At 36.3% G+C, this 288,358-nt stretch overlaps 22 protein-coding genes and 1 pseudogene across 37 annotated transcripts; 12 read left to right on the plus strand and 11 right to left on the minus strand.

The window, feature by feature from the left end:
• Nucleotides 1–18,340: 18,340 nt before the first annotated feature.
• Nucleotides 18,341–20,659, plus strand: LOC109004722 (tRNA pseudouridine synthase A 1). Of its 4 annotated transcripts, none has more exons than XM_018983360.2 (6): nucleotides 18,341–18,447; nucleotides 18,556–18,679; nucleotides 19,131–19,270; nucleotides 19,363–19,725; nucleotides 19,948–20,010; nucleotides 20,106–20,659. In XM_018983360.2, the coding sequence occupies exons 1-6, from the start codon at nucleotides 18,349–18,351 to the stop codon at nucleotides 20,340–20,342; spliced, it is 1,026 nt and encodes a 341-aa protein (XP_018838905.2). In that variant the 5' UTR covers nucleotides 18,341–18,348; the 3' UTR covers nucleotides 20,343–20,659. The 4 variants fall into 4 exon arrangements, with proteins under 4 accessions (XP_018838905.2, XP_018838906.2, XP_035547589.1 ...); XM_018983361.2 differs by having other exon boundaries at nucleotides 18,559–18,679; XM_035691696.1 differs by having other exon boundaries at nucleotides 18,341–18,679.
• A 1,086-nt stretch (nucleotides 20,660–21,745) lies between these two features.
• LOC109004684 lies at nucleotides 21,746–32,977 on the minus strand (annotated as a pseudogene).
• A 3,811-nt stretch (nucleotides 32,978–36,788) lies between these two features.
• Nucleotides 36,789–45,712, minus strand: LOC109005658 (5'-nucleotidase domain-containing protein 4-like). Of its 2 annotated transcripts, none has more exons than XM_018984670.2 (17): nucleotides 45,204–45,712; nucleotides 44,583–44,680; nucleotides 43,849–43,968; nucleotides 43,356–43,445; nucleotides 43,120–43,235; nucleotides 41,760–41,859; nucleotides 41,031–41,102; nucleotides 40,896–40,943; nucleotides 40,736–40,813; nucleotides 40,535–40,654; nucleotides 40,075–40,180; nucleotides 39,121–39,284; nucleotides 38,717–38,851; nucleotides 38,309–38,439; nucleotides 37,369–37,431; nucleotides 37,151–37,229; nucleotides 36,789–37,046 (listed from the first exon to the last, which is right to left on the minus strand). In XM_018984670.2, exons 1-17 carry the CDS (start codon nucleotides 45,517–45,519, stop codon nucleotides 36,981–36,983), a joined length of 1,902 nt encoding a protein of 633 aa, XP_018840215.2. In that variant the 5' UTR covers nucleotides 45,520–45,712; the 3' UTR covers nucleotides 36,789–36,980. The 2 variants fall into 2 exon arrangements, with proteins under 2 accessions (XP_018840215.2, XP_018840217.2); XM_018984672.2 differs by having other exon boundaries at nucleotides 43,849–43,924; nucleotides 44,554–44,680.
• Nucleotides 45,713–53,793: 8,081 nt separating this feature from the next.
• On the plus strand, nucleotides 53,794–61,224 carry LOC109005656 (ABC transporter B family member 11-like). Of its 2 annotated transcripts, XM_035691610.1 has the most exons (14): nucleotides 53,794–53,869; nucleotides 54,226–54,716; nucleotides 54,919–54,990; nucleotides 55,213–55,386; nucleotides 55,499–55,720; nucleotides 55,803–56,041; nucleotides 56,641–57,166; nucleotides 57,336–57,609; nucleotides 58,269–58,991; nucleotides 59,097–59,152; nucleotides 59,439–59,705; nucleotides 59,823–60,086; nucleotides 60,218–60,511; nucleotides 60,626–61,224. In XM_035691610.1, exons 2-14 carry the CDS (start codon nucleotides 54,378–54,380, stop codon nucleotides 60,974–60,976), a joined length of 3,801 nt encoding a protein of 1,266 aa, XP_035547503.1. In that variant the 5' UTR covers nucleotides 53,794–53,869; nucleotides 54,226–54,377; the 3' UTR covers nucleotides 60,977–61,224. The 2 variants fall into 2 exon arrangements, with proteins under 2 accessions (XP_035547503.1, XP_035547502.1); XM_035691609.1 differs by lacking the exon at nucleotides 54,919–54,990 and adding an exon at nucleotides 55,050–55,104 and having other exon boundaries at nucleotides 55,211–55,386; nucleotides 58,269–59,152.
• Nucleotides 61,225–70,728: 9,504 nt separating this feature from the next.
• Nucleotides 70,729–71,551, plus strand: LOC109020496. The gene is made up of 2 exons (XM_019002962.1): nucleotides 70,729–71,172; nucleotides 71,303–71,551. Exons 1-2 carry the CDS (start codon nucleotides 70,729–70,731, stop codon nucleotides 71,549–71,551), a joined length of 693 nt encoding a protein of 230 aa, XP_018858507.1.
• Nucleotides 71,552–75,586: 4,035 nt separating this feature from the next.
• Nucleotides 75,587–83,926, plus strand: LOC108981015 (ABC transporter B family member 11-like). Of its 2 annotated transcripts, XM_035692367.1 has the most exons (13): nucleotides 75,587–75,622; nucleotides 78,009–78,212; nucleotides 78,560–78,617; nucleotides 78,712–78,887; nucleotides 79,002–79,223; nucleotides 79,308–79,546; nucleotides 79,759–80,284; nucleotides 80,529–80,802; nucleotides 81,041–81,930; nucleotides 82,115–82,381; nucleotides 82,503–82,766; nucleotides 82,900–83,193; nucleotides 83,460–83,926. In XM_035692367.1, the coding sequence occupies exons 1-13, from the start codon at nucleotides 75,614–75,616 to the stop codon at nucleotides 83,808–83,810; spliced, it is 3,774 nt and encodes a 1,257-aa protein (XP_035548260.1). In that variant the 5' UTR covers nucleotides 75,587–75,613; the 3' UTR covers nucleotides 83,811–83,926. The 2 variants fall into 2 exon arrangements, with proteins under 2 accessions (XP_035548260.1, XP_018807631.1); XM_018952086.2 differs by lacking the exon at nucleotides 75,587–75,622 and having other exon boundaries at nucleotides 77,877–78,212.
• A 2,366-nt stretch (nucleotides 83,927–86,292) lies between these two features.
• LOC109005659 (protein CHUP1, chloroplastic) lies at nucleotides 86,293–97,840 on the plus strand. 3 transcript variants are annotated; one of them, XM_018984677.2, is made up of 8 exons: nucleotides 86,293–86,494; nucleotides 92,972–93,584; nucleotides 93,813–94,238; nucleotides 94,333–94,464; nucleotides 95,683–95,864; nucleotides 95,966–96,077; nucleotides 96,312–96,455; nucleotides 97,461–97,840. In XM_018984677.2, the coding sequence occupies exons 2-8, from the start codon at nucleotides 93,003–93,005 to the stop codon at nucleotides 97,572–97,574; spliced, it is 1,692 nt and encodes a 563-aa protein (XP_018840222.2). In that variant the 5' UTR covers nucleotides 86,293–86,494; nucleotides 92,972–93,002; the 3' UTR covers nucleotides 97,575–97,840. The 3 variants fall into 3 exon arrangements, with proteins under 3 accessions (XP_018840222.2, XP_018840220.2, XP_018840221.2); XM_018984675.2 differs by lacking the exon at nucleotides 86,293–86,494 and having other exon boundaries at nucleotides 92,840–93,584; XM_018984676.2 differs by lacking the exon at nucleotides 86,293–86,494 and having other exon boundaries at nucleotides 92,840–93,584; nucleotides 93,816–94,238.
• A 6,166-nt stretch (nucleotides 97,841–104,006) lies between these two features.
• Nucleotides 104,007–106,138, plus strand: LOC109005661 (diacylglycerol O-acyltransferase 3). The gene is made up of 2 exons (XM_018984678.2): nucleotides 104,007–104,503; nucleotides 105,213–106,138. Exons 1-2 carry the CDS (start codon nucleotides 104,078–104,080, stop codon nucleotides 105,978–105,980), a joined length of 1,194 nt encoding a protein of 397 aa, XP_018840223.2. The 5' UTR covers nucleotides 104,007–104,077; the 3' UTR covers nucleotides 105,981–106,138.
• A 54-nt stretch (nucleotides 106,139–106,192) lies between these two features.
• On the minus strand, nucleotides 106,193–125,085 carry LOC109005657 (SWI/SNF-related matrix-associated actin-dependent regulator of chromatin subfamily A-like protein 1). The gene is made up of 24 exons (XM_018984667.2): nucleotides 124,718–125,085; nucleotides 124,396–124,456; nucleotides 123,862–123,950; nucleotides 123,723–123,778; nucleotides 123,484–123,559; nucleotides 123,104–123,170; nucleotides 122,813–122,879; nucleotides 122,596–122,662; nucleotides 122,434–122,517; nucleotides 122,310–122,351; nucleotides 121,948–122,103; nucleotides 121,644–121,721; nucleotides 120,748–120,816; nucleotides 120,582–120,647; nucleotides 120,356–120,484; nucleotides 119,420–119,476; nucleotides 110,204–110,293; nucleotides 109,932–109,997; nucleotides 109,413–109,481; nucleotides 109,235–109,339; nucleotides 108,985–109,110; nucleotides 107,240–107,298; nucleotides 107,083–107,119; nucleotides 106,193–106,741 (listed from the first exon to the last, which is right to left on the minus strand). The coding sequence occupies exons 1-24, from the start codon at nucleotides 124,997–124,999 to the stop codon at nucleotides 106,589–106,591; spliced, it is 2,151 nt and encodes a 716-aa protein (XP_018840212.1). The 5' UTR covers nucleotides 125,000–125,085; the 3' UTR covers nucleotides 106,193–106,588.
• A 13,803-nt stretch (nucleotides 125,086–138,888) lies between these two features.
• Nucleotides 138,889–144,214, plus strand: LOC109005662 (aspartic proteinase-like). Of its 4 annotated transcripts, XR_004801962.1 has the most exons (15): nucleotides 138,889–139,274; nucleotides 139,729–140,096; nucleotides 140,176–140,236; nucleotides 140,380–140,474; nucleotides 140,564–140,676; nucleotides 140,826–140,994; nucleotides 141,084–141,123; nucleotides 141,565–141,647; nucleotides 141,720–141,833; nucleotides 141,934–141,998; nucleotides 142,164–142,320; nucleotides 142,447–142,566; nucleotides 143,010–143,098; nucleotides 143,315–143,479; nucleotides 143,829–144,214. XR_004801962.1 is itself a non-coding variant. In XM_018984680.2 (14 exons), the coding sequence occupies exons 1-14, from the start codon at nucleotides 139,196–139,198 to the stop codon at nucleotides 143,397–143,399; spliced, it is 1,638 nt and encodes a 545-aa protein (XP_018840225.2). In that variant the 5' UTR covers nucleotides 138,889–139,195; the 3' UTR covers nucleotides 143,400–143,646. The 4 variants fall into 4 exon arrangements, 3 of the variants coding, with proteins under 3 accessions (XP_018840225.2, XP_018840228.2, XP_018840229.2); XM_018984680.2 differs by lacking the exon at nucleotides 143,829–144,214 and having other exon boundaries at nucleotides 143,315–143,646; XM_018984683.2 differs by lacking the exon at nucleotides 143,829–144,214 and having other exon boundaries at nucleotides 138,891–139,274; nucleotides 141,565–141,629; nucleotides 143,315–143,646.
• Nucleotides 144,215–144,287: 73 nt separating this feature from the next.
• LOC109005663 (probable WRKY transcription factor 47) lies at nucleotides 144,288–148,267 on the minus strand. The gene is made up of 6 exons (XM_018984688.2): nucleotides 147,915–148,267; nucleotides 147,600–147,680; nucleotides 147,313–147,471; nucleotides 146,223–146,585; nucleotides 145,953–146,066; nucleotides 144,288–145,354 (listed from the first exon to the last, which is right to left on the minus strand). Exons 1-6 carry the CDS (start codon nucleotides 148,152–148,154, stop codon nucleotides 144,689–144,691), a joined length of 1,623 nt encoding a protein of 540 aa, XP_018840233.1. The 5' UTR covers nucleotides 148,155–148,267; the 3' UTR covers nucleotides 144,288–144,688.
• A 3,293-nt stretch (nucleotides 148,268–151,560) lies between these two features.
• On the minus strand, nucleotides 151,561–155,789 carry LOC109005664 (guanosine deaminase-like). The gene is made up of 5 exons (XM_018984689.2): nucleotides 155,623–155,789; nucleotides 155,308–155,367; nucleotides 154,818–155,008; nucleotides 151,996–152,100; nucleotides 151,561–151,900 (listed from the first exon to the last, which is right to left on the minus strand). Exons 1-5 carry the CDS (start codon nucleotides 155,636–155,638, stop codon nucleotides 151,712–151,714), a joined length of 561 nt encoding a protein of 186 aa, XP_018840234.1. The 5' UTR covers nucleotides 155,639–155,789; the 3' UTR covers nucleotides 151,561–151,711.
• Nucleotides 155,790–157,970: 2,181 nt separating this feature from the next.
• LOC109005651 (40S ribosomal protein S29-like) lies at nucleotides 157,971–158,556 on the minus strand. Its single transcript, XM_035691435.1, has 3 exons — nucleotides 158,450–158,556; nucleotides 158,030–158,125; nucleotides 157,971–157,985 (listed from the first exon to the last, which is right to left on the minus strand). Exons 1-3 carry the CDS (start codon nucleotides 158,540–158,542, stop codon nucleotides 157,971–157,973), a joined length of 204 nt encoding a protein of 67 aa, XP_035547328.1. The 5' UTR covers nucleotides 158,543–158,556.
• A 4,681-nt stretch (nucleotides 158,557–163,237) lies between these two features.
• Nucleotides 163,238–164,473, plus strand: LOC109005665. Its single transcript, XM_018984691.2, has 4 exons — nucleotides 163,238–163,674; nucleotides 163,776–163,826; nucleotides 163,946–164,079; nucleotides 164,190–164,473. The coding sequence occupies exons 1-4, from the start codon at nucleotides 163,324–163,326 to the stop codon at nucleotides 164,269–164,271; spliced, it is 618 nt and encodes a 205-aa protein (XP_018840236.2). The 5' UTR covers nucleotides 163,238–163,323; the 3' UTR covers nucleotides 164,272–164,473.
• Nucleotides 164,474–164,910: 437 nt separating this feature from the next.
• LOC109005666 (1,4-dihydroxy-2-naphthoyl-CoA thioesterase 1) lies at nucleotides 164,911–166,648 on the minus strand. Its single transcript, XM_018984692.2, has 3 exons — nucleotides 166,262–166,648; nucleotides 165,914–166,105; nucleotides 164,911–165,329 (listed from the first exon to the last, which is right to left on the minus strand). The coding sequence occupies exons 1-3, from the start codon at nucleotides 166,397–166,399 to the stop codon at nucleotides 165,177–165,179; spliced, it is 483 nt and encodes a 160-aa protein (XP_018840237.1). The 5' UTR covers nucleotides 166,400–166,648; the 3' UTR covers nucleotides 164,911–165,176.
• Nucleotides 166,649–207,754: 41,106 nt separating this feature from the next.
• On the plus strand, nucleotides 207,755–209,065 carry LOC118348887 (uncharacterized mitochondrial protein AtMg00810-like). The gene is made up of 4 exons (XM_035691437.1): nucleotides 207,755–207,797; nucleotides 207,891–208,074; nucleotides 208,125–208,610; nucleotides 208,918–209,065. Exons 1-4 carry the CDS (start codon nucleotides 207,755–207,757, stop codon nucleotides 209,063–209,065), a joined length of 861 nt encoding a protein of 286 aa, XP_035547330.1.
• Nucleotides 209,066–233,840: 24,775 nt separating this feature from the next.
• LOC109005668 lies at nucleotides 233,841–235,502 on the plus strand. Its single transcript, XM_035692672.1, has 2 exons — nucleotides 233,841–234,673; nucleotides 234,793–235,502. Exons 1-2 carry the CDS (start codon nucleotides 234,580–234,582, stop codon nucleotides 234,912–234,914), a joined length of 216 nt encoding a protein of 71 aa, XP_035548565.1. The 5' UTR covers nucleotides 233,841–234,579; the 3' UTR covers nucleotides 234,915–235,502.
• Nucleotides 235,503–235,837: 335 nt separating this feature from the next.
• On the minus strand, nucleotides 235,838–240,156 carry LOC109005667 (chromatin structure-remodeling complex protein BSH). Of its 4 annotated transcripts, XM_018984694.2 has the most exons (12): nucleotides 239,996–240,153; nucleotides 239,808–239,896; nucleotides 239,467–239,561; nucleotides 239,236–239,307; nucleotides 239,096–239,143; nucleotides 238,884–238,967; nucleotides 238,156–238,194; nucleotides 237,921–238,003; nucleotides 237,730–237,792; nucleotides 236,740–236,835; nucleotides 236,060–236,133; nucleotides 235,862–235,973 (listed from the first exon to the last, which is right to left on the minus strand). In XM_018984694.2, coding segments are annotated over exons 1-12 (795 nt in total). In that variant the 5' UTR covers nucleotides 240,046–240,153; the 3' UTR covers nucleotides 235,862–235,971. The 4 variants fall into 4 exon arrangements, with proteins under 4 accessions (XP_018840240.1, XP_018840239.1, XP_018840238.1 ...); XM_018984695.2 differs by lacking the exon at nucleotides 236,060–236,133 and having other exon boundaries at nucleotides 235,838–235,973; nucleotides 239,996–240,147; XM_018984693.2 differs by lacking the exon at nucleotides 235,862–235,973 and having other exon boundaries at nucleotides 236,013–236,133; nucleotides 239,996–240,156.
• An 8,488-nt stretch (nucleotides 240,157–248,644) lies between these two features.
• On the plus strand, nucleotides 248,645–250,105 carry LOC109005672 (transcription factor HY5-like). Of its 2 annotated transcripts, none has more exons than XM_018984702.2 (4): nucleotides 248,645–248,965; nucleotides 249,101–249,290; nucleotides 249,491–249,647; nucleotides 249,790–250,105. In XM_018984702.2, exons 1-4 carry the CDS (start codon nucleotides 248,770–248,772, stop codon nucleotides 249,859–249,861), a joined length of 615 nt encoding a protein of 204 aa, XP_018840247.1. In that variant the 5' UTR covers nucleotides 248,645–248,769; the 3' UTR covers nucleotides 249,862–250,105. The 2 variants fall into 2 exon arrangements, with proteins under 2 accessions (XP_018840247.1, XP_018840246.1); XM_018984701.2 differs by having other exon boundaries at nucleotides 248,650–248,965; nucleotides 249,098–249,290.
• LOC109005670 (protein NRT1/ PTR FAMILY 4.5-like) lies at nucleotides 249,977–252,664 on the minus strand. Its single transcript, XM_018984697.2, has 6 exons — nucleotides 252,557–252,664; nucleotides 252,300–252,399; nucleotides 251,996–252,213; nucleotides 251,320–251,742; nucleotides 251,115–251,239; nucleotides 249,977–251,018 (listed from the first exon to the last, which is right to left on the minus strand). Exons 1-6 carry the CDS (start codon nucleotides 252,557–252,559, stop codon nucleotides 250,130–250,132), a joined length of 1,758 nt encoding a protein of 585 aa, XP_018840242.1. The 5' UTR covers nucleotides 252,560–252,664; the 3' UTR covers nucleotides 249,977–250,129.
• Nucleotides 252,665–254,711: 2,047 nt separating this feature from the next.
• Nucleotides 254,712–259,200, minus strand: LOC109005671 (F-box/kelch-repeat protein At1g16250). Its single transcript, XM_018984700.2, has 4 exons — nucleotides 258,974–259,200; nucleotides 257,950–258,525; nucleotides 255,863–256,442; nucleotides 254,712–255,151 (listed from the first exon to the last, which is right to left on the minus strand). Coding segments are annotated over exons 1-4 (1,173 nt in total). The 5' UTR covers nucleotides 258,976–259,200; the 3' UTR covers nucleotides 254,712–255,136.
• A 9,840-nt stretch (nucleotides 259,201–269,040) lies between these two features.
• On the minus strand, nucleotides 269,041–270,450 carry LOC109005652 (phosphoribosylformylglycinamidine cyclo-ligase-like). Its single transcript, XM_018984662.2, has 3 exons — nucleotides 270,101–270,450; nucleotides 269,790–269,934; nucleotides 269,041–269,442 (listed from the first exon to the last, which is right to left on the minus strand). The coding sequence occupies exons 1-3, from the start codon at nucleotides 270,448–270,450 to the stop codon at nucleotides 269,041–269,043; spliced, it is 897 nt and encodes a 298-aa protein (XP_018840207.1).
• Nucleotides 270,451–280,112: 9,662 nt separating this feature from the next.
• LOC109005674 (cation/H(+) antiporter 19) lies at nucleotides 280,113–284,113 on the plus strand. Its single transcript, XM_018984703.2, has 3 exons — nucleotides 280,113–280,580; nucleotides 280,906–281,907; nucleotides 282,524–284,113. The coding sequence occupies exons 1-3, from the start codon at nucleotides 280,380–280,382 to the stop codon at nucleotides 283,796–283,798; spliced, it is 2,478 nt and encodes an 825-aa protein (XP_018840248.1). The 5' UTR covers nucleotides 280,113–280,379; the 3' UTR covers nucleotides 283,799–284,113.
• The last annotated feature ends 4,245 nt before the right edge of the window (nucleotides 284,114–288,358 follow it).

Genomic DNA, 288,358 nt, shown 5'->3' on the forward strand with positions numbered 1-288,358 from the left:
AACTATAATTTTAAATCTTTTATAATTCTTGTACTTTCATGTATAACCTCCAAAATATCTATGCTTCTTTGGCAATCTCACATATTGAGATTCTTTTAAATCATCGAGAGATAAAGCCATGAAGATAGCGTTAAATCCTTCGTTATTCTAGTTGTAGCTGTTGATCTCATCTTTAGTCCAAGCATCAAGAGATGTCTCGGGCTTAGTCAATTCTCGTTCAACTGCATACCACACACATCCATCCAAAAACTCAAGGAAAACCCTCAAATGAACTTTTCAATAAGCATAGTTTTCCCCATTAAAGTGTGGCGAGATATATAACGATGACATGATCTACAGAGGGACATGGATCACACTCAAATGAGTGAACCACGCTCTGTGCCAATTGAAATTACCCAAGTACCTTTATATTGTGTTACCACGTTCTACCAATTCAATCAACAAATTGGTTAGTGATCAATAATGAAATAAGTTGATAATCAATCAAATACATAAAGTAAATAAAGTGTGTTACACCAAATTTGATTACAAAGGAAAACCTTTTAAAGAACTCTTTAAAAGTAAAACTCTACGGGGCAGCCAAACCCAAAAAACTCAATTTTATTATTTGATAATCAGTTACAAGTAATTCTCAATAACAAAATATTTGCTAATCGACTCTCTTACTTGACCCGACAAACGACTCGTTTATCTCTACAGCAGTAACAATCAGAAGCTCTGACGATTTTTAAATATTGACTTTTCTCTTGGAACTGGAACTCCACTGGATGAACTAGATCAATCAAACTCTAACATAGAGTAAACACACACTCAATGAGAGAAAAATAACTGGAAAATTCTTAAGAAAATTTTGTCACATATAAGCACTCGGAAAGACTCTCCAAAATCTTCAAGGTCGAAATCTCTACAAATCCTAACCAATATGATCCCTTAAATAAACAATCTAATAGGAATTTGACTCGCAATAGAACTCTATTAACGGAACAAATCTGATAGGAGTTTGAGTCACAGTGAAACTCTTCTGACGAATTTTGCTGGCGCCTGATCCTTATCTTCGTAGCATTGGCAGTTTCACATTCAAACTCTTCTCTAGATAAGATCTATCTCTTGGAACTTGACTTTTACACTTTTGACTTATCTAAATCACTTCCCAACAACCTCTAGATAAAATCAAAATAACTACAAATGAAGTCAAAATGTTTTACATTCATCCAAATTACAAAACCAAAGATGAAGTCTATAATCTTAGTCACTTAGTCCTGGCCAAACTTTTGCATCTATAGAGAGAATAGCACAGTAGTATGATCTTTCACATTTAAGATTCACTCTCTAAAAAAACTCATAGCAATGAGTTGTGTAGAGTCAAGAAAATGAATCTAAAATGGGAACCGCGAAATATATATAATACTTGAATTTCAATTTCACCCATCATAAAATAATGGAATTACATGACTCTTTAATAGGTCTTTACACATGAATTGGGCCCATACCACTTTAATGCTCATGATTTGACCAAAATCATGGGCTTCTAGAAATGTATCAATGGTCCAATTATGTCACTTTATTGATCACATTATTGGGCCTTACAGATATTATCCAAACCTTATATTTGGCAATTGTACATTGTATGATTCATAATCTATGTAAGTCCATTAATTTAAATAATTCTAATCATCTCCAACTTGGACTACATATATTTTTGAAAAAATCAAGCATTGTAAACTTTATAAGCTCAAACTGTAATTGCCAAACTTGATGGATATCATTTTGAAACAATCTAGTTCATTGAATAATATCAGTATAGGATTATGGTAATCATTGCCACATTTATCGTGATATGACCTATCCATAGTCACCAACATCAATATAACTAACAATATAGATCAAGTATGGATGTATAACATGGAAATTTCATGTAATGTGATCCTTTATCATGTTTATTTCCAACTAGTCCATGCATGATTCTTTCAAATCTTATGTATTACCACATTTTGAAAAAAATGCAGCCTTAGAATCATCAATACACTCAAAACACGATCGTAGTAAGTGTCAAATAAGTCAAGTACATAACAAACAAACTCTCACTAATAAAATATGTCACTAGGACTAACCACTCACATATAAGCTACATGCTTCTTAAACACTTTAGGTGGTAAGGCCTTAGTGAGCGGATTCACAACCATGAGATTTGTACCAATGTACTCAATTGACACATGATGATTCTGAATTATTTCTTTTATGATAAGAAACTTTATGTCAATGTGTTTAGACTTTGACGAACTCCTGTCGTTCTTAGAATATAACTCAGTGGCCTTATTATCATCTCCCTATTTGATCTCCTTAATGACAATTTATGTTGAAGCTGTTCAAGCTCTTCCATAGGAATAGCTTGATGATCTTCATATGCATCCTATACTATGACAGGTGTGATCATCTCACCACCCTCATTATCGTCAGAGGAATTTTAATTTATTCCTTTTCAAATACAATATCCCTGGATTGTATACTCCCATTATCCTAAATATCCTCAATGAGTTTAGCATTACTCGTCTCAATAATGGCATTACCTAAACGGTAATAAAACATGAAACCCCTCGATCTCTTAGAGTATCCAACAAAGTAGCAGCTGACTGTTCTTGAGACTAGTTTCTTTTCGCTAGGCTTATAGGGCCTAGACTCAACACCCCATACATGTAAATGCCTAATGCTAGGTCTCTTTCCCATCCATAACTCATATGGGATTTTAGTTATTGTTTTAGTAGGTACTCAATTGAGAATGTAAACTGTGGCCTTTATGACCTCTAGCCATAGTCATTCTGGTAAAGAAGAATCAATTATCATAATTCTAATCATGTCCTTAAGGGTTCTATTTTGTCTCTTAGCTGCACCATTTTGACATGGAGTTCTGGCTTGGTGTATTGAAGAACAATGCTACATTTTTCTAAGTACCTCACAAAAGGCCAATACGTTGTTCACCTAATCCGTCATATTTATCATAGTATTCACCACCATGGTCAGATCTAACAACCTTAATTTTTTTATCAAGCTAATTTTTCAACTTCAGCTTTATAAGCCTTAAAAATGTGGTTGTGATTTTCATGTATCAAATATAGATACCCATAATGTGAATAGTCATCTATAAAAGTGATAAAATATTGTTAATCATTCCAAGATACTGTAGGGAATGGACCACAAATGTTAGTATGTATCACTTCTAAGGTGCCTGAACTCTTATTGGCACTCATTTTCCTTATATTTGTTTACTTGTCTTTTATATATTCAATATAGATTTTAAAATCAGAAAAATCAAGAGGATCAAGAATTCCAGTTGAGACAAGCATTTCAATTCTCTCTTTCGAGATTTATCCCAAACACTTGTACCATAATATCGGGAAATTCTCATTGATTAATATGCTCTTTGTACCACAAATATTCACATGCAAGGCTTAATTTGTCCTAATGTAAGAGGCATCTAAGTCTAACAAATAAAGATTATCAATCAAAAAGCCAGTACCAACAACATTTGAATCTTGGAAAAGACTGAATTTCTCGTTTCTAAAACGAATAAGAATAATCGGATTTATCTAAATAAGAAACATAAATTAAATTTCATCTAAATGATAGCATACAAAAAATCTCATCCAAATCCAAATAAAAACTAAACTCTAATCTTAATCTATAGACTCCAATTGCCTCCACACTACCTTTATTGTCATTTTTCAAGTAAATAAATTTTTCACCATCACTTGGATTTCGGCACTTTAGGTATCCCTGCATACTAACAATTATGTGAATAGTAGCTCCTGAACTATCCACCAAGTGTTAGGTGACACAATAGCCAAATTAATTTAAGTGCAAATAAAGATAGAAAAATCACATTTCTTTGCAAGTCACTTCTTATACCAGAAACAATTCTTCACATGATCATCCCTTTTGTAAAAGTAACAGGTAGAGACCTTATCCTGTTTTTGTCAGACAATTGGCTATGAAGTTCCAGTATCAACAGTTGTCTTAGCTTTATAATTCCTCTTTCTTTTCTTGGTGTCCAGATTTCCACTAGGGAAAATTGTCATATGAGCACTTTTTGTCCTTTCTAGTTTCAACCTCTCGTCCTCTTTCACACAATGAGCAATAAGCTTATTAAGGGTCCATTTCTCCCTTTAAGTATTATAATTAATTTTGAAAGGACCAAATTGTGCAGGAAGAGAAATCAGAATGAGATGCACAAGAATTTCATAAAAAAACTCTAACATTAGTGTTCTCAATCTAGTAACAAGATTTTACATTTTCATAATAAACTCCTTAATATTCACTTTGCCAATATACCGCATTGAGATAAGTTTGCTAAGAAGCGTACTTGTCTTTACCTTTTTCGATGCAATAAATCGATCTGCTATTTCGCTCAAGTACTTCTTGGCATTTTCCTCTTCAGGTATTGCATGTCGAATAGAATTAGGAATATAATGCTTCATTATCATAAGACTCATGCGAATAGAGCGATCCCATTTCTCTTAAGTTATCCTTTGATTAGCAGAACTTTGATCAGTAGGTTTGGAAGACTCATCAACCCAAAGAGCATAGTCTAGATCTATACACCCAAGAACAATAATAACATGCTTTTTCCATTTTTCAAAATTTGATCCATTAAGAACTGGAATGTTATTCAAATTGGCAGATATCAAAGATGCATTCACTATAAGGAAACAAAAGAAACTCACAATAAATAAATATCCCATCAATCTTGAAGTATTAATAAACAAATCATAATTTTCTTCATGAAAACTTTAGTATAATTCAAAAACAAAATCAATCAGACAACATGATAAAATTAAACAAAAAATTTTATGGTTTTATAAAAGTCCGTATGAGATATCTAGTGCATCATTGCAATCAAGTCTTTAGATAATAACTACAACAGGCAAGTGGTCCTCTCCCAATAAAGTTGGTTATCATGAATAATGCAGAAAACTAGGCCTAACCAAACAATAGCCTTCCTTCAGGCCAACTATTGAATGCATAGGTTAATCTAAAAAAGCATTCCTTGGGACCATCTATTGAATGCTTAGGTTAATATGAAAAATTATGCAATTTATATATAACAACTTTATACCATCTATAACTCGGCATACAAATAAGATAATATTAAACAATATGTCTACAATAGAGATATTAAGATTTTTTAAAAAATATTATTAAAAAGATAATATCCAAATTCGAGTCAAACCGGGTGGGTCAAACGAGTCAGTCAACGGGTCAACTGGGTCTAAAATCAACCAATCAAAGTGGTTAGTGGGCTTGTGATGTAATTCAGCCCACTGGTATTAAACAAAATGGTCTTATAACTTGGACCCAACATATGGGCTAAACCATCACACAAAACTCAAACATTATACAAACCAAATTCACCTTAATTTTTTTAAGAATTGGACCATAAATTGGGCCAGCTAAAACAAGCCCAAGGCTTGTGTTAAGACCCGAGTCCAACACAAATGAGAAATGCTATACAAATTACTATAGTAGCAAACAGTCACCAGAGTAATTACTATTTCGGTCACTGTTTTGACACTTCTCCAGTAGATCTGGACAAGGAGACACCGATGAGGAAATTTTTCTACCTCCTCCCATGCCTCTGGTAGCCCATTGTTTTAGTTAAAAACTAAAAATAAAATAAAATAAAACTTTTGGCCAGCATAAGTGGCGGTTTTTTTTCAAAACCAGTGAACTACACACCGATGACCGCCACAGCAACTCAAGAGAAACTTTCCGGTCACCCTAAAAACTCAAAAACCAAATCATAAGGAACTACGAGCGGTGAAAACTTCACAAATACAAAAATCGTATTTTACAAGTATGAAGCTTTGTTTCTACACAGATCTAACGATGAGGCTCTAATACCACTTGTTGCATCTATATAAAATTCAAAATCTTCAAGATCCCTTGTCAAATTTGTGTAGAAATCCAACAAAGAGAGCATACATGTAGCTATTGGAGAGAAGAGCATAGCGGTATGATCTTCCACGTTCAAGATTCACTCTCCGAAAAAACTCACAACAATAGGATGTGTAGAGTCAAAAAGATGAATCTAGAGTGGGACCATGACCTATATATAATAATTTAATTCTAATTTTGTCCATAATAAAATAATAGAATTATATGGGTATTTAATAGGTTTCTACACATGAATTGGGTCCGTACCACTTTAATGCTCATGATCTGACTAAAATTATGGGCTTCCAGAGATGTGTCAATGGCCCAGTTATGTCACTTTTATTGATCACATTTATTAGGCCTTACAGACACTATCCAAACCTTATATTTGGCAATTATAGAATGCATAATTTCATAATCTATATATGTCCAATAATTTAAATAATTCTAACAATCACGTCTAGGTGCATCTTAAATCCCATTCTTGTAATGCAAAGTTGTTACCTTTTTGGAGCATTTTTGTGTTTTGTGATTTGCTTACATTTGGTGCATTATCTTTTTACATATTTGCTTAAATAAGTAGCCTTTTAGAATCACAAATCAGGTCTAAAGTGCATGCATAAATATCTTGAATTTACTGACAATTTCAGAATGTCAAACTAGTTTCATTAGAGTAATTGGTTGCCATTTGTGGCCCTCATCCACATCAGAACATGAACTTGTTGTTTATGCATTAACCCAATGCCCATACATTTAACCCTTCTCTCAACTCAATCAGAAATGCATAGCTTGACTTATGGGCAATCGTATCTTGGTACTTTCTAGAATCATGTATTCTTCTATTATTTATTCTTCTTGAATCTTAGGCCTCATCATACTCTGTAACTGCATTGACCAATAGTGTGGTATTTTAATCTCCTCAGTCTTATATTCAAACCCCATTACTTATCCATATTAGTGAGTAATTGGTCTTAAGACATTGAATATGCCTGCAACTTTTCTCCTTTTGCGAGTGCCTCAATCATTTTCTAGATCTCTCTCTCTCTCTCTCTCTCTCTCTCTCTCTCTCCCTCTCTCTCCCCTCCCAATATCCTCTATTTTTCTCAACAATTCTTTGTGAGACAACTTAATGTACCAAGCATATGTGATTCATTAGAGCACAACTTTGAAATTATTGCATGGAAGTTCAACCAAACTACTGCCATGCAATGCTCATTTGATGCTTCATGCTTATGTTTTATAGGAATGTATTGACATCTATTGGTTGTAGTCATTGAACGACCTAAAAAATAAGAAGTATTTTGTTTTAGTGTCGTAGATGGCATTGATGTGTATAAATTGGTCTATGTTAGTCTTTCAGGATACTAAACAATTGGTGTAAGTTTATTTCTACCATTATTTCTTGTTTCACATTTTTTTCTCTGTGTTTATGTCTTTCATGTATGAGAAATTGCCAACAATACATGGATACCAGCTAGCAGTTTGCCTCCCACAAGCGAATGACTTCTTTAAATAATTCATCTTAGATAAAATGTGGTATAATTTGATTTTTTGAGGGGCAGTATGAAGCATTTTGAGTTGTTTGTGGACATCTTAAAAATTAAGAAGAACAAGTTATGGATTCTTCATGGATAAAGTGTTACATCAATTTGAATTCTAGAAAGTCTCATATATGTGGCATTGGGTTTGTGAAATGTTGGTGTTGAAGATTAGTGACATGGAAAGTGATACGATCACAAAGAGAATATATAAAAATAAACTCACAAACTGGCTTAGTTTCATGCGATAACTATTTTATAATAAGAGTAACTTTACAATCTGATGTACTATATCAAGCTACGCCAATTTATGAGCTTAGTTTTGTGTAATCATTTTTCTAGAAACATTAGTACGTGGACCTAGCGCATATTCTCTAAAGCTTACTACCTCTAACTATTGGTACAACTTAAGACCTTTCACAATCCCTTGTACTTGGCATTGTTGTACAATTTCCTTATTAAGATTCAATAAAATTTTGTCATTACAATGTTCGAGATAGTTACATGCCCCTTTGTCCTTGGCCTTGTTGCATATTCTAACATAGTGAAACTCTATTCTTTTTTTAATGTTCAACACCATTATACTCCATGGGGTTTATCTTAATATAGCATTTTATCTATGGTTGACTCCTTTCAAAGGAGCTATCTTCCTTATTGGGTACCCTAGATAATTTTGTCATCTTAGTTTCTAGAACATGTATGAGAAACAAGCATGGATGAAGTATTTTTTTGGGGGGGTTGGTTTTTCTAAAAGCATTTGGGTGCCTAAGGAAGATATTGGTTTTGTATGGAGTTTGCTGTGGATGAAATCTGGATTAATTTGTATTCTAGAGAGTGTCATTTATATCAAGTGAGGGCATTCACATTGGATTAGCTATATCAAAAATCAAAGTTTAGCTAATATGTCACTTTTTAGCTTTTGACTAATTACTTAAAACTTGAACATCAGATTAGCTTTTGCACCTTTTATTATAATAAGATATTATTAAATTTTATATTTTTTTAAGACAAATTTTTATTTTTTGAAATATATTTTTACTACCCACATATTATCACCGCTTACTTTTTTATTATATATATTGTTGCCCACAGCCCACATATTGTTGTCCACATATTATCACAACCTACATATTATCACATGATTGTGCACAAAATGTTGTTGTCTAGAAAATATACAGCCTAAAATAAATAAAAACAAAAATATATGTGTCAATACTTATAGTAGCAGTACCCATACTTACATGTAGGCTAGGCAATAGTTACTCCCCTTACTTACAACCCAAAACATAACAACAACAGTACCTATAGTTGCTGGTCAATACTTACATCACAACATATAACAAGAGTAATACTCATACTTACAGCCCAAAATAACAAAATGGACTGAGATGGAGATGAAACATAGACAACAAATGGCTATGCACCCCAAAAGGTTGAGATGGAGATGGAGATGTAGATAAAAACCGCTTTGACTACTCAAAAATTTCTTTCTGGAAATTTTGGAAATACTCTTGCAGCATTGCATTCATGCCAACAAGATCTAATTTCATAATCTCCATATCGATATTCCTATTCTTTTGGGCTAGTAATACATACCTATCAAAGTTCGCCTTATTGATAGCTCGTCTTCTCTCACCATGCACATTTATCACTCATGCGAGTTAAGGCAGCATGACATTTAGAGTCTGAAGCTTCTCTAACCTTCCTATTTCTCAATCTTCTTACCTAAAGGTCTATCATAAATGACCTCGACGTTGTCATCGTTCGTGTTGTCTCCTAGTGGAGTCAAGTCTACAATAGTTGGGTGTTTCCCATGTGGTTTCCTTCTTGCCGACAACGTCGACATATGTTACTGCCACTTTAGTTGGCCTTCTTAATCTTTATGTACATAATTTTCGCATTTTCAATCTAAATATGCCAAGTGAGAATGTGAGAAGAGAATTCCTCCAAAAAATTCCAGAATTGATGCAATTAGAAATTTATACCTTATCTTACTCTGTAGCACTACTTGGATGCAATGATTCTATTTAGCTACAGCAGCACAAAACTTATTTGTGCATTTTTGCATCATTGACCATCAATTAGTCAATGACATAACAGAGCATTCTGGATTGCTTGGTTTTTTATACTCATTGTAATAATTACAAATTCTCTTCCACATTTGTGTAGATTTTTGGTAAGTCCCCCAAATAGCATCCATGCTAATGTTGAGCTGACACGAGGAGATTGTCCTCCTCTATGGTGAAAGCTATCTCGTTGAGTTTTCTTACTAGGTGACCTTTTTCCACCTTTTAGTTGTATTGCTTGGAGTATAACATTATCATGTCTGCTAACCATTAAGGTTCTGGAGATACCTTGTTCACCACTTCGTAATAGAGTGGTGAAGAATAAATCTTCATCAAATGTGTTGTCCATCCTTGATTCAAGTTTAATTGTATAGAATCAACTGAATTCATAGTTTAATTGTAAACAAAGTAATGGAAACAAACACAATAATGAAATTTATACAATTTTATATGACACATAACATTGGGTAAGCAAACACATTCAAGCTATAAACAAAAAATAAACAAAACCAAAAATCTATTACTTGTTGTTGAAATAGGCTTACGTAACTAGGTTCATTGACCAAAAACTTAAATGAAACTCATGCATACTGATGTGCTCTGTCTAATTAACAATATGCCAAGAGATTGCATGTTGTGTCCAAAAACTTTACATGGAGATGAGTAGATCTGTTATTGAATATTAGAAAATTTGTAACACTCTCTTCCCGTAAGCTATAAGTGTCACATATTTTTCACAAAATAAACCTGGTAAGAGATCTCATATTTCATAAATGAAAATATAATTTATTTTGTAGAAAAATGTCTAATAAAATGTATTCCAAAAATATTAAATGAATAAATTGAAATTTATGTCATAAAAACAATTTTATTCTAGAAAGTCTGAAACTAAATTAACTGCTTCTTCTAGTCCTGGCCTGCCTGCTCGTGTTCATCATCCTCACCTATGTGGTTTAAAAACATGAAAACAAACTAAAATAAGTCGAAAACTCAGCAAGAAATCCATCACAACGTAAACATAATAAATATAAGGTTTTCATAAAAATTTTCATGTTGAGAGTTTAAATTCATGACTGATTTATCTGAATTAACTAACTGATCTGACTGATTTAACTGATTGATCTGATTAGCCAACACACTTAACCTTGTGTGCGAGGTTGTGCACCGGCCCCACGTCCCGCGATCGCGAGGGGAGCCGCTGATAGTATTTTGGCATACTATAGTGGACCACGCTTGAGTCCGTGGCTTGCACATCCACCCTGAAACTGAACTGCATTGGTACCATGCATCTGAATGGCCATCTAATTAACTGATCTTACTTATCTTGCACATGAACTTAAGATAACTTACGTGTCTTATACACATGAGATGCTTAGCATAATATATACATAATTATAATTTCTGAATTTTGAACATGATGCGGAATGACATGATTGTATGCTATGCTGGATGACATGTTTGCATATGACATGAGTGGTGCATAAAATAATGGTCGTCAATGAATTGGCTTGAATAATACTTATATATAAGCTGAACGGTGATGATCCTAATTTGTGATCAAAATTACTTACCTAGCTGTGCTTCTTCTTGAATCTCACTTCATAGCTCGTCACCTATACACAGTATTAACTATCACTAAATCTGTCTAGGAATAACATGTACTAACATCCTACTTAATTAAATTCATAATATAGAAGATAGTCGAATAAATATTTTGTTTAACACCAAAATCAATAAATTCTAATATTTTAAATTACTTAAATACTAATAACATATTATAATTTAGTATGATACTTGGGCTATTTTAAAATAATTCATAAAACTTCAATTCTTAAATTAGGTTTTCTTTCTTAACATAATTATTCAATCTTATAAGAAACCTAATGAATATTAATATTGCTTAAATATTCTTAACATAATAACTTTATTAAACTTCTACTAAATAGACAAAGGAATATTAACAAAATATTAGGCTCAATAGTATATTTTTAAAAAAACATTTCAAATCCTTTAAACATTTTCTTATAAAAATGAGCTTATGACTAATATATTTATTTAATAAAAATAAACTCAACTAGAAATATTAAGCTCAATAAAAATTACTAAAACAATTATTGAAACATAATAAAGTCAAGCCCAATTTAAAATACAAATTTATCCCAATGGTACATGTCTAATTAATCTCAAGCTCAGCCCACAAGGAAATTAGCCCATCAGATTTAAACAGCAAACCAGTTAAAACAAAGCCCATATTACCTTTTAAAACACAAGTTTATCAAAATGAGCCTAGGGCTTGTTTGTGAATCAAAGATTCCTTAAGAACTTAAGAAGCCGAAACACACAGATAGAGCAAAGAAAAGCCGTGCAAGAGAAACAGAGGGCTCGGGGGTGGCGTGCGATACAAGGCCGAAACTCACCGAGGGAGAAAGGCTGAGGCAATGGCAGCTCCAGGGTGACTAGAAGTGGCCGGCAATGCGACTAAGTTCCTAAGCAAGGTGGTGCGACGTCGTGAGAAGAGAGAGAGAGAGGGAACTGCAAAACAGGAAAAAAAAAAAAAAAAAACCTACACCTTAGGGAGAGTAAGTGGTGACTGACGGTGATGGGCTTATCGAAAAGATGCGGATTCGACGGGAAGGAACTAGCCGATGGTCTCTGTGTTGTCCGAGAGGTGCTCCGATGTGCTTGAGGTGGTTGGTGAAAACAACTTGGACTGGTTTCTCTGGTCAGGGAGGTGCGACGTCGAGAGGAGGAGAGAGGGAGTTCTGTTATGTCGAAACAAGAGGGAGAGAGAGAAGGGTGGTGATTGCAGCGAAAGAGCACGAGAGGGAGGAAGGGGCTGAGGCGACGCTTTCTGTGGTGGTATTGGTTGTTGGGAGGGAGGCTGCTGGAGAATAAGGCTCACGGTTTGCAGCTTGAAGGGAAGTGTTTTCTCTATTTCTTTTATGTGTAACTCTAGTTTGAAGTGTGGGGGGAAATTTTTTATTTCCGTTGGAGGTTCTGGTCGTGGGGTATTGTGGGTTTGTTGATGGGAATAATGTGAGAAGGAAAAGAGGATATATAGTAGGGCTTGACGTGAAAGTTGATCTTCCATTAGGACACTTTACAACTAAAACACTGAGAGACATACGGGCTTGGTGATTTTCTTGTGTTTATTTCAGAGGGTTTTCGTGGGATTTTGAAAGTATTGATGATACGATTTCAGAGTTGGTTTTGCCATTAGGATTTGGATTTACCAAATTAAGGGATAAGAATGAGTATGAGGTGAGGATCATAAAATCAAAAGATAAGGTTCGGTGGAGATAGTAAGAACTAAGATTTAAATTCAAACCAAAACTCTAGAGGGACATAAAATTTGATAAAATCTAGTAATAATTATTAGAATTAATAATAAAACAAAACTCTAGTAAATTCAAACAAAATTATAATAGTAATTATTAAAATTAATAAATATAAAATCTGATAAGATTATAAAAATAATAATAATAGAAAAATAACTAGAAGATTTACTTATATACCCCAAATCTATGACTAGTATGTTACAAAATCAAAGGGAAAAACTAATTGAAAAAAAAAATGAACACATTAGTTGCTGCAAAGTTCAAAAGAGCATGCACTTTGGATTAGGAAACAAGACAAATATAGAGTAAAAATGGTAAGAGAGCTTTTTGAAGCCATATTTCTAGCAAACTAATGCTTTTTCAAATACTTCTAGTAGCAAACTAATGCTTTTTCTAATTCAAATCAACACTTCTAGTAGCAAACTAATGATTCTCACATGGTCAGTCCACAATATCACAAACTAATGATTCTGACAATTTGAATTTTGTGAAATAATGGAATTACAAATGTAATTAGACAATGTCAGTGGCTTACAAATGCAATGAGACAGCATCTATTGTAATGGATTTGTTAGTTGGTCTAGTGATTTTGTAATAGATGTTGATCAATTTCATTAATGAAATATGTGTAGTTTGTAATGGATTTTGGAATGAAAGTCTAACATACAATGCAAGGACCAAGTTTTCTCTCTGTTTATGTGGTGAACTTGTTGGTTTATTACGTACTAATGTATGCCAATAGAAGGGAATATCTATAACTATATAAAAATATTGATTCTGTAATTTGTGTTGCTGCATTAACAGTAGTGATTAACGAAAGGGTGGTGGTTGTTGATTAGGCCCACCTGTCACGATGAAAACTCTAAGTTGGAACTACTAAGGGCTTGGGATCCCTTGGACAGTTCAAGACCTTTACCACATGGTGAAAGAGAAGAGGCCTAATATAATTTTCTTAACGGAAACTAAGATCAATAATAACAAAATTGAAAAAATAAAGATTGAAGTGTGAGGGGTTCTTTGTTGTGGAACCAGTTGGAAGGAAGGGTGGCTTGATCATGTTCTAGGACCAAACAGTTATAGCTGAGGTGGCTAGTTACTCTCAAAGACATATTAACCTATGGATCACCAATGAAGGAAGGCAGAATACGTGGTTATTGACAGGTTACTATGGAGAACTTGATGCTAGCAAGAGAGCTGCTTCATGGAGATTTTTTTCCTCTCTTAAACCTGCCATGAATATTGGGTGGGGGGTTATTGGTGATTTCAATGAAGTGGTTTCTCAGGATGAGAAAAGGGGTGGAAGACAGAGGTAAGAAAGTTAAATGGCTGCTTTCAGAAATGCTTTAGAGGAAGGGCGCTTTATGATTTGGGTTGGAGAGGAGATAAGTACACATGGAGTAACAAACATGGAGAAAAGACTTTCACCAAAAAAAAGGCTCGATAGGACTGTTGTGAATGCAAAATGGAAAAGTTTGTTTCAAGAGGGTTGGGTGGATGTACGGGCAGTCAGATGTTCTAATCATAGGCCATTATTAAGGAGCATGAATCAGAGTTTTGGTAGGGAGGGGAGGAGTAAGAGAATATTTTGATATGAAGCTAGTTGGGGTCTTGAGGAGGAGTGTACTGAGGTCTTGAGGAGAATATAGGGCAGAGGAGTGATAAGGGAAGAAGGGGATCCTATGATGCTATCCAAGTTAGAAACCAGTAAACAGGCTCTAACTAGATGGAGTAGACAGATGGGGGCAGGTATGGGAAGAGAGTTAAAGGAAAAAATAAAAATGCTGAGGAGATTACAAAAGGGGGAATGCAGTAGCAATGTGGAAGATATTAGAATAATCCAGAAGGAGGTGGAGAGGCTATTGGAGATGGAAGATTTAAAGTGGAGGCAAAGAGCTAAACAAACTGGTATCAGCTTGGGGACAAGAACACTAAATTCTTTCACATTACAAATCATAGAAGAGCGAAGAATAATATCAATGAAATTAGAGATGAAAATGGTAGGAGTTGGCCAAGAAAAGAAGATGTAGAAGTTGCCTTCAATGATTACTTTTGAAAATTGTTTACCTCATCCAATAAAGTTGAAAACTGCCTATTGAAGATAGAACCATGAGTTACTGCTCAAATGAATGAAGGACTGGAAAAGGCTTTTACTATAGTAGAGATTGAAGAAGCTATCAACCAAATGGCTCCTTTAAAATCCCCAAGACCAAATGGATTCAGAGCATGCTTTTATCAAAAGCACTAGCACATAATTGGAGATGCAGTCAACACTGCAATGCTCTCTTGGCTTAATGGTAACCCTTTTTATTCCTCTATAAACCATACTTTAATAACTCTAATTCCTAAAGTCAAGAGCCCTACTAAAGTCAATGAGTATAGGCTCATTAGTTTATATAATGTGGCTTATAAAATTATGTCTAAATTGTTGGCAAATGGAATGAAGAAATTTTTGGACCTAATCATATTTCCCAACCAAAGTGCTTTTATTCTAGGGAGATTGATAACTGATAACATAATGGTAGCTTATGAACTTTCGCACTCTATGAAGGCCAGAAAAAAGGGAAATGAGGGTTTCATGGCTATTAAATTAGACATGTCAAAGGCTTATGACAGAATAGAATGGTAGTTTCTTGAATATGTCATGGCAAAAATGGGATTTTGTGCAAGGTGGATTCAATTGATCATGAGGTGTGTACAGTCTGTTTCTTACTCAGTTTTGGTGAATGGCCAACCTGGTCCTACATTCTACCCACTGTCTCCTTATCTCTTTATCCTCTGTGCAGAAGGCTTATTTACTCTTCTTATTTTTCTGATTTGCAAGGGCGGCAGGTTTGGGGGTGGAATGAGACCCAAAATTCTCATCTCATCATTACACATTTTTCAAATCCACATACAAAATATAATAAAAATTTAACTTTTTCAAATTCCAATTCAACTTTTTCAAATTCCAACACAATAATAATATTAAAACATAATATTTTAAACTTTCAAATAAAACACAAAATTCTCGTCTCACTCCCAAACCTGCCATAGAGGAGAATTGTAGAGTAAATCATCTGCTTTTTACAGATGATTGTGTTTTATTTGGGAGGGCTAAAGTAGAGGAATGGCAGAAGATTCAAGCTATGTTGCAGGTGTATGAGCTAGCCTCTGGACAGGTTCTAAACAAAGAAAAGTCTGCAATTTTTTTCAACTCAAACACTAGCTTGCTTGATAAGATTATGATTAGAGAAGCTGGTGGGGCAGTGATGGAAGGGGACCTATGAGAAGTATTTGGGACTGCCTCCAGTTGTTGGAAGGTCTAAATATCAAACTTTCAGAGGTATAAAGGAGAGGGTATGAAGGAAAGTCACAAATTGAAAAAATTATTTTTTGTCTATTGCAGGAAAGGAGGTGCTCATTAAGGTTGTCCTTCAAGCAGTCCCAACCAATACCATGAGTGTCTTTTTGCTTCCAAAAAGACTTTTTAATGAGCTTAATAGCTTGTTTGCTAAATTTTGGTGGTGTAATCAGAATACCAGCAAAGGGGTGCATTAGAGCAGCTGGGATAAACTAGGGCAACAAAAATAGAAGGGTGGTCTTGGGTTTAGGAATGTGGAGTGTTTCAACTTAGCATTGCTTGCAAAGCAAGGATGGAGATTTCTGAATAACCCTTCTAGTCTAGCAGCGCAGATATACAAGCAGAAATATTTTAGAGATTCTTCATTTATGTGTGCAAAATAGGGCAGCAGACCTTCCTTAATATGGAAAAGTGTTTGGCAGGTGTCTAATTTAATCAAGGAAGGGTTGAGGTGGAGGGTTGGGAATGGAAGAAGAATTAAAATATGGGGGGACAAATGGCTAATAGCTCCTTCATCTTTTAGAGTTCAATCCCCAATTTCGAGATTGCATGAGGAGGCTAAGGTTGAGGAACTGATTGTGAAGGAGGACATGGAATGGAATGAAGGTTTAATCAGAGATATCTTTGATGAGGATGAAGTGGATCAGATTCTTAGCTTACCCTTGAGTAAGTTGGACTGTGATGACAGAATGGTTTACGGTCTTCTCAGAAAGGTCAATTCTTAGTGAGAAGTGCTTATTATCTTGAATTGGAGAGGAAGAGAAAAATTAAAGGGGAATCTTCTAATGAGAATGAAGCTGATCAAAGGTGGTTAAGATATGGGAGCTGGATGTACCAAGAAAAGTTAAATTATTTTTATGGAGAGCTGGGAACAATTTTCTGGCAACAAGATGTAATTTGATGTCTATGAAACTTGTAGAAAGTGAACTATGCCCAATATGTAAGGAACAAAAGGAGATTGTCATACACATGTGGCATTATGCTACTACTAATGATGTTTAGTTTGATGCTTGTTCTAAAATTCAAAAGTGGAGCACTTGTGAAGTTAATTTGCAGGAACTGATAGAGAAGCTAATGCAAAAACTGTCTAAAGAGGAAATGGAGGAGGTGGCTATGATAATTAGGAATATTTGGTTAAGAAAAAATCAGTTTGTTTTTTAAAACAAATTCACATCTCCTGGCTAGGTTATCAGTGTAGCAAGGGAACAAATCCGAGTGTTTAAGTTGACTCAAACAGTGGTAGAGAAGAACTATCATAGCAGCACTATAGGGAGGCAAATGAGATGGAAGAAACCAAGTAGAGGTCGAGTGAAGGTGAATTAAGATGCAACCATAGATCAAAAATAGAAAAAAAAATGGGAATTGGAGTAGTCATAAGTGATGAAAGAGGGAAGCATTAACAGCTTGCTGTGATCAAAAGAAGCATGTGTAGCATCCTGCAATAGCAGAATGCATGACACTTTGGAAAGTCATGGAGCTTTGTAGGGATCTTGGTTTTCTCAAAGTAGTTTTTGAGGGTGATGCACAAAATATTGTGAAAGCTATCAATGAAAAAAAAGACTATCCGATCTATGGAAGTATAATTCAAGATGCTAAGAAGATGTTGCAACAACAGCAAGAATGGAAGGTGCAGAATGTTCACAAGACATCAAATGAAGTGGCTCACATGTTAGCAACAAGGGCTTTATGTTTAGAATCAGAACTTGTTTGGATGGAAGATATGCCAAATTTTATTATTGATAGTCTAGAAAAGGAAACGCATTTTATTGATGACACTGTTCAAAGTTAATATACAGATTTCTATTTCTTGATTAAAAAAAATGGTAAAATTAGAATCCAAACAATAAAAAGATAAACCTATGATATTTTTTTTGTATGTTTTTTCTGATATTTTTTAATTTAAATTATGCTATAAATTATATCCTCATTCTTTTACGTTGATAATTTCTTTATTGTAGATCAGTTTTTATTTTTTTATTATTCAATATTTAGGAGTTAATCAATAATAAAATACTGATATGGGTGGAATACACTGTTTTACAGTTTCCCCCAAAACGCCCCGTTTTAAGGTTCAGAGAGAGCATGTTACTGTTAAAATTTCTTTTATCCCTGGAGAGAGTGGGACGCAAACTCACAAGATGAGCTACGCAGTTGTAAGAGCAAGTTTGGTACCTTCTCCCTCTTCTCCTCCTCTTCGTAACCAAAATGGATCTCTTTCTTCACCCAACAATGCCTCGGTAACAATACCAGCTTCCCTCTCTCTATCTCTCTATCTCTCTCTCCCTCTGATATTAATGATAATGGAACGTAATGCTGTGGAGCTCTTATTGAATTGGGTATTTCAGCAGAACACGGGTGGTGGCGGCGGCTGCGCAGAGGTCCCGACCAATAATCCTTCGATGCCAACTGTTTCTGCTTCTGGGTATAAGTGGCGTTTGGTTATAGCATACGATGGCACCCGTTACGCAGGTTTTTGTTCTTTCTTTTTGCCCTCTCTCTCTGTTTGACAAAAGCCATTGGCGTTACTCTTATTTATCGTCAAATTGTTATCATTACTTCTCTTTCTCTCATTTCTCTTTTGTTTTTGGCTTCTAATATGTGAAAATCATTTTATTTACTTTTTCCTTGGAACAAAATTAGAGGAATAGTCGGTCCCTAGGAACACAAGAGCAGTCCTCCTTACTTTAACAAAATTACTCCTTGGTGGGATGGAAAACTAGGAAACAATTAATTCATGAAAGTTGCACTGTACTTGACTTCAAAGTTGTGGCAGGAGTTTTAGATTCTTCAGATATAATCAGTTTCTGCATTTTGAATTCATGCATTACAATATTTGTTTTCCCAGGTAACCTTGCAGCTACTTGGCCTGACCATTGCCCATTTCATGTTCTTACAACACCACCATGACGATTTATTTCAGGTTGGCAATATCAGCAGTCGCCACCAACCATACAGTGCATTGTGGAGAAGGCTCTAACTCGAGCAACAAAGATCGAAAGGAACAATCTTCGTTTGGTTGGTGCAAGTAGGACTGATGCTGGAGTTCATGCCTGGGGTCAGGTCTGTCTGAATTTGTCACTCTTTTAAGGGGATCCATCTACTATCCCAGCTGCAAATAAACCACCAATTTAATTATCTAATTAAGTTTTCAGGTGGCACACTTTATTACACCTTTCAACTATGACAGCTTGGAAAGCATTCATGCAGCTCTCAATGGTCTTCTTCCACTTGATATCCGTGTTCGAGAGATTAGCCCTGCGGTGCCTGAATTCCATGCTCGTTTCTCAGCAATAAGCAAGATTTATCATTACAAAATATATAATGACGCCGTCATGGACCCTTTTCAGCGTCACTGTGCTCATCACAGTACCTATAAACTTAATACTACCCTCATGAGAGAAGCAGCAAGTTATTTTATTGGAAAGCATGATTTCTCTGCTTTTGTCAATGCATCCCGCAATGATCGAGTGCTAAATCCAGTAAAGAATATATTCCGTTTTGATGTCATTGAACTGGTAATTGTAAAGCCTAAAAACAAGCTTTCATTGTTGGTATAGCTGCTCTTGGATGAATGAAATCTGTTTCAACTCAGATTATACATTCCCATATATACTTCTTTTCATTTTCTTTTTCCATTTCCATTTTGATATTAACTGAAGACTCAGAAAGGTATCACCCATTTTGAATCAAGCTGATCAAAGTCTCGAAACTGAAATGTCAGTTGTATTCTTGTCTAGGAAGCTCTTTTGCAGCTAGAAGTTGAAGGCTCTGGTTTCTTATATAGACAAGTGCGAAACATGGTAAATAATGCTTCCCTCGATTCCCTGTGACAAGTGATTGCTTTTGAATTTTGATTCCACGTTGAAGCATTTTTTCTGTTTATTAACGTTTCCAGGTTGCTCTGTTGATTCAAATTGGAAAGGGAGCAATTCCTCCAGATATTGTTCCCTTGATTCTGACAAGTCGAGATCGGAAGGAACTTGCCAAGTATGCCTTGTCTGCCCCACCTCATGGGCTGTGCCTTGTAAATGTAAGGTATAATGAAGAGCACCTACGGCTTCCATCAGGCTGTCCCAAAACCAGTTTTGGCAGGCAACATACAGTGAGAAAATGTAAGCTTCCATTCTACTAAAGGTCCAGCTGCATCAAAACAGGAAAAAGAAAATATCGCTTGAGGAATTGTTCATGCCATTGTAACTTCCAATATATGTGGTTACAATATAGGAATTGTTCCATGCCCTTTGAAATGGAGAGAATCCATCCGACTGGATGGGAACAGGTCACTTCACCTGTTTTATTTAGTTGGATTTTGAACGGTGGAACTGCATCATTAAGGGGCAGACACTTTTTTCCATCTCTTTTTTGATTGGGGATTTTTTGTTAGAGACATCATGCGACTTGTAACAGGTTAATGAGAAGCGTTTAACAGCAGCATGAGATTCTGAAGTACATCTGTTTAGATTATTATTGAAAATCAAGTTGGTGCTAGATGTTGATTTTCTTTCCCGTAGTTTCATAAGTATGGAAATGTGCTGAAAATTCTCTGATGTCCCAACCCGTGAACTCATTGATATGGTTTTCCCCCCCTCACCCAATAAGAGTACAGGTTATACAAACAAACATGAAGGAGTGAACATATAGGAGGATGCAATAGTAATCATGAAGGAAAGGGGCTTTCCAAGCAAGCCTATGAGCTGCTTCAATAACAGAGTAGTCAATTTTCACCACCTCACAAAAAGCAAATCCTTTCTAAGTATATCCAAGGCTTCCAAAGCATCTCATGGTTCTACTGATCACGGTTAGCTTGTTCTTTCGATGATATGCAATTAGATGCATTCACATTAGAAGATTGTCCTATACTCAAATCTAATGTTTCCATCCTAAATCCTCGTGGTCGTCTCGAGCAACTTGATAATGACACTTGCTGAATTAGAATCTCCTCTATCCAATGACCAAAATTTAGGATATTCAACTCAAGAGGGGTTGGTATACGAAGCTTCAGGTAGTCTAAGCTCCGAGGATGGCATATTTTAGGTATGCAGTTGGAAAAATGGTCCAATAATAGTTTTGAAAACGAACGTACGAGTCATTAAGGAATTAGAACGCCACTGGCATTACGTTTTAGCTTGTATGATTTTGGCATTTTTCATTCTGGTGGGCTACACGTGACAAGGCGGATTACATGATTCTTAAGCAGCCATGTGATAATGAAAAATTATATTTGCAGTCATGGAGTGTACAAATATTGCACAATTTTTTTAAAAAAATAAATAAATACGAAACCCACATGAAAAAAAAATTAAGTTGTTAATAGTAAACTCTACTCTTTTTCAAAGTGATTGTACGGCGCTTACGTACTCTACGACTGTAAGTAATTACTCTGTAAAAATACACCAAAGAGAAGAACTGCTGTACTTCGTTCTGATTTTTGAGTGGTTTAAGTTATGAAGTTATTCAAAGCGGCGTGTAGATGAAAAAATCCAAAATGAAAAATTGCGTTACTCTACAACTGTATGCACTAATTATGCCCAAGAAAACACGACACCCACAGCAAATGAACATTTGAACTTGATACCTACATGGAGCTTCAGCTGCCGGAATTACTATATTTATAACTGCAACACAGATAATTGGTATGGGAAGTATCTCCCTCAGTCCCTCGAATGATCCACAATCGGTAAACACAAAAGAACAGAGACTTCTAAACACAAACAAGTTGGTATGGTTTATGTCTCAAAAAAACGAAGCTCTACCATGAATTCTTGGTGCTTTGGTGAATACCACGCCACAGCTTTTGCTGAACCAAGGACCTGCAATGCATATTCAATAGCAAGTATGGGTTCAACTACACGTAAAGGCTGGTCTCGGTTCTTCAAGTCAACGGCAATGCCTAAATGACTCTAAAACTAAAGGGTCCAGCAATCTGAAATGCGTAAAGGGAAATTTTTTAGACCTTCAATGCTACATGCATATGTAAAAAACAGATGATAGAGGCTGTTAAAGATAACAAGAAAGACGATAACTTTTAAACCAAGTCTCCTAGCATGTCATGTTGTTCTTTTTAATCACACGTACTTCACAAGCTGAAAATCAAAACAAACCTTTTCAGCATTTTACTAAATAAGCACAAAAAAGGTCATTATGTTGTTTGCGACCATTCTATATCTTCTGTTGACATCACTAACTTATGCCATAATTAAAATAAGGTGTATAAATCTAGAGGCAGCTAGCATTTCATAAAAAACTTCTGGCCAGAAGCATTTCAAAGCTTTCTCTGGTGCATGACAAATCTATTCAGGTTCAAACGTAAAAGGAAACAATCAATAATAGACATGTTTAAAACCAGCTGCTTTTACAGAATAGACGGGAACAAGGTTAATTTTTTTCAACAACTGTGTTTTTATCTTTTGTAAAATAAATCCTAGTAAGGGAAATACTTGTAAAAGTATAAACATGACAGATAAAGAGAGAGATGCAGGCACCTGCTGCTGAAGAGATAGGCTGGCATTGGGGCCTGAACATCTTCAAGATTTGGCTGTCTAGAATTAATAAGATCATGCACTACATTCGTAGCACCTGAAGGCAGTCTGGAACCAGAAGGAAAACCCAAGCAGGCATGAAACCGGGTGAGATCCAGAAATAGCCTTGGAACTTTCCATGCTGGGCTGTAAATGACACCGATGCAAACAGGTCTGCAAGGAAGGCAGATTTTACTCCAGATGCCTCTAAAGAGAAGCAGTTGGGATCCTGAAAATCATCTTGCAATCTAACTGAGCAATCTCCCACAGAGGCAGTCATAGCAGCACCTGTATGTAATGAAGAATGACATACAGCCCTAGGGGTTATTCAATAAGGATTGCACAAGAATTTACCATTCGTCAACAGTCAAAATGCTAAGCAATGCATCAAACTGTGGCTAGGACCAAATAAATGCTAGATCTTTTCCATGGAGCCCTAGGCGAAACTTCGATGATGGCAATGTCATGAACTATGCTACTCCCAAGATTAAAAATCGTAGCATAGAGGTCTGACCTCAGAGCCAACAATACATTTTTTTAAACGTTATAAAGATACAAGTGCACAGGTTCAATGTTATTAGTTTCACCCCCTGAAGTCACTTGCATGAAAATTAATAAAATCTAATATCTTATGGTTTATTTCCTTAAATCTAACCTCGCTGAGTATTCCTCCATTGAAGCAGAAGCTAGTCTACAAAAAGCTTAGTGCCAAATCCTACATCGCCATCCCCATGTGGATGACCAACCTCTAGAATTTAAAGTTAGAAAAACAGACAGGAGATTGCTTACCGAGGATCCCTGATACTGGAACATGAGGACTTGAAAGGAATATGTCATATGGTTGCACCATTTTCAACTTCTGAGCTTTAGTCCTCCAGATGTCAAAATTCTGCTTTAAGGAAAAAGCAGTTTTGAGGGACAAACCAGGAAGGAGAGCAGCAGGTGGTTCTTGGGTGGTCTGATCACCTCTGAATTGTGTGGGTGACCCGGCGTTATGGTGCATACATAGAAGATAACTGGCACCAGAGTTGGGAGAGAGAGAAGCCAGATCAATGGCCATGGAAAATGGTACGTCCCAAAAATTAGTGCCAAATCCTACATCACCATCCCCATGTGGATGACCAACCTCTAGAATTTAAAGTTAGAAAAACAGACAGGAGATTGCTTACCGAGGATCCCTGATACTGAAACATGAGGACTTGAAAGGAATATGTCATATGGTTGCACCATTTTCAACTTCTGAGCTTTAGTCCTCCAGATGTCAAAATTCTGCTTTAAGGAAAAAGCAGTTTTGAGGGACAAACTAGGAAGGAGAGCAGCAGGTGGTTCATGGGTGGTCTGATCACCTCTGAATTGTGTGGGTGACCCGGCGTTGTGGTGCATACATAGATGATAACTGGCACCAGAGTTAGGAGAGAGAGAAGCCAGATCAATGGCCATGGAAAATGGTACGTCCCAATAATTACCAGATTTGTCAACAAAAAGTGCTGGCGAAACTGCTTCCACCGTTAAGTTGTGGGTGGGGAACTTAAAAAATACGCTACCTCAGAACCAAATGACATAATCCTCAACAAGAAGAATCTTTTTCTTTACGAGAATGGCACAACACAACTCACAGTACGAGAACAATAAGCTGTGAATAAATAGTGAATGTAACACAACACAGATAATACATGGTAAAAGTAGAAGAGTTACCTTGTGATGAAAGACTGCTTTTTCCGAGGTGTCTTCTTATCGGTAAGAGAATATGAATGCGAATCTGTGCTAAGAAGCAGAGTATCATCGGGAGTTAACAATAGTTCGGAAGAGAAACCAAAGGCGTATAAGGATTTGTCGAGAAGGTGTCTCCCAACGCTTTCAAACTGTTACAGCAATGAGGATGCCGAGTTTGGCGGTGGTGCTGGTATTTCCCCAGTCTCCTTCATCAAGGAGGACACGAACTTCTGCAAACTGAACTGACCCAACAAAGTAAAAAACCAGTTTTCAGATAAGGGAATAGTGAGGACGCGATGGAGAGCGAAACCATCGGAAGCGTCGGCGTAAGAGGGGACAATTGGCGCGCCATAAAGCGCTGCATGAAGTGGAGCTGCTTGGCCCTTGAGAGCCTGGTGCCTCTCGAAAGTCCCAGGGGAATTGGGTTCGTAATGCCCCGACCCCGAGGGTCCGAAGAGTTAATTCATAACACCTGATAAACAACTCTAACAAGGTTAGAGTACTTCTAAATTCAAGAATATATCCATTTTACCAAACCTCAAATCGAACGTAAATACTTCAATTAAATAAATCAAATAAACTCATTTATCCAATATTCAATCCAACAACCCAAATAAAATCAACTCTTCTTCATGTCTCAAATAACAACTAGGAATAATAAAACATTAACATAGTCTCCATAAACCGTCTAAATCCATTGAAGTAAACATAAGAAAGATAAATAACCTCTAACACCAACACTAATATCATGAGATACCCAACAATAAATCAATGCTAATCTTCTCCATAGACTTTAATACTGATCCTCAGCCGAACCATCAATGTCATCTGAAATATTATGGAGATAAGAGGGGTGAGTTATCAACAACTCAGTAAGCAGAGAACATATACCAGTGTATAAACATGAGCATTTACAGAAATCAGAATGCAGAACAAAATATTTTCATTTTCAGAGTGCGGAAGCAGAACATGTTATCAAAATATCAGAGCGAAGATTTAGAAATAATTTCATTCAAAATATTCTTTGGCATAGCATAAATGATCATCGTCATCATCAAAACATCATATCAGAACAGAGGCCATGTATAACCCCCGTGGTAGGGTTGTGCATCTGCGGATAGCCAAGCAGAACATAAAACACTCTATCACCAAGGTGTGCACTCAAAACAGAGACCACTACTATAACCCGTGGCAGGGCCGTATCCACTATTATTACCCGTGGTTGGGCCGTATCCACTATTATAACCCGTGGTTGGGCCGTATCCACTATTATTACCCGTGGTTGGGCCGTATGCCACTATTATCACCCGTGGCAGGGCCGTAACTGAACAGAACAGAAACAGAATCAAATTCAGAATCAGAGAGTCATGCCCAAGGTTTTCAGAAATCACGTCTTTTCCAAACAGTGTACTGAACAAAATTTTTCGAAACAAAACAAAATCATATCACCACATAATTTATGCACAAATTTCATATTCGCTCTCATTTTCAAAGTTCAGAAATAAAATATCAAAAATAAGCTCATGTTTACACCAGTCATGACAGAAAATACGTTATTCTTAAACAGAATCTCATGAGTAATGCAGAACAAATATCTGAGGTTGTTTTCAAATTTCTTTTCATAGCAGAACATGCACATTTTCCAAAAAGGACCTCAGTTCATTTTATTTAATGCAAAGTCTAGCATAGGAACCCCGCTTACCTGAACTTCTTAGCTTTTTCAAAAATTCCTCAAAACGTCGGACAATAATTAATCGTCACCTATAAAATAATCAAGCAATTCCCGTAAATTCTCAATCAATCACGTATTTCGTATTTGAACCTAAGAACCTATTTAAATCCTCAAAACCTAGAATCCTAAAAATTCCTATAATACCACCATTATCTAAAAAAAAAAACACCAATATTGTTTACTCTTAAAATAAACATTTACTTAATAACATGCTAAAATACTTAAACGATTTAAGGTAAGTACAAGTGATAATTTCGTTAATTAATAATAAACAAAAAGCTTTAATCGTAATTTAAAAGTTTAAAATAAAATTTCACAATTACTAAAATAATTTACTACCAAAGTACAATTTGAAAAATCCTATTTATTGTATGCAAACTTTTCTTGTACCACCCGTATAAACCACATAAAAACAGACCAAACATAACAACTTGAACACATTCTAAAACTAAGGGTAAAACCGTAATTCATTTTCAAATACCATGCAAAAATGTAAGTTACGGAAACTGCAAATGTGAAATCACGTAGACTCGGTGCAGACACCGTAAGGACAGGGGCGCGAGGCACTCACCGCCAAGGGAGGAGCTGCGCGCGACGCGGCGAAGAAGGCCACGGTGGCGAGACACTAAGAGAGAGAGAGAGAGAGAGAGAGAGAGAGAGAGAGAAAGAAACACGGTGAGAGAGGGACAAAATTCATGCAATAGAGATGGTACACGGCGTGTGCATGGAGGTGTTACCGAGAGAGAGGGTGGTGGTTTGAGTCGGCGGCAGCGTAGTAAGGTGGTGCAGGGCGTAGCTAGCAAGACCAGGTTATGGCTGTTTCCGTCGAGGACAGTGGCTGAACGCGTGCCTGGGAAGGAGGGTCTGGCAAGGAAGTACTCTGTTTCTTGATGCCAAAAACAGAGCAGTCCTGGCTTCTTTCGGGGTTCAGATGCGCGACGTGAGGCTGCCGGTGGAGACTTGCTGTGGTTGGTCCTACCTCAGGCTAGTGTTTTCCGTCGTGTGAGGGGCCAGTCGTGCGGTTGCAGCGTGGAAAGGCTTGGCAGAGGGAGTGGTTCACGGTGGTCTGGCTTACGGTTTCGCGTGGGAAGGCAGCGGCGCGAGCTTTCTTCGTAAGCATATAAATAGACGATTGAACATGAAAAGAAAACCCTAGACGAAAACCAAATGGATACGGAACGCGCATGAGGGACGTGTGTGTGCAAGCATGCCGTGAACGAAAGCGTGCGTGTATGCATGCTGTGCGACGGAAAACAAAATAAGCCGTGCGAAAAAAAATTAAAATAGACGGAAAGAGAAAGAATTAAAAAAAATGAAACATGCGGGAAAAAAATAAAATAAACGGCCAAGAACTTCAAATTAAAAGAAAATAAAAACGCTACTCAAAATCGTAAATTAAGAACTTAAATAAACAATCAAGTTATAAAAAAAATAAAATAAATAAGTAAAAAAAAATCTAAAGTCCAACTATACCAATATTGGGTCCGGGTGTTACATTCTCCCCTCCTAAAAAAATTTCGTCCTCGAAATTTGCTAGAACCACAAACCTAAATATTTATCCACTACAAACATCTCATGCCTACCCCAAACATCGATTATATTGCTGCACTAAATAAATAATCTAAAAATTGTCGAACCTAATATTTCAAATCCTAACTCTCCAATATTATCGATTGTATTCTCCTATATTATCCTTAGCCATACACATTCGCACACACTGTCTTATCAAATTTAGAATATAAACCTCCATAATGCAATTGAAGACAACTAATAAATTCCAAAATCTCCACCTAATATACAACCTCAATAAATAACGAAAAACACTCTCAAACTATTATATCATTACAACCACGCTTCCGCTGCTCACTGTAACAACTTATAGTCCTAAAACATTGAATCTCAAACACATACCTCGGAAAAGAACTAACCTCCACATTTAATCAGTCTTTACCAGCTAAGCCTCACAAATAACTAAAAGAGAACTCCCAAAATAATATTTAAATCTCTAAGTAATAGTACAATCAAATGCTCCAAAAATTAAGTCCTAGGTAACTCAAGTCCCGAATTCCCGAATCCTTAGAAGATCTACTTCCAACCATAAATTTTCCTAAACTCCTCACTTCCAAAACACATACTAACTCATCAAACACCAAAAGCTAGAGCCTCGTAGATAAAAAAAATATTGGGTCTAATCCCTTTGAAAACCTTTCGCCAAACCACAATATTCTAATCTATACAACTAGAAAAGTTTCATGCCATCATAAGATTAATCCCAACTCAACTAAAACAAAAGCTTTCAAGGAGAAGAAATAGTGGGGTACCTGTGATCGCATTGTTATCGTCCTCAACATCTTCAGCTGTCAATGCAAACACTCGGGCTGGTCCCATTCTACGCTGATTGTTTCCCTGAGTCGTCTGACGGGGACCTGGAGGTGTGTTGGTCTTATTCTTGTCGTCTGACGGTAATGGGCATTCTCTGATGAAATGGCCATTCTTTCCACATCGGAAACATGACCCATTTTCCTTTCTACACTCCCCAGTGTGTACGTGGTTACAAAACTTGCAGGGGTTATTTGGTTGATAACCTTGCATTTGCTTTTGTCCCGAACTGCTTCCATCATTTCTCTTCTTCCATGGCCCTTGATCCATACTAGAGGGTCCATGTGGAGTAGCTCTCTTTCTCTGTTCTTGCAATTCAGCACCCCTCTTGAGATTCTGCTCAACTAACATCGCCTTGTGCACTAATTCTGAAAAATTCTGAATCTGAAATATCATCACACGTTCATAAATCCTGTAGTTCAAACCTTCCTCAAACTTCCTAGTCTTTTTCTCCTCATCGGGAATCAAGTATGCGGCGAAACGTGATAATTCCGCAAACCTTGCAGCATACTGGCGCACAGACATGGTCCCTTGCACCAAGTTAGTGAACTCACGAGCTCTTGCTTCCCTATCAGCCTTAGGGAAAAATCGATCAAAGAAATTCTGCTTGAATTGAGCCCAAACAATTAACCCAGTCCCCTCAGTTTCCCTGATAACTTTCTCAGAATTCCACCATCTCTTTGCTTCTCCAGATAGTTTGAAAGCTGCGAACTTGACTTTTTGCTGATCGGTGCACTCCAAAACACCAAATATTTCTTCAATGTCTTGTATCCAATCTTCCGCAGTGTTCGCATCGCCTCTTCCATCAAATATGGGAGGATGCGTTCGATTAAATTGTTCGAACGTGCAACCCCCACTATTGTCATCTTCGTTTAAATTTTCAAGAGTTCGAACTCTACAACGAGCAGCCATCCTGAAAGTTTAAACTCGGTGAAACACTCTAAAATGAAAGAAAACGAAAATACCAGGTAATTAGAATAAAATAAGAGGATAAATAAAATATGCATATAAATACATATATATATATATATATATATATATATATATACCTCAGATAACTATGCAAATCTGACATCACTTAATACACACGTATATCACTAGAATCTGTAACCTCAAAGTTCCAAATTCAATTCCTAACATCAGCAAAATCAAAAACCTCAAATCCCATCAAAATCAATCATAAGGTTCTTGGAATTCAAGCTTAAATATCTACATGGCTATCCTTAAAATCCTCCAATTCCTATATTGAAATTTCCACATCTTATGAACCCACAGATATCTAAACCTCCAAGGTCTACAGTATGCAGAATTCAAACCTGTCTCTGATACCAACTGTAACGCCCCGACCCCGAGGGTCCGAAGAGTTAACTCATAACACCTGATAAACAACTCTAACAAGGCTAGAGTACTTCCAAATTCAAGAATATATCCATTTTACCAAACCTCAAATCGAACGTAAATACTTCAATTAAATAAATCAAATAAACTCATTTATCCAATATTCAATCCAACAACCCAAATAAAATCAACTCTTCTTCATGTCTCAAATAACAACTAGGAATAATAAAACATTAACATAGTCTCCATAAACCGTCTAAATCCATTGAAGTAAACTTAAGAAAGATAAATAACCTCTAACACCAACACTAATATCATGAGATACCCAACAATAAATCAATGCTAATCTTCTCCATAGACTTTAATACTGATCCTCAGCCGAACCATCAATGTCATCTGAAATATTATGGAGATAAGGGGGGTGAGTTATCAACAACTCAGTAAGCAGAGAACATATACCAGTGTATAAACATGAGCATTTACAGAAATCAGAATGCAGAACAAAACATTTTCATTTTCAGAGTGCGGAAGCAGAACATGTTATCAAAATATCAGAGCGAAGATTTAGAAATAATTTCATTCAAAATATTCTTTGGCATAGCATAAATGATCATCGTCATCATCAAAACATCATATCAGAACAGAGGCCATGTATAACCCCCGTGGTAGGGTTGTGCATCTGCGGATAGCCAAGCAGAACATAAAACACTCTGTCACCAAGGTGTGCACTCAAAACAGAGACCACTACTATAACCCGTGGCAGGGCCGTATCCACTATTATTACCCGTGGTTGGGCCGTATCCACTATTATAACCCGTGGTTGGGCCGTATCCACTATTATTACCCGTGGTTGGGCCGTATGCCACTATTTTCACCCGTGGCAGGGCCGTAACTGAACAGAACAGAAACAGAATCAAATTCAGAATCAGAGAGTCATGCCCAAGGCTTTCAGAAATCACGTCTTTTCCAAACAGTGTACTGAACAAAATTTTTCGAAACAAAACAAAATCATATCACCACATAATTTATGCACAAATTTCATATTCGCTCTCATTTTCAAAGTTCAGAAATAAAATATCAAAAATAAGCTCATGTTTACACCAGTCATGACAGAAAATACGTTATTCTTAAACAGAATCTCATGAGTAATGCAGAACAAATATCTGAGGTTGTTTTCAAATTTCTTTTCATAGCAGAACATGCACATTTTTCAAAAAGGACCTCAGTTCATTTTATTTAATGCAAAGTCTAGCATAGGAACCCCGCTTACCTGAACTTCTTAGCTTTTTCGAAAATTCCTCAAAACGTCGGACAATAATTAATCGTCACCTATAAAATAATCAAGCAATTCCCGTAAATTCTCAATCAATCACGTATTTCGTATTTGAACCTAAGAACCTATTTAAATCCTCAAAACCTAGAATCCTAAAAATTCCTATAATACCACCATTATCTAAAAAAAAAACACCAATATTGTTTACTCTTAAAATAAACATTTACTTAATAACATGCTAAAATACTTAAACGATTTAAGGTAAGTACAAGTGATAATTTCGTTAATTAATAATAAACAAAAAGCTTTAATCGTAATTTAAAAGTTTAAAATAAAATTTCACAATTACTAAAATAATTTATTACCAAAGTACAATTTGAAAAATCCTATTTATTGTATGCAAACTTTTCTTGTACCACCCGTATAAACCACATAAAAACAGACCAAACATAACAACTTGAACACATTCTAAAACTAAGGGTAAAACCGTAATTCATTTTCAAATACCATGCAAAAAAGTAAGTTACGGAAACTGCAAATGTGAAATCACGTAGACTCGGTGCAAACACCGTAAGGACAGGGGCGCGAGGCACTCACCGCCAAGGGAGGAGCTGCGCGCGACGCGGCGAAGAAGGTCACGGTGGTGAGGCACTAAGAGAGAGAGAGAGAGAGAGAGAGAGAGAGACGGTGAGAGAGGGACAAAATTCATGCAATAGAGATGGTACACGGCGTGTGCATGGAGGTGTTACAGAGAGAGAGGGTGGTGGTTTGAGTCGGCGGCAGCGTAGTAAGGTGGTGCAGGGCGTAGCTAGCAAGACCAGGTTATGGCTGTTTCCGTCGAGGACAGTGGCTGAACGCGTGCCTGGGAAGGAGGGTCTGGCAAGGAAGTACTCTGTTTCTTGATGCCAAAAACAGAGCAGTCCTGGCTTCTTTCGGGGTTCAGATGCGCGACGTGAGGCTGCCGGTGGAGACTTGCTGTGGTTGGTCCTACCTCAGGCTAGTGTTTTCCGTCGTGTGAGGGGCCAGTCGTGCGGTTGCAGCGTGGAAAGGCTTGGCAGAGGGAGTGGTTCACGGTGGTCTGGCTTACGGTTTCGCGTGGGAAGGCAGCGGCGCGAGCTTTCTTCGTAAGCATATAAATAGACGATTGAACATGAAAAGAAAACCCTAGACGAAAACCAAATGGATACGGAACGCGCATGAGGGACGTGTGTGTGCAAGCATGCCGTGAACGAAAGCGTGCGTGTATGCATGCTGTGCGACGGAAAACAAAATAAGCCGTGCGAAAAAAATTAAAATAGACGGAAAGAGAAAGAATTAAAAAAAATGAAACTTGCGGGAAAAAAATAAAATAAACGGCCAAGAACTTCAAATTAAAAGAAAATAAAAACGCTACTCAAAATCGTAAATTAAGAACTTAAATAAACAATCAAGTTATAAAAAAAATAAAATAAATAAGTAAAAAAAAATCTAAAGTCCAACTATACCAATATTGGGTCCGGGTGTTACAGGGTCACCGGGAACCGGACGAGCCAACCCGTCAAGGGTCCTGGGCATGGGGACGTCGAGGTCCCATAAGCCTCAGTCCATTGCCCATCTCAGTTTATTCATCCTTTCCCCTTCCTTCCAAAGCGATTTTCTGCATCGATGCTCAACCTAAACTAAAATACACCCCTAGCAAAAGATTTTCAAAATTCTTCCAACACTTGCACTTGGCTTGCCACCACCCACAGTAAGAAGTATATCAAAGGGAGGGTATTGGAGTTCAAGGCCTTTGAAGGCGCCATAGCATATTACGGACGCTTCCCCTCTCTCGCCTAGCGATTTTGTTTTGTTAATGTGCCAGTAGCTAAAACTTTTATTTTGTTTAGAAATTTTGAAAAATTGCAACGATGAAATGAAATGAAATGAAAGTAAAAAAAAAAAAAAAGTTTGGATAGTGAATTAAATTGAGTTGAAATGAAATGAAAGTTGAATAAAATATTATTTTTTAATCTTATTTTTGTTTTAAAATTTGAAAAAATTGAATTGTTTATTACATTTTATTTAGAAATTTAAAAAAGTTATAATAATTCGATGAGATGAGTTGAGTTATGAATCCAAATAAAGCTAGTGGATGAGTGTTAAATGTGATTAAAGAAATGCCGGTGTGTGCAAAAATGCCAAGGTTGGCTGCGTGGAAGCCACCATATGTGGGGAGGTTCAAATTGAATGAGGATAGTGGTTCTTATGGAAATTCGGGAATGTCGGGTGGTGGAGGCATTATTCGTGATTCATAGAGGAGAGTTATGGTCGGTTTTGATCATTTTTATGGTCAAGCGACGGATACAATTGCAGAGTGTAGAGCTTTGCTTGATGGAATATGAATGCGTTGTTCGATTGGTTTGAAAGATTTATTGGTGGAGTCCGACTCAAGTGTGGTGGTGGGATGGTTATTTTCGGGTGTTTGTAAGTATTGGTTTTTATGAGATATTTTGGAGGAAGTGAAGGAACTTGTTCGTTTGCTTAAGGTCTGTTTTTGGCATAATTTTAGATAAGCTAATATGGTGACAGATTTCTTGGCAAAAGAGGGTACTAATGGTAGAATTTCAAATTTCATTGGAGACGGCTTTGTGCAAGGACGACTTCAAGGTTTAATTCGTTTGAATAAATTGGGTATTCCTTATATTCGACATCTATGTAATCTTGGTTTTTTTTTTTTTTTTGTACACGAACTTTGTAATCATGGTTGTTCCTTTCCCTCAATGAGGGTGTTTTAATAATGAAAAGTGATACAGAGAAGCCACTGTAGTTGTGCACATAATGCACACTCTACGTGGCTACTTCTAGTCCTTACATTTTTCTTTTTCAATTTTTTTTAGCCCTTTCCCGTTCCTCTCTCTCTCTCTGTGTGGCCCGATTCTCTCCCATGCCCGATTCTCCCTTCAACCCAACTCGGCGCAGCCCGACACCGCCTAGCCTCACCGCCACCACCGGAAACTTGGTAGGACCTCATGTGTTGTGACCCATGGCCAAGCCACTAGCCATGTGGAGACAAGGCTAGACAGCCCCAAAACAGCCTCATGGGCATGTCAGCCACATGCCAACAGCCATGCCGTGCTAGCCATGCCCATGGCTAGCCCACCCCACCCATGGGCTCATGCATGTCATGGGTCAACTTGGTCCATGTCAACTATGTTATTTTTCATTATTTATTTTTATTTAATTATTTATTTTCCAAGAGACCTAATGGAGATTTCCAAGTTGTAATCCTTATAAATAGGACCCTTAGACTTTGCATTTACATCTTTTGACAAATTCCCTAGTGGGTAGACTATTTTGTTTTTGAGATCACCATTCAGTGCTAAGGTACTTGGGCTCTTTGGGGTGCAATACGTGAATCCCCTAAGAGAGGATCACATATTGCAATTCATGAATAGGTGTGGTTCAATCTATTTTGTTCTTGCAACTTGGTGCAATTCGTGAATCCAAGTTGTGTTTTTCAATATATGAGATTTATTCAATTCTTATGCAATTCGTGAATCAAGTATTGAATTATCTTGTTTGTTCTTTGGTTCATTCAAATACTTAAGTATTATAGCTCTTTCTCTTGTGTGTTCTTCGTAATGTTCTTGATGTTCTTCATATTTTTTGCTCTTCCAATCCATCCAATCCATAAAAGTCAACCAACACTTGTGTTAGTCAACTTTCCATAAATTGTTTGCTTCATCTTTGTTGCTCTAGCCGAACCCTACTTCCATTTGAATTTGAATTCAAACTTCGGCACTCCTTGCCTAATTTGAATTGTCCTAGCCGAACACGCCACTTGCCTAATTAAGGTTCTTATAATCTAGGAACCCTAATTGACCAAAGTCTTACTTCCATAGTCAGCCATACAGCTCACCCTTGTTTCCCAAGACTTTAGGAAACTTTCCTCAAATCATTCACTAGCCATACTCGACTAACCCTAGCCGCCCAACACTATTGCCCTAAGTCCAAAACCCTAATCCAAAACTCTAGCCGTCTATCATCATCTTCCCAACACTAAACCTAAACTCAAGTGGCGCCAACCTTAGTGTTCCCATCTTACCATCTTTGTCACTTACCATTAATAGCCCCATCATCCACATGAGCCCTAGCCGTCCACCTCAAGGATTTTTAAGGTGATTCTTTCCTTTTAGGAGTCTTGATATCCTCTTACCATATTCAAATTCAAATCCCAAATCCAAATTCCTTAATTTAAGGAATTGCAAATCCTCTTCAATTCCTTAAATCACTCTTCCTACAATCTCTCTAAGTCAACTATTGACTTGTCATCTTAATTCAAATTCAAATTTTCCTCTTCACTCAAAGATTCATTACATCTTACAAACTTCTCATATCCACCCCTAACCCAACCAAATCTAGCCAATCTTCCTAAGACCAAGTCAATCCAAATCCGTCCACCTTAGCCACCAAACTCTAGCCTCACTCTTCTATCTCATTCCCAAACCCTAGCATCATCCTAAACTCAAACTCTAAACCAACTTTTACAAATCTCGAAATCCACCCTAGCCACCTCACAAAACCCTAGCTACACTTCATCATACCTACCCTAATCACCATCCAAGTGGCCCAAACATTAAGGGCAATCCTTAAGCCATTCTCATTGCATCAAACACCCATAATTCTAAACCAATCATCCAAGCCCACACCAAACCTAATTCTACCATAGCCCACGACATCCCTAGTTGCATCCAACTCGAACCCTAACCTCATATCATCCATTCAACCCTAGCTTCTGTCATCTTGGCACTTCACTCAAGAACAAGTCTAGCCACCCACATTGATTTACCTTAGCCTAAACACTTAGCCTATCCAAACACATCATCATCCCATCACTCAAACACTATCATTTTGTGGAAGGCCAAGCAAGTTGGCAAAAACACTCGGTCACCATCATCACCAAGACGAGCTCGTGGACCTTAGTGTTAGGAACAAGACCGGGGTCTCTAACATGACTCCCCCTCACGCCGGCGACCAAACCAGCCCATCGATCTCCCCCACGAGCAGCTCTCTCTCTCCCTTGCAGTAACCCAACAGAAATGGATTTCAACCATTTCTCTCCACTTGTGCCGCTGTATGCTGCCACCCAGGCCACCGCACCTCCACCACCTCCCCAAGCACCTCCGAGCCAGCCAAGCCCTCCACCTCTCTCTCACTCTCTACCTCTCATTCATCATCTCTCTCTCTAAGCCTGGTTTGGATGATGTATGAAAGATGTGTAGTTTGGATGATGCCACATAAGGTTTGCAAAATGGTTGCTCCCAAATAGTGGCTATTTCCCAGATTAATTCTTTAATAATAATAAGCTTTGACCTAGACATTTTTTTTTTAAAGGTGATTAAAGAAGTCAAAATTTAAGATGAAAACAGGATTCTCTCTTCAAGGATCATATATAGCTCGACGCAAATCCAATAAATATCATAATAATCACTCATAATCTAGCAATAATTTTAGAACTCGCCATTTATTTGAATCTAATTCAGATTCTAAGACCAGAACTTTGACCATGTTGAAATCAATCAAGAATCTCGTCCAATTATTAACAGAAATGATACAAAATTATGTTTTTACAACCCTCAAATGGCAAATTTAGGGTATCCATCATACATCAATTATTTAGTTTGTTTCAATATGCCGTGTTAGGCTATTACCATTATACATTTGTACAGAACATTGTTTGAGTCGGTATCGTCATGAAATACACATAAAATGATGCTCTACATGACCATAATCACTGTCATGAGTAACAATGTTGCCGATAAAAAATTCTGTTAATTTACAACACAAATGTTGGAGTTAGTTCTCAACGGCAGTCCCATTGAATTGAGATTGGTAATACGAATGCGAATCATGAGCAAGCGTCTGCACAAGAGAACATGCATAATATCAAACTCAAATCTATCAACCAAATCATTTAACAAAGATATTCTAAACCAATTCAGTAAGCCATGATATACTCCAAATACCTGTTCCTGTGAACGGAAATACATGAAGGGTGTATAATGCAAGAAATTTGAGACCCTGGAGGTATATATATCAGCATACCTGCATTATAAAGATATTAAGATGACCATTCTTTAAGAGAATATTTAAAATTATAATTGACCTTCAGTTACAGATATGACCAAAATTCACTAATTCAAAAAAAGAAGTACGTAAGACGAAGAAAAGAGAGCATGCATACTTCTCGACTTGTCTCATCAAATGGCTTTTATCCCACAGACCTGCACGTGAAAGGAATCCCCACCTAATGCCAGGACAGACACAGCATGTTAGGTTCACAATGCATTAAATCTGAGTCGCACATCACAAGAAAAATCTACTCTCTATTCAGAGTAAACCCATGCACTTGTATCAAACCAAAATTAAACTCCACATATTTGTTCATTTACAATGAGGGCATTGGGTTCAGCAATAATGATATGCCCCAACATAATCAAAACTAGCTGTAACCCCACCAGTCACTCTCTCCAACCTTTTCTATCTTTAAAAGTAGGTTGAGACATTGAAAACAATTTGCAAGTTTTACAAGGTATTGAAGAGGGTTGCTTCAATTCTGATTTAGATAAAAGTTTCTTGCGAAGAAACTATTTGAAAGCTAGCTGTATTAAATAAAAACAGTCATCTTCCACGGCATGATGCTCAACCCATTCCACATTGCAAATGGCACATCCTCATGGAACTAATGAGCATATCAACCGACGATCACATTTGTGAAGTGGCAGCTCCTTGTACATATTTTAGTTACGAAATACACTTTCCACAATAACAGAACATATTAAGAAAATGCGAACTTCATTGATTCCTTGTAAGAGATATTCTGCACTAGCTTAATAAACTGAATAAAATCAGCATCGTGATTCATGAGTCAGGTAGGTCAAGCAGTTAAAAGAATTGGCATGCCTTATCCAAACCTAATGCTACAATGTAACTGTAGCCGATGATGACTGCCAATTATACTTTAAACATTATCTGAAGCAGATTATAATAACTTTAACCTCATTTTGGCATAAACATTTAATGAAAGTAATATGATCCATACAGTATGCAGATAATGCAGATGGTTTGATAAGTAAATGAGAGAAAAGAGGTTATGAACCAAGAGTGCGCAGACCTCATCTTACCTTCTGTTGAAGAGCTCTCCATCCGCTTCTAGCATTGGAGCAATTTTTTCGTCTAGTCTTTGCATAACAATAAGCAGCTTTTGCATGCTTTCTGCAAGTTCTTGATCATCCATGTTGGTTGCAGCAAGGGTCTGAAAGTACAGGGAGAATTTCATAGGAATTACCAAGAACTACCTCGCCTATCTCGCATTATTTATGAGATCATTAAACTTATCTGGTTAGGATCTCAATTCATTTGAAAGGCAAAAGATGACCCATATATTTCATCACAAGACCAAGTACATGAGGGACATGCACACTGAAACATGATTCATTGTGCATAATCACAAAAAGGAGACAGCAATGGAAAGACAGGGTGAACGATAGACTCATAAATAATGTAAGTTCATATAACAAGACAAAGCTTACTTGCGCAGGACGTCCTTTTATTTGCCTTTGCAGAGAAAGCCGTAGTTGGTTAAAAAGTTCTCCTACTACCTCCTTTTGATTTATAAGCTCTATAAGTGATGCTCTATGACCCTGGCTACGAATCAAAGCACTATACTGCAATTCCAATATTTCATTAACCACAAAATACTCTTGTTAGCGCAAGGTATCGGTCGTGTTTTAGTCTGTAGAACAGAAACAGTTCAATATAAAGCAGCATTTAGGGCCAGATAATGTTCTCTTTGATTCAATTTTAGTTTCTATTCTTATTTCTGACATACTGTGCCCATCATTACAACAGAGAACTTTAGAGATTTCTGAAGTTTCAAAAACAGGTATGATTCCCTACCCCTACAGCATATACAGCAAATCACAGTTACCCTAACCTCTTCTTCCAGTTCTCGGCAAATCAATGCTGTTCGCCATCGCAGATGGACTTTGGATTGACTTACGTCAGTGTAAATATGGTCACCAACATACAATATCTCATCTCCATGGATATTTAGTGAATTCTCAATCATCTGGGCACTTCCACCTGAATACAAGCCCCCTGTAGAAGAATATAGTAGAAATGCAAAATAAGTGCATGAGAATGTTGAATAATGTTGACAAAGTCAAAGAATAGATTTGTAATATAAATGACCAATGCCAACCATAAAAGGCGTTCATATAGACTCACATGTTTTAAAGTATTTGTGAGAAGTTTTAAAAAAGTTGGTTGAGAACAGAAATAGCAAATTTGAACAACATAAGAATATAGTCATTCAGCTGAAGCTTTAGCTTCACAGAAAATCATCCCAATGGTCTGGTGATTACTTCATATTCACTCATGCTAGCTTAATAAGCAATGATTTTGCTTGCATCAGATATGCTTATATTCATTACTCAATCATCTACCAGCCAAAAGATCTTTTCACAGTGTACAAACTAAACAAGATAGAATGAAGGTAAGATTTGGGCACAGTTCCTCTTTGCATTATGTGGTCATATGGGGCGGAATGAAAATGATCAAATTTTCAATGAAAGAGCTGAATGGGAACTTGCATAAATCCATTTTTCCCCTTACCATTATTTGACTGGTTGTGTGCTTTGGACCATATACATTGAGATATTTTCCCAAAATTCATTCCGCTTTTGACATTTCGAGTGTAATTTGTTGAGAGAAGGTGCTAATTTATTCTCACCAAGCCTACTCCTTAAACCTTCAGTATATGTAAATCATTTCTGATGATCCTCTCCTGTTAGTTATTTATTACTGGGTAAAATTTTGAACTTATTCATTTCAAATAAAGATGTACAGGCAAATGATTTAACAAGTCAGGGACTAAAACATTAATTACCTGTGCGAGCCTTGAAGCATGGACGCATAAGGCCCTCCCCTGTCACCACCTCGTACATCGGGTGAGACATTTGGAAGAATTCTGGCTTCCTTGCTGAGACTATTACCTACACAGAGGGGAGAAAAAAAATCATATTTAGTACTCATCAATGCGCTTAGAATTCCTTTGCTCAGTTATCGTGAAGGATAGCTGTCTTTACATCCAATTGCTCCAATTCCAGATTAAAACTGGCCATTAAAAATGAAAGGAGAAAATAATTCAATGGTGCGAGAAGGACAATTTTCAGAGAGGGTGATGTTTCAGGCATGACTAGGGAAAAAATGATAACAACAATTTTGTACCACACTTCAAAATGCAGTCTTCATTGACACTTATCCTTTTATAGTTTAGCAGCACTTAGCAAAGACCAAAGAGAATAATAACTAGTCAGTGCGGCATGAAGTAGAAGATGTATACTCACGATATCAAATAGATCGCGCCAACCCATATCGTTGGGAAGAAATCTGTTAAAGGAATGCTGCATCATTTTGTCTGTGTAATGATAATCTGAGTTGGTAATAAGCAGAAGCTTTTTACCAGCCTGAAATATGAAAATGTCCAATTAAATAAGGAGCAAAATGATTTAACATGCTATGCCAATTAAAAATTTACAATAAAGTACCTCCTTTTGGTCCAAAAGTGCCAAAGGCAGTTCTGGATCGGGTTCAACAAACAGTTCGGGCTTGGACATTATCTCACTCTGCAAGAATGCCACAAATTAATAGGTGCTTGAGAACTAAAACATTATACACCAGATAATCTATATCCATGGTTATATGTACCTTAAGTTGACCTTCAACATGTGCCCTAAAGAGAGCCCTTCCAACAGCCTGAAACCATCCCAAGAGTTAGGAAAGAAACAAAAATAACTAGTACTAATACACCATTGTCTAATAAAATTTCTGGAAGTATATTGCCTGGAAAAGCCCTTTATAATCAAGTGGACCAAGTTCTGCAGCTATTGCACCATTGTCCAATCTGTCGACCATCTGAAAGGAATCACATGACCTTAATTGTTGACTACGCAATGGAAAAAAGAAATGGCATACAGTGACAGGTCAAAACTCAGAATCTTTGTGAATAAATGAGTCACAATAGATAAGTGCTATAGAATCCAAAGGTTCCTAGATATCAAGATCAGAACAGATGATATGAACAGAACGTCAGTGGCCCATTTGTATACAATTTTGCCATGAGAAAACTTTCAGTCTGGTTCTAACTTGACTCTGTTATTAACAAATTAATTACCCATCTGCTCTAAAGTATCCAACAAATTTCTCTTTCTTAGGATCTTGTTTATTTGAGAAGTCTCCACATTTTCTCTAAATTTAAAAATCTCGACAATACTCCATATAAAATTTCCTGTCATTTCAGAGAACTTTAAATGCCACTGATATAAAAAGCCTGAATCCATGGCTCTCTTGAACTCTTAATGGCGTGGGTTCAGAACAAAAGGCCTCAGTATCAATATTAGGGTAACCCTACTAGCCATCATTAACGTAAGCTTTAATGAACTGGAAGAATTGTATAGTTCTTTTTTTTTTTGTTTTTGGCAACTCCCGTGGGGTGTGGGTTGGTTTAAAATTCAAGCTTAAAACAAAAAACAAAATAATTAAATATAAGGCAACTAAGTCGTTCAAGGCTACCTGCATATAAGCCACAGCTTCTGAAACTGAGAATAGTGTATTCAAGAACTCCCATTGACTCTCTTTCCGCAGATCCACCAGTTCTCTTCCATACATCTCACTTCCATACATTGAAAGTTAAGTTCACACTATTTTTAAATAACCCCCACACATCTCACTTCCATGCATAGAAGTTAAGCTTAGAATATATATAAAACAATATAATTCCATTTTTTTCACAAGTGATACATCAAAACACGACAGGTTGACAAAACCAAAAAATACGTGTACTAGCAGTGGTGGAGCCAGGATTTTATTTTAGTGGGTGTATACTTGAACTAAAATAAATAAATAAAATAATTGATATGATACTATTTTCGGAATTTTTAACAAAAAACTAATTACAATTGTTCTTTATGAGTTTTCATTTTTGAAAACATTGTATAGTTTTCATCACTGATGCTATAGAAAACCTCTCTCTTTATATACATAATAAGGCAATCATTCATCAAACCATCCCCGTTCAGTTACACAGTCAATTCTTTACAATACTCCTTGCAGAAATAACATTTCTATAATTGCAATTGATATTGGTGAAAATCATCCAAACTTTACATGCAAATACACCAATTTATAATATATATATATATTATATATTTGTTTGGACTAGTTTCTTAGTAAGGACACCTATCCCTTTGAGTTTTGAAAACTCATTGTTGTTATTGGAGCACACACCAAGAATATAAAGCATAAATTGACTACCGAGTAACGTGAGATTTACTCCTGAAATTTTGATGAAAAAACTGAGCAAGACATCAATTTTTATCACAGTCCGTTGTCACATATATAAAGCCAAAATAAGTAGTTACCAACCTTGATTCAACATCAAAGCTGAATTATTTTTAGAGAAACCAAAACCAATTTTGTACTCAAAGTAATTACTGTACAAACTCAATAATTAAGTCCATAAACTCTTCTAGTGGGCATTACAGTAAAAAAAAAATATAAATATAAAATGGGTGCAATTGCACCAACTCCTTACAACATGGCTCCACCAGTGTGTACTGGGCAATGAGGTGGTCTTTGAGACAAAGCAGTTGATATAATTCACATGCAGGGATATAAGTGCACTAATTAGCATTACAAAGCTAAACAGAGGCAATATAGTGGGAATAAATCCTATAAGATTGCATATTTTGGCCCAAAAGATTTCATCATAACAAACCTTTTGTAAAGAGACAAGCCCAACCTAATTAATAGCCCGGTATATGCTTTGCATGAGCACTATCAGACTCAATATTGCTCCATAGTTTACACAATGGATAGGTAAGCTTCCACATAAATAAATTTCCATGATCAAGATGTCAGATTCAAAGCATACCTTACAGCTCGAGTAGAAAGCATTTTGGTGCCATGCATAGCCCTCTTTACATACCCAAATCGGTCAGCCTTGACCAAGTTACCTCTCTCTTTGTCTATGACAAGGCCTCTAATAACCTAAATGACAAAATCAAACAGTATGTGCTTATAAACAGGAAAAAAAGTTCAAATCTCAGGACTTGGAACAAATTTCATTGTCTATAGACTCTTCAAATTGCTTAGAAATGGAGATGTCACCAAGTCTGGGTCAAAAGTAAGTCCATCAACAAGAAAACCCATGTTCCTTAAATTCTCCAAACAATAGTCATATGCCCGTCCTTCCCAAGCCTGCAAGAAAACAGATGCATGACAGACAATTCCAGTTGTTCAGTGACACACGCAGACCACCACTCTATAAATGAACAATCTTTTGGCATATGAGTTAAGTGAATAGCCTTATTCCTATTAATAAACATTCTAGCAACATCTAACTCCAATTCCCTTTTTGTTATATAGGTAAACATCTAACTCCAATTCTGGCATCGCACATATAACATATAGGGATCTCTATACAAATTGTCACAAAGAGAAAATAAAGTCTTCACCAGTCTTCATCTAAGCTAAAACATTAGAACTAAAATGTGAGAAAACCAAAAAAAGAGACTCAATGAATAGCTATCTGCAATTGCATGCCTCATTTAGTAGAAGTAAATTTGAAGATGATGATATCTATAAATCTATAAATATATACCATCACATTATAATGCATCAGGGTATAGTCCATATCGTATCCAATTGCACTGATTGATCGAAGATTCAAAGTACGACTGCAAAATATACCACGAGGTGAATCTCTTGACGAAGAAGGGTTCTGCATGTTAACAAAAAAAGTTAGGAGGAGGGGGAAGAAATAGCAAATAAAAATAAATAAAAAATGAATATTTTGCTTTTCACAAGTATTTCAACTGAGCAAGAGGAGAAAAAAGGGGGAAATATGCAAGTATTTAGTAGGCACCAATAACTTCAAAATTTCAACGATCAGCGAAATTGCCCAAGTCATGCAGGAAAATTGAAAAAATAGTCTCCTTCCTTAAAGTGCCAGGGGTCGTATCAAGATGGGAAAGAAAGTATGCATGAATAGTGTGGAAGGAAAGTGAGAAAATGAGTGTACGTCGACAACAAAGCAAGGAGTATGTATAGACTTAATAAGGAGATATTAAGGAGTTGAATTTCTAGCTTTGGAGCATATTGACATAACTAAATATAATTTCGGATTTGAGATCTTGATGAAAAGGTATTGTCAAATTTATAATAACAGTTGCGGAAGAGATTAACACAACTTAGATGAGACATGAAAGAGATATGGAGAAGCACATAGAAGACTACCAGAAAATAGCTTCTTGATATTGAGAAACATCCTCTGAGCACAACTGAAAGCAAATAGTTATTAAATTACAGGGACCAAATGTGGGAAATGAACTGCACCGGGATACCCAAGTCTCTAAGCAAAACCTCAGCTTCCTGAGCTTCCACCCGTGCAATTTCCTCAATTGGACCTTCTAAGCTTGCCTGACCGTCAATTCCTACATAGGAAGACCAAAACGCACGTGATTAGCAAAAGTTGAAAAAAATCATAAAGATATATCACCGGCTCATTTGCTTGGCAGCTGTTAGTAGGAAAACTTAATAATGCAACGAACACGTCGTGCATGCTTTACTGCTTTTGGCGCAGCATGTTGGGCATTCGGCATTCCAGGAAACTATGAAGAGAGGACAACAATCAAGGTGTACTAAGAAGCCAGCAATCAAAACTATTCGGGTACGCCAGGAATTTGTCTACGTTCCAAGTGTATTGGGCCAAATAGAAAACTACTAAGAAAAACAAGTTGGTTTTAAGTAAATGTGCTGTGAGAGCGAATGAACTGTAGTTTAAATGACAATTCCTCCTCCCATAATAACAAGATAGACAGTGAGGTTATTGGCAATTGTAATGAACAAGTGCAAAGGGAAAACAAGGCTGCTTGCCATCAAGTAGCAATAGACATTGACAAGGAAAACAAATAAAAATAATAGAAAAGACAGAAAAAGTATGTATATAGCTTTTACCCAAACCCTGAAGATGTTCCGACTTGAGATTGAAATCCCCTTTGGTGCTTTCTCCCAGATAATCAACGTCGGACTTACTCGAAGACGTCACCGAGAACACGTCGCCACCGACGGACTTGGCGTCCATGCTGCAGCGATACCTCATCATCATCGGCGGCATTGGAGCTCTGCCGGAGATCACATGCGTATTGATATGAGCTGTGAGTGGGCTAATTAGAATGAAATTTCTGAGACATTGGGTCGAGGCCATTGATACAGATAGAGGGGCACTCTCCCTGTACACTGAGAATTTACCCAAAACCTCAGCCGCATACATGCGCGTCTCTGTGTCTCTCTCTCTCTCCGTAGGCTGTAAGGTGTAGATGTTAAGGAGAGTTTTTTGGCAACTGTGCTATGACCCTCGTGCGGGTGCGGACACGGCTTTGGTTTTTGCCACTTCAAAGTCTGAGCAGACTGGAGAGCTACGCTTTGCAGAGGGAGACTGCAACTTGGAAGACCACAAAAATATCTCAAACCAGTACGGCAGTACCTTTTGATCGCTGGCGTGCCGTCTGATAAACAATTTTTTATTTTTTTATAATTTTTTAACATATTTAAATGTTTTTAAAAAATAAACAAATATATCAATATATTAAAAATCATTTCATTAATTATTAATTAAAAAAATTTAAATAAACGAACGATTAAAATGAGAAAGTAACAAACTGACATTTTCCTTTAATAATCGATCGGTGACAACCTTAGCCCCACAAACACAAAAGAGTCAGCACCATGAACGAAGAGTTATACCACACATAAATTTAATAATAAATTATTCTTACAATTACGAATGTGTAAGTATCGTACAGTTATTTTAAAAAAATAAATAAATATGAGACCTATATGAAAAGAAATTAATTTTTTAATAATAGATTCCATTCTTTTTCAAAGCGATTGTACGGCGTTTGCACATTCCACGACTGTATGTAGCATTACTCAAATTTCATATTCTGCATGCCACTTAAAAAATATATGATTTTATTTTTTTATCTTTATATTTCATATTTTATACTTTATAAAACATGAGGTTAAAAGAATAAATTTACATATTTTTAAATAATGTGCATAAATAATCTTTATTCAAAATATAACATTACGAAAAATTTTATCTATCATTTTCCATGTAATATATATGATATTTTTTTATTTTTTATTTTATTTAAACACACTTATTAGTTATCAATTGATATATAGTATGAAATGATAAATAATATTTCTCAAAGATGAATGATATACTTCTATTTCACTGTAATAAATGAGATTCTTTTATCTACATTAGGCCCAATTTGAATAGTGAAAGTATTTCATCTCATCATATCTTATCATTAAAATTTTTTTAAATTTTTACATAAAATATAATAAATAATTTAATTTTTTCAATTTTTAAAATAATAATAATATTAAAAAATAATATTTTAATAATATTTTATTTAATTTTTAACTTTTATTTTAACTCATCTCATATCAACTCACTATCCAAACGACACATAAATCATTCTTTATTTTTAAAGAAAAAGTTAAAAATTGATAGATAATATCGTTTCACCATAATGAAATGAGAGTGATATAAAAATGTAGAACATAAAGTTTCCCAATTGAAATTATTTTGGACAAATTACCATTTAGGTACTTGTAGTCTCAGTTTTTTATAGATGGAGACCTCGTTTTTATAGTCAAATGAGATGAAATGATCTGTGAATAGTAATAAAATAATTTGTAAATAGTATTAAAATAGTTTCAATTAAAATGTTTTATGAGATTTTGAAAAAAAAGAGTAAAAATATTGAATAAAAATATTATAAAATTAAAATATTGTTAGAATTTAATTTTTATTAATATTATTTTTAGTTTAAGATTTGAAAAAAAAAATTGAATTATTTTTTGTGTTGTATTTAAAAATTTTAATAATAAGATAATAATTAGATGAAAAAATTAAAATTTAAAAATATTTATATTTATAATATTTAGATATTAAGATGGGAGGATCTTACAATGGAGTGATACTTATGGTTTAAAAAGTTTTAAATAAGTTGTTGGGGGTAATCACGAACTCATTGCGATGATTTTTCCATCGTCCATCCAATTGCATTATGATGGGAAAAGCTGACATGGCACCTAATTGCCACATCATAACCAATAATAAGTTTACACTCATCAAATACGTGCACTATCATCGCGGAAAAATATTAAAAAATAAAACAAAATAGAAAATTATAAATTATAAAATAAAACCTTAAAGAATTATTGTTGAATTAAAAAATTATGTTTTAAAAAACTTTTAAAAAATGCTAAAGATTATTAGAAAAAATATATGAATACCCAAAAAATAAAAGACACTAAAAAGTATTTTAGAACACATAAATTATAAACTAGTGAGGTTCTTTTATAGTGTTTAGAATATAGTTGTTTCATTTAGGGAATGTTGAGAGAATGAGATGAGATAAGAATTTTATGAATGGTAATAAGATGATTTGTAAATAGTAGTAAGATAGTTTGAGTTAAATATTTATTGGGTTTAGAGAAATGAAAGAGAAAATTTTGAATAAAATATATTATAAAATTAAAATATTATTAGAATATTATTTTTATTTTAAGATTTGAAAAAATTGAATTATTTTTTATTTTTTATTTAAAATTTTAGAAAAATTATAAATTTATTAATAATTAGTTTGAAAGTATTTATTTTTAAATAATATTTGAAAAGAAAATAAGATGAGAGAAAAATTTTTCTAAACATTCCCTAAAGGTCACAAGGGGATGACACTTGGGTGGTCCAATCTAGATGGTCACCATCAGCTACCCCTCAAGTCAGGTCATCCAAGGGAGAAGGGTTTGCCTCGCACGTCGCCCTTGTAGCCACACGATGGGCGGCCCAATCTGGGTTGCAACATGTATCGGGCAACTTAAGGGTGGTCAACTAAAATTTTTATGTTTTTAAATATTTATGTTAACTAAGCATTTTTTTTAATTTTTTTATAATATACCTGTGAATAAATATGATGCATATCCTCTTTTGATTAGTTATGATGTGATAATTATGTATCACTTTAACATTTTACATTAACACAGATTAAGTAAGTTCTAATAGAATGATTAGTTTAAAATGTCACCCTAACTCCATAGAATTCTTTAAAACCTTTTAAATTTGAGGTACATGTTTGTAAAACATTTTGAAGATGGTTAAAGAACGAGATGAGATGATAAATTTGTGAATAATAATAAAATAATTTGTGTTATGATGTTTTATAAGGTTTTGAGAAATGAGAGAAAAAAATTAAATAAAAATATTATAAAGTAATATTATTTTTATTTTGAGATTTAAAAAAGTTAAATTATTTTTTGTATTTTGTTTGAAAGTTTGGAAAAATTGTTATGATTAAACCTAGTTTGTTTTCGCTGATGAGATGAAATGAGATAAGATGAGACGAGACAAAAGTTGAAAGTTGAATAAAATATTATTATAAAATATTTTTTTATTATTATTTTTATTTTGAGAATTGAAAAAGTTGAATTGTTTATTTTATTTTATATGAAAATATGAAAATATTGTAATGATAGATGAGATGAGATGAGATGAAAATAGTTGTGAAAACAAACGAGACCTAAATGAAAAAGTTAAAAATTTGAAATTAAATAATATATGTTTGAATGGTGTTTGGATATTGAGATGTGATGAGATAGATGAGAAGAGATAAGATTGGATGAAACTGTAACACCTGGGCCCAGCCCGAGTTTACTTTTTAAATATATTTTTGGGTTTATGCATATGAATAACCCAATTGAGTGTTCGAGTAATTTTAGAACAGATTACAGGCCTAAAAATTTTATGTTGGTAGAATATGAATTTTATTGGACTTGATAATTAGGTTAAAAATAAATTATGGACCAAGTGGGCCTAAATAATTAGAATTTGGCCCAAGAAATTCTCCTAATGGCCCAAAGATATTATTGGACGATAGATTGGTTTTGGACATGAGAATTATGGCCCAATTTAGTTATTAAGTCCAAGCCCTTGAGCGTGTCGAATTTCAAGCATTATAGAATTACAATTTTAGAGTACCATTCACGTTTAAATTCCTAAATCCATTCTACGTCTAAAGCACTCAGTTCCTATAAATTATGAATCATATCCCATAAGATGATCTTCCTCACCACAATCTAGGGTTTCCAACTATACGTCTATCCTCTTCATGCATAACAAATTTTATTCAAACCCTAGAGATGACGTCAGTTTCCTTAAACATGCCGCACTTTCTATATAATTTTCTATCAAGCACGGCGCGACCACCACAACATTCAGCATGCACGTCCCCACATGTCCAGGAAACAAGCACGATAGCATATCAATGGCTCTCTCTCTCTCTCTCTCATAGTCATGGCAACAAACTTGTACCACCTTCCACGTCCAACACAGGCCAATGTTGCCCAACTAGAGACACCACACCGCTGCCACCTTGGAGAGCCAACAACCAACATGAAAACAACCGAGCTATAGCCTTGGATCACATTGTTAGCATCGCTGCCTTTGCTAAACCACTGTGCGATAGACCCATTGCCAAAGCTCTTTTCACGTGGTTGCCACCCCTCCCTTCAGCCACCAAGGTTGCACCACACGGCAACCCTTATATTGCAAAACCATACCCACTTCCACACCAAAACCAGCCCCTGTTTCAAGCACTAAAAACAGAGCAAAAAGTTTCACCGTTCAGACCACCAACTGCCGTTGGCTAGCCACTGTTGTGGTCAGTTATGCATCGCCTTTACCCAAGGTGCCTTTTGGAGTCCTCACTATCCCACCTCCATTCCCAACCAACAACACCGTAAGCCTTGGTCAACCCTCACAACCAAGTGGAAAGCCACGCCAGTACATTGCACTGCCTCTCTCTCTCTCCATATTCGTGCTTTCTCTCTCACTCTCTCTCATCTCTTTCTCTTTCTCAGTGTGCCACCGTTGGGTCAGCCACCACTTGCCACTCGCTGCCTCTTGCTCTCTCTCAATAAAATATTTTTCCTCCCGATGTTAAGCTTTTATCTGCTTTTCTTATTTCTCTAGAAACAATTGTTTTGTTTTCTTATATCTTTAGAAACAACAAGTATATGCCTTGGAATCTTAAAAAAAAATAACGTTTATATAGCTTTAACCCTTTATGGTCATATCATCCCTAGTATTTACAGAAATGCCATCAAGCCTTTGGTTATTGTCTCATATCTTTTTGGAAACGTTTGAATTTGAAAATGATTTGAGATGACTTGAAATGAGTTGAGATGAGTTGAGATGGATTGTGAATAGTAATGAGATAAGTTGTGAATAGTAGTGAGATTTGTGAGTTAAAGTTGTTGAATAGTAATGAATAGTAGTGAGATGAGTTGAGATGAGCTGCGAATCCAAACGTCTAAGTGTTTTTATATTTTTGCAGTTATAAAACTCTTTTTTATTTTTAAGTGTACTCTGTTTCATTTTTAAATTAGTCTAAAAAATGATTTAACAGAAAATACTTAGGGTCTATAATTATATTATTTAGTATTATTTTTTTTATAGTTAGACTCCGATAATAAAAAGTTATAGCTTAAATAGTTAGAGATTTTTAAGTGAATATCAAGATATTTTAGGGTTACGAGAAATTTAGAAATTTTTGAAAAATAGGTTATTTTAGCATTTTAGGTGTAAGTATCGAAATACATGTGCGATAAAAAACTTACGTAAGTTACATGATTATTTTATAGGTGATGATTAATAATTACTCGGTACTATTGTGAAAAAATTCTGTAAAAACCAAGAAGTCCAGGTAATCAGGATTTTTATGCTAGACTTTGCATCATAGAAATGATCTGAGGTCAATTTTAAAAAATATGTATATTTTGTTACGAAAAGAAATTTGAAACAATTTCAGTTATTTGTTTAGCATTACTCATGAAATTTTGTATAAGAATAGAGTGTTTTCTGGCATGACTAGTATAGACATGAGCTATTTTGATATTTTGTTTCTAAACAGTGCAACAAAGAGCGAATATGAAAATTTGTACATAAATTATATTTTTGTGATTTGATTCTATTTTGTTCTAAAAATATTTTGTATTCTGATATGATATGATATAATTTCTGACGCATTTGACATGACATTCTATTTTCATTCCATTCTAACCTTACCATGAGTGTAAAAATGTAGCATCTGTTCGGGTTGGTACTAACTTTTCTATTTCTAATTCACCCACTTTGGAAGCAAAGTGGTTTTATGTTTGGTATTTTCTGTGTGCACGCTCGGGGCTCCGAGAATAATAAGAGGAAAATTCACATTCTGTTTCTACTCAATTGGCCATCGAGGTTTGCACAACCCTACCATAGGGGTTAAACATAGAATTCTGTTATGATGTGATGTTTCAGTTATGTTGTGCCAAAGTAATTTTGAATAAAAACATTTCAAACTGTAGCTCTATATTATGATAACATGTTTTTGAATCTGCATTTCTGAAACTAAAATATTTTGTTATGCAGTCTGAACTTTGTGAAAAGTTCATGTTTACATACTAGTATATATTATCTGCTTACTGAGTTGTTGATAACTCACCATTTATCTCCACAATATTTTTCAAATGATTTTGATGCCTTGACTGGAAGTCAAGAGTAGGAAATGTTAGCAAGATTTGATGGTCGTAGATAAATAAGTGCCAAATGGTACAAATAGTTATTGAAGAGTTTTATTTAATAGATTTATTATTTTATGTTGTTTGGTCTTCTGACTCATGGATATTTTTTAGTCTTTGTGGAATTTTTAATTTATTCTGTAGAGGTATTTCTTTAGTGTCGTGGTGGAGGAACATATGTTTTTGGTTTTGAATAACTGAGTATATATTTTATGGAAAATGTGGAGTATATAAGTATGTTGTGGGAGGTGGTTTTAGATAACATGATCTAACACTCTAGACCTCGGGGACCGGGGTGTTATAGAAACAATTTCAACATCCAAACAACCCCTCAAACTCCAAGGAGCTTAGTAGTAAGCATCATTTGGTTACACATATGAGATGAGATGAAATAATATGAAAGTTGAATAAATTATTGTTAGAATATTTTTTTTAATATTATTGTTGTTTTGTGATTTGAAAAGTTAAATTGTTTATTGTATTTTATTTGAAAATTTAAAAAAATTGTAATGACTAGATGAGACGAGATAAGATAAGTTGAGATTGTTTCACTATTCAAACAATGTTACTCCCCAATTCTATATGTCATTAGATAAAGAATAATTTAGGTGTGGTTTGGTTTGGTAGATAGATTCATATAATTATTATAACTTTTCTAAACTTCCACATAAAATATAATAAACAATTCAATTTATTCAAATCTCAAAACAAAAATATTAAAAAATAATATTCTAATAATATTTTATTTAACTTTTAACTTTCATTTCATCTCAACTCATCATCCAAACCATAACTATACAAGAGAATTACAACTTCATGCTTCAAAAACTATACATTTCTGGTTGGATTACTGCACATGAATAGCTAGTCTTTAAATAAAAATATTATATGCAATTAAGTTAAAGTAACTTGAGAGATTATACAATAAATAAAATATTTTAAAAAATCCAATGCTAACTCATTGATCTTCAAAACTTGATTAAGTACCTCGTCTTCTTAATTTCCTCTTAAGTCTCCTATGTTTCTATCTTACTGATGGAAAAACCTTGCAAATTTTGCTTTGCGTAAGGAGAGAGAGACTGAGAAGAAAATTTGAAATTAAAAAATATTACGTTTGAGTGATGTTTGAGAAAACAAAAAAAAATTGTGATACATTAAAATAATTTATCATTTCGATCTCATTACCTAAGCCTACTCTTAGTATTTTAATTCAAGTTGTTTTAAAGTTCTTGTTTCAACACTTTTAACACGTCTTGTTGTATTTAGGCCTCGTTTGTATTCGTAATCTATCTCAACTCACCTCAATTCATCTCATCTCATCATTATAATTTTCTTAAATTCTCACACAAAATATAATAAACAATTCAACTTTTTCAAATCTCAAAACAACTTTTTCAAATTTTCACAAAAAATATAATAAATAATTCAACTTTTGTTTTACTATTCACAAACCAATTCAACCTATCTCAATTCATCTCTGAATCCAAACCACTCCTAATAATCTTTGAAGTCACAAGCGAGTGCGTCAACATTTTCCTTAATAAATTAAAGTTTTATGAGATTATGCTTACTTCATGTATACCTTTTAAAAAATTTAAAAGCTTTTACCCGAAGAATTTGAAATTCAATAACACTCCTGTATATGTATAATAAATCCCTAGCAACCTAACAAGTTGTAGTTTTTGCATAAAAAAATATGAACTTAGTTTAGGCTACGGCCATCTGCAGATCAGGAGATGTTTGCCTTTGGCTTGAGTTATGTCAGATTCCATGTAGTTTCGTAACCTACATTCATAATAAATATAAAAATATTACTTGTCATTTTCCATGACTGGATTGTTTGGGACGTGGTTCTCTAAATAATTGAAATCAAATAAGGATGGATTGGGTTCCAAAATTTTGGGTTTAGATTAGCTTCTTTTGCCTGAGGTTTGCATGAGTATTGTGTCTTGGTACCACCTTCTGAGGATTCTTTGGCTTTTCTGGTAACTGCTGCTTCCCATTCATTCATTCTTTCTTTTATCTGTATTTGCTTTATTTTTTTGGTGCTTGTATTGAAATTAATGTTCTCTTACTGAATTCATTGAGCTATTCATGTTCCTATTTATTTTACTACTTCTGTCTGTGAAATTTTCCCTTGGTGCAATCTCAATGGGGGGTCGGTTAAACAGCTACCTTAATGGTGTTTCATATGTTGATTCAATTTCTTAACTGCCTTAGAACTTATCGGTGTTGACAACATGTATTGAAAAGAAAATTTGATTAGATTTTTTATTGGTTGTCAATATTCTTATGACCTGATATAGAGAAAAGCCTTGAAATTATTCGTTGATCATTTCAGATTATTATGTCGAACCTCACTCATCCATCCAGCCTTAACGATGGGGTTGCTAATTCAAAAGAATGATGTTTGTCTAGCAGCTATCGTCGTATAGTTTAAGTTGTTCGAAGTGATTACAAAAAATAGTGGAAATAAGTATTTCTCCAGACAACATGGCTGAGGAACATACTTCCCATGGAGAAATAACCACAGAGCAGTCCACAGCATGGACAAGCAATAAAGTCGTAGATTTAGGAAAAAATCAAGAAATCACGGACAACCAGCAACATTCAAACAAGAACCAGGGGAAAGAGGAAAGCATTAATAGAGTACCATATTATAAACTTTTCTCCTTTGCTGACTCCCTGGATTGTCTGCTAATGTTTGTTGGCACAGTTGCTGCTGTTGGAAGTGGAATATCTATGCCTCTCATGACCATAATCTTTGGAGGTACGATTGATTCTTTTGGAGGAACAGTAAATACCAAAGATGTAGTTCACAAGGTTTCCAAGGTATTTTTCAACTAAAACTGGGTAGTAAATTGTCTATGTTTGTGCAAAATCTATGCTGAATTTCACGTTTGAGGATGTCTCCATTATGCATTAAGAAGGGAACAAAATTCTACTCCATACCATGTTTAATCCGATTTCCTCAGAAATTTGGATTCCATTTTAAGTTTCAACAGCTGTTCTAAAGTGGTCCTCTGCTGTCAAGCATGCTTGCTCAACCACAAAGTCTCCCAGGGAAAAAAGTTGTTTGTTGTATGCTGCTATGGTTAACATAATGGTATGTTTTTCCCAAAAGAACACTATAAGTTGTGATGACATGATCAATTTAATTCTCAGATGTGCCTAAACTTTGTATACTTGGCTTTGGGATCTGGCGTTGCATCGTTTTTTCGTAAGTACATGAGCCTCCTTGCTGAGATAACAACCGTTTGGCTTACAAAAAAGTTTGGTTTATTTGAACCTGAGATGCCCAATTACCCATGTTTGCCATGTGCCAGAGATGGCTTGTTGGATGGTGACCGGGGAGAGGCAGGCTGCACGTATAAGAAGTTTATACTTGAAAACTATTTTGAGGCAAGATATTGGTTTCTTTGATAAGGAAACTAAAACAGGAGAAATAGTTGGGAGGATGTCAGGAGACACTGTACTTATTCAAGATGCATTGGGCGAGAAGGTATTGATCCACCATGCAAACACCTGAAACCATAACATTTCCTCCAAGCTTCTGAAATTGGAGTTTAAGATGCTCTCCTATTCATGCATTTTCTTATTGTTGCAATCTGCAGGTTGGAAAGTTCATACAGTTGGTAGCAACATTCATAGGAGGCTTTGTTATAGCATTTGTCAAGGGATGGCTTCTTTCCCTTGTCTTGCTATCTTCCTTTCCACCTCTTGTCATCTCTGCTGCTGCCATGAGCATCATTATAGGAAAGACGGCATCCCAAGGGCAAACTGCTTATTCGGTGGCAGCAACCGTAGTAGAGCAGACGATTGGTTCCATAAGAACTGTATGCATATGACATAAGGAATCTCTAATTTTCATGTTCTTTTATTATAGAATAATATCCATCTTGGCCATTTTCTATACAGGTCGCATCCTATACGGGGGAAAAGGAAGCCATAACTAAGTACAAAAAGTCTTTAACCAAAGCTTACAAGTCTGGTGTCCATGAGGGCTTGGCTGCTGGGTTGGGAATTGGTGCAGCTATGTTTATTATATTCTGCAGTTTTGCTTTGGCGATATGGTTTGGTGGGAAAATGATTCTTGAGAAGGGATATACAGGAGGGGATGTCATTAATGTAATTTTTGCCGTTCTGACTGGCTCCTTGTAAGTTGCAATCAGTTTCATTCATCCTCCATTGTGCTCATATTATAATCTGTGATACTCATCCCAAAACTAGGTGTTTTTCATTTTTGCATGCGTTTCATAACCCCTTGTGGTTTTGTGCCCCATTATAGGTAATAATTCTTTTCCAAAAGATTATGTTGTTATAATCAATTTGAATTAATTTTGCTGACGTCGCTTCTCCAAAACACCACATAACCAAGCTAACAACCTAGACCTGCACTGCAAATTGAACCAAATAATCCTTGCCAGAGACATGCCTGCGGGGGACAGTCCGACAGTCAAGTTAGTTCTTTTTGGTAGATTGATAGCAAGAGAGCAAAACAAACAAGTACCAAAAGACCTTTTTCCCTTTTATGGGTTTCCTTTTTATATGCCTTCTAAGTAAGTGATCTGTTTGTTTGTAGTGGGTTATCCTAAGAAATATCTAATGAATATTTTTAATGGTGTCGAGCAGTTGTATGATCATGAGGGTAATGGATCTGCCATTCATAATATTCCTCCTTTCAGATCTCTTTTTCAATGGACCCTTTTTGGGCATGGGATTTATATGAATTCTGCCTCACAAATTTTATTTTTAGTTCGCTTGGTCAGGCCTCTCCATGCATGAGCGCATTTGCTGCTGGACAAGCTGCAGCCTTTAAGATGTTTGAGACAATTAACAGGAAGCCACAGATAGATGCTTACAACACTGAGGGACTGCAATTAGATGATATTCGTGGAGATATAGAACTAAGGGATGTGCATTTTAGTTATCCTGCAAGACCTGGAGAACAAATATTCAGTGGATTTTCTCTTTCAATACCTAGTGGTACAACCTCTGCTTTGGTTGGGCAGAGTGGAAGTGGGAAATCAACAGTAATCAATTTGATCGAGAGATTTTATGATCCACAAGCTGGTGAGGTTCTTATTGACAACATCAATCTTAGAGAGTTCCAACTAAAGTGGATCAGAAAGAAAATTGGCCTTGTCAGCCAAGAACCTGTGTTGTTTACTTCTAGCATTAAAGACAATATTGCTTATGGTAAGGATGGGGCAACTACTGAAGAGATAAGAGCTGCTGTTGAGCTGGCCAATGCTGCTAAATTCATTGATAAACTGCCTCAGGTTTATGATTTTATCATAACTTTAAATTGTTTCTCGTACTGCAGAACCCTCTAGGAACATATTTGCATTAAGATTTCACATTGTCCAAGGTATTTTTTAATCTTGAAATCGAGATTTCTTTTCTTGTTGACTGACGTCCTGCTTTGCGGTTGTGTCTTGAAAAATTTAGGGACTAGACACGATGGTTGGTGAGCATGGAACTCAATTATCTGGGGGTCAAAAGCAGAGAGTTGCTATAGCCAGAGCCATTCTAAAAGACCCAAGAATTCTACTACTAGATGAAGCCACAAGTGCTCTCGATGCAGAATCTGAGAGAATTGTGCAGGAAGCATTGGATAGAATTATGACCAATCGAACAACCATTATTATTGCTCATCGCCTGAGTACAGTGAGGAATGCTGATATGATTGCAGTTATACATCAAGGGAAAATTGTTGAAAAGGGTGCGTTTTTACAGTTATTTCAAGTTATATATTGTTGAGAAATAATTCCACATTGTCTGTAGACAAAGTCTTGGACATATTTATAAGGAATGAGCAATCATCTTTTGTAGAACCGGTTTTATGAGATAAGTTAGGCCTATGAATTTCTTCATAATATTAGAGTCGGTCATCGGACGAATGGGGCCCACACTACTTACCTCGTGACAAGGATCAAGAAAAATATTGGCCTGCACGCGAGGGAGGATGTTGAGGAATAATCTCACATTGCTTGTGGATAAGGTCTTGGGCATGTTTATAAGGAATGAACAATCATCTCTTGTGAAACCGGTTTTATGAGATGAGTTAGGCCCATGAATTTCTTCATATATATATATGTAGGGATGACATGCTTATTGGTCCTATTTAATTGAATTCCCATTGTTTCTAAATATAATATTTTGTGGCTAAATACCAAATTCAAGTTTTTGCTTGAACTTGAGGGCCTAAGTGAGAGGGGCCATGGGCAGCAGTAAATGGTCTAATGCTAGTGCCCATTTTATGTCTTTGTCCCTCTCTCACTTGAAACCCTGAAGTTTAGGTTGATCTAGATCTCCCTAAAGCAATTTCATCAATCTCGGGATACACATATAACTGCGTTGTTATTCCTTGTGACTAATTAGGTACACACTCTGAGCTTACTAAGGAGCCTGAAGGACCATATAGCCAGCTTATACGGTTGCAAAATCTTAGCACAGTGTCAGAACAAAATGCTTTAGATGACCAGGACCGGCTAGAACCTGCGAATTCTGGAAGAAATTCAAGTCAAAGATTTTCTTTGTTACGATCCATAAGTCGGAAATCATCTGGAATTGGAAATAGTAGTCGTCACTCATTCTCAATTGCATTTGGTGTGCCAACTACAAGTATGCTGGAAACAGGACCTGTAGAAAGTAATGCTCAAGCTTTAGCACCAACCCAACTACCTCCAGAAGTGTCACTTCGCCGTCTGGCTTATCTTAACAAGCCAGAGATCACAGTGTTACTTCTTGGCAGTATAGCTGCAGCAGTCAATGGGGCAATTTTTCCTGTTTTAGGGATGTTAATCTCTGACATGATCAAAACTTTTTATGAACCAGGAGATGAGCTCCGTAAGGACTCAAAATTTTGGGCATTAATCTTTGTTTTACTTGGTGTGGCATCTCTATTGGCCCAACCTTCACAATCATACTTCTTTGCTGTTGGTGGATGTAAGTTGATAAGACGGATCCGATTAATGTGCTTCAAGAAAGTGGTTTATATGGAAGTAAGTTGGTTTGACGAAGCTGAGCACTCAAGTGGTGCACTAGGTGCAAGACTCTCTGCAGATGCAGCTTCTGTGCGAGGCCTAGTTGGAGTTGCACTTGGTTTGCTTGTTCAAAATATTTCAAGTGCTATTGTTGGTTTGGTTATTGCTTTCACAGCAAACTGGATATTGGCTCTGATAATCTTGGTTTTGCTACCTCTCATAGGAATAAATGGATACTTTCAAATGCAGTTCATGAAAGGATTCAGTGCTGATGCAAAGGTGTGTTCCAAACTTCATAAATTATATTCAACTAGCTTCAATGCATGAAAAACATTTAATTGATTTTTTTTTTTTTTTTGGGGGGGGGGAGAGGGGACATTTTGATTTCATATGAATGGATGGAAATATTTTTTTTCCTTCCCCCTCCCCCATTTAACTTATCGGGAAAAATTCCAACCAGTAATGAAGTTCAGAGCTTTTAATCCTCTCAAATGAACCCCAAATGAACCTCATATGAATCAAATGATCCCATTTGAATGCCACTAAAAAGCATAAATGGTTACAGAAAATGTATGAAGAAGCAAGTCAAGTTGCAAATGATGCAGTGGGGAGTATAAGAACAGTTTCTTCGTTCTGTGCTGAAGAGAAGGTGATGGAATTGTACCATAGAAAATGTGAAGGCCCAATTAAGACTGGTATAAGGCAAGGGTTAATCAGCGGAGTATGTTTTGGGCTATCATTCTTCTTGCTGTTTGCAGTATATGCATGCAGTTTTTATGTTGGAGCCCGACTTGTTGAGGATGGCAAGACAACATTCTCAGAAGTTTTTCGTGTAAGTTCCTCCTGCCATGTCCACCTAGACAAACACTTAACCAAATTTTCTTGACTTCCAAAGATTAATTGCTTTCTTGGTTATCGGTGGTTAAATGCTTTGTTCATTAAATTACAGGTTTTCTTTGCTCTTACAATGGCTGCCGTGGGAATTTCTCAATCAAGTTCCCTGGCCCCTGATGCAAGTAAAGCAAAGAGTTCTGCTGCTTCTATATTTGCAATTCTTGACAGGAAATCAAAGATAGATTCTAGTGATACCTCTGGGATGACAATAGAAAATTTAAAGGGAGATATTGAGCTCCACCATGTCAGCTTCAGGTATCCCACGAGACCTGATGTTCAGATATTCCGGGATCTTTGCTTGGCTATTCATTCTGGCAAGGTAAATTTGTTAGTACTAGGCATCAAGTTTCATTCTCATATTCTACACTAAAAAAAGCCATACAAAAGCTTATTTACCTTTGTCTGATATTGATTATCAAAAACTAAAAATCGATGTATATTGTTAATTAGACGGTTGCTTTGGTTGGCGAAAGTGGGAGCGGAAAGTCAACAGTGATCTCCTTGTTGCAGAGGTTTTATGAACCTGATTCTGGTCATATTACACTGGATGGAATTGAAATTCAAAAGCTACAGCTAAAGTGGCTTAGGCAGCAAATGGGCTTGGTGAGTCAGGAGCCTGTGTTATTTAATGACACCATCCGGGCCAACATTGCCTATGGAAAGGAAGGAGGTGCAACAGAATCAGAAATTTTAGCCGCAGCAGAGTTGGCAAATGCTCACAAGTTTATTTGTAGTTTGCAACAGGTAAAAAGGGAATCTGATTGAATCAATGAGAAAGAGTAATTTGCAACTGCTTGTCATTACACTCTATTATGAATTATGCCATTCAAGTCTCAAGATGACCAATGAAAAATGCAGGGGTATGATACAACAGTAGGTGAACGTGGGGTCCAATTGTCTGGGGGACAAAAACAACGTGTGGCAATAGCTCGGGCAACTTTGAAAGCTCCCAAAATATTACTACTCGATGAAGCCACTAGCGCTCTTGATGCTGAGTCTGAACAGGTGGTTCAAGATGCATTGGAACAAGTAATGGTACACCGGACCACGGTGGTGGTGGCTCATCGTTTGTCTACAATTAAGGGAGCAGATTTGATTGTGGTGCTCAAAGATGGGGTGGTGGTGGAGAAGGGAAAACATCAAACTTTGCTCAATATCAAGGACGGTATTTATGCTTCCTTGGTAGCATTACATACAAAAGGTTCTTAGCAAGGAAGAATGAAGGCTTGATCTATTTGTCCTTCCACAAATGTTAGCTGATATTCCTAGTTGCGATCATTATTGCAAATTATGTATACCAAAGCACCTTATATGTTGTGTCTCAGTCCTTTGTTATGTAACGAGTCATACCACTCAACATTGAATATTTGTTGTACGTATGTGTGAAGCCGTTTATCACAGGAGTTGATCTTCAAAGCTTCTATAGTACGATGAATGGACTTAGAGAATATGGAATTTGAACCTACAGAGAATTAGATTTGCAACACATTGCCTGAGTATATAAAGATGTAATGAACAAAACCGAATGGATTAGTGTACGTCTTGTTGTGACATGTTATGCAAAACATACACACCAACGATGGCAAATAAAGTAAAAACAATCACAATCAAGTACAAGACGCACAATATACGTGGTTAAGCAAATTGCCTATGTCCAAAGAGCTACAAAAATCTTATTGACCAAAGGAGATTACAATCACTCAATCTCAACTCACACTCTCTAGGGCTTTTTGCTCTCTCACATAATATGCACTCACTAGACAATTGTTCTCTCTCAAAATATGTTGAAAGTCGTCTAACACAAGTCAAATATGAAAAATATATAGCAAACAACGTTGAAAACCCTAATTGGCAAAATCCGCGTTCTTCGCTCGAGCAGTGTGTCAAGCGAGCTTCGAGCGAATGACCAAATCAACATTGGTTCGAGCGGGGTGTCGAGGGGGAGTTGAGCGAACACTAGGGTTTGTGTCTCGCTCAAGCTCACTGTCGCATGGGACTCGAGCGAACTCACGAGTTGAGCTTTGCTAGAGCCCACTGTCGAGCGCCTATCAAGCAAACTCATGGGTTGAGTTTTGCTCGAGCCCAATATCGAGCGCAGGTTGAGCGAACTCACGGCTTGAACTTTGCTCAAGCCCACTGTCGAGCGCAAGTTGAGCGAACTTCACTCGAGTGCACATCAAACAAACACTCTGTTTCTCGATTTTCAGCTCCAAAACCAGTCTCCACATACACCCCAACAATCTCCCACTTGGAGGCTGGGTTTCCACATGCCAGCCACTGTTTCCAGCCAAGCCCTATCATCTTTGCAGCTCATAGCTCCCGTCTTCAAGCCAGAAGACACATTGAAGTTAAGCCCGACTTCAGTCTTCCCACGTACATCGCCCTTAGTCAGCACATCCACTGGGCGACTCACAACTCCCACTACACTAGGAGTATTTGGTCTCGAACCGATCTTGGCAACCTTAGCCAACTTTCCCAAGCTTTCATAAGGAACGACAAAGCTGACTCCCTTTGGCTTCCTCACATGTTTCGCGTGATCAAGCCTGCCTTTTTGCACTCTTGTATTTTCCTGCACATTACTGGACCCTGATGTTAAATACAAAGAGTTAGATCTCTTACCATGCACTAAGACCAGTGCACCAGACCAGCGCACCCTTAGTGATCTTTCAAGCTCATCCTATAGAACGCTACTGCATAACCGCTGTCATCAAATTGTCCCACAGAGATCAGGTTTTTCTTCAGATCTGGAACATGTTTGACTTGCTATAAAGTCTACGTGCTCCTATTTGGAAGTGTGATGTGCACATCACCCACTCCCACTACATCCAGTGTCTTTCTATCAGCCGCATACATCTTCCCAAAATCACCAGCAACATAATTCTGTATGATTTCTCGATGTGAGGTGCTATGGAATGAAGCCCCTGAATCCAACACCCAATTATCAATCAGACTATGCACTGCAAGAAGTAAGGCATCATGTATTTCTTCTACCACTACATTCACAGCATCATCCTTAGCACTTTCTTGATTCCTGTAGTTTCTCTTGATGTGGTCTGGCTTGCCACAACTCCAGCATGTAATCTGCTGCCCAGATATCTTCTTACTCTTCCCTCTGCTCTTGGAGTTTGACATATCATGTCCTCTGCCCTAATTGTCAACATTCAGGGCAGATCCTGAACCCAAGAAATCACCCGAGTCTCTTCTATGTACCTCTTCAGCAAGAACCATGTCATATATGTCGTCGTAGTTCAATTTCATCTTACTGGCTGAACTACTCACATCCATCCCCATGGCCTCCCAACTATTTGGCAGCGATGCCAATAGAATCAATGCTCTGATCTCATCATCAAACTCAATCTTTATAGAAGACAGTTGATTTGTGATCGTATTGAATTTATAAGTGTTGGGTTACAGACATACATTTCGACATCTTCAGATTGAAAAATTTCTTCATTAAGTGCACTTTATTGTTCACCAACAACTTTTCATACATACCTGAAAAATTCATCATGAGATCCACCGTGGTTCTTTTCTTACTGACATTGTGTACCACTATTTTGGACAAGGTCAGCTGAACAAGCCCTAGAACCTGTCAATCTAACATGGTCCATTCAGCATCATCCATGCTCTCGACTTTTTTCCCAACAGTGGAAGGTGGAGCCTCTTCCTATAGAGATAGTCATCGATCTGCATCTTCCAGTACCAAAAATCATTGTCGTCGAACTTCTTGATCCCGGGTCTGATCACTATATCCCCAACCATCATTTTCCTTCAAATCCGACCTTGGCTCTTGATACCAATTGTTGTGACATGTTATGTAAAACACACACCAACAATGACAAATAAAGTAAAAGCAATTACAATCAAGCACACGATGCACAATATACGTGGTTCGGCAAATTCCCTACGTCCACACAACTGCAGAAATCTTATTGACCAGAGGAGATTACAATCACTCAATCTCAACTCACACTCTCTAGGGTTTTTCGCTCTCTCACACAATATGCACTCACTAGACAATTGCTCTCTCTCAAAATATGCTGAAAGTCGTTCAACACAAGTCAAATATGACAAATATATAGCAAACGGCGCTGAAAATCCTATTTGGCAAATCTGCATTCTTCTCTCCAGGGGCGTGTCGAGTGAGCCTCGAGCAAACGGCCAAATCAACATTGGCTTGAGCGGGATGTCGAGCGAGAGTCGAGCGAACACTAAGGTTTGTGTCTCGCTCTAGCTCACTATCGCGCGGGACTCGAGCGAACTCACTAGTTGAACTTCACTCGAGCCCACTGTTGAGTGCATGTCAAGCGAACTCACAGGTTGAGCTTCGCTTGAGCCCATTGTCTAGCGAACTTCGCTCGAGCTCATTGTCAAGCGCACATCAAGCAAATACTCTGTTTCTCGATTTTCAGCTCCAAAACCAATCTCCACATACACACCAACACGTCTTTCGTACAAAATAATTTTCAATAGCAATGAATTCCAAGCAAGTGGCATTCAAAAGGTGTATCTTGGGATAAGAGCACACTTTACTGACAATAAAATCTAAAATATTTCTCATAAATTTTGTGCTGACCTTTTCTTTTCGGAGAAACTTCAGTGTTTCCTTTGTACATTTTTTTTAAACAAACAAATATATCATTCAAATAAGAAGAACGAGATACATGAAGAGGGGTGAGGTTCTCCAATAAACACCTCATTATAACAGCTACAACGAAAAAGTAAAAAAAGAGCAGGTTTTAAGACCAAATGCTTGGTCATCACTCATACCTTGCAAAGAGGGTGCCGTCTTAAATGATGGTTTTTTGCAGTTTGCATAGTTGAGTGAATTGTGGAGCCATTGCTGGAGGTGGTGGAAGCTGAAGGTATACTACAATTTGTTGTCTTGAGATATTTCTTAAAGAGACTAGTATTCCCTTCCTCAATATCATCAGTTAGGGAAAGTGGAAACATAGTAGGAAGACTGGCATCGGATGAATAGGACTGCGGCTGGCCAAGTTTCTTCACGCACACATGTGGTGGCGCGTGGAGACCATGCACCGGTGATTGTGAGATAGGATGGGGCAGATCTGAAAGATCTTGATGTGGAGAATCTATTGATGCGGCGCACGTAACCAAAGGATACATTATGGCACGGCGGTGTGTGACGGCTACGTGGACATGTTTGGATATTAACAATGTTCGGAAATATTTGAGATTTATGAGAATTTATTTGAGATTAGGTTTTGAGAAAGAAAAGATAAAAAAAAGCTTAATAAAAATATTTTTAAAAATAAGTATTGTATTACATCAATTTGTGAAATTAGATAGCGAATGTTAAAAATTTATTTGAATTTAATTTTTTAATATAATTTTTGTTTTAAAGTTTATAAAAGTTGTATTGATTTTTGTGTTTGAGTAATGATTAGAAAAAAATTTGAAAATTTGAAATAAAAAAGTTCTTTGTATTTGAGTGATGTTTGGAAAACTAAAATGAAGTTATGAGAAATTTTGAAAATCTTGTGGTTTGCCAAGCATGCCTACGCCTACACCTCTGTATTTGAGTTTGTAAATCTCAAGGACTTGTTGTCGTGCACTGTTATCCAATTACCAGTCCACACTTTGATGTCTCTGTGATACCCCCCATATGATATGGATAAGGGTAAGTGGTGTATGGGATCCCACATTGCTTGGGAATGAGAAGTTCTTGCTCTTTATAAGGTTCCAATGAGGCTCTAATTGTATCATTGATTAGTCCTTTTGGAGCATAGGCCATGTGGTTTGGGCATTCCATTGGGGCGTTACAAATGGTATCAGAGTCTATCCCAACCTGAAATGTGGGACTTGAGCCGTGCCACCTACAATGGACAGGCCCGACGAGGACGTCGGGAATTTAAGGGGGGTAGATTGTGATACCCCATATGATATGGATAAGGGTAGGTGGTGTATGGGATCCCACATTGTTTGAGAAGGAGAAGTTCTTGCTCTTTATAAGGTTCCAATGGGGCTCTAATTGTATCATTGATTAGTCCTTTTGGAGCATAGGCCATGTGGTTTGGGCCTTCCATTGGGGCGTTACAATCACTATCATTTCCAACCCTTCATTTGCAACCCAATTGAAGCCTTTTCCTTGCTTCTCATATGCCTCTCTATCCATAAGATGATTCTTTCCCATTTTTGCTTCAAAGAACTCTTAATTTAGGGAAGTACCTAGATTTATAAAGTTTGTGTAATAGGAGTTCTCTCTCTTGAAAGATTCTCCATCCTTGTTGGGCTAGGAGAGCCATATTGAAAGTCCATAGGTCTTTGAAGCACATATCCTCTTGAAATTTAGAGTCACCCATTTTATCCCAACTCACATAGTGTATTCTTGTCACCTACGTTTTGTCTCCACCAAAATCTGGCCATCATGATTCGTGACATAAGTTTAATGATAATTTAAAAACACTCATAGTATATGTACGTAGGAATAGCAAGAGCTACAGTTTTAACCAGTATTTCCTTGCCTGCTTGGGAGTATATCTTCCTTCCAACTTTGAAGCTTTTGCAACATTTTGTGCTTAATCTCCAAAAAGGTCTTGTTCTTTGATCTCCCTATGAAAGGTTGTAATCTCAAACATTTCTGATACTTTTGGACGCTTTTTACCCCTGTACTACCATTAAACCTTCCTGCTCTTTTCTATACACATTTTGACTAAACACCATAGATGTCTTCTCTTCATTTATCTTCTACATAACGTAGCCTCGTATTTATCTAGGATCATCTGCAAATTCTTACTTTCTTCACTGCTTGATCTTGTGAACAAAACACGGGATCTGGATGCAATGGACAATATAGTATTAAAAGTGCAAACAAACTACTATGAGAAAATCCGAGAAGGTAGAGTGCAAGGGGAATGCTCCAATAAGGAAGAAAATAGAAGGTTTTGGAAAGGTTTGTGGAATTTGAATCTTTTATGCAAGACAGGTAAGGAATATGGTATCACATGCGCTTTACTATTGTCCCATGATAATCCAGTTCTAAGATATTAAAGCCTCCAAAAGATGAAAACAAAAGAAGTTTTGAGGAGATTGAAGGGATGATCAAGAATTATACTTATCAGAAGTGTTAGTAAACGGGTACCCCATGACCTATGTAGTGCCTACATAGGTGTAAAAGTTACAAATAGTTAATTAACTCCCCACTACAAGCAGTCAATTAACTCCCTACCACTGGCAGTTAATTAACTTTTAGGAAAGTTAATTAATCACCCAATCAAGAAACTCTTTAAAATGAAAGTTATGCGTATGTTAGTTTTGTGAGCATAGAAAAAGTGAACGTAAAACAAAGGCCTCTTCTCTCTCTCTACAATTTCCTAGAGCAACTATCTTAACTCTTGATCTTGAAGTATGAAATTATTTTAGAAGACTCTAGTAGCCTCATAAGTGATGTAGAGGTGCAATCACAACAATTTGACATTGGCTATAAGACGAGCAAAGATCTGGACTTGTGGGAATTCCGCTCTGCTTGAGATAACTTGAATTAACCTTATCTAAGATTGGTTTTAGGCACCTCTATGAATATGATCACATGTTGTTGATGCTTTTGAATGAGTTTAAAAGCACGTAATTGATGATATGCTATGATTGTTTGAATTTTAGATTTTTCATTAGAGGTTATGTTATGACATGTTTATGTCATGACCCTTGCGCATGTGGGGCCATCTCAACTGTCCAAGAGATCCAACAACTTAGTTGGTATACATTTAAGCCATCACGTATCTGAATTTCCCAAGGGCAGCAAGTCAGATGGCAGCTAGCTTAGAAGGGATCCGATTTATGTCTTGTTTATTTCATTGTTTATTAGTCCATGTAATGTTTCTTATTAGTGGTCAAGCAGTCAGATGCCGTACTATTTCATTGTGGGTTGTTTTCTTGGTCTTTAGGAGTAAAAGGGTTTAGTGGCCCAAGGGGATAGGTTTGCTATGAAGTCCCATTTGCTGTAATGACCCGGTCCCGCAAGGATCGAAGAGTTAATCCCTATAACTTAAAACTCACAATTCATCAATATATTTATAGACTCCAAAATATAACGTCATCAGAATACTACAAAATCTCTTAATAAAATTCGCCACTTCTCAGAAATCTTCTATGAGCAATCCACTATACTTAAATAATCATCTCACCAATACTCCATAATCTTGATCATTAGTTGGACTATTAAAAAATCATTTAAAAAATAATTGGAGATAAGGGGTGAGTTATCAACAACTCAGTAAGCAGATGACATATACAAATGTGTAAACATGAGCATTTTTACAGAGTTCAAAATGCAGAAATAAAACATTTCAATATCAATATGCAAATCTCAACAATACATATTATCAGAAAATCAGAGCGACTTTTCAAACATTTCATATTCAGAAAACCAACTTTTCATATTCAAAGACTCATTTGGCACAACATGACTGAACATCTTTATCTTAACATAACATATCAGAACATCATATCAGAATAGAGAACATGTTTAACCCTCGTGGTAGGGTTGTGCATTCTGCGGAAAGCCAAGCAAAACATAAATCACCAAGAATATCAAAGCGATTGCACTCAGAATAGAAATGCACTATTTATATCTCGTGCTAAGGTCAGAGATCACTATTATCTCCCGTGACAGGACCAGATATCACTATTGTATCTCGTGACAAGGCCATATATCAGAGTAAAGCAAAATCAAAATCACATATCAGAACCAGAGTCAGGGTCAGAACAGAATCAGAAAGTCATGTCAAAGGTTTTTTTTCATATGCCACATTATATCAAAACAGAGTATTGGAATTCAGATCATTCTCACATACTGAAAGCAAAAGTCGGAGTATCTTTCTAAATCAATGCACAACTTTTCGTATCCTCAATGTTGTTCTTTTTCAGAATTCAGAGGCAGCATGACAAAATCTAGCTCATGTCTACACAATGAATGTTAGAAAATATTTTCCCTTTTTCGTACAGATTTCGTGAGTAATGCAAATAAATGACCGAGGTTGGTTTTTCTCAAGTTCTCATTTCATCACAAAATATGCAAAGTTTTCAGAAAGTCAACCTCAGTCTCAATAATTTGTATAAAGCCTAGCATAGGAACCTCGCTTACCTGGACTTCTTAGCTTTTTCGGAATGTTCCTCAAAATATCGAACAATAATTAATCGTGACCTAGAAAATAATCACATAATTCTCGTAAATTTCCAATGAATCACACATTTCGATATTTAATCCTAAGCTTCTAAAATAACCTATTTTAATCCTTCAATACCTAAAAATCCTCATAACCTTAAAATACTATCATTTTCTAAGACTATCAATATCCACTTAATCGAATTCGTACTGAAGAAGAAAATTTATCGAATAAGTATTATGATAATTATAGAACTCAATAAAAATTAATATTCAAAATATCTAAAATACCAACAATATTTTATAAATAAAAAGAATACATTGGTTATTAAAATTTCCATAGAATAAGTCATGAAAAACTCATCTCTTAAGAAAAATAGGTTTACTTCCTTTAACTAACAATATTATCAAAATACGATATAATATTTATTGAAACTTAAAGCAAAATCCCATTTAAATATAAACCCAAAAAAACACTTACCCGAAAACATTAGGTTAAAACTACCCTCCATATATATATATATATATATATATATATATATATATATATATATATATAAACAGCTTATCAAGAAAACTAACGATGAACATACACATGAATATTAGAAAAAGCAGTGGTGGCAGGGACTCACCGAAAAGGTAATATGCGACGGCACAGTGTGAGATGGGAGGTGGTGAAGTCGGCGGAGCACTGAGAGAGAGAGAGAGCAATACGGTGAGGGAAACGGATAGTGAGGGAGAGACGGAGAATGAGGGAACGGAAACTCACTGTGAAGGAGGAGCTGTGTAAGGTGCGAAGATGAAGATGGCTGTCCGGGCAGTGTCGAACGTGCGGGAAGGAGTTGTGCAAAGAGCTAGGAGATGGATAGTGGAAACGTCGGCGGCTGGGTGGTAAAGACGAACTCACGGTGGCCGAAACAAAGTGCTCTGTTTTTGGGAGATAAAATAGAGGATTTTTACTTGGTGTAAGCGGTGGGTTGCTGTTTCCCGTGGTTGTGGCACGCAGTTCTGGTGGTTGGTCTTGGCGGATGCTTACGAGGGGTGGATGAACTGAATGACAACTATATGGAGGTGCTGGGGTGGAGCGGCAATGCACAGTGCGGGCTTCGTGTAAGCATGGGTTGCGTCGATCTCGTATGGGGGGCATCGTGAATTCTGGTCGGTGCACGGTGGAGATGGGTTGGTTGATCAGAGGCTTACGAGGGGGTACACCGGTGGCGGCAGTATGGACGACGGGGGGCTTGTATGGGAGTGCATGAAACCGAGGGGATGGAGGACCAGGCTGGGCTGTTTGCAAAGAGGAGTTGCTGCGTGTGGAGTGGCTATGCTGGCAAGTAACGGGAGGCAACGGCAGCATGGAGGTTGGGGAAAGAAAAGTGTAAGCGACAACCCTAGTTTATCAAATTGATGAATTGCTAAACATGAGTATATAAATAGGCATAACTATTACACAAATGTTGATGTGAATGTTGCGGAAAATAGGGACGTTCATGCCATGGAGAAACAGACGAGTAAAACGCACTAGATAAAGCCGTGCACGACGAGAAAACTGTGAGGCTAAGTGATGAAAAGTTGCCGTGTGAATAAATAGATATTTGAAACAAAACAAAAAAAATGAGGAGAATATAGATACAGAATAAATTGATGAACTGCTAAACAAGTTGGCAATCTTGCTACTAGCTACACATCCCTTTCCCATACCATAACCCATCCACCATACAACTCTTCAAATACCCAAAACATTGATCTTATCAGCAATAGCCAATCTAGATTAGCCCACCACCATGTCAACCCTGTTTTAAAGCACAAGGAGGATTCCCCTTAGGTGTTAGTTTGGATGTCGCTTCTGGGATTGCCGCCTAATTTCTTTCATGAATCGATGCTATGTAGTATTGGAGGGGGTTTTGGTCGCTTCTTGAAGAGGGATAATGCTACAGCTTGTGTAACTCGTTCGGAAGCTGCGAGAATATGTGTTGAAATTGATATATCTAAACCGGTGCAGAATGCTTTCTGGCTGGGCACTCCAGGCTTGGCGCAGAGTCATTTTCAAGAGGTATTTTTCGAGTCGATGCTTGTGTATTGTTTACATTGCCAAAAACTTGGTCATGTCCAACATAATTGCCATCGTCGTGTTCGAGTTCAGTCTAAAGATAAGCAGGTTATAAATGTAGTAGAGGGGAAGACAGAACGCCCGAAACAGAATTGGAAGGTAGTGGGGATTCGAAATACAGAGGCCAAGCTGACGGACCAAGATACTGTTGGGGGATCACAAACAAAAAACGTGAGAAGAGAAGTTATTGTGTAGCCTCGTCTAGCACTTCGGAGGAGGAGGTTGGGGAGGTGCTAATCTCAGGGGACCTGCAACAACGGAATTGTTCTAAGGGAGGGAGTGGAAATTGGTTTGAAATTAGGAGGATAATGAGGAGATACCAGTTAGCTCTGTAAATGGTTCTCCCCGCTGCTCGTTGAAATTAATAGATGAAGCTTTGGAATTTGAAATTGGTTGTATGGCTGAGAGAGAAATCTTGAGGTTGGGCGGACTTGAGGAGGAGGGGATGCTTGGGAATGACACAGTAGTTTTGGATGGAGACCCTGAGGAAGAACTAAACGAGTTAGCAGCAAAAAATTTTGACTCGGATCCCAACATGAATGTCCTTTGAAAAAATTGCGAGAAATCCGGAAAGAAAAATCTATTGTAGGTCTGGAGCGGAGGACTTGCTTCAAAAAATTTATTTAATTTATAATGCATATACTTATGTGGAATATTAGGGGCATTCTTTCGTCGAAGAGTAGGCTTCAACATATTTTGAATAAAAGTCGCCCCTCGGTGGTGGCCGTTTTAGAGCCTTTTTTAGATGCTAATAAATGTAGTAGATAGGCAAGATGGTTGAAGTTGCCAAATTATATTAATAATGCAGAGGTTGGGGAAAAAATATGAATTTTTTGGGAAGAGGATTTAGATTTTGAGTTAGTATCTATGTCGGATCAAGCGATAAGTGGCTGGTTTATCCATGGTAGTTGCCGAGTGTTGGTGACGTTTGTATCCATGGTAGTTGCAAGTTGTTGGAGACGATGGCTGTGGCAGGATTCAGTGCCAAAAAAAATGTCATTCTTATGCTGGAGAGCTAGAAGACGTGCAGTACCATGTGGATGATGTTCTACAGCAGATTGGGATTCCTCTTGTTTCACGATGTCATTGCTATGAGCATACATAGGTAGAGACTCTTCATCACATTCTTTGTGAGGGGGAGGGTGCTAGAAAAGTGTGGCAATACTTTGCAGAGGTATGTAGAATTAGATTACCTCAGGTTCGAAACTGGGATGATATGATGAACTATTGGTGGAATAGAGCGTCAGCTGCTACTCAGGTGAGCTGGGTTCGTGGGGTCCTGCCTATACTCATTTCTTGGTTATTATGGAAGGCTAGGTGTGTAGCTAGGATGGAGGATAAAAAGTTTAATTGTTGGGTAGTCATTCGAGCTGTTAAAGTGACGTTAATGGCTTTGAATGAGAATGTTAAACATTTTAGAAAAGTTGGTCCGTGTGATGAGGCTGTCTTACGGTAGCTACATTGTAAAATTGTGCAGGTACGAGTGAAGCTGCCAAAAACTATTTCATGGACTCCACCGATTGGAGGAAGGCTGTAGTTAAATGTCGATGGGTGCGCTCTTGGAAATCCGGGGTTGTTAGGTGGGGGCGGCATTGTTAGAGACACTCATGGAAAAGCTCAAGTCGGGTTTGCTCATTTTTATGGCCATGCTACTAATACAATTGCGGAGTGTCGAACATTATTTGATGGATTGAGATTATATAAGATGCTCAGATTGAGAGATCTATTGGTAGAATTTGATTCAAATGTAGTAATGGGATGGCTAAGCTCGAGTGTTTGTCATTATTGGTTTTTATGGGATTATTGGGAGGAAGTAAAGGAAGTTGTTCGTTTACTGAATGTTGGTTTTCAACATAATTTTAGAGAATCAAAAATGGTGGCGGACTTTTTAGCAAAAGATAGTGCTAATGTTAGAGACACGGAATTTATTGGTGAAGATTTGGTACAAGGGCGTCTTCGGGGGGGTTTAGTTCATATGGATAAATTGGGACTAGCTCTATTGACCCGACATTGATGGTTGATTTTTAGAATTGAATTATTATTTTTTGATGTTATCACGATATTTCTCTGTTGTAAGTGAAGGTTTTTTTAATAATATTGGGAGATGGGCACTCATAGACATGTGACCTTCATCTCTTTTGTTTTTTTTTTTTTAAAGCTTCATTGTTAAACAAAACAATATTATAAGTTATAATGCACCTTGAAGGAAAGTATTTTCTCTCACTATTTTCTTCTTTTGCAGCCCCGATTGCACGAACACAACATTGTGTAGGAAATAAGAAGCATGATGAAAAGATTTACAAGCTACAGGGTTCAGCAACAAAGCAATTAATGACCTCGCTGTTCTTTTTTCCATTTAGTAATCAATATCAATAATTCATTTGGCTTCCAAATGACCCCACCGTTCTATAGATTGATAAGATGACTGATCTGGTTCACAAATATTCATAAAAGAAAATATCTGATTGCCTCAAATATTCTTAAAGCTTTGGTAGCATGTTGTTATAATAATCAAATCTCAATTACATCCAAAAGTTGTGAAGCTAATTGTAACGTCCCGGTCTCGCACGGGTTGGAGAGTTACTTCCTAACACTTAAACTCACATTCTAATAATATAAAAATAGACTCCAAATTCTCAATATCATATAGAAAATTCGATTCAATCTAATTTCTTCAATATAATCAATTTTCCAAAATCTCAAATCATCACAACACAATAAAATTTCTTAATAAAATTCAACAATACTCATAAAAAAAAACTTCCTATGCTTAAACCACTACACTTAAATCATCTCACCTAATGCCTCATAATCTTGATCCTCAGCTGAACCATCATAATATCTGAAAAATATTGTGGAGATAAGGGGTGAGTTATCAACAACTCAATAAGTATAGAGCATATACTAACATATAAACACGAGCATTTATAAAGTTCAGTATGCAGAACAAGAATTTACTTTCAGAATGCATAAACAAAACTTGTTACAAAACATCAGAGCGAAATTTTTCAGAAAAACAAACTTGTTCTAAAAAAGAAAGTCCTTTGGCATATTCAACTGAAACATTATATTTATATCATCTCATAGCATCACATCGGGATAAATACCATATTTAGCCCCCGTGGTAGGGTTATAAACCACCATTATACTCGTGGCTGGGTCGTATACCATATTTCACCCCCATGATAGGGTTACAAACCACCACTATACCCGTGGCTGGGCCGTATACCATGTTTCACCCCCATGATAGGGTTACAAACCACCACTATACCCGTGGCTGGGCCGTATACCATGTTTCACCTCCGTGGTAGGGTTATAAACCACCATTATACCCGTGACTGGGCCGTATTCCATGTTTCACCCCCGTGGTAGGGTTATAAACCACCATTATACCCGTGGCTGGGCTGTATTCCATGGTTCACCCCCGTGGTAGGGTTATAAACTACCATTATATCCGTGGCTGGGCCTTAACAAAAATAAAACGAAACATCATCGGAACCAAATCACATTCAAATACAGAATCAGAACTTCATGCCAAGGTTTTCAGATGACACATCATATCAAAACAAAATACTGAATAGCTTCAGATCATTTCACATGTTCGAAATAAACAGAGTCCAAAACATCTTTATTTATTCATAGCAAAAACTTTTAGATTTTCATATTCGCTCATTTTGCATAGTTCAGAAACAGAATGCGCAAAATTAGCTCATGTCTACACCAGTCATGACAAAATAATTTCTCTTATATAGAATTTATGCATATGCAGAACAAACATTTGAGGTCATTTCATATATTTTTTTAAACAAATATGCATATTTTCAAAGTCGACCTCATTTCATTTCTTTTATGCAAAACTAGTATATAAACTCCGCTTACCTGGGCAACTTAGCTTTTCAGAAATTTTCTCAAAAATGTCGAGTTGACTATAAATCGTCACCTATAAAAATAATCACATAATTTCCGTAAGTTTCCAATTAATCACGAATTTTGATATTTAAGCCTAAGCTTCTTAAATAACCTATTTTAATTCCTCAAAACTTAAAACGTTCATAATCCCAAAATATATCATCACTTTCTAAAATCACCAATATCCACCATAATCCACGTCAAATACAAAACATCAATATTTAAACTCGAAACAGCCAACAAATCTCATAGCATAAACCAATCACACCAACAACTCCATCATCCAATCCAATCGACCCCCTTACTCCTCGGACTCAGTCCGACACAACCAACCAAATCACAGTAAACACCCATCAACTTGATGGGTGCATCAAGTTGCTAGGAGGTCGAGGATGAAGTGGTGAAGAAATGGTGGCCGGTGGTGGCGTGACGGCAGCGCGCGAGCACAAGGAACGCCGCGACATAGGGTGGCGCGTGGGGGCAAACAGCGACGCTAGAGGGGCTGAGATTGGAGGGAGGTGGTCGCCGGAGGGTGGGGAAGGCCGTGGGCTGGGCGGTGTCGTCGGACAGAGGCGCACAACGACGGGCTGGGTGAGGAAGGAAAATGCACGGGGAGAGGGAGAGAGGGATGTCGCGCGCGGGAGGAAGCAGTTCAAAAAAAAAAGAACGGAAAAAGAAAGAGGAAATAGAAAAATGGAGGGAAATGAATGAGGTCTAATCCTCACAACCTGGGTCACAAAATCCAACGAAAATTATTTCAAAACAACAGTTTAAATAAAATAAATTTAAACACAGTGACTAAGTAAAATAAAATAATTAAATCCAACAATACAATAATTTTAAAACCCACAAACTAATTTAAATTAAAAAAAATTTAAATGCATAAAAATTATTAATATTAAGGAAACATGTCAAATTTAATTTTCACAAATTAAAAAAAAATCATAAAAAAAATTCACTAAAATCTAAAAATTTAAAACAAGAGAATCAATTTTTAAATTAATAACAAATAATCCTTCAATTAAAAATATATTAAAATACGGGGCATTACACTAACAATAGAAAAACTTGATACATGGTCGAAATTGCTCATGTTATTGGTTTTGAAAGTAGTTTCCCTCTATATTAATTGGTTCATGCAAGTTGCCTTCCTTCTCTTTGCCTTTCATTTTCATTTTGGAAATATCGACTCATTTTAAAACATTACCTGCCAAAGTCAATGTCTCAATTTTTGAAGGAAGCGACCTCGTACAACCCAAAATGAGCTTGTTGTTTTAATCCCTCTCCATACATTCCTGCGCATATACTTCTTCAAACAAGGCAGCTCTGTTATCAAGATCTGCAATAATCATCTCTTTGGATGATGCACGTACATGCGAAGTTAACTAAAAAGCAGATTGTAATAGCAAAAATCTTATCGTCCGAATGTTTTGGTCCAAGGAAAGCGTTAAAGCTGCAGGATTTTGCAAGAAATGTACATTAATATTGTAAGAAGTGATGGTAATCTCAAGACAAATGAAACCCGTAAAGAAGCGTTTTTTTAGTTGATTTAGCAATTGTAGTGCATGCTCGATCGAGAGACATAAATACTCAACTTTGATGAATGAAAAAAGAACAGCGGCATTTCCCCCCTTCTTGCATAGGTACGTACTAACGGACGTTCTCAAAAACAGGTGACAACTAAAGTAAACGAAAGCAGGATGGATTGGAATTCAATGTTTTGGGCTTAGATTTTAAATGTTGTATTTAGTTTGACTCTTTGACTAATCTTACACTCCGTAGTAAATCAAGGCTTGTCCTTTCAGTTCAACCGCCACGTTAACTCAGTATCTAAACAGCGGTAATTTTCAGGGTGCTTTTCTTTCGTCTTTTTGGTTTTAATGTTCCTTCCAATCCTTTGTTGGTCCAAATTCCGTTCTTTCTATACGTTATCTATCAAGATTAAAGAAGAGGAGTTAGTTTTATCTAAGTTGTAGACGTTGTTCGTTTCTTTGCTGCATTGTTATTACATATGCTGGATCTTTAATCTGTAAATGCGGAAATAGTTTATTTTCCCTAATTTCTGCATAGGCATGCTTTCAGAATATTGTTCTTATTCTAATGACAACATTGGTAAGGAAGACGCTTGTTTTTGATAGGTTGGTCGGTCCTTTGGCTTGGTACCAACTTTTTTTTTTTTTCCTTTCTAAGCAAGCAAATTTCTATTAGAAACGAAAAAATCATACATGAGAAGGGGTGGAGTCTCTAACAAACACTCCAGTACAATAATTATAGTGCAAAAGTATGAAAAAAAAGAAAAATAAAACAGATTTTGGGATCAATTTCTTGATCCCACCCATGTCCTACAAAAAGGATGTCATTTTAAAAGATAGTAGTTAGCAGTTCATAAAGTCATGCAAACTATGAAACTATCGCGGATGGCGATGGAACCTCCGCTGGAAGAGATAAAAGTTGTGAGTACACTGCACTTTGTTGTCTTGAGATGTTTTTTTGTTACCTACTGCTTCCCTTCATTCCTTCTTTTATCTCTCTCTGCTTGATTTGGTTGGTGCATTTATTGAGATGGACGTTCTCGTACAGAATTCATTGAGCTGTTAATGTTCTTACTTATTTTCCTACTTTTGTTTGTGAAACTCGCCTTGGAGTCAGTCCACTGGAGGCTCCGTTAAGGCAGCTAACATGATGGTGTTTCATATATATGTTGATTCAATTTCTTAAAAGATCTGTTCTTTGGTTTATTTATCAGTGACTGCAAATATTCTTATGATCCCACCTAGAGAAAAGCCTTGAAATTATTCTCTGATCTTGTTTCACATTATTATGTCGAACTTCACTCATCCATTCAGCCTCAACCATGGGGTTCCTAATCTAAACGGGTGATGTTTGTATTCCAGCTATGGTCCAATAACCTAAGTTGTTCGAGGTGATTACGGAAAATACAGAAAATAAGTATTTCTCCAGGCAATATGGCTGAGGAAAATACTTCACATGGACAAATAACCTTGGAACAGGCCACAGCATGGACAAGCATTAAAGTAGTCGATTCTGGAAAAAATCATGAAAGTACTGACAATCAGCAAAATTCAAACAAGACCCAGGAGAAAGAGGAAAGCAATACAGTACCATATTACAAGCTTTTCTCCTTTGCTGACTCCCTGGATTATCTACTAATGTTTGTTGGCACAGTGGCTGCTGTTGGAAGTGGAATCTCTATGCCTTTCATGACCATAATCTTTGGAGATACGATTGATTCTTTTGGAGGAACAGTAAATACCAAAGATGTAGTTCATGAGGTTTCCAAGGTATTTTGCTACTAAAACCAGGTAGTAAATCATCTATGTTTGTGCAAAATCTATGCTGGATTTCTCGAGTTTAAGATTGTCTCTACAATGTAACTTGAAGAGAAGAAAATTCTACTCCATACTATGTTTTATCTGATTTTTTCAGAAATTTGGATTCCATTTTATGTTTCAACGGTTCTAAAGTGGTCATCTGCTGCCTAGCATGCTTGCTCAACCACAATGTCTCCAGAAAAAAAAAAAATCTTTCAAGTTCTTGTTGGTTGCATCATGCTATACTTAATATGATGGAATGCTTTAACCCAAAAAATCGTTATAATTAGTGATGACTTGATTACTTCAATTCTCAGATGTCCTTTATAAAGTTTGTATACTTGGCTTTGGGATCTAGCGTTGCATCATTTTTTCGTAAGTATACGAGCCTTCTTGCTGAGATAACACATTAACTGTTTGGTTTATTTGAATCTGAGATGCCCAATTACTCTTATTTGCTATGTGCCAGAGATGGCTTGTTGGACAGTGACTGGGGAGAGGCAGGCTGCAAGAATAAGAAGTTTATACTTAAAAACGATTCTGAGGCAAGATATTGGCTTCTTTGATAAGGAAATTAAAACAGGGGAAATAGTTGGGAGGATGTCAGGAGACATTGTACTTATTCAAGATGCATTGGGCGAGAAGGTAATGATGCACCATGCAGAAACCTGAAACCATGACCTATTTCCTCCAAGCATCCAAAATTGGAACTCAAGATGCACTCCTACTCATGCTTTTCGTTATTGTTCGAATCTGCAGGTTGGAAAGTTCATACAATTGGTAGGAACATTCATAGGAGGCTTTGTTATAGCATTTGTCAAGGGATGGCTTCTTGCCCTTGTCATGCTATCTTCTTTTCCACCTCTTGTCATCTCTGCTGCTGCCGTGAGCATCATTATAGGAAAGATGGCATCCAATGGGCAAACTGCTTATTCGGTAGCAGCAACTGTAGTAGAGCAAGCAATTGGTTCCATCAGAACTGTATGAATACATGGCATAAGGAATCTCTAATTTTCATATTCTTTTATTGTAGAATAATAGCCATCCTGGCCATTTTCCATACAGGTTGCATCCTATACAGGGGAGAAGGAAGCTATAACTAAGTACAATAAATCTTTAACCAATGCTTACAAGTCTGGTGTCCAAGAGGGCTTGGTTTCTGGGTTGGGACTTGGTGCAGCTATGTTTATTATTTCCTGCAGTTATGCTTTGGCAGTGTGGTTTGGTGGGAAAATGATTCTTGAGAAGGGATATACGGGAGGGGATGTCATTAATGTAGTTATTGCTATTCTTAGTGGCTCCGTGTAAGTTGCAGTCTGCCTGATTTATCATCCATAAAACATATATGTTTGCTCATATTATAATTTTGTGATAGGAGATCCCAAATCTATGTGTTGTGTGTTTGTGCTTGTTTCCTATACTAATAATATATTATCTCCTCCTGCCCCATAATAAGTGATGATTTTCATACAAAAGATTAATTTGTTTATATTTAATTTGATAGCTTTATTTTCAGATCGCTTGGGCATGCATCTCCATGCATGAGCACTTTTGCTGCTGGACAAGCTGCAGCCTTTAAGATGTTTGAGACGATTAACAAGAAGCCAGAGATAGATGCTTACAACACTAATGGACTGCAATTAGATGATATTCGTGGAGATATAGAACTAAGGGATGTGTATTTTAGTTATCCTACAAGACCTGAAGAACATATATTCACTGGATTTTCATTTTCAATACCCAGTGGTGCTACCGCTGCTTTGGTCGGGCAGAGTGGAAGTGGGAAATCAACAGTTATCAATTTGATTGAAAGATTTTATGATCCACAAGCTGGTGAGGTTCTTATTGACAACATTAATCTTAGAGAGTTCCAACTAAAATGGATCAGACAAAAAATGGGGCTTGTCAGCCAGGAACCTGTGTTATTTACCTCTAGCATTAAAGATAATATTGCTTATGGTAAGGATGGGGCAACTACTGAAGAGATAAGAGCTGCTGCTGAGCTGGCCAATGCTGCTAAATTCATTGATAAACTGCCACAGGTTCTATGATGATTTCTTTTCTGCATCTCCTTTTAGAACTGTAAAATGTTACTCTAATGACAGAACGGTCTTGAGAAATACATGATTGTATTTTTATGCTCTTTGTTCCTCTGCTTGTTGAGATATGAACACATTTGCATTAAGATTTCACATTATCCAAGGCATTTTGTAATCTGGTAATCGATATTTCTTTTCTTTATAACTAACCTCCTACTTTGTGGGTTTTGTGTTCTGATAAACTTAGGGACTAGACACGATGGTGGGTGAGCATGGAACTCAGTTATCTGGGGGTCAAAAACAGAGAATTGCTTTAGCCAGAGCTATTCTAAAAGACCCCAGAATTCTATTACTAGACGAAGCCACAAGCGCTCTCGATGCAGAATCTGAGAGAATTGTCCAGGAAGCGTTGGATAGAATTATGACCAACCGAACAACCATTATTATTGCTCATCGCTTGAGTACAGTGAGGAATGCCAATATGATTGCTGTCATACATCAAGGGAAAATTGTTGAAAAGGGTACTTTTTTAAGTTGTATAGTTTTCCTAATTTGTTTAAAATGAAATGGTATCTCTCACCCATCGCATGCTGCTTGATCTTTTTATTGAATGTCCATTCTTTCATAATATAACCTTTTGCAGCTAAATACCAAATTCAAGCACTAATTTACCATTATGACAATTAAACCTCCCTAAAGCCATCTCATCATTCTTAGGATACACATAATACTGTATAATTATTCCTTTTGACTAATCAGGTACACATTCTGAGATGATTAAAGATCCTGAAGGACCATATAGCCAGCTTATACGGTTGCAAAATCTTAGCACAATGTCAGAACAAATTGCTTTAAATGACCAGGATAGGCCAGAATTTGTTTTGAATTCTGGAAGAAATTCAAGTCCGCAATTTTCATTGTTAGGATCCATAAGTCTGGAATCACCTGGAATTGGAAATAGGCGTTGTCACTCATTCTCAACTCCATTTGGTGTGCCCACTGCAGTAAGTGTGCAGGAAACAGAAGCTGGAAAAACTAGTACTCCTGCTTCAGCACCAGCCCAACTGCCTCTTGAAGTCTCACTTTGCCGTCTGGCTTATCTCAACAAGCCAGAGGTCCCAGTGTTACTGCTAGGCACCATAGCTGCTGCAGCCAATGGGGTAATTTTACCTTCTTTTGGGATAGTAATCTCTGGGGTAATCAAAACTTTCTATGAGTCAGGAGATGAGCTCCGTAAAGACTCAACATTTTGGGCATTAATCTTTGTTTTACTCGGTGTGGCATCTCTATTGGCTCAACCTTCAAAATCATACTTCTTTGCTGTTGCGGGATGTAAGTTGATAAGACGGATCCGACTAATGTGCTTCAAGAAAGTGGTTTATATGGAAGTAAGTTGGTTTGATGAAGCTGATCACTCAAGTGGTGCACTAGGTGCAAGACTCTCTGCAGATGCAGCTTCTGTGCGAGGCCTAGTTGGAGATGCACTTGCTTTGCTTGTTGAAAATCTTGCGACTGCTATTGCTGGCTTGGTTATTGCTTTCACAGCAAATTGGATACTGGCTCTGATAATCCTTGTTTTGCTGCCTCTCGTAGGAGTAAATGGATACCTGCAAATAAAGTTCCTGAAAGGATTCCGTGCAGATGCAAAGGTTTGTTCCAAACTTGATAAATCATAATCAACTAGCTCCAATGCATGAAAACATTTCCGATTCTTCTTTTGTCTTTTCTTCCCAACCACTAATGGAGTTCATAGCTTTTAACCATCTCAAATGAACTACATATGGACCAAAATGATCCCATTCGAACGTGGCTGAAAAGACTAATTGGTTGCAGAAAATGTATGAAGAAGCTAGTCAAGTTGCAAATGATGCAGTAGGGAATATAAGAACAGTTTCTTCATTCTGTGCCGAAGAGAAGGTGATGGAATTGTACTGTAGAAAATGTGAAGGCCCTATTAAGATAGGTATAAGGCAAGGGTTAATCAACGCAGTAGGATTTGGGTTGTCGCTATTCTTGCTGTTTTCAGTATATGCATGCAGCTTTTATGTTGGAGCACGACTTGTCGAGGATGGCAAGACAACATTCTCGGAAGTTTCTCGTGTAAGTTCCTCCCTTCTAATTGTTCACCTAGACATGTATTTAACTAACTTTTCACGACTTCTAAAGATAAATTTCTTTGTTTGTTATCTCTGGTTGAATGTTTTTGTCTACTAAATTACAGGTTTTCTTTGCTCTCACCATGATGGCCGTGGGAATTTCGCAGTCGGGTTCCCTGGCCCCTGATGCAAGTAAAGCAAAGAGTGCTGCTGCTTCTATATTTGCAATTCTTGACAGGAAATCAAAGGTAGATTCTAGTGATACCTCTGGAATGACGATAGAAAATTTAAAGGGTGATATTGAGATCCACCATGTAAGCTTCAGGTATCCCACGAGACCTGATGTTCAGATATTCCGGGATCTTTGCTTGACTATTCATTCTGGCAAGGTGAATTTGTTAGGACTAGGCATCAAGTTTCATTCTCATATTCTACAATATAAAAAATCCATATAAAAGCTTATTTACCTTTGTCTAATATCTGAAGATCACAAACTGAAAATCGATGTATATTGTTAATTAGACGGTTGCTTTGGTTGGTGAAAGTGGGAGCGGAAAGTCAACAGTGATCTCCTTGTTGCAGAGGTTCTATGAACCTGATTCTGGTCATATTACACTGGATGGAATTGAACTCCAAAAGCTACAACTGAAGTGGCTAAGGCAGCAAATGGGCTTGGTGAGTCAGGAGCCTGTGTTATTTAATGACACCATCCGGGCCAACATTGCCTATGGAAAGGAAGGAAATGCAGCAGAAGAAGAAATTTTAGCTGCAGCAGAATTAGCAAATGCCAACAAGTTTATTTGTAGTTTGCAACAGGTAAAAAAGAATTATGATCAATAGTAATTAGTAGATTTCCTAGGAATACAGGCACGCGGTACCTTCATCCTATCGTGGTATGCTGTATCATTAAAACTTAGTGCTTACATAAGCAATAGAAATAAAATTGTGATAGGATGAGAGTACCATGTCAGACCCAACAAGAAAAACTGGTTTGCAACTGCTTGCCATTATACTTCATCACAAATTCCCATGCACAATCAAGATGATTTACTGTTTGTGGGATTTGTAAACGGAGAATGCAGGGGTATGATACCACAGTGGGTGAGCGAGGGGTCCAACTGTCTGGGGGACAAAAACAACGAGTGGCGATAGCTCGAGCAACTTTGAAGGCTCCCAAAATATTACTGCTAGATGAAGCCACCAGTGCTCTTGATGCTGAGTCTGAACAAGTGGTTCAAGTTGCATTGGATCGAGTTATGGTACACCGAACCACGGTGGTGGTGGCACATCGTTTCTCCACGATTAAGGGGGCTGATTTAATTGTGGTGCTCAAAGATGGGGTGGTGGCAGAAAAAGGAAAGCATCAAACTTTGATCAATATCAAGGATGGCATTTATGCTTCCTTGGTAGCATTACATATCAAAGCTTCTTAATCTTAGCAAATAGCAAGAAAGAATGAAGGCTTGTTCTGCTCGTTGGTTGAAACTCCCATTCCCAGTTCATGAAAAGTGCCACAGACTTTCATCATGTCAATTTGTAAAACATCTATAGTAAAAGTTGTAGTAGCTTTAATTCGTAGTATATAAGTTAAAGTGATGATCAACTAATCACGTGATTACACATTGTTCATACTGAATTTGGGTTTTCTACAATACTCTACAATTCAAATGAAAATAAACACAGTATATGGATCCTACAGCATTAATGTTACTCACGAGTAGGGTAAACCCCATCATTAAATATTGTAAAGTATACATGTTGCTAGTACTATTCATCCATATTCTGACCCAGGAACCCAGGTTTCCGGCCCGGAAATCCGGGTTTCTGGTTTATACCCCTTTTTTGTTATACATTAGAATTCACAAAAAAATGTCAGATAACAAGGTTTCTTCAATTTCAAACAAAAAATTATTAATCAAGATTTGGAAAATTAATTGCATGAGAGATGAATCAGTTTTAGTAAATACCGAAGCATGCAAGAAGCTGTCAATTTTAATACTCTGTCTTATAATTAAGTTAATTACTCCCATCAGTCTATGTTAATGAAAGTTGGGTACTATAGATTATATATATTTGTGTATGTATGTATGTACTATACGCACAGGTACATATTAATGTTAACTATGTGTAGATAATTCCAATGCTTTTCTAGATATCGATGGAAAAACAGGTTAGGCAATTGTAAAGAGTTTTAACTCTCGGGTCATTGTGAAAAGCCGTTTTTTCAAAACATTAAAAATCAAAAAAAAAAAATCAAAAAATTTATTAAAAACAAAATCCGGGTACCAATTGTACAACCCGTAACCGAAGCCTAGTTATCCGGGTTTCGGATTGGGCCGGAGAGAGAGAAAAAAAACATGAAGCCCTGATAGAGGCCTACATGTTGCGTCTATCTCCATGAAGTTATAGAGAAATGTGTTTTTTTCTTCATAATATTAACGTTCGTTGATATCGTATTTAATGGGTTTTTCTGAATCGGTCGAAGGATTTAAATTGGTGATATTCAGTCTCAATGTCAAGTAAATTTGCATGATTAGAATCTCACTTTCATATGAAGTTTCAAATGCTATTAATTCCAACTTCTTATTTGAACTTGTTTCTTTCTTCCCAACAGTACTACAGGCTGATGATCTCTTATTGAGCAATCAGACAACAGAAAAAATGCATGATTGGGGGTAGCTGTTATATATGGTTAAACCATTCACAAGAAATCTACCTAATTTTGGAAGAGGTTTCGAATATAAGTGATCAGTCGTAAAAAAGTGGACTGGTCTTGTAACTTTCCAGACGGTTTAAGAATTTAACTAACTTGCTAATCATGATGATCATCTGCATGATGGAATAATAAATATCTCATATATATATATATATATATATATATATAGTTGCAGCAAAATCGATCAGATGAAGGGCTCCATGATCAGTTCCTTGTGACGTTTAACATTGCAAAGACTAAAGAATAGCAGACGTTAATGCCTTGACATCTCAACAACCATATATTTTTTTGTCTCACATAATAACAAAAAGATCAGATAGAAGTGCAGATTACTCCAACAATCATACAAGAAAAATCCCACTTTCTTGATTTGCAAGCCCACATCAAAGTTTTTTTTGAACATTTTAAACTCCACTTCTTTGCACTGATTGGAGGGTGATGAGGATTACTGCCATTGCCATCAAAGATCAATTACGTACCTGACTCATCTTGATTAGACCCACCACCTATATATTCAAAACTCTCAAAATTAATGCACCCCAAAATCCAGAATTTTTATTTCATGTCTACGAATGGGACTGATCATGATGTGCGTGCCCTTCTTGATCCAGACCCTTAATTGTGGCCTGTGGGGATGCCAATTGGGCTAGACATGCATCCCACCAGCCACGGCCACCGCCATCACCTTTAATTTCCTCCACTTTCTTATTAATTAGTTTTAATAATGAAAAAAGTAAAAGAATTATATCTGGAAATCTCACACAATTGATATACAAATCTGATACATTAATCAAATGAAAAGATACTGATTTTTTTATATATATAATAATAATAATAATGACTTACACAGTGAATGGTGAAGAAAAATGGATGTGAACAGTAACTTTGCGCATTATAAAAGTATAGTAATAGATTTTTTAAGCACGTGAAATTGAGTACTGGAAGATGAAGATTATGACATGTCCAGTGAAAAATTAATATTAATTCACCAACTCTTTAAATCGCAATCAGACCAACAAATATTGCAACAGCTTGATCATGATGTGAAGTTGCAACCAACCCATGCAGCAGTAGCTTCCTTCAAAGGGAATCCCCCCCCCAGACTTATCAACCAGTCTTTCACATACAAAACGCATACATGCACTTATATATATATATATATATTAATACAACATGTATAACAATAAACTCATGTCAAATACTAAGATTTCAAGGTGCTGCATCCACCCGCTTCCCCCTTCTCTTTCTGCACTTTGCATTGTAATAATGAATGATGTTGCAACTTGTTCATGTGCTTTGCGAAAGGCCAGCTAGAAGGCGATCCATTGGGCAGTAGGAATCCGCACCTTATTATATAATTCTGCAGAAGATTCATGTAGTATTTCGGGTTCATGTTTTCAGGTATGGCTTATGATCTTGTACTTTTTTCTGTTATTTTTCAGTAAGCAGCTTCTATATATATGGGCTATATAGGAACGAATCAGCTGAAAATGAGGAGATTAATTCAACTGGGTTGATTGATCATCCAGAGGAAAAAATATTACTAAAAGAATACATAACGAGAAAAACAAGATTGACTATTTACCGACTGCATATATATGTGAATTTTCACATCATGTCTACCCGCGGCTGAATGACACGGCCGGCCGCCGGCGGTTAACGGCCAACAACTAGCACGTTTGCTTCACACACACACACACACATATATATATATGGCTAATACGTACGTACCTAGCTAGCTTGTTATGAATTACCATCCTACAATAATGAAAAACATGTGATTCCAGTAGGATATTGATCTAATTGTGTGGGCTTTTGTCTTTTAGATTCAAGTGGCATGAAACCATATATATATATATATATATATATGATTGCTTTCGGTATAGATTAATGTTCAGTGGAATTTAATTTACTCCTTAGAAAATCATACACATAAAATGGTGTTGCAAACTTGCATTCATGTTAATTCACTGCTGAGCCGGCCAATCGGTATATCATGATCTTGAATCAAATAGATATATATGTTTGATTGATTGATCAAATATCAGATGGGAAAATAATATTACCTTATTAAATAGTCTTACAAAATACAACAGTTGGTCTCTCTAAATAATTCCCATCATATAAAAAACTCTTACAAAGGCCAAAAATGATTTTATATATATATATATATATATATATATATAACTAATATAAGAAAAAATCATCTCCTTTCAGGGCCTATATATCTGTGATCCATGATTCGAAGACCTAGTTTCAAGTTGCCCCATTTCAGCCCATAATTATGAATATTTCAACCCATTAAAGCCCAATAAATACGAGTCACAGCATTTTAAAGTCAAAGTCTAAAGGGAGGGAGTATGTTAGACCTATAGTATATATATTATGAGTATTATTGCTACACATGGTGTGTATACTTTTACTTAAAATATTATACGTATAAAGTAACATTAATCCTATTTTATCAATATTTTTTAATCTAAAGCTGTTCAAATTACGAGTTTTAAAATTCTCACCATTTTCAATATATAGCTCATGATACATTAGCACGTAGAGTTATATAAGTAAAATTATAAGTATAAATAACATTTTTTATATATTATATTTCTAAGTATATAACTATTCATAATAATAATAAAAAAATGTAGCCATGGATCTAATTAATTTGCATACCAATTAAAGATAAATATATATATAGTCTCTGAAGGCCAAACCACCAACTATTAATTAATTCTCTATCTTTTTTTTTTTTTAAATAAAAAAACCTCACAAAAATTTCATTCATCAAAACTCAAGCATTATATTGTCTATCAGCAACAATAAAAGAATAAATACAATCCGGAAACTCTTCCATTCACACTATTTCATCTTCAACATACTTTAAAGCTAACTTTCCTAAATGGTGAGCAGCTTGATTATTTTCTCTGGACATATATTGTACTCTCCATGAAGATCTGTCCATAAGAATGCTTTTAACATCGAATCCCTAACCAGAATACCTACACGGCTACACCCAAGAGTTTATCCTCACAATTGGATTGGTGAAGCTATCATTTGCTTTAGGAGACTCTGATTGTGCCTGTTGAAATTCCTCCATCTCCCTCAAACCACTACTATAAACAGTCTTGGGGTCAACAAACTTTCCTTCAAAAATAAATTGATTTCGCCTAAGCCTAATCCTCCTCATCACACATGCAGCCTGTTCAAGTTTTTTTAGACATAAACCTGTAGTTAACAACTCCCACAAACTTCAAAAATCTCACTTCTAAACCACACTAAACTGATCTGCCCATACATCAAAGGCAGCCATACAACTCCATGCCACATGACAAGTAGTCTCTTCAACACGTTTGAGATGGGACACAAAGCTGAATCAACAACCCCACGCCTTGCCAAATTCTTCCTTGTAGGTAGCCCTTCATGAATAGCTTCCCAGAGAAAAGTATTCACAGTTAAGGGGACTTCCATCTTCCATATATGCTGAAAACCCCCTAATTTAATCCTATCTTTACCTGAATGCTCCCAACTAAACTGCCTCTTCTAGTCTGTTGAACAGCAAGAAAATAAGCACTTTTGAAACTAAATTTACCATCGCATCCCCCAAATCAACTTATCCTCTTTTCCCAGCTTACAGCTCAAAGGAAGAGTACTACAAATAACACTTGCCTCTTCCTCACTCATAATCTGGTAAACTAAAATCTCTTTTCCATACCTTTTCTTCAGCATCAATCAGTGCACACATGACTAAGTCATCTTGCCTCAACAATTTAACAGGCTAGGAGATTGCACTCTATCTAATTAAGGTTTACCACATCTCCTCTCGAACTTTACGGTACAATATTACAAATTCCTACAGCTGTTGGGACGTTTAGACTCATTTTTATAAATCTGAATTCCTTGCCGTTTACGGTAGGATTGAGAGCAGCACGTACGTACGTTATCTAGTTTTTTTGTGTACGTATACGTAGTTTTTGTGTGTATAAATTCCTCATGCATGTGCAAGGGACGTGCCATCTGCCTTTAGGGTGATCAGGAAATTTCTTTTTGGAATGTCTTTTTTCAATCGATCTCTACTATATATGTAAATAATTAGGATGCATGCCAGGTTGCCAACTTTCTGGCCAGTGTGTCTGCATGGGATTGTTAGGTAAGATGCAAGAAATTATCCCCACCAAAAACATCACAACTGCAGCTACGTACTATTGTCTCTTGTGGCATATTTATATGTTTGCTACATAATCATTGTCTAACAAAATGCTTGTCTCCTTTTCTTTTATCATGTTCTAATTGTTATTTTGGTGGTGTGTTTTCATGGTTTTGTTCTTTATACAGTTTGAGGGTATCCATCCATGGCCCCATTAGATCTTAATGCTAGCTTTAATCTCCCATGTGCGAAAGCATACCTTTTTTTTTATAGAGAAATTAAATATATATATCCCAAAATCATGGGACCCATATGATTATTAATTGTTATAAGCTATTCTATTCTCAAGTCAATCTGTAGAGTATACCATCTACATTATTTAAATAATAATATTTAATTTATAAAATTTAAATTTTAAAATTTATCTTCTAAATCAAATATAGTAGATCATGTAAGGCATTTACTATGTGTACCGATCTAGACATTGACCTAATAATAGATTTTTTTTTTTTTAAGTTATAACTGTTTGAATATTACTGCAACTATAGCAAAGTTTCCTACCATATATTTTAAAGAATATCACGTGACCTTGTTTATTTTTACAATTCATCTTATCTCATCTAATGATCATTATAATTTTTTTAAATTTTTATACAAAATAAAATAAATAATTTAATTTTTTTAAATCTTAAAATAAAAATAATATTAAAAATATATATTTTAATAATATTATATTCAAATTTTAATTTTAATTTTAACTCATTCCATTTCATTTTATCTACAAAAACAAATGATACTGGCTAATTGTTATAACTATCTATTATTACTTGTATAGTTCTCAAATTATGGAGTTTTCCAAAAAGCCTAGCCTAGCCTTTTGTCCTCACTTCTAGTCAGCTAACTACAAGAAAAATAGATTTTTGTGACTATTTAATTACTGTAAAAATGTTATTTGTGATCAAAATAGACTCATTTTAATTGTAAATAGTCATTTCGTTAGAATTAAATGGTCACAAATAAATAGTTTTCTTGTAGTGGCTGCTAATGGGGTGGAGGGGAGCCTCCCATGCACATCCTAGTTGACTTCCTTCACTAACAAGTTCTATATATATATATATATATATATATATATATATATATATAAATATGTATATATATAGCTTTTTAGTCATCATGTGTGGTTATTCTTTTTTAGGTTTTCCTATTATGTAGAGGAATAAAATGTTTAGATATGAAATATATCCATCTAGTCCACACGCGTGCTCCGCTCCACCGTCTCCGGCCCCATGCCAAGCTCAATCCATCCTCGCGCTAAATTTGCCAATGCTTGAGCTGCATGCATGTATATACGTACGTACCATGCACCATGGGCGGCATGCGTGGGCGGTTCACAATTTGTTCTTTTTTGGTAACTTTTCTACTCCTGATCATCATGATCATCACTCCCTTGCCCGATCGAGTAGCTGACCTTAGTTAATTGATACTCCATCCAGCTTGGGATAGGATCGAATAACTCATGTTCCCAGCTCAATGATCAATTGCCATGCAAGCAATTAGCTGCATACCAGCTCTTATAAGATCATGATCCCTTTTTTGGCCAAAATTAAGTGATCATCTCGTGATCAAGAAAGTATGAGAACATGAGAATCACTTTGTAGATCATATTTTCCCTCCCATTTTTATTTTTTCAATTTTTTGGCTGCCAAAGTACATTGTGTTTCTTCTATGTATCTTTTGGGGACTCATCCCCTCTTTTTATACCTAACTACAAGAAATATCCCATCATGTAATTTAAATATCCCATCACTACAAGAAATATAGACTTTTGTGATCATTTAATTGCGGTAAAAAGATTATTTGTGACCAAAACAAACTCATTTTAACTGTAAATAGTCATTTCGTTAAAATTAACTGACCACAAATAAACAGTTTTCTTGTAGTGCATATATATATATATATTTGAACATGATACATCACATTCAAGAGGAGGAGGTCCACCAGTCAACACTACTTTTAGAGTCTATGAGAGTTTGTACGTTCTTAGTATTAACGTGACTTTGAGACAACCATTAATTTGGCCGGTTGTGACAACTACTTATAATTAGAGTCCAAAATCCTTTTGTTAGAGAGAGCAATGATTAAGAGCTAGGCAGATCGCTGGCTTAAGAAAACAACTTTGGATTATGCTGTCTATATATTCCAAAATAAAGCTCTACCTAAATTAAAGTTGGTCGTTCTGATCATCTCTAGCTTCAATCATTCTCAACTCTATTAATATTTAATTTGTCTATATAAGTGATCTATATATATACATTAGGTGCATGGACCCATCTCATTATTATTGGTGGCTCCCATCCGACCATCTGATTATGATTATGATGATCAGAACAATCTTCATGACAATATAATTAGAAAAACATTATTATAAGGTGCTTTTAGGACACCCTTTGCTTGGCAACAGAAAGCTAGGTTGAAAATGACCCAACCAACTGTTGAAAATGAGCCCACGAGTTCCACCAAACACTAGGGTAAAATGAAGTATTTTTCCTTTATTTTGTTCTAAAATAAATCATTCATTAAGAAAAATAACTATTACCATATGATTAATGTTTAATATTAATTGCACGTCCTCTGTGGTCCTATTATTATATATGTGACAGGAAACGTCATTTGTTAATCAAGATGTCATGTCGTCCTCAATTACACTGATGATAGATGTGAAGTATATATGTGAATCAGCTTTTTATATTTTAAGTGGTTGATATAAAAAGTTATTAAAATGCATCGTATCAATCGATATAATTGAGAATTATTTGTGTGGTTGAAGAATATTCTCTAAAATCTTCTGTAATTTGTATGATTCGATCGAATACTTAGATTGAATAAATAGTACTACCCGAATACATGCATGCATGATGAGAATGGTTAATATTATAAAAAAATATATATATGTTTACAAATTGAAGTGACTGTATTATGATATCATGTCAAATGTATTTTTGTTGCAACAAAAAGAACTCTATAATCAAACCATATAAGAAGATCACATTAGTTTCTAAGCTTTTATTTGTAAGCTTTTGATTAATCTCGGGTGCACCTTTCAAAAGCGGTAATGTAATGTGTAGTTGAAGTTTGAATGCTCATTGCTTTGCGAGGTAAGCCCTTCCCAAAAGCAAAAACATTAGTTAATCTGAAATAAACGGATAAATTTAAACAAATAATAGATGAGACTAGTTCAAGTTGGACTGTCTAATTTTAAGTTAAATTTAACATCAAAATATTCAAATTTTAAATTATTAAATTCATAGTAACTCAAAATAATCTCTTTACAAATGAGACATAATATTTTTTAACTTAACACATCTTTACACACGAGATCGTAATTTTTTTTTAACTTTTTATAAATATATCTAAATTTATCTTAATATTTAAATACATTTAAACTCATCTTATACTCTACAAAATTCACTCTATCATCTCAATTTATTACTATTTATAAAAATTTTAATCAATCTCAATTCAATTTATAGCAACATACAAATACCAATTTACCACTCCCACTCGGTGGACATTATAAATAATATAAAATTGATAGGTTCACTGTCTCGTTCTGTATTTGAGGCAATGAATCAGCACAGCGTGAAGCACTCGCAAACCCTCTCCACTAGCATCTCTCTCTCTGTCTTTGAAACTCTCGAGAGTTTCATTCTCTGTTGCTTTGCCTTTACTTACAGTTGTAGGCCCTTGTTGATTTTACTCGCCACGATGAAGCAAGGGACGCCACAGCCACCGCCACCGCCACCGCCACGGACGCCAGCAAGAAAAAATGAGTGCAAGCCTACTGCCATGTCCATGTCTACAACACCATCTCGCCTCAGAACTTCCCCTAAACCCAATAAGGACTCTCCTAAGTCGAAACCAGAGGAAAAAGCTATCCGTACATCTTCTGCAAGAGCAGCAGTAAAGCCAGCATCAACCTCTGCAAGGAGGAATTCTGTGTTGAATATATCCAAATCCGGAGAGGAAGTCGTTGTGGGTCGGACCGGAAACGACCGCCAGGTTGTAGAGCAGTTTGCTCGGCCGCGGCCGCGGCCGCGGGGGTCCTCTGATCCCAACTCACGTAGAAGAAACAAAAACGAGGATGACCCAGATGGTGGGAAGAGGAAGGAGTTGCTGCAGAGCGAGACTTCGATGCAGAATTTGCAGTCTGAGGTGTTGGCCTTGAAGGCAGAGTTGGATAGGGCGCAGAGTTTGAACGCGGAGTTGCAGTCGCAGAATGAGAAGCTCATACATGATCTTGCAGCTGCGGAAGCAAAGATAGCAGCTCTTAGCTATCGTGACCGCCAGGTGAGGGTTACTGATAGCATCTCGCAGATTATATGCGAAATTTATAGTTTTACGGCTCTAGAGGACAGGATATGTCCTATAAGTGAAGTTTTTACCTATCAATTAGAATACGAAACAAAAAGTCAATCCGGTGCCCGTTTCACACACACACACACACAAAATAAAGTTTTGAAGTTCGAGTCTTGCTATCAATTAATCTAACAACTTTCAATTTTTATTTTGGATTAGAAGGAGGAGTACCAGAGCCCTAAATTTAAAGACATTCAGAAACTCATTGCCAGCAAGTTGGAACACTCAACTGTAAAAAAGGAGCCAATCAATGAGGCAAGTACTATTCAAACAGCACCACCACTACCAACAGCACCACCACTACCAAAACGTCCAGTTCCCAAGTTCACAGGTGCAGAAAGAAAGTCTCCAGTCTGTTCATCCTTGCCCCCACCTCCACCACCACCACCACCTCGGCCCTCAGCTAGAGTGTCTACTACCACTCAAAGGGCTCCAACACTTGTAGAATTTTATCACTTATTATCAAGGCATGAGGGGAGGAAGAGGGATTCTCCAGGATCTGGAAATCATCCTAAATCTGCAGCTACTAATGTACATAGTAGCATAGTTGGAGAAATTCAAAATCGTTCAGCTCATTTGTTAGCTGTAAGCATTTGAATTTCATGACTTATAAACTGATGATTTATTTCTGCTGATACTGCCTCGGTTTGAACCATGAACAACTGATTGTTTTTCCCAGATAAAGTCCGACATTGAAACTAAAGGCGGGTTCATCAACAGCCTTATCCAGAAGGTGCTCGATGCAGCTTATACAAATATAGAAGACGTCCTGAAGTTCATTGACTGGCTTGACAATGAACTATCTTCTTTGGTAATTTCTAATTTTTTTACAAGTAATTAGGATTTTGCTTAATCAAAGAAGAACCATTGATATTTAGTCTTCAATTAGTTATAATGCCCGACAACTCCATCTCTAAATTCTGAAGCTATCTTAGATGCCATTGCTACAATAGGTATGGAAATGATAGCTAGTCATTTTCTAAATAACTTGATGAAGAAAACATTTGTCCAAAGTCCAATCATCAGGTTGGTAGTCTCACCCTATTTTAGGCACTTTTAGATGTTGATCTATCATTCTCTTGAAATTAATAATTTTACACTTTAGGTTTGGTTCGTGCCTTGGGAGTACTTGATTAAAGAATTTTAGATCTAGACTAGTTTTGTTGCATTTTTTGTTGTTAGTCTTGATTGAAGGCATCCTTGAAGCAATTACATTTTTAGTTACAATACTTAAATATTTGCATCTCATGTATTCTGGCTTTTTTGCTTTGTTATCGTCATATATTGTTGTCCATTGGCACATGCATAATGTATCTGATCATCATTTTAACCTTTAGTTTTGTGGTCCCTGTGGACATATTTCTATATGATTATAATTATATCATAGGTGCGAGGACAATGTTTAACATCTTTCTGTGATGATCATTTGTTTTCAATTTGATCATCTAAGTGGAATTGACGGTGCTAGATCCAAGTGATATTTTATGTGGAGGCATGTAGTGATGTTGATTTGGCTAGTTTTAGTGGTTCATCCAATTTTAGAAGCAAACGAAATGTAAGCTAATATTCTCCTCCTTAAAACTTGAAATGCTTATCAGAGCCAGTAGGATGGGCATGTGCTGATTGTAGACTGTAAGGACTGCTTCTGTATGCTATCCATCTTTTTTATTCATTTATGATGGATATGGTGCATTTAGGCTAAACCTATTTTGCCGATCTAGTTGTGCAAGTCACACCAGATGGGATATGCTATTGTAGGATATAATTAGTGGGATATCTTCCTTTATTTTAATGACATGGTAAAAAAAAAAAAAAACTTTATTGGAGGTAGATAAATTTTTTTGTTTTTATTTTCAATTGAATAATGCTAAAATAGTTCTCTTTATATATTAAATAATTGGCATGGTTTATAGGAGATATTATGGCAGTGCTCTGGGATTGTGAGAAAATTCTACATTGGTAGTGCCGTTGACTCTTACTGTCTTTCTTCTCAGTTTCTCTATATTTGTCTCTCATCCTGCTTCTACAGGCTGATGAGCCGGCTGTGTTAAAACATTTTAACTGGCCTGAGAGGAAAGCTGATGCCATGCGAGAGGCTGCAATTGAATATCGTGACCTTAAACTGTTCGAAAATGATATTTCTTCTTATGAAGATGACTCTAACATTCCATGTGGAGCTGCCTTAAAGAAGATGGCCAGCTTATTAGACAAGTAGGAAATATGTTAAATACATCCTTATTATTTGGAAGGTACCTTTTTATGATTTATCTTGTCACTGTGTTGATTTTTCCAATCTCTTCTGATTTTGGAAGGTCTGAGCAGAGAATAGAAAGGTTGATCAAGCTGCGAAATTCAGTTATGCGTTCTTATGAGAACTATAGAATTCCAACTGATTGGATGCTTGATTCAGGAATTGTGAGTAAGGTATGCTCTTTGGCACACATCCTTTTGTTGTTAGGTGTACTCTTTTGTATTTAATTGTTTGCAACTACAAAAAAGTGGGAAATTTGGAAGCTATTATTACTATCTCTACGCTTACCTATTATCCAAGAAAATTGAAAAAAAAAATCTCTACGCATTCGGCACTTAATACGACAGCAATGCCCATCTTGGATTCTAATTATGGCTTGTTGAATTTTTATTTGAAAATTTGCACAGATAAAGCAGGCTTCTATGAATTTGGCTAAGATATACATGAAAAGAGTGACATTAGAGCTTGAGTCCATTCGGAATTCAGATAGGGAAAGTAATCAAGAATCTCTTCTGCTCCAGGGTGTGCATTTTGCATATAGAGCTCATCAGGTAATCCTCAAGTTCATCAATTTCTATGATCTCCATGATTTGAAATATAAAATGGCAACATCTCAGCACGAAAAGGGAAACATTGTAATCCCATGAGAGAGGAAATGAGGTCTGTCTAATTGGACAGTGTTTCTTAATTGTGGATTTTCTTGTGGACTTGGGAGAGATGGTCTATATCTCAAAGAATGGTGAGCAGACCTTACTATATTGCAGTCGGTTGGCTGTCTATAAAGTCAAATTTTAGTTTCCTTTGCAGAAGAAATCTTTTGCATGGTGAAAACTGCCGGGTTGGGATATCTGCCTTCATTTTTTTTCTTTATTTTTGTTATTTTTCACTTATTTTAAGACATGAATATAACTCTAAAATCTTCTCTTAAAAAGTAGGAATTGAAAATTGGGTAAGAAACCAAACAACAATAATAAAACAAACCATGAAGTGACGCTGTATTCCGTTATGATTGTTTTTGTTTTAGATGAAAGTGGGAAGGTTTATTATATTGGCATACCAAGTTTTATACACCACCATTTGCATGTCATCCCCCAAATGATTATGATGCAAAAAGCTGGGGCATTCATAATACACTTGCTTAGTTTCAGTTATGTGCTCACTCCCTTTGCATGTCATCTCACAAGAGTATGATACACAGCTGAGACATTGTAAATGCACTTGCTTAGGTTTTCTCAAGTCTCCACCCTTTTTAGCCATAGGCACAACTGTTTGCTTCCCAGACATGTCAGACCTCAACATGTCAATCCCTTGCAAGCAAGTTCCTTCTCTAGGGCATGAACACTATGGTTAGTTTCATGGAGGATCTCCACATTGATGTGAAAACAGTTGGGTCTTTGTATTGCAAGCATACGTATATTCTTTTCCAACATCTCCATTCAGCTTGAAATGTTGATTAACTTTACTATTGTTTGGGTACATAAATTATGCTTTTGTAATCTTGGCTAGTGATGTGGAAGTGCTTTCCTCATTCAGTTCTGTTGCATGCATGTCTGCAGTTTGCTGGAGGTCTTGATTCAGAAACATTGTGCGCTTTTGAAGAGATAAGGCAGCAAGTACCAGGACATTTTAGAGGGTCTCGAGAATTGTTAGCCGGTGTGCCTTCATCGTAACAAGCCGTGGGAATACTGCCAAGTGCCGTTCTCAGGAGAAATAGCATTTTTTCCCTTCGCCTTCATCGTAACAACTAGTAGCGAATGAAATGTTCACAGGAATTTTGTGCAATACTCTAGTGGATGAGGTTAGTCCAAATTGGAGATAACACGGGCTCTTCATCTTTGAAAAAAGTTCCATTTTACTGACTGATGTAATTCTAAATTGCTGTAAAAGATGTCCGGCTGATTTTAGGAGGGGGGGTATACATACACATTTACTAGCCCTTGTATGACTGCTTACTGTAATTAGATGTGCCCACAAGTATGTTCTTAGCTAAAGGCTGTCTCCTAACCCAACAAGAATTTCAGGGAGAATTAGGCCATAGATGTTATAAACAATTTTTTACTGCATTATACCATCTAGGGCCTAGATGTTATAAAGGCCCTAGATGGTATAAACAAGTTACCATAAATTACAGTTATTGCCATTGAGAAGTGAGAGTCAGAGAGAGCCTGAGAGCTCCACCCTAAACCTTCACCCAAGGGCGAGCTCGGCTCCTCCCTCTCCTCCTCAATCTCTACATAGTACTTTTCCAGTTAGTTTTTTCAGTTTGTCTCTGGTTTTTTTTTTTTTTTTACTTCTTTCCACTAGATCGGAAATGTTTGATCCATCGCATTCCAACTCGAGGACTACCACACGCACGCCTTCCACTATGTTTGCTAGTCGTTGATCTTCAAAACATTGGAGTTGCCAAACCATAGTCGCGTGACTGCATTCGCCACCTAAGTTGTGCGACATTTTGAAGCGTCAGCGTGTTTTCTAGCCTCTGACTACCACACGTGCAGCACAGTTGAGTTCCCCACTGCCGAATCCTTCGAGTCTTGGTCTCTTTGCCCTATCTCTGTTAATGAGTGTAGCACAGATGCCGACTCTGCCGAACATTCCTCTAAGACGCTGTCAACGACCTGGATAGTCCGGGTCTAGCTATACGTAGGGGTGTTCAACCGGATCCGAATTAAGATATCCGGCCATAATCGGATTTGAATCCGGATGCTAAGATCCAGGCAGTTATCCGCCCGGGCGAATAACCGGATAATAACCGAATATCCGGATTTAATCCGGATCCGGGTTATAATTAGATAAATTTGGTTTTTATTTTTTATTTTTTTAAGAAAAGATTTTAAAAATTAAAAAAATATGTTTATAGCACTTGTTTTTTTAATTCTGATATGCTTAAATTGTTCAGATTTTTTTTTAAAATAATTTAAACACTTTTTAAAAGATTTTTATAAAAAAATAAATTAACAAACAAAATAAATAAAAATGTAAAATAAATAATATTGTTGTTACATCACAATGCAAAACATAAATTTACAAAAAATAAAATAAATAATAATACATTGATTTCTTTCACCTTGATCTGGACTGAGTCTCCATAAGTTGCCAACAACATCAATTGCAACAAATAAATGAAAACTATAATGATTAGAAACAATAAGTCTTACTTGCTTAGCTATGGCTCTCCTCTCACAGTCTTGAAAGGGAAGGAACTGAAAAGAATTGTTAGATCTAGATCTCATACTCATTTAGCTTCTCATTTCTTTTATATATACTGCACAGAGAAGGTAATCTCATTCCAAACAACTAGTTTAACTTTAATTATTTCAGCAACTATTACACCATTCGCTTTGAGGTGATGACATTCTATAGAGTTACTAACCTTGAACATATTATGGCGAAACCATTTGCCAAGATTCACCATTCTCATCTTTTGATATGTATATGCAAAACTTAGTTGATCACGAGGAGTGAACCGATCAACTTCATTGAACCAAAGGCATGAGAACAAATTTGACATGGGAGTGTGCTCTCTAATAATAAAAGAGCCTTCAGGTACATCTATATATACCACATCACAAGCAAATTATGCTGTAAATTGTAGATAGAAATGTGTATAGCTGCAAGTTTTGAAATTAAAGAATAAAAGCATACCACTCTTCTCTGACTTCCAACAACCCATTTGGAATAGTCATCCTGGAAATTAAAAGTATGTTAAGCATTAACAAGAATACAACATAAGAAAGATAGGAGACAAGAACGAAAAGGAAAAATAGTACAACTTGCCTTTTTTCATTTCATATAAACCAAACAAACAAAAGGAAATAAATGGAACCTTAAGAAGAGGGTTAAGTTGAAGTTGGAGTCACATACAATGAGCCAGAAATTTTCAAAGTAGCATCATAAAAAACATTTAGAAACTTAATAAAAATACGAGTCATTTGTCAATCTTCAAATGGAGGCGCCAAAAGCTGTGACTCATTCACTCCCATTAGTACAAAAGCTATTTCGTATTTTTCAGTAATATTAAGCATTAGGTATGTTAAGTTCCATCTAGTAGGAACAACTAGACACACCATTTTTCCACACACAATATTCAACTCATTTGCACATACTTTAAACATATTTAGCTTATTTGACCTAATGAAGCATTAATTCACATGCATGCATTCAATGCATGCGTCTATAAAATAGGATCAATCTTTTGTCATGCATTGGTAAAAGGGAAAGAATAGAAAATGCCAGGGAATTAATCTTTTGTCAAGACCATGCATGCATGCATATAGTTGTTTGAATCAATGTTATATAGCATTCATAATGAGCTTCAGCTAACATTGGATTTTTCAACTCTATCTAACAAAATAAGATCAAATATAAAGATCCTAATGTTATGAATGTTTGGTAAGGAGATATATTAGAGAGGATAAGTCATGACAATAAATTGTGCAATAAAATAATCTATATAAACTAAAATGCTAGTGAAAATATCATTTTCATTTTATGCTTTTCCCAGGCATACTTGTGACTTAATCTAAGCTGGAATTATGCCACTAAGCTGGAAATATGCATATAATACGAAATGAATTAAGAAAATACGTGACAATTAATTAATACATAATTATAATGACCCAATTGAAGTAGTTTCCTTTTATCACATCCATAAATATTCAATATATGGCACCAAACATATATTGTTGTGGAGCAGGAATTGCTGCCGATACAGGGACTATAATAGGTATTTGTTGGGTCTGAATTTAATGTGATGATGTCACATAAAACAATGATTAAAACTAAATCCCATGTCAAAAACAAAGCAAAGGAAAAATAAAATAAACCAAACAAACAGAGTATTACATAAAAAAGTGATTAAAACTAAATCCCATAATCTCATGTGAAAAACAGAGTAAAGGAAAAATAATATAAACCAAACAAATCTGAGTTTTTTCTGAGAAAAATCTAAGAAAAAAACCTAAGTACAATGAAAGGTACCTTAAGAGCTTAGAGAGAGAGAGCATTCGATGGTAGCCTCCGCGTGTCTCACCCAGATGCATAAAGCACTTCGAAATTTCTGTTTCCGTGTTTCGGTGAGGTTGAAAGACTTGAGAGATAATAGAGCCTTGAGAGAGAAGGTCATAAGGGATTTGAGAATTTGAAAGACTTGAGAGAAAAGGCTAGAAGGGATTGGAGAAGACGAGAGAGCTGCAAACCCTAAGCGAGAGAGAAGGCGGATTCGAGATCGGTGCTGAATGCATATTCGAGAAGACTAGAAAGAAACCCTAAGCGATTCGAGAAAGCAAACAAAAAAATCTCAACTGAAGACGAGAAAGGGGCGGGTTTTTTCATTTTAAAGGACCCGATTACAAATAACCGGGTCACATAATCGGATCCGTAACAGGATCCAAAATCTTTTTAATCGCCCGGGTGTAAACCAGGTTATTCGCCTGAATGCACCTGGATTTTCGGGTTTCGAACTGGATCCGAAAAAAAAACCGGTTCAGTTGAACACCCTTAGCTATATAGTTATGTTTCGGCTTCTCCTAATTGAAAAATGAAAAACAATAGTTATAGTCATGAGTATACAAGCACGACGCTCATTTTGAAAAAGTGAATAAATACACGATCCCTCTTTTTTTCTGTAGACATTACTCTTTTTCAAAGTGACTACACAATATTTACGTACTCAACAATTGTACGTAACATTACTCTTGAAAAAATAGGAAAAATGATGTGAAGATCTTCTTTTTGGAACTATCGGTTATAGTGCCTCTTTCACCATTTGGCAAATCCACCTATTGGATTTTGTAACCACTATTATAGGCATAGCAGCCCTCTCAAACCAGCATTAGGAAAAGAGGACTACTACATCTACAAAGAAATTATACAAAATCAATCCCATAATCTGACGTGACTTTATTTGATCTGTTAAATCTACTTTATAATAAAAGTAACTTTATAATCTGACAAACCACATCAAAGACACGTCAGTTTATGAGATTATTTTTATGTAATCTCTTTGTGGCTAGAGTATTTCCTTTAAGAAAAAGGGCTTGGACCCAATTTATTGTCCCATTGGCCGTTTAATGCACTTTAATTGCGATAAATGGGTTTTTTTCAAGGTCTCCCGCTCTCAACTCTTATATTCTCTCTTTTAATTTCGATGCGAGTTTGTTGAAATCAAAAAGATACTGTTGCATTGAATTAATGGGGGCTAGGGAGCCATAGCTATTACTAGCACGTGCATAATTACCCTTATATAAGGGAAGCTTTTAGCTAAAATAACCATTGCTTTAAAGAAAAGTGTTAAATCTATAAAGAGAATGTATAAAATAAAATTTATAAGTTGACATGATTTAATGTGATACATTAAATATATTTAACAATAAAAAAAAATTACGTGCCATATCAAATTACAGTATTTTAGAAATTTTATTTTATAAGATTTCTTTTTTTGTAAATCATGTATTTCTCTCCAAAGAATGTCTGGTGGGAGTGTACTCCAGTCTCCACTTCATATTTACTTTATATTTTCAGTTTAAACTTAAAGCTTATGAAATAATTAGTAAAATAACATGATATCCAAGTATAAGAAAAACAATACAAAAATGAAGTTACTACTATTACACAACTATACAATAAAAATATTATTTTTTATAAAAAAAATGAATTTTACTTTTTGCTTAATATTTTTATATTTAAAAAATATTATTTTATTATAGAGTTGTGAAATAATTATAGTACTATCACTTCTTAAAAAAAGGAGTAATGTTAGAATTCATTCTCAATTATGTCAATTTCAATCGAAAAGTTCTAAGCAATGTCATATATTTACCATTTGAACAGACAACTTCTCAAAATTTGATATATCAGTAAATGTAATTAGGATTACAAGAAAAAATCTTTAAAATCTAGGATGAAGAATATTTTTAAAAATAAAATTATATCGACAGGTTTGTAAGCTTATAACGACAAAAAAATCTATTTTTCATTTATTTTTCATTATATTTTCATCATTTCATGATGTAATATTAGATGATAGGTTTTCTAATCATCTAATGCCACATTATAAATGATAAGAGAACGATAAGAATTGAAATAATAAATAATATTACTACAAGACGACTGATTCATCAAATTAAAGTATAATCTTTTATAATTGAGAAAAAAATATGCAACCAACCTCATTAAATCGGAGATCCTACGCCTAGATGTGAACAAATTGTTCGCAGATTTGAACGGTGGATACCAACTAACAATGAAATACAGTTGAAACCATGGAAGGGTCGCTTCCCTCGTTAAAGGATTGACTTGCCTTCAAGAAATATTTCAATAAAGTCTTATATCACACAGTCTCATCTAATCAATATATAATTTATTTATTTTTCTCTTTTATTTAAATACACATATTTAAACATTAGAATAAGAGGATAAAAATAATAAAGACAAATTATACTTATCATCTTTATACTACATATTACATAATTTTTTTTTTTTTTTATTAAATGTGTGGTATATGGATAAATCGATGATGAGTAGAAAAATTTCTTTAGTTTAATAAAAATAAAATAAGAAAAATAAAAAATATGTGTGGTGTAAAAATAATGAATATAAGAGTTTATAATAAATCACATATTAATTAAATGAATTTATATGATAAATGCTAATGGTGAATGTATGTAATAAGGTTTTCATTTAAAATATAAATAATGACTCATTATTTTGAGCATATTTTCATCTTAAAAATAATAATTATAATTGTAAATATGTAAACGATATATAATTATTTTAAAATAAATAAATATAAAATTTATATAAAAAATAATTACAATTCACGTTTACACTTCGCAATATTATCCTTCGGTCTTTAGGCCACTCACCTCTTCAAAACTTTCAAGTGCCTACATGGCACCACGCGTGGCACACTGGCACCACCTGGATCACATATGAACCGTCGGGTTTGAATACAGAAGTATCCAACGTGAAAGTTGGCTGCGTTCGTAATCCGTACGAGGAAAGGGCGTGGCGAACATAAAATTGTCACAGGCCTCCAAGTGCCAAAACACGTCATTATCCGTCCAATAGAAAACACCCACGTTTGCAACATACTTCGCACGTTCCCCCACTCGTATAAACAGACACCGTTCAAAGTCTCTCTCTCTCTCTCTGCGATTACACCGCCAGAGCGATGGAGGCCTCCGGCTTTTCTTTCCGGCGGATTCCGTGCTTATCCGGCGCTAAGGCCGATACCCGCTCTTCCAAGCCGTCTATCTCCTGCGTCTCTGTCGGTTCCAGGAAGCTTCGGGTTCTGGGTTTTCAACAGTCTAGAGCTCGCGTCAGACCCAGAAAGGCCTATGGGGCCATGAATATGATCATGAATTCTGGGTTCTGCGATAACGGGCATAAGCGGTACTATTACGTGAGCCCCATGTGTTCTGGGAAGAAGGAGAAGGAGAAGGAGAAGAGTGTGAATTCGTGTTCTTCGCTCACCGCCAAGAAGAAGTTGAAATTGTTCAAGGGGCTGGCCGAGGACCTGGCCAAGTTTTCTGATATGGGCTTTGGTTTGGATGCTTACGACGGTTTGGCTGCTGATGTTCAACAGAAAGCCATAGCGGTATGTATTTTTTATAACATATTAATTTTTTTTTAATTTTTTATTTGGGTGTTTAGATTCGAACTGTTTCTTGGGTATTTCTTCTGTTTAATCTTATGCGATCATATTTTTGGTAGTTCTACATTTAATTCGCTCGAAGTACGACGAGATATTTTGAAGCCCATGAACTACTTTCTTTTTTTGCCTTTCTGATTGATCTGGAATTTGCATCAGTTTTATGTCAATCCCTTTCAGTGATGAGGCACTTAAGTTTATCAGGCTCGATTAATTATAACAAATTAACTATGATTCTCGTCCTCCATTACAGCTTTGATCATACAAATTGAATGGCCGCGATTATAATTTGGATGTAATGATGATTGAAGTTGGTTGTGGATCTGTATTGGTTGCCCCGCTTTAGATTGTTTAAACTGGTTACATCTTAAAAGAAAAGAAATTGGGCCTTTTTTTTTTTTTTTATATATATATATTGAAGTTAAATAGCATGGTTCTTGGAACTATTTTGATTCTTTTTTGGAGGAAGAAGCTTTTTTCCCCTGCGTTTTTCGATGGTGTTGTGTATGTTTTGGTGGAACTGAAGAATCACACAAACAATGTCCAGATGATCTGGCTTTTCATGCACAGTGCTGAGAGGAAATCTATAGTTTGTGTTGCTGATAATTGTACCTAACCGGCTTCATAATTTAGATGTCCATTTTATGTTATTCAGGATGCAGTAGAGGTATTGATGAGTCAGCTGCAACATCTGAGAGCGGCGGAGGAATTGAAGAAAAGGAGGAAACAAGAGAATGCCAAGCTTAAAGACAGACAAATGAATATTATGCTTGATTGTGAATCATCATCATCTTCATCCGAATCAAGCGACAGTGAATGTGAGGATGTAATTGACATGAGCTTCCTGAGAAGTGAACCTCTTACACAAGCAACACTACCAGTATTAGATGAAGTGCAATTAGTTTCTCAAGAAAATGTAACAACGTTGACCCTTCCTAGCAGGCTGACCCAAGAAGGGAGCGCAGTTCTGTCAGATGGTTTGGGGGATCTCAAATCAGAGAATGAAGTAGAACGCTGCACTGGAATTGGTACCAGTTCTAGCAGTAATAGCTTTGGCCATAATGACAGGTGTAGCTCAGTGACTGGATCATCTGCAAAGAGGATTGAGGTTTGCATGGGTGGTAAATGTAAGAAATCAGGAGCTGCTACATTGTTGGAAGAATTTGGAAAGGTGACCGGTGTTGAAGGTGCTGTTGTTGGTTGTAAATGCTTGGGCAAGTGTAGAGATGGCCCTAATGTGAGGATTTTGAACAGTGTTGATGGCAGTGAAGCTGAGGGGGCAGATGTTTCTGTTAGGAGTCCATTGAATCCCTTGTGTATTGGAGTTGGATTGGACGATGTGGGTGTGATTGTGGCTAAGTTCTTTGGGGATGAACCGAAAGACTCTGGTCTGGCAGCGGCATCTTTACAGAACTTTTTATAAGTGATGTGTGTATTTAGTCAGTTTGCATGCGATAGCAAGTTTGCATTGTGACTTGAACTCATAGAGATCTTTGTATACTAGTTTAAATCTAAATACGCAGATTGCAGTTGTGATGAAGTTTATTTGGCAATAAAGTTTCTCCAATATTTTCTTTTGCATTATTCTCTCATAAATGTTGCCTTGTGGAATTCTGTTAAAATGCATGTCTGCAATAAAAGAGAATTCACAACCATACTTCTCTGCAAATAGACTACTACGTATAACAATGTTCACATCAACAATACAAGTCTTTCGTATTAAAGTTATAACAAAAATGGAAGACAGCCGCCCAGGATCGTTTCAGGACCCCTCTGATCTGTTTAGAGGCTTCTACTAAATAAATCTACATGCCTCGGGTCAATGGGTTTGGTATTTGACTCCTAAATCTAATTTGAGGGTTCCTCTTCCTTTAGGGAACCAAAAAGTAGTATCCCCAACCTACCAAAGCACAAGGGATAACTGAACCGTACCAGCGCAATTGCAGAAAGACGATATGCAAGTGCCTATACATCTGATGCTGTGCATGTTCTTCCAAGAATACATTAGCATGGTTAAAAAGGGCTTGTAGCTTAGCGCCGGGGATGTTTGAGCTTGGACCAGTGCTCCACGTCATCCGTGCTATTACAGCGCTTCATGAAAGAGTCTAGTGTTTTCTGCTTTGCAGGGCTGCTTCTTGGTTGGCTGGATGAAACTTCCAAGGTCTTCTCATGGCCATCAAGCATCTAATTTGTTCAAGAACTGAAATCAGTTTATATACAATATGGATATTATATAAACCAGTACTAAAATTAATTCCCAACTGCGAGTCACAAAAGATATGCCCTCTCTCCTGTTTCATTACTACTGGTAGAGTTGGAAATATAAAAGACCTCTTAAGCTTTTTAATGACTTCAAGCCAGTACTACTGGAGAGGAATGACGCAGCTCGTGTCAGAGCACGGTACTGTGACTGCATATGTTATTGTTATTACTAATATTTGTGATTATTACTACGTTCAGCGGAAAAATATCTCAGAGCTCTTGGGAAAATCAAGACACAAATCCACACAAACAGGGAAAATTACCTGTCCTAAATTTTCCAACTTGCTCTGAACAACATCCCTGAGGAAAATTAATGGATCAAAGTTACCAAGTGGTCATCATCATCACCATTGTTCGGCCATTAAACTCCAACAACGATAGAAATGAAGTCATTGTAAGGAAAATTGCAAATGAACATACCAAATGATGTCATCAACTGTGTCATTTGCTAGCAGGTAGTATATATTGACTGAAGACACCTAGAAACATTAAAAAAAAAAAACATGTCAAAGAACAATGCAAACACTGGCTGGACCATTTCAGAAACAAAAGAACGGCAAGTGCTTATGACAAAATGGAGAAACAGATTGCATATGCAGAGGAACGCCAAGGTGCATGTGTTTATGCGGAGAGGCCAGCCAAGCCCAATCAGCCTCAGAACAGTACAGAGAGTCCAAACTCTGAGAAACTATTCATATTTCATACTATTTGCATGAAAGAAGTGCTGCCAATAGGCTTAAAGACAAAAATAGTCATGGTGAAACAAAAGTGAAAAGATCCACCCTACTTCAGTAATACACATGACTTAACGTAACACGAGTAGCACAGGACTTCTTATGTAACTGAATAATGAACAGATATATAAGAAATATACAAAACAACCAAAAGAGAACATAGAATACACAAGAAAAAAACATTAAAATTAGCCCTATGACCACAATTCCAACACTCAGGATGCTTCCTGTCCCAGAAGGAAGACGAGAAACTATGAAGCAAGTGTTACTGGATATTTGCAGTTGCGCATGTGTAAATACTAAATCAGAGGAAACATGTATTTCCCTCACTTATCTCTCCATTTTCCTACTTTAATCTCGGCCATCACTTCCTACAGTGAATATACCATCATAAAACCTTCATGATCAGGAAGAAGCTAGCCAAGAAAGCCGAACCAACCCATTCACCCACTTGATCTATAAGCTTTTCAGTTGTTCTATTTTTTTTTCATTTTTCTAGATTTTCGTGATTTTTAACTTATATTAAAGCTCTATTGAGTTATGATTCAAGTTTTTTTTTTGGTTATTCCCTTAGGTTTGATAAATTTGTACACTTGTTAGTTGTGAAAATCTAGAGGAGATTTTGATTGAGATTGGGCATTTGGTTTTGTAGTTTATTTGGTAATGTTTTTATTTATCAGTTGTAAGACTTTGGAGGAAATCTTGAATATTGGGTTTTTATTTGTATTCTATTTGGTAATTCAAGTACTCGGTTAGACTGATGGGTGATTTTTTGTATTCCATGGGTGAGTTTGACTTACCCATGATCCCTTTTCTTGGATCTTGCATTTTCCAGCTCTAGTGCTGGACTACAGTATTGGCCCGACTCCAATAAGACGGAACTAACCCCAACTCTGATGCCTAGTGGAGTTGAAGTCCAAAACTACTCTGACTTCAATCGGAATCAGAGATCAGAGTCGTGGATTCCAACACTACCAGAGTCAGAGCCCAACCCTAGAAATAGTTCTGATCAACATTGTTTCACAGCCACCTATCATAATGTCTGTAAACTGAATCCTGGATTTCACCAATGGGTGCAACAGCTCCAGGAGGATTGCTAAATTAGAAGCAAGTGCTGCTGTTTAATTAGCACCATTAAGCACAAATCGATGAGAACAATCCATCATGATACCTTCTTCAGAGCTAATGTCTGGTCTTTCTTATAATAATATCAGAATGACCAAAACTGACATAAGCCCATTATTAACTAGACATATGATTTTCATCCTGGTTCCTGGTACAGAGCTTATAACCCTCACATTTTTATGGACCCCTGGAGAGTCTTACACCCTGTCTAGCAAAAACTGTATTGAACTACACACAGCATATACAAATGATATGTTTGAAATAATGTGCATAAAGCTTCTTAAGAATTAGTTTGCTGTAGTTTACCTGGCCAATCCTGTGAGCACGATCTTCAGCTTGAATCAGATCACCTGGAGTCCAAGACAACTCTGCAAAAATAACAGTGCTTGCAGCTGTCAAAGTTAGCCCAACACCTCCAGCTCTGATAGATAGCTGCACAATGGTAATTAAAGATTCAAACTTCGGAATCAAAATATAGCTTTAATACCAGATTGCATGTCAACAGAAGATTGAAGAGAGAAAACATTCAACAAATAAATGAAGCAAATTGTCGTACTACTGCTGCTTTGGTAGCCTCTTTCTCCTGAAAGTCTGTAACCAAAGCATGCCTTGATGCTGGGGGGGTGCTACCATCAATTCGAATGCAACCCACTTTCTTTTTCTGGAGTTTTTGCAATTTTTATGAGCCTTGATCAATCATGGGGGAAGTTTAATAAAATTACAAGTGGTCTTACAAGAAGAAACTGATGTATAGAGTCAATCATTGGCTGATGATGTGCAAATATAAGGAACTTACACCCTGCCTGCAAGTCATTATATGACAAGGTTAAAACACATAATAAGATACCCTTCACTGAAGTATAAGATAGTTAATTAATCCCACATTTGTTTATAGCACTTTCCCACGTAGTGAAATGCGAAACAGGCAAAGACTTTTGGTTGGTAAGTATGAAACAGGCAAAGATGAATTGCACAAATATGTCCCATAGACTTCAGTATGAATGCCAACATGTTAAAAGCATGCAGTTACACAACTCGTTGAAAGGAGGGAGAGAGAGAGAGAGAGAGAACTAAAACAGGATTAGGTAAAACACATGAATAGACTAAGCATGCCACCAGAATCTGATCCTATCTTCCATTTCTTGGTCATCTTTGAGTAAATTCAATCCTCCTAGATTTATGCAGTTAAATACTTTTAATCAAAGGAAGAAGACGAGTGAATAGAGGAAAGGGGGGTGTCAAGGTATAAGTACCTCAATGACAGTTCCCAGGTAATCTAGGACCGCAGGAATTTTGGCTTCAGCAGAATCGGTATAAATCTAGAATCCGATAAAAGAGTGACAGATGTAAGAAGTAGATAATTCAAATATTAAAAAAAATGCCACTACGATTTGATCGGAATTGAGATAAAGATACACCCTTTGCATATAATTAAGAAAATACAAGTATATGATACTGGAGACCTTTTCAACATATTATGCCCCGCAGGCCGCAACTGAGTGACAGTCAAATCTGAGATGAATACCTTGTTAATAAGATTCTTCTCAGCAAATTTAAGGGGTTCAATCTCCTCTTGTGATTTGCAGGCCTTTATTTTACCTTTTAGCACCTCCAGCTACAAAACAAAACATCAATATGAGTGGTGTTCTGCTGTCCGTTTTTACCTTCAGCAAACAAACTGCAGCGTCAAGGTAACTTAAGAAACCACTTACTATACATGAAGACCATGCATATACTTCATTAATTTGCCTCTAGGAGATAGTAATATATATATATATATATATATATATATATATAGGGGAAAACATAAAATACTATTGTGTAACAATATGGCAAAGAAACATTAGCCAATAGAGCCAAATACTAATAGAACTTCAAGAAAAATGGGAGCCTTTTATAAGAACAAGCATGCAAGCAAGGGAAAACCAAACTGTGAAAATCAAACAACAAAATTTCCGAAGTTTCATTTATCCTCCCCTAGATAATATCCCTAGTCAATCATGCCTACGTGTTGCTCTTGTATATATCCCGTGTACTCAAGCTATGTCTATTTGTGAAAAAAAAAAAAGAGATAATACATAACCTCTTAAATATTAGAGGAGAAAACACGTGAACTGAAAAAAAATTCAGGATAAAATGTTCTGCTCGCTCAGTCTTCTAAGGTCTTTGAATCCACTTCTCAACATTATCAAATAAGTAATGGGTAGTAGGGATCAAAGTTTTGAATTCCATTCCGGTTGAAGGTACTAGAACGAAATATTTTAATACTGGTACATTTTTGGCGTACCATTTCGGAATAGTCCTTATATATCTGTTTAAAATGCTTAAGTCTATTATAAGTTTTCTTAAAAATGAGTGAATCCATTGGAAAAAGCAAAATAGTTATAAATATTTAACATCTATTTATATATATATATATATAAATAGTTTTCTTAAAAAAGCATTTTTATATGTGTTAGAGAGCGTATATGTAACGTTTGGTCATTTTTTTCTTAATCTTATTGGAAAAAATAAAATAAAATAAACAGTCTGGAAAGCTTTTTTTTCCTATTGGCCATTTAGATAGCATTTCAAAATAATAAAACTTTTTCTTTTACTTTTTACTTTTTCCAATCCAGATCACGATTTTGATATAGCTACGGAATTAATTCCTATACCTATAGAAAAAGGATTACCATTAGATTTATACTACTACTGATGCTTTATTTATATATTTAAATGTCTTTTTCTTTGTACTAGTCATGCTTTATGCTTTTTCTGAAAATTATCGAGAAGATATTACAGGGGATTAAAGCAAGAAAAGGACAAAAATGATGATGGACAAGCAAATAAATGCAAACAATCCCGAGACTTGCACATTCTGGCCAGAATGGACCAGAACAGACCAAAATGGCCGGAATTTAATCTAGGATGGAACACCCACCTAAACCATGCTGATTACTGTTCAGGCACAGCATATTCCGGCCGGAATGGAATGGAAATAAAAACAGCTACCCACCCTGCACGGGCCAGTAGCCACCCCTCCCGCACCCCATCCCCACCCTTGTATGCTCCCTAGCCCCGTCCGTTTGACGGGCGGATGGGTGGCACAAACCACTATCGCAGTCCCCACCCCTACTCGCCCTGTTAATCCAAATCTGGTGGGAAAAACCAAATCTGTGCATGGGAGTCACGTCGATGCGTGGAAACACCAGATTCGCATATGGCGAGCCACGTGCAGAAACCACCAAAGCCATGCAAACAACCAATGAAAATCGAACCAAACGTAGCCAACCGAAGAAGAAGAAGCATAAGCAGAAGAGAAGATGTGAATTAGGCTTAGAACTTTAGGGCTTTTTCTTAAGTGTGTATATGTGTGTGTGTGATAAGTGGGCGGCGGGTTGGGCTTTCAATATTTTTAAACTGAAACCCGGCCGTGCGGCCGGGGTAACGAGCGGATTTCTCGCCCGTAAACCCTGTATATTACATAATGAAGCTTCAGGTCGTCATTCACCCACACCCACAACGGCTACATGTCGTCTAGAACAGATACTGAAGTCTGAAGAAGGATGACCAGCTACGCCATACTTCCCTTATGTTGATTATTCTTTTCATTTGTTATTTGTACATATTTCCATAATAAAGATTCTTTCTGTTTTTAGTATGTTAATTGGTTAGTTTGTTAGGAAACATGTGTATAAGAAGATGCTTGTATCGTGCACAGTAATCAATTGAAATCAGTGAATACTTTCCAGAATTCCATGCCTTATGCTCTCTGAGCATTTCCGTTCCTCTCCTCTATTATGTTACATGGTATCAGGAGCCTGAGAGCATCCATCCATGGAAGATCCTCTGGAAAGTTCAGCCGATTCATCTCCAACCCATTCCGCGAACCACTCTGCCCATACAACCCATTTGCCTATCAACCATTTGACAAAATACCTAAACCTAACAGACCCAAGCAACCCATTTCGATTGGACAACGGCGACAACCCTGCAGTGATTTTAGTCACTGATTTGCTTACCTCCGATAACTTTGCAACCTGGTCCCGCGCTATGCGGCGTTCCCTTCGTGCCAAAAACAAATTGGGATTTATCACCGGTGCCATCCCTTGACCCACCAAACCAGAGGACCCTCTTCTTGAAATCTGGGAACGTTGCAACGACATGGTCATTTCATGGATACAGAACTCCATCAGCCCAGCTATCAAGTCCAGCGTGGTCTTCGTTGATGTTGCTCGCGACATATGGCTCGATCTTCAGGACAGATTTTCTCATCAAAACGGGCCTCGCATCTACCAGCTCAAGCAGACCCTAGCTCGACTCCTCCAAGAAAATGATTCTGTAAGTATTTACTATGGTAAACTTAAGGCGCTTTGGGATGAACTGTCTATTTACGATCCACTTCCCATCTGCACCTGTGACTCTCTGAAATCATTTGTTGACCGATACCAACGAGATTGTGTTTTTCAATTCCTCATGGGATTAAACGACACTTACTCTCCTGTTCGGGATCAGATCATGCTCTTGGATTCATTGCCTTCCATCACAAAAGTTTTCTCACTTATCCATCAGCAGGAACGTCAACACCTACTCCTTCCAACTTCAAATCCCTCCCCTGATTCCATGGCCTTTGCCATCAAAAGGTCCTTCCCCTTTACCCCTAAACCATCACTCCAATTCAAACCAAACCAAAAGAAGGAGCGGGTTTACTGCACACACTGCAAAATCACTGGACATTCTTTTGAGAATTGTTTCAAAGCCGGTAATGCTGAGCCCCATGTGTGTTCTCACTGCCATTTATCTGGCCATACGATGGAGAAATGTTACAAGTTAAATGGGTACCCACTAGGCCACAAATTTTACAATAAAACTCCGAATCCTGCTGTGTTTGCCACTCAGACTACTCCAAGTTCTGTTTCTGACCTTGAGGATCTCAGTGATGATCGAATTGGTTTAACTAAGTCCCAGTATCAACAATTAATGGCCCTACTCCAGTCGAGGGAGTCTCCCATTGCTGCTCAACCATCCGCTAATCAGATTCAGTCCAACATTCATTCAGCTTCCGCTTCTAAGCTTTCTGGTATTTCCCTTTGCTTATCCACACACAAATTATTGCACACACGCGACACTCCTTGGATTATAGACACTGGTGCAACAGACCATATGGTCTGCTGCACCTCCTCCTTCACAAAGATCATTGCACAGGTATCTTATTCTGTCAAATTACCAAATGGGACTGAAGTCCCTGTCACTCACATAGGATGTGTCCAACTCACACCCTCCATTTTTCTCACGGACGTTTTATGTGTCCCTTCTTTTCAATTTAATCTTCTTTCAGCAAAAAAATTGACTGCTACACTCACATGTTGCCTATTTTTCTTCTCTGATTTTTGTCTCATCCAGGACCTTTTATCTTGGATAACGATTGGGAAGGGTGAAGTGAGGAATGGTCTCTACTACCTGCTCAAAACTACAGTCTCTCCTTCAACTTTAGCTACCACTCTCTCACAGTTTTCCCTTGCCAAATCTTCAATTTCTGCATCTGTTTTGAGTCCTGTTAATGTCACTGACCTATGGCATTGTCGCCTAGGCCATCTTTCATTTCCTGTTTTGCATTTAATTTCAGATCCTATTGTAAAACAGAATATCACTTCTAATGAAAAGCCTTGTTGCATTTGTCCTTTGGCCAAGTTACATCGACTTCATTTTTCTCACAGCATACACAAAACTTCAAAACCTTTTGAAATAGTGCACTGTGATCTATGGGGACCATGTTCGACTCCTGCCTATGATGGTTCCAAATTTTTTCTTACCTTAGTGGATGATTTCACTAGAAGTACATGGTTGTATCTTCTTAAAAATAAATCAGAAACAAGAAAAATCATTGAAGCTTTCTCAAATCTTGTTGAGACCCAATTTGAACTGAAAATAAAAATCTTAAGGACTGACAATGGCAGTGAATTCCTTATGACAGATTTTTTTAACTCCAAAGGAATTGTGCATCACACTACTTGTGTTGCCACTCCTCAACAAAATGGCATTGTTGAGAGAAAGCACCAACACATACTTAATGTGGCTCGTGCTTTAAAACTCTAAGCTGGTCTTTCATTACAATATTGGAATGATTGTGTGTTGACAGCAACTTACTTAATAAATAGAACCCCTAGTCCACTCCTCAAGAATAAAACTCATTTTGAACTTTTGTTCCACACTCCACCCACCTATTCTCACCTCAAAATTTTTGGTTCCCTTTGTTTTGCTTCTACCCTTTCCCATGGTAGAAAAAAATTTGATCCCCGAGGTCGCATGTGCATTTTTCTTGGTTACCCCTTTGGTACCAAAGGGTATAAACTACTTGACATTGAGTCCCAAACCATTTTCATTTCTCGGGATGTAATTTTCCATGAGTCAATATTCCCTTTCCAATCCTTGCCCATTCATACTTCCACCACATCCTCTAATCCCAGCCTTGTTTTCTCTCAACCTCTACCTAATAACATTGATTTTCCCACTTCAACTTCACCCTCCAATTCCACTGCCCTACCAGAAATCATATCTTCCTCTCTGCCCACTACACCCTCCCATATGTCTCCCATCAATTCTCCTCCATCCCCACCTCTACCAAGTCCATCCAATACTCAGCTACGCAGGTCTACTAGATCAAGAAGAGCTCCCCAATATTTGCAGGACTTCCACTGTGACCAGGCCTCATTTTCAGCCTCAGATCAATCGTTATTCAAGATTCCTACACCTCCTCATGGTAATCCCTGTTCACTCTCAAATTTTATTTCCAACCAGAAATTTTCACCCACTTTTAGTGCTTTCTCCACCTCTATTTCCACTGTTTGAACCTCAAACCTACAAGCAAGCCGTGGCACACCCTGGCTGGTGTCAGGCCATGAATAAAGAGCTGGAAGCTTTAGAACAGAACCAAACTTGGATTATCACTGATTTACCTCTTGGAAAAGATGCCATTGACTGCAAGTATGTCTACAAAACTAAGTTTAATTCTGATGGGTCAGTGGAGAGATTGAAAGCAAGACTTGTTGCCAAAGGTTTTACACAACAAGAGGGCGTAGATTACACGGAGACTTTTTCTCCGGTAGCTAAACTTATGACAGTTCGGGTTTTGCTCTCGGTGGCAGCCATCCATGGATGGTTTCTTCATCAATTTGACGTCAACAACGCCTTTCTTCATGGTGACTTAGACGAGGAGATTTACATGCGCAAACCCCCGGGATACAACAAAGGAGGACCTCAACAAGTATGCAAGTTACTTAAGAGCCTTTATGGCCTTAAGCAAGCATCACGACAATGGTACTCAAAATTCTCCTCCTCTCTTATTGCCTTTGGTTTTCAGCAATCTAGAGCCGATTATAGTCTTTTTACCAAGCTTGATGGTACTGCATTTACTGTCTTATTAGTCTACGTAGACGATATCATTGTGGCTGGAAACTGTTCAGCTACTATCACAGCTCTCAAATCTTTCCTTAATAGCCAATTTAAGATCAAGGATCTTGGTCCTTTACGCTATTTTCTTGGCTTGGAAGTTGCCCGATCTTCTAAAGGAATTCACCATTTTGGCTGACACAGGAACCCTTGGCAGCAAACCCACCAAGCTGCCCCTTGACCAGAATTTTAAATTAAGCAAGGATTCTGGTGACCCCATTTCAGATCCAAGCTCCTATAGGAGGCTCATTGGTCGCCTATTGTATCTCACCCTCACTCGGCCTGATTTGAGCTACCTTGTGCAGCTCCTTAGTCAATTTATGGACAACCCAAGGACTCAACATTCAGCCATTGCTCATAAAGTCTTGAGATATATCAAAGCTGCCCCGGGACAAGGTATTTTGCTGCCATCTACCTCTCAACTTCAGCTCAAAGCCTATTGCGACTCGGATTGGGCTTCATGCCCCGACACTCGTCGATCTACTACAGGATATTGTATCTTTCTTGGTGATTCCCTTGTTTCTTGGAAAACAAAAAAACAAACTGTGGTATCTCGTTCATCGGCTGAAGCCGAATACCGTTCCATGGCCTCAACTTGTTCCGAACTCACTTGGTTGCGCTACTTACTTTCTGATCTTAAAATTCCACATCCACAAGCTGCAGTCCTTTATTGTAACAACCAAGCCGCTCTTCACAGCTGCTAATCCGGTCTTCCATGAACGGACGAAGCATATTGAGTTGGATTGTCACCTAATAAGGGATAAAATTCAAGAAGGAGCTATCACCACAGCTCATATTGCATCTCAATACCAACTAGCTGACATTTTTACCAAGGCATTACCTTCTTATCTTTTGCAAAGACATTTGTCCAAGATGGGAATAGTGAATCTCTATTCTCCATCTTGCGGGGGGCTATTACATAATGAAGCTGCAGGTCGTCATTCACCCACACCCACAACGGCTACATGTCGTCTAGAATAGATACTAAAGTCTGAAGAAGGATGACCAGCTACCCCATACTTCCCTTATGTTGATTATTCTTTTCATTTGTTACTTGTACATATTTCCATAATAAAGATTCTTTCTGTTTTTAGTATGTTAATTGGTTAGTTTGTTAGGAAACATGTGTATAAGAAGATGCTTGTATCGTGCACAGTAATCAATTGAAATCAGTGAATACTTTCCAGAATTCCATGCCTCATGCTCTCTGAGCATTTCCGTTCCTTTCCTCTATTCTGTTACACTGTAGGCCCAAGCCTAATGGGTAGTTTTATATAGTAAGTATCCTCAACCCATAAGCTAATTGAAGGAGTAAGATGGCAAGGAATCACCATTGGTAAGAGTGTGGAAACCAACTGGAATATGGCTTCCTCCCGCATTCCCAATGAAAAATCTTCCTCATTCTCACTCACCGGCAACACTTTCATCGAAGGGGCGACAGTAAAGGACTCTATAGCATCCAGGAAATAGGTATGTGACACCTTGGGGAGTGGGAGTCTAGCCGTTGACGTGCAGATCGTAGAAACTGAGTCTGAGTTAGAGTCATATACACCCATATTTTCGCTTACCAGCAATATTTCCATGGTGTTCTCCACCATCTGAGGCTCCCGAGCGAAATTTTCTACTTCAAAAACCGCCATTATGTTCTGCTCCATAGCCCCACCATCATTATGTTTTGTTGTCTGCGCCGCCATTTCGTCGTTCAGGACACTACCCCCCGGCTCGCCTTCTTCCATTGGTGGGTTCTGTATAGTCACCGTAAGTGAGTTCTATTTCTCTGGTACCTGGTGTGCTACGCTAGACAATGATCCTGCTTCGAAATAAGAAATGCCCACAACATCGTGTTAGATATGTCGGTAAGCTCTAGGTCAGAAGGCCCTTAGAACTTTGGGCTTGCCACTTCCCTTTCTCAACCCACGAGGGCATTGTACCACCGAGGCCCACGAATTTCTTTCCAACAATTTTATTCGGTTTGTTTCCCTGCTTTGACCCCAGGCCCATAACTTGCCCCATTTCCTGGTTTACCCACTGTATTAAGTCATTGACCGTCTCTCTCAATTCTATCAACTTTGTTTTGAGTTTGTGCAGAGTGAATCTTTCTACGTTGCAGTGTTGCAACGCTGTCAAGAGGGCCACCATCCCATCTTGCATAACCTCTGGTGGTTGTCGGGGGCAAAGTCCTCCTATCTATGCAGGTCTCACCAATGGTATCTTTGTCCTTCCTGGAAATACGTATACTGCCCTTCCTCCCCTAGTGTTGCATCCCTTCTCGGCGTGATGTCTCGGTTTTTATGGCGTCACCGTTGATGACTGGCATTGGGTATGAGACAGCCTCTGCATATGTTTTAGTCATCAGACCCTTACATGTGCCCTTACTCATTTGCCGTTTGGACATATCAGCCCCTCCATATTCCTCTGCTTCATTTTTGCCTGCACTGCCACATAGCCCATGCCCATAGCCATCTTCCTCCATCCCTTGCCTTCCACCTCTTCAGGGATGATGATAAGGTTTTTTCTCCCACCACCTCTATACTCGACTATAGTCAAGTATCTACCAAATGCATTGGAGGATCTCTGTGCAAGAAAAGCGATGCTGCCTAAGTTGGATGTTCTTATGAACTCCTTGTCACCATCCGACCTGGAACATTGTTCTAATGTTTCTGAACCCAGGATGCAGTTGGTCTGCCCAGTAGAAGTTCTTTAGTCACCTTCATGCCTCTCTCTATAATTTGTAAATAATGACCACTTTCAACTGAAATCTCAAATATGTCTATTCAACGAGCACAACCTTCGAATACCCCATCCTTTACCTAAGCTCTTAAAAAATGGTGATAGTCACCAGCTTTGTCAATTCTTACCCCCATAGAGCAACTCCTTTGGATAACATATGTTTGGAGAGAGAGAGAGAGAGAGAATGGGGGAAGGGAGGAGAGAGAGCTCATAATGGATCTTTTTTATAGGTAATTAGGTGTAACATATTTGTTTCCTTGTATCCATTTCTAGTTCCTCACTAGGTGTAATCACATGTATACTTGAGCTATGTGTATTTCAATATCAAATAATATCCTTTTACTTGTAAAAAAAAGTATCCTCAACCCAGAAGCAAACAAATAAATTGGATAAATCAAATTGATCCTAGGAAATGTAATAAAAAACCACTGAAACTGATTCCACTTGTTTGACATCTACCATGCAACTGGTGAAATGTAGCTAATATGCAAAAATCAACCAAATTTCCAAAACCAGCGACAGTGCTACTCATAAGTGATCAATTTCAAGTTAAAACCAAATCATCAATGAGCTCAATTACCTCACGAAATAAAGCATTGATTTGTCTCATGTCCTTCTCAGCCAAGTCAAGGAAGACCTGATAATCATTTAAGGAGATGTGGTAAAATCTTACACAGGAACCACAAAGATGAGCATTTTCCATCTTGTCACCCATACAACGATCTCGAGGACAAGTGCTTGCAAAATGCATAAAAACATACATACTTAAGTGTGACCATTGCATTCAAGTGCACATGTTCAAACACATCCTCCCACTGACACAAAAGAAACCACACACAAGTAGAGAGAGAGAAATACTCTGATTGAGCATTACTAAGGGTATGATTGGTTGGTTTTTTTCAAAAATATTTAAAGATATTTTCCCCTTTCAATCCAAACATCTTTTAAACTTGTCTCTCAATTTTTTCTTCATCCAATCATTTGCCTCAGTTTTTGTTACACAAAACACAAATCAAAACAACTTTCATGAAACCAATACAACAAACATCTAAATTTTTTTTTATACAAACAGTTTTTCATTCTTCCTACACACTTTCAAAAAACCCAATACAAAAGACATTAAAAAATTATTATGCGAACAAGTGTTTATTCTTCCTAACCACTTTCACAAAACCCAATAAAAAGCACATCTCAAGTTTTTTTCCAAAAATTCTCAAAAATTAGACAGCATTTCACTTACTACATGCCCAAAAACTTTTGCTAAAAAAATAAATCCAAAATTATAACTTCAGACGAAGTTCTTGCATCCCATTGATGCTCCAGATCAAACTTCATATTTTCTTTTCTTTTAAATTCTGGGAGCAAATTCAAAACACTCAGTAACTACAAGGGAAAAGAGCAATCATATACTAGTATATACAGTCTAAACAGAAAAGGTTAAATGTAACAGTCCACATATGAAAAAAAAGGCCAGCCACAGATGTGCATAAAAGACAAGAAAGGAAAAAGAAACTACATGCTGCCTGCGCTTCACAGGAAGCTCGGAAAGAACATCTTTTTTAAGTCTGCGGATCATCACAGTTGCCTTCATCAAATTGTGCAATTCTTCATGGTTACTTGCACCTTGATAAACTCCAAAGATCCCCTGAAAAATCAATGAAAGAAGCAGCATTGCTCATAACCTCTGTACACTAAATAACTAAACAATACAGGTTATTAATTCAAAGGGACTTTTCACTTACACCTTTGCAATATCGGTTACCATATTCATGAACATTCTTATATACATCAGGATACAATGCTTCCAGCTGCGAGATGTAGCAAAATTTGTACAGAATGATTAGCATACAACTTCCAATTGTTCTTTTTTAACGGAGACATAACTTATAAAGTGACATGCAAAAGTACCTGCTTAAATAGCTCAATTGGTCGGGATAAAGCAGGAGTTCCACTAAGGAGTATTGCATATTGCGCTTTCTGAAATCATTGATATGGTAAGTTCACCGAGAGAGAGAGAGAGAGAGAGAGAGAGAAGAAATCATTGATATGGTAAGTTCACCGAGAGAGAGAGAGAGAGAGACAGACAGACAGACAGACAGTATGCTCATTTTGTTTGTATGCTATTACCATTTTTCCCCTTGGTTTGAGTCTAGCAAATTTATTAGCTTTGATGGATGACTTTAAAAAAGTCAAATCACAAGTAAGTATAGTTGTCTATGGTGTTTGTTCATCAGCTATATCTATTAAACATGTCTTGTTGAGGTAGTTGAAGAACATCTGGTGAAAGATTACATAGGCACCAAATTTATAATGTGATGTACTTCAAGAGCATCATGATGTTGCCAATTCAATGTGTTCGGAGACAATTGCTGAAGTAATATACTAAAGGGGTAAGACTTGTTTCCACAGTTATGGACCCATATGAGTACTTGGGACATGGTCCCATGGAAACAGAAATATATGATAGACAACAAATTGCCAGACAGCATATTTAAACTTCAATTGCTTCCTTAGAAGGAGAATAAAAATCATTCAAATAGACTATAAAGATTACTTTAAAAGCCACTAAATCATTCTCAACTCGCTCAGAGATTACTTCTTCAATAAGTGGAAGAACGGTGCCTGCAGAGCAGTCAGAACCTAAGCATCCAACATGGAGGATGAGCAGTATAAAGAAGTTCAAGGAGAGCCATGCATTCCCAAAAAAATGTGCAGGAACTATCATTTATATTTTTTCATGAACATAGTCATTGAATGCATTAGCAGGTGCAAGATACAGTCATCTTTTATCAAGAAATAAAGACCTTTATGACAGGAAGGGAAGCAGTTGTCCTCTTTGCCTGAGCATTTTTCAGAAAATGTGACTCATCTGCAATCACAACCTGAATAAAAATGAATATATGTATCATTTCCAAGAGCATATGTAGCCATGCCACAAAAATATGATCCTTTCTTGAAGATATCAAGAACACGCTACAAACATATGCCACAAACATATCATTGCCAAGAGTCCCCTACTTATGAAGATCAAAGATAAGGAAATATGTAACATAGAATGAATTAAAGAAGAAAAACACAGAAGATGTGGAAATCATAAATCAAGCATACCTTAAACTCTGATGCCATTAGTAGATTCTGTAGCTTCGGGACTATGTCATAGGAGATGATGTTGAATAGACCATCAAGTTGAATGCTGCCCTTTGAATTTGAGGATACTATCGTGTACCCAGCTCTGTTTGATCCACCACATTGAGGTAGAAGAACCTAGAGAGTAACTCGTTTGAAAGAAAAAAACATATAATTTAGATTAAAATAAATAAATTGCCAACCCGGAACAAAAGAACCAATATTTAAATTCTCAGTAATAAAGGGCATAGAAGGAGGAAAAAGTGCTAAAAAATGCAGCAGCTGCAAAAACGAAAAGAAAAACATAACCAGAAAATTTTAGAAAGGGACTTCAGACAACATACAAGAATATCTGATGGAGGAATATCAAGCCATTGCTGAATCATCTGCAAGAAAAGAAAAAAATAAATGCAATTTTGACTAAAGCTACCTCCTTAATCTGAAATGTGAAGTCAACAAAACCCTTACTGAAGCCCAATGCAGACGTAAGGAAGAAGGTGTAAGAATAAGAACAGGCCATGAGTCCTGGATACATGCACTTACAGCAATAGCCTGCAAAAACCATATGAAGTCAATATACACGACTATAGCACATCCAAAACTGGAAATAGTTCACTGAGAATCAATTACCTGTAAAGTCTTTCCCAGTCCCATTTCATCAGCAAGAAGAGCACGCCCTCCATGCTGCAAGATAAACCTGAGAAATTAAAACGCATATTAGTTTCAAAACCATAGTTCAGTGATAACAAAGGTACAGAGAAACTTCTTCATGTTACTGGAAAAAATAACCGATCCATGTCAAAAAACAGTAGTCTATTGAGGAAAAATATCTACAGCTCTGCCATACCTAACTCCATCACGCTGAAATGGCAAAAGCTTAGATTCAATATGGCTAGGCATCCTGTCATATAGGTCTTGAAATCATGTACCGAAAAAAAAAACAGAGAATCTCTTCAGAAACTGTTAGAAATGAACATTCAACTGAAATTGATGATAGTAAAGTACAAGGATATAGATTAAGGATCTGAAAGAAAATTACGTCACATCTAAAATGCTGAATGCTGATGTTATATACCATTCCATCTATTACACACAGCCTACTTTTAAAATCAATTTTATACATGCACATTAAGCTTACCTCGAAGATCTGGAACAGCAGAGGCAGCAACAATAGCACGATGTACCAACTGATCTAACTTCTCCACCTAGGAGAAAAGATCACTAATGCACGTAAAAAGACAACCCAATGTATCAACCACAAACAAAAATTAGAAGAACACAAACAGCATATTTGCAACAAGAGATAAACATTGATAGTTACTAAAAAGGTAAAACATGAAATTCATTATTATTGTTGTTCTTGTTGTTACAACTATAATAATAATAATTATATGTAATGGATTTTTTTAAGTGCCTATATTGTATAGAATTAAAAGGAAACCAATTCATATTGATCTAGAAAAACCATTACTACAGTAGCCCAACTCTATATTATTTGAAAAGGGTACAAGTTATCACCTCAACACTGTAACCAGATATCTCACCAAGGACTTTTTCTGCCATAGACAAAAATGATATTGGGAACATCCACAGCCTACAGATTCAAAGTTCAAGCAAATGTGCAGAACAAGCAATCATACGTATGACATGATATAAGATATAACATTATAACTATGAAGCTAGTGTGTGTGTGTGTGTGTGTGTGTGTGTGTGCACGGGGTGTGTGTTGTGTGTGTGAGGGAGAGAGAGAGAGAGACCTTTCTTTTGCATTCCAAGTAGCTTTGGGGATTTTACGGAAAGCAGAGACCAGTACCTGATACAAAATAAAACATCAAGGCACAGGCCTAATAAAACATATACATGACAAAATATTCTGCAAGTGGATACAGGTAATACCTGGTCATACAAAAATCTTGATGCAATGTTTCCGCTGACATGAAGAAAAAATTTGACAGACAGCTTAGGTTGTTCCTTTGATGGTTTAGCTTTGAGCACAGCAAGTAACATATGCAAGAAGTCAGATAGTATTGGACTTGGAATCATCATAATCATGAACTAAGACAATAAAGATGTGACCGGGTTGGCAACAAGACCATTTGATTTACTAGGTAAAAACAGTTAAGACGGGGGCTGGAATGTAGAAGAAATTCAATATTTTAATGTTGTCAAATAAGAAAAGGAATTCCTAATCTGTGTTTATATATTTTTTTCACAAGTAAATCTGGGTTTATATCTTAATGGTTGGAAAAAAACTCTTTTTGAATTTGAACACAAGAGAAAGAGAGGCAGAGTCGGTCCGTGAAGAGTAAGTACCACTGGGAGGCGGAAAACATATCATTTGTAGAAAATGAAAGCCAGATAAATAAATGGAACATAACAAAATAAAGAAAGCAAATTAAAAGGATGTATACGAAATAGAGAGTAGATAACCAGTGTCTTTGGATGTGATTGATGAGGGTAATCCCCTGGACCCAGGAGACAAAACTTCAACCTGAAATGCGATGTAAAAGATATATCACATGATTTGTACACGAGTATGGGTTTCAATGCCAAGTAGAAAGGGGAAAAAACTACCAAAGAGACATTCAAACAATTAATTAAAGGAAAACAGAAATTTAAGCATAGTCAAGCCTCGGTACAGATATGAGTTTTAATATTTTCCCACAACGAGTATTGAATTGGACCCTAGAAACTCAAAGAAAGGAACCCAGTAAAAGATTTTAACAAAATCCACCAATGTGGGCTTCAAGACCTTTTTCGAAGAAGAATCATTGGTGGGTCTGGATGGAAAAGACCGTTGTTGGTGCTCTTGCTGATGTTGTAACGGTGGGGGTGGTTCGTTAACGCTGGTATGGGATGAACAAGCGAGCGAAGAAGAGGAAGAGAATAAAGAAGAAGAAGAAGAAGAAGAAAAAGAAGAAGAACTGGGATTGAGATTGTAGCGTTCCTGTTGAGCGATCTTCTGGAAAGCGTCTCTTTCAAGAGAATCCAGTTCTTCCGCACTCAAACCCCACTCATCGTCGTCCAATTCCATTTCTGCGCGCGCTCTACTTCTCCTGGAAGAGTACGTAGACTTACCACTTGCTTTTTGAGTGTTCGGTCCTATTCGGCTTTCGGGGGGCAAACTTGTTGCAACGGATATGATTTTCTGGCCCATTTCTTCTTTGAGTAATGTTAGAGAGAAGCTATTATAACAGTGAACACTTTATACTTATTATATAATTACTTCTAATTAATTATTTTTAATACTCATTTAAAGAGATGTGTAGTCTAAATGATGTCACATCATGTATGTAAAATAGATACTCCCAATAGTAACTTCTATCTATATTTATTCTTCTTCTTTTGAGTTCTTTTATCAATATAAAAATAAAAATTCTTGAGAGCAGCCACTGCACACCTTACTAAAATTACCATTTTCTCCTTACAACAAAACTCACGCATCACTCAAATTCTTCCCATTCTTCCTAGTAGACCTCCTCTCTCCCATCCCCGCGTTCCTTTTATCTGCACTCTCCCCCCCTAGACCATTCTCTCCCTTGCGGGCCATCCTCTTTCCCTCCACCCCCGCATCGCCCATTCTCTCCCCCAAACCTCCCTCTGCTCTAACGCTGCAACCATCCCTCTGCCCAGCATCTCACATTCTCTCCATCAACCCTCCCTCTGCCCAGCACCTCCATTGTTGTCTAATCTCCCTCTACCCAGCATTCCTTCTGACGGGTTAAGGTATTTATTCTTATAAAATGCTTTCAAAAAGGATTATATGAAATTCTAGGTTTATCTTATATAAAATTATTGATAGCTTACGTTTAATATTACTTTACCACCATTGTTAGAGAAATGTTTATTACGTTTAGCATCTGCCCTAGTTCCCCCTGTCTCGCCCATCCGCTGCCCTAGTTGCCCCTGTTACCACCATTGTCTCTGTCTAGTGATAGATAGATAATGGCTCTTTTTTCATGTTTTGGATTTTGGGTTTTTTAGCTTACAGGCATGTGCTGTATTAATCTAGTTCAATTAGAAAACCATTTCATGAAAGCTTCCATCATGTACTCATACTCCTAAATGTCAATCTCACTTAACCAATGCTGACTTGTAGGCGTAGGTGAGTACTGAATATTTAAACTAAACTCGTTTGTATACGATGAAGAAAGTTTCTAACTTCATATTAATAGATTGATGAAGATTATGTAATTGAATGCTGCTTTTCTTTGGTAATATTAGGTGTAACTGAGTCTATGAAATTCATGTAGGTAAATTGACCAAGTATTTCATGAATTTTCAAGTCATTCAATTTACAGTTTTGACTCTTGTGCCAATTCTTGAAAGTTAATTGAGTTGAAATTCAATAAATGTTATTACCAAAAGGAAAATACCATGTTGGAATGAATTGAAATTTGTTAATAGTATGGCTAGGGGTATGGTGATAAGTTAATAACTACTGCATGATTATAAGCACGATTATAAAATTGAAACCATTTTGGATTACGCCTACAATTTATTCAGCTACTGTCTAAGGTAAGAGGCAAGTCTCTTTTTCTTCAAGTTGCAAACCTAAAAAAAAATAAAGAAGCAAGTTGGAAAGAAAGAAAGCTATGGCTCATCATAGATAAGCAAATGTCTTGCTTAGGGGGCCCAAAGTGCCCTCTAGTGTGTTTTGATTTTTTTTGTTCTTATAATTTTAACACGTGCATGACACAAATTCACTAACGGTAACTTTTTTAAACATTTAAGGAAAAAAAAAAAACTAGGAGGCACTTTTAGTGGGCACATTTGGTAGCCACCCAAGCATTTTCCTAATTTTATCCCTTTCATCATGCATATTTTATGTTATAACAAAGATATTCACTAGGCTATATTACTATGTATTGAATTCTGTAAATGAGACAGACTCTTGTGTTTGAACTTGTCTTTAGTTTTTTAGAATCATTTATCACTGCAAAATATGTTGTTGTGGATTTAAGCCTCTTGCCTTCACAATCATTTTGAGTTTCTCTATCCATTTAACTTGTTTCAAAATGGTTTACTGAAAATAATACAATTAACTAAAGTAACTAATAATTATTGCGGTTTTTGTAGGGAAGACAATGCTTATGGATATGTTTTATAGTGCCAGAATTGTTACTTAAACATCGAAGAAGGTATCACTTTCATGAAGTGAGCTTTTGTTTATGTTTTCACATCACCTGGTCCAAGTATGATGATCATCATTCTTGCATCCTATATGGTCTATTGAAGATATGGCATCTGACTATAGTATTCTTGAACACACATGGAGTAAGTTATGTTTGATTTTTATTTTCTTATGCTCAGGCAATGCTTAAAATTAATGAACATATGCATAAGATATGGAAGAGCCAGGTGGAAGAAAAGTCTTTGCAGTCTAGCGTTTCTAGTTGGATTATGAATCTTCCATTTGATACAAAAGTTAAGGAATGGTTGGTTGCAGAAGAAAGATACAAGCAAGACATATAGATGAAAAATATTCTCACTGCTATAGCAGACAAGTTTCTCAAATTGAGTTGTCACAATTGTAATACTTTTGGTTTGGTTGGATAAACTGTATGTAAATAACATGTTGTATGGAATATATTGTTATTGAATAGATCAACTGTAATAGTACTCCTATGTTTTGGTCATAATGTACAAAAAGGGTATTTGTAGGTTCATTAAATTAACCTTTGTAATGAAAATAGCTTGTGCACATCTCATGAATGATTTCAGTTTTGATTCCATTGTTGCTAATGGTGCAACATGAACCTAACTTTACTTGCATTCTCAGGTTCATAGTACCCATTTTTAAGAGAAGATTGGTATCGGAGTATGGCTCTTGTCCCTACGAGCAGGTGATCAACATGTTAGGTGATAAAGGGGTAAGGCACATGTGTAACATGGTGAGACACATATGTCGGACGGATTCATCATATGTAATGGGTAATCTGTCATGAGTACAGTTACACGGTGCTTGAGCCTCAGAGTTGGCTTAGAGCTGTGTGGCTTGGATGGATGGAAATGAAGATTAGAATGGGCTAAGGTGCATGAAGGTAGTGACGGGCATATTATCTAGGATTGGGATGCGTGATTCCATCGATCAGAATCATGCGTCGGAATATGGTTGTAAGAAGAGTAAAATGAATGTCTTAGTGTCTTAATCCTAAGGTGAATCATGGGTTCACTTTAGTGGATGAGCACTCAAGGCAAGACTTTGAGTTGGAAGATGTGGTGACCGTAAGTGGTCCCGAAGGATTTAACATAGTAAAGGGCACGTAAGTGCATGGGTTAGAAGGAGAGTGTTCCAAGTATAGCGTAGTTCTATTTATAGTTCAAGTTGCTTATGCATTAGATAGAGAATGACGCTAATGTATGTGTATGTATGTAGGTTGCCATCTAACAAGCACATGAATGGACTGCATGATATGCAAATAGCATGGAGTCCAGGTAAGTGTTACATTCATACTCTTCTAGAGTCTTTATAAGATAAAAGAAAATGAAAACGAAAGCTTTTCTTTTATGACGATTTAAGAAAAGACTAAAGACGCTTTAAAAAAGAAAATGCTAAGTGTTCAAATGTATAAGTATGTACGGCCCCTCCTTGGCAGCCCTTGTTTACGCACCCAAAGTATTAATTATACGCATGTAAATGGATGACTACACGCTGTATCTATTGTATGTATTTTCTAAGAAAATCCATAAACTGATGAAAATGCATGAAAGGCAAGAAAGCGGATGCTTTTGTGGATCCTACGAACCGACGCTCTCATATGCGCCACGGGGTGATGCTCGTGGATGCCATGATTGACGACGTTCAAGGTGACGCTTATGGATGCCACAAAAGTTGACGTTTAAGCCCATGTATGTTCTTAAATGAAGTTTTCCACGAACAAACTGTTAAAAAAAGGATAGGACTGAATGAATTGAAAGACAAAAAGACGATTTTCGGGCTTACGCCCCAAACGATGTTTTCTCATGAAAAGAAATGTTTTCTCAAGAAAAGAAAGGACTGTTAAATGAAAGAATGAACTGAATGAAAGCTCCAGATCTTTCGAGCTGACATGAATGAATGAAAGTAAGAAAGAAAGAAATGAAAGCATGAATGTATGAAGATACGTAACGGCCACATGAATGAATAAAAAGGGTACCAATGAATGGGCAGATTGCAATGCCGGGTAAGTAATACTGGAAGTGCACCCAGTGCGGCCCCCTATGAAAGGGATTCTCAACCCGTGGCCACGAGTGGAATCCGGGTCTAAAGGAAGACTACTAACCCCAACACACACAGGACGTAGCAGTGTGTACTGGCCTATGAAAGTGATAAGAACGAATGGATGTATGCATGCATGTATGAACATACGAATGTACGAACCTTTAAGAAATGAAGGCACTGACGGGGGATACGTTTTAAAGAAAGGAATGCCTTTTTAAAAGAAAAGCTCGTCCAGGGACGTTTTCAAAAGAACGCACGTATGCACGAACTCTTGAAGAAATGAAGGCACTGACGGGAAAAATGTTTTACGAAAAGGATGCTCATGTTTAAAAGAGAAAAATCCCGTCCAGTGACGTTTTCAAACGAACGCACATATGATACGTATGCATGCACGTAATAGTATGTACGAGTGATGAATACATGAATGAAAACCCATGTTGCTATATTTTAACTGTATGAAGTAATACTTACGAGTCTTCGACTCATTTTAGTTTTTATGCATGTCCCTCCCCCCACAGGAACTGCATGGTCAGGACAAACACGGCCCATGGGGAAGAGCATGGAAGTCTAGGCACGAGTTTTAAACGTACGAGAGGCCTTTTTATTATAAGATTTATGTTTTCTGCTATAAACTTCTTTTATTATCAAAGCACATTTTAATTTATAAACGTGGAATCTCTCACCCTGGGTATGCAAGTGAAAAGTTTTAAATCGGACGGTAATTACCGTTGTCCTTTAATAAAAATATTTTGTAAAAAGTTTCACCACAACGACAGGCTTTACACACGGTGGCGTGGGCAACATTGTGGAGTATGTTGTCGTTGCACGATTACTGATTAGGCTTGGTGGTTTGTGCATGAGAGACTCGACAGTGTTGGGTCATGGATGGTTTTCGTCGTGCATGAGACTTTGGTCACTGTGGTGGTTGTGACGTAGAATCTAGCTTGGTTGTGGGGCTTCCCTGTGGTGTTGAGGCTTGGCAGCGACGTAAGGCTTTGGTCACTGCAACGAGGGAAGAATTGCGATGAGACTAGAATTGCAATGAGACTAGCATTTGCGATGAGTTTGCAATAAACTCATACCCATGCACATGCCGATTCCTCTCTCTTTTCTCCACCGTTCTTGAGCCTAAGGAATCCTAAATTATTTTTTGCTACACAGAAGCCTTCGCCATGGTAGCCTCAGTCCAGCCACCAGTTTTGTCGCATTCTCTCCTTTCTCTCGGTGAGTCTGTCACATGGCTTTTCGCTGAAGTGAATCTATTTTTACCTCTCGATGAGATATGCAACTAAAAGCATCTCTCTTCTTTGTGATATAAAAGAAAAAAGCATAAAACCATCCCTATGTAAAGCATAAAAACAAATATGACCAGACTCGTTTATTTTTATAGATGAGATGAGTTGAGATTAAAGTTAAAAAGCTGAATAAAATATTATTAGAATATATTTTTTAATATTATTTTTATTTTAAAATTTGAAAAAGTTGAATTGTTTATATAATTTTATATTGGAAGTTGAGAAAATTATAATGATTAGATGAGATGGGATGAGATGTTTTCTGAAAATAAACAAGACCAAGTTTTACTTCTTTATGGATAAAATACGTTCATTTTTTTTTTGTTTTTTTAAAAGTGAATACTTTATTCTTTTGAAGACCTTATTATTTATTGCTCTTGAATTCAAAATCATGACGAAAAGTGATTGCTTACGAGATTTGGGCTTGATTTCACTTGAATTTGTTTTAGTTTGGATTACTATAGTAAATTGCAAAGGATTTGATTTAAGCATTTTGCTACTTATTTTAATAGATTTATATAAAATATAACTATTCACTAAGTTATAATTCAAAAATAAGATATATTAAGAATATTTAAATAAAATTATTATTAGTTCTATATAAAAAACTCAACTTTTTAAATTATTTTCTACAATATAATCAGCTAGTGATACAAATTTTTAGAAACTTAGTGGCATAAAGATCATGTTTAAATATTTATTTTTTGGGATCTCAAGCTAAGTTGAGTTCTTCGTGAATCGAGTGTGAGATTATGGACCACTGACTTTAGAGAGTTCTTATAGCTATCCATTTTAGGTTAATACTTCATAGTTCATAGTTCATAGGTTAATAGTTTTCGCACACACCACTGAAAAAAATGGTTAAATTTGGATAATTGAAAGCAGTGAATACACAAGTATTTGATTAATGGTTTTATTTTACTTCTTGATTTGGTTGGTAGGTTTGTTGGCTTTAATGTCCATCTTTAGTGGGTTGTACAAGGTTTCAGTATTAGACATATGCATATGTTTCAGTAAACTCAAGTCACGCAAGAGATGGTGGAGGACAAAAGCTGTGGCGAGTGAATCGGCTCTGCAATGTTTTGGTTAAAAAGAATTTTGTATTCAGATATATACTAAATCCAATTTTATAACCTACATATTCAGATATATATAGATTCGGATATATTTTACAATCACTTCTTTATTTTATGACAATCCTCACATTACATGAGTTATAGGCTCGTTTACAATAAAAATAATTTATTTTAATAAAATATAATCATAATTTCCATCATAAATAAATAGTCATAAGTGTTTTTTGGTAGTGTGTATATATATATATATATATATATATATATGTATGTATATATTGAAAACTATGTATAAGGGTGATGCTACACTCACTAGAATTCTCACCGAACAATCAAAATAATTTTAACTATTTTTTCAAAACAATTTTAAAGCACTCTGAGGGTGAAGATGACTACATGAAGAGAATGTGTTGTAAAATGCTTATTAAGTTTGAAAAATATTGGTCCGAGTTCAATGTGTTGTTGGCTATAACAGTTATATTGGATCCTCGATACAAGCTTCATTTTGTTGATTTTTCTTATACAAAGCTTTATGGAGAATGTTCCATAGAGTATATGAATGTTCGGAGCAAAATGTCATCTCTTTTAATGGAATATGGTTCTTCTAGTGTTCCCACAATGACATGTTCTACCACGACTTCTGATAGCACTGTTACTAGAGAGGAAAGTCAGTCTTCATATGATAATTTTTTATTGGAGGTAATACCAAATAATATTTTTTGTTTAATGATTTATGTTATATTGTTGTTTCATATCACATATTGACTTGAAAATATTTTTATTTATTTTTGTGTACAAGAATTTGATACATTAAGATCTGATGAACTTTCTGGCTATATGAAAAAAGTCAATTGGATCTTTACTTGGATGAACCTAGGGCAGAAAGAGATGCAAAGATTGATATTCTTTCATTTTGGAAAGAAAATGAATTTCGTTATCCTGATCTTGCTCGTATGGCTCGTGACATTTTGAGTGTTCTAGTTTCTACAATTGCATCTGAATCTACTTTTAGTGTTGGTGGGCGTATTATTGATCAGTTTAGAAGTGCACTAAAAGCAGATATTGTTGAAGCATTAGTTTGCACTAGAGATTGGTTATATGGCGAGGAGCAAGGTAATATTATTTTTATTTTATTAAATAAATGACTGTAATTTTTCAATAATATAAAACTTTACTAATGTCTTTTTTTTTAATAGAAACACAAGTAACTTCTAGAAACACAAGAATAAGTTAAATTGGATGAGTTAACTGAAGATGTAATAGAGTTGGAGAACAACAAGGGCAAGGGCTTGGAGGACGCTCCACCTCATTATTTAACTTCTAGATTTGTTTAGATTTGTGTTTTTAATTTTTATTATATTTGGGATTGTAATATTAATATATTACTATGTGTGTTTTGTTTATTATATTTGAGATGTAATTTTAATATATTGTTATAATGTGTGTGGATATTTGTTTGGATTGTAATTTTAGACTTGTAGTTATTTTTTTGTAGATATTATTTATATTTAAAATTTATAATGAGGTAAAACGGAACAAGTCGTGTCGTGTCGTATCGTGTCGTGTCTATTCAACCAAATAACGTAAACGGGTTGGAACGGGTCGTGTCAACCCGTTATCAAACCATGTCATATTCGTATTTAGAATTTTGACACGAAACCCTTAACGGATCGTATTCGTGTTGACTCATTAACTGTAATATATAGACTCTGACACGACACGAACACGACCCGTTAACACGATTTGACATCCCTACGCATCTCCCTGCACACAGTACAAACTCACAATTAACATAGATCTCTGTACACCCCGCAACCAACAAATTGATATGCAAATCTAACAAATATAAAGTTTATTTACTGTATTATATTTTGGGCAGACAAAGAATCTCCTTCCAGGATTTTTCTTAGTGCAGGACGTCTTTAGTGGTGTTTTCAAACCACACCAACAAGTTGGTGATTCTATGGCATCATCATTAACTAAATCTGATGATTGGGATGATGCCATGCGTGATTCTGAAAAACCAAGCCATGGATATCTTGTATTAGTCAAACCATGCATATTTATAATTGGTAAGCTAAGTCAAGGAAAAAGAAGAAGAAAGAGGCAGGCGCAATCCTTGGATGAATACAGAGGATCTGTTTTGATAAGCACTCAGTGACTAACAATTAAGCAAGTCTAACTGACAAGGAAAAAAAAAAATCAGAGATTAAAAAAAAAATTGTATTTGCTCCAAGACTCAACTGGACAAAGCAGATTTGAAATCAAAACAGGTGGGCTAAAAAAATTCTGAAATGAAAAGTGATGCTTAGAAATAATAATAATAATAAATTAGTGTATTTGATTTATCCATTTATTTCTATTTGTTGAGCCCTAAAGGTAATGCATGTAAAGAAATATGCACACTTATCTCACAACGATCCCACGTTTACAAAGTTTAATTGAGAACTTTTGCTTACATAATTTACAATGGTTGCTAGAGATTTTCACAAATAAATTAGAAATCTTGATATTCTTTTATCTTAAACTCATTCTTTCTTTCCCATAACTTTATTTTTGTGAGTAATGTTTTTCATCTTAGATTTTATCATTCTAATTATATTAGTTGATATGACATAGGTGTTAGTAGAGATGATAAATGTAGGAGGAAAAAACAAGATTTCTCTTTTTAAAAAATAAAAAATAAAAAAAGATAATGAATAGAGGAGAAAAACTGAGACATGCGATCCTAATGTATAAAATTATGAAGTTTATAAACGTTATTTTTAATTATTATTTATTATTTTCGATTATACACGTACGTACAGTATATTTTACGATTGTTCATTTAAGTAGTTGATGCACATTGAATTAGATGACATGTTAGATGGCTAGTAGAGAACAAATCCACATTGAATGGCCCTACATTTGCAAAATATTGCATACTTCAAGTGCATGGCCATCAGTTTAAGTGACCCAAACACAACTTTTGCAAAGAAATTAGAGAGGACTAAGCAAAACAGGTGGGCTGGGTTCAGCACAAAATGCAGAATATGGATGGGTTACTCTAAAAGCATAAGATTATTTACATTCACACATACACATTAATGGTACTAAAAGAAATTGTATTATAGTTACATGTTGCTTTTAGGTGTTATTACTAGAGCCTCTTTATGGTGGGCGTTCTCTTCTCTTAACTTGTCACTTCTGCTTCTAGCTCAACTGTGTATGCCTATATTGTAAACTAAATTAGATGCTACATATATAGGAATCTCATGCTCTAAGTTTGATAATAGCATAATCGCAACACTTTGTAAATATCATTAATCTAAACTCAGGGGACAAATCAATGATTTTTCAAATAATTCCATTTGAGGGACAAATACAAAGTTTGACAATAGAAACTAATTTTTCTCTTATCGGTGAACTCTACAATTCCAACACACATCCCTCAGAATCCATTGTTCATCAAATAGAAATTCAGTACACTAACATTTACAATTTTCTTATGATTCTTCACAAGGATTCAAAGTAAAGTTATTAATCAGAGTTCAAAAATATATAAGAAAATATAATAATCAGAGAACTAACCTGATTTTGAAACTCGGCCCGATTGATGATTATGCCAAATTGTTTTAGGTTAGGGTTAGGGTTAGGGTTCAGGTTAGGGTTAGGGTTATGGCTTCACATTTCAGATATGGTGTTTGAATAGGACAAGGCTTCGTGTTTGAAGACAACAGGACTCCATGGGTTTCGTGGTTTGTGGTTCGCTGCAGAAGACCTCTGTGGTTTGGTGAAGACGATAGGGCTCCGTGGTTCGATGAAGACGATAGGGCTCCGTGGTTCGTGGTTCGCTGCAGAAGATGAAGTGGTTCCGTAGGTTCAATTCTTCGTGGTTGGGTGAAGATGATGGGAATCAATGGGGAGAAGCGGGAGAAATTTTTGTTGTGAAAATGAAAAATGAGGGAATTGCGAGATTTGGGTTTCATTGCGAGATTTGGGTTTCATTTCAAATTGGGACGATGACGTTTCGAAATCGTGCCACGTAAGACACAGTTATGCGCCGGTTTCCTGTACGGTTGTAAGTAGCTTTTTTGTAATAATATTCCTATATGGAGGGATAGAGACCCTTTAATTTTTAATTAATCTATTTTTAACCAGAAATTATGACAATTAGCATTTTGACCACAGACATGGGGCCGGGAAAGGCGTAGCATGGAACCAAAAGTTTTTCGAGAGTGGAGTAAAATAGGATAGATCTGATTAACATAAATCTCCATTAATATTGATGTAAAACTAGAGGGCCGGGGGTGTTAATACCATGCAGTATTTTTTTCTTCATTTTTAATTTTATTAATTTTAATTATATTCATTGATTATTCATTTTAAATGATCGAATAGTCACCAATTATTTTTAATAAGAAAAAAGGGTAGAAGAATAATCGGAGGTGAATTTACTTTTTTATTAAGTAGAGTCATTTTTATTTGATTTGTAAAATTTAAATTTTAAAATATATCTTCTAAATTAAGTTATATTACGAGAATAGTACGTAGTCTAAAGACTTTGAAATTAAAATTACTTTTTTTAAAATTTTTATTTCGGTGGCAGCAATCTATCCATTTGAAACTGAAAATAAAAAAGGAGATAGACGACAAGAAAGTAGAAACTTCTCAAGTCGAATAAAATGATATATATATATATATATATATATATATATATATATATATATATATATACTAGCGGTGAAGTTACGTGCGAGACACGTTTGTCCTGTATTTAATTGTTCTAAAATATAAACATATAGTGTAGAATAAGAGAATTTAATGATAAGGTCTATGCGAATAAAATAATATAGATTATTCTAATTAGAAACTACTAATTTAAATAGTAATAAGTTTAAACAAACTATAAGTTCAAGTAAATTTGGAAGACAAACTAATTCAAATTACAGTTTATTTTTTAAACGACTAAATATTACATAATTGTTTTTTTTATATTATTTATATTAAATATGCAATAGCTTATAATTATTAATTTTTGACACCTTGGAGTAATTCTACCAATCATTGCACATATACTGATGGTTAAATACATTGGGTTTGAAGTCGTTAAATTTTATTTATTTTTATTTTTTATTATTATTTTTTTTTATTCTGTTTGATTCCTAGCTATTGGAAATGAATCCATTTAAGATGAGAATGCTGGAAATTTTATTTGTTTCAAAATAGTTGACATGCAGATAATTTTTTTATATTTATTTGTCTACTATGATATTGATGTTATTAGGGACATTACTGAATTTTCCATCTAGATTTATTTTCTATCTAAACATTATGTATTAATAATAAATAATGAGATGTTTTTCAACATATATTATTTTTTTGTAGTGAATTTATAATGATTTTTAATATTGATGTTATTAGAGACATTACTGATTTTTTCATCTAGAGCTATTTTTTATCTAAATATTCCTCTTTACATTATATTATATATTCAGTTTTATAGAAAGAAAAAAAAAATTGACTATTATTTATTAACAAATAACAAATAATTAGATATTTTTTAACTTGTATTATTTTTTTGTATTGAATTTATAATGATTTTTACTATGATACTGATCTTATCTATAACCTCGATGATGAGTTCATTGCATCAAGCAAATTTGCTGACTCATTCCTCATTTAAATACGATGATATAATTGGTGTGGCTCATATATAATTAAAATGCAGTTATATATATATATATATATATATATATATATATATATATTCAAGATTCGAACAATTGAGTCCATATTTTCTATGTAAAATATATTTATGGATTAATTGTGTTGTTGGTGATATATTTCTTCTGCATCATGATATTAAGAGTTATTTTATTATTAAATATGTGTATAGAGGATATCATCTACAGAATTTAAATGATAAGATTTACTCTCTTGGGCCAACATCTGTTTGATGTGTCACATTAACTGAAAGATTTTTTTGTCTTGACCTATATATAATTAGCATTTCATTTGCAATTATTCAACTTAGGATTCTCAAGTTAAAATTTAAGATCTCGACTTTGATATTATCTCCATTTATTTGTTAAATAAGAAGTTTTATTACATAAAACATCATAGGTATAATAAAGTCCTATACATGCTTGAATTAAATCTCTAAAGTTATTTTCTATCTAAACATTCATTCGTACATTATATTATATATATTCAGTTTTATGCAAAAAAATAAAAAATAAAAAGAAAAAGAAAGAATTGACTATGATATTAGGAACATTACTGATTTTTTCATCTAAAGTTATTTTCTATCTAAACATGACTATGAAAAAGAAAGAATTGACTATTATTTATTAATAACAAATAATTAAATATTTTTCAACATATATTATTTTTTTTACTGAATTTATAGTGATTTTTTTTTTTCCTCAGGTTCTCTCTCGGTGGCCCGAATCTTCCTCACCGTCAGTTTTGCTTCAGCCCAGCGCGGCGCCGCCGTGCGCCGGCCAGTCTCACCGCCACCACCGGGGAGTCCCTCTCACGCCGACGACCACCCGAGGCACCATAGATGTCCCCCACGAGCAGCCGTAGGTCTCCCCCGCGGAAACCCATCCGAAATGGGTTTTTCCCATTTCTCTCAACCGGCGCCGCCATACGCGGCCAGCTACCGTCACGACCACCACAGCGACTCCCCTTCACGCCGACGACCAACCCAGCCACCAACGATGTCCCCCACGCGCAGCCCTAGGTCTCCCCCGCGGAAACACATCCGAAATGGGTTTCTCCCATTTCTCTCAACCAGCGCCGTTGTAGGCGGCCACCCAGGCCACCAGACCTCCACCACTTCACACCGGCGACAATCTCTACCAGACCTGGCGACCACGAACTTCCCTTTCCCTCTCCGTCGCACACTACCATTAACACGCAGACGGCAACTCTCTCTTCCTCTCGTCAAACCAAAAACAAACACAGAGGAAACAAATATGCGAGAAAGATGAAAAACAACATGCAGAAGTGAAATTAAGAATTTTTGCATACCAAACGGTGAGAAGAAAACTCTCAAACAGCACCGGAAGAAATATTTCTTCCTCAATGAACGATAGAAGTGAAATGAACGATAGAAGTGAAATATTTCTCAATGCAGAAGTGAAATGAACGATAGAAGAGGACGATGCCGTTTAATCCATTGAACCACTGTTCATTACTGTAGATCTTATAACCACTTTTAAGATATAAGGGGATATATTTTATGATATGAATAAACTTATTAAAATATAAGAACAATATTTCTGTACGTTTATATATATGCGGCTGGTCGTACGCTGGTCGTGCCATAAAAACGACTAGCTAGAATTTTCAAGGGAAAAAGGAAAAAACAGTGATGCGAGATAACTTGAGGAGCAAGTCAGAAGAATATGTATAGGTCGACCTTTGTCCTTCTGCATGCGAAGAGTATGTGTTCGAGGTAGCGTGGATTAATAAAACGTACTGACAGAGTCATATGTATCCTTCTGCACGAAGCTACGTGGAGATTTCCTGAACTAATGATTCACTTTTATGGGGGATGACAGCTCTAGATCGACCATTGTCCTTTGCACACTTATTGCGGAGTACTGAAAGAGATAATTTTTAGTAACAAGAACTGCGTATAGTACTCTCCCAACTCACTACATAAAGGAATGCGTGCAGCTCCTCATGACGGTCATGGACTATGTCCCGAATCTATGCCTGAGACTATCTGGCCTAAAGCGTCGTCAGGTATAAACTGCATGCAAAGTTTCCTGCTAGCTAGGTTACGGTTATAAGTATTGCTGTAGCAGCTCAAAAGTAAATGCGCGTGGGTTTCTTCTTTTTTGGGATGCGATATGGGTTTGTTGTTGTGAGTTTACGAAAGCAGTAGCAGTGGTAACAAGTATGGGTTAGTGAGGCTTTCATGGACTTTCATCTCTTTAATACATAATATTAGGAACGTGCTGCACATCACTTAGGAAGTTTCAGTTGCAATAAGAAATGATTGCATGTGCGCAAATAAGCCATGAATAAATTATAGGACCCATTACTGAAAAATTGTAGGACAGGCGTATGAAAAAATGATTATGATGATTTTCACTGTTTGTTATGTTGATTCTGGTTTGAGTTTTTGCGTCATATTATACAATTGTTATACCCTTTCTGCTGATTTTTTTAATTTTTTTTAATTTTGTTAAACCAGAGAACTACATGATCATGGGGATTAAGTTTCTTTTGCTTGCAATCTGTATATGGTCTTTGCCAGACTCCTTGGTTTCTACAAATTCCTCTGATGGGCTTATTAGAATTGCTCTAAGGAAGCGTACTTTAGACCTTAAGAGTATAAATGCTGCAACAATCACCAGTCGAGAGGATCTTCTTCGAAGTGATCTTGGTCATTATAATAGTAATTTCGATGATCTGGAAGCAAATATAGTATATCTAAAGAATTATTTTGATACTCAATATTATGGAGAGATTGGCATTGGTACTCCCTGGCAAAGTTTTACTGTTGTCTTTGATACTGGCAGCTCCCATCTTTGGGTTCCCTCTTCAAAATGCGTTTTTTCTGTAAGTTTTGTGATAATCTGTAAGAGTTTGATATTCCTTCAATCTATCAAAGCTCTTTGTAAAGCATGACTCTATGCAGATCGCTTGCTATCTCCATTCTAAGTACAGGGCCAGGCTATCCAGTACCTATACTAAGATTGGTAAATTTGCTGGTCCATTACTTTCGCATATTTCTTTTTCTTTAAAACAGTTCTCTATCGTTATTTGAATACAAGTAATTTCGCTTGTATGAAATATTTTGTTATTACAATCATTCTTAAAATTTATTTTCAATTGTTTTTAGGAAAACATTGCAAAATCCCCTATGGGTCTGGATCTATTTCTGGCTTCTTCAGCCAAGATGATGTCAGAGTTGGGGACGTCCTCGTTAGAAATCAAGTCGGGTTTGCTGGCTTGCCCAAAGCTTCATGTTTTAAATATTTATGTTTTTTTATTGCATTAATTTATGGTGATATCATATACTTCAGGAATTCGCTGAGGTTACTGGAGAAGGCTTTTTCACATTCTTAGGCACTGAGTTTGATGGAATACTTGGCCTTGGGTTTCGGGAAATGGCTGTTGGGCTAGTAACACCAGTGTGGTACAGTTTTCACCTGGTTTCGTGCTCACCTATAACACCCCCACCCCCTCTCCAGTCATATTGATGCATCTGATTGACTTTATCTTTCAATTAAAAGCTATTTTCCATTTGTCTGCTTTGAACACACAAATTTCCTTTATGGGGTACAGGTATAATATGTTTGAACAACATCACATAAGCCAGAAAATGTTCTCTTTTTGGCTTAATCGAGATCCAACATCAAGATTGGGAGGTGAGGTTGTCTTTGGAGGTCTTGATTGGAGGCACTTTAGGGGTGACCATACTTACGTCCCTTTGACTCGCAACGATTACTGGCAGGTCTATAAAATTAAGTTGTTTCTCAACTTTGGTATCTTCTTATTGTCTGCCAGTCTGGTATCTAACTTGAAATACATTCATCTATCCAGATTGAGATGGGGGACATTCTTATTGAAAATGACTCAACAGGTTTACTTGCATTTCCATTCCCTTTGGTGTTCAGCTGTATTTGATTTTGTTACTCTTAATGAGTGGGATTGAATATATGTTGTGAAATTAAACTTTCTGAAGATTGAATGAGGTCTAGTGAACAATACAGCCATGCCAATAAAAGAGGCCTGTGCCTTTCTAATCTAGCAAGCCAAAATACTTCCTAAAGCATCTACAATATATGAAAAGATTAATGAAGAAGAGATCTTTGGCAGTTTCCATTGAATATATTCTCTTAATTTCAGTTTGACCAGGTGTGTTTTGACCCTTATAAACCTCTTTCCGTTTTATATGAAATAAGAAGAAAAACAAGCTCTTCGATTATTGTTTTCACAAAACGGCAAAGAAGGACAAAAGTCATTTCCTTTTTATTCACCTCACTCATGCATAATAAACAATGACAATTTGTAAAATCTCCAGGATTATGCAAGTACGGGTGTGCTGCCATTATTGATTCGGGAACATCACTACTTGCTGGTCCAACTGTATTAATACTTATACTGGCAAGCTCGATTCAATTTCTCCTTTTGCATTATTTTTCTTCTTTGTTGCATCCTAACTGGCCCTTTTTTTAGGCTGTTGTTGCTCAAATCAACCATGCCATTGGAGCAGCAGGATTCATAAACATGGAGTGTAAAAGTGTTGTTCTCAAGTATGGGAATATGATATGGGAATACCTAATAGAAGGGGTTGGTTTTTTTTTTTTACCCCTCCCCCCCACTCCCAGTTCTTTCAGTGATTATTACAGCTCCTTCCTAGATGATGAAAATTCTCTTTCCATATTTTCAGATACGGCCTGAGATAATATGTGTGGATCTTGGACTCTGTAGATACAATGAGTCTCGTCGTGTAAGGTATGTTCAACAATCAACTTGCTTTCTTTTTGTTGTTGTTGGGGAAGAGGGTAGACGAGTTTGACTTTATCTATTCATTCAGTTTTATTTGGGGGGTGCAAGATAAAAGAATAATTTATTCATTCTCAGATATCATTAGAAAAACCAAACTTAAAACCTTTGCAGCCTGAACATTGCATCAATGGTTCAAAATCGAACTCAGGAGGGGTCGTCCGTTGGTGAGAGTCCTTTCTGTACTTTCTGTGAGATGATTGTCTTCTGGGTTCAAGTACAGCTTAAACAACAGAAAGAACAGGAAAAGGTGTTTAAATATGTTGATGAGGTATTTTCTTTCTGAAAAATAGAATTCTGTCTTTCTAATCACCATGTTGTATCTATATACTGGGACTAACCGTTCTTTCTTATTTTTCTCTTTCCATTTTTTGCCTGAATCTTCCATGTGTTAAAGCTGTGTGAGATGCTCCCAAATCCTTTGGGAAAGTCATTTATCAACTGCGATAAGATGGCAGCCATGCCATACATTTCATTGACAATTGGAAACAAATCCTTCCCCCTCTCTCCAGAGCAGGTGTGCATCTTATTTTCGCGCATTGGTTGACTTCTTCATATTTGTATAATTTATTTGGAGGAACACATGATAGACCAATGCAAAGACATGCCATGCCTCATAATATTGGTCGTGGCCTTGTTAAAGCAACCATGATAAACCGGGGAATATAACAACTGGAAGTATTTAGCATACACTGTTGACTAATTGATACTCACAATGATGATTTTCCATTGCAACAAATAGATACAGGTTTACATGGGCTCAAGTTTTCCTCAGTGTTACCTTGGTCAAATTTGTAGTGCTTTGTTTATACCCTTTTTTTGCACAAGTAGCTTATCTTTATCAGAGAGAACTTAAATTTTGTCCATGAGAGCCTTTTGTTTGTGTGCAATCGGCAATCCTAGTAGAAAAGGGCATATTGTTTTCAATAATGTCTTACCGCTTTTGGAAAACTTACTCAGTACACGCTTAGAGTTGAAGAAGGCTGTTCCACTGTCTGCCTGAGCGGCTTTGTGCCTTTGGATGTGCCTACCCCTCAAGGTCCTCTATGGTAAGTCACTAATTTTGTTTTTTGTTTTTTATTCCTTCCAATGGTTGTCACTTCATAAATTTGCAGTCATAAACTTGCATGCAGTTGCCTATGCACCTAATTATACATTAAAGACAACATATTTCTTTAGATTTGTAATGCATCATTGTAGTCTGAATGTTAAGATGTATATGTGAATATAAAGTGTATAAAACATGACATGTATGCCCCGTGCAGGGTTCTTGGAGACATTTTCTTGGGAGCATACCACACAGTGTTTGATTTTGCTAATCTCCGGGTGGGATTTGCAAAAGCCGCATAGGATTGTTCGGTATTAAAGTTAAAGCAGGCAATGGTAAAAGCGATAGTAGAAGGTGTACTGTATATGACTCATTCAAATAGGTATACCGTATACATACCCTTTTGACTTCCAATGCAATAGGGCTTTGTGTAAATTAGTTAATTGCTATATATGTTTATGAATAAACGTGTCACAACTCAGCTTACGGTCACTAGATCTCATGTAGTCATATTTAATTAGAGAAGTTATAAACAGGTAGTAATATTAATTTGCTTTGCATTGTGCACCTACTCTTTCTTTCTTTTCTTAAATTGCCGAACTCACCGTCTTAGTTTAACCCTTAATTTTCAACCATTAACCTATTGCTAATTACTGTTTGGTAGAGCATTATTGGCCAAAACAACTTTCAAAGCAATTTTTATTTCTTTTTTTTTCTGCTGAAAACAACAGTACAAAGCTAGAAGAAGTGTTGGACCAGTCGGTATTAGAACCGCGGATATCAGATTCTTGTTTCTGAAAAGATTCAAATCTAAGTACACAAGGACAGATGAATCCATCAAGATGCACCTTAGGGTCACCCCTTAATTATGTGTAAGTGGGGGGGGCCCTGGAACGTACCCACGACCTACTACCACGTACAGTTTATGATGGTGGCATGCATATTCTCTTCATAACAGGCAAAATCATCAGCCATTCTTGTATATATAGAACGATAGTAATTTCTCCCTTCGTAAAATAATTCTCGTGTTGACGATGGAAAGTTCTGTTTGTTTGCCATTATCCTCTTATTCACATACGAGAGCAAGAGGTTCAATATTATGTACTTTACTACACCATCATCTCCAAGTCGATCGATCTCAAAGCCCAACAGCAATACAATTGTATTTTGTAGGTATCTCCACAGATTAAAATGCAGCAAGTACTTTGGGAAATCATTTAATAATCAACTCCCATGCACGGTCTTCAATGGATAGGCCTGTTGGACTTGTCTAGGTGCATTTCATATATCCCTAGGAGCTAGATTGTCATCTGTTGAGATCATATATTATAATTCATGTCTTGCTTTCTCCTCCTTGCTATAGTTTTTTATATGTAAGCAGTACTACAAGGTCTAAACGAGACATTTCAGGGTGATTGTATAATTCTACTTAGATTAATCATTATCTTAATTAAAGACATAATTATTACCCAATAGCCCAAACAATTTCCGGGGGGAACATCTTATTATATGAAACATGCACGTGTTCTTTCCTTGAAAGGCCGAGGCATCCAGTACTTTCTTATTTCGTCAATTACAGCAAGTAGTACTACTAATTAGTGGTGAAAGTGGTGCAAGACTGAGGAAATTGTGGGGAACCAGGCACTATTACTGGCATTTTAGGTGAATTACTACTGTCGCGTGCAGCATCAACGTGATCGGTACTGTGGTTGGAATTCTTGTTGTCCTGAGCTCCTGTACCCTGGATGATAGAGGAAACGGCTGCAGCTAGTGCGGCTGTGAAGTCATGGTCCGTGGCAATAGCTGCACCGACTGTATTCACCCCGGAACTGAGCTCCTCATGCTTCTCTGATGACATGCACAAGGGATGCCGTGCGAGTTGCTGTACTGGGTATCCATGCAATGGCAGATCACGGAAGAAGGATGCAGGGGAGGATAGTGAGAAAGGGGGGCGATGTTGGAACTTCATGATGGAGTGGTCATGATCAGGAACGTGCGTTAAGTCAAGTGTGAGCTTGGGATATGGTGCGGAGTAGGAAGTGGTGGCTATGGTACTAGAGGGATAACTAGGCATTGACGTGAAGAGGCCGGCCTTTGAAGAATTGATCATGTCGCTGGTGGTGGAGCCGGAAAGTAGCATGTTGGCCGCTGCTGATGTTGTTTTAGCCATGATTGTGGCTGCCGGTGGGAGAGGGTGGTTATGGTTTGCTTCATAGGTTGTTATGAGGACGGACGTGTCCTGTGCACACCTTTGGACCTGTCGACGTTGCAACATGGAACAATATCTCAAGTTGAGCGAGCACCTTACATACTCCAAAAACAAAACAAGGATCGATCGAGATCGAACACGAAGGAAAAAACAAAATACAATACAATACAATTGAATTTTATAACTGCTAATTATGTTAAAAAAAATAGTAATGAAGCTTTTAGAGAACAAAAATCCCTTGAATTTGGAGAGACACTACTCTAGCTCCTAGGATGCATGTTCATGAGTACTGCCCGAGAGCCAAAATAATTGCGATGATTACTGTTATATCTATAAAAAAAAATAAATTATATAAAAATAATCTCATAAATTGATATGACTTCATTTGATTTATTAGATATATTTTATAATAATCTAATAAATTATGTCACACCACATCAGTTTGTAAGATTATTTTTATATAATTCGATATATAGTAACCGGCTTGAATATACTATGCATGCCATGTACTGTCTCATTAACTAGAGATATGAGACACGTGTATATATCTGTGTGCTGGCATCGATCCAAGGTACCCAGTTTCCACTTAAAACTGGACTTATTATTCCCAATATATATTAAAGATTATTAATTAATTAATAATTACCTGCTTACGAACTGGACATCCAATGGCCATGGTGCAGCGATAGTAGGCACGTGGACAAGGGTTACCCTTTGCGGTCTTCTGACCATATTTCCTCCATTGACATCCATCACTCATCTGAAGTACACACATGACCAAATTCATTTCTAATTCCCAACTTAGTTCATCATCATGATATCAATTAATCCACAAAATAATCATAATATATAATATTAACATCGATTTTTATATACATGCATAAATAAAACATGATCATGAGTAAAAGATGCTAACCAAAGGTGCATTTGATCGTGCTCTTATGGACACCCTTGCCTTCTTACATGACACCTCGTGATCATGAGCTGGTATCTTCTCGGCCGGCTCTACGTTCTTTGTTCGTGGCTCCCAACGTAATTTTGATGTATGATGATGATCATGAACATCATTAACACCGCCATGATCATCATCATCCGCCGTCGAAATCTTATGTTTCCTTTCAATTTTATTAATCATGTCATGATCATCATGACGATCCATTTCTTGTTTCCAGTTGTCTGAACGAAAAGGTTCATTTATATCCAATAATAATGGAGTCGATGGCCTCCGGTCATCATGTACCAACGAACCACCCTTTTCATGTGTACTGTCATCGTCCTTCTGATAATTTAAACATGCTAAATTCATTAGTCCTACGCTTTTTTTCCCCATCAAGGCAGAAATATTAATATTGGATCAGTAAGTACGTACGTAGTTTCAACTTTGAACAGTTCCATAAAAAAATAAATAAATAAATAAATAAAATTGAACAGTATGATAATAGTGCAACATATATATATATATATATATATTTATATTTATATATAGAGCATTGTTATTCATAAGTCCATATATCACACACTATAATTTTTTTTATTTTTTTTTGAAGTTTTTTTTTGGTTTTATTATTCTTAAAATAATTAAATTATTCTATTCATAATTCATATACTACATATTTGATAAGAGAATAAAATTAAAAAAATTATAAAAAGAATAGTGTGTAGTGTATGAAATTTAAGAATAGAATTATATATATATATATTTATATATATATATATATATATATATATATATATATATAGCTAGCTAGTCGTGAGAGGCGGCTATGATCAATGACACGGATAATCGTTCAGAAGTAGTATGATATTAATGCAGTCGCCGGAAATCATGGAAGTAGTTATATAAATTGAATTGGAGTAAGATCATTAATGTTGCACCCTTTCCAATAGTAAGTTTTGACTTAAATGCATAAACATGACGTACGTACGTCTTTATTTATATTATATATATATATATATATTTAGCCTTGGAAGTAAGTTTAATTAATTAATGAATGAACCAAATTTACCGGCAGAAAATAGTGCTTGATGTTGGCCGCCCGTGGCTGCACTAAAAGTAGGAGATGACTCTGAAGAGCTGTGTAATTCTTGGTTGCTCGAGCCAACATTTCTTTCAGATTCCCATTTTCGTTCCTTGCCAGCTCAAGGTTTGCCCTTAGCAAGGTCAACTGAAAATCATGTGCAATTCCGTCAATATAATGCTTGCGACGGGGGAAAAAAACCCACCAAGTAATATATATCACTTATAATTTGCCATGCATGGATCCATCTAAATCAGGAGTAGAAAGAAACTCACTTGGTTTAAGGGCTGCTCTTGATCAAATTTACTTTCCTGTGTAACCTTATTTGGACTGGGAATTAGATCTTTCAATCCGGCCTGCAAAAAACCCCCCTCCTTTCAGATCATATGCATGCATGCATGCAGCTCGATCGCTAGCTCTATATATATTATATACATGATATATGTTCTGTGCATGAGATCAAACTTAAATACTATGTAAATTAAAGACATGTATGTATGTATGTGTGTGTATATATATATATATATATATATATATATATATATATGAAAAGGCAGATCTCTCGAGTCAAGAATCAAGAGCGAACTTACAATATCAATGGAGCACTCGGCCTTTGGCTTTAGGATTAATGGCGGTGCATCCTTGTCATCTTGGTGTGGTAGTGGTGGCCTTTTCTCAGTTACCTCGCAACAACGACTCCGTGCAAAGAAGTCATGAAATTCCTTGATCTGATGTGCAGATTTTGCATCCATGAAATTCTCTAGGACTGAATTAGTAATATTAATTGGCCGAGCAAGCTCATGATCTTCACCGGAGTGCGATGATGCCATGTCCCCGGAGAGTTGGGGTACAGATTTAAAGAATTTTGATCGAACAACTTATATATATAGAATTGATGGCAAGTTAGATACGTCCAAGCTAGCAGTACTGGTCTTTATTTGAAGTCTTCTCTTCCTTGTAAAGAAAATGGTGCTTCATAATAATTTTGAACAATAAAACAAATAAAAATATATATATAAAAAAGAAAAAAAATGGCATGGGTTGGTGTTTAGAAGTAGATTAGAAACTTCCAAGCTAGCTCTCATGTATAAGGTACTTTTCATGATCACTTTCAGGCGCCGTTGAAGTTGGACTCTAGCTTTCATATTAATTAATTGAATAATGCTACTCTCACCACTCTTGGTCCAGCTCCCGGTCCCGTTACATTTTTTTTAATTTTTTTAATATATTTTTTTTACTTAATGATTAAGTAAGTATTTTTTAACGATATTATAATTTTTTTATTTTTTTTAAAAATATTTTATAATGTTAAAAAAATACATGTATAAAAAAATAAAATAAAAAAACATTACATTTTACATTGAGCGGGACCGGGAGCGGGACAGCCAGCGGGGGCTGTAGAGGCGTCCTAATTAATTTGCCATGGTTTAAGATGATGATCATCAGTACGTAATCAGGTCATGTCCTAGCTAGCTAGATCAAGAAAATGACTTCAAATATATATATATATATATATATATATATTATAATAATAAAATACGTAAATATCGTATAATTATTTTAAAAAAATTAATAGTAAGATTTATTATTAAAAAATTAATTTTTTTATATAAATTTTATATTTATTCACCTTTTTAAAAATAATTATATAATATTTACACACTTACAACTATAAATATTATTTCTCAAAATATAATTACTAGCGGTTTTTAGTCAAAATGAGGAAATGGAGCAGAAAGGGTACCGATAGATCATCAGGATTCAGGATAAAAATACAAATTAGCTACCTAGCTAGCTAGGAGTTGTGTCCATATAAATTGTGCCTAATTTTAATATTATATATATATATCCTAATTCATACTTAATTAATTTGCGCACACTACTGCTGCTAGCTGCAAAAAAAAAAAAAAAAAAAATTGTGACAAGTTATTTTCGATAAAATTAGATTGATTTTGATAGAAAATAATCTATAATAAATAAATAATTTTCTTATAGTGAATTTGAATATATATATATATATATATATATATAGTACTGGGTCATGCATGTGAATAGTAAATAATGTAATGGGAATCATCAAATATATCATGATCAGTTGGATGGATCGTTATATATATAATAGTAGGTAGGTAATTAAATATGATGATGAGCTTAATTGGTCAAGATGTTGAAAATATGGTCATCTCTTCAGAATATTATATATATATGCTCTATGCTATTGAATGCTTGACCAATTAAGAGGTCTAGCTTTCGAATAAGGATGATGATGATCATCAAGCTCATGATGTCGCTACCACAAATACATATATATATATATATATGTATGTATGTTTGTATGTATGTATGTATGTACAGAAAGGCAAGGTCTTGCTCTCCATGCATCATGTGAACCATAATTTATTGGCAGATTATAGGCTATATATTTATAAGATGAATCCATGTCATGTGTTTATTTTCCAATTCTTTCGTCAAAAGAGTCATGCACGTATTTTGACAAATAGACCTACCCATTTAACAAAGACCAATTGCCAATTAATTTGCGGCTGGCTTGTCTAGTTGGCTGGTTGGATTAGATAGTAAGATTATTTACGAATAGTAATGAGAATATTAATTAAAATTAAAATAGATAAAATGGGATAAAATAATTTAATCTCTGTATCTAAACGAATCCTAGATAATTGTTGAAAAATGATAAACAGCACGTAATTTCCAATATTAATTTGTGAGCAAAGTTTCAAACTTGAATTTAGTTTTTTTAATATATAATTTTTAATTTATTGAAATTTTTCATGAAAATTCTCTTCAAACTAATTAATTATTAATTGGGCTGAAGGATGCTGACAAAATTGGGGTAGTTCTATAGGAAGAGACCAACGGTTTGATCAGTCGTTGGGACTAGAATGAAGGTACGTGCGTCAAAGGCGCTGTGATCAGTACGACTTCTAGATGAAATTCATGTAAACAAAGCTATAGATATAGACGCGGATGGAGAAGATAATCAAGAAGGAGTAGATGCCGTATCCCATACTTTGCTGCATGCAGTACTCGAAGAATCTTCTGCGAAATTACGCAGAAGAAGAAGATATGCATGCGTTAATGCTAATTGTGACGTTTTGGCATGACTTGTGGGACTGGGACTACCATTTTCCTTTCCCAACATATATTATATAAGAATAATATTATAGAGAAGTTATTATAGTAGTATACATTTTGTATTTATTACGTGATTGTTTCTAATTAATTATTCTCAATATTTATTTAGAGAGATATATGATCTAGATGATACCACATCATGTGTACAAAATAGATACTTCTAATAATAATTTCAATCTATATTTATTCATTATATAAAACAAACAGAGCTCACACACTCCCCGACCAAACCCTTGTCATGTCCAACTTTACCAACATAATTGGGTGATTACGTACGAAACACGTGCTTGCAGGTACATCACACGTTGATCTGTATGAAGGTAGCTACTTTGCAAAATGTGTGGTCTGTATCATTAATCTTCACCAAACTTACAAGTAAAATTAAATAAATAATAAGGTTTCAAAATTCAATATTGCTAAGTAAGTTTCGCCCCGCACGAAAGGGGCAATGAATTGCATGCATGGGTACTGTCTCGGTACGAGGGATCCTGCACACGTTTCACCTGGTGATCCCATGCTCTACATTCGTATGCCCAGTTTGGAACAGAACATTTCATCCCTTCCAGGTTGAGGTCCCATGTACAGCTCCCGGTCCTCTTATTCGGTTTCCATGTACAGAACCTTTACATTCGCTCGCACGAAAAGGGCGTGGCACAGCCGCACATGAGGACCATGCATTCACCTTTCCATGTGTCAGCCTCCCCTTTTTACATACTTTGACGATCATATAGACTTGATGGAGGATTTATCCACTTGACAACACGGTCGTAACCCTACTCTCCACTATAGATGAGTACAAGTTCACTTTTTCTTTCTTTTCGAGAAGTAGCTCATAAAATTTTCACAAATGTTAAGTCACAAACAGTGAAATGTTATGTCTCATCTATTATTCACTCTCACTCGATTTGTAAACTTTACTTGTGTAAAGATCTTTTTGTAACCAAACATTTCTCTTTCATCTTTTTTCAGATTGAGATTAAGAACAGGAAGGATGCATCCAAAAGCATCTCCCCAATGTTTGAAATAATTAGTACTTAGGATGGTGGCATTCAACAGAGTATATGCATGGCATATTGGTGTTAATGGCATCAACCATGTAAAATATCATAATGAAGCATTGCAATATGTTGAGCTTGGAAAGTTTACAAGTTGTTAAACAATTGCATTAAAAATGAATGCGTTCAGAATAAATAAACAGTTTGTGGCAGATAATGTTTAGAGGAAACTGAAGAATTCAATACATCTGGAACTTTTCCTTCGTTTTCTCAAAGACCTGTTCCGCAATGATGGCTCCATTACCATCTGCTCTTTTAATCTCCAAGTGAGCCTTCTGATAGAAACTCGTACCTCTTAATGCGTCCGCAATAAAATCATCAAACCCGATAGCAATGGCAGCTTCGGCCTTGGCCCCGTAAACCAGCCTCTGACATAATAAATAAATAAAAGTACCAAAACATGTTATATCATATCCTACAACTACCAGAAAAGAAAGGCAAATAATGAGGAGAAGAGTTCAACCTTTATCCGTGAAAGATGGATAGCACCAAAGCACATGGGGCAAGGCTCACACGATGCATAAATTTCACAGTCTGAAAGCTCAATCTGCTGGAGATTTTTACATGCCTGATAAAGATGCATAATGTCATAGAGTGAAGATAATGCACCTTTCAAAGCAACAATGATTAAATGCTTCCCCAATCACACTTTATTTGCGGATGAAATTACAAGAATCCTCAATTTCTGCTCTCAATCAAATAATAAAGAAAGAGGCAAAGAAAAATAACTAAAACAGACAAAAACTCGTAAACTGGATTATCTATTTTTAGCACATTCGATAGTTTTTACATGGCCTGTGTAATGTATGATAGGTGAGTCAAATTGGTTCCTCTTGTTATGCCCTTAATAGCCATATAGCTGTTCCAGGAGTGGGACAGCAAACTCCAACCTTGTAAACACAACTTCGTAAGTTTTTCAACAAGATCAGATAACATTCTTTTCCTGTTATTGCTCATAATGTAGAGCATTGGGATCTAAAACTAGGTCTTAACCGTTTAAGTTTACTTGTTGAAGTGCAAATGAATCAAAGTCTACAGAGAGGGCTTGAACTCCCCTCCATGAGTTGTGTTCGACTACTGCAGAAAAATAATTGGGCTTTTGGTTGATTCAATTGCTCATGCAGTAACCAATAGATCTAACTTGGAATGGAAATCCAATCCAAGATTTAAGAACTATAAAAAGGAGAGATATTGAACGAGGGGGGAAGAAAATATCAAAGTTATCGGAGCAGCAAAGTGGGAACAAGTATATTGTGCAAGGTTTTGAAATGCACATGGGCACATAGGAATAGCAATCTCATGACATGCAATATCTGCTGTGTAGGAGGAGTCTTAGGTCTGCTATGTTTTACTTTCAATAGGAGTATGACAAGGAGTGCCTATTTCCTTTAAGATATATTATTGTACCTCTATGTACGAGGCCTTTGGCCATTAATAAAAGAGAGACGGTGAAATATAGTAGAATCGAAGTACAGTGAAGCATGGGGAGGTTGGTGTTCAAATGAGGTAAGTGGGCCATACGGTGTGGGCCTTTGGAATCACATAAGAAGAGGGTGGGATGCGTACTTTAGAAATACCTGGTTTGAGGTGGGTGACAGACTCAAAATCAAATTTTGGCATGACATATGGTGTGATGACAGGACACTTAGGACACTTATCCAAAAGTCTATGGTATAGCAAGAATTGAAAGAAGCCTCGATTGCGGACCTTTTGGGTATATATCAAACGGAGCTCCTCAATGGAATGTCACTTCCTTTAGAAATGCACGTGATTGGGAAGTCGACACAATATTGGAGTTTTTTTTTTTTATCTCATATATTCCACTCACATGAGGAGGGAAGTTGATAACAAGATTTTCTGGCGTCACTCTAAGAAAGGGGCGTTCACCTCCTATCAAGCCATGAACACACATACAACAATCTCATTCCCATGGAAGAGTATTTGCAAGATACTCACATGTATGTTTGGACAGCTTCATTGGGAAAGATACTCACACTTGACAATTTACGGAAACGTCGATTCATTGTCATGGAGTGGTGTTGCATGTGCAAAAAGAATGGAGAGTCAGTTGATCATTTATTACTTCACTATGAGATTGCCACGACCTTGTGGAATGACTTCTTCAATAGGATGGGACTCACTTGGGTGACGCCGAGAAGGGTGATCGATCTCTTAGCTTCTTGGAGAGGCCTCCAGGATAACTCTCATATTGCAATAATCTAGAAGATGGTCCCAATATGCTTATGGTGGTGCATTTGGAGGGAAAGGAATGACAATAGCTTCAAAGATCGAGAGCAATCAATGGAAGAGCTTAGGAAATTGTTTTTCAATACTTTACTTCATTGGTTGGTTGTAATTGATTTCAATGGAATTTCCATAGATTTCTTGTATCATTGAACTAGCACGCTCAGGCGATGCTCTTGTATATGTCCCATATATCTAGGCTTTTTCTTATTCTTATGATCAATAAAATTTTGTTTACCAATAAAAAAAATAAAAGAGAGACAAGAATTTTAACAAAAAAGCCTGTGGTTTCTCTCTTACCCGAAAAGAGATATCTATTTGTGGTCTCTCCTTGAAAGGAGCTTATTTTTATTGTCATAAATTCCTGCTTCCATCTGTAATCCTCAGTGAAATCATTTTGAGTATTGCAGTCACAAGTGCAAAGAGGACTGATGGAAGTTGTCCACAATATAAGAGCTCATTGTTCTCAGAAAAAGATGGCCCCGAATCACCTACTAGTCCAAAAAGTAAAGGTGTACCAACTAAATCAAGCTAGACAAGTATTTTGAAAATTTTGCCCATATCACACAATTCTAGCCATCAATATTTATGTTCCTTGTGTTTCAGAATATCACCAAATATTACACTTGCCCCATCAGGTCATGATTTCTAACTTCTTATTCAATAAATCTCTCTCTCTAGGAGAACCATTAATCAAACAGCATAGCCAACTCCCTGATTGGATTTTTATTGGTACCACTAATACCCCATTGTGGGACTGGGGGTGTTTATATCTTTCATGCACATCCACTACTTAAGAGGAACAAAATTTTAAAATGATATTGCCCCATCAGGTCATGATTTCTAACTTCTTATTCAATAGATCTCTCTCTCTAGGAGAACCATTAATCAAACAGCATAGCCAACTCCCTGATTGGATTTTTATCGGTACTACTAATACCCCATTGTGGGACTGGGGATGTTTATATCTTTCATGCACATCCACTATGAAAAAGGAACAAAATTTTAAAATGATATAAAGAAGTTATTTCCTAGTCTAACCTCTCTTATCGCCGTGACCTCCGCATGGGCAGTTGGATCTGTGTTCTTCAAGACCATGTTGTGACAACTCACAACCACTTCATCGTTACGCACAACAACAGCACCAAAAGGGCCTCCATCTCCACAGTCTACTCCTCTATACGCTTCTTCAACTGCCTTCGACAAGAATTTGTGGTCTCTATCCTGTACAGCTGGTTGAGGAAGCACGAAAAAAAAAATCCGAAAATACAATATCAAAAGTAAAAAGTTATGCAACTAACAATTGAACAACAACAGCTAGAACCACATGTTCCAAGTTCAGAGGCTGTAACTGTCTAAACAAGGGAATGCCTAAAGAACTTTGAATGATAAATCAGACCCCGATTGCATGGGAAAGAAGAAAATGTGAATGATTAAATAACACCCAAAATTGAGCACCAAATCATGAAGGCAAGTACAAGCGAAGAGCGGCAACCGAAAGGTCTAAGCAGCAGAAAGCTATGAGAGCTACCTTCTTGATGACCAGCAAATGCAGAAGCCACAGAAACAGTTCCATCCTTGGTTTCAATTACTGAGATCACCCAAAATAGGCAGGCAAGGAGGTGAAATATTTCAGAGAAAAGCTTTCAGAGAAAAAAATCAGACCCAAAAAACAATAAAAAAAAAAAAAATTAAGCTTTGAAATTATGATCATGGATCCACAATAAAGGAGGTGATAAAAGATCTAACTTAATCGAATGTCAAAGACCAAACAAAAAAAAAAAAAACCAAAGGGGAAGAGAAGAGAAGGACTGAGAGAGAGAGATTGCAGGGTGGCTCTCTGTACCTTTAGCTTCCTCCATTTGGGCAATAGATGTCGATATCGTAGAGCCAAAACACCAACCGGACTGCAATCAGAATCAATCAGACAAGCCAAGGATACGAAGAAGCTTTCCGATGCAAATCCAGCCACCACCCTTTTTTCTTCTTTTGACGGAGGAAAGTGGGAGATGAATCTTAAATAAATAAACATATATTATATAATATGAGAAAGCACGCCGTCCACAGAGTTTTCGTATTTCAATTTTCATTTTTGTGAGCTATTAATATTGAAAAATTCTTTTAATCAGTACATACATAATACATTATATCGTATAACAAATATTCTTATATTCGATAAAAAAAAAGAATTATAAGTGTAAGGTATAAAAATGAATAGTAATTAATATATAATATTTCTCATTAGTATTTGTTCTTACTATTATATATGTAAGGATAATATTACTCATCATTTTGTTATTTTATGATGTGATATTAAATAATTATAAATTATTTATTATATTTTATTTATAAATTTATCATTTAATATTACGTCATGAAATAATAATAAAAATTAATGATAAATAAATATTTTCTTTATGTAATGAGTCAGACCGGGTAAAAGGTTAGTAATTTTTATTTAAATTTAGAAATGAATTAAGATAATTTTAAATAAGTTAAATAAAATATTTTTAAAATATTATTTTTTAATATTATTATTATTTTAAAATTTATAAAAATTAAATTATTTATTATATTTTATATAAAAATTTTAAAAAAATTATTACAATAAGTTGAAATAAGTTTTCAACCAAACCAGGCTAAGTTTGAAACAACCCATCGGTGTCTGGGTAAATCAATGGATAAAATTGATTGGGATAAATACGTAACTTGTTTACTGAGTGTGGATCTGGACATCTGGTTATATTCGGACCCGAACTTGAGTTTCTAATACGTTTCCAATATCCACCCAAATTAATCCGGATCATAATTTGAAATCCAAAATATTCAGATTGACAATTTTATAAAAAAATATCCACTATGTTTGCAATTTTTATCTTTTAAATCCGAATATTTAAGTTGTAGCTTAACTTAATTTTTTAAAAATTAAACCCAGGTTGCGGATATCCGGTTTAAACCCGATACTTGTCTTGTGTCCTCTCACCGATCCAAGATATGGTGACGGGTAATCCGATTATTAGCCTGAGTAACCACCTTCAAAACCTGATTATCCAGATCGGGAAAAAACTAGCTCAGATGAAGTAATAAAAGAGATATGAAAGAAACAAGCCAACTTCACAATCTTCTAGAGAAATAGGAGCGTAACCGATTCGGTTTTAAATATATTTTAGAATCAAATTGGTATAAATCAATTTTGAGATTTGAAAAATCGATATCATATCAGTTATACTTCTAAATCGGTATTTTCAATTTTATCGATTCCAGTTCAATTTGGTTCGATTTTCTCAGTATATTATATATAATATATATAATATTCTATATATATTATAGTATATAATAATATAATGATAATATATTGTAGTATATTATAATATATATTATAATTATATTATAGACCATAGTGATATATTATAATATATTATAATATATTGTGATATAGTATTAGTATAACTATTAATATTATAGACTACAATGATAATATATAATTATTTATATATGATTTTAAATTTTAATATTATATTAATTAATAATTTATCATATAATATAAAATTATTTTATATATAATTATCAGTTTTACTAGGAACAACCTACGTGCGGAATTGAGAGATAACCGGTCGTACGTGGAATTATAAAGAAAGAAAGAAAAAAAAAAAGTCCAAAAAAAAAAAGTAAAAGGCATCTCTCTCTTTATCTTCTTCATCTCAAAACCCTCTCTTCCATCCATTCACTCTTCACACTGTTGCTTTGTTTCTCCCAATGCAACATAGATGATGCCATAGTTCTATACCCCTATGCAGGCAGAGGCCACCTGACCGCAGTAGAGCTTGGCAAGATCATACTCCTCAGGTGGTGAATTTCTTACCACCCACAAGTACCTTTGGCCACTATTTTCTATTCCTACTATCATTTCTTTCAACTATTCTGCCGAAAACAATTTCATGCTTCCAAATGAAAGAAACACAACGTGAGAAACCAAAACCAACCAACACCTTCCACACTGTGAGCCTCTCCTCCATAGATGAGCAACCAACGGCAAATCGCAGCAACCATAATATCGTAAGACATGTTCCACTGTGTTCTCTGTTTCGGGAAGTAAAAAACAAAGCAAATTCTCTTGGCCCTCAACCTAGGTTCACCTCGCACAAAAACTTCCGAGCACTTTGTGGGTCAGCTTCTCAACAAACCAAGCCACAATCAAACAATTAGAACCTAACATTCAAAATAGGACAATAAACTTATTAGAAAAATAATACCTTGATGAAGCCAATTTCCTTGGCATTGCTGCGGAAGCATTGCCTATAACACATGAGGCTGTACTTCCTGATCAACCCAACTAGAAGGCATGAGCCCTAAAAATCCAATCCATTGAAACTAATTCCTTTTAAATTAATATTTTTCTTGATAGCAAACGTCTTTTAACATCATATTAGTTTGAATAAAAGTTATCTTTCTGATCATACTAGAATACATATATATTCTATCAGATAAAATAATCCTCTTTTTCAAGCGATTTTAGCGAGTTATATGATTATTTCAGCAAGTATCATAATAACAACCAACGGCACAAAACAAAACTAAACAAAAAAAACTCTTTGTAAATAAATCAGAAGCCTGACAAGGATCAGAACAAGTTAGATTTCTTTCGATCAATGATAATTTCTCGGGGACCAAACAGGTTGGAAGAGAAGAAGCGATATTCTGTACCAGGCGTGGGAGCCAGGGCCGTAGTTCTTAGGGTGAGAATTCCACACGTTGGAGTGCCCCATGATCTTGTTCTGTGTCTCAGTGACGGTGGTTTTGCAATGGCTCACGATAGAGAATGAGTGCTCTGTGTTTCGGTGCGAAAAACAGAGGCTTACAATGGCTTGGGTGCAGTTGGCATCGATTTAAGTGGGTGGTCGTGCATGGGAGGTTTCTAGGCTGAGAACACAAAATTACTTTGTTTTGGCACTTTAAAACAAAGGAGTAATGGCAACGGGGAGATTTGTTTGGGTTGTTTTCATGGAGTCTCCAACATGAAGCAGTGTCTTGCGAGATGGTTGGAGTTGCCTTGCTTGAAGGGAGCGATTCACTTGTGGTGACGGCAGCTTCGAGGTGGAGATGCTTCACTGAAGCCTGGAGATTTGCAACAGTGGTGGTTTGTTTGCTTAGAAAGGGGGGCCATACTTGATTGGTTTTCTGAAGGATACGGACGTGCATGGGGGCATTAGGCGTCTTCAAGGGAGAGGGAGTGGTCCGACAAAGATGGAGATGGAGGGAGGGAGAAATGAAATTTCGAGCGAGAGAGAGGGGGAACGAAATGGTGAGGGTGAGGAAGGAAAAAATAAAACGGATGACATGGACACACCGGTTGCACCAGGCGGTTGTATCTATCATTTTTGTATAATTATATATATTATATATAAAAAATATAAAAAATATTTTATATAATATAAAAAAATTAAAATATATATATGAACAGGTTTGGTCCGGTTCGGTCCAATGTTAAAAAAATAAAAATTGGAACAGACCTATTTCGATCGATTTTGAGAAAAATTAACTGGTACCAGACTAGACCAAACCCAACCCACCGGTTCCGGTCTAGTCCAATTCACTTGTTTACCAGATTTTTTTCACCTCTATAGAGAAATATGAGAGAGTCTCTGGACAACAAGTAAATAAAAGCAAAACAGCTATGGTTTTCAGCAAAGATGTTAGTCTAGTGAAGCAGAATGAGATAGTGGAATTTTGGGGAGTTAATAATTTCCAACAATATGATAAATACCTAGGACTTCCCCATATGATTGGTAGGGCTAGAAGCAAAGCTTTCTCCGAGATCAAGCACAAAGTATGGCAAAAGCTACAATGTTGGAAGGAAAAACTTCTTTTTCAAAGGGGAAGGAAAGTTTTAATAAAAGTTGTTATTTTATCTATTCCCACTTACTCTATTTTCAAGCTACCAAGGAATCTTTGCAGGGAATTGGAAAGTTTGATGGCAATATTTTGGTGGGGTAAAAAACAAGATGAGAATAAGATCCATTGAGTCAGCTAAGATAAAATGTGTGCAGTCAAAGGTGAAGGAGGTATGGGATTGAAAGACATCAAAACCTTCAATATGGCCCTCCTAGCAAAACAGGGATGGAGAATCATGCAGGAAGAATCATCTCTTTTGCACAGCATCTTTAAAGCCAAATACTTCTCACATACTAGCTTTATGGATTCAAAATTAGGTGTTTCACCCTCTTATGTCTGGAGAAAAATATGAGAAGCTAAAAAGTGCATATCATATAGAGGTAGATGGAGAGTGGAAAATGACAAATCTATAAACCTATGTAATGATTATTGGATACCAGGCTATAGAAATCTATGGTAGAATATGAGAGGTAATGATTGCCAGAATCGAGGGGATAAAGTGGAGAGTCTTATTGATGAAGATACTCGAGGATGGGATGTTGACAAACTTAGAAGCATTCTTCCACCAGGTGCACTTACTGAAATCTTGAAAATCATTCTTACTCCTGGAGGTAGAGATGATAAAATGATTTGGGAATTAGAGAGGGATGAAAATCTTTTAGTTAAAAGTGCCTATAGACTACTTAAGGAGATGTTTGGATTCGTAGGACATCTCAGCTCATCTCAACTCATCTCACTACTATTCATTACTATTCAGCAACTTTAACTCACAAATCTCACTACTATTCACAACTCATCTCATTACTATTCACAATCCATCTCAACTCATCTCAAGTCATCTTTGAATCCAAATGTCTCCTTAGAGATATTGACAAAGGCAATATGAGAGGAGAAACAAATTTGGAAAGAATTGTGGAGGTTATAGATACCTAATAAGGTGAAAGTATTTTCTTGGAGAGTTTGCAAAGATGGCCTACTCACAAAGCACAATTTGTTGAAGAAAAACATTATTAATGAGGAATGCTGTATTTTCTATGGCAAGGATAGTGAAGACCTTGTTCATGCATTGCTTGTCTATTCCACTATAAAGGAGATATGCACTAAGTACGTTCCTTTTCTGATATAGAGAGACATATTGGAGCATAATGCAGTCGAGAGGACTTTGAAAAAATTTGGCTGATTTCCTAGGGCTTGTGGTACAGAAGAAATCAAAGAATTTATGAAAACAAAACTCTAACTGTGGATTAGGTTGTGGATTATGCTTTATCTTTGCTGAAAACTCATAAGGAAGCCAAGATTTTAAAGAAGGAGAAATACAAAAAACAGTGTTGTTGGGTTTATCCTAATGAAGGTACTTTTAAACTTAGGTGGTATTTGGATAGTGAGTTGAAATGAGATAAATTGAGATGAAAGTTGAATAAAATATTGTTAAAATATTATTTTGTAATATTATTTTTATTTTAAGATCTAAAAAAATTGAATTGTTTATTATATTTTGTGTGGGAATTTGAAAAAATTATATTAATGAGATGAGATTTGATGAAACACTTTCACTATCCAAACGAGACCTTAATGTTGATGGAACAATCTTTCAAGATCAACATAGAGCAAGAGTGGGAGCAATTTTAAGAGATCACAAAGGGAATGTGATTATGACTGCAAGCAAAAAGGAAAATGAAGTGCGTATGACCATTCTGAGATTGATCAATTATTGGCAATGTTCAGAGGCTTGCAACTTTGTGTTCATAAAGGTATACAAGATCTCATCCTGGAAGGTGACTTTCTGCTTATGGTTGATGAAATTAAAGCTGTTGGAGATTCTATGTCCATACAAGGAAATCTCAATACAAAGATAAAGGAGTTGATGGAGAAGTTTAAGAGCTGCACCATACAACATACTATTCAAGATGGAAATGAGGCTGCCCATAAGCTTGCAAAATATGCTTGGCATGTAGATGATATTTGTGTATGGTGGGATTCTTTCTTAGATTATATCTCACAAGTCATCTGATATGAAAAATTTATGTAAGGTTTTGATCAAATGAATGTTTTGCTATTAAAAAAAAAGGAGATATTATTTGTTTATCTTTTTAAATGAAATATTTAGTATTTTTAAAGTGAATATAACTATGTAAGTCTAATGAAAAAAAAAAAAGAGGATTAGATGTGAAAATAATTATTAGGTCAAAGTATAGCCTACCTGTCTAACTCGTGGCAACAAAACCAGTGTCGTTTTTAATAAAAGAGGAGACTTGTTCTCCAATTAAGGATGACCATAATAATATTCTAGTTATTAAATACTTGCAAGTGCAGTTTATTTTCCGCTTAGAACACCGCCTTCTACCTACATATATTTTGTAGAAGTGATGGCGGTGATGATTGAGTTAGGCAGGTTTGGAGTGGGATGTGATACAAAATTTTCATCTCATCATTATACATTTTTTAAATCTCCATACAAAATATAATAAACAATTCAATTTTTTTAAATTCTAATTCAACTTTTTCAAATCTTAATATAATAATAATACTAAAACATAATATTTTAAATACTAAAACAAAATATAAAATTCTCATCTCACCCTCTAAACCTACCCTTAGAGAATGGAAAGATAGAAAAACTTCAAATGAAAGAGAAGAGATCATATCCATGTACCTATCATTTTGGCATAAGTTGGTCGCCTCCCAATTCCTGCCTCCACATCAACGTACATCTTACTATGACGTAATTTAGATAGTGAAATGAGATGAGATGAAATATTTTTACTATTAAACTTAAATTATAATTTTATCATCGAGAATTTAGAGTAAAAATTTGATGGATATATTAGTATGCCCATGATATGATTGTAAAGGAAATTTAAATTCATAAACTTCAACTAGATATTGTAAAAGAAAATGAGTGACAGAAAATTCTAATCGAAAATTAAATGAACTTTGATCCTCTCTAAGAAGTGTGACTTGGTCGGTTAGTCGCAGGCTAGGAGGGCAAAAAATGAGAATTTCAGGCCATGTTTAGAATTTTAATGAGATTGATTTTTTTTTTTTTTTTTTTAAAAAGAAGAAGAGTTTGTATTGAAATTCGTAAAAGTACATAAAAAAAATTAAAAAAAAAAAATTCTAATTTTAAAATTTATAAAAATTTATATTGAGTTTTGTATTTAAATAATAATTAAGTAATAATTTGTCAAAAAGGTTCAAATAATTATTTTTCTAGAGATAAAAATGTTTAGTTTGTCTTTTTTTGAAAAAAGAAATTTTAAAACATCCTATCAAACCAAACATGGACTTAAATTCGCTATGATGTGGTACATTTAAATAGTGAGAAGTGTTAAAAATGTTTATGAATAGTAATAAAAAAGTAGTAATAAAATATTAAATAATAATTAAAAATAGATAAAAAATAATAAATAATAATAAAATAAATAAAAAATAATAAAAAAATAAAAAAATAATAAGAATATTTAAAATATTCTCACTTACCAAATATACCCTTATTAACTTAGAAGAGGTGAGTTGGTGAAATTTTATTCTTTTTTATTTCCCAAAAGTCTCCGTTCTTTTTCGAAAAAACAATCGCCATTCATGGCCACACACGCACGAAGGTGGGTAAGTGGATCGTTGAAAAGAAGGGGGTTTAGAACCAAAAAGCCAAAACATGCGGGTGATGCAACGACGATCGTTTTCTCTGCCTCTTTCAGCTCCACCGGCAGTGAAATTTGAAGGAGGGAGGCCTGCTTTCTTGGTCGTTCCCGGATTAATATCTCGCCGGAGAAGTTTCTCCTTGGCAGTCGCCGGAAATGGAGATTCGAGACTGCCAAATTGGAATCCATCGTCCCCGTCCCCGTCCCCGTTCCCGTTCCTATCCACCGAGTCCGTGGGTGCATCTGGCCAACCGTATTATTCTGCTTCTGCCCCGCCGCCCAGACAACTGCTTGAACTCAAAGCTCTATGCTTCCGACCCTCTCCTCAATTGGGACTGCTGTCTCTCCTGTTTGCCCTCTCCATGGTGATAATATTGCCTACTAATTGATCAGGAATCCCTTTGTTTTTTGTTTTTTTTCCCTTAATTTGTTGAATAATGTTTCTGAGTGTGGACGTGCTATGCAGGCCATTGGTGCCATTATCTCCTTGGCTGTATTATCCATTCCAACCATCAATGTGAGTTTGTTGTTTTTGTTTTTTCAGGCCATGTTTTTTGTTGTATATATGTGTCCTCTCTCAAGCACGAACTACTTTTCAATGCAATTTGTTTCACCAATTTATTACTGCTTGGGTAGGCTTTTACAAGATTGGCAGCCTCAATAAATAAGTTGTTGCAAGTTGTCTCCCAGGAGGTACCCGGCACCTTGTCTTCTCTCAAACTTTCTGGGCTCGAGATTAACGAATTGACCCTGCAACTTAAAAATCTCAGGTAGCCAAACTCTTTTTGTTTCTCTTATCAACTTGTTTCTGCGCCACCACAGAACTTCTTTCTGGTTTATATTACTAGTGGTGTTCATTCCTGCTTTCTTGGTTTTCAAGGCAAAGAATTTCTGGAACCCAATTGCCAAAGAAAGTCAGAAACTATAAGCCCTCTTCGTTTGGAAGGAGTAATCAACCTTGAAAGGACACTATGGAACTACGCCATCGATGTGAATTGAAGCACACTCATGAGTTGTGCTATATGCGTGATCCTTCACTTTATGGTGAAGGCATCTAGGCAATTCTCGGCACGTCTTGAAATATATTTGAGAGAATCATCTCTACTTGTATTTTGTGTTAGAATTTATTTGTTATTTATATTTTCGTTATTTATATTTTCATTATGTCAAAGACTCAATTATTGATTCAAAAGTTATTAGATACTAATTTGATTAAGTATTTAATCTTTAGAATCATTGCATTCCACCACGCTTTTAAATTTTGCGTCCATGACGGCTCACTCTTTCGACATTGACATGGTGGTAGCCATTTGTTTTTAACTACTTTACTCATTTATCAATATTCAATAACTTAACATCATGCTCATTCATAATATTTATGCATTTTAATCCAGTCTATAGGTTACCCCTTTCGTGAACTTGTGACGTAATCCTTACTTTGATACCAATTGTTAAAGACTCAATCATTGATTCAAAAACTTTAAAACTATTAAATACTAATTTGGTTAATATTTTAACTCTCAAGATCATGACACATTTACAAACTATTAGGCATGTTCAATGACAGAATCGAGATGGAATTTGAAAAACACAATGATTGCTGATTTAGTTCGAGGGAAACTAAACCTCTAATTACTGGTTTCATTCAGGGAAACTGAACCTCCAACAAGTTAAGAAATGGCTCTCTTTTCATCCGGATCAAAGTTCTTACTTCTTATTCTTATTCTTGCAAATACCTCAAATAGGCTTCAAGTACGCTTCAAGTACAAGTGATTGAAAAAAGAAAACATGGCATAGAGATAAGGAAACACATTTGATAAAAATGGAAGACTGCTCTTAAAAACTCTGCAAACATTGCAAATTAGGTTCACAATCTTGCATACTTCCTGAGAGCGTCACTTGCATTTTTTGCATTCTCCGGCACAGGCATGTTACATAGAAGGGTAACCCTAGACGATGCTACCAAGGATTTGTTCTGTGAATTCGAAGGATCAACCTTCCAGAACTGCACCTCCCACACCTGCTCAAAATTACCATTTACCATGCTATCGTAAGAGACGGTAAAATTAATGAAACAAAAGAACTGAAACTCGTATCAGTGGAGTGCTGTGGCTTAATGCTATCCTAATGGGTAATGAAGTAAAGTAAACACAGCCATCTGCTTCAGTCACGGCCGGGCGGCAATGATCATGTCAGTATGAACTCACTTACGACAATGATTATGTCGAGAGTTCTCAATCTTTTGGATCAAAGATCTTGTGCTTACATGCTTCTTTTCCTCGACTACAACAAAAAGATAATAGCTTATTGTCTTCCTATCACCATTTTATTATTTTACGGTGCATTTAAAATTTTTATTCTTTTATTATTTTCTTTTTAAGTGTTTTCTTATCCTCTTTAATTATTAAGAAAAAATTAAAAAAAATATACAGTTTTTAATTCTAATTACTTTTTTAATTATTAAATAAAAAAAACTTGAAAAAGATAAAAAAATATTAAATAAATGATAAGAAGTAGTAACCATTCTTCCAACAAAAATGCCCCATAAAGACATTTGAATCTTTGATTGGGTCGAGAAAGAGACAAAATACAGTGGTAAAGTACCTGGATGGTTTTGCCGGCATTAACAGGGGCGGCCTCGACGAGCACGAGATCCCCAAGATCAGCGCGCTTCAAGTGGTTGATGCTGAGATGAATTCCAGCCACTCTCTGGAAACCCGAAGCCATGTGGGCGCCTATGCTTGCCACTCCCTCGGCTATAAGAGCCGATACCCCTCCATGCAGCACCTTAAATGGCTGTTTAATTTTAACCCAGCATGCATATAATCGGCAAAAAGATCATCAATTCTGTCTGTGTCTTCAAACAGATATGCAAGATTAAAATGGAAAGAAAGAAATGAACGAGGGAGGGGGGGGGAGCAGGGGATCGGGGAACAGTGAGGGGGTGTTAACCTGACAGCAAGTTTCGGTAACTTGAAGACGACCGGTGACTTTCTGTGGGGTTAAGTCTCCAATCTGGAATCCGATGGCGTTAAGCGGGGCATCCAAAAACCCAGTCTTGGACGATTCTGCTGGACTCTGCTTCTCCATATCTTCTCTGGCCTCCTCACTGTACGATGAATTCAGTGCCACTGCTTCTGTTTCTACCCTTAAATCATCAAAACGTTGTCATCAGCAGCCAAAGTTTAATGCTGATCGGAGAGGTGTTGAGAGAGGAAGTTAAGACCAGTTTTGGGATGAAGGATGTTTGGTGAGAAATGGCTAGCTAGCTACTAGTTAGCGTGGGTAGGTAGGAGTGTGAGATGAGTCGTAGTGGGTGGGCAGCTTCGCCTTATAATTGGTCTATCGGTCTATCGAGTTGACGATTACTACTAAAGTAAAAGCATGAGGATAAGGATGTACGACCAAAACTATTATTCCACAAAAAAAATTGAAATAAAAATCGCAAACTATGCTTAGCTTTTGGGATATCCTAATCTTAACTATGATCCATAATAACATAAACTAATCTCATATAGACATGACACCTAAATTAATAATATATTATTATTATTCAGTTTTTAATACTCTGGATTTTCGAATCAACACGTGGGTTTTACTCACTAATCATTCTTTATAGTTTTATAATATTCACTGTACATGCATTCATCTTCATCAATAAATTATTAATTATTATTTTCGAGTAAAAGTAATATTTTAAATAATTTTAAAATAGACAAATCTTGTATACTTCTTTTGAAAAAGAAGTGTATGTCATTATTAAAAAAAAGAAATAATAATAATAATTATAAGTGTATAAGTGTCGTTTAACCATTTTAAAAAAAATTAATAAATACGAGATTTACATGAAAAGAAATTAATTTTTTTAATAATAAATTTCATTTGTTTTAAAAATTATTGTACGATATTTATACACTCTACATCTCTATATAATATTATTTTTAAAATAATATATTTTTTACTTAAATCTTAAATTTATCTATTTTTTTTTTAAATTGTGCGGTGTTTTGATACCCTTTAACTACGAGCACGAGCTCCCTCCCACGAGCACACTTGATATAAAGCAATCAATATTAATGATACAACAAAACAACATTCGATCTGCATCTACTTTGATAATTGAATGCATTTTCAAATTTCACAATCTGTTAAAAAGTTGTGAATTATTATTGGGAACGATCTTTTGACCTTTTTATTTACCAGAAATTTGAGACTAAAAATAATCCAATATTCGAAACTTCGGATATCGAAAATTTATAAATAATAGAATTTCCTTTCTAAGGATTAATGTAAAATATACTCAAATATAGAAGAAAAATTCTATTTAGCATCTTCTACATTACATATTAATATGTGATTTATTATTTTTGTCTTTATATTTAAATACATATATATTAATGTATAAATATATATGTTTAAATAAAATGATAAAAATAATAAATCATATATCGTTACGTGGTGTGAGGCTGATAAATATATAGGATTTCTCAATATAGAATCGTCTTTCCTATATTTTGTAGAAGTTTATTCTTTTTCAAATTTATAAATACCTTACTTATTTTAAACTCTCAGGAGACGTTTATATTTGAAGATGACTTGAGATGAGCTGAAATGAGTTGAGATGGATTGTGAATAGTAATGAGATGAGTTGTGAATAGTAGTGAGATTTGTGAGTTAAAATTACTGAATAGTAATGAATAGTAGTGAGATGAGTTAAAATGAGTTGAGATGAGCTGAGATGACTTGCGAATCCAAACGTCTCCTCAATCTATAGTTGATACCCTAAAGATTGGTTCCGTTTGGATTTTAAGAGTTGCAGATTGTGAAAAGTAATAAAATAATTTGTGATCAGTAATGAAATAATCTAAAAAAATCTAAGAACAATTGTATTCCTAAATTGGGCCTTATAATGTTTTGAACTTATAATATTTTCTTAATCTATATTTGATATGTGCATGTGACCAAGGAATCGAATCAGTAATATTGAATGAAAGAATGATAGATAATAGAGAAATGATACTTACAGTCATGAGTTTGCAAGTATCGTCACTATAAGAAAATTGTTTATTTGTGACCAGTTAATTCTAACGAAATGACTATTTACAGTTAAAATTAGTTATAAAAAGTCTTTTAGTTATAATAAATTAGTCACAAAAAGTCATTTTTCTTGTAGTTTGTAATTGTTTTAAAAAAAGTGAATAAATATAGACTCACATGAAAAGAAATTAATTTTTTAATAATAGACTCCACTCTTTTTTAAAATGACTATATTGTATTTACGTATTCCACGACTGCACATAATATTACTCTAGATAATAACGATGTGATTGAAGTATATCTATTAGAAAATCTGTTTACAATTCCAGAGATTGACGGAAAAAAAAAGGCCGTTTAGACCCAAATCCGAATGATCGAATGTTGGTTTACCATTAAAAAATGCAAAACATGAGACTGCAAATTCAGGAATTGACCTTCCCTACGCTACATTGGAATTATCTGGCGCAGTCCTCACCTACCCCCGGCTACCCGCCGAAGATGCTGGTCTATTCGGTTGGTGTACAAGACAGACTTCTTGTTGCCTCAAAGAAAATGCGTTGGTTTGATCTAAGGCGAGATTAATATTGTATTGATCTGGTTTTGTTTATTGTTCTGCATCATGCACAAGTCATGACAAACCACCTTGCCTTCCATTTTGTTTTTAAAAACAAACAAATATTTTTCTAAACAAGATAGGACTTTGAAAGAGAGAAAAATCTGTTATTATAAGAGAAAAATTTTTAGAAAATTTAACTCGTTTGCTTACGCAGTTCAGATCAGATGTTTTGTTAAAAATTAAATAAAATATTGTTATGATATAATTTTTAAATATTATTTTTGTTTTGAGATTTCAAAAAATTGAATTGTTTATTATATTTTGTATTAAAGTTTAAAAAAATTGTATTGATTATATGAGATAGTTTGTTTTTGTATAACCAAATCAAGTCAATTCTCACACACACACATACTATATATACACATATATTTTGGAACTGGTTTTTTTATTTGTAATTTTTATAGCTCGGAATTTAAAATGATGTGTGCAGTATTTTTTGTTATTATTTTGAAAATGTTCCCCAGTTTTGTAGCTGAATAAGTTTGAAGCATATCTCCAACCACCGGTTCATGAATCTCCAACCCTTCAAAGTACTAGTCAGTCAGTCCTCTCTTTAGCTTTGGTTATAAAAGTCAGGTGTTGTCTTACCCTTTAAATTATGATCATATCACACCTGATAGAGATGTGCAAATCTGAATGGATACTTGAACATTAGAAAAAGGAAGATAGATCATGACATATACATATACATATACATATACACACATATAAAAATTATTCTCATTAGTCACTATTCATCATCCCATATTCTACACCTTATAAAAAAATTATAGGTGTGGGGTATGAGAGTGAATAGTGACTAATACATAGTATTGCTCATATATATATATATATATATATTAAGAAAATATGCATATTATAATAATAATAATAATAATAATAATAATAATAAGCAAACCTTTGTGAATAGTGAGTGCATAGATGAATACATACAAAATAGTGGATACAAGAAAACAAATTCAAGAAATCCACTTTAATAATGACTAAAAACAACATTTACTACACAATAGATGGGAGAGAACCCCGCTTCTTTCGTTTGCTCTGCTTCTCCTAGAGTTCTCTCTGCATCTCCTAGTGGTACTACTCAACAACCTTCCAAAAAATTCCAAAGCTCCTTCTCACTAAAAATCTTCCTGCTATGGATATGGAGCAGTTGATTCACCAAACAGAAGCTCTTTCTTGGGAAGGTTTAAGCCTATCCCCTGAAATTGAACCAGCAAATGGTGATTCTGAGTTAGCACTCATTGGTAGAATAGTTGCAACTCGACCTCTAAACCGGATTTCCTTACATGCTTCCTTCAGAGTTGCTTGGAGTTTCCTCAGTAAGTTCATATTAGAAGAAAGTCTCTCTGTAAGAGGTAATTCCTTCGTTAGAGGAGAGTTGGAGAATAACTGAGATCTTCATCAAGAAAAGAATCAGAGCATTCATAAAGTTTTTACCCCTCAGAAACATCCGATCAGGGTAAAGTCACCTTATGAACTTATTTCAAGCCCAAATCCTAAAGATTATCAATTCAAGTCTCAAGTAGATGCAAGCGGTAGATTTAAAAACGAAAATCTCACCTTCTAGAATTTGGCTAGGCAGAGGGAATCTGGCCCATTATTGGCATCTCGGCTGATCTCTTCAACCCCTTGCAGCGGCGTTCCAGTGAGCAAAACCCCATTGAATTGGAAGGTGGAGATGAATCCTTCTACTATAGACTACAATAGCCCCTTGCTAGAATTAAATGGCCCTCCAACAACCGGGAAACCCTCATTCATTCCGAGTGTAACTTCTCCTCCACCAAACACTTTCCCATCAATCACTCAAGATACACATGTCTCTCAATCAATTGCTCCATAGGCCCTTTACAATAATCTCACAGGGACGGAATTGCAGAACTTAATTCTCCCTTCAACTATAAACACGAAGAATGGGTTGAAGACAAGTGCGGAAGTATTTATGCAAACCAAACTGATTGGTATCTCGTTGGTGGAAGATAATGCCTTACATCAGCAATCAATTAGGCCTATTATGCAAGGCCTGCGGGGGAAGATTGAGGGCTTTCAAAGCCCATCTGAAGACCAACCTCATTCAAAAGGTAAGGCCTAAAGTAGTAAATGGAGGTCCGACACCCCCCCCCCCCAATGCACAAAGTCCGTTGGGTTCAAAACCAAAAGACATAAATTTCTTGCCCTCCATTGCTTATCATCCCGTTAAGTTGAGTGCTCCTTTAGTTATCTCAAGCTATCAGTCTACTTCAAATAAGCCAGGGCCCACCATACGTTATGTGGCCAAAAATAGTTCCTCTCTTGAGGATGGTCCTCTAGCCCACGACCTTTCTTATTTCCCTTCAAAAAGCTCAATTTCACTAATTCCAACTTCTAAGTTGGAAGCTTCATAGAAAAGGGCGGCCCCTTTTCATGTTCAGGAATCTAGCTCATTGAAATCTAAAGTGCAGAAAATATTTGAGGTTAATAACCCACAGTCAGGAAGCATTATCAAAGATATTGGTGATGAGGAAAAAGAAGCAACAATTATGTTACTATTTATTAAATCATAGCCCTCAGGGAAAGTTAAAAAACAAAGGAAGTTGTAAGATCAAAACCGTATAGCAGAGCTACATCAAAGGCATCATTGTCTGGAAAATCCAAAAAAGCTGACGAGGCAGGCTCTACCATGCCTCTAGTCATTCCATGAAGTCTTTGGTAAGGAATTGCAGGGGACTAGCCTGCCCCAGAGCAATCAGGAGTATATGGGCTTTTACAAATAAGTTTAATCTGGATATTATCTTTTTGTCAGAAACCATGGTGTCTAACGATAGCACCTCTATTATTGTAAATAGACTAGGTTTCCACCATTTTGTACATGTCCTCGCCTCGGAAAAACAATGAGGCCTTTTGTTATTATGGCGACTTGGTGTGGATATTGAACCGGTTCAAACTAATACTAATGCTATTTCTATTTTGGTTTATTCTAATCCCCCCAATAATCATTGGTTAGTAACTTTTGTTTATGCCCCAGCACAATGACAACAAAAAGAAAATTTCTAGACTCATTTGGAGTCAACTCATAACTCCTTTGCAGGGCCTTGGCTTTGCATAAGTGATTTCAACGACTTATTAGGCCAACAAGATAAATATGGTGGTAGGCCAGTAACGTCCTCATCCATAGGTGACTTACAATGCTTAATGGATTCTCATGGCTTCATTGACATTGGTTTCTTGGGACCCACTTTCACTTAGACAAATAATCGGATTGGAAGAGCGATGATTAGAGAATGACTGGACCGTGGTATTGCAAATGCAAAATGATGCCTACTTTTCCCAAATGCCACTATCTTGTACATAATTTCCTTAGCTTCAGACCATAATCCTCTCATGCTTAACACTGTGAAGATAAGGAAGAATCTCTCTCTTTTTAAATTTGAGGAATTCTGGACTTGAGAACCATCCAGCAATATTATAATTCAAGAAGCATGGCGCCAACAATTCTATGGGAATCCAGCTTTTATTATATGCAATAAAATCAAGGAAACTAAGAAGGCTCTCAAGCATTGAAATAAAACTCACTTCGTGAAGATCCAGACCAATATCTAGCATCTCGAGACGGAGCTAAGCAATCTTCAGAGTAACCCACCGAACCCATGGAGCTTATAGAGAGAGAAATTCATTCACCTCAATCTTTAAGAACAACTCAAAGTGAAGAAACTCTCTGGAGACAAAAGTCAAGAATCAACTGATTCACCACAACTGAACTGAACACAAAGTTTTACCATTTGTCAATGACAATCCGTCGAAGAAGCAACGGGTTCGACTCAATCAAGATGAGCCCAGGTAACTGGACAATGGATAAGGAAATTATTGAATTTACTTTCATAAATTATTTTAAATCCATTTATACCTCCACGGATCCTATTTTCCTAGAGCATCTTGAAGACCTTTTTGAAAGATAGATTTCAAAGGATGAAAATAAATTCCTAACAGCCATGCCTTCGGAAATCGAGATTTATGGAGCACTTAAGCAAATCTCAAACCATAAAGCTCCAGGACCAGATGAGATGGCAGCTATTTTCTACAAACATTACTTGCATATCATCAAAAGAGACATGATTGCAGCTGTTCAAAATTTTTTTAGAAGTGGCAAACTTCTGAAACAAATAAACCACACCCACATAGCTCTCATTCCAAAAATAGTAAGCCAAGTTTCCCGTCAACATTTCCAACCAATAAGCCTGACCAATATCATTTATAAAGTCATCACAAAAATACATGTAGACCGTTTGAAAAAATCCCTTCCAACCATAATTTTCCCTTTCCAAACAGCCTTTGTACCTGGTTGTAACATCAAGGAAAACTCCATAATTGCTCATGAGATGTTTCATCATCTAAAGCATCACAAGGGGAAAAAAGGTCAGATGGCTTTAAAACTTGACATGGAAAAAGCTTTCAATTTTATTAAATGGAATTTTCTTTTTGCTATCATAAGAGTTTTGAGTTTCAACTCGACCTGGATAAATCTAATCAAGGAATGCATTCCGACGGCCTCATTCTCTATTCTCATCAATGGATCACCAAAAGGTTTCTTCAATGCATAGAGGAGTCTTCAGCAAGGTGACCCTATCTCACTTTTCCTTTTCATCTTGTGTACAGAGGTACTTTCAAGACTATTGGCTAGATCAGAAGCTTTGCAAAAGCTGGAAGGTATTAAAATCAGTAGAGACTACCCTCAAATATCTCACATTCTTTTTGTAGATGATTTAATTATCTTTGCGAAATCAAAGGAAAAGTTGATTCAGGCGATCAACAATACTCTAGAGAAATACCAAGCATGGTCAGGCCAATGCATCAATCAAAGCAAGTCATCTATTTTCATTACCCAAAATATTAGTCAAGCAACAAGTAGAGTGATCTCTGAGAACCTGCCACACAAAGAGTCGACCTCAAAAATAAAATACTCAGGAATGCTGACAACATTTAGTCGATCCAAAAAAGAGGACTACAAAGAAATGCTGGGGAAAATAAACAAAAGATTGGATGGTTGAAAATAAAAAATGCTCTATCAAGCCGGTAGAACTATGCTCATCAAAACTGTAGCAAGCGCCATCCCCACATACCAAATGTCAACGCACATGCTTCCAAAACCAATATGTAAGAATTTGAATACTAGTTTCAAAAAGTTTTGGTGGGGAAAATCAAAAGATCAAAAGCACAAGTTCTACCTAAAATCATGGAAAACTATTTGCCAACCAAAAAAAGTTGGAGGACTGGGATTACGACTGATGAAAAATATGAATGTAGCCTTGTTAGCGAAGACATGATAGAAAATGAGCCAACTAAATAATAGTATTTAGCACAAGCTATTATCGAAGAAATATCTGAAATCAAGCGTCTTTGAATTAGCAACCCCAAAGGTAACCGAATCGAAACTCTAGAAAGGAATTCTAAAGACCAGACCATTGATAAAAAAAAGGTACATGTTTCAGAGTTGCAAATGGTTTGTCTGTGGGAGCTTGGTTCGACCCATGGATCCCGACATTGGAAAATTTCAAGCCTTTTCCTCTAACCCATACAACTGATCGCTTGACTACTTTCATGGTCTTAGATCTGATTATTCATAATAATAGATCTTGGAATCTTACAATATTAACATCTGTCTTCCAACAAGAAAGCATCAATCAAATTCTAAAAATTCCCTTGCCTAACTCCAATCAAATTTTGGATTGCCCCATTTGGACTAAACCCAAAATGGGAGATTTTCTGTTAAAAGTGCCCAACACCTTGCATCAAATATTGCAAACTCTAGCAGAGAAGCAATTCCAGCTATTCCATGGAGGAAATTTTGGAATCTCAAAATCCATGACCGCCACAAGCTCCTTTTATGGAAGACACTTTGGGATATTCTACCAACAAGAGAGCACCTTAAAACATTTATCCCAAGCATTCCCTTCATAAATTGCCAACTTTGTGATAAAAAAGAAAAGACCCTCCTACACTTATTCATTGAATGCCCCATAACTAGAATTATCTGAAGTCATGGTAGATGGTCTTTAAATCTCTCTTCCCTGGCAGTAAACACAATGAAGGATTGGTTTTAGTTCATTTTATACTCCAAGAAAAAACTCGGCCTTACCTCCCCGGAAGACCATCCTTTCAAAATTTTTGCAGGTTTGATTCTAGATTTTATTTAAAGGCTTCAAAATCTACAGGCATGGAAAGAAAAGACCAACACTAAAGTGGAAAAAGAGTGGCAAAAACCTCTCACAAATCAAGTTGGCATATCTTTTGATGCAGCAGTCAGAAACTCCTTTTCTTGACCACAGTAATGAGTAGAAACTCAAAAGGTGAAGTCATTGAAATCTGGACCGAGGAAAATTTTACTACAATCCCGGTGATTCCAGAGGCACTAGCGGCAAGATTAGCTTTCAAAATGGTAGAACATCTCAACTATCCCTCCATCTCTTTAGCTGGAGACTCTTAGTTGGTGAATTCTTCTATTTATAAAGAGGAAGAGATCTGGCAAATAGCACCAATCTTGAACAATATTGCAAACTCGTTGAAATCTCACAATGGTTGGAGATTTAACAAGATAGATCGATCCCAAAATCGATTTGCGCATTCAGTTGTGCAATGGGCAGCTACAAACTCTTTGTTTGGTAGCATTCTATTAGACATTATTCCTACTATTATTTTGTATATTGATAGTGGGAAAGACCCTCCTTAGATGTTTGTAATACTCTTTTAATTTATAATATGCAAGCTTGCTTAGATGAAGAAGAAGAAGAAGAAGAAAAAAAAAAAAACCCTACTGGTTTTAACAGAATTCAGTACTTGCAGCTTACATTAAACTCAACTTCTTATCAACGTATCTGAATAATTTTATTTGAAAACTTTATATTCTAAATACTGTCCAACTGGCATAATTATATATTTGTTAATGTTACTGGTTTCTTGCCATTATAATTTCTTGAGAGTTTTAATATATTCAAGACAGTGTGTTAAAACATCGTTTCTTGTGTCTCCTTACAGCTTTAAGAAAGTCAAAATACAAATTATTTTTTAAAATAGCTGATATGAAAGACATATACATAAAAGATATGTTGGGTGCATAAAAAATAAAAAATGAAGTTTACAAAAATCTCTCTCTCTTGCTCCTCTTTAGATACGGGCCCAACTCAAACGAAGTGACAAGCTTTTATTGGGGCTAGAACTTGTGTAAAGCCTGGGCTCCAAAAAATATTTCTCGACCCAATCCTAATTAAGTCGAAAAACAGCTCTTACTGAGTTTCTTTTAAAACAAAATTGGTTAGGATTAGTACAAAAAGGCACTTCATTATGGGAAATATGGGCCTTTAGAGCATTAGTATTGGATTATATATCTACTTATATATTTATATATTTACATAATATGACTTTAAATTAGACTGTATTGGATTATGCATCTGTATATGCATCTATATATTTGCATAATTATGAACAATATTTCTACAAATTTGAAGATGCGTTGTTCACTCTTCAAATTTTATTTTACTATTTTTTCTCTCTCTCATATCACAAATGTTATTTTACTATTCACTCTACAAATATTATTTTATTATTCATTATACAAATGTAGTGGGTGCTAATTATAAAATATAAAAAAATAATAATTTTAGAAAAAAAATAAAATAATAATATTTATTATTCTTTGGCTCAAATGTACATAATCTAATGTGAAAGTTTTTCTTGATATACAAAATTAATTTCCAAAAGATGTAATTTTGCATATGTATATAGAGAAACCAATTCTGGTGCTCTAAGCTGACACGAATTTATCTTTCCCTGTTCGGAATCTATTTTTTAGCCCAAACTTTAAAATTTTTTTAGACTAATACAGTTTACTCTACGATAAAATTTCTCTAAAACAAATTTTATTAAAAAAAAAAAATCTTCAAAATGGATCAAAACACCAATCTTGTAGCGTTCTTCCTAAAGCATATCTTATAAATATCTCGCTATCTGCATTCATTGCTCTGCTTGTCTTGCTTCTCATCTTAGGCTCATCTTATATTTTTCAGAATGAAAACTATAACACTGAATCACTTTCTACTAAAATCTAAACAAAGGAAATACCTCAAGGAGAAATTACCTCAATAGTCAAAGAGAAATTACCTCAATAGTCAAAGAAAAATCTGAGAAGAGTTGTAATATTGGAGAGACAAGAAGACAAAAGTTCGGCACAAATGGGATTAGGATTTTCTAGAGTTTTTGAGCTCTAAGGAATTAGAATGTGAGAGAAATGAACACAACTTCCGACCAATCAAGCAATGCGAGCTTTTTATCAAAAGAAGCATTAGATGGACCATTTTCCTCAACACCATTCACTACTTTTCCATCAAATGGATTCTTTAAAATTTCATGGTCATTTACAGATACAACAGTTCTTTCTTGTTTTTTCTTTATCTATACTTTCTTTAGATCAGAAAACACACATGAAGAACAATTTCTTATCAGAAAAAAGTCAGATAAATTAATAGGAAGAATTTTGACTACAAGGCTCGGGTCCCTTTTTGTTTTGGCAGTAGTCGCAATGCCGAGATGTTGGCTGCTTGGGTCATACACCCCTTGCACAATGTGATAACAAATGTGTGCTTGCATGCTCAATAAATGTGTAGATTTAATTCGTAGTGAAAAATAAAAAGGTAGATATTAAAATCTAACTAATAGTACAAAAAAAAAAAATCAAATTCATCACAATCCTAATATCCAAAAGCCACAAGTCTATAACCTCGATCTTCACTCTTCTGGTAGAGCCGGACCTCCTTACTTGTACCTCTCATCATATCCATACCTCTCATTATATCCATTCTTCGCATCAAAATCTACAGCTTTAAAGAGCGGAGTCGCAGGTGAAACCACCACAGTGAGATTTCACAAAATCTCAATAAGTGGATTTAAGTCTAATGCTCAAAATATATGCAAGTGGAAAAGAAAAATTATGCAAACAAGAAAAATACAGAGAAATATAATATTTGACGTTTTGCAATTAACCAAACTCAAGTATTCACCAAATCTTTCACACAGGACATTACGCACCCAAAATCATGTTTTATTTTGAAAATGTCTGTATTATTATGCTATGCACCATGGTCTCCCTTATGGATCATCTGCATACTCTAGCTCCTTTCGTTACATCACGGGTAACAAGAGTGCGTGTGACTTCATTACAAGTGATGCTCAATTCCACTCCTGACGCATTTGTGGCCAAACATCCTCTAACCTCCACTAGCAAAGAGGCAACGATGTCGACCCGTGTGCATTACTATCTTACCGGAGCCTGTTGTCGCTCAGTGACAACCCAGGAGATGTAACTCAGTTTTATGCACTCCTAAGTGATCAAAGGAGACCCACCAAGCTAATCCCCCATCTCGTCTTGGGGTTGTGAAACACACGCACCCATAATATCTATTGACACATCAATCCAACAATTTTATAGATTTCAGTAATGATGTAGTCTAAAATTGCAACATTTAATTACATGAGGAATGACATACAACAATAGTATTTAATATACAAAACACAAGATTTAAATAACAAAAAGAGCACTTCACATGACAAGTAACAAAACTGCACAAATGTCCCATCACAAACACACAATTATCCTATCATTTCACACAGCACACAACCACATCACAACTCAACATCTTATCCCAGCACTTCACACAGCGTAGGACCACATCAAACTATACAGTTTATCCCAACATTTCAAACTTCACACAGCGTACAATTCACAACATTAGAGCACAATTAAAGATTTTATAATTCCAACTACAGTTATTCTAATGTTAGTCCAAGATTGCCATTTACTGCACGGAGGGAAAATTTCTGGATGATCAAGGCATCCTGAGCTTTGTTGTTGTCTATGGTTGTTCCCGTCATCAAGGGGTGATGTGGTGGTCCTTCGAGTGGTCTTGTGGGTGTCTTGGGCAGAGAGATAGTATGTGTTTGTGTGTTGTTGGGACAGAGGTTCAGAGAGAGAGGAAGGCGTTGGGTGGTTGACGACCTGAAAATCTCATAGAGACAGAGAGAGCTAATTGTGATGTTTGTCATTTCGCTGTTGATAGCGTGAAAGTGGGAAATGTTACAGGTGAATTCACTGTGAATTTTTTTATGGCGATTTTTACCTATGTTGACAGATTTTTTTGTCGCAATAAACATGTGTATTTTGCGACGGTCATTTCCCTCGACAATGAATGTTTTTTACGGCAGATTTTCTTAATAGGGTGCCAAAACCCATCAACTTATTTCTCAGATCCTATAGTTTGGCATAATTCTAGAGTCTTCTAATCCCACCTTCATCTTCTCCATGTAACCCTACCTCAGATTCAATTTCTCCTACCAACACAGAAGAAAACTCCAGCAGATCGACAAGAAGGTTAACGATTTGTTTCCTTCCTCTTCCTCAGATTCCACTCTCCATTCCCGATTTTCAATCCACTTTTAGGCCCTATTTGGAACTTGGACTGAACTAAGATCAACTTAGTTCAGTTTAATTTTAAACAGAGTCTAACATCCAAACACCCAACTCTAAAATCACTAAACTCATATCAACTCAAAACCTCTTTATAAGTGGGACCCATAACATTTTTCAACTCAACATCTCTTTACACGTGGGACCCACAACCTTTTTCAACTTTTCATAAATATATCTAAACTCATTTTAACATCCAAACACATCTAAACACATCTTAGGTGGGCTCCACAAAACTCACTTCACCATCTCAAATCATTATTATTTATAAAGAACTAAACTCATTTTAACTCAGTTCAACATCCAAACAAGGCTTACTCTTCCTATCCAACACCCGACATAGAGTGACTGGCTAGCTATCTAGTGTTGGAGCAGGAGGTTGTCGATTAACGTCTTATGGATTATCTGGAGTTGCACCGTAGGTACCTCTGGTTCCCCCACTTCAAAGGCAGCGTGGAGCTTTAGGTGGAACATGGATCTCTCCAGTCCCATTGTCATGGCCGCGTGCTTAAGTCGTCGCATGCTCGTACTGCGTTCTCCCCCCTCCCACACTGGCACACACCATATATTAGAAACACATACCAAATAGACTCCAAACAAAGACCATTGATTTGGGGCCCAAACAAAAACATTTAGTGTGTTTTCTTTTCTTTTCTTTAAAGGAAATTTGAGCCCAAATGGATGTTTGTAGGTTAACTGTTTATTGTAGGTGCTGTGGGCCGAAATATGGCTTGAGAGAGGAAAAAATGGGTCCCAACCTGTGAGCTAAGGAAGAAGCCTAGCCCTCCCACCAAAACGGCGCCGTTTGGTTGGCTGGTGGGTGAAATTTGTTCCCTCCCCTTGAACGATGCCGTTTTGGAGTCTAAGGGTAAAAACTCTGATTTCCTTCTTCCCTTCCCTTCCATTACGCCGCACGACCCCTAGTTTCCCTTTATTTTATTTTCTTTTTTTCCTTCTTCTTTCTCCCACCTGTAGACTCGTGAACCCTATGCTTTCCCCTTGACCTGCAGCGTCGCTCCCCACCCCCACCATCTCAGCTCCACATGTTCACCGGTCAAAACACCTTTCATTCGTCTGCCTCCACAGTGAACCTTGCCCAACCCACGCCCTTCGATACTTGCAACCCATGAGGCCATGGTTGCCGCTCATCTCTATTGCCCACCACTTGTCGCAAGCCACGCGTGCGACGCTCGTGAAGCCTACATTGTCCTCCATGACCAATCGCAGCCACGGTTGCGAACTTCGACCCCCTACCCTCTGCCTATAAATAGGCCGAGGCTCTCCACCCCCAAATCATCCCTCAAGTATCCTCCCCGCCTTTCAAATCGTATTCCATCGCCTCCCTCACCTCCATATCTACCCTCCATAGATTTTAGGAGTGATTTTGTCCTAGCGCCACCATGCGCCTTTGCGAGGCACCACTTCTAGCCGTGTTCTGTGGTCGTGCGACCACCTCCTGGTCCTCCTTTCCAATTCCAGCCTTCCTCCTTCCCTGGCTCTGCCCAACCTGTGAGCTAAAGCTCACCGTAGCCATTACCCCACTGTGCTCCGCCGCACCCCGCAGTGAAAATCTCCTTCTTCACCCACTAGCATGTCAAATATGCCACCCTTTTTAAAAGAACCCCATTTTAGCCCCTATGTTCTACTAAGTTTTGCCATTACCGCTGCACTCTGCCACTGCAACAGTCGTGATGTGCCCCTCTAGATGCCACTACACTTGCACACGCTCGATGACGAGACACTTTAAGCCATCATGATCGATCATCCAAAATTTTGCCTTCTGCATTGTAAGTAAGGCTACGTTTGGATGTTGAACTGAGCTTAGTTGAGTTGAGTTTTTTATGAATAGTAATGAGTTGAGTAGTAAAGAGAATTATGTGGGACCCATCTAAACTGAGTTTAAAGTGTGTTTGGATGTTAAGATGAGTTTAATACTTTTTATGGAAAATTAAAAAAGGTTATGGATCCCACATATAAAGATGTTTTAAGTTGAAAAAAGTTGTGGGTCACATGTGTAAGAAGGTTTTGAATTGGGATGAGTTTAGTAATTTGAGAGTTGAGTGTTTGGATGTTAGACTCAATTTAAAATTAAACTGAACTCAGCTAAATTCAGTTGAGTTCAGTAACCAAACTAAGCATAAATCTCTAGATCGACCCTGAATTTTCTAACGTGGAATCATTGCTAACTTTGTTGTAATCTAGTTGTGATTAAGAAGTGGTCTGGGGCCCTGTGAAGTGTTGAAAAATTTATGAGGTAGTCATTGCCAGAAGTATGGGCTAAGGGCTGGATGGAGACGTGTGTAGTTGAGATTTGTGAAATTGTGGAATTGTAACTTTTGTTTTGTTGTGTGGTTGACTGTTTTGTGCTATGCCATGCCATCCAATAACTGTTTGGCATGCATCTGCATATTAATTTTTATTAATATCTACTATGATTTACTCAATTGTGTTATGTTCTATGCTATGTTGTGTAATATGAAAACTGGATTTTTGGTGTCACCAGAAATATATTTTTTGTGGGTGTGTACGTGTCACAAGCCCAAGCTGAGATGGAGTATTATCTTGGTAGAGTTTCTCTGGTGACTCAGAAGCGTGTAAAACTGAGTGACGTCCCCTGCGTTGGGCGACAATTGGCTCAGCTAAGACGGTAATGCTCTTGGCATGACTATGAAGCCCTTCTGCTAGTGGGGGCTAAAGGATTCTTGGTCATGTTACGCGTCGGGCTCGGAGCTGGGCATCGCTCATGACGAAGTCACACGGGCGGTCATTGTTCGTAGTGTGACAAAGGGAGACAGGGTGTGCAAATGGTCTCGAGGGGAGACCATGGTGTACACTGTAATAAATGGTTTTGTTTTGGATACAAATAGAATTTTTGGAGTGGGTGGTTGTAATTAAATGATTTTTGGGAAGGTTGTAAAAATGGATATTTTGGGTAGTTGCTTTCATGACTGCTAAACACGTTTGCTTGTATGATTTCATGTTTTGAATTTCTTGGTTATTGTTCTATTGATTTATTTATTGAGATTTGCAAAATCTTATTGTGGTATTCCTACCGACGGTTATGTTTCGCTGACTTTGATGCAGAGGATATGTATGAGCAGGAGGGACCGACCCCACCTCAGGAGTGATGGCTTGGACTTTACCCATCATTGTTGTTGGACCATACTCATTTTCACGACGATTTGGATGTGCCGTAATAAGTCATTTCTCTTGTAGTGATATAGCACTAACGTATTATGACAATAAAATTTTCAATACAAATTAAAAGGTTTCTATTTTATTATTATATAATAATATCACATTAGTAGGTCGTATACATAATAATAGTATCAATATTATTTTTCATAATTATATTGGGTCATTGACAAACTGATGATGAACAGAGGGGTGGGTCATATTGAGTACTCTAAGCTTTTTTTTTTTTTTTTTGATAAAAGGATCACATATCATTCATAAAAGAGGACATAAAAATATGACTTAAAAAAAGTCAAATACAAACGTTAAAAGCTCCCCAGCACACTACCGTGGCTGACATGGTCTAGTCCAGATGACAGATCGCTAAAGACCTAAGTCTAAGAAATCCGTCGTACACATCTCTGTCCCCGACAGAGAAAAAGTAACCAGGTGACAAAACCCATATCCCGACTAAGTGGAATAGGGTACACCAACCACATACACTGCCAAAGTATAGAGGGGACAACACACCGTTCGGACCAAGGTCTGAAAGGACAAAATTCTTGGATTTTTTATTTTTTTAAAAAAGATAAACAAGACAATAAATAAATTATAAGGAAAAACCACTGAAACAACAGAAAAAGACAAAGCTCCAGCAGTTGCGATGGCGCGTGCAGTACACGTGCCTCCCTGAAAGAAAACCGCCGACCGATCTTGGAGGTGCCGGACTTACAGGCCCTAGCGGAGCCGCACTTGGCAACGGTAGAGGCCTCCTGGTGGCGCAAGAAAGCCGCTCACCGAACGCAACCGCAATCTTTGGGCCGCGCGTGCGGGCAACTCGCCGCTCCGTTTGGCGCCACCTTCGATAAGCTTGAAGATCAATGACTGGGCAATGCCATGGAGAGGCGCGTGCACCTCTAAAGTAGCCGGACATTCCAGATCCGTGATTCTCCCTTATTGAGCCTGCAAAATACAACAAATACAAAAAAACAGAGCACTACATAGAGAGGACGAGGGGAGAGAGGGAGGGAGGGAGAGGGAAGGGGCCAAAGCTCCCACCACCTCGTTACAGGGTTTCTTGACTTCAAACTTCAAGTTCAAACTCTTGGGACTTATAAAAAAGGTTCAAACTCTAAGCTTAAAAATGGTTTTTGTATGTGAGAAAATATATCATTAGCGAGAGCAAGTATGCCACGTGATATTTGTATATTATATATAATCGATTTGTACGTTACGTACAAGTTCAAATAAGATGACAGTGTTAAAGAATATTGCCCATTAATATAATATTTCCTCCCATGGATGCATGCATGCATGTTGGGTAGATTAAACAGTACTATGATCTCCAGGCTAGCTTTTATTTTTATGATATTCGATGACACTAAGCGAAAAAGGTTCCTTTTAAGCGATTTCGTGGCAAAAAGTTTCCGAAATTGCCGCTTTTAGGCTTTTTTGTTGTTTTCTATATCGTCGCATCTTGGATGTGATTGTTTGTTCACTTCTATGCAAAAGTAATGAAGTGAACAAAAATATCGCAAAAGACCTTATTTTCGGCGATTTTGTTTGCCTCGATTAATCAATATCCCAGGTTCCGGTAGGTATTGCTGGGAAAACTTTATTCGTGCAACGTATAACTTCATCGCAAATGCTTTGTTAATAGTTGCAAATGCTCAAATCCTTTTCCAACGGGCAAACATTATCGTCGCTTTTGTATTTTTTTGGGACGTATTCTTATCATGGCAAATAGTTTCGCCACAATAATTAAATTTCGATGATATGGAATGGCGGCGCAAAAATTGTCCAAATCAATGTAGGAATTTATTGCAGCTACAGTTAATCGCCGCAATAGGAAAATTTCCAACGAATACGAACATCCGCTGCAAAAAAAAAGCAAAAAAAACAATGTTTAGGTGGATTTTTTTGCGTCTACCTATAGTCGCCGCATTTGAACCCTTTGTCATCGTATTTTACTCTTTATCAATGATTTCATAAATCGTGCATTTTATATCCATTGATCATCGTGGTAGTGCTTTTTTTTTTGGGTTACATAAAAATTATACCAACCCATGGCTATATAATATGAAACCCAAACCTGATGGAAAGCAACACACTACAAGAAAACGGGACTTTCCCAGTAATTATAAAATCGCCGTAGCAAATATCGATGCAAATAATATCAATCTCGTTGAATACAAACTCGTTGCGATGGTGTAAACGTGCGTCTACCCTTAAACGCTGTGTTTTCATTAATAAGAATTTTTGCGACGAATTAATTGATGTATTGCGACGACTCTGTGCGTCGCAAGATGAAAATTTCCTTTCGTCACTATGATTTTCGCCGCAATTGAAGCGCATGGGCGCCAAATGCACAAAGTGCCTTTTATTTTCCCCCCAACTTTATTTCTCCCCATGTATGCCCACTTCGACGCGCGAGAACTCTTTTGCACTAAGACCCATTGCACCAAAAGACTCCATTTCCAAACCCAAAAGCTCCGACCTCTCCAGTGTTCTCTCATGGCGTCAACTCCCCCATCGTGAGCTTTTGGCCCATTTTTCGAGTCCCATTTTCCCACACTGGCCTTCTCCCTTACGTTCTAGGTTCGAAGAGATCACAGAACTTCAAATCCCACAATCGACCACCCTATTGTTCTCCACTGCTCCTATTTTCTCTCTTTGGGAAGCTAGGTCCTAATTTTGTGGCTCCCCTTACAAATTTCAAATTCGTGCCTCGTGGAGACATAGAAGTTAATATTTGGGGGTTTTCAAGAATAATCGATGGTGGCTCCAGGTATCTCTTGCTGCCATTGCATTTATCTTCCCCCCTCCACAAGTAGGTTGCATTACAAATTTGTTGTCGTCTTTAGATCTACAATAATTTTTTCCCTCTGTGAAACTGATGTGCACGTTGCTCTGTTTATTTTTCAGTTTAATGTTGTGTATGATCTGCCTCGTGTGTTTGAGCTGCTGAATCAGTTGTGGGCATTAGATAATTTTAATTCACCAATTAATTTTTTTTGTTTGGCTTATCAGAAGCTTTTTCTTCTAGAATTTATGGCTCAGTTTTTGGCTTATCAGAAGATTTTTTTGCTAGAATTTATAGTCCAGTTTTTGTTGCCGTATTTACTGTAAGTTAGTGATTTCTTATAATACTTGAAGAAAGTGTTGCCATTTTTCCTATAGTATATGAATTTCTGAAGTTGTTACACAAAGTAGGGGATTTCTACATGCTACCATAGCTCATTTCACTGGAAAAGGTCTGCTTATATAACTTACTAATGACAAGGATTAAAAAAAAATAGTATTTGGTGAATTAAATACTATTAATCCCTTATGAAAAGGTCTGCTTATGAAGATGTGCTAAAAGTCCTAAGATATAATTATAGGACACATTTCTTTAAATCTATATCATTTTTTTTTTCATTTCAGAATTAGACTTATATATATATATATATATATATATATCAAGCAATTTAGAGAATATATATGGTCTTAGCTAGTTATTTGTGTCACACCAACAAATAGCATGAACTGAGTCAACCTTAATTATGTTGCTACTTTAGAATCACCAAAAGATCATATACTTCTCCACTTTAAATTGTGGAACCCTTAAAACCATAAGATGCAGATTTGGTGCTTGTGGCATTTCAAAAGATTAGGTGTTTGTATTATTAACGCATTATGTGGAGGACCAACGAGGTTTTGATCACTCCTATCACTCTCTTTCTCCCTCTCAACCACAAACTAAATCTCTTGATCTATATTGTTATATTATCTTCTACTTTTGATTGGTGATTTCTTTTAGAACTTTGATTGGTGAAGATACTAGCCACCCTAATTCTTTTACCGCTTTTACTTTCATTTTACAAGTTTTCCCCTTTTATCCAATCTTTTCCATTTATTTGCTGGAAAATGTTTCTCTTTTATTCCTTTTAAAACTGCTCAATAGCCGATCCTCCCTTTTTTGCCATTCTCATCTTGATTCTACTTTTATTATCCTTCCAAAAACTATTACTATCTAGAGCTACTGGTTATCTATTTAACCTAACAATAATATGGACATAGTCTACGGTTACTTGGTCTAGAAGCAGTAGGAAGTAAAGTGACAATAATTGAAAAAAATTTCCCGTCTCGATTCTAATATGACTTGCATTATGTTGATCTATTATTCAATTCCTTATCCTTATGCACTGCATTTAATCTCTAACCTGTGCCTTCTTGGAAATAATAATCTCTATAACCTGTACCTTCAGCTTACTCCTCACTTATACATCCCTCTCCTCGTTGTCCATAACAAGCATATTTGGGGGATTCGATTAGATACCCCATGGTGTTCTTTCCCTCGGTTATTGTTATAGAAAATTTTAGCAGCCTATCTCTCTCAAATATGCAAAATCAGTTCCTACATAGCTTGGTGTAATCAATTATTATTAAGAAATTATACGAGAATAAGATTATACCAGTGTTATGTTCAATCTGGTTTAGACCCAATCTGTCTCACCTTAGAACCAGTGTTATTTTCAAAGCTTGTGGTTGTTGTATTACCAACTATAGATTCCAATCCTTTATACATAAATCATGACGACTTTATTTCTTATAATATCTATGGAAGCATTCTCTATTATCTTTGACTGCTTCTGCCATTATATTAAAAAACATTATATTATGGGAAAGTTTACAATGGCCGCTTCTATTAGAAACATAGTTTTGTCTTTGACTTCGTCGAAGTACTTGACAGTACAGTGCCCTTATATAAGAGTTGGGAGTGATCATTTGTCATTTGGCAAACGGCTAGATTCAGAGAAAAGAGTGTCCTTATGTACTCATATATATATATATATATATATATATATGAGTACATATATTATATTGAGTATAAAATGAACTATTGCCCTTCAGATCTGTCTAGTAAATACATTTCATTGCAGCACTTGCCATGAAAATCTGTTAAACTATAACAACATAATATATATATATATATATATGACTATTACTCAAGTTTTTTCCTTCCCTTATATATATGATAATTCACTTCCATTCATTAAGAATGATTACGAGATTTAGTACATATAACCTTATTCACAATTAACTCAGCACCTTCCTCAGTCCAATATTGAAATTCATTCTATCACAATGGAAATTTATATAATGACAGTATATCTTTTTAAACTTTGTCTTCCCTCTTGGCTTACTTCATCTGCACATTTTCGTGAAAGCTCTCTCAGGTTCATTTTAGGTTGTCTGATTGTTTCTATAATCAGACGACAATGCATAAATAACCTAGTGCTACAGTGAACAGATACTCCTATCGCTTCACTGTATACCAGTTTTTAATATATGTTTTAATTACATATTCTGTAATGCAAGTATTCTTCAACTGAAAATAAATGGTATAAAATTTATTCATCTTCCATTCATTTATCATCCTTTCATCTAAATCATAGGGTGATATTAAGTGATGTAGAAATGTTGTTGTTGTTATTTTCCACTTGTTAATAAGATTTAATACCATATAATGATGCTTGGGTATGTGTATTGATGATGGTTTATTCATCATTCCACTTGACACAATAATGTCAAGTGGAATATATAGATCTATATATGCTGTTATTAATTAAATTAATAACAATAGGAAGGTTTGAAAAAGTTTGTGAATCCTTTTTTTACACAAACGTTTCTGGTGAGAGATCATTTATCAAATAAAAGATTGGTATGGGAGGATACATGCATCCACGGACCGAGGTAGATAATTGTATTTTTTGGATTTATGGCAGCTTTGTGAAGGTAAAATCTGGGTTTTTTTTTTTTTTTAAATGTCTTTGAATTCCAATATTGATGTAACATCTTATGATAAAACACGGACTGTAGTTAATTCGACTTGCTTATAAAGTGGATAGATTAATATGAACAGTTCAACCTTTGTCATATTTCTGAGGTTGCCCCACCTCTGTATTCATTCACAATGGATACGTACATCGACTTGTGAAAGCTTTTGGGTCAAACTACTTGGACCCACAGTCATTTTGGTGCATGCAGTCTTTAATTGGTCTTTTTTTGTTCCTTTTTTTCTCTTTTTTATTTTTATTTCCTTGTTCTTTGTTTTTTTTTTTAAATCTTTTTGTTTTAAAAAAAAAATACTTGCTTTGTAAGAGCTGCATGTAATAGTAAAAATCTAATTGGTTAGGCTTGCTTCTACAATAGAACGTACATACATATATAAATATACATATCAATATGTGCCCCTTTCGGTTATTGACTGCATTGAGTTTGTTGATAGTATCACGGGTTTGTCATTATAGAAACCCGTGATGTGGCATCTAAGTTAGATGACAAGTTCCTATCTGTCCTAATTCATGCTCCAGTAGTTAAGTCCTTAATTGAACTATAAAAATCTCTTAACAATCTCTTGAAATCTCTTACCATATGCTGGTATAACAATCATAGATGAACTAATTATTGTTCTCTTTCCTATCTCTAATATTGGTCTCTATGTATATGTTTTGCATATTAATATTAGATTCAGGTAATTATATCATGGCATTTTCTTTATGCAGTCTTTTTTATCTCTCACAACATTAAGTGTTTCCTAAACAAATGCTAATGTGTGTATAATTAGGACAATTGAAAGGATGAGGTGACATATATGAATGGAGCTTGGGCACTGTGCTGAATAGAAGATCTTATTAAAGAGGCAGGGGCCCTTTTGAGGTAATTACTGTAAACATAATACAACATCAGTTTATATTGCCTACATAAACTGTTTATTTTTAACCATTAAAAAGGGCATGTGTTGTTCTCAATTGTGCTATGCTCATGTCGGCCAAGCCTAGTTGTTGTATCATGTGGCTTCTTTTACATGTATACGTTACCCTATCATGTTAAGACGTAGTTTAAAACTAAGTTTTCTTAGGCTTCAGGAAAAGTACGAACCGATTACTAAGTTGGTCTTACTTTGTATTGCTAAGTTGTAATACACAAGGGGAACACATAAATGCAACGAATGAGTCATAATTATTTTTTTGAATATTGATAGCGTTTTTGTTAATTGTGGTTTGATTCAACTTAATACATTTTCTCGTGGTATTATGGTGTGTAAATCTATTCATGACAATATGTTTCATTGATAGTTTGCATCATTAAGTGCAGTTGAGGTTTATGAGGTTTGCATGACACTGGGTTATGGCATAATTCTCATATAGTGAAATGTCCAAGCTAGAAATGAAGAACCAACATAGTATGGTTTTTCTGAAATTAGTTTTGTGATGCTCATACTTTAAGTCCAACACTATTTATAGTATAATTACATGTAAGTTGGTGAGTCAAGGTAATTTCGATGGGTCAAAATTAAACTTCTCCAAAATTATAGTTCCAATTGCATTAATTGGAAGGAAATTCCAATTATCCAATGGACATATTATTGTTTTTAGAAGTTTAATAGTGGATGATGAATAACAAAAGATGAGTATTAAGTCTTCCTAACCTTACTGTAACATTATTGAACTTGTGGCCAATTTTATTTCTTGCAATTGCAATCTATAGTCTAGCTTCTATCTTACTCTAGACGTTCTTTTTTTCCCACTCAAGAATAAAATGCACTACTATAATAATCCTTTTTTTTAATTGGTCAAAGCGGTAACTCCAAAATTATTCAAACTAGTCTAATGTTTTTGGTACCTCCTCCCATTATAGTTCTGCTCAAGGCGGGGAAAAGGCATCCATGAAAACACGTTTATTTAATGTTTATATCTACAGTAGTCATTAAACAACACATCGTTGTAACAAGCATAACTTGGGTAACCGCTTTTCCTTATAAGTAACGAAAATATTCAAGCATACCATCTACCCACATCCATAACCTCCAAAATATTTCTAACTCTTTTGTATCTTTACCATCTATTTAGCATCTTTATATCCACCCTACAATTTTTCTGCCTTATACCAACAATGTTCATATATATGACTATGTTTAACATTATGACATATATTTTCTACAGCACTTCACTGCTCCTGGAATAAACACAATCAACTATTCACCACTACCTTCATCACTCCACAACGATCTTTATGACAAACCCGGTTAGTATCGTTTATGACATTTTCTCTTGTTCTCCACATCAAGTAACTTTGACTCTGTTGTACACTTTTCCTCACCAATGCACTTTATCAAATTCTTTACCCATCCTCCATATAGCTAAATTGAAGTTATCTTTCTTGCTAATATGCTGTTTTTAAACCTTTTTAGTTGGACAAAAGTTGGATGAACTTGCCCGATAGACTTCATTCACCTGCATACGCCGAGGGGGTTAACACTTTCCTCACCCTAGCTAGAAATCATTCCCGGGAAATTGATCGCATTCGCTATCCATGCCGTGAATGCCGTAATATGTACTTCTTGCCTATATTTGAAGTGGAGAGTCACTTGTACATTAAAGGGATTAATCCAAATTATACCCATTGGATATTTTATAGGGAGGAGGAAACACGAAGTTTTAATGACGATGACGACGATAGTGAAAGAGATTGTGCCGACGAGTACATTGATGACATGGTTAATATGTTAGATGACATCCGGTCAGGCACCTTTGTTGATGTGCCCCAAGATCATGCCAATCCATTGCCAACTGGTGGATCAATACCAGTTCCCTGCTCAAGTTCATCTTTCGACCAGCTACTAGAGGATGCCCGACATCCACTTCTTCCTGGCTGTACAAAGTTCTCAAAACTATCATTTATTGTGAAGTTGTTACACATTAAGACACTGGGTAGGTGGTCAATAAAGTCGTTTGATATGCTACTTAACTTGTTGCGGGCTGCCTTTTCTGATGCTGAACTTCCACAGTCATATGAGGAGTCAAGGTCAATGGAGCGGAGTCTGGGTTTCAACTACAACAAAATTCATGCATGTCCCAATGACTGCATCTTGTTATGGAAGGAAAATGTTGATCTTAATAAATGTCTTACCTGTAAGGCTTCAAGGTGGGTGCCTAATACTCATAAGGCACGTCTTATTCCTCAAAAAGTGTTGCGGCATTTTCCTTTGAAGCCAAGATTGCAATGTCTCTTCATGTATGCAAAGATAGCAACTGATATGAGATGACATAAAGAACAACGGCTGACTGATGAGGCTATTATGAGACATCCTGCAGACTCAGAGTCTTGGAAGAGATTTGATGAAGAACATAGTTGGTTCGCTCAGGATGCTCGCAATGTAAGGCTTGGGATGGCAAGTGATGGTTTTAATCCTTTCAACAATATTGCTAAACCATATAGCATTTGGCCAGTAATCCTAGTCCCGTACAACTTGCCGCCTTGGTTGTGCATGAAAGATCAGTTCTTCATGACATCCCTTATTATTCCTGGGCCAAAATCTGCAGGTAATCACATCGATATTTACTTACAACCATTGCTGGATGAATTGATTGAATTTTGGGAACATGGGATACCTACGTATGATGCCTCCACAAAGGATGCTGCTTTAATGTGGACAATTAATGACTTCTCCGCGTACGGTAATCTTTCTGGCAAGTCGACAAAAGGAAAATTGGCATGTCCATCCTGTAATGAGGGCACAGACTCTAATTGGTTGAAGTATGGTAGGAAACATTGTTATATGGGACATCGTCGCTTCTTGCCGCTAGATCACATGTGGAGAAGGAGAAAGCATTTGTTCAATGGTAAAGAAGATCATCGCATGCCACCAAGTGTTTTAAAAGGAGCTGATGTTTTAGCTCAACTACAGATGCTTGGGGATGTGCAATTTGGTAAATTACGTCGAAAGAGAAAACTCACTGCTGGAGAGTTGAACTTGACAAAGTGTAGCATTTTCTTCAAACTACCGTATTGGGCAACCCTCCGTATTTGACATAATCTAGATGTCATGCATATTGAGAAGAATATTTTTGATAACATCTTGTGGACTTTAATGAATGTTCCTGGTAAAACTAAGGATAACATCAATTCTCGACGTGACTTGGAGATTTTGGGTTACAGAAAAGAATTACACTTGAAGTATGAATGTGAACGTGTTACAATGCCACATGCATTGTACACATTACACGGTAATGAAATGAATAAATTTTGTGAATGGTTGGCTGATGTGAAATTCCCAGATGGATTTGCTTCCAATATCTCACATTGTGTTTCTATACGTGATTGCAAAATCTCAGGATTGAAAAGTCACGACTGTCATATTTTCATGCAAAGACTACTTCCTATTGCTGTTGGGGGGTACTTACGAACTGATATTGCCTTGGCCTTGATTGAATTGTGCACTTTCTTCAAAGAGTTGTGTGCCCGAATCCTGGATGTTAACCGCCTATCCCAACTCCAAACTGATATTGTCGCAATTCTATGTAAATTGGAGATGATATTTCCCCCATCTTTCTTCGATGTCATAGTCCACCTAGCTGTCCACTTACCTCGTGATGCCATACTTGGGGGTCCAGTACAATACAGGTGGATGTATCCATTCGAGAGGTAACTTGGCAAGTTCTAGAGGTATGTTAAGAATAACACCTGCCTAGAAGGCTCAATAGCAGAAGCCTACATTCACATCGAATGCTTGACTTTTTGCTCAATGTATCTCCAAGATATCGAGACGAAGTTTATTCGAATGGACTGCAACATTGATGGTGGAGAAGCGGAGAATATAGATGGATTCAAGATTTTCAACCAGAAAGTTCAACCCATTAGTATGGCTACAAACTTGCAATTATCAAATAAACTCCTTACAAAAGCTACATGGTACGTCCTTAACAACTGCGATGAGATTGGACCCTACCTAAAGTAAGCATCCATTATGTATAATTTGATTAATTATTTTCTTATGGCTTTATGGGGACAACCCATTTATGTTGTATGCCCAACACGTAACTTACGTGTATTGCTTGGACGATTTTGTGTTCTCCAAATGCAGGGAGCACTACGAGAAATGTAATGTGCATAGTCCAAATTGTACCGATCGAAAGCATAAAACTGAGTTTCCATCTTGGTTCAAGCAACGTGTAAGTACCGCAATTGCTCCCTCCCTAGTATATGTTACCTGAATCTTCCTAATTAAGTTGAAGAAACTATAAGTGATTACCTTCCAAAAATATTGTTGTAGGTTTAGGAGCAGTATATCACCAACCCAATTGATGCGACTGCTGATCTGTATGCTTTAGCTTGTGGTCCTGAATGTTATGTTGCATCCTATGCTGCTTGCATTATAAATGGCAAAAGGTTCCATACGAAATAACGTGAACTTTGACGGCGTATACAAAATTCAGGGGTATTGGTAACTGGTGACGAAAGTACTAATAATGTTGACTTTTACGGTATTATTAATGATATCGTAGAGTTACACTACATGGGGCAGCGTCGGGTGTACCTGTTCATGTGTGACTGGTTTGACGTGGGGGATCCAAGACGTGGGGTACGAGTTGATAACCATATGACCAGTATCAACATGGACAGGACTTGGTATAAGGATGAACCGTTTGTATTGGCCTGTCAGGCGTCCCAGTATTTTTACATCAGAGATATAAGGGCTAAAAGGAGATGGTTTGTGGTGCAGAAGTTCATGAATAGGAATGTATATGACATTCACCGGTGCCAAAGGTGTTAAAAGATATTGATGGCGAATCAAGTGATGATGATGGCTATCAAGAAGATGATCCATCATATACATATGCACCATTGGAGTGTGATGCATGTCCAGTGTCAACTACACTTAATAGGAATGATATAGAACCTATCCACATTGATGCACGAGATGTCACTATTTCGGCTATCGAAGACATCAATTCATCTAACTTTATTGATGATGGCATGGTTGCATTTGGTTCAGGAGATGCTTATGCTGATGGGGAATATTCTGATGAGGAGGACTTGGACACAGACGACGAGTGTGGTTCAGAATAGACAACAAGCCAAATATTTTTTTCACTGAAGACACTTAGTTTGCCTTTTTGTAATGGGTTGTGGCCAATAAATAAAGTACGAACAATTACATGTATGTCCCTTTAAACTTCAGAATCACAAGATGAATTTATAAATGTACTTTTAGCTCAACTAATGTATCACTCTTTTTTAATAGAAATTTTCTCTGAGCTCTAGAGCCCAAATGCGCACTCAACTAATTGAGTATAGATGTAATGATTGCCACTTCGAGTCTGACTTGCGTCTATGCATTTCTAAGTATAGACTCAAGTAGTGGATGGAAACATTTGCCAAATGGCCTTCTAATGTTTTGTTAAAATTTAGTTTGATTGTTTATCTTATAACCTGATAAATTATTCTTTGGGATCACATAAGTTAACTGTAACCAATAAATTGATATTACTGCATCTCAGGTGGGGATAAAAAGGCACGGTGTCGCATTCAATAAAGGCCAAAGTTACACGTGAAATAAGAGAGCCCATCCTTAAGCATATTACCTTCCAACATTTTGCATCACTATCAAGGTAGAGATTGTTGTATTGTTGTTCGGTCTATTTCTTATGCAAATAATCGCTTAACCACTTACGTATTATTATATGTGATGCATTTTCCTACCCGATTTAAATAATTAACATGACTATGTTTCCATTCATTCTAGGGCCAGAACCGGGTCTTAAAAAAGTTTAACCATTCTCATCTTCATTTTGCTAGAAATGAGGAGTATTAATGTTCAAGGTAGATATTTCGACTCAACGTACTTTCATATAGTAGGTAAATTGGATATTGCATGCATACTAGTTCATTGCATCCTTAAATTGTGGCAACACATTCTACGCTAATGGAATGTCTTATAAATGTAGGTGATGCAAGGGGGGAGAGCATCCAAGGAAAAGGTGTTGGACAAGGTATTCGGGCTAGACGATTTGTCCCATACTTATGTAGAGTCAGTCGACCCCGAGGAGTTCGTATCAATTCATACCATAGTTCAAGTTCAGATGCGGATCAGTTTGGCTTAGATGACTCAACGCAGCCTCCTAGTCATCCATGGGAGCCTCCATGTTCCATTCCTCAGCCCCCACCCCATGCCAATAGAGAATCCTCACCTGTGAGAGAACTTGAACCGAATAGATAAGATATCGGTATGGTCGTCATTTGCATGTTATTTCAATAATTGTTGTTGTATACCCATATATTTGTAAACACTAAAGATTAAGGATGACCTTCGATAATAGTCAATTTTTTGTTATCTTAAAATACAAATACAATCGCCTCCACAGTGCCTACAGCTACCCAGGAGCAGCCCAAAAGTAGACGTGGGCCTGCTAAGTGCATTGAGTTTGAGAATTTGAGAAAGTACGGAAAAGTGCCTTTGAAGATTAATGATGGCGAGTCGGCACCGTGTTGTCAGAACTCATCCATGTTCACGACACGGATAATGCAAATAGTTAAACAACATTGTGACATAAGTTATGCTAGATGGACTGATATGCCAGTGCCGCAGGCTCAAAAGGACGAGTTGATTGAACGTGTTCGGGTAAGACAATTGTTATTTCAATTTGATGGTACGGAAGTGGGGGTAGAATAATTGCTTCGGTTAATGTTATGTTTATTCCTGTAGGGTGACTTCGTGTTGGATTGGGATCAGGCAAATCATAGATTGACAGTCACAAAATAGCTACGTAAGCGGTTCAATGCATTTCATCATGAACTACACCTCAAATATTTATTATACAAAAGTCAGGAAGAAGCATTGGCTTCTGGGAGTAGCATGGTCGACCCGATCGTTTGGGATAAGCTGTGTGCGAGGTGGGGAAGCGAAGACTTCAAGGTATATATATTGGTTATTCAACATAAAAAATATATATAGTTAATAAGTCAAGTTTTTTCTATCTTATTATGCATTTTGTGTTGGCTAACATTAGGTTTTAATGGCAGAAAATATCAAGACAAAATCAGGAAAATAGAAAGAAGCAAAATAATAACCACACAACAAGCCACAAATCCTTTGTTAGGATACTGGAGGAGAAGGTATAATCTGTTAATTGACCATTATGTCGTAACTTGTATGGTCACAAAGGCATGATTTCCTTATAATATCATATTTCTGATTGATCATAGCTAACTATAATTCATTTTTCTCTTGTAGCAGGCGACGAATGCGACTTTGGTGGAGTTTTATAAGGAGACTCATTGGTCGAAGAAGAACGGTAAATTTGTCACCTTAGCCACCGAAGACACCTATGTGAGTACGATCTTTTATGTTAGGATATTTCCTACACAAAAGCATAAAGGTTCAATTACTTTATATTTGAAAGTGATAAATTAATGAGGCATCCAAGGACTTAACAATTTTATAAGGAAATTGTTAAAAAATGCAGACAAAGATGGTTGTAAAACTGGATGATCTAAAGCCTGAACAACGCACTGATGATGCAGCAGCGAGTGTGTTTAGGGAGGTACTTGGGCATAGACCAGGATATGCCTGGGGGTTAGGGGAGATGGTCATTCCGGAGTCGACAAGACAACGAGACCGTGAACGAGAAAAATAGTACCTTGCCTTAATTGATCAACACAAGAAAGATGCCGACAACTACAAGAAATATGCCTTGAACGACAAAACGAAACTTGACAAAGTGAGGGACGAAATGTGCGTACTTCGTGAGAGGCAAAATGAGAATGTTAAGATGTTACGGGAATTCTTCTAAAATTTCCCGTCTAACTTTGAGTCTCTCCAGTCTCGTGGAGAGACTCAATGAGCTACCTTCAAAACTGATGGGAATGGCCTTTTTTGTGTATTTTGAAAACTTTTTGGTGGTAGGGGATGGTGGGTGGCCAATATATAAATATAAACATATATATATATATATATATATTCACAAGTCCACACACACACACACATATATATATATATATAGTGAAGAGGAAGGTTGTCTACTTTTGCATTAATTCCCTTTTTGGGTAGTTGAGGGAATTTTTTGGGTTTTAATGAGTGGATGTTTGGTTATATGCTAATGGGTTGTTCCAATGAGCTAGAGGGCGTTGGGTAAGGATCTGATCTGTTGTGGCCATAGAAGAATTGTAGCACGGTGAAAGACAATTCATTCGGGGGTTTATTGAATGGTGAAAGAGATGAAGGTTTTTTTTTTTTTTAATGTTTTCCATTGATTCCTTCTACTTGATTTTTATTTTCTCTTCTTCAATGAATAACATTGCGTGTGTTTAACAACTGATGTATCCTTGTATACAGTATAACCACCTAATGTGTTATTCTTTTGCAGATACCATGCTCCACATAAGGAAGTCTATGAGTGGTTCAATAGGATAATCATTGATAAATTTGGATGTACTTCAACCCCAGAGCAAACTAAGGTTTGCCAAGCAGTAGGTATGATCACATGAAACTGTTGGAGAACAATTGCCATTCGGAGAACACAGGCAAGTATTATTTTTTGGCCCTTTTGTGTTATTTATTAATTTTCATTTTACATCATTAATATAGCTAAATTGTATTGGAGATGGGCCCATATTTTGTTCTTGCCTATATTAAGTAGTAGAATGAAGAGTATAATTAGGCTTCTAGTAGGTCAAGTGCCCACCGATTCTTAAATTAAATCCATGATCACATGTAATTATTGTAGGACTTGTTGCTTGGACAAAGTATACTTGGCATCTCCACAAAATTGGTAACCAATCAGCTGCACTGTATTTGGAGTTGTGGTTAGTTTGCAGGGGAGTTATTTAAATACTTGGGCACTGTTATATGAATTTAAATGCTCTTAGATTGGAGTGCCAGTTCTTCATGTTGTTGTGTTGCTACATGTCATGCATATTGAAATTCGATGCATGCTTGGGCACAATAAAGTCAGAGCATCCATGACTGCTTTTTATTTTCGCTGTCTGTAGAGTCCCAAATTGATAGATAATGCTGGGATTTCATGAGATCTAACATTGTCAGTCCCGGCCACAATTAGAGTTCTAGATGCATGGTCCACACCTCACCATCGCATATCTAATAGCAGATACTCATGTCTCAAATTCGGACTCCTGTCACTCTATATCTCTCTTACATTCTAGCATCCAGTTTAGGTGTGTTTACAACTTAGGCTTCAGACCCCACAATCAAGACGTGTTCATGATGATGAATGATTGTTTAGCTAGGATGGGTTGTTCAATCTTGGAGGTTATTTTCAGATTTGGCTAGATTTACTTGGATGTTTTATGAGAAAAGCTTGCTTGGAATCTCCTAGCTTGAAATCTGTTAGTTTAAAAAGAGGTCCACCTAGTGTTTTAAAATAATCAGATTTACTTGGATGCTTATAAACTTGCAATTATACATAGGCTAATTGATTTAGTAAAACATATGCAAGTTGTTCTTCATTTATTTTATGATCTAATGACACAGTTTGAAGTGGTGTGATCTTACATTTCATTTCATTAAGTCAAATGAAGTTGCATCCATGCATGGTTGCTTTGCATGAGGTCCTGCAATGGGATTTGAATATCACCCTACAATGCAAGAGATATCCAGCTATTTTAAGCTACATATCTCTTCATCCAAACCCATTGGTATACTTTTAAGCAAATCATTAATTTTTTCTGGTTCAGATTACAAGAGGTTTTGTGCTCTCGTCGTAACAACTGGAGCTTATATCCTTACCCTCTTTGCAGTAAGTTGGCCAAACACAGTTGCACTTTGATCTGTATTGGGAATCGTATTCTGAAATAAATTAGTACATTAATTGTGTTTGGATGTTGTTACCATATCGCTGCCTGAAATTTCCACCCTCTATCTTGGGTTGATTATGGTGTCCCATATCTGTAAAGCACCAGCATGGACTAAGTGACTCTACAATAAGGTTCTAATCACCAACATTGAGTCAAATGTGCTTGTGAATTTCTGGGAAATGTTATGTGGCATCAGTCACGGTACATAGCTAATTAAGATGTAAGTAATTGATGCAATGAAGGCACCATAGTTATATGGTCCAAAGTGAAGCCTGAGATGAGTACCAATGAACTTTTGCACAAAAATACTATATAATTTAGTAACCTGCCGTTGCAACCAATCAATTTGATACCTTCATCCAATTTAAAATGTCCATCTATATGGCCTTCTCTGTTTGTTTATGGTTCCCCTAGCCTAACTATTTTTTTCTTATTCGCTGGACAGGATTACTATTTTGGCAAAGTTCAAGTAGTATGATGAGTCAAGTTGCTGAAGTTTATGCACATAAAAGCAGGTAAATTCTTAATTGAAGTTTGTGTTCAAATCTGTCTTCTTGGTGACTATTTTTGCTTCATCAACGTCTATAATTGGCTTTGATAAAAGTGGCCAAAGATATTGGAGGGGAACAATATTTGGTGGATGGTACTTCTCCTATGTGCCCCCCAACACAAAGCCCGTATTTGTATTTTATCGTAAATAGAAACTTATTCTATTTACAATGCTTTTAATTATACATGCATAAGTCTTATGTATCAGCCATTATACAAGAAGATTTAATTGTATTTTGATTTGGTATACTTTGTGAGAGAACTCTCATAAAGCTTATTGTTTATAATTTGGGGTGTCCATGCCTAGATCAGGTCAATAAGTTTAGGCATTGTCTCTTCACCCAATGAGACATGATAGGAGTAAAGCTGGAATTTCTCATACCGTGGTGGTCATGTATCATGATTGAGTTGAACTCGTTGGTAGTATTTGAGGGGACTCATTGATTTTTATTCCTGCCAGGCTTACTATTTTGTATGCTAGAAATTCCATTGAAGCTTATGCACATAAAAGCAGGTAAATTCTTAATTGAAGTTTGTGAATAAATCTGTCTTCTTGGTGCCTTTTTTTGCCTCACCAAAGTTTATAATTGGCTTTGATAAAAGTGGCAAAAGAAGTGGAGGGGTAGTGGGACTGGTGGATGGTTTGGCATGGGATATATATCAGACAATGGTTCTAGTTTTTTATATAAGACCGAACATGTAAATATGGGTCTTGGATATTGGAAGTGTTGGGATAATCTATTGTTCATTTGCTTACTGATATGCTTCCGTAGATTGCATTATGTTGGTTTAAACAAATAGAACGTTTTGTTATATATAACTAGTCCTTTATATATAAATGTTCTCCACATGGTGTGTGTATTGATGCATTTTATTTCCACTTGTCAGATTGGTGTTTGTTGAGATGGAAGTATCAAAGCTTGTGGCCAAGTATAAGGGCATTGATGCAATCTTATAAGGAGCTGTTCTGCCCACCCCTCATGACCAGGTCACATTTTGCTACTTTACAGCTACTAGATATAATTTATAAAGATAAAGAAGCAGCACAATTGACATATTTGAATGATGTATTCTCAATATTTAGTAGTTAAGTTGTAAGTTTTGGATTCCGATTGGTCCACCCCAGTGTATAGCCTATAACTACATTAATGTGAATTCTCCACCTCAATGGATGCATTGAATGTCATTAATTTATTATCTTACTCAAAGATTTGAAAATTAGGTCCCTACATGTTCTCAGGCATGTAAAATGAAAGTTCAATATTTTCCTTTATGTTTCTTGTTTCTAACTATTTAATATGATAATATCTAATATCCATGGGTTGGATAAACACAGTCATTTTATTTATGTCATAATAAGTGCAGTTTATGTGGTTAATTAACACAATATTTATCTTCTTATTTCAGGTCAGTCAAACAATATTACTTAAAACAACAATTTTAAGTAATATACATTGACTGGCCTGAAATAATATGATAAATAGTGTGTTAATTACATAAACTGCATGTAAGTGTGAAAATGAAATCCAACCAACGTATATGGGTGAAGCGGGGAAAAAAAAAATCAAAGAAATTTGCGGCGAATGTTGAGCGCCGAAAAAAGTGAATAGGAATATAATATTATAGCGGCGAATCAATTAATTGATGCAAAACCTTATTATTGCGGCGACTCTTATGCGCCGCATCAGCTGACCTTACATGTGCATAGCTATATTGACGACATTTCCAAATCGTTCCAAAAGATCTTTTGCAGCGATATTTCTACATCGCCGCACTTTGAGAAAATATATTTCAGCGAACAAGTTAACATTTGCAGCTAACAAATTCGTTGCAAAAAAACACAATCATGGCAAGAAAATGATATCACCGTAAATAAAATACAATATTTACGGCGAGTAATTGGGTATTAGCGACAGTATTTTTCGTTGCTATTAATTTTTTGCGGCGATTAAATGTGAACCTGGAACCATTTTTTACGGCGCAATTCTATACACTTAGTGGAGAAAAATAATCGCCGAAATAGATGGTAATCCTAGCGATTTATCTAACTCGCCGATATTGATCTAAAATGACTTTAGGATTATGGCGATCATGCGGCGATTAAGAAATCGCCAAATCTGGACAGATCAGCGAGTAGGAGTATCAAGAGTGGCGATTTTGAGCGCTGGGAAAGTCCAGTTTTCTTGTAGTGACAAGCGAGGATGAAGGGGGAGAGATATACAAATGTCATTACAAGATACCTATGGTTTGGGAAGAAATGTGAAACCAAGAGTCTCGGTCGACAATCAAGACCTCCGATACTGGACTGCCCAAAATCAATCAGTCCGAAATGAAGATGGAGCCACAGACGATGATTTTGTATGGGGAGGAAACGAAGGGCCAAGCTTTCGCGGAAGAAAATTCAAGTGGAGATCAAGCAATGCTCTTAAACTAGGGTGGGTGTACTTGCAGGTGTGCGAAATGGTGATGAATGTCGAAGTGGAGAAGGGTGTGGGAGTCAAGGAAGATGGGGGAAATAGAAATGGTTCGTGCATTTTGGTGCCCCAGACCCAATACTGACATTTTTAACACCGTCGCAATAAGTTATTTACAATTGCAAAGATGTTTGTCATCACTATAAGACATAAATCGTTGCAAAAACAAAGTTATGTTTAAATTCTGAAAAGTTGTTAAAAAGCATTTGGCAAGTTTTAAATCGTCACAATTAATGAGTTACTGCGGTGATTTGATTTGCAACAAAAATGAAATCTCCGTAATAGGCAATTTTTCTTGTAGTGTGCATGAAGGGCAAAAAGAAAACAAAAACAAAAGAAGAAGAAGAAGATCAAAATGTGATGATTAGTACAAATAGAAAATATATGATATTAGTGATGAATTAAAGAAGCTAAAGGGGAAGAAAGATCTTGTGCACGCGCCTTCGTTAAAAGTAGGAGATATATATGTCGTGCATATATACAAAATTGATCTGGAGGCCCGGTTTAGGTGTTTTAGATGCCGAAAAGGTAGACAGCTTGAATGCACTGCTGGGAGCGAAAGGGTACTGCTGGGAGCGAAAGGACCAGGATTTCTTGGAAAATCCTGGTCCTTACCAGCCAATGCCTTCTACAAAAAGTTCGACTAAAGCATAAAACACTCTAAACAAAGAAATAAAGAAAGAAAAGCAGGCAAGCAAGCACCCACAAAGCATGCTTTTGATCAGTTTTCTTCTACCATTTAATGTTCGCTAAGAGATTAAGCTGTCAGGAACAAAGTACGGGGAGCAACTTTCTCTAGGAAAATATGATATATATAGATGAATAATGTTACATACAATCGTGGAATGCATAAACGTTATGCAGTCGCTTTGAAAAAGAGTAGGATCCACTATTAAAAAATTAATTTCTTTTCATGTGGATCTCATATTTATTCACTTTTTTCAAAACGACTGCACGGCAATTACACATTCACGACTGCAAATATCATTTCTCATATATAGATATTGTAATGATAAGTACGTAGTGTTTAATTTGATGCATTTTGTATTTTATTACACGATTGATGTATATAATATTCTGTTCAAACCATTTGCTGCATCTAGCTAGATAGCCTCTTTTTTTAATGTTCGAATTAATTACATTGGTAAAGGTAAGAAAAATACAATCACCCCAGAACATCAGATCATTATACAACTCAAAAGGAAAAAAAAAAAATTGCAAGAAATGGTGCTAAAAAACTGGTTTGGACGTTATAATTAGGCAGTTATTAGAACATTAATTTATTAGTTGAATTATTCATGTTTGAAACATTTATTTTGAAAGATATATGCACAATTAATTAATTTAATTCCATTGAGACAATATATAGTACTTGATGAACTTCGATTTTGTATCGATATATCCTTTGCATTCGGCGCTCAAATAAATAAGGATAAAATGTGGACAAAAGTCGCTAACAAAATAGAGCATCGATTTACTTGTGCATGAAATTAAAGTAGATCAGAGAGTAGTGATTATATATAATTTAGATCAAAGTTTCAAGCATGCACCTTATAACGAGAAATGGAAGCAATTATATATAATTCCTAGATACATATTTGCTACAAAGATCGATGGAAGTGATCATCAGCATGCATGGGATCGAAAAAGCTAGCTAGGGTGGTGTACATGATGGAGATGCTTTATATATAGAAAGGAAATTAATTAAGCAATGGCACATGATGAGATGATCTAGTTATATGCCTTAATTGGAATTAAATGGCTGTACGCGTGTGACAGATCATGTGCAATTTTATAGTAGTACTTCACAACTGGGTGGTCGATCTAGCTAGTAGGCAAAGGACGGGGAGGTGAATAACTCCAATATTAAGTTTGTTGTTTTTGAAATAAAAGACAAGAAAATCTTCAAACGTACAAATGAAAAATGGGGTCGTAAGCTACCATGCACCTAGCTAGCGACTAGTACTAGTTAGAAGCTAGCTAGTGCATGGAATTAGTCGTTGGTGAAAGGTGTTGATGAGGGCTGAGTCATGATGTGTTGGTAGGATGGACTAAAATGTACAATTCTAGATCTAACTTCAATGCAATGATCAATTAAAAACACATGAGAAAAACTAGAAAAAAGTGGGAGATCAAGAGTTCATGCTAGGGGCGGGGGTGTTGAGGATCATGCTGAGGATCATCTGCCTTAATCTAAGGCTCTTCATTTGTATATTCATTGACCCGTAAATATAGTAGCTCCTTAATTATTCTTTCCATTCATTTGTAATCTTTCCATACATGTACTTTCCATATACAAATATGTAATTACGTCTATATATGAAATGGACTCACTACTAAAACATGTGGTGGTTTTCAAACACTTACATGGTATCAAAGCCCTTGCGGATTAACCTCCCACAATCCCACCCATGGCTGCCGAATCCTCCTCCACTCTTCTCCCTTTCAACACTCTCGTCCACATAGTTACAATCAAACTCTCCTCCAACTATCTCCTATGGAAAAACCAATTGCTTCCCCTCTTAGAGAGCCAAGAGTTAATCGGTCATGTAGATGGAACTCTTGAGCCTCCACCTCGTTTTGCCCCTTCGGATTCTCAAACTCCAAACATCAATCACATGGCATGGAAAAACACAGATCAACGTCTCCTTAGCCTCCTGCTGTCCTCCCTCACCAAGGAGGCCATGGCTGAAGTCGTTGGTCTCTCCATCTCATGTGAGGTTTGGGTTGCCTTAGAGAACACCTTCAGCCACCGCTCCAAGGCTTGTGAAATATGTCTTAAAGATGATTTGTAGCTGATGAAACAAGACACCAAGTTTGTTTTGGAGTACGCCCGTGCCTTCAAAGCCCTCTACGATCAACTCCACGCCATTGGACGCCCTGTTGATGGCACCGACGAAGTGCATTGGTTTCTCAAAGGTCTTGGCTCAGAATTCTCGAGCTTCTCCACGGCCCAAATGGCCCTCACCCTTTTACCCTGTTTTGCAGATTTGGTGCCCAAAGTAGAGAGCTTTGAGCTCTTCCAAAAATCCTTGGAGCCTGTTGTCCCGTTTGCAACTCTGCAAAACTGAACCAGAGGAACTATTCCTCTCGTCATTCTCAAGGCCATGCTGGTGGCCACAACAGAGGATATGGCAGCTCCTCTGGAAGGCATCCTCCACACTGCCAGATATGCCGTGTGGAGGGTCATTATGCGAATCGGTGTAGGCAGCAATATGATCGCCATGTTCATGCCCCTGAAGCTCAGCTTGCTGAAGCCCTTACATCCTCATGTTCTATTTCTGGAAATGAGGCCTCGAACTGGTACTTAGACACAGGAGCTTCGGCCCACATGACTTCGGCCCAATCCAACTTGTATCAGTTCACTTCCTATATGGGTAAGGATTGTGTTATTATCGGGAATGGTGCGTCCCTACCCATTACTCACACTGGTATAATTTCACCTTCCCCTGATTTTAAATTGTTAGATGTTTTGGTTGTCCCTCACATCATTAAAAATCTTGTCCATTAGTAAATTAATGAATGATTTTCCGATCTCCAGTAGACACAATGGTGGCTTATATGTGCTAGAACGTGGAAATTCTGCTTTTGTTTTTGTCCTAAAAAATAAATCTCTTCATGCTTTGTATGATCTATGGCATGCTCGCCTTGGACATGTGAATCATTCTATTATTTCTTTTTTGAATAAACAAGGACAGCTTCATCTTACCTCTTTATTGCCATTTCCTGTGTTATGTAGTACATGTCAAATTGCAAAGAATCATCGTTTGCCTTATACTCTTAATGAACATTGATCGTCAAAGGTGTTAGATTTTATTTATTGCGATATATGGGGCCCTTCACCTGTCAAGTCCAATTTGGGTTTTGTTTACTATATTTTATTTGTTAACAATTATTCCCGTTTCATGTGGCTTTACCCCTTGAAATTGAAATCTGGATTCTATAATACTTTTATTCAATTTCAAAAATTCGTGGAAACTCAATATTCTACTCGTATAAAATTTTTTCTAAGTGACGGTGGTGTAGAATTCACTAACAACTGCTTTAAAGCATATCTTCGTACCTCTGGCATTCATCATCAACTCTTTTGCCCTTATACACCTGCCCAAAACGGTCGCGGTGAAAGGAAACATCATCATGTGACTGAAACAGGTCTGGCCTTTCTTTTTCATTCTCACCTTCCCACGTACTTATGGGTTGACGTTTTTAGTACTACAGCTTACATCATCAACTATTTGCCCACGCCGCTTCTCCGAGGTAAGTCTCTTTTTGAGCTTTTGTATGGTTCATCTCTCAATTATGAAAACTTTCATCCCTTTGATTGTCATGTTTATCATTGTTTACGTGATTACATGACTAATAAATTTTTTCCTCATAGTCTCTCTTGCATTTTTATGGGTTACAGTTCCTCTTATAAAGACTTACATTGTCTTGACCCCACCACTTCTAGAATTTATGTCACCTACCATGCCCAATTGATGAGAACCATTTTCCTTTCCACCATACTTCCCAGGCTCAACCCATATCCTCCCTTCAAATCTCTAATTTTTTGGAACCCAGTCTTCTTCATACAGACATACCCCTGCCATCTCTTGCATCACATCACTGACACATTCCTCAATCCGAATCCACCTCGTGTATTATTTGTACTGATCAAGTGGATGAGTCTTTGCAGGCAACTACTTCTCATGCAGGTTCATCTTAGCTGCCCTCAGACTCCAGCCCGGCTTCTCCGGAGCCTATCACTGAGTTGCCCATCCTTGCTCGCACTCCTATTTCAGTTGTTCCGTTGGGCTCCCATCCTATGCTCACACAAGCCAAAGTTGGTATTTTCTAAACTCGCCACCCGGCACATCTCGACCTTGTGGAATCCTCTGGCCTTCTCTCTGCTCTTCTTGCATCCACTGAGCCTAAAGGATTCAAATCCGCTGCTAAGAACTCTGTTTGGCTTGTTGCCATGGATAAAGAAGTTCAAGCCCTGCAAAGTAATCATAGTTGGATTTTGGTTCTGCGCCCCGCCAACACCAACATCGTGGGTTCCAAATGGATTTTTCGAAATACTTGCCCAATGGCTCTATTGAGCATTTCAAAGCCCGTCTTGTTGCTAAGGACTACACACAAGTACCTAGTCTTGATTACACTAACACTTTTAGTCATGTTATTAAGGCTACCATTGTCCGTGTTGTCCTTTCTCTTGTTGTGACCCACAAATGGCCTCTTCACCAACTTGATGTCAAAAATGCGTTCCTCAATGGGCATCTCACTGAACATGTCTATATGGAATAGCCCCTGGGTATATTGACCCTCGCTTCCCCAATCATGTTTGTCAGTTGAAGAAAGCTCTCTATGGCCTAAAGCAAGCTCCTCGTTCATGGTTTCAACATTTCAGCTCTTTCCTTGTTCAACTTGGCTTTTATTGCAGTCATGCAGACACATCTCTTTTTGTATTTCATAAGCAGTCTAACATGATCAATTTGCTTCTCTATGTTGATGACATCATTATTACAGGCAACAACTTCTCTCTTCTTGACAGCTTTACCTCTAAGCTCAATTCATAGTTCGCCACTAAAGGTTCACTCAATTACTTTCTTGGTCTTGAAGTTGTACCTACCACTGATGGTCTCTTTATCAGTCAGCTGAAATATGCTCTGGACATTCTCACACGAGCTCAGTTACTTGATAGCAAACCAGTCCACACTCCCATGGTTGTTTCCCAGCATCTGCCTATTGATGGTCCTCTGTTTTCGAATCCCACGCTTTACAGATCTCTTGTTGGTGCTCTCCCGTATTTGACCATCACACGTCCTGATATTGCTCATGCGTTAACTCTGTCAGTCAGTTTCTTCATGCCCCGACTGAAGACCATTTTCTTGCTGTCAAATGCATTCTTCGCTATGTTAAGGGCAAACTGCATTTTGGTCTCACTTTTCATCCATCTGTTGCTCCTGGTGCTTTAGTTGCTTACTCGGATGCAGACTGGGCAGGTTGCCCTCATACTTGTCGTACTTCTACCTCTGGATATTCTATTTATCTTGGTGACAATTTGGTTTCTTGGAGTGTCAAGAAAGAACCTATTGTTTCTCACTCCAATTGTGAATCTGAGTATCGTGCCTTGGCTTTCACTGCTGCTAAACTTCTTTGGCTCATGCATCTTCTTCATGACCTCAAAGTCTCTTATTCACACCAACCTCTTCTATTATGTGACAACAAGAGTGCAATCTTCTTGAGCTCTAATCCTGTTTCTCACAAACAGGCCAAGAATGTTGAGCTTGACTACCACTTTTTTCGTGAATTTGTTCTTACTGGCAAGCTTTGCACTCAGTATGTGTCTTCTCATTTGCAAGTTACCGACATTTTTACTAAAAGTGTGTCAATACCTCTCTTTGAATTCTTTCGCTCCAAGCTTCATGCCTGTTCCAATCCGACGCTTAGCTTGCAGGGAGTGTTGAGGATCCTCTGCCTTAATCTAAGTCTTTCCATTTGTATATCCATTGACCCATAAATATAGTAGCTCCTTATTCTTTCTATTCATTTGTAATCTTTCCATTCATGTATTTTCCATATACAAATATGTAATTACGTCTATATATGAAATGGACTCACTACTGAAACAATGAAACACTTACAGGGGATCGAAGAAAAAAAGAAAGAAAATGCGAAGCTGGGAGGAGGCCTCCCTCGAGCTTGCTGTAGTGGGGAGTGGTGGCTTTCCATCACGCGATCGATCGGTTGGTGGGTTAATTCGTGATCAGGAAGAGCTAGAGCTAGCTGCTTAATTATTGGTTGATTGTTGCATCATGATATATATATATATATATATATATATATATACACACACACACACACACACACGAGCCTCATGCATGCTTCACGTTGTTCGTCAGATGCTATTAATTAAGCACCAGTCTTGGCCGCGGAGATGCTATTAAACACTGGAAATTAAGGATATATCTCTCATCATGTGGTTACGTACACATGCAGACAATACTGAATTAAGGACATAAAATTTGTGATTCAGTTAATTTTCTTTTACTGCTGATTTAATTTGTAGAGCTAGCTAGCAGTGATTCCTTGGTCAATATTTTAATAGAGATGGAAGGTGGCATCTTCTTTATAATGGAAATTAAAGTTAATAGGAAGCTAGAAAGTAGAAAGGAAAAGTTGGCACAGTTCCACCAAATGGAACTACTATTTTGGTCAATTCAAATCCAGGGGACCAGAACACTTGTGCTTTTATCTGGGTTGGGTTTTACAGCCATAATTAATGTCATCTCTTAACTTGTCATTTCAATGGCTCTAGGCCGTCCAATTAAGATCTTTATAAACAACCAAAATCGATCCTGGCGGTAGACAGCACCTAGTTTCTAGGCCTTAATGCTCCTGATCATGATCAAGTGGTTCCTCCCACTATAAATACATTGAGTCGATATTTCATGTTCTTACAACCTCAAATTAAGAGAGATCGAACAGTACTCGCTGAGCTATAGCCTCTGGCTTTCTCAGACTTGTACACACCATTTTAAGCACATAAGAGATCATAAGAATAAGAAGATCATCGGAGAGATGGGAGGGAAGTCATCTTCTTCATTCTCAGTCTGCAACATATTCAAGGTATGCTTTTCAGGTGGGAGAAGCAGTGATCATTATGGGGATAATCAAGGTGTCGACAATAGAAGAATATTTTCTGGTGATTCAGACAGATCAGAGCGTCGGTTTGCTGAACCCGGTATCGACAACAAAGCCTCCGCCTACATTGACAGGTTCTACGCAACTCGTGTCTCCTACTCTGAGCACCACCAGTCTTTCTGACTAGTACGGCTCTCTCACTGTAGTAGTACTCCTTCAGCCTAAAAAAACACTACCCATGATTCAGAGCATACAGCTCATGTGCTATTTTTTTTCTTTTTTCCTTCTGTAATGGTTCGATTTCTCTTGTGATTTATTTGGTGGTATCCCAATCTCTGAGTAATAATATATAATTTGTATTCAATGCTTATAAATATATATCTATATATAGTTGATCTGATTCCTTTCTTCAAGCCATAGCTTATTATCAATATTATTATTGTCGTTTTATAATTTGTATCAAATTATTATCTCTACAGTTTACATGCATCTCTACTAATTTACATCTCTATAAAGAAACATTCAACCTGCTACTTCCTGCAAATTAATTTAGTGCTATATTATGCATATATATGACAGACATCCTAGTAACGCACTTGATGTTTTGACGATTCGAATATGCCGTACTAATTATCTCATGACAACATAAGTAGTACTGATCATGAACTATAAGGTATGGAATTGAAGAGAGAATAATAGAAGGTGATCGATCAAGCTGATTTGAAGGTACTGAGGGAGACCATGCAATATGCGCGCATAATCCCTTGATACCATCAGGTTCATCATACATCTAGAAAAGGGCGGGGGAGTTTATTTGGGGCAGCACTAGGCGCTATTAGTATTATAAAAGGCTAGCTGCAGGCATTAATTTTCTTTTTCTCTCAATATCTGACGACCTTTGTGATCATCAGCGTGAAGCGCTTAACGATGGGGCACGCAAGCTGCATGCATCCTCCAATTAGCAAAGAATCTCATTTAATAGACTGGGGCAGGGCAATATGGGGCCGGGATGCAAGCTGTGATTTTTACATTTACATTTTCAGCTACATGATTTATGGAAATTTATCCTTTTCCACGAAGATGTATAAAGGACAACCCACCTAGGATTCATGCACTTTTGAATTAAGCTGCTGTAAAAACTTTTTTATTGCAGAATGTAGATGGATATTAAAGGAAAATGTTGGAATCCTAGCTAGCTATTGGCTTTGGCTTAATTTGTGGAAGGAGCTGCGCTTCCATTGAATTTTACATGTTGTATTAACTTCTGATCCCGGCCTCCGTACTCATGAGATCCCCTCCCATAAAGAATACCAACCTTGCGCGCTAGCTGCTCTTTACATGTATGTGTTTACATGATCAGGCATTAATGATCACCAAATAAAATCACCTATCACAGACAAAACAAAACAAAGTTTAAGATTGTTGGTGTGTGGGGAAGGATCGATATTTAAAGTGCGTGATATCGGAACCTGATTTAATATTTTATATGCATGTCGTCCACTCATGGCTAGCAGCCTAAACAAAGTTGCAAATGCCACCAACATTAATAACAAGTTACTTATATATATATATATATATATTTATATGAATTGTGATTAAACTTTATATGTATATATATATATATATATATATATTATATATTCTATACATGCATGAGATTTTGTTGTGCAGAGAATACAATGCAGGAACAGTACGGAATGGTTTGACGATCAACCTAATGATGTCGTGAGGCATCAGTACTGTGAACTAATTAAAGTTCATGATCATCTGTCTTGTAGCTATAAAATAAAAAGATTCTTAACTATTATGAGTAGCAAATAGCAATGAAAAGAAAGAGTAGTTCTGAGTATATATCTATGGGAAATTAAACCTAATGCATATGGCATACAACTCATACATGGCTAGCCTAAACATATATAGCAAACACCACACAAAAGTGACCCTGACCCTAAAGACGAAGAAACATATATAGTTCATGTACTGTTTGTGAAGACAGCTAGCTGCACACATGTCATTTTTATTAACTCATAAATAAAATTAGGATTCTATCATGAGAACTTCCCCTCCTCCTTCCTTTAAATATTTGTCCGTTAAGTGAAACAATATCATGTAGACAATATTATATATTTAGGCTAAAAGCAACTCGATCTCAATTCATGGTTGCGTACTTCTTTTTGTGCAGTTGCTTGGAAGGAGAACCATCAAAACGTATTCGGAGCTTCTCCTTTTTCAAGATTCCTTTTCATTATAGTTTTTTGGTTCTCCATCATATCATGCATGCATGTGCAGCTTTAGACAATATATTGATGGTTTAGCCATCATGTCGACCATTCCTGATCTCCATGCATGCATGCATCATCTACTTGCTCTGTATCGTAAGACGACATTTCTTTGCATTTTACAAGATATATAGACCAACTCTTCATTCTGTGAAGAAATTATAAGATTTTCCATTAACAAATTTAACCAGCTTTAGCATTTTATTAATTTAAACTTACGAGATAATTAATTGGTGATTTAGCTTGGCATCATCGGAACTCTGAATTAATCGGACATTACCTACTATATATAATACATGACTTTACGGCCTCTATTTAATTAAATATTTTATATATTTGATCATTTAATTAATGATAGGTAATTTAATTTATAAATATCCAACCATTTTAGAACAATACTGATGGTTAATTTAACACTTTCCTTCATTTTTTGTTGGATCAAGGCATAGATGCACAAACACTACAAATCTTAATTAATGATAGGTGTAATCCAGTGCCCCCATATAATGTTATGATCCTGAAATTTAAAGATTTAACTAAATTAGTATCCAACAATTCTACGACTTTTGGATCAATGATTGGGTCTTTTAACAATTGGTATCAAAGCCAAGTTATTGTTAAAGATCCAACTATTGATCCAAAAGTCCTATGACTGTTGGATACTAATTTAGTTAAACTTTTAACCTTCAAAATCATAACATATAATATTTTAAATAAGAGGGGCCGGGGCATATGCATTACGCACATCCTTGGACTCTGTGGTGGATTCAAGATTTCTCTCTTTGAAATTAGTTTCTACAATATTTAAAATGGACAATTAAAAAAAGAGTGGGGCTATTATGCCACCCCACTCTTACTGTTGGGCGTACTGCCTATTGGTTTTTTTTTTATATTTTGTTAATACATTTAAATATTTTTAAAAAATAAAAAAATACATTAATATATTTAAAATCACTTCTTTAATCACTAAATAAAAAAAAGAAAATTTGACCAGCAGTCAAATAGAGCGGTCAACTAGGGGCGGCAAAGTAGACTTTCTCTTAAAAAAAAAACACACAACTTTCACAATTTGTTCACTTATCATGATATTTCATTAATGGATTTTTTATAAATACTGCATGAAGGGAAATATTTAATTTATACATGCAACTAAAATTAAAAGAAAAGGCCATATATATATAATTAATAAATAAAAATAAAAATCTTGCTGCTCACGAGTTCAAATAAGAATAAAAACAACACTGCTCGTTAAGTGTATAAGGTGATGGCCGCGAGATATTAATTAAGAGAGATGATCAACAGCCGTACGTGCATTCTGACCCACTTTTACCTATTTTTTAATGTTTTTAGCAGCCGCTGAATGGTTTGGTGTTTTTTTCTTCAAAAATTGTACCTCAATGCTAAGTAGCTATATAAGTAGAAAGTTATGGAAAATGATTATTTATTCTGATCAGATCGGAATGGAGGGTATAATTAATAAATTCTTTACATGTCATAATTTTATTTAAAAGATTAATTTTAAAATTTAAATTTTATAAATCAAATTTTATAATTTAAATAATGTGTATAGTACTATACTTTACACACCTACTTAAAAATAAAATAACTCTTTAAAATTTTCTATGCCAATTTTTATTTTGCAGCATGCAGCTAGAAGATCATGAATCTCTCTCTCTCTAGCTGTTTTTTTATTTTTAAACATTAATATAGGGTCTGTTCGAACGCAAATGACCATTGGCTAGGGTATTGCAATATTGAAGTACTGATCTTTTACTGTTGCATGCAGTAATTAGAATGTGAAGGCCAGCTGGGGGATCGAGAATCTTCAGATGATGGATCGCTTGGATGGATCTAAAAGAAAGTACAAAAAGAAGAGGTGCATATGGAAGGCTTAATTTGGACTTTGCACGCTCATCATCACGAAGAACTTTCAAAAGGTGACTAGTGAAATTAACTTGTCTGAGTTGAAGAGAATCCATGCAGTCTAAGTGGTTTAGGGAAAGAAGAATATTTCAGTAGTTCGAAAGGCTTTTCTGTCTTCAGGTACCAACTTGCTCTATCATTACTTCATTTCTTTTTCTTTTTCAATGTTAATTGAGCCAATTACTTAGCATCTTTCCTTCTAATTCAATGACAAGCATGCAAGCTTGGCCGCCTTTGTCTAGTCATGTGAAAAATCAAACATCAGGAATATAATATAATATTAGAACACTGATCTTGACGCTAGCTCCAAGGTATAGGGAAATATATTTCAACAAGGGTGAGATTCCTGCCCACGTACCCTCATCACAAGCAACAATTTGCCTACTGATCTACTTGCACACCCCCTTAATTATCGATTTAGAAACTTGGAATAATGGAACTTTCAGAAGAAATTGAGAACGAGATAAATTCATAAAACCCAGAGGTTGAATAGGTATATGTGACAACTTTTTAAGAGAAGTACTTTGGTCACAAATGAATTACACAAACGTAAATCTACGTACTAAACTGATGTGATTTGATGTGGTATGTCAAATTGTAAAATTCTTTTTATTGTAAAATATATTTAACGGAGCACATGAAGTTCCGTCAGTTAGTCACAAGACAAAGATTTGGTGAAGAAGGGAAGCCTATTTGAATAACCTCTCCAAATAGTAAAGCCATTATAACAATTATTAGTAGGTTTCGTTGTCAAACCTTTCAATATGAATTTCTTACTTGGTATGGCAAAATGACATGTTCTGTCCTATTGATAATTTAGCAGTCACGAATTCTAACATTCATTAAATCGTGAATTTTCTTTTGAAACTGATCTAGCTATTGATCTCTTTTCAAAGCACTTCAACCATCAAGCATAATGGTAGTTTCTCAAACTCCAAGAAGTTTTCACTACGTAGACATGGAGGGAATAGTTTGCTTATTGGCTTGCACTTCTCGGTACGCGCGTAGATATAATCATGAAGAGAAGTTTAAACGGACTATGTAATGATCCGATCTAGCATTTCTAAAGTCAAAATAAAGATAATTTTATTGGCCTAAATTGATTTTTAATGCATCATATTGGATAAGAACATACATGAGCTATTATTTGTTGAGGTTAGCTAGGAATTTTAGTTAGGTTCAAAGGATAACCATTTTTTGGATGATTTTGGATCATAGTATGAATGGGCCAATATGTATAGCTAGGAATTTTATCTCATTCCTAGCTAAACATATTAGTTAGGCCCATTAAGATTTAGTGGATGATTTTAGATGGTATTAATGGACCAATATGTTTAGAAATCCAATTGAGGTTTATTGTAAAATTTTGGATAGATTGCGGCTCCAAAATTTATTATGGCGGATTATGGAATTCTATTGATCTTAATAATTAGAATAAAGTCCACTTAATACTTATGGACCAATTGGGCCCATATTTAATTGGTATTGGGTCCAAGAATTTATTTTAAAGGCCCAAAAATGTTTATTGGACAAGGTCGGCTTATTTTGGACTCAAGACTAGGCCCATTGGAATTTATTGAATACTTGGCCCATGAAAATATGGCATTTGATCTAACCTGCTTGTAATGGCATGAATGGTTTGCTGCTGATCATCCAATTACCTTTGTATCACCTCTTGTTGTCTTTGATTACTCTCTTGGTGCACCTTCAGAGCCGTGGAACGAGTGCCTTCTGCCATGAGAGGATTAGCCTCTATGATAGCAACTATTACAAGTGTTCTTGGAATGCAAGAAAATGGTGGAAACAGAGAAGAAAGAAGTAAAAGAATGGAACTAGGAAACCAAGAATTGGACTTTATTCAAGGAAAATCCCACCTCCTTCACACAGTTCGGATTACACTTCACAAATGCCTTTGTTCTTTCCTTCCTGCCCTTTTTATATAGTTTACTATGAATACTAGCTCAAAACGCCCCGTTTAATCCAATCATCTCATTCAACTAAAAAACTATTCATACAACTTAAACTCCTTGTTTTATTAAGCTCTAACGCAACCTTTTACCCTTAGCCACTATATTTCTTGTCCATTGTGTTTATACTTTTTCTCCCTTGAACAACTCTTCTCCTTCAACTTTGTATGCTCCAACATCCATGACATTCTCCTCCACATGCAAAAAGCCTTGACCACAAGGCTGGCAAGAGCATTCCCTCCTTAAAAATCAAGGTGGGGATAAAGATCACGTAGCTTCCAAAGAGACTCCTTGATACTATCTTCTGGAAGGGTGCCATTCCATTTAATAAGCACCCCAATCATGGCATGATCACCCACTTGTTTTATGCGCCTATCCAGTATAGCTTCAGGTTCTGGATGTTCCCCTCTTGATCCACAAGACGTAAAGATGGTGATGGTTTAATTTGTTGTCACATCTTCTTTTTGAGACAAGATATATGAAATACAAATGAATTTTGGAGGAAGTTAGTAAATTCAGTCTATAAGCTATAGTTCCCAATTTGGATGTGATATGAAATAGAACATAGTAGTGCGGTGATGGCATCAAATTATGGTTCAAGGCCACTGTCTTCTATCTATATGGTTTTAATCTCAAAAAAGCCAATCACCTACCTTGAAGCTTCTTTGAGTCCTTTTCTAGTCAGCAAAGAACTTCATCCTTTGTTGTGCTTTCCGTAAATTCTCCCTCAATAGACTCATGAACTCCTCCTTTGTTTTCAATTGTTGATCTACAAGAACATTGGCAGTAATTTCTTGAACATAGAAAAGAAGTTTTGGCGGAGAGTAGTCATACAATACTTCAAATAGAGTCATCCCAATAGGAGAGTGGACTATAGTATTGTAGCACCACTCAGCCATTGGAAGCCATAAACTTCAATCCTTTGGCCTTGATCCAATGTAACATCTTAAAATACGCCTCAATGCATTTGTTAAGCGCCTCGTTTGCCTATCAATTTGTGGGTGATAGGTAGAACTGAAAGCTAGTGTGGTGCCTTGTAATTGAAAATTTTCTTTAAAAAAAGAACTAGTAAAGATACGACTTTTGTATGAAATTATAGATATAGGCATCGCTTGAGGAATGAGATGAGATGAGAAATCTATGAATAATAATGAAATGGTTTGAGTTAAGAAATTTTATTGAATTTTGGGAAATGAGAGAAAAGTTTGAATACAAATATTATAAAACTAAAATGTTGTTAGAATATAATGTTTTAATATTATTCTTGTTTTAGAATTTGAAGTTGAATTTTTGTGTGTTTTGTTTGAAACTTTAGGAAAGTTGTAATAATTAGGTAATGCTTACATGAAAAAGTTAAATATTTGAAATTGAAAAATATTTGTGTTGAGTGATGTTTAGGAAGGAGATGAGATGAGATGGGGCCTTAGACATGCCATGATGTTAGAACACTCTAGAAAAAAAAAAAAAAAGTTGAGCCACTTTAACTATTTTATAAGTGTGGGAGAGTGGGAAGAAGTGAGCATGTTTGATGAGTTGATCAATCAAAGAAAAAATAACACTTGATCAATGGGACAGTGGCAAGTCTTCAATGAATTCCATTGCAATATTAGTCCATGGTTGGTCTGGACTTTTCAGCGGTTGTAGTAGACCTGTAGGATGTAGAGCTTCATACTTGGTGATTTGACATACATCACACTCCTTACCAAACTTCTTAATTTCCCCACGCATCCCTTCCCAACACAAATCTAGCTTGGCTCTCTGTAATGTCTTGTGATACCCCACCTGTTCAGCTTGGGGGTTGTGATGAATATGCTACAAGATTTTATCTTTAAAGGGGGAAGATGGAACCACCTCCATTTTACCTTTCTTGAGTAGCAATCCCAATTGAAGGGAATAATGATTTTTAGCTTCTTCACCCTTTTGAAGTCTAGAGTAGATACCTTGAATTCTTTGGGGGTTGTGAGTAACTATGCTTTAATTCCTCTATCCACAATAGGGTGGGAAAAGAGATCAAGGCTAAGGTGGCGGTCTCCTCTTTAGCTTTCCTTGATAAGGTTACTTTATTTTCCTTCCCTTTCTTATACTCAATACTAAAATCATACCCTATCAAGCTTGTGATCCATTTTTGTTGAGCCTCAATCCCAGCCTTTTGGTCTAAAAAAAAAATTTAAGGGCCTTTTGGTCAATTTTAATCTTAGAAGCCTACCCCAACAAATAAGGTCTCCACTTCTGCACTACAATGAATAGGGCCAACAACTCCTTCACATAGGTAGAAAGAAGTAAGATTCTACCTTTGAGAACCTTACTAAGCTAAGCAATTGGTTGTCCTTCCTGCATCAATATTGCCACCAAATCAGTGCCACTAGCATCATATTCAATTGTGAAACTCTTAGAGAAATCAGGTAGCTTTAGCACAATTGGCTGTGTAACAACCAGCTTCAAATTCAAAAAGGTTGTATATGCCAACTTAGTCCATTCAAAGGAGTTCTTTTTCAACAATGATGTCAAAGGGTTTGCAATAGAACTAGTTCTTAATGGATTTCCTGTAATAGATTACAAGTCCTAGAAAACCTCTTAAGGACTTCAAAGAGATAGGAATCGGTCACTCTAACATTGATGAAATCTTAGTTGGGTTAGCTCTAACTCCATTACCCGAGATCAAGTGTCCCAAATAACATACTTTAGTTGCGCCAAGTTTGCACTTAGGCAACTTAGCAAACAATTTGTGTTGTTTTAAAACTTTCATAACTACTCTCAAATGCCTTAAATGATCATAAAATTTATTGATGTACACGAGTATATCATATAAAAAACCAGTACAAACTTCCTCAAGAAGGGTTTAAAAAACCATTCATCAACCCTTGAAAAGTGGCAAGGGCATTAATGAGTGTAGAGGGCACCCCTAGAAATTCATAGTAACCCTCATAAGTCCTGATGTTGTCTTTGGGACATCTTCCATTTTCACTCTGATCTAATTTGGAGAACACCTATGCTCCAAACAACTCATCCAACAACCCATCAATAATAGGAATATAAAACATCTTTATATTCCTAGTTTAAAGCTCTATAGTCTACACACATCCTTCAACTTCCATCACCTTTCCTCACCAAAAGAACTGGTGATGAAAAAGGGCTTTGGCTTGGCCTTATCACCCCCTAATTGTAAGAAATTTTAGACAATTTTCTCAATCTCATTTTTTGATAATAGGGATATCTATAAGGCATAACCGAGATAAGAGGGGTTCCATCCTTAAGGATGATTTAATGATCACAAGATCTAGGAGGTGGTAATTTAGTTGGTTCCTCTAAAACCATCTGAAACTCTTTAAGCAGCTTAGTTACTTCCTGTTGAAGGCTCCCTCACAAAAGATGGCTTGAAAAAATTACTTCCATCTTCCATAGAAGTACCCCCAACATATAGTCCTTCCAACACTATACTCCTCCCCATAGATTGGAACTCCATAGTCATCTTCATAAAATCCTAGATGATTGGCAAAGAGACAGGAATTTATTACCCTAAAACTTAACATTGGGTAAGTCACACCTTTATTTACTCAACAGTTTTTCCCCATTAGCTATTTTAACTTGCAGATTAGGCCATTCCCTAAACTTCAGCGTAGGTAATTGTGCCACTTGGGAATCCAAGAAGTTGTGTGTGCTACCAAAATCGACAAGAATGACTATTGATTTTGCACCAATCACCCCATTAACCTTTTGGCATTAGGGCTAGAAGAACCAGAATTGAAATGTATTGAAAATTTTAGATTCTCCTCTTGTTTTTCTATTATGTCTACCCCTAGTATCACATGAACATCATTCAACCCATTTGCCTCCCCTTCATTCACTACATTGTTCTCCACTTGTAAGAGATAAATTCTCAAATTCTTGCACACGTCTGCTGGTTTCCATTTCTCCTCACAATGATAACACAATCAGTTTATTCTCTTCTCATCCATCTGTAAGGAAGAAACCATTATGCTCCGTAAATTATTCTTTTGAACCCCTTTTCTCACTTCTTCCACAGTGCCCTGGGAATGATTGTTACTAGCCACCATTACTGATTTTAAGGCCCCCATAGAACTCCAAATGTACTCTTCTTGAATCTTGGTCAATCCAAAAGCTACATTAGGTTGATGAGGTTAGGCATTCTTATTGGTAAGCGGATTTCATCCTTCAATCCATTCAAGAAACAACTAAATTTATGCTTTTCTAATAGCCCTTTCAACCTGTTAGAAAACTTGTCGAACTAAGCCTTATAAGCAGACATTGTCGAGGTTTGTCTAAGCCTAGTCAAGGCTTCCATGGAATCATCATAAGCCGTTGGACCAAACTTAATTAGTAAAGCCTTAACAAATGAGTCTCACCCCATAAATTGCCCCTCATCTGTAGCAACTTGATACCGTATCAAAAGCCTTTACTTCCGTATGGTACTAGGTCATCAAAAGTCTTTGATTTGGAGGAGTTTGGTGAAATTCAAAATACTGGGTTGCATTAAAAACCCAGCCTACTTGATTACTCCATTGATATGAGGAAACTCCAAACGTCCCCCTTTGGTTAACCCCCTTTGGTTAAAAAAAAAACTTCTATTATCTGTAATCATTACTCTCAATTCTTGCATTACTTCACTAGGGAGGTTAACAAGATGATTATCAATCAAGGTACGTATCATATCAGTCATTTCATCTAACTTGTCTGTAATGGCATGAATGATATGTTGTTGATCATAAAATTACCTCTATATTGCCTCATGTTGTCTCTGATTACTCTCCTGGTGCACCTTCAAAATCATGGAATGAGTGCCTTCTGCCATGAGAGGATCAGCCTCTGATACCAACTATTACATGTCTTCTTGGAATGCAAGAAAATGGTAGAAAATAAAAAATAAAACCAGAAAACCAAGAATTAAACTTTATTTGAGAAAAATGCCACCTCTTTCACATAGTATGGATTACACTTCACATATGTCTTTATTCTTCCATTTCCACTCCTTTCATATAGTTTACTATAAATACAGGATCAAAACGCCTCGTTTAACACAAATCCCCTCTAACTAAAAACTATCCATATAGCTCAAACTCCCCGTTTTATTAAAAAAATAATTATAATTATTTGATTTGGAAGATAAATTTTAAGATTTAAATCTTATAAATCAAATTATTTTATATGGATGGTGTGCAGTGTAAAGGCCTTTAAATAGCACTACTTTTTATTAAACTTTAAACTCTCCGTTCTATTAAACTCTAATGCAATGTTTTACCCTTAGCCTCTATACTTCTTTTTCCCTTGCATGAATACTTCTTTTTCCAATGAACAACTCTACTCCTTCAACTTTACATGCTCCAACATCCATGACACAATTGTTGTAAACAACACCTCCCCAACCATAGATAGCACTGACCACCACTATAGGCAGTAAGAGAACCAAAATAAACCTTGCTTGAGATGCAACCTTGTGCCATGTTTCGTACCACCATTGCACCACATCGGGCCACCATCGTTTGGCTATTGTATGCCACAGACGCTACCTCACTAAACAAAGGGAGAACAAACTCACTGCCAACTTTTTCATGCGCAGCTCTTGCAATGCCATAAAGATCAACTTGCTCTATTTTTCAATCTCAAAACAGAGCAATCACTTTAACCACTCAAGGCTCTCGACACCACTGTGAAGGACCAATAGTCTTCATAAGAACTGACACTACCTAAGCTAGTGTCAACCCATGGGACCAAACGCAAGCCACCATGTGTACGGTGTCCGGAACACCTAAAACCTAAGCCCCTTCAACAACCATCACACAAACAGCACACAACGTCATGTTGTAGCCCACGAATCGAGCACCATCACACAACCAGTTTAAGTTGTTCCACCACCACCCTACTTTCAAGAGAGCTTCAATGTCATAAACAGTGCCTCCCGTCTCCTCCATTAGTCTCTCCCTCCTTGCCTGTGCATAATACACTGGAACCCGTCCAAACTGAGAGCAGTCGATTGCCCTCCACGCACGGAAAAATATAAGAGTTTAAGCTTAAAACTGGTGATCTTTATGCAGAGTCTTGTGTATTGAGTTCAAGACTATCAAGAATAGTAGAAAGTATGAGAGAACTTGAATGAAGGAAAAGAAAATTTGTGATCTTATTCAATTAAATTGGAAAAGTACATAATAGTGCATTCGGGTCTATCTTATATACACATATCAATACAAGAAGTATATAACTAACTATAACACGTGGTGAACTATATTTGATTACTATGACAGCTAGGATTATATAAGCTAATACCCCTCTCAAGATCAAATGTATATGTCAATTACACCCATCTTGGAAAGAATATTAAAGAATGAAACAAAGCCAAAAGGCTTAGTAAAAATGTCAGCTAGCTAATGGCCTGAAGAAATATGCATGGTTTTGAAAAAACCGGCTTGTAGCTTCTCACGAAAAACGTGAATATCAATATCAATGTGCTTTGTATGCTAATTAAAAACAGGGTTTGCTACTATGTGAAGACGAACTTGATTGTCACAAGAAGTACCACTGGTTCTGAATGTGAAATCGAGAGATCTTGTAAAAGATGCTGCAACCAAGTGATCTCACATGTTGTAATGCCTATTGTATGATATATAGCTTCTACCATGGATGTAGATATGGTATTTTGCTTCTTTGATTTCCATGAAATAAGAGTTGGCCAAAAGAGACATAGAAACCAGTGATACATATTCTATGATCTCAATAGGCAACTCAATCCGTATCACAAAAGGCATTTAGTTGTAAATCAGTAAGAGATGGAAAAAGTAGACTTTGGCCAGGATTACCTTTAATGTACCTCAAAACACGATGTGCAGCTGCAAGATGAGTGTCATTAGGAATTGCAACATATTGACCTAAAACCTAGACTGAGAATGATAAGTCAGGTTTTGTGAGTGTCAAAGATAAAAGTCGACCAACTAGTCTTCGATAAGGAAATTGATCTAGAGAAGAGCCTTATGTTTTAGACAATCTAAGGTTTTGGTCCATAGGGAATGGAACTAGTTTACAACATAGATAGCCTACATTAAACAGAACTTTAAGTTCATATTTCCTTTGAGAAATGGAAATACCTTTTGTGGAATGAGCAATCTCAAGACCGAGAAAGTATTTTAAGGGCCCAAGGTCCTTATGTTCAAATTGTGAAAGTAGAAATTACTTTAAATTAGCCACATGGTTATCATCATTACTAGTGATGACGATATCATCAACATAAACCAATAGTGCAATGAAAGAATCCCCATTTATTGAGTAAACAGTGTATAACCAGCTGACCACCAAACAAGACCATGAGCAAGGAGTGCAATGGAGAACTTTGAAAATTATTGTCTTGATGCCTACTTAAGACCATGCAAAGACTTGTATAGTCGACGTACAAGAAGCAAATGAGAAGAAATGGCAACTACTTTGACAGAGGGTAAGAACTCCCTTGAATAGAAACTCCATTATTAATGCAATGGAAACCAAGTGGAAGTGACATATAAAGCTCCACCTCTAGGTCTCTATGAAGAAAAGCATTGCTCACATCTAGTTGGTGCAAAGACCAGTTTCGAGAAGCAGCAATAGCCAAAAAAGTATGCATAGTGACTAGCTTTGCAACAAAATGTCTCGAGTAGTCATCCTTCTTGTTGCGTATAGCTATTAGCAGCCAAGCAGGCTTTGTATCATTAAATAGAACCATTAGAGTTGTGCTTAATCTTATAAACCCACTTACATCCAACAACTTGTTTATTTGGAGGTACATGAGTTAGTGACCAACTTTTATTACCTTCTAAGGCCTTAATTTCAACTACCATCAGACCAATGAGGGTGTTGAATGGCTTGACGAAAAGAGGAAGGTTCTTCTTGAGAATAAATTAAGAGTAAAAAAGCTTTATAGGAATGAGAAAATTTAAAATATGATATAGTATAAGAGAGTGGATGTTGAGTACCTAAAACATGTGCATATTCTAAGGATTTAGATCAAGTGGCTAATGTAGTTTTGACTAAATTGCAATGGTAATATATAAGATATGATGAATGTTTATGAGTTCTAGTAGATTTTCAAAGGCGAGACTGAGTAGCTTGGGTACTAAAATCACCATTTGGTAATTGAGAAGGTTCATCAGAAATTAAAAGGTATGTAGTAGTGTATGTGGTATTTTCTATAGCTAAAAATTAGATGATGAACTAGGTTCATCTTGCTAAGGAACTAGGATAATGGATGTGCGATATTGAAGATATTCATCTAACTGAGGAATAGGTACTACAACATATTCACTAGAAGAATCATTGAAGTTTTTTAAAGGGAAGATGGATTCACAAAAGATGACATCCCTAAACAAAAATCTGAACAAAGATTGTATTGTTTTCGAGATCATAGCATTTATAGCCTCTAGTATTATATGGATATCCAAGAAAAAGACAAGGGTGAGGTCTAGGCGAAAAACTTTGAACGATTATGTGACAAAGTGGAAGCAAAACATAGATAGTCAAACACACGAAGATGAGAGTAAGTAGGTGTTTATGAGAATAATAATTCATATGGTGTTTTATTGGCCAACGAAGTGGATGGTGTTCAATTGATCAAGTGTGTAGCTATAAGAATACATTCACTCCAAAAGGCAAGAGGTGAATGGACATGAAATCTAAGAGGCCAAGCAACATTTAGGAGATGTTGGTATTTATGCTCAACTACACCATTTTGTTATGAGAAAATGACTAGAACTAATCCCTTAGGCCCGTTTGGATATTGAGATTAAATGTGATAATTTTAGATGAAACTTGAAAATTGAATAAAATATTGTTAGAATATTATTTTTTAATATTATTATTATTTTAAATTTTGAAAAAGTTGAATTATTTATTATATTTTATGTAAGAATTTTGAAAAGTTGTAATAATGAAATGAGATAAGATAAAACCTATCCAAACCGAGTCTTAATATTTTGATCAATGGCCTTAGTTTTGCCACATCAATCACCCAACCTCGGTTCTCGCCTCAAAGGTTGGAAAAACTTGCACATTCGTTGGTTTTTTATATGCTAGCTAGGCAGAAGTGTATCGATTTTCTATGAAATATTTGGTATTTTACCACCTTGAATTAAAGGTCTTGTACGCAATCTCGAAATATATGACTCTAAGGAGTCCAAGCAACTTTTCTAAAGTTCTAACCTGTCTACAATTTCAGAGCCCTTTCTCAAAAATATCTCCAAGTATAGAAAAGAGAATAAGGAAAGCGCACTAAGTAATCAATTACATATGTAACATGACAATTATAATTGTTTTCTTTGACTATCTTTTGCAATAATCAATTATTCAAGAAGTATTATTATTGAGAAAATGATTAGAATAAAAAACAAATGGAAATTTCATACTTGACAAGCTAAAACAAGATGAATTGGAGGGACCCATAATCGTTGTGTGTTGCGATGATTGTGGGCATGATTGTGGAGATGATTGAAGGAGAGCAGGCAACTGACGACATTGCTCTTTGGAAAAAGGGAATTGAGGAATGGTGTCTGAAGTTGTGGTTACTTCATCAAGGCCAATAAAAGATAAAGAAACTTAATTTACAGATGATGTTTTGGTTCTTGGAATTTGGTGAAATCCAGGTGTGTAACCATGTAGCTTGTAGCACCTTTCAACAGTATGTCCAATGAGGCCTAGTGAGGCCACAATGAGTACAAACAAGCTTGGAACATTGCTTAGGCTAATAACAATGGTTTGATAAAGAAGAAACTACATTTTTACTGAGCAAAGCAATAGATTTAGTCATTGCTGAAACTCCTACAACCTTTTGATGCTTTTCTTCTTGCAAGACCAAAGAAAGCACTTTGTCAATGGATGGCATTGGATCCATCAGCAATATAGGCCCTTAAATATGGGTAAAATAATCATTTAACATCATTAGAAACTGAACAACATACTTCTTTTCATGTTGATCAATCACAGACTTCTAAGCCCCACAAGAGCATTCCGAGTTGCCATGACAACTAGGAATCAGTTTCACATTATAAAATATGTCCCCTACAACCTTTAATTTAGTATAATAGGAACTCACAAAGTACTGATCTTGAGTTAGAGAAGCAATATATTTCTTGAGTTGGAAAAGGCTAGAATCATTACCTTGCATGAATCGAATCTTCAAATTTCTCCAAACCTCTTCAGCAATTGGAGTACTGATCACACTAGCAGCAATTTCTTTGGTAAGAGAACTAAGAATCTATGAAAGAATCATATTATTACATCGAAACTAGAGAATGTACAAAGGATCTGATTGAGTCAAAGGTCGACTAAACGTTCCATCAACAAAATTGTCTTACTCTTAGCATTAAAGGCTACCAACATTGGTATGCTCCATGTGTAATAATTCTCACCATTTAATGGCTAAGAAACCAAAATGGAACCATGATTTTCTCCATGATAAAGAAAATAAGGATTTGAACAATCTTCTAACAAAAACAAAACACAGAATTAAACATGGAAACCATACAAGAGTTTATCGCTCCGATACCATATTAGAGATTAAGTTGTGATGACCATTATGCAGATTTTTATGTATCGAAATCAAGAGTATCAAGAACAGTATAAAGTACCAAAGAACTTGAATGAAGGAAAAGAAAACTTGTGATCTCATTCAATTAAACTGAAAAAGTACAGAACAATGCATTCGGGTCTTTCTTATATACATAGGTCAATTACAAGAAGTATATAACTAACTATAACACGCGGTGAACTATATTTGGATAACTATGTTAGCTAGGATAATTAGGGGTGAACAAGAACCGGCCTGATCGATCGTCGCTACCAGAGTCAGGAACCAACCAAAACTAATGGAGAACTGGTCGGTCCGCGATAGAAAATAGCTAAAACCGACATCGACTGATTCGGTCCCGGTTTGAACTAGGTTCAAACTGCCGAACCTTTTTGTTTTAAACCAAATGAAAAAAAATAAAGGAAACGATGCCGTCATTTCTAGGTTAGGGTTAAGAATCGCATCCCCCCCCCCCCCCCTACCTTTCTTCTTCTGCTGAACTCCATCTCTAATACTCTATTATTTTAGAATCTCTCTCTCCTCTCTCAGCCTCCCATTCAATCTCTACCGCCGACGAACCCCCATGCCCCATGGCGGCCATGTAACGACCAACGCCTTTCTCCTCTCTCAGACTCCCAATTCTCCGTAGTCCATCCTATGACCGAGCAATCTCATCTCTTTCCCTCTCATCTGTCTCTCACGTTGCATGACCTCTCTATCTGGTGGCCTTTCTTCTGCAAGGTTGTCGATGACTCAATTTATCATTCAATCTCTTGAGATTGTAAACTGTAATCCAGAAGCTAATCTTGAATCTCCACTATGAGTATTCTTAATATGTTCAATTGAATATTTATTTTGCATAAAAAAATTATTATATTTAATTTATGATATTATAATTGTGTTGTAAAAATAGTTTGATATAAATTGAGGAAAGATGGGTGAATTAAAATCTAGATTAGTGTCTTAGACTTGTGATGCTTGCCATGTTGGAAACTAACTACTATATAATTATAATTTGTGTTATGTACTATCTATAATGTTCATGTAATATTTATATTTTGTTTTATAAATTAGATGGATTCTTCGTCGACTCCAATTGATGTTGATTCGAATGAACCAACCATTAACTTGGGAGATGATTTAAGGGAGACCCAAACATTAAAATCTCCTAGTGCCCCTACTAATAGTACTTGTCCATTACCTAAGAAACGAAAAGGGAATGATCCATCGATTGTATGAGACCATTTTATGAAGGTGGAGGGTTGTCCTATAGATGATCCGAAGGCTAAATGTAATTATTGTGGCAAGACGTACGCTTGTCACTCAAAGAGGAACGAAACTTCAACAATGCAAAACCATTTGCCTTCATGTCATAAAAATCCTTATAAATGTGGGCCTTTTGATAAGTAAAAAAAAATTAACAGGTGAGGCAACACCTGAGGAGGGGGTTGGAAAGAGTAATGGTAGTACATTAAAGAGTCTTGTAACTCATAAATATAGTGAAAAAGCTGTGAGGTTGACGATTTCAGAGATGATAATTATTGACGAGAGATGTCATTTAGAGTTGTTGAAGGACAGAGATTTAGGAAAGTGTGTTGGTCTCTTGAACCTCAATTTAAAGTGTCATGTTGTGTCATAGTTGCAAGAGATTGTATTATTAGAAAAGGGCAAACTTAAAAAAGTGTTTAAAGATGGTGGCATGAGGATTTCGTTGATGATCAATACATAGACATCGGTACAAATTTCCTTTCTTACTTTGATGATGGGAACATGGGGACTCCTACAGCTAAGGAATGAGAGACAGTGCGGGTGTTTGTCAAATTTTTGGAAATATTTTATGATGCTACTAATAGATTTTATGGGTCTTTATATGTGACAGTCAACATTAACTTTCTGAAGATTTGTTATTTCCAAAATGAGAACAGAATATGATAAATATTGGGGGTCATTATATAGGATGAACTTGTTCATGTTAATTGCAGTTGTGATTGATCCACAAAACAAGTTAGGGCTTCTTACTTTCCACCTAAAGAAATTTCATGATGAGTTTCATACTGAGAAATTGGTGTCGAGTGTGAGAAAGGTATTAGCAAATTTGTATGAGAAGTATAATGCAACATTCAATTCCACTACGAGTACCTAAGAACATAAGTCCCCTCCGACATCTAGAGCCATGAATGATGGTGACGGCAAACGTGAGACCAAATGGTTCTACGAATAGTATAAAGCATATTCTGCCATGAGATCTACTATTGCCAAAACAGAAGTGGATTAATATTTATCAGATGATTGTGAGGCACTTAGCCCATCGTTTGACTTGTTGACTTGGTGGAAAATTAATAAGTCTAATTATCCTATACTCGCGAGGATTGCATGAGACTTATTAGCCATGTCTATTTCCACGGTTGCATCCGAATCAGTATTTAGTACAGGAGGTCGTGTGCTTAATCTTTTTTGGAGTTCGTTGGCTCCGAGAACTGTTGAGACACTTATTTGTACTCAAAATTGGTTAAGGCATCCGTCAACAACCATTGATATATGGGAGGCTATGGATAATGTGGAGAGTTTCGTAGTAGAATCGAGTAATGTTTTCTTTGTTTTCATTGTGATTTAATTTTAGTATTTTTCATAATCCAAATTCACTAACATTTGATGTTTTATTCTTATTATTAATATTTATTAATGTTTGTATATAGAGTTGGGCGCACAATCAAATATAACAACTATTGAAAATTGAAGGTTGAAGCAAACATGAAGATCACTCCCAATTTGTTTTCATTTATCTATGTTATTATTATTATTATTTTTTGCATTGTTGCTATGTTTAAGACAATTTGCTTTCATTTATTTATGTTATGTTTTTTACTTGCATTTTTCTATGCTTAAGACAATTTGTCTTTTTTTTTTTTTTGTAATATGTAATACTAAACATCTAGTGAAGTTATTTTTATTTTTTTTAATTATGTAGTAAGTAGTAAGTAATATAGTTAGTATTTGTATTATAGTTATAGTATTAGTATTACAAATTTATAGTTATAGTAAGTAACATCTATTGCAAATTTAGTAATTTTTTTTATTTATTTTTTTATACATAACATTACAAATGCAAATGATATTAAAATAAAAATGAAACTTAAATATAGAAATAGTGATCTAGAAACAGTTTAAAGTAAATTAAGAGTTTAAAGCAATCTCAAAAAGGCTCAAAGTATACTAGAAATAGTGTATAACAAATAGGCACAAATTTAGACCCAAAAAATGGCCCAAACTAATAATAGACCAATGCACCGTCTTAGAACTGGCCGAAACCAGTCCGGCCAATATCCCTCCCCACAGTCAGTCAATTCGGTTGGTTTCTCCTATCACCAAAAAACAAGTTGGTTGGTTTGGTTTTTGTAAAAAATCGAACTGCTGATTTCAATTTCCACCGCTAAGGATAATACATCAAGCACCCCAAGCCACACCGTGAGCTCTCTCTCTATCTCTCGACACCACATCGAACACAAATCCCGAACATAGACACCATATCAAATGCAAACCACCTTGTAAAGTTGTTAAGGAAGCCCAAAAACCGTCAGCTAAGCTTTTCAACCACTCTCACACTACCACGACAGCAAGGTGTACCACCGTGGACCACCCCAGAAGAGTAGGAGATTGTTTATAGCCGTCCAACCTTGACCCAGCTGCTTGAATCCATCTCACAACCTCTCGGTGTAGACTCAGTAAACCACCTCCCGTTCTTTCTCTATTTTATCCCAGATATCATGCTTAAAACGTGAGACATGTACAAGCTTGACGGGTCTTAAGACCCTATTATAAAAATACCCCTGTATTTTACTGTGCTTCCCTGAGATTGGCAAGCATTGTTAGTTTTTAGTGTGCTCACTTGGGTTGGTGAGCACTATGCTTGCAAGCTTTTAGGGTGAGACTAGCTTCATTGCTCACTCCCCATGATAGTTGGTCGATAACAAATGTAGCATTTGGAAAGTAAGTATCTGGCACTCTTTTGCTCGGATGAGCTTCATTGCCCCCCATGAGCGTGGGTAGTGCAGCGAACAAATTGGTTTAAGAAAATAATTTAAATTTTCTTGTGATGAAAATAATTAATTAATTTTCAATATACTCTTTACTAGAAACTAAGCGAAAATACATTATTTGGTATAGGTGACGAACTACGTGAGTAAATTTTTGAATTAATGCTATGAGGTAAATAGAATAATCGTGCCCTTCCATGTATATAGGGTAAACAACATGTCTTTAATTTATAAAAGTATTATGTATATACGCCCTTTATTAGAAGTCCCTTTTAGGTACGAAATTATGATATAATGAAAGTGAGTTTCAATGTCATGTTAAAATATGTTCTACATGATTCATGATACTTTTTCAGATATAATTTAGGTTTTCTTGTGATTAAAATAACTAATTGATTTTCAATACATGCTTTACTAGAAACTAAGTGACAATACATTATTTTGTATAGGTAACGAACAATGTAAGTAATAAGAGGTAAGTAGAATGATCATACCATTTTACGTATGTATGGTAAATGATATGTCTTTTATAAAAGTATTATGTATATATGCACTTCATTGGAAGCCCTTTTTGACGTACCAAGTTACGACATAATGAAAGTGAGTTTCAATTTCATATTAAATATATGTTTTACGTGCATCGTGATATATTTTCATTTATAATTACAATAAAATGTCATTGTATATTCTAAATGCATCATGGTCAAAAAAGATAAAAGACAAGTTATAAAATAAGCTTTAATAATAATCATAAGAGATGCATTATAGCAATATAGTTATGGGCGGATGTGCAAGTCACGGAATTAAGCGTTGTCCACTATTAGATTATGATAAGTTAAACGGTTCCCTTATGGCCACAACACCCACTTACCATTTTATGTGACGCCGGCAAGCTACCGTTTTTTTATAGTGAAGCAATGACTGGTGCACAACCCTGCACATAAGACCGGCTTAAAGTGTCCTAACCATTGAAGAAGGGGAGAGACAAGTTTAATGAGTTATGAATAGTATATGTTTATGTTAGTATAAGTAGTAAGTATACACGTCTTTTAAGAAAATCATATATTTATTATGTTTATTGTATGATGTACTACTTAATAAGTATTATATTCTCTTTTTTTTATGTTTTTTTATGTTTTAATCATTCCATATGAAAAATTTTATGAAAATAGAACTACAGAGACTTGGTACAGAGAGGCGAGACAGAGCCCTACATCACGAGGAACTGATTGTTAAGATCATCTGGCCGACAAATTCAGTTCAACATCTACAAAATTTGAGGAATTGATTGTTAAGATCATCAAGGACAAAGCAGAAATTGTGTATTATTATTACTTGTTTAATTTTTGTTGGCAAAATTTGCTGTCATATATGAATTGGGAGGCCGAGGCTGATCGGGATCGACCGCAGTCCATCACGACCGGTCTGGAACAATAATTAAAAATTTGTCGGTTTCGAGGACCGACGGAGGTGAAAATGAACAAATGAGCGACTAAATAAGCCTACTTTTGAGGGACAAGAAGCAGCACCTTGTGTGGACTTCCAGAAAAAGTGAATTTAAGGCCTCTGGCTGGCTGAAGGTGCTAGCTAGCTTTACCTTTTTTTTGGTGAGTGGTTTGGTTGGCCGTATTCCGTCTCCCTCCTTTTTAACTTCTTCCCAATGGTCAAATCTATTCTGAGCTTTCAGCTTCGTGGGGTCTTCCTTTTTCACCCACCATGCACCGACAGCAACACAATCATCACGTACTAGTACTACGTACGTACAATATAATTGATCTTCTCTCTCAAACTCTAGTTCTACCCCCCCTTCAATAATTTCTTTCATCTTTTCAATTACACATGCATATGGTTTAAAAAATGTGATGCATGCATGGTTGCATATTCTTAATTAATTACTGATTTAATCCAAACAAGAATCAGATTAATTGGGTTTAAGTAGTTTGTTTGCGTATGATCTATCGATCTCATGTACTGATCTTTGAGAATTATTACTGAAGAACAAAGAAGAAAGAAGACTGACAGACTAGCTAGCCGACCATCCAGTCAGTACTCTGTTTTACATGTGAAAATCGTTCTCAGGCCAATCATCTATCTCTCAGGGTTTAAAATTCATAAAACATTCACTCTAGTACTGTTTATGAGCAAAATAATTCTTCAGCTGTAGTAGTAGTACTGGCCAATTAATTATCAGGGCTTGGCATGTGGGGATTGAATAAACAAATTATTACGTTACCCAAGCTCGAAACAAAGGGGGGATGCACTGTCAATTAAAGATGACATTTTCTCATGTAGAAATGTTTTCACGTCATCGGGCGACGTGCATGCTAGCTCTCCCACACATGCATTGTTAAAATATGCATATAAATTAATTATTGCGTTTAGGAGTCCAATGAAAGGTAAACCCTCGACTTCTGATAACCAATATTATTGTGGAAGGCCATTCATTACGAAGAAGATGATGTGCAAATTAAGAAAACCAGCGGATGAATCTGCTGCATAGATCGAGACGATATATAACAGAATATTAAAAATTCAACCATTAGTGTAAAAGTCTTAGGATTATTAGATACTAATTTGATTAAACCTTTAAGTTTCAGGATCATAATATTTCACCATACTTTCAAATTTGACGTTTACGGCAGTCCACTCTATCGACATTGACCCAGTAGTAGTCCTTTACCTTTTGACAGTTTCACTCATCTATCAGTATTTAATGACTTACTACTATGCTCATACAAAGTACTAAGACATTTTAATTCATTCTATAGGTCGCTCATTCTGTAACTTGAACCCATAATGTAGTCCATACTCTAATATTAATTATTAAAAATTTAACCATTAATCCAAAAATCTTAAAACTATTAGATATTAATTAATTTGATTAAATCTTTAATTCTCGTAATCATAACATATATAGTACTGTTAGATAATATAGTAAGACAATAAGCATATTTTATAGTCATTACTTCCTTCGATGTAACTCAATGTCATGGTCAACCCATGATTATAATCAATGCAACCCATCATAGTTTATTTATGGAACTAATCGGAGTTGATGCCGGAGATTAAATCTATTGCATGGACTGCATTATAGTATATATCATAACTTCAATCATGAAACCCAATACAGGAAAAAGAGGTAAGGAACAATGTGGAAGCAAAGGAAAAGTCTGAAATTTTGAATATTTATACGGATGTTTTGGGGGGTGAAACTGTGGAAGTAGAACATGTAGACCCCACATAGAGATATGGATGTCTTGGCCAGTCTTCCATGTTCCCACTACAACATGTGGCAATCACATGCCCACGGCAAATAAATCAAACCCTTCTCTGCTTAATTTCGTCGCAAAAAGGCCCACAGTTTGCGGCATCGGGTACTTGAGTAGCATTGCTGAACCCAAGAAAGTAATGCAGGTCCACAGAAATTGGTGTTTGTATGCAGTCAAACTCAGACGTACAAGAACTTTAATTAGCAGAATGTTATGAAACCAAACAGTACTCACTTTTTAGTTAAGGAAGATATCTTAACCAAACACTTGATGAAAATAGATCATGTATGGTCTATAGATAGGGACTAGGAGAGGGCAATAAAAGAAAAGAAATGAGAGAAGAAATAAAGAGGAGAGGGGTAAAGGGCTTCACGTGTATGGAGTAAGGAGGTCTGTTTGGGAGCGTGCGCCATGTGCTTGTGTACAGTGGGCAACCTTTTTCCATGATGAGATAAGAAATTAAAAAAGTAGTGATGTTCCTCTCATCTAAAAGCTCATCTCACGGATCTTGCCTCTCTCTCTCCTGCCTATCCCATCTTTCTCTATATATAAAACACCCTTAGCTGTTACAGGGCCTAGATAATTCAGTCGTCGAGATTTTCTAGGCTTGCAAGAAGATACACGCCCCTCTTCCTTCCCAGAAACACCCAATACAATGGCTTCTTGGAAAAAAACCATCACAACCCCATTCAAAAAAGCCTGCACTTTCTTCAACCAGCAGCCGAGGGATCAAAAGAAGCCACAACCAGGTACATAAATATGTATATGTTATATGTAAATGTCATCAACATCTTTCTCTAAATTAGCATTTGCATATGCAGCAAATCAGTAATAATCATCTTATATATTTGTATTGAATTGATAGCAGAGAATGAGAATCGTGCGTCGGATTTGCATGGTGAAGTGATGGCATGCGCTTATGAAGATGTTCAGGTGATGTGGTCAATTCTGGACAAGTCCAAGTCCACATCCTGCAATATTACTTCTTGATATATTAACCCAAAGCCTCCACCCCCAAGGAAATTAAAAACCAGAAATACAAAAACAATGAAGTTTGCCCTTGCCCGCCTCAGCTGTCAGCAAATAGTTATGATATGGAATTTTAAGAATCATGGTTTCATCATACTGGCTCTATTTATCCGGATCTGGTATGCATGTGAGACTTTTGTGTATATATGCCAGGACGAAGGAAACCCAAGAAGAAAAATGGGGTCACAGAAAGAAAGAAAGAAAGAAAAAACTGGAGGGGGTGGAGGGGAAGGGTGTTATGGCAAAATTAATGCAATGCCTTATGCCCCTATACATTTGATGCTGGTGGCAGTTTGACTCTTCTTGTTTTTGTTTTTTTTTTTTTCTCAGCATGTATTTTCTTTTTATAGGGAATCCCCGTGATGCATGATTAACATCATGGTGAGATTTTTAGTAGACATTCAGATTTGCCAAGGAAAAAAAGAAAAGAAATTCAAATTTTTCCTTATGACCTGCCTTCATTTAGTTATTTATTGCGTGCTGCCACTTATTGTGTTTGCTGTCACCAAGTTGATACCACGATAGCTTTTGTATATTTCACACCTCATCTCTTATCCACTACCTTACAAGTGGAAGATTAGATTATTGCATCTCAGGTAATATGTTGACAGAACATGAGAAATGTTCATCTTAAATTTTGTCATTATCAATCACATAAACTAATTTGTCAAATGTGGCTTTTCATTTAAGTGCATTTGGTCTATGAAATTAATTAAATAAGTCATATCTATTGATGTAAGGATAACAAAATATGAAAAATAGCATTATTCTAGAACACATACCGAGCACAGTGCATGAGCTTATGAGGGACGAGTGATTGCATGTCAATGGTAGGCTTGACCGGGCCAGCTGGCTTAAGACCTTGCTAGATCTGTCCACAAGCTTTAAAAGGGAGCCCCACCTGAAGGCAGTCTCGCTGAACTTTATCTGGGACGGAATGGGAAGGACTCCCCAGTACCCATTCCCATTTAAGAGATGACTCCCATTTCCATCTCGTCTCACTTGCATAATAATATCATTCTTGCACGTATGGTGCAATATCAGTAAATAATAAGCCTCCATATAATAATAATATCAAAAAGTAATTATACCATCAGACTTCTTACAGCGCAATATCAAAATATGCAACAAAGGGAGCCTAAATAGCACTGCCCGAAGCAAACTCCTATTTGGGTTAAATCTGAGAATAAAATTGCAAAACCCCATATTACTAATTGCATGTCCAACCTTGAAATCAGAATCAGTTACTCTGTAGACAGATAACCCCTCATAGGTCTGTAAACTGCATGGATCATATTTGAGACGGTGTCTACAAAAATGTCTCGCAAGGGTGAGTGTTGTTCTATGGCATTAGCTCAGTTTCACACCCCAAATTGCTAGATGAGCTTAAAATGGCTTGGCACAATTTAATATTAGCAGGGAGGGTTTTGGTGTGATCTTTATTTGCAAATTATGATAAATAATGACAATCAAACAAACAATGTATAAAAACGAAAAAATCTCGGCAGCTCTACTGGAAACTTATCACTGATTCAAAAGTTAAAATCCATGAGTTACACCAGATGCAATTTACAAAAGATTATAAATCACGTGTCTACAGAAAGTTGAGGGAGAAACTAAACTCCAAGTGATACAACATTCAATGTGCAATCCCGTGACTTACAACTTCCTAGAACTTGCAAAAGTCTGTAAACAATGCAAAAGGATTTTCATGATATTGACAAATCTTAGTCAACTCGAAGGAGCTTAAAATCTACATCTATTCCCACCATCAGGGTTGATTTACCGGAAATTCCTCTCTTCTCTTGCTTCAAGGGCATCCACTTCCTCATTAGATAGATGATCAACAATGGGTTCGTATACTTCCCACTCCTTTCTTTTCCTGATGCATTATAAAGCATTGTGTCAAACAACTATTACACAAGTTAAAGATAAAAGAATTTGACAACTGAGTCAAATCATCATAAGAAGATGGGTCCGATAGAACCAATGTAGTTGGATGAGAGAGAGAATTTTGTGAACATCCAAAAACATTCACAAGTTGGATGATATGATTCTTGATGAGAAAATCACTACTGGATAATTTAGAAGAGGTGAAGGTTTCAGCTCTCGAACTCTAACACCATTTGATAGAAAGACTGCCATTTGGAAAAGCTTTAGGCTGTGTTTGGGTCATAGTCTCTAAGAAGCTTAGTTGCCCCACTGGAAAGTGGTTATAGCTCAGAAAAAGAATGGGGAAAAAGTGGTCAATAAAAAAAGTTCTAGCAGTCAATGAAATTGCAGAGAGGAGGAGAGCCAATTCTCTCTTTTATAAGTTAGCTTTTAAACTCAGAGGGACAGTGCTTGAAAGCATGGAGAAGCAGCTGGAAAAGAGTATATCCTTCCAATGTTATAATGAGAATTGACAACTTCAATATAAGCTCAATATCTTTGCATCGCTCTTCAGATTCTGGTCTCTGTTTTCAGATTCTGGTCTCTGTTTTATGAAAAGAGAAATGAAGATACTGGGCTTTCAGTGCTGGGGGAAAGAGTAGGAAGAATATGATCTTTGTATTCATAAGGCCAGGAGTTCAGCTTCCAGGTTGAATCCTAGGAAAACTAGAAGACTTGATCCTACAAGCTTCCAGAATGAAAAGCTGATACCTTATGGCCATGATGTGTAAATGCTGAACATGTTATAACATTCAAAGTCCAGCATAATACTAGATGGAGTATAATTTTGAAGTTTTCACGAACAAGGAATCTTTCAAACTAGTAAGAAAGTGAACAGACATACCGAACAACACTAGATTTATGACCAAATAGCTTCACCAGGTCCAGTACAGCACCACCTGCTTTACTGAAGGAGAGGACCAATAATATTATATTATTTCTCAAGCAAATTCATAAGATCACAATACTCACGCAGCGTCTTATTCTAAGAGAGGAAATGAGCAAATCCCAGAAATAAGAACAGTATACACAAACCTGGCTGGAACATATTCAAACCCCCGTCGACCCTTCTTGCTTAGTCTGCTTTCTCTTGCTGAAGCTACACTTTGAGTTGCAACCTACAACAGAAATAGATACGAAAAATTGAACTAAGATACCAAATTAATGGAATGTCCACCTACTGCATGAGGTTCAAATGGAGCCAAAGTGTGTGTGTGTGTGAGAGAGAGAGAGAGAGAGAGCGAGCTCAAACAAGCAATAGAATCTTAACCTCAAAAAGCTGCTCTCTAATTGCAAAGGCAACTGCCGGCTGCAACAACAAACTTTATATATTAAAATGTTATCAATAACTTGAAAAGACAGGAGAAAAATGATGTCCACAAGCCTAATATTGCAACTAAGTCCCGACTTCCTTCTATGTTCTTTTGGCAATATCAAAAAAGGAGAGACAAAGTCTTTCCATACCACCTAGAAATTCTATTCAAAGTGATGGTTAATAAACCAAGAACAGATACTTGCAAGTAACACATCATTATATTTTGGTTTTTTTCTTTTTTTTTTTGGGGGGGGGGGGCCGGGGGGGAAGAATAATATTTCCAGACCATGAAATTATTGAAGCGACCTTTTTCTTTCCTGAGCAAAAAGGGTAGGAGGCAACCGGAGGTGGCTTCCCTAGGCATGGCCATAGTAGCAACCTAACCATTGGGAATCGGACAAGAGGTGCCTAGACGGCAAGAAGCTGCAGGCGCCTTAAGTCAGGTTCAACCCATAACCTAGACCCCAGGCCTACCAGGGAATTCAATAGTTCCTTATGTGACTAATACCAATAGTCAAAGGCCAATCCATATTCGGATTCAACCCAAGACCTAATGCATACCAAACCACTTGGGAATAATCCATAGAACACTAAGCCACCACCCTTGGCAACCTCTACTTAGCCATACATAAAGACGACAAATTGATTTATATAGAAATGCTATAGCTATTAAATTGACTTACTCCAACTTCAGGGTCCTCAATGCCCAGATCTCTGCAGAAGGTTCTAGCAAACTCTTCCGGATCACTCTCAAAGTTGTTCAAATCCTGAAATCCAAATATTTGAAAAGCACTAAAGCCTCAAACCCTTAAGTGCATACAAGTCCATTAAAGATAAAAGCAAGGAAATAAAATATCACCAGGCATTGTATCAAACAACTAGTCTTCAACCTTACCCACAAAAATTGGTCCTTTATAAGTGTATGATTAACTCGAAGATCAAGCTGGGAACAAAGCACCGGGAATTTTATGTCAACAACCAAATGATCGAAACGGGAAAAAAAAAATTAGACAACAAGTCTTCGCTAAGATAAACCTTAATAGGAACAATCTTCTCGCCAGTGTACATATCTTGTCCTTCAAATGATCGAAATTCTGCAAGCTGCGACTGATAAGCAAAGACCAACATTATAATATGCATTAATGGATTGGGAAATGGATGAGCAAAAAATATGGATAGAGCAATGTAAGTAATTATCAGAGTCTAGCATAAAAACTGGGGGTTGGGGGGAGGGGTGGTAAAGGCAGGTAAGTGATTTCATAATACTTGAATGGATGAAGCAATCTGTGTTATGAATGCTGGAGGCAGCTTCAAATCTTTCACCGTCCTTTTTGCAAATACAGCGACTTCCGAATCCGGATCTATATATGGCATTTGAAACAAATGCAAACATAAAACAGAATATAACGTATATGCGGGGGATATAAAATATACAAGAGTGAAGTAAGAGTGAAATTGATATATTTTATTGATTAGACATCATAAAAGAGATTTCTTTTTGTAATGGATTTAATTCAGAGATATAGAAGCCGAAGCCGAAGGACTGAGAGTTACAATTGACAACGAAAGAGGAGGAATGGAGAGAGAGTTAAGAGACAACGAATCACCAGAAGGGTTCCAAGTAAAAGCATCTTTGAATCTCTGCCCATCGATTTCGATGTCCAAACGAATTGGTACCAAGTTGTCCGCAGTCGGCCTGTTTCAATGATCACCATCATTCTCCCGACCTCCAAATTTCCCATATATATAAACAAAACGAGAAGGGGGGGAGAGGGGGGGGAGGAAGAGAACTTACATCCTGAACTTGACGGGGGCTTTAGAGAAAGTTGACGCCGGTGCTTTCATTGTGCTCTAAAAGCTCAAGGATAGTGGAGTTGGAGTTGAACAGCAGGGAAGTTTTCGAGTAAAATCTGTGTTTGTTAATTGAATTTTAATTCCCCAGATAGATGGGTCGATATGTGATGCTCAAACTGCCTGCGCTTTGCGCCACTCGGTGATGGTCCGCCTCGGCTCTCGGCTCTCGGCTCTCGGCTCACCTTTGTTTCGCCTTAAAGCCCAGCCTATCCGTCGATGTGATACTCCAACAAACAACAAATATATTGATAGCCCAAATCCTATCTGCCTTTTTAATATCTTCCAATTGGGCTTATAAATTTCTCACTTTTTTACGCTAATTCCACCTCAGTGATTGAGCCCATTAGTCTCTTTTTTTTTTTTTTTTAAGAAGTGATTTAAATTCAGAAATGAGTTAAGATAGGTTGAGATTATTTGTGAATAGTAAAATAAAATTTAAATTATTTATTATATTTTATGTAAAAATTTGAGAAAGTTATTTTAAAATTTGTAAAAGTTGAATTGTTTATTATATTTTATATGAAAATTTGAAAAAATTATAATGATTAGATAAGATGAGTTGAGGTGGGTTGAGATGAGTTACGAATACAAACGAGGCCTTAGTCTTTTTCCTTTTTTGTATCTTATGACATACAAGAATTTTGTTTTTTTGTTGCTAGTAAATTTGTGGTGTCAATTTAAAACATCAATAATAACATTATTATAATCATTTTAATGGTGTGTTAAGTGTGCCAAAGCTGCCAACGGCCGGCCTAATGGCACAAGACCCACATCTTCAAAATAGAGATCATGGATTCGACCCCCCTCCCTCAATATATAAAAAAAAGTGTCAAAAAATGGTCTGCAAATAGATTTTTTCGGCATTTAATTGACAACGATAGACCAACAAAAGTGATTTAGATTCTGAGATGGATTGAGATGATTTGTAAATAGTAAAATAAAAGTTGAATTATTTATTATATTTTATGTAGAAATTTGAAAAAATTATTTTAAAATTTGAAAAAATTGAATTATTTATTATATTTTGTATAGAAATTTAAAAAAATTATAATAATAAAATAAAATAAATTGAAGTAAATTGAGATGGATTACGAATACAAACTAGGCGTGTACACTTTTCTATTATATTCTTAGAACCAGCTTTAAAATTTTTTGTAACATAAACCTTCGTTTCTTTTTTTTTTAATAAGCTAAATACAATGTGTTGTCACGTCAAAAAAGCAAATGAAGGTATAAATTAGAGAGTATAATAACATTATTATTTCTATGTACGAAACTCACAGTAGTTTACTTTTCACAATATTGATATCTAAGAATTAAAAGTTTTACCATTAGATACTTTCATCAATTTCTCTAAATAAAATTAACAATTAAATATTAATGTCATATCAATAATTCAATTGACAATTTTAAAATATTAATGTCATGTCAACATTAGTATGGCACGTTATTACAAAGAGATTGAATTTTTTGAGATAACAAATTATCTCAAAAATCTCAAATTTCATCTCAATTTATTTTTGGAGATAAAAAAATTTTGTCTTTCTTTTGTTTCGAAAAGATAGTCTTAAACAGTTTTCGGATATGAAAATAAAATTTCGTTTTAAAAAATTAACTAGTCGAAACAAACGGAACTTTTTTTTTAGACGAATCAATTTTGTCTCAATACATTGTTCGAATTGAATATTTCTCCGTTCAAACCGACATGTTCATTCGAATAATATGAAATATTCATTCGAACTAATGACCATATTTGATCATGTTCGAACGAACGGAATGTTCGAACAGATTTTATACATTCTAATGAATAAATTTTTCAAATGATTTGTGGTCGAACATAAATTATGTATGTTAGAACAAAAATTTTATTTTCAAAAATTATATCTGTTCGAACGAAGTTTTTTATATTAATGTTATTCGAATAAATATTTTATTGTTCAAACATTCGTACGAATTGTATTTCTCGGTTATCGTTCGAATTTTGCTTGAATAAATCTATTTTTGTTCGAATGGATTTATAAATTGTAATTTACCGTTCGAACGATATTAATCATACAGATTAGAATTTAATTAAAAATATCATACTAATATTACACAAATTATAATTCAAATATCAATTGTTCAACTGTTTTGGAACATCACAATATAAAAGCAATTAAAAACAAATAAATTTTAAAATTATAGTGGTGACATAGAGTTTTGAGACATCATTAACTGGAATTGTTCAAATATTTTTTTGTTATTCAACTCCAACCTCTTCTGTTTGTTCTCTTCTAATCTTGTCTCAAAATCCACTACTTGATTTAATCGGATCAACAGCTTTTTTTCTTTGGACCTCAATCGTTCTATCTTAAGTGTTACTTCCTACAATTTTTTAGTCTTGTCGTCATTTGATCTGGCTCAAGAAGAGGATGATGATGGTTTCATGCAACGTCTTAGGCTCCTCAAATATCCAAAACATGATCGAAGAACTTGAAAAATGATCTGAGTATCGTTGACAGATGATTCATTAGTCAGAACTACAGCAGTTTCCTTAAGAGATATCACCTTGTCATACAGAAACAAAAACATTAAAGTTAATATAAGTAATAAAAATATTATTAGACAATTGAATTAAATATATATCATCAGTCAGATCCAAACACCGTCACAATTTTTATGTGCTTTAACATACAATTGGGTCAGATCATAGTCTAAATATATGCAATTGGACCAAAATTTAAATTGACTAATACAAGAGTTTAAACTGAATATATTTACCATATAGATGATAAAATCTCAAACTATCCACTTTAGACAATTCAAGAGTTGTACCCAAATATTTTTTAAGAGAATATTTGGCCACAACTCTCGAACAAGTCTAACGTTTAACTGCATATAAAATAACTTTAAAATCCAACACCTAAATAGTAAACCAACAATCTTCTAAATCACAAATACATTGCAAAATCACATTCCAAATCATAAATATCTTGCAAAATTACATTACAAATCCCCAATATTTTTAGTATTACTAATTTTTGATATTTTGTAAGTATATATTTTAATTTAAGTATTAATAATTCTTATGTTTATTATATTTTAAGTATTAATAATTTTAATGAGAGTGCAAAATATATTTTAATTACACATGATAGTTTTTTAATTAAATATTTTATAAGTATATATTTTAATTTAAGTATTTATGATTCTTATGTTTATTATATTTTAAGTATTAATAATTTTAATTAGAGTGCAAAAGGTGTTTTAATTATACATTATAGTTTTTAATTAAATATTTTATAAGTATATATTTTAATTTAAGTATTTTTAATTCTTATGTTTATTATATTTTAAGTATTAATAATTTTAATTAGAGTGCAAAATATGTTTTAATTCTACATTATAGTTTTTTAATTAGATATTAAGTATATATTTTAATTAGAGTGCAAAATAAGTTCTATTAACGCTATTAGTATTTTAAGTAAAATCTCTTAAGTTTAGCCTTTTAAGTATTAATAAATCTTATGGAAAATCATTTTTTAAGTATTAATTATAATTTAAATTTACTTATTTTTTAGTAATACCTTATAGTTTTTAATAAGTTATCTTTTAACTATTAATTCTAATTTAAGTATTAATGTCCATTCTATGTTTCTTATTTTTTTAATTATACCTTATAATTTTTAAAATAATTATCTTTTAAGTATTAAATTTGAGTTTAAGTATTACAACATAGGAGTACATCCGTTCAAAGACTTCAAGATCTATTCGAACAGGATAACGCATTCAAACGAAAAATCATTGTGTTCGAACGGTTGCAACCCAAATTTCAGACACGAAACAAAGACAAGCACCATCTTTGAGAATACATTCATGGGATAAACACAAACTTATAAGATGCATATTTCACAAACATTGTACAAACACGAATATATTTTCATATTTGTTCAAAAACACAAATATATTTTCACATCCAAATACAAATATATTTACATGTTTCTCACATCCAAACATAAATATATTCTTCAAACCTTAATCTTTTGTTAAAAAACAGAAGAGAAAATAACTAATTTGAGCTTAAGAGAACATAAATTTGAGCTTTTTTAATAAAACAATCACATGGAAATAGAATATTAAAGTAAAAGAACTTACCAATTTGAAGAGAAAGAAAGAGTTGATGTCCAGCCCTCTCACAGTTTGATCTCTCACGGTCGCTCTCTCTCACGCTCTCTGAATCTCAAGAAAAAATAAGCAACAATATCCAGCTCGTTTGTGCTTCTAGACGTCTTATTTCTTATTTTTCTGTTCGAATGTAATTTACTAATCGTTTGAATCCAAAAATAGGGAAGCAGGAAACATTTCCCGCCTAGACCAATTCAGCTCATACCCATTCAAATGTCAATTATAGACATTCAAACGGATAATTGAGAGTGTAATATGGTGCAAATTGATCCATCCACAGTTTATAATGGCGCCAATATATTATATACGTTTGAACTCTGTAAATTTCCATTCGAACGGATAATTATACTGTTCAAACATAGATAATAGGCAGTTCGAATATATAATATATATATATATATCTAATTTTATTACTATATATAACAGTATAGGTATATAGAGCACTTATATTTATGTTAAGAATATATATGAAGTATAAGTTAATAAGTATAATATAAGTTAAGAATATATATAAGTCTAAATATATAGTAGAAGATAAGAATATAGTAGTGTATTAAACTATATACTTATATAGTACACCCATATAAGTATTATAAGTATATTATATAAGAGTATATTATATAAGTATATTAAATATATAAAGTATAATATATCGTAGTATATACATAGATATAGTTGTATATCTAACTATAATATAAGTGAACAATATATATATATATATATAACTATATATCTTCTTATTAGTCTAAGTATAGTAAAAGTATTGATCTTATACTTATAAGTATGTATTATATATAAGTATACTATATGATAGTTATAAATATATAAGTATATTATATTTTATAGTTGCATATCTAACTATAATATAAGGTAACAAATATATATATATAAGTATAACTATATAAGTCTATTATAATTATAGTAGTATATAATTATATAGTTGTATGTTTGAAGTATAATATATTGTAGTATATAAGTATATATAGGTAGTATAAGTATTATATATAAGTAGTATAAGTATATATACTATATTATATAATAAATATAATAATAACATACGCTAATTTTTCTCTTTGGAACAGTATTGGTAAGCATTTGAACGGATAAAATGAATGCGTTTGAACTGTTAGTAATGTCGTTCAAATAGAAAGAAAGAAATATTAGAGATCATGTCCAGACCCAGCGCTGTTAGAACGCACCAAACCCACTCTCGTTGCCACTTAGCCGGTCTAGTGTCACCAGCTGCCAAATGCAGTCGTTGAAGCCACCGTCCACCACCACTCTCCAACCCACAACATGTATGTACTCTCCCAACCGTTTTTATCGATTAATTTCTCCTAAAATATGTTTTAAATGGGTTGAAAATGGAGTTTTTGAAAAAAACCCCATTTCAAAATCGTAGTTGGCTAGAAATGGAGGACGAGATGATTCTATCCCGGCCTCTCATTGTTGTTGTGGGAGGAAAAATGACATTTTTAAATTGTAAATTTATGATTTTGGCAACAGTTGAGTCGACTCAGCCATTGACGATTCCAAACCAGAAATCATCGTTCAAACATGTATAATATGTTCGAGCGGCATACGAATGGTTTTCATTTGAACCACAATTAGTTGATTCGAACGACAATCTATGAGTGTTTGAACGTATATTTATTACCGATCGAACGCACTATAACATCATTGGAACATGTTATTAAGCATTCGAATGGTACATTTTTTTTTAGATATAATTACCTTGATCTAATTATAATTATGATATTTTGTAATCATTGTCCTTAATTTTATATCATCAATTTAGCGTCACTACAATGGCTTCTTGGGGAAAGAAGCGGGTTGCGTCAGGGCAATTATCTAGCGAAAAAGTCCAAGAGATGACTATTTTGTTGGAGAGGCAGGTGAAAATAGATGATTTTAGAGATCTTCTAACGGAGAGACATTCTCTCGCATCTATCTTTCTCAATCATGGTTGGACACCGATCATCGATCAGAAGGACGAAGGCATAGAAAAGATAGTTTCGCACATCAATATTGTATCTGAGTCTATAAAGAACTTGGCCATGCCAGCCAGGAGGATGAGGCATACACTTTCTCCGTCCGAGGCATCTCAGTACAATTTTCAGTTGATACAGTTGCTGATTTTCTAGGTATCCCTCGATTACCCACTACGTATCCTAACATGGTGCGTAGAGATCAGTCTATAACTACAGGCGATGGAGAGACTGCAGAGAAGGAGTATATTGTGATGCCTGATGAGATCGATGGCCTCGCTGATCATGAGGTTCATGAGTTGGTTGTAGGTCCAGATGCTTCTTCCTATGATGTGAGCAAGTGCATCAAACGAGTGGAGTTATCTAATTTTTTCAATATTATGAATATTATAATAGCCAACAACATCAATCATCAACTGCACAAACTGAGGTGAGCATGGATCATGCACGATTTATGTTACGGGTCGCTCATGGGGTGCCTATCGACTTAGCGAGATATATTCGCTAGAATTCGATCAGAGGCCACCTATATTACGACAGGTAAAGTTTTATTTTATTCAGTTTACTTGGTTACTCCTTTTGATATATATAATACTTGTACTTATAAAAAAAAATTATGACGAATATATTGCCATTTGGAGTCATGCAGTAAAAGGAATCAGGCCAGATGAGTTTGAGCATATTCGGGAGCCGATTGAACTGATAAACTCGACGACCTTGTCTCATAGCATCGAACACTCCAGATTTCATATTCGTGCACCCACTATAGAGGCGATTGACACTCAAGAAGGTACACAGGGTATATTTGATGAGGTATCTATCCAGGGTGCATCACACAGTACTATTCATGAAGAGATTGCAAATATCGTGTGTGCAGAGATGCGTGCACAGACATAAGAGATCATTGATGCAGTCCAGGTCGCCCTCGTAGAGACTGAGTCGAAGATCATGTTTCGAGTGATTGATATTGAGACACGCATTGCTGGAGTCGAGGCGATGCTACACGATTTGGCCCAGTAGTACTTTATATCTTTTATTTGTATTAAATGTGCTTTTTTGCATGGACAATCATGACAATTTGTATTTTGTATAATTAATTTAAATATTCAAATAGCTATACATTATATTCCCGCCATATATTATATTTTTGGAATGCAATTAATGTATGATTTTTATTTTTAGTGTTCGCTAGCTTGTTTATTGTTAATTATTTTTGTTTTCATTTTACTTGCCATCCACAATAATATAAAAAATGATTCTATAAGTAATATTTATTCAACGTAAAATAAATCACTAATTTTTTTTACATTAATTACATAAAATTAATTTATGGATTTGTAAATATTTTATATTCCATTTGAACAAGGTTTAAAAAAATTTCCGCTAATTTTAACTTAATTTCCCACCAAATATTCCATTTGAATGTATAAATTGTGTGTTTGAACGAGCTTGCAACATTCCCGCCTATTTTTTCTACCAAATCTTTCCCGTTCAAATGAATATATTTTGGTTCGAATGAATTTAAACTTTTTCTATCAAAATAAATTACTTTCCTGCTAAGTTTACTATTCAAACAAATTATAAACTATTTGAACAAACATTAATTTTAGGTTCGAACTTATTTTTGAGATGACTTAATTCTTCTCAAAAGATCTTGTTCGAACAGATTTTTTTAGCCGTTGGAATATTTTTATAAAATTATTTATTTTTTGAGACGTTTCTAATAATTATTTTTAAGGATGAAATTTTTTCGACTCTAAATAATTTTGTTTTGGGAGTCATACATGTGGGATAGAGGCACCCACGTACACCAGTTTGGTCTGTGAAATGCAAAGCCACAACCAGGTAAAGCCATGTTCTAGTCTGGACCCCCCACCACGTCTTGTCAACGCAGTCTCACATAAATTTTCTTCCGTACGCGGGCTTTTTAATAGAAAAAGAATGGTCTGATATCTCCTCGGACGGTCCTGATTCAGCACATGCACGTGTGAGATCTCCCGAACCCAAAGAGTCGCAGCAAACCAACGATCATCGATCCTATAGGCTCGTTTGTTTTAAAAGGTGAAATAAGATGATATAAATTAAGATTAAAATTAAAAAATTAAATAAAAAAATTATTAAAATATATTTTTTAATATTATTTTTATTTTAAAATTTGAAAAAGTTAAATTATTTATTTTATTTTATATTAAAAATTAAAATAATTAAAATAATAAAATTAAATGAAATGAGATGAATTGAAATGTTTTCTGAAAACCATGGAGGGTAAAAGACGTAGTATCGATTTTCACTTGTTTTTCTCTTTTTTCTTTCGTCTCTTAACGAGAAAGTGAAAGAAATACGGTGCAAGATCAGGATGAATAATAGCATTTAATTCACTTTTATCCATGGGGGATGGCGGCTTTTACATCAACGTGTTCGTTTTTGAGCCAAACTTTCCTTTTCCAAAGATTACAAAAATCCGAGCAAGAAAGTGGGTCACGGACAGAATACTGCAATATTATCAACCGTTGCATTTCCAGGGAAGCAAGCACAAAGATCACTCAAAATTCAGGAGCCGCAGATGTCTCTTCCGAGAGCCGGAGATGGAAAAGGGGCCAACACTTCCCCGCTGGAATCCTCTAGTGAGCAGATGCAGGAACAGCAGCAGGTTCAGACGGCCGAGGAAGATGCAGTTGGATCTTCTACTTGGAGGAGGCTCAGTGAAAACAATAGCCCTATAACCCATTCCTTCCTTCCACAAAAGAAGAGCAAAGTAGGTTGGTGCAAGCACAAAATTAAAAAATATATGATGAATCTTTATTCTCTTTATATATATTTCCACTTGTTATCATTAGTTAATTATTACTCATGTTATTGGGTTTTGGTTGACGTTGTTGTGTTGAATCCAGAAGAGAGCGATGACGATTTGTTCACGGTTCCAGACGTGGAAGCTGCACCACCAACCAACACTGCTGTCATATCCAATGTCTTTGGTAATAGTAACCGGGAAAATAATGCAGACATTCAGCACCAGACTGGGTTGTCCATGAAACGCCGCAGGGGACGAAACCCTGTTGATAAAGAGTACAGACGCCTCAAGAGGTATCTTGGTCCTTTTTTTTTTTTTTTTGTCTTGTTCTTGGACGAATTCTATAAGAATTTTCTTTATTTCTTGTTCTATTTTATTATTTGTGAGGTGTAATTACTTCTATGATATCTCGTTCTCTCTTGTAGAATTCTGATGCAATGATTCGAAGCATGAGTGGTGAATGCATTTCAAAGCATATTTTCCTTTTTAATAGGTTGCTCAGGAACAGGGTGTCTGCACAACAGGCCCGAGAAAGGAAGAAGGTATATGTCAATGATCTTGAATCAAGAGCCCAGGAATTGCAGGACAAGAACTCCAAGTTGGAAGAGAAGATCTCAACTTTGATCAATGAGAATACCATGCTTAGGAAGGTGAAGTTTTATCACTTGTCTGAGTTCTTATCACCCACACAAGTCACAACCATAAGCTCTAATTGCGGGGGTGTGAGAGGGAATAGTTGCTGATTCATAATAAATTTTTATAATTAATTAAAACATCTGTTCATCATGTCAGGTTCTTATCAACACGAGGCCAAAGAATGATGAAAGTATTGAGCCGAAGCAGGATCAATTTAGCAAGAGCTGACAAGCATAAGGCGTTTCTTTAATTTTCAAGTTAATTACTTTGTATCTAGGATTATCGGAGACGCTTTTAGGCAAATGTATATCTCAGAATTCCCAAACTATGCATGTACTACCACTTATTTAAGTCCAGTACTTGAGATGTAGCATTAAAAGTAGGAAACAAAATCGCCATAATTTGAAAACAAAACCATCCTATCTAAAAGGAAAATAACAAGCGAACCAATACATTTTATTTCACTTTGCAACTGGGGATGATTAAGGTGGTCTGGCTAAAGTTCCTTCTGTTCTTGTTCTTGTTCTTGTTCTTGTTCTTGATTCATGCCACCAGGTTGGCTTACTTTTAATGGCGTTTGTTCATCATTCGGAACGTCCTCTTTATATTTGTACCATTTAGCCCAAAAGAGATAGTTGGCAAAATTGAGAATGCTGAGAATTGCCAAGAACCAGTAGAAAAGTTCAACATGGTTCTTATTCATGTCAAGCCCTTCCAACCACCCCATCTTGTTCTTGGTTAACTTTCCAGTGACCGAATTGATGATGTCAACGAATACTGCGCTCAAGTAGTAGCCGATGGACAAAGAGAGCCACGAGAAGGAAGTGGAAAGGGATCTCATGCCAGCAGGAGACTCTTTATAGAAAAATTCCATCAACCCCACAAGTGTAAACATATCAGCAATTCCAAAGATAGAATAATGGAACGATAGCCAAAAGACGCTAATGCGATGATTGTGGTGGTTGAATTCGTGCTTTCTCTTCACTTCTATTATACCTGCTATACCCATTGAGATTGCAGAGAGGACAAGTCCAACTCCCACTCTCTGCAGGTGGGTGATGCCGTTTGGGTGGCCGGTGATTCTACGTAGGATCGGCACAAAGACAAATTCATAGACAGGTATGAGGACGGCCATGAACACTAGAGGAATCACGGGAATGGAGGCCGGCGAGATGTCAAAACCGTTAATGCGTGTGTTCATGATGGCTCCTTGCTGGACGGAAAAGGTCTGCAACTGGGCTAAACATGTGTTCATGAGGATGGTGCTTAAGAGGATGGGCATCATCCTCGTCAGAATCTTCACTTCTTCTACTTGTGTTACTGAGCAGACTCTCCATTTTCCTGCCTCCTTGCCTTTTGGGATTATAGCGGCCTTGTCTAGAAATCTAGTCAAGCATATGTATACAAGTCGGATCAAATATATATTCGTTGTTCTGAGAAAATAGCATCAGATGATAAAAATGGCTAAGAAATCATCATGCCTGAACTGGTTGGTGTGGGGGATGAGCTCTCGATTCGAAAAGGACTCATGATCGAGTACTGGCTCATATAATTCATCTGAATTAGTTACTTCTATCCTCGAGTTCTTCACTGCTACCACCAAAACCTGCAAGGCTATTCTCAAATGAGTTATGCAAGGACTTGGAAGTCTTGAATATCCCATTAGAGAGACAGAGAGAGAGAGACCTCTAAGACTCTCAACAACTGACTTTCTCCTGGCACCCGAACACGGTAATATGGCTTGCCCAAAGCAACAAAAACAAGACCAGCAAATGCGCACGACATGGAGATGATAAAGCCTCTATACCATCCAAAAGGTGAGCTGACATATACTACAAATGTTACCCCAATGGAAGCCCCTATAGTAATGCTAAGCAAAAACCAATTGAAGAAGGAAGCTATGTGCTTTCTTTCTTCAGGATCATTTGAGTCAAATTGATCAGCACCTAAAGCAGGAACAGAGCCTCTGATTCCACCGCCTCCAAGTGCCAACAAGCATAATGAAGCATAAAATAGCAAAGCTTTTGTACCATGCACACAGTTTGACTTCCCACAAGCTTCGGGTTGCAGTTTAGAATTGTAAGATTGAATTATGAGCAAAATATATCCCTGAAAGTAGAACACCCCAAAACGTAAGGCATTGATTTATATAACAAACTTCGTTGACATAAGTTTCTCTGGTTCATTCAAACAAAAAGAACTAAAAGATTGCTGCAATCTTTTGGATTTCACAATCTATTAGAGTTGATCAAGACATCCATTTGAGTTTTATATTCTTTTTGCTTTCCAGCTTCTGCTGTAAAATGATCACTAACTGAGTTATGAAAGCTTGATTCTTCTCGAGAAAGAAACGAAACTTTACCAGTAATTGAATCGCATCAAAGAGTATACAAGTGTTGAGACGAGTCATATAGGTATCAGAGACGAACCCTCCAACGAGCGTGAGCAAGAATGCGGAACCCAAGTAGTTTGTGGTGGTGTTTGCAGAGCCAGAGATGTCAAAGTGCATGACGTACCGGAAATATAAAACAATGCTTACCATGTTAGCCACGAAGCCTATGCTATCCAGCCCCATCATCACTGCCATATACACAACAGTTACGTTTTTGTCCAACATGCTATGATCTTTTCAGGATCGAACATGTGATGCAATATTGATTACTTACCAAAGATGAAATAAGTGGCTTTAAACCCTCCTTGTCTTGGATTCTTCTTGTTCACGGATTCGTATGCTAAATCATTGACACCATTGTTATCGCTCAACCCCTACGTACAAATTTCAATGACGACCGATTTGAGATAATGAAATGGCAATAGATAGAGAAGGAAACGAAGTCAAAAGTCTATAAAACAATGTAAGAAACTAGGAAAAGAAAAAACTCATCCAAAGCTTTCGAAACAATGTAAGAGTGAAAGCAATTACCATGGCTGGGAGGTCGGTAGTGAAAGTCAAACGTTCCAGATACTAAGGGAGAGGAGATTGTGCTCAGCTGTGTGAATAACGAAGATGGCATATGCTTATATAACTGCAACTTCCGAAGTGAGTCTGCCCTCCCAAGCAAGATATATAAAAGTAAATATCACGGACAGTTTGGACAATAGCTCCGATTAAAATTCTCGATCGCGTTATGACAAATTTTAAAGAGTAATTTTATATATAATCGTGTAATTATTTTAAAAAAAAGTGTAGTCTATTATTAAAAAATTAATTTCTTATATGAGTCTCATATTTTATTCATTTTTTTAAAAACGATTATACAATAATTATACAATTCACGGTTGTAAATATATTTTCTCAATTTTAAATTAAATCATTTTATTATAAATTCCATCAACCCAAGTTAATAGAAAACAGGGGGAAATTTGGAACATTGCCACATGAAAATAAAAGGAATGATGCTAAAATTATTGATTCACAAGTAGAACATAATAAAAAGTTATCAATTATTATACGAGAGAATGATGTAAAAGGAATGATAAGAACATCGTTGCTCTAAAAAAAGGAAGAATTTACGAGGAGCGGATTTGTAAAAGCAAAGGCCTGCTGAGTGAGGAGTCTGCCCTCCCAAGCAAGAAAAAGTTAAATGGCATAAAATATAACGCTGCCCTGCACTTCATAAGTGACTCTGGAAGGATACAAAAGCAGACTACACCTCCTGATCTGATACCACCAAACCTGCAATAATAAAGCCAATCGACCGGCCTCGACCAGTCCACCATCCCCAATCACAACTAACTTTGTTACCCCATATATATATATATATATATATATATATATATGGAGGATGTTTGTAGCATTTATTTATACATTTGATGTGGAAATAGAGGGATTATACGACAAAAATATCCCTCTAAAGCACATTTGCAAAACCAGAAAATAATATCACCAAAGGCAATGAAAGTGAAATGTGCTTAGCATTTCTTGGAGTGTAAAGATTCCGGGCGTCCATGAAAATGACTTGGGGCTAGAGATGCCGCCATAGCCTTCCAAAAGTTTACAGCCAACAATGATGTTTGCTTGCACCCACAAACATCTTCAATCTCAACCCCTCCTCCCCTTGTAAATTGCGTTAGCTGGCTAGCATCAACCTCACCAAAATTAGATTAGATGGTTTTTCTTTTTTAACCAAATCCACGTCATAGAGTAATGCTGCATATAGTAGTGGAGTACACAACTGTCGTGCAGTCATTTTGAAAAAGAGTGGTGTCCGCTATTATTATTAATTTTTTTTTTCATGTAGATACTATATTTATTCACTTTTTATAAAATGATTGTGCGACGCTTACAAACTTACGGCTGCAACTATTATTTCACATACCCGATAGGCCGCATCTAGATTTGTGTGCTTCAGTCAACCATGGCGCTTCAGGGAGTAATTGCATTTTGTTTTTGATTACATACAAAGAAAAACTATAGTAAGAACAATATTTCATGGTTGCAACGAAAAATGACTAGAAACCCTGGCCAGGATCGGCACTCGGCAGGCACCTTCAGAAAGACGATTTCAGCAGTCATACCAACCAACATAGCAGACTAAGCAAAATAAAAAAACCAAAACCAAAACGAAAGAGAGAATTACATATCAGGTGGAAGTGATGAACAAATCCAAAATTCTTTTGTTTACAGGTCATAAAATGCATGGGTTAATTTCTTTGTAGCATCTCACATTTGCAATACCCCAAAATTTGTCCCCACAAAATTCATTTACAGTCTGACTTTCAACAAAATCACTGTCAATCCACAACTCGGATATTGGATAAACCCCCGTGGAATATCTAATTATGGCCTTAGTTTTGTACAATGAATAAAACCACCAGGAATATGTGAGTCCATCCAGACAGCCAGGATCCAATTAATTAGGCTGTACCAAGGGAAATACTCAACAGTCTGAACCATAGTAAGGACACGAGGAGGCAACAGGATGAGGAGGCACGGGGCGTAATGAAGGGTACAATCTTATTTGCAAAGAGTTATTCCCATTTCTTCTTACCTAAGACACAAAAAAAAAAAAAAAAAAAAAAAAAAAAACAGGTGTTGTCCATGTACATAGAATGTATTCGAAGAGAAATGCATAAAGGAGCACCAAACTACATCCTTGAATTACACAAATCAATAATCCCTTGCTACATTATAAGAACAATCGAGTAAAAGACAGCAAATCCTAAAAACTACACAAGCAATGTGATATAACCAAGTGAAAAGGAAAACAATACGAGAAGAGAGGGAGCACTATCACTATGCTCCAATGCTCTGCCTGATAACAGTCACTATTCTGGATACATGCAGTCCAAAAGATACACCATGCATCCAATGATTCCAATCTAGCTAAATCTTTCAATCACCTCAGTACCAATCCATTGCCCTTGTTTCTTGCACTCGTTGTTCAAGGTCTTGAGAAGCAACTCGTACTGCTAACTATGCTCAAGTATTGGACTCAATAAATGGTTACAAACCCCAGATTTTTCATTCACCATAGTGAAAATGAGTCTTTATTTGCCTTCTCTAACAAAACATAACCTGAAAAAAAAAGAACTTATCAGCGGATACTTTGTGTTCTCCACTAATAACTGATAATGGTTAGAATACGTAAACTTCGTTTACCAGATCATAAAGTATATGGAAAAAGAAACAGAGGAAAGTACCAGAAGAAAAGGAAAACTTTCTTCCTGGAAAGACAATATCAATAACCAAGTCCATGTTGCTTTATAAAAAAAAATCCATGTTATAAAAGAAACCTGGGAAACTCAAGGTGAAAATAGAAAAAGAAAAAGTATACCGATAGCAAACAACATAGGGAGAAAAATGGACACACGTGTCAGCAGTGTTGTAAATATAACATGAAAGAATATTTGTTGCTCTTTGAGAAATAGAATGAGTTGCTTGTGATTCATGATCATGCAACAAGAGGAAAAAAGAACCAACATTTCTAAAAGAAAAGACACTCTTATTGACTTAAAAAGGCAGGATACATGCCACAAAAGAGAGTTTCTAGGTAGTTATACATCTTTGAAGCAAAAACATAATGTAATGCCTAATATACCCCCAAAAAAAGGTTTAAACATAAAGTAGCTCAATTCACAAGAAGGTAAAACCAATGAATTGGGTGGATTACTCTTGAAGACTCGAAGGCTCTCAACTGAAGTTTATGCGACGGTTTTGCACAACAATCAGCAAAACCATAGCTAAGGCTTATAACTAAAGTTAGATCAGCATCAAAATTTACATTACCTTTGAGGAAAATGAAGACTTTTCTTCCAAGGATGCACATCCAATAATAGATCCACTTGCTGATCCACATAGGGGTCTAGTTTCCCTCCATCCTAATGGTGTGACAGAAGGATTACAAACCCTTACCAAACCCAACTTTACAATGTCAAACCTCCCACCTCCTGATTCTTCCCACTTGAGAACCTTCCCTCCTAAAATATATAATTCATCCCTTAATGCAGCAAACCCATAACCAAAGGCCTCCATTGGGCGGGAGTGGCCAGAAAGAACAACAGGAGGAACTGAGCCGACATCATACCACTCTCCTTGTTCAGTATCCCTTGTTCTAATGAAGCTATCGCCCCAATCGACTACAGTATATACACGATCATCCCCTATTACCTGAACTGCAAATTGCATTGCCCTCGAGAAAGGCCATAAATCATCCACCATGCACCATGTTCTATTCAATGGACTAAAAACCTCGAAAGTTCTTTGGTCAGTCAGGCCCACCTGGTCACTCAGAATATAGAATTTGCCTTTATATGATAAGCCTAAGCAGTCCATCTGTGGATTGGGCAGTGGCGGCAGTTCCTCCCATCTGCAACTTATGTTTGGTTATGGCTAATATAGGAGGGCATAAAATCACATATTATGCTTTTGCCAATCAAATGAACTTATTATGAACTATTCACATATTATCTTATTAGAAACAACTTATTATTTGCTTTTGTTTTCCAATTTTCCCACTTATTATCTTTCTTTATTTCCATTACCGGTTGGTGTGGCAAACCGGATTGAAAAGTTGTTTAGAGCATTTTTGTGGGGTGGCATGGGAGAAGAGAATAAATTCCATCTTGTGAGTTGGCATAGGGTGTGCTGTCTAATTGTGAATGGAGGTTTGGGGGTGTGAAATTTGAGTAATTTTAATAAGGCACTGTTAGGGAAGTGGTTGTGGAGGTATCAAATGGAAGGGGATTCGTTGTGGAGAGAGGTTATTGATCGAAAGTATGGATGTGATTGGGGGGGATGGTGCTCTAAGGAGGGTAGGGGATCTTATGGTGTGTGCTTATGGAAATATATTAGAAAGGGGCGGGACAGTTTCGTAAAACATATTAAGTTTGAGGTTGGAGAGGGTGCAAGAATTTGTTTTTGGTTCGATGAATGGTGTGGTGAGAGAGCTCTTCATTCTGTTTTCCCTATTGTTTTCAGCTTGGTTGGAAATCAGCAGGCTGCTGTTTCAGAAGTATTGAGTCGTGCTAATGGGACTGTGCATTGGAATGTTATTTTCACTAGAAATGTACAGGATTGGGAACTTGATGATATTGAAGATTTTTTTAGTTTCTTGTATTCTCTGAATATAGGAGGAAATGAGAGGGATCGAATGTTGTGGAAACACACAAGGAGCAAAAAGTTTTCAGTTAAATTGTATTATAAAGTGTTGTCTGTTCAGCAGCAATTCTCTTTTCTGTGGAAGAGTATTTGGAGGGCTTTTGTGCCGTCTAAAGTTGCCTTTTTTATTTGGACAGCCACACTTGGGACGATTTTGACGGTTGACAATTTGAGAGTGGTGGATCTACTAGCATGTTGGAATAGGCAGCACAGTAGCTCTCAGTTGGCAGCGGCGTGGAGGATGATTCCCTTGTGTTTAATGTGGTGTTTATGGAAGGAAAGGAATGAGAGGTGCTTCAACGACAAGGAGCGAACTGTTGAGGATATCTGGAAATTGTTTGTGTCTTCTTTGCTGCAGTGGTTTTCGGCTATTGTTCTTAAGGGAGGGAATGCTCATGAGTTTTGATTTCTTTTCAGGTTTCTAGAATGTAATTAGGTGTTTCTTTTGAATACTTCATGTGTATATGGGCTTCGCCTAGTTTCATTCAATAAAGTTCTTATAAAAAAGAAAATGTTTTAAGAAAATGAATGAGAACTGAATTTCTATCAAACCAGCAAAAACAAAGTAATGAGTTGAACAGTTGGAACAAGTTTGTGCTAGATTGAATACCCACCAAATATAACCTGTGCAAGAAAAATACCTCAACACATACAAAAAATAGTATGTAACAATAAACTTTTGCGAAATCTAGATGAAAATTTATATATGAACATACTTGTCCGTCATAGGATCATAAACCTCGGCAAGAGCAAGCCCTCGGGTGCAAGATAAGTTGCGTCCTCCAGCTACATAAACCTTACCGGAAACAACACTGCACGCAAAATGAGATCGTGGTGTTCGCATACTTGCCATGCGAGTCCATTGTTTCTTGTACGGATCAAAATGCACAACGTCATTTGTTATGACAGGCCTTTGATGGGGAAATGCAGGATTATGTGGCTCATAAGACCCACCAATCACAAAAAACATATTGTAGACACTAACACAAGAAAATCCAACGTGTTGGCAGTCAACATGACCAATTGGAATCTTGGGTATAGGATGCCATCTATCAGCCTCAGGATCATAGGCAACCCACTCATTGCTCGACCCTTCAGTAAGAACAAATAGCCAATCCCCACAACATCCTTGTCTAGCTTTAAAGTTGGCATAGTGGGGGCTGCGGATTAAATCTCTCCAGCTTCTTGAGACGGTTTCAAGCATTCCATGGTATCCATGGGACACCTTTGCCAAACATCTCAAAGCCAAGTCATCCGGCAATCCGGGAATAATAGATTGACCCACATGTTCCCTAAATTGCAGGGATTAATAAGCTGAACAGCATATTTGGAAGAAAGAACAAGAGGGGAAAGTGATAAAAGGATGAAATAGTTCGCAAACAAAAAATAACACTAGAAATAAATGGAAAAGAAAGCCCATTAAGCTGATGAAAAGAGGGATGGCGTTGTTGGCAAATGGTTAACCATATGACATCTTCTCCGATATAAGGCACTGGCATCAAAGCACTATTTCTAAGACGTTCATAAGTCAAATGGTCAGAATCCGTGAAGGCGTGAAGCAAAGGTACAGTTTCAAGACAGGGAGAAGCACGCATCCGAAAATTCACCTTAGTCGAGCATAGTAGAAATTAAACTTCTTCTAAAACGTACTTTTATATGTTTATTTGGTCGATTTAGCACAAAAATGAACCATGACAGAAAAGAATGGGAAACAAGATACGACATAGACGATTATCTTACATGAGTTATGTCAATCGAATCTCATTGAACTTTCGCCTCCTTGAAATCACAGTATATGGCTTTCATATGTGATTGAGTAGCTGAAACAAAACGCCGCGAACAAGATTTCTATTAGGGATCCCTTAGGCTTCAGGCTAGTTCCACGGCAGCAAAGGGAGGCAGTCGACAGCAGCTGGAGTTAATCGTGTCTGATTTTATGTTGTGGGCCCTTTGGGCGTTTAGAACTTGTGGGTTTTATTTTAAGAACACTTGGGGCTTTATTTGTAGTTGTACCAAGCTTATTTCAGGTTTGGCCCATTCTTGTTATTCAATGGCCCATTCTTGTTATTAGCTTATTTTATGTTATTTTCTCATCATATCATTTTAATTTTCACAAATTCTCATATAAAATACAATAAATAATTTAAAATTTTTAAAATTTAAAACAATAATAATATTAAAAAATAATATTTTAACAATATTTTATTCAACTTTCATCTCAACTCATCTCAACTCACTATCCAAACCTAACCTAAAGAAATGTTCCGGTGACATTACATGGAAAATAGAATAATAGAAGGCTTATCGCCACTTATGGAGTTGTTTTTTTCTCGAAAAATCAAGGTTCTAGCCTTTTCATCTTTGCACTTTTTCTTTTCATTTGTTCTCATTTAGACTGTTATCAGTTGACATCAGAGCAGTTGATCTTGGTGGCTGAAATAGTAAACAATGGCAGAGGGTACCATACCAGGGATAAGGAACTTGAGAAGTTAATGTTGGGAATGAAGCAGCATCAAGATCAGAAAGGGTGGAAAACCATCAGAAGTTCTTGGATGATTTATCAAAGAAGATGGACTTGCTATTGGAAACATTAAATGGGGGACACCCAACTCTAATGGGTGCTAACAATAGGTCACTTGAGAATGGAATACATGCATAGAGTTATGGAGCTTTAGAGGAAATGCAACTTCGCTACATTAAGCTGGAGTTTCTGAGGTTTGAAGGGGAAAACACGACAGGGTGGATCTATAAGGTGAACCACTATTTCGCATTACACCTTATGCCGGACCATCAAATATTTTGATGTCTTCTTTCTATATGGAGGGGTTGTGCTGGTTTGGTTTCAGGATGCAAAGGAAACTAGCAGTTTCCACACCTAGGACTCTTTCATCCAAGCCTTGTAGGTCAGGTTTGGGAGTTTATCCTACAATGACACCATGGAGGCTATTACAAGGCTAAGGTAGACTTTCAGTGTGGCGGCTTACAAAACCTAATTTGAAGTACTTTCTAATTGCATAAGAAGAGTCTTTGAGAGTTACAAACTTAGTTATTTTCTCAGTGGACTTAAAGATGAAATTAGGCTCCCTTCAGAAGGCTCAAATCGCATAATTTGAACTCTGCTTTTAGGTTAGCTAAAATCCAGAAGAAATATATTAATAACCCAAGGAGGGGAAATAAACCTATGAGGTATTACATTTAACCTTCAACAAGATCCTTCAGTGGTGTGGGAAGCTTAGCATTACCACATTCTTAGTGGCGAACCCACAAGCATAGGGGAGCCAAGGCCCCCCAAATTTGTCTGAAAATTCAAAATACCCCCTAAATCTTATTCATAATTTTATAAATATAGAAAATGACCTCTAAAAAATTTATAATTCTCATATGCTTTCTAAAATTTTCTAAAATCTCAATATACTTAGAAATCTCTCTCTCTCTCTCTCTCTCTCTCTCTCCATTTTTTTCCTATAATCCTAGTATTTTGTATAATTTGTATATATTATCCATTTTCAGGATGTGGCCTCACCAAAATTAAATTAAAACTAAGTTTAGGAGAAATGAACTTATTAATATAGATCCCAAAATTTTTTGTTATACAAAATTAGGCTTCTTAATATAGAATCCAAAGTGAAAATACAACAACAATTATTTAAGGTTGATGATTTATAAGAGAAATAAGTGAGGTTTTATCATCTAGACTTCACTAAGCAAGAAAAAATTTATTTAAAGTCCCAATTATAGTATCATATGTTTAATGTGACACGAGAATATCTAAATTTTACATGAAACTTGATAAACTACCTTACATACTAGAATAAAAGATGACTTTCTAAAAGATTGATCACTTGATAGTTTCTATGAAAAAAATAAATTCTACATATTTCATTACAAAAATAATAATAGATAAATTTTATTCCATAAAACTTTATCGTCAAAAATTTGAAACATATATTAAGTTTTATTTTTAGAATTTTATTTCTATATGTATGTAACAAATTATCAAGATCTAATTGTATATGTGTGTCACACGTAATAAAAGTATGCCCCCTTAAAAAAATTGTTGGTTCTGCCACTGCACTTTCTGAAACCCGGAAGGACCTTCTAGCTTCAAAAGGGCTTCCTTCTAAAGGCACTTTTTCCATTCAAAGGGTTAGTGCTGTTGAAATAAATAAAAAAGAAAGGGATAAGGGACTTTGTTACTTTTGTGATGAAAATTGAAACCCTAGACACAGGTGTAAGAAGGCAAGGTTATTCCTTATAGAGGGGCAGAATTCTCCCAAGAAGATGGGATGGAAGTGGAGGGAAGGGTAGAACATAAGTTAAATGAAGAAGGGATTGTTGTATTGAGTTTAGAAGCTAAGGTACCCGAGATCTCTTTGCATGTAATTGATGGCTCACTTAATCCCATAACTATGCAAGTATTGGGTAAACTAAAGGGGTAGACTATTATGATTTTGATCGACACTGACAATACTCACAACTTCCTTAACCCCATTGTTACCTCTAAGGCTTAGTTAGTTGTAAATTCCTCAAAGCAAATTGAAGCCAGGTGGCAAATGGTGAGAAGATTAGGAGTGAAGGTAATTTGGAAGGGGTAGAACTTTTAGTCCAAGGGTACCACTTCACTACTTATTTTTTTTCCTACCACCCCTAGGGGAATGTGATTGAGTTCTTGGTATGCATTGGTTGAGAACCTTGGGCCATAGTGTAACACCTCATTCCCTAGGCTAGGAGTATCCCATATTTTTCATAAAATAAACCCGGCAAGATATCTCAAATTTAATAATATGAAATTAGTGTTTATTTCATAACAAGATTTGTATAATAAAATGTCTTTCAAAAATCTTAAATAGATAAATTGAATAAAATCTTTATTATAAAAGCAAATTTTATTCTAGGAAGTCTGAAATTAAAAAAACTGTCCTTCTAATCTTGGCCTGCTTGCTCGTGTTCATCATCTTCACCTGGGTGGTTAAAAACATGAAATAAACTAAAATTAATCTTAGACTTAGCAAGAAATCCATCACAACATAAATGTAAGAAATATAGGATTTTTCATAAAAATTTCATGCTAAGAGCTTAAAATCCATGTTTGTTGATGCTGATGCTTGTGCTATGTATGACAGATTTATCTGAATTAACTGACTAATCTGATTTAACTAACTAATATGACTGATCAACACACTTAACCTTATGTGCGAGGTTGTGCACCGGCCCTATGTCTTGCGGGCGCAAGGGGAGCTGCTGATAGTATTCTGGCATACTATGGTGGATCACGCTTAAGTCTATGGCTTGCACATCCACCCTGAAACTGCATTGGTACCATACATCTAAATGACTATTTGATTAAACTGATATGATCTTATCTTGCATTTGAACTTAAGATATCGTACGTGTCTTATGCGACGTGAGATGCATGACATAATACCTACATAATTATAATTTCTAAATCTGAATATGATATGGAATGACATGATCGTATGTTATGCTGGATAACATGTTTGCATAATTATAACATGCGGGATACATAAACATTGGCTTGCAAGAATTGGCTTCAATAATAATTAATCTAAGCTAACATGTGATGATCCTAATTTGTGATCAAATTACTTATCTCGCATCACTATTTCCTGAATCTCACTTAGTAGCTCGTCACATATATGAAATATTAAATGTCGCTAAATCTGTCTAGGAAAATATGTCCTAATATCCTACTTAATTAAATTCATATTGTAAAAAATAATGAATAAATATTTTGTTTAATATAAAATCAATGAAAGCTTATATTTTAAATTATTTAAATACTAATAACATATTTTAATTTAATAGGAAATCGTATTGTATTTAGATGTATTAAATAATAATGGAATTTGGTTTCATAAAATAGACTCATTATAAAATTAAACCATTTAGTATTTACTTCTGAAATCTAGTTAAAAATTAATATTTAATAATATAGATAATTTCTAATATTTTCTGTAAAACATAGATTTATGGACTAACATACTTATTTAATTAAAACTAAGTCCAACTTAAAATATTAAGCCTAGTCCAAATTAAAAATAACATACTGATTTTTGTAATAACTAAGCCCATTATAAAATTAAGTCCATGAAAAGAGTCAAGTCCATCCTAAAAGGGTTAGGGTTATTTTAGTCATAACACTAAGGGTTCAAATTCTTTATCAGATGGCTATGTGGCAAGAGCTTTAAATGGCAATCTTGTAATCATAGCTACATAGGTTTATACTTTTCTGAAAAATGAAGACCTAAAAAGCAACTTTAAGCATCAAAATTTCAACTATTGTTTCTAGAACCAGTGCGGCACACCTTATCGAGCAAAAAAGAGGCATCGTTTGAACGAAGGCTCGATTCGGTGGAGTTGGGCTGGATTGACATTGGGTGGCGTGGCTGAAGGGCAGGGGAGGGCATGCGGCAGATCTGGGCTGAGGGAGAGTGCTTGGGCGGCGGTTTCTGTGGTTGTCTAGGTGGTTTCTAGTGAGATGCTTGGTGGGTGTATAAGTTTGCGGGTATGGGTCCTCTTATGGTGGTTTTGGGGTGCAAGTTGGCACGGGGGTGGAAGAGACACGGTTGATGGCTAGCGGGTGAAAATCGATGGCGGTGGAGCACTGCGGGAGGCCTCTCAAAAACGTCTTTGAAGGTAAATGGATGAATATTGGTTCTGAGTAAGATGGAGAACAAATCAGATTGTGGGAGTAGTTGTGTAGTTGCTTGATGTTTTTTTGTGATTGAATTTACAAACGGGGGAAGGGATAAATAGATGGAAACTGTCTCGTACATGTCCCACTCAAAGTGCTTCAAGGAGTTTGCAGGAGAAAGACTCGGTGATCACACGGAAAATAGAAGGATAACGAAGGGGTGACGTGAAGTGAAGAGTGATTTATTTGCAATGAAATTCAGTGTAGTTGAAACTGACTTAGGCACATTTTTCACATTTAGAGAAGATTTGGTAAATTCACTAGAGACTCAGTCCAGTGTTTACATCCAATAAAAATTAATACAGATTTTAGATTAAAAATTTATAATAATATGTAATAAATAAAACCTTAATAATAAAAATAATAATAATAATAACTAAATGATTTATTTAAATGCTCCAAATATATGATTAATATGTTACACATGTGTATTCTGGGATTTTACCTCCCTCCCAATGACATTTACCATAATTAAGAAATCATTTTAAGGGTTGTCCTAGTAATTCAGAGTTGGTTGGTGGATGGATTGGAATTGTCCCAGCTTGCTAAGGTGGAGAAGAAGTGAATGTTTCTACATATTATGGAGGTGAGGAAGTTGAAGTGGACCTTGACTTAGAGAAAGTACTATAAAGATTTAGCAGAATTTTTAAGGAGCCCAAGAGGTTGCCACCAAAAATCTATGACCATCATATCAACCTCAAGGAGGGTACTACCCTGATATCTGTTCGAACCTACAAGTATCCATATTATCACAAGTTAGAGATTGAGAAGGTCGTTCAAGAATTGCTTGCTGCTGGGATGATTAGGCTTAATCAATCACCTTTCTCGTCTTCTGTATTACTTGTCAGGAAGACAGATGTCAATTGGCATACAACAAGGCCAGAAGGTACATCATCACCTTTCTCCTCTAATGTTGAGCTTTCTAAATTATGCCAAAAGGTACAGCAAGGTTAGATGCATGATAAAGGGTTTACACTAGTGAATGGTCTCTTATTGAAGAAGGGAATGACTCATTCGTCAAGGAATTCTTCTCTTAAAGTGCAATCAAGTTTTGCACTTTGTCCATAACATCCTTATGGAGGCTTTCTGGTTACCGGAAATCACTTCATAGGGTTAAGGCTACTTTTATTGGCTAGGGATGAAGAAGGATCTCAAGACTTACATTAGAGAATGTCATACCTATCATTGCCTACTAATTCCAACTAGGAGTTGGACAGACATCTATATAGACTTCATCGAGGCCTTGCCCTTATCCAATGGGTTTTCTATGATCCTAGTAGTGGCAGATCGCTTCACAAAGTATTTCTATTTCTTCCATCTCTCTCACCCCTACACTAAACCATGGCAGCCAGCCTCTTCATCTCACAAGTCTTCAAGCTCTATGGTATGCCTTCAACCATAATTACAAATTGAGATGCAACTTTCACAAGTTCCTTTTAGAATGAGTTGTTTACGTTACATGTGTTGGGTGGTCTTGGACCTCTCTCAACTCCAAAAGTTAGCTCAAGAGGTGAGGTTTTCCCTCACACCTATAAAGTGACCATCAGCCCCTTCCACAACCAATGTAGGACAACCCCAACAATCTCCCCCTCACACATCAGGCCCTGAGTCAGAGTAGCGACAACTCGTTTCTCCTGTGGACTATTGGGTCTGAGACTGTTGGTAAACCTGGATTCTAATACTAATGTTGGGTGATCTTGGATCTCTCTCAGCCTCGAAAGCTTGTTCAAGAGGTGAAACTTTCTCTCATACTTATAAAGTGACCACGAGCCCCTTCCACAACTCATGTGGGACAACCCCAACAACATGGCACCCAATTTTATTATAGCTCATCATACCACCCCTAATCTAATGGTTAAACAGAGATGGTGAACCCCTGTGTCTAGTAAACCATTGTGTCTAAGTCATGGCCATAGGTTGTAGTCTATAGGGATCGATGGCCATGGTTGTGGATCGATCGGCCACAACTAGTTCAAGTGACCTACGTCCATGGATTTATGAGAATAAGTCTAGAAAAAGATGAGGAGGAGGATGAGAAGACAAAAAAGATTTTGACTTGACCATTGGAGGAGACGAAGATAAGAAGAACAACAACAACAAGAAGAAATGAGCTACAGAGAAGGCCGCTTATGGTGTCAAAGAGAAGAAAGAGAGGAAGTTAGCGGTGGGAGATTTGGGGAGAGAAAAAAATGAGGGTAAACAACTAAATGTAAGGTTTGTTTGCTTTAAATAGTGGGGGTGGAGGGTGGGTTATATACGAGTGGGTGGGTACCATACCCGTGTTTTATATATAAGATTTTGATTCACCTACTAAGTAATACCGAGCAGGCTACCTGCTCGATAGCCTGTGGGTGCGGGCGGATGGGTTGGGTACAAACGCCTACCCACCCAAGCCTACAATGGAGGCATTGGCTTGCTATTGCGGCTCGAAAATATGGCCTTCAATTATGAGATTTGGACGGTTATCCTTTTTTTTTGTACAACTTGTGTGTATGATGTGGAATCTTGAGAAGGAAGAAAGCCCTAATTTGTGAAAATATTTTTTTTTGGAAGACTTTTGTGACTTTTGATTTTCAAGTGCATTGGAAAGGAACTTCCAAATTGGAATTCATCCCGTGTAGCTGATAACTGGGAACAATGCTACGGTGACCGACACTTTTAACTGATGGCACTTATCGAGTGACATGGCATGTCACGTGGCTATTTATTATTTTATTTTAAAAAAATCTAAAACTAAAGATTCACAATTGATCACTCTCATTGGAAAAACTATCATTTTCCTAACTAGAGTGCATACTGACTTCAGTAGTACATGTTTCCCTCGTGTCATTACTAAATTGGCTGCTAACGTTGGACAAGCCCATATTCAGTATTGATGGCTTTGAAGGACAAATCCTTTCCTCATGCATGATGATTTTTCACTCAAGTTAAGTACTCGAAGGAATAAGTATCAAAATGATATTGATAATGTACATTTCCAGTTATAGTGTGGTTGCCTGCCATGCATCCACGAGCTAGTCCTAACTAAATTTACTACCATCAACTCTATTATGTTCAATAATATCTTATGGCATATAAATATATATAAGCCAATGCTACTCAAGTCCCATCATTTTGTTCCTTTAAAGTTATCATTAGTGCAATTGTCATTTTTTTTTTCTTTCAAACATTTTTTAAACATCTTTAACATTTTAAAAAAAATACAAATATACAAATTCACTAGTAGTCACTTCCTTAACTATTAATAAAAATAAAAAAAAAATGAGCGATCAAAATGAGGAGGCAAAATGATGGGACCATTTAGCAATTCCTATATATATATATATATATATATATATGTATAAAAGAATATTTTTTCCGATATCTTTTTTTAGAGTGCTAGATAGTCCTGCTATTTAATAGAGTAATAATATTTACAGCCATAGAGTGCGCAAGCACCGCACACTCCTTTTGAAAAAGTGAATAAATATAAGATCTGCATGAACAAATTAATATTTTAATAGTAGACTCTACTTTTTTCAAAAAGAGTATGCGGTACTTGCACAATCCTTAATTGTATCTAGTATTATTGTATTTAATAATAGGAAAACTTATTAGGAAAAAAATATATTATAAAGGAAGCTGGAGAATCTGGTACTGTGTTTGTAAGAACGTACAGTTTTTTCCCTTATTGTTTTCTTTCCATTATTAGTACTACTAATGTTATTTTTATTGTTATCAATTTCCCTACAGAAACTAATTAATTTGGTTTTAAAAGGTAGTCTTCATTCACTAAATAATTCTAACTAGGCCTGTGCATATAGGGCTTGGGCTCGATCCGTCCTAACAACCTGCCCCGCTCAACCCGTCAAAGATGGGTTCATCGGGTCAAAAGATACATGTCGGGTTGAAACAAAGTCGAGCCCATCAAAACCAACGAAGCCTTGTTAGTTGCCATTCTTCCATCGTCATTCCTAGTTGCAGTTCTTCCATCACCATCCCTTACTCTATCTCTTTCTCTCTTACTGTACAAGGAACTTGATCGGGTTGATGAAAGTCCGAAAGAACAAAATTTAGGATGTGTGTTATGATCCCACTAGAGGAGTAGATGAACAACACAGAAATGATTGTATGAAATGCTTGTAACAAGGAATGCAGTAACTATAATAAATGCGATGAATAAATGGAATGAATATTCTTGTGTTTCTATTGTGGTGTTGAATGGGTTGCATCCTTGTATTAAAGAAACCAGAGAAATGTAAGGAAATGTTTCTATATTGATTGGTTGTAACGATGGATGTAATATATTGTAAAGGAATACCGTACGAAGAAGGAATGAGAATGCACAGGAAGTGTTTGATATAAAGCTCAGAAGAGCCACTGATTCATAGCTATGGGTTCTTTGAGGGACCCAACCTCCATTACAGAGATGATCAACAAAAAGATATTCCAGAATGCCCTTTTCCTCTGTGCTCCCTCCCTTATATTCCCTCCAGGTAATAGACCCATCCACTAATATACTAACATGTAGACATAGAAATAACGAACTACTGACTAAGGAAATGCAAGAATACAAGCAATAAAGTAAGACTCCTACAGACAAAACGGTGCACTCCATGTGGGTTTCAGCAAAACGGTGCGTTGCTTTATTTCTCCAGCTTCAAACAGTGAGTCTCCTCTCCCTTCATTTATGATGCTTTTTGAATTAATTTCAGTTCATTCTCTCTTCCATCAGTTCCTAGAGCCTCATTTCGCACTATTCTTCTTCCTCACGACAACAAGCCTCTTTCTCCTGCCTCTCCATTCATCATTTCCAGAAGGGTCATAATAATCTCTCCCCCTTAAAGAACCTTGTCCTCAAGGTTAAGAGCATGGTCTGGAGCATTAGGACCACCACTTGCATGAGGCTTTCTCAGTACCTTCTACCTTCTTTGCAACAATTGTAGGGTACCGATCACTGAAATCAGTTTTGAGTGATTTAGAACCAATCCTCCTCCAACAAATGGCATTGCACTAGGGAATCATAACAATCCCCTCCCCTCAAAGAACCTTGTCCTCAAGGTTTAGAGGGCTGGTATAATTGTCACACACCCCCAATAAAATGAAAATAACATTATCCACTCACAAAACTAACATCAAATGTCCAACCATAGGGGTAAAAAACAAGTATAATCTTTTTACCCAAAGATATATATGCTAGCATGTAAGCTTTAGAAACCCATGATACCCCAACACTGGCCAGAACAATGAATGCATTTCCATCCAAATGCATGCCAACAAGCTCGCCAAAAAGCACAACCTCTGCACGATCAGTATCATTTAAACAATTCCATGCTATTTTATAAACATAAGGGATCTCTTCACCAGTCTTGTCTTCAAGGTCACAAGTTGCAACCCATTCTACATTAAGCTTCCGACAGCAAGCGACAGAAGCATGCAAAAGAGCCTTTAAAACAGAGAGGTAAGAACCTGAAAGGCCAGTGTATTTTCCAACCATGGCAATTCTAACTGGATCCTGCAACTTGTCAAAAACTATTGTCCTCGCAGTTCATTCCTTTAACTCAGGCTCCCTAGCGACACCAAGGTTTCCACCTGCACAATTTGTTGGCATGGCATAGTTGAACTCTTCAATAAAAGGCTTGCTTTGTGGAGTGAAACTGAGTGTATCCAGTTTCCCTTTCCACTCCTTCTCACATTCTCACAAGAACTTACAACCATATATGCACGTTCCCCTTTTCCTTTGTCAGATGGAAATAAGCAGATGATGGTTTCTACCAAAGATTTGTTCCACTAGGCATCAACAGTAGAACCCAAAGCATCAACAGAATCTAGTGACCACCTAACTATGTACATTTTTAGTACCTCTCCAATCACCATGGCCTCCATTCTTCCCTTGCTTTTTTCATCAACAAAGTAATTGTAAAAATCATATTGGCCAAAATCCATATAACCTACCTGTGATCTACTCTCTATATCTTTGCAAAAATCGAACCACCAAGTAAGAGTCCTGGCCATTAGAAACAGAGAACCCAACATGCCTTAACTTCTTGAATGGGTGGGAGAGGTCAATCTGGAAAATGAGAATGGGACTTAAAGGCCTAATATGCGAGTACCCAAGCCATACTTGGATAATTTCGATGGCCTCTCCATACTCAACCCAAGCCATAATCTACCTCCCACCTTTCAAATCAATCCCTCTCATAGAGACTTCGATCGACAATGGGCTGTTCTTTAACGGCAATACCCAAAGATACTGCCTACTAGCATTGAGGAAAAATAATCCAGAAGTAAATATGTTGTTGACACTCATCGCAACCAGATCAACCCCAATAGTTTCCTGGATTCCAGTTTCAAATACTAGCTTAAGTTTAGTTCTCACCCCATGTGTACCGACAAGTAGGTATGAGCCACCAATTCCCAATACCATTTTGGCAATCCCATAAACAAGTTCGGAGCTAACATCAATGTCGACATCAGCCCCCTCGTATGTTAGACTTTCACTTATGGGATTGTTCTTTGGCATCGAAAACAATTTAAGAGACATAAACCAAGGAAAAACTACAGAAAGCCATCAAGAATCACTGTGCATGGCAACCAACGAAAGCCAATCTTCCTGGTTCTCACTCACAGCTACAGCTCTTGCACTTATGACCTCCACAATGGTAGCGATGACGTCCTCGACCTCTGTCTTGACTGGAGTAGCATATTCTTCTGTCTTTCCTGGTCTAGGTTCTGAAGCCGAAGGAACCAATCCAAGTTGGGTGGGGATGTAAACGAAGACGACGGGGGATTCTTGAATTAAAGGGATAGGGTCTAGGATTTGTGGGGTTGTTGGACCGAAAGTGGGTGGGTAATGCCTCCTGGCCATGGAGGGTGCCATACGAGACGTACACAAACACCGTTGAATCTACAGCCCATCAGCCTCCTAACATCGATCCAGTGCTCCATCTCAGTGAGGTTAATCTCGGACGGGGTGTTGATGGGGAAAGGAGAAGAGACACAGAGATGAAGGAATTCATTTTTGAGATGAGATGAAGGAGACCAAAATCGAAGAGGAAAATTTGGCTGTTTAGAAATTAATTTCGGATTTGGATTGCTAAGGATAGATGAAATTTGATACAAGAAAATAGAATTTCTAACGGAATTTTTTAGAGCTGATGAAAGAGGTAACTCGTTCGAATCATCCTTGGGTTGTTGGTTCTTCATTTTGCTTCGCACTAACTTGGTCCTACAGATGAATCTTCTCTTCATCCTTTGCTCCCTTTTCGGCACCATCAGGAGTTACGGTCATATCTACACCATTTTTTTCTACGATTCCATCTTCTTCCTGCACTATCAATGGTTGTGAATCGTCGATTGAAGCCGTAAGTACTTCCTTCTCTTCCACTAATTTTTTTGAGCCGAAGTCTTCACTAACTGCGACATTTCCTCCAGGACACTCAATAACAGACTTAGATTCTTCTTCGTCCACCAGGTATTCAATAACTACTAACCTCCATTTCCTAACCTTTAATCTCACTAATTTTTCCATAATATCGTACCGATTAGTAATATTGTTCTGCCTTACCACGCAATAAAGCATCATATCTATCAAGTTGTTAAAGCTGTTATTAAACCCCTGAAGACTCTTTTCATTAGCGTCTACCTGCCGCTGTAAGGCCTCTTGTTGCTGCTCGAAAAATAGTTCGTCCTCCATGGATCGTCGGCTCTAGATACCACTTGTTATAATCCCACTAGAAGAGTAGATGAACAACACATAAATAATTGTATGAAATGCTTGTAACAAGGAATGCAGTGGCTGTAATAAATGCGATGAATAAATGGAATGAATATTCTTGTGTTTCTGTTGTGGTGTTGAATGGGTTGCATTTGTGTATTAAAGAAACTAGAGAAATGTAAGGAAATGTTTCTATGTTGATTGGTTGTAATGATGGATGTAATATATTGTAAATGAATATCATACGGAGGAGGAATAGGAATGCACGGGAAGTGTTTGATAAAAAGCTCAGAAGATCTAATGATTCATAGCTACGGGTTCTTCGAGGGACCCAACCTCCATTACAGAGATGATCAACAAAAAGATATTCCAAAATGCCCTTTTCCTCTGTGCTCCCTCCCTTATATTCCCTTCGGGTAATAGACCCATCCACTACTATACTAACACGTAGACATAGAAATAATGAACTACTAACTTAAGGAAATGCAAGAATACAAGCAATAACGTAAGACTCCTACAGACGAAATGGTGCACTAAATGTGGGCTTCAGCAAAATGGTGCGTTGCTTTATTTCTCCAGCTTCAAACGGTGAGTCTAGGGCTATAATTAAGCTGAGCCGAGCCGGTTTTTGGCTTGCCAAACTCGACTAGACTCAAAATACTCGAGCTCGAGTTTTTTTTTTTATTCTTTGTTCAAGCTTGACTTGATAAGCTAAACACTTAACTCGAGCTCGAGCTCGTCCCACAAGTGAGTTCAAGTCGAGCCGAGCTCGAGCTCGAATTGTGGTTCTTTTTATTTTTTGAATAAGATTTAATAATTAAAAAAATAAAAAAATTGAATATTATTCAAAAAAAAATCTAATATTAAATTTATACAACTAACAAGTAAAATCTCTATTGAATTATAAAATTTTATCAAATTTATAAATAATTAATATCTAACTAGTTGATATTTATAAAAAAATAACAATATATTATATGCCTACATATATTATTAGTACATACACTTAATATGATAGTATATATCTATTTCATATATGGTTTCCACACACTAATATATTAAATTATTAAGTTTTATTGACTAATTATTATACAAATTATAAAGTATATTCAATATATAGACATAAATAATTAGATTACTTATTATATATTTAATTATAAAAGTGTTTTGCTTATATTATTAGTTACTACATATATATGTGTATATATACATAGGTGTATGTATATATTTATCAATATATGACTGAGTTTTAATCGAGTTGAGCTAACGAGTTGACTCGAGCATAAACAAGCGAGCCTTAACGAGTCTTAGCCGAGTCGAGTTTTGTCAAGTATGTATCATTCACAATTCGAGCGGGTATCTGCTTTCACGAGTGAGCTTTTTTTTTCACCAGTCGAGTTCGATTCAAGTTTAACCGAGCGATTATCAAGCGGACTATTGAACAGACTGGTTCATTTACAGTCCTAGGTGAGTCTCCTCTCCCTTCATTTACAATGTGTTTTGAGATAATTTTAGTTCATTCTCTCTTCCATCAGTTCCCAGGGCCTCATTTCGCACTATTCTTCTTCCTCACGACATCATGCCTCTTTCTCCTGCTTCTCCATTCATCATTTCCAGAAGGGTCATAACAATGTGCTCCTCCAGATCAGTGAGTCCCTCTTGCATTTTGGGTTGATTTTTTTTGGTTGTTTGTTTTATTTGGGTCCATTTCTTCTTCCACATAAGAAGTGTTGTTATGCTTTTGAAAAGTGGGTTTCATTCTTACTTTGGAATGCTATCCGTTGGATGCTTATGTTTCTCTTCAGTCTCATTTCATTCCTCTCTCTCCCTCTCCCTCTCAGACACATTTCCCTAAGAGAAAGTTCTTCCCCCAAAATTTGCATCAGTGTCGGATTTTGAAATTTTTAGATTTTCTTTAGTATGTTTTTGTTAGAAACCTTCCCTTTTAATGTACTATAGTCTGTTTGTAATGTAAATGGTGAAGAAGAAAGTTAACAAAATGCTGGAAGCCACAAGAAAATGGATGCACAGTCGGTGTTTGATAAAAGTCCTCAAATGGAATTGTATGGTCACGTTGGGAACATTCGAGGTGCTCCTTCCTCCAAATTGTTTATGTTGTTAACATTCAACTTATTGCATTGTTTTTCTGTTTGCAGTCCTCCCGCAATTGAGAGGTTATGGTGTGGTTTGTTTCAAGAGGTGATCGTAACAAATATGACTGCTCTGTAAGTAGCATCTCTCTCTGAAATTAGGAGAACCAAAATACCCATTAATTTGAGTTTTGAATTTTGAATTTATGAAAGTTTGAAGTTAGAGTGCACAAGTTAGCCAAAAACTAGAAAATAAAAGAATAAAGAAGGCTGGCAACCTGTTTGTTGTTCCATGTCGTTGGATTTCCCGTGCTTGTTAATGTCTTTGTGCTCCCTCATTCTTTTCTAACTTGTTTCATTTGAGGATATTAGTATTCGTACCTAAAAGAAGCTTTTTTAAAGGTCTAATTTATAGTATTGAGAAAAATCTCATTTTGAGTTTTTCTGATTGTCAGGGTGGCTTTGAACCTTATTCCAGTTTGGGTATTGACTGATGATTTACGTGGTCTGTGTACATTTCGTTGCCTTCGTTGCTGTTGCTAGCTGTCTTGTTACAAACACAGATTAATAGTAAACTCAAAATGTAATAGTGAGAGCACCTCTGCTTTTTAGCTTGTTTCTATAGGTTCTAGTCAAGGTTTATGGATAGGTTCTTTTTAATAGCTTGAATCCAACTTTTTTGTATGTCTTCATGGATTCTAAGGTTTGAATACTCTCAACTAATATTATTTCTTGAGAAAGTGGCTAAGAATGTTTTATATTCAGACAATGATAATGTGCGAGGGCTAGTAATGATTTTTTTTTATTAATTAAAAAAAAAGGGAAAAACTGATAATTTTTACCCACCAGAATGGTTCGAGTTGAGTCGGGTTATTTTTCCCTAGCCATGATTGAGGGCCAAGTCGGGTCTGGCCAAAACAGTTCTTGGGTGGGCCAATGTGCAGGCCTAATTCTAACTATATGTATATGTAGATAATATATATGCACAATTTCTTGTTTTTAACATATAGAATAAAACATGATATTAGGTGTAAAGAGGGGATTTACACCCCCAAATAATCGGATGACACATCATCGTTCTAAGGAGATGAAAATAGAACCGGCCTCACTCAAACAATCACCACTAAGTGCCTCTCTCTCTCTCTCTCTCTCCCCTCAAGCCGCATTCCTCAGTCTCTCTCTCCTCAAGACCCCGTTAGTCATTCTCTCTCTCATTTAAAACATGTTGCCCATCTCATCTTCACAAAGCTCTTTCTTTCTCCTCAAGCTCTTTTTTCTCAAACCCCTCGCCCATTTTACATCAGCTAGATCAGAGTTTTGCCAATTTCCCTTGTCTAGATCTGAGTTTTGTTATGAACCTTAAGCTTGATGTGATGCTTGGTGTGATTCTTGCATAGGAAATTACATCAATAGCCACTCAGTTTCGTAGGAGACTAGTGCAAGAGCAATCATATGATTAATTTGCTTCGGATTCATTTTCCAAAGTTTCTCTAAAAGCTTTGAAACATTTTAGGTAGTTAACCACCATTCCTGTCAGAAACCAAGATTGGTTTGCCACCATCAACAACCAAACATAAGATATTCGAGAGATCACCTCATCTTAGTATAAATTTATCGTACGAGAGGTATTTCGAAGGTAGCTTTGGCTTGTGGAGTGAGAGAGAGAGATTGACCCGGAGAAGGTACACGAGAATTGATTCCCTACATGAAACTCTATTTTTCACTTCCTAAAAAGTATACATGTCACAGTTTTATTAGAGAGTGTAAATATGCTCTTTACACCGCGTCCGACCCCTAGGCATTGATCTCATGAAAACATTTTATGATCACTCATTTTGCAACGTAACATGCAAGTTACCAAATTATTAAAATTGTCACTTAATAATTTAGTCCTCGATCTGCAGATTGAATGATTAGTTGTAGTTCGATGGAATAAATTATAATTTTCTTCTTCCTTTTAATTAATACTTTTATAAACATGGATGAAAGTTTTCCTTAAAATAGGAGTGTGTCACTACAACACAATTGAGTTTTTATGACGGTTTTGAATTTGTGATATTCCTAAAATCGTCACCATAAATTTTTTTATGTGACAGTTGAAGGAAACCGCCACTAAAAGTGGACCAGAAATGGTTATACGTTCGAACTATAATAATATTTCATTCGAACGTAACTCAGACGATGTCGTTTTGGAATGAGTACATGTGAACGTATAAAATATTATGTTCGAACGGTTCATGTACATTCATACATTAAGTCCACTTACGTGCGAATGTGTAAGTTATTCGTTTGAACGTTAGAATGTGTAGGCTATTTGTTCGAATGATTTAGTTTATGTTCGAACGATCTTCATTAACATTCGAACGTGAACTGTTTTAAATTAAACATAGAATTTCAAATTAAAAAAGATTGAGAATTGAAATATAAAAACACTAGATATATTAAATGATATTGCTCATTGAGTTAATCTTATAACCGATCGAACTGTTTTTCTCCAACCAACAGCCCTCCAATAGGTGACTTCCACATAGCCAACTCACTTTAACTATCATGTGCCGCCATTACATGCTATTACGTCCTCTCCATTCTCTCCCATGAAACCCAGACGATAAACCATTTTCATTCTCTCTCGAAGACCCTCTCTCGGTCTCTCCAAACGATAGTCCTTACTTGTTATGCCATTGCCAACTTCAGATTTGTTCTCTTGTCAGCCACTACTTCCTACACTATCATACTTTCCCCGATAGAGAAAGAAAGACGATGGAGAAAGCTCTGACAAATGTGGGTAGCTTGAATATGGGACTTTCTGTTGGTGTGGACTTTTGTGCTAGTTTTAGACTTTTGTGTATTGTTCCATTGGTGTGGACTTTCTGTTGGCCTTGCAGGGTGGTTCCCTTTTATGGTTTTGGTAGTAATTCTGGTCATTATGTTCGTAATGTGGCTCGATTGAAGTGTACCCACTCTCTTGATTTTCTGTTAATCGTTGATTAGCACTGAAATTAGCAATAGGATGTAAGATCTGTGAATATTTTCCAGGAAAGACAAGATTTGGAGATAGCTTTTCTAATTTAAAAGAAAATATTTATTTGTTAATGTGGTGCTCGCTTTGATTATATCGTTGGAGGGACGTTTGCACTATGATTGGGATTGGGGTAGAAAAACTCCTATGTCGATGGAGATGGGGGAGATTGACGATAAATGGTTGGCGACCGTGGCAGGAGAAGACCAAGAGTGAAAATAAAATTAAAAAAGAAAAAAAAAATTAAAGATGACAATGGCATAGCGAGTAAGCAAATTTTGCGACGGTGACAGGAAAAGACTAAGAGTGAAAATATATTTGCTGACTCGTTAGGCGGCAGAGATGATGGGCAACGGAGATGGTAGGCGACGACAGTAGGAGAAGACCAAAAAAGAACACTTCGAAAATGAGTGGTCTGGGGTCATAGATGAATCATCTAGTGTGAAGCATTCATTTGGCTTAATATAAAACAAGTGATGTGTCAAAATGTTATTGAGAGCTGTTAATGACTCAATAGCAGACAGACCGTTCCAAATCGAAACTCTTGCTCATTACATAAAGTATAGAAAAATAAACATATTAAAATATAAATACAAAATACGATAAAAGTGCAGCAAAGCTCAAAACAAGTTGTTTACAAATGTATGAAATTTCTCAATCAATGAGTTAACATTTTCGTTTAGGATATCTAAACGATGGCCAACCTTGGTGACACTATGTTGCACTGAAGCGATCTGTCGGTCGATGTGCATGGTAATATCTGAGACCATCGCATCAAGCCAAGCTGGGCGCACATCAAGCCAAGCTGGGCGCACATCAAGCCAAGCAGGGCGCGCATCTCCTACAGATGTACACATCGGCTGCTGACTAGTACTTCCAATATAGGAAGCAAAATCGGCCCCATATTGGGTCGGAGGAACAAGATCTGGTGTAGGCCCAAGCTCAAGTCGAGCACGCCCTTTTCCTGATCCAATGTTCTAACGATGTGAGGTCATGTCTAGGGGGTTCATCTACTCAGTCAACCACTCCTCTATTTGGGGTGGTACTCTTCGCTCCAGTAATAACCGAGTAATGATCACCCCATATGGCAGGTTGTCAGTGGAGATGATACTCGCCTCGTAATGGATCCTCTCACATATCTGCAATGGCAAGTTGATGGGCTCTCCACGTGCCACTCATATGAGGAACTATGCATGAGTTCGAGTGAAGGTGGCCTTATATGCCACAAGATCCATGTTTATTGCAACTATGAGATGCAACATGCGGAAAAATGGCAGCAGCAACGTCTTCTTATAGAATGGTATGCAGTATCTCCCATTGAGAATGAAGAAATTCTCATCGCAGTCGTCATCCTAAGGCTGATCAGTCCCCTTACCCTCCGACTGGTCTACATCTCTAGCCATAAACTCGATTGGACAAGTAGATGATGCAGATGTGCCTACATTTGGTGCAAATGTAAATAAAAAAACGTTTGAACATGCCTTTACGTTCGAAACAACGTTTGAACATAACTACACAGATGTGGATATATACATTCAAATGTAAGGTATACTCCACAAATGTTCGAACTTATTCTGTTACGATTGAACGAATATTTCTTAATGTTCAAGTGATTAAACAATATGCGTTCGAACCTATTTATTAATCATCCGAACGTATAATCTTTGACATTTGAACAATTGTCCGGCCAATAACGTGTGAATGCAAAATTCAAACGTCGCATCACAAACGTTCAAATGTGTGTACGTTCGAACGTAAAAATCAAATGTGTGAATGAAAAATATCGAACGTTATATATTTATCGTTTGAATGCTAATCGGTTGGGTAAATGTTTGAACGTTATTATCTATAGACGTTTGAATGTACTTTCTGTGACAGATTTCGATTGTCACAAAATCTCTTCACGTTCGAACATTTTAACTCACGATAGACTTCCAACTGTTATGAAAAGAATTTTTAGTGACAGTTATATAGTAAACTGTCACAAAATATTTTCTATGATACCTTTTTGGTGATAGTTGTGGAGACGGTTTCAAACCATCACCAAAAGATTTTAGACGGTTTACTTATTTTTTATGACAGTTTTATCCGTCACAATAAATGAAATTTATTAATTTATTGTAGTGTGTGATGAAGGCCGGCCAGAAAGATGGTTCAAGCTGTGTACGTAGTAATTAATAATGTAATATAATGTAATGCATGCGATTTAAACGTACATGAAAAAGAAGATGATGCATCATGCTAAGCGGTTTTGGCATGATCATGGCATTTTCACCAGTCTCATACTGAAAGCGTGCGTAGTTCTTGATTTGCGGTCAAATCCTAGCTAGCTCCAAGGAATTAAACTTGCCTTAAAATATGAAAATGCATGTTATATATATATATATATATATATGTATGTATGTGCATCGTCATTTTAGTTCTCTTATCATCCTGATCTATACATTCGGCTGATATTATAATCCTTACATTTATTATTTTAGAAAATATATATAAGAATTCATCTTGTTGTCATATCATCCTAATAATTAAAAAATGAGATGATAATACCATATATAATACAAAAAAATATTTATTCGTGATTAGTTACGAAAATGATAATACATATTTTATTAAAATAAATTTATTCTCATTATAAATATCTCATCACAAATAATCATTTTGTTAGGTGTTGGCAGACCTAATCAATGATATATAGTTGGCTTAGATCGAGTTTTTAGGAATTTAAGAAAGCTATCATATATCTCATCTTAACTATCTTATTGACACATGGTACGTATTAATTAGAACAGATCAAGCCAATTAGGTCAATAACTCTTATGGTTTAGCCCTTTTTGCTTAAAAAAAAAAAAAAAGAAATTAGGGGTACGTAACTTCTGATGACACAATTAATGGTGCTTAAATTTCAATGCATTTAACACGTAAGTACGGTGAACGTATAATCAATTGCATGCATGCATGCATGTACCTAACTACGTTCTTCGCAGAAAAAGGACTATATATATATATATATATATATATTTATAACTAATTACTAGTTAAGACGACTATATATATATATATATATAGGATCGTCGAGAAAGAATATAGGGTTGCTAATTCGTTGGCATTATCAATAATAATTTGTACATTCGGAACGCATGCAATGCTGCAGATTGCAGCTTTAATTAATAATACACACCTGTATTAATTCCACTTCCTTTGAAATCTCTAATTAATTACGTACCTCCAATCGGTCTTGCCCGTTTCCACACACGTAGGTAGCTATATTTAGCAACAGCAGCCTATTCTGTCTGGCGCCTCTCCTAATTCTGACTTTCCATTTCTTTGTGTTTCGATTCCTTTCATAACTGTAAACCAGAGAGAGATTCCTTTGGTTAATAGTGAACAAGGGAGAGAGAGTAAGAATTCAGAGGACCAGAGGCTTCGCCTGAGATTTTCTCCTCCTATCTCTCTCTCTCTGTGCAAGGGAAGGCGTATTATACGGGCGTTCTTCCTTCGTTCTTATCTTTGTTTTTTTCTTCTTTTTTTTTTTTTTTGTTCATGTGCGTGTGGCACCTGTTGTAGTAGTTCTTTGATCGATCTTGAGGTTGGGTTTGTTGGTCTGATTGAATCAGCAGATCAAGATGGCCACAAACACCACATCTACAACGGTTTGCCCCGCACCCATGAAGGCAACCTCGAATGGATCATTCCAAGGTGAAAGTCCCCTGGACTTCGCGCTTCCCTTGGCAATTCTGCAGATATGTTTGGTCGTCGCTCTTACCAGAGTGCTTGCGTTCCTTCTTAGACCTCTCAGACAACCCAGAGTCATTGCTGAGATCATTGTAAGTTAGTTATAACTATCTTCATTGTTGAAGACAAAATCAAGACTTGAGAATATATAGTTTATAGTTATCTTGATTTAATTTTTATAAGAATTAAGATATTTAGTTTATTTTATTTCAATATAATTTCTCTATAAATAAGAATATATGCCTTGATTCAATTGAAGATGTAATTCTCAAAATCTCTTTCCCTCGTTTTATCTTCTCCATCTTCCTTTTTATTATCACATTTTTCTATTATATTTTGTATTTTATCATCTCATTTGCTCGTCATAAAGGTAATCTATATGTACGTAATTATATGTATAAAATATAATGCACGCAGGGAGGAGTATTGCTGGGACCTTCTGCATTGGGCAGAAACCAGAAATTTCTCCACACGGTTTTCCCTGCTAAGAGCATGACCGTCCTCGACACCCTCGCCAACATTGGCCTCCTCTACTTCTTGTTTCTGGTGGGTCTTGAGCTTGACTTGCGTTCTATTCGTCGCACTGGCAGTAAGGCCTTGGCAATAGCCGTTGCCGGAATCAGCCTTCCTTTTATTCTTGGGATCGGAACATCTTTCGCTCTTCGTTCCACCATATCCAAAGGAGTGCCTCAAGCTCCCTTTCTCGTTTTCATGGGCGTGGCCATGTCCATTACTGCATTTCCCGTTCTTGCTCGTATCCTAGCCGAGCTCAAACTTCTCACCACTGATATTGGCCGCATTGCTATGTCAGCTGCTGCGGTCAATGACGTTGCTGCCTGGATACTCCTCGCGCTTGCTATTGCTCTTTCCGGCTCAAACTCCTCTCCCCTCGTCTCCCTGTGGGTTCTACTCTGTGGTACTGCATTCGTGCTCTTTGCCATCTTTTTCTTGAAACCGGCACTTGCTTTGATGGCTCGCCGCTCTCCTGAGGGCGAGCCCATCAAGGAGCTCTACATATGCATCACGTTGTCCCTGGTGTTGGCTGCGGGATTTGTTACGGACACCATTGGAATACATGCACTTTTTGGGGCTTTTGTGGTGGGAATAGTGGTGCCAAAGGATGGGTCTTTTGGTCGGGTGCTGACAGAGAAGATTGAGGATCTGGTGTCGGGACTTTTCCTGCCACTCTACTTCGCTTCCAGTGGGCTTAAGACGAATGTCGCAACCATAAGCGGAGGGCTTTCATGGGGCTTGCTAGTACTGGTTATATGCACCGCATGCTTTGGAAAGATCCTTGGGACAACGACCATATCGATGATATTCAAGGTGCCATTCAGGGAAGCCTTAACACTTGGATTCCTGATGAACACCAAGGGTTTGGTAGAGCTTATTGTCCTCAACATTGGCAAGGATCGAAAGGTACCCCCACACTATTCCTTTCTCTTTTCAAGAGCGACGTTATTGTTTAATTAGTACATGATATCGCCTATTTTTAGTATAAATAGAAGTAAAATCTGCCCTTAAAGAAGTAAATTTATAAAGCTTGTTGAAAATTGGGGAATAAGAGGCCGCCAGGAAACACCAACGTCTTTGATGACTTTCTTTTTTTCTATTCAAATTTCAACCTCATGTTCATTACAATGGTATGCTAGCTTACATAGGATCTATTCTTCAACTTGGCTTATCTTACTTTAAAAAAAAAAAAAAAAAAAGGCAATTGGCAACTTATCAAAAGCACCAAAAGACTTGAGAAGGCCGGAGTTATATAGTACTAGAATTTATAATTCTTCATCAACAAAGCTAAAGCTCAAAATATAATTGAAACTGATATAAAATTGGTTGTCTGGTACTTTGGATCAGATGTGGATAAGATGATATAAGATGCGATCTCTAAATAGGAGAATCAGTTCGAACTCCCCAATCCCAATCGCCCAACCCCAACCCCAGTTTATATAAAAAACAAAAAGAGATTGTTTGTACAGCTACAATCCCGCCACCAACCTCTCTCATGTTGCTTCCCTGTACACAATTGCAGGTGTTGAACGATCAGACTTTCGCAATCATGGTTATGATGGCGTTGTTCACTACCTTCATCACCACCCCAATAGTGACCGCCATATATAAGCCTGCTCGGAAGGGAGCCCCCTACAAGCACCGGACTGTCCATCGGAAAGACCCGGAAACAGATCTCCGAATGCTGGCTTGCTTCCACAGCACGCGTAACATCCCTACCTTAATCAATCTCATCGAGTCTTCTCGCGGGATCCGTAAGCGAGGACGGCTTTTCATATATGCCATGCACCTGATGGAACTTTCGGAACGATCTTCAGCAATCTCGATGGTTCACAAAGCACGCATCAATGGTCTCCCCTTCTGGAACAACAAACGCGAAGACACAGATCAAATGGTCATTGCATTCGAGGCTTATGGACAGCTCAGTAGCGTAACTGTACGTCCCATGACAGCCATCTCCTCTCTCGACAACATTCACGAGGACATTTGCACAAGTGCGCACCAGAAGCGTGTTGCCATGGTTCTGCTTCCATTTCACAAGCACCAGCGTCTAGATGGAGCCATGGAGTCACTTGGGGGCTCTTTCCATAAGTTGAACGAGCGCGTCCTCCGCCATGCCCCTTGCTCCGTGGGAATTCTGGTTGACCGTGGCCTTGGAGGTACGACACAAGTCTTGGCCAGTGAAGTTTCTTTCAAAATAGTGGTGCCCTTCTTCGGGGGACGCGATGATCGTGAAGCGCTGGCGTATGGGATGAGGATGGCTGAGCACCCGGGGATAATGCTCACTGTCGTGAAATTTGTGGTTCCATCAGGAAAATCACTGAGACATAGTCATGTTCTATCTGTTGGTCTATCCGCCAACAAGATGATGGAGAACAAGAAAACATTAGAAGAAGCCGACAAATCAGACAGTCATGATGATCGAGATCAGGAAGAGGAAGACAATCTCATCTTGTCAGACTTCGTGAACTCATGTAGCAACAAGGAGTCGATGTTGTTCGAGGAAAGGAAGGTTGAAAACAAGAGGGATGTGGTGGAGGCATTAAAAGCCTTGAACAAGTTCAATCTGTTTTTGGTAGGAAGAATGCCGCCAATGGCAAGGTTGGTAGAGAGAAGCGATTGTCCAGAGTTAGGGCCGGTAGGAAGCTTCTTAGCATCATCGGACTTCTCGACCACTGCATCTGTTATAGTTGTTCAACAGTATGCCCCAAATGCAAATCTTCAGCCACTGGTGGAGGAACAAGCCAATAACGGAGACAGTTATATTGAGGTGCCTGATACACCTATGGCAAAATGAGTATGAGAATTAATATATATATATATATATCGTTACTAATTACGTACAATGCAAGTAGGAAAAGATCAAAGACATAATATAGTACATTTTCATCCAAGATCACTCATTCACGCTGCATGTGGAGGCTGTTTAATGATTTATTTATTTATTTATTCACTTATGATCATGGCGGCCTTGATCTGCTTTTAAGTGGAGGCCTGCTCTATATAGAATTTACGGCCACTCGTCAGGTTCTAATAAAACCTTTGTATACGAGACAGTACAATATTAATGTTCTTGATTTTGAGTACAAATAAGTCCAAATATGTTTAGCTCCTGATCGTTTTAACTACTTCTACGCTGGCTTGACGTTGGGTCGACCTAAAATGTGTCGGGAATCTGGCTCAACAATGCATGACCTGAGTGAAAATTCGATAGAACGTTTGCTTCATACACATACCATGTTATAAGCTCGAGTGAAAACTGCAAGAACAATGATTTTACTTGAATTTCAAGTCTTTGAGAGACCTGAGATAACTGATCTACCTATTTGAGACTAATTATTCATAATTTCTTAGAATACACCCCTTGATATATTGAGTCTTAATTAAGAGAGAAATTTCTCTCTCCATAACCAGGTAATTCACTTGTTGATCTTTTGATCCTCTTGTTATTGAAGATCAATTGGAGATCTATTCATCAGTGTGGTAGTGATTTCTGTTGATGTGGTAAAAAATATTGCTCAACAGGCCGGAAGGGGAGAAATGGTCATTTCCAACCTACTGGGGCGACTTGGGCCTCGTTCGATATTGTTTGAAGCCCCCAACAGTGTTCCAGTGTAGCTATACAGTGATGATGCGTACGTTCATGGCGGTGAATGAAAAATAAGTGCAGATAAAGTAAAGAGATGAACACATGAGTTTACGTGGTTCGGCATAATGCCTATATCCACAGACGTTTGGGGAGAAAAAATTCACTATAATATTCTTATTTACAGTCACTCATGGTCTCTCATATCTCATTGTACAATAGTGATTTTGAATACAACTTTACTGGAGAAAATGCCTTCACTTGAAATCATTGTCTCGAGGTTGAAGGAGATGTCGAAGAGAAGAGAAGAAGAACCAAAGAAGAAGATCCCTTGGTCATCTGGCTGAATGTATTTTATACATCTATTTGCATGTGCCCTTCATTGCGTATGTTCGGATGCCTTCTCTCCCCACTTTCACCACTCATGCTCTAAAGCCTCCCTACCACTTACTTGTCATGTCCTCCACTCACATCTCATCCCCCACTCATACTGTCCTCCACCCCTCCTGACCCCCTGACCTGACACCCCTGGCTCCCCCACCTCACTTTCTGACTCCCTCACCTCCCCCCTAGCTACTAACTCGGTGGGCTGGGCCTGCATTTGGGTTTTATTGTTTTTATCCTTTCACAATTTCATTAGTGGTTCTATTTGAGTACTTCTAGGAAATTGAATGAGACACTACATACGTACAACAAATCTTATTTTTTTGGGTCGAAGTGAAGTTTGTTCCATAAATTAGTCCCCCCCAATCCCATATGTGTTCAAACAACGTCTATTTTTCCATTTGAACAGATTGATCTGAGACAAAACTATATCACTTCCAAATAGGTTTACCGTTTGAATCTATCGTCTTCAGTTGGAATGAATATGATTTTCCATTCCAACGTTTAATAGTTGTCCAAATGGACATGTTGTGGCGCCCTCGACCCCCACTTGTGATTTGTAGGGAGTCGTGACGCCGAGGTGCTAACCGCATAGATCACACATCCCAAGTACAACGTGAAAGCAAGTATGCGCAAGCATGCAACTTAAAAGTGTATAGTTATAAACGCAACGGAGAAGTAAAAATGGGTAGTCTGAATTGCTAGGAGTACCAAAAATTCAAATTATAAACTCCAACAAAATAATCCATAGATTAATACAGTCGTCCGATTAGATAAAAGAAAGCAACATCACAACAACAACATAAGGGAGAAGTCCCCATGTCTTCACTCCTCAGGTGGGGCTAGTTCTTCAAGCTCGTAACCGTCCTCTGCATTAAAGTCTAAGGTTCCGCGAAACGTAACTGCAGATAGGGACACCAAAGTGAGATTTCGCAACCTCAGTAGATAGAACCAATAGAATGACACCCAAAAATACAAACATAGGAAAATATAAACATTTCACAATAAAGAAAAAATTCGAGATCTTTCTACCTTACCCAAAATTTAACAATACCAATTTTATTCTCAATAATTATAGAAAATGTCACGCACACCAAAAATCTACATTTCCATCCATTTAATCATTGTATACACCATGGTCTTCCCTAAGAACCATCCGCACACCCTGGCTCCCTTCATCACACTACCGGTAACGACTGTGCGGGTGACTTCGTAACGAGCAATGTCTAACTCCGTGCCTGAAGCGTACGTGACCAGGCATCCTCTAGTCTCTGCCAGTGGTGAGGCCATGAAGATGGCACGAGAGCATTACCATCTCGTCTGAGCCCGTTGTCTCCTGACGATAACTTGGAGGACATCACTCAGTTTTACACGCCCTGAGTGACTAGAGGAGCTCCACTAAAATAATACCCCATCTCAACTTGGGGTCATGGTACACACATCCACAAAACATAGCACAATTCATACAATTTAATGACATACAGTAAACAAAATGCATTTATGGAACAAGCAATAATTGGATAACATGTCATAGCAAAGTACAGCAACAAACACAATATAACAACACAAATTTCATAGTTTTACATTTCACAACTACACGCGATTCCCAACGCTTCACCTGACCCTCGGCTAACAATTCATCTCCAATTACAGTTATTATCCCAACGCTCCACAAGCGCTTGACCACTTAACCAAATACAACCAAACTGCAATAAAAACACAGTTTTTCAGTGTCAGTATTCCAAGGGTTAGTCAAGGTTTTACTTACAATGTGAGACAACAAGTTTCTGGATGATCAAGTGCAATGTCTAAGGTATCTCACGTGTGCGTGAGTGTCGCTGCAAGATGGAAAACAGTTAATTAAAACTGTCGAAGCCTAAAAATTAATACGAAAACAGAGTGGCACACATCTTACTATCATAATGCCGAGAATGGGAGAGCATGACGACAGTAGTGGCAGTGCGCGGTGGTAGAGACGAATCTAGGCAGAAAGGTGGGGCTAATAGAGAGGTTACCTCAAGGGGTGGCAGATCTAATGTGGTGAAGGATGGAGAAGGGGATTCTTGTGGCGAGCAGTGGCTATGGTGAATTTTAGCTTACTGGTTGGGTGGAACCAGGGGAGGAGGAAAGCGGGAACGGGAAGGGGAGGACTAGGAGGTGGTCGGGCGACCTCTAGTGAGCTCCAAAGGGCGGTCGATCACGATGGCATGCGGCAGAACCCAAGGCAAAAATCTCCTAAGCTGCACGGGATGGAAATCAAAGAGGGGGAAAGAGAGATCCAGGGTTGAGGACAAGATTGAGAGGGAGAAGAGGGCTTGGTGATAGGTTTTCAAAGGATGGAAGATGGGCTTAGCTTGACGGCGGTGAGACCTTTGGATGGTGAGATTTGAATGATAGATCTTTGTGGTTTGATGCGAGGAATGCTATCGAGGCTTCATGCGGTGCCGCGCACGACGAGGTTCCAGCTTGGGTTGCGACAATTAGCATGTAGTGGTCGCGGCCAAAGCTTCTCGTGTTGACAGAGGGGAGAGAAGCAAGTTGCAACAAAAGGAGTGGTGGTGGAAGGTGGGGGAAGAGGGGCTGCTGCTTGGCGGACACATGACAACGGCAAGGTGGCGACACTAACGACAACGCACATGGCTTGGGGAGAGAGAGAGAGAGAGAGAGAGAGAGAGAGAAGAAATTTTAGAGGGGGAGGAAGGGCTGCAGTGTTGGGGAAAGATGTGAAGAAACAAAAGAATTTTATAATTTTTCACCCATGACCAAGACGATGTCGTTTTGCAAAGGGGTTGGGTCTTTTTTTTCTTTAACTGGGCCTACTGCACACATGATCACACCCTTTAATAAGGAAAAATCCACTTTCAAAAGAGGCTTGGGCCTCACACAAGTTGGGCTTCAAACATGTTGGCAGGAGAATTGCACAACTTTTAGGCGCGAAATAAAAAATCTCCGTTTGAACTAATTCTTGAAGTAATGAGTTTGAATACATATTTTACATTTGAGTTTCTTGACGATTCAGTGTCAACAAATGCTTCAAGATATGTAGTTGATGATGTCACACTAATTTATGCCTCCACAATCTTAAAAATATTTTCTATTATTTTTAGATATTTTGTATTAAGGCCATCATATAGTTTGAGGACAATTTGTAAAATTATTTAATATTTATTATATTTGAATCTCATATTTATTTCAATTAATTGATTTACATTTCTTGTCAAGTGTTCAAGTCATTGGGTTTTCAAACGAGATTAGGGCAGGTTTGGAACCCAAGACAAAATACAAAATTCTCATCTCATCACATCTCATCATATCATTATACATTTTTTAAATCTCTATATAAAATATAATAAACAATTCAATTTTTTCAAATTCCAATATACCTTT

Source organism: Juglans regia, chromosome 7, assembly GCF_001411555.2.
Source record: "Juglans regia cultivar Chandler chromosome 7, Walnut 2.0, whole genome shotgun sequence".
In the NCBI taxonomy this organism is placed as follows: domain Eukaryota; kingdom Viridiplantae; phylum Streptophyta; class Magnoliopsida; order Fagales; family Juglandaceae; genus Juglans; species Juglans regia.

Excerpts from the sequence above, each read along its gene's own strand:
- LOC109004722 (XM_035691696.1), top strand. The coding sequence starts at position 18,349 with ATGAGCTACGCAGTTGTAAGAGCAAGTTTGGTACCTTCTCCCTCTTCT. Across the intron at positions 18,680-19,130 it reads CGATGGCACCCGTTACGCAG|GTTGGCAATATCAGCAGTCG; the intron begins GTTTTTGTTCTT and ends GATTTATTTCAG. Across the intron at positions 19,726-19,947 it reads GTTTTGATGTCATTGAACTG|GAAGCTCTTTTGCAGCTAGA; the intron begins GTAATTGTAAAG and ends ATTCTTGTCTAG.
- LOC109005658 (XM_018984670.2), bottom strand. The coding sequence starts at position 45,519 with ATGTATGCGGCTGAGGTTTTGGGTAAATTCTCAGTGTACAGGGAGAGT. Across the intron at positions 41,860-43,119 it reads CTTTCTACTCGAGCTGTAAG|TGAGATGTATGGAAGAGAAC; the intron begins GTATGCTTTGAA and ends AATGTATGGAAG. Across the intron at positions 37,047-37,150 it reads ATTTCCGTTCACAGGAACAG|ACGCTTGCTCATGATTCGCA; the intron begins GTATTTGGAGTA and ends TCTCTTGTGCAG.
- LOC109005656 (XM_035691609.1), top strand. The coding sequence starts at position 54,378 with ATGGCTGAGGAACATACTTCCCATGGAGAAATAACCACAGAGCAGTCC. Across the intron at positions 54,717-55,049 it reads TAGTTCACAAGGTTTCCAAG|ATGTGCCTAAACTTTGTATA; the intron begins GTATTTTTCAAC and ends TTTAATTCTCAG. Across the intron at positions 55,105-55,210 it reads TGGCGTTGCATCGTTTTTTC|AGATGGCTTGTTGGATGGTG; the intron begins GTAAGTACATGA and ends GCCATGTGCCAG.
- LOC109020496 (XM_019002962.1), top strand. The coding sequence starts at position 70,729 with ATGTCGCTTCTGGGATTGCCGCCTAATTTCTTTCATGAATCGATGCTA. Across the intron at positions 71,173-71,302 it reads GGGGATCACAAACAAAAAAC|GAGGATAATGAGGAGATACC; the intron begins GTGAGAAGAGAA and ends GTTTGAAATTAG.
- LOC108981015 (XM_018952086.2), top strand. The coding sequence starts at position 77,877 with ATGGCTGAGGAAAATACTTCACATGGACAAATAACCTTGGAACAGGCC. Across the intron at positions 79,547-79,758 it reads GCTATTCTTAGTGGCTCCGT|ATCGCTTGGGCATGCATCTC; the intron begins GTAAGTTGCAGT and ends CTTTATTTTCAG. Across the intron at positions 82,767-82,899 it reads TGACTATTCATTCTGGCAAG|ACGGTTGCTTTGGTTGGTGA; the intron begins GTGAATTTGTTA and ends ATTGTTAATTAG.
- LOC109005659 (XM_018984675.2), top strand. The coding sequence starts at position 92,862 with ATGAATCAGCACAGCGTGAAGCACTCGCAAACCCTCTCCACTAGCATC. Across the intron at positions 93,585-93,812 it reads TTAGCTATCGTGACCGCCAG|AAGGAGGAGTACCAGAGCCC; the intron begins GTGAGGGTTACT and ends ATTTTGGATTAG. Across the intron at positions 95,865-95,965 it reads ATGGCCAGCTTATTAGACAA|GTCTGAGCAGAGAATAGAAA; the intron begins GTAGGAAATATG and ends TGATTTTGGAAG.
- LOC109005661 (XM_018984678.2), top strand. The coding sequence starts at position 104,078 with ATGGAGGCCTCCGGCTTTTCTTTCCGGCGGATTCCGTGCTTATCCGGC. Across the intron at positions 104,504-105,212 it reads TTCAACAGAAAGCCATAGCG|GATGCAGTAGAGGTATTGAT; the intron begins GTATGTATTTTT and ends TATGTTATTCAG.
- LOC109005657 (XM_018984667.2), bottom strand. The coding sequence starts at position 124,999 with ATGGAATTGGACGACGATGAGTGGGGTTTGAGTGCGGAAGAACTGGAT. Across the intron at positions 123,171-123,483 it reads TATCTGGTTACAGTGTTGAG|GTGGAGAAGTTAGATCAGTT; the intron begins GTGATAACTTGT and ends CTTTTCTCCTAG. Across the intron at positions 122,880-123,103 it reads TGCTGTTCCAGATCTTCGAG|ACCTATATGACAGGATGCCT; the intron begins GTAAGCTTAATG and ends CATGATTTCAAG.
- LOC109005662 (XM_018984680.2), top strand. The coding sequence starts at position 139,196 with ATGCGTGCAGCTCCTCATGACGGTCATGGACTATGTCCCGAATCTATG. Across the intron at positions 139,275-139,728 it reads CTGGCCTAAAGCGTCGTCAG|AGAACTACATGATCATGGGG; the intron begins GTATAAACTGCA and ends TTGTTAAACCAG. Across the intron at positions 141,834-141,933 it reads GGGAATACCTAATAGAAGGG|ATACGGCCTGAGATAATATG; the intron begins GTTGGTTTTTTT and ends CCATATTTTCAG.
- LOC109005663 (XM_018984688.2), bottom strand. The coding sequence starts at position 148,154 with ATGGCATCATCGCACTCCGGTGAAGATCATGAGCTTGCTCGGCCAATT. Across the intron at positions 147,681-147,914 it reads CCGAGTGCTCCATTGATATT|GCCGGATTGAAAGATCTAAT; the intron begins GTAAGTTCGCTC and ends GGTTTTTTGCAG. Across the intron at positions 146,067-146,222 it reads CACGATCAAATGCACCTTTG|ATGAGTGATGGATGTCAATG; the intron begins GTTAGCATCTTT and ends TGTGTACTTCAG.
- LOC109005664 (XM_018984689.2), bottom strand. Across the intron at positions 155,009-155,307 it reads ATTTGCTGGTCATCAAGAAG|CTGTACAGGATAGAGACCAC; the intron begins GTAGCTCTCATA and ends TTCCTCAACCAG. Across the intron at positions 151,901-151,995 it reads TCCATCTTTCACGGATAAAG|AGGCTGGTTTACGGGGCCAA; the intron begins GTTGAACTCTTC and ends TTATTATGTCAG.
- LOC109005651 (XM_035691435.1), bottom strand. The coding sequence starts at position 158,542 with ATGGGGCACTCCAACGTGTGGAATTCTCACCCTAAGAACTACGGCCCT. Across the intron at positions 158,126-158,449 it reads CGCTTCTTCTCTTCCAACCT|GGCTCATGCCTTCTAGTTGG; the intron begins GTTTGGTCCCCG and ends TTGGATTTTTAG.
- LOC109005665 (XM_018984691.2), top strand. The coding sequence starts at position 163,324 with ATGCGGGTGATGCAACGACGATCGTTTTCTCTGCCTCTTTCAGCTCCA. Across the intron at positions 163,675-163,775 it reads TCCTGTTTGCCCTCTCCATG|GCCATTGGTGCCATTATCTC; the intron begins GTGATAATATTG and ends CGTGCTATGCAG. Across the intron at positions 163,827-163,945 it reads TATCCATTCCAACCATCAAT|GCTTTTACAAGATTGGCAGC; the intron begins GTGAGTTTGTTG and ends CTGCTTGGGTAG.
- LOC109005666 (XM_018984692.2), bottom strand. The coding sequence starts at position 166,399 with ATGGAGAAGCAGAGTCCAGCAGAATCGTCCAAGACTGGGTTTTTGGAT. Across the intron at positions 166,106-166,261 it reads TTACCGAAACTTGCTGTCAG|CCATTTAAGGTGCTGCATGG; the intron begins GTTAACACCCCC and ends AAAATTAAACAG. Across the intron at positions 165,330-165,913 it reads ATGCCGGCAAAACCATCCAG|GTGTGGGAGGTGCAGTTCTG; the intron begins GTACTTTACCAC and ends AATTTTGAGCAG.
- LOC118348887 (XM_035691437.1), top strand. The coding sequence starts at position 207,755 with ATGATCAATTTGCTTCTCTATGTTGATGACATCATTATTACAG. Across the intron at positions 207,798-207,890 it reads TGATGACATCATTATTACAG|TTGTACCTACCACTGATGGT; the intron begins GCAACAACTTCT and ends TTGGTCTTGAAG. Across the intron at positions 208,611-208,917 it reads ACTGGCAAGCTTTGCACTCA|GGGATCGAAGAAAAAAAGAA; the intron begins GTATGTGTCTTC and ends AAACACTTACAG.
- LOC109005668 (XM_035692672.1), top strand. The coding sequence starts at position 234,580 with ATGGCTTCTTGGAAAAAAACCATCACAACCCCATTCAAAAAAGCCTGC. Across the intron at positions 234,674-234,792 it reads TCAAAAGAAGCCACAACCAG|AGAATGAGAATCGTGCGTCG; the intron begins GTACATAAATAT and ends AATTGATAGCAG.
- LOC109005667 (XM_018984693.2), bottom strand. The coding sequence starts at position 240,045 with ATGAAAGCACCGGCGTCAACTTTCTCTAAAGCCCCCGTCAAGTTCAGG. Across the intron at positions 239,308-239,466 it reads AGATTGCTTCATCCATTCAA|TCGCAGCTTGCAGAATTTCG; the intron begins GTATTATGAAAT and ends TTTGCTTATCAG. Across the intron at positions 238,968-239,095 it reads TAAAGGACCAATTTTTGTGG|GATTTGAACAACTTTGAGAG; the intron begins GTAAGGTTGAAG and ends TTTGGATTTCAG.
- LOC109005672 (XM_018984701.2), top strand. The coding sequence starts at position 248,770 with ATGTCTCTTCCGAGAGCCGGAGATGGAAAAGGGGCCAACACTTCCCCG. Across the intron at positions 248,966-249,097 it reads ACAAAAGAAGAGCAAAGTAG|AAGAGAGCGATGACGATTTG; the intron begins GTTGGTGCAAGC and ends TGTTGAATCCAG. Across the intron at positions 249,291-249,490 it reads GAGTACAGACGCCTCAAGAG|GTTGCTCAGGAACAGGGTGT; the intron begins GTATCTTGGTCC and ends CCTTTTTAATAG.
- LOC109005670 (XM_018984697.2), bottom strand. Across the intron at positions 251,240-251,319 it reads AGTTGTTGAGAGTCTTAGAG|GTTTTGGTGGTAGCAGTGAA; the intron begins GTCTCTCTCTCT and ends ATAGCCTTGCAG. Across the intron at positions 251,019-251,114 it reads CCCCACACCAACCAGTTCAG|ATTTCTAGACAAGGCCGCTA; the intron begins GCATGATGATTT and ends ATGCTTGACTAG.
- LOC109005671 (XM_018984700.2), bottom strand. Across the intron at positions 256,443-257,949 it reads TATGATCCTATGACGGACAA|ATGGGAGGAACTGCCGCCAC; the intron begins GTATGTTCATAT and ends CATAAGTTGCAG.
- LOC109005652 (XM_018984662.2), bottom strand. The coding sequence starts at position 270,450 with ATGCCAAAGAACAATCCCATAAGTGAAAGTCTAACATACGAGGGGGCT. Across the intron at positions 269,935-270,100 it reads ATTGATTTGAAAGGTGGGAG|GACTCTTACTTGGTGGTTCG; the intron begins GTAGATTATGGC and ends TCTAATGGCCAG. Across the intron at positions 269,443-269,789 it reads AGGCCATGGTGATTGGAGAG|GATCCAGTTAGAATTGCCAT; the intron begins GTACTAAAAATG and ends GACAAGTTGCAG.
- LOC109005674 (XM_018984703.2), top strand. The coding sequence starts at position 280,380 with ATGGCCACAAACACCACATCTACAACGGTTTGCCCCGCACCCATGAAG. Across the intron at positions 280,581-280,905 it reads GAGTCATTGCTGAGATCATT|GGAGGAGTATTGCTGGGACC; the intron begins GTAAGTTAGTTA and ends TAATGCACGCAG. Across the intron at positions 281,908-282,523 it reads ACATTGGCAAGGATCGAAAG|GTGTTGAACGATCAGACTTT; the intron begins GTACCCCCACAC and ends ACACAATTGCAG.